Source organism: Microcebus murinus, chromosome 11, assembly GCF_040939455.1.
Source record: "Microcebus murinus isolate Inina chromosome 11, M.murinus_Inina_mat1.0, whole genome shotgun sequence".
In the NCBI taxonomy this organism is placed as follows: domain Eukaryota; kingdom Metazoa; phylum Chordata; class Mammalia; order Primates; family Cheirogaleidae; genus Microcebus; species Microcebus murinus.
This window is the reverse complement of record NC_134114.1, coordinates 38,969,940-39,258,297: the sequence shown is the minus strand read 5'-3', so window position 1 is coordinate 39,258,297 and position 288,358 is coordinate 38,969,940. Positions and strand designations below refer to the sequence as shown.

Below are 288,358 nucleotides of genomic sequence, written 5' to 3'. Positions count from 1 at the left end.
TCAGTTTAAGAGCCATGGAGGAAATCACATGGAAAAGGAGCTGTAGATTTGATTGCATAAAAATGTTAAACTCTATAGATAAAAAAAAAATCACAAACTAAATTAAAAGAAAAGATCAAACTGGGAAAATATTTGCTACATATGATATGTCAATATGGAAATAAGTAACCTAAGATATTCCAGTACAAAAGTGAGAAAAGAACATGAAACAAACAATTCACAAAAGAGAGAGTGTAAAAGACTAACAGCTGTAATTTAACAAAGAAAACCCATTTTCTAACATCTGTTATTAACAAAAAGAAAAATTAATTATAGTACTTATTGCTGACTAGGGCACAGTGAACTGGGCACACTCCTTTCTGGATCTTCAAAGCCAAGTTTTTAAGTCTCAAAGCTAGACATTGACTCAGTTTCTTTGTCTGCATTTTAGCTGTCTAGACCTTACCTGAGGAGGAATGCATAACAAAACCCTCAATGCCACTAGAACAATGGGTTAGGGGTAGGATTACAAAGAATTGAAAACTATAGGCCAGCATGGTGGCTCACTCCTGTAATCCTAGCACTTTGGGAGGCCGAGGTGGGAGAATCTCTTGAGGAGTTTGAGATCAGCCTGAACAAGAGTGAGACCCCCATCTCTACAAAAAAATATTCATAGAAAAATTAATTGGGCTTGGTGGTGCATGCCTGTAGTCCCAGTGACTCAGACAGGAGGCAGGAGGATTGCTTGAACCCAGGAGTTTGAGGTTGCAGTGAGCTATGATGATGCCACTGCACTCCAGCCTGGGCAACAGAGTGAGAGCCTATCTCAGAAAAAAAGAAAACTATAATAGATTAATATTGAAGTTATTCTATATTCTATTAATATTAAAGTATTATGTTATTAATATTAAAATATCCTACTAAGGTAGGTAGAAATTAAATATATTGTATTAATTTGAGGGGTTTCTACACCCATGCCTTCAGTCAAAGGATCCTCAGTGAACACAGATAATTATGAAATTAGTTATACTGTTGATACTGCTTATTGGTTTCCCAGAGAGGTACCAGGAGAATGAAGCATCAACTTCATCATATACAGCCACGTAATACAAATAAAAACATACTGTTTCAAAGTCTTTTCCCTCTTTCAAAAAACTATCAGTTTATTCTAAGCAGATTTTGATAGAGCTTTCATCGTTAGCATGGACCTCAAAACAGAAAGTTACAAACCATGTCAGTTTCAGAATGCTTTGGGTTTTTTTGTTTTGTTTTGTTTTGTTTTGTTGGCTTGCTAATCACAAACCACAATGTGAATTTCTGCAAGAGCATGGTGCCATGTCACAAAACATTAGTCTGGCTTCAGAGTCTCTCGCTATTTTCCCTACTTGGAGGACAGATTTTTTTGTTGTTGTTATTGAATCAGGACCATCATTTGCATCTGATAGGACAATGGGCCACATTGTCTTCTCCCGTCCACACAGAGCTACATTGACAACAGCAAGAGTTGCTCAGAGATAGAGGCAAAATTTGGCTCAGCTGGTGCTAAATTCGGCCTGGTTTTAAAAAGTAAAATGATCCCGTTAACATCTAGTGAAGAGCAAAGCAGCCAGTAGATTTGGAAGTTTCCTTTGAAATTTCCTGACATTTTCCTTTGAAATTTCCAGCCCAGTGTATGAAGTAATTCCAGACTCTATTGAGCTTCAGAGGCTTCTCTGACTGTAAATAAGACTCAAAATGACTGTCTATATTGGATCCAGCACTTACTGTGGCAGTAGACAATTTATTGTTTTGTTCTACATCCTGGTTTTCCCTCTGTGATTGATGTGTTCTCCTCTGTTTTCAGAAGGCTTTTCTGATATTCATCTTTCTTGGAAACAGCCCTGAAAGATGAGTCAAAAGTTCCATACCTGCTTTCCGCATGGGGAAGCTGAGTACCCAGAAAGGTGAAGCAGATTTCCTGCTCTCATCTCACAACAGGGAACTCTGGGTTCTCAAGTGGTTATGGAAATTTTGTCAGAATGGAAATGAAACTTCTGCTTCCTTAGGTTATCTTTTCTGTTTGTTTCAAATGAAATCTTTCCATTTCATCAGTTCCTAGGAGACTGGTGTTTTGACACGTGTGAATTTGGAATCCCTTCTAAGTGAAACCGCTGTCTTCAGGACCCCCCAGCCATTGAATTTTGAGGAGCTCTGCTTAGGCCTCTTCTTCACTTTAAGCACAGCCCTCTTATTGCTGAGCAGATCGTTGCTGATGTTGCCGCCCAACCAGGTTCATTTGCCCCCCTTCCCAAGAGAAAGCCAATACGCTGAGACAGCAGGGTTTGCAGCAGGAAAAGAATTTATTCCGCGTAGCTCAAAGTGAGGGGAAGGAAGAAATTGCTCAAATCTGCCTCCCCGAGAATTTAGGAGACAGGATTCCTAAAGACAGTTTGGCGTGGGCAGTTGGGTCTGCTAATTGGCTGCATTGGGGGCAGGACCCTAAGGTTGTAGGAATTATCTTCTTTGCTGACCAGCTTCTTGAGTGGGGGTTCACAAGACCAATTTTGAATCAGTTGCTCAGTATGGGCCACTGGTGTGGGTAGGTCACCTGTTCCACTGGAATGTAGGCCCTGGAAGATATCTCAGAAACTACCCCTAGGTTTCAAAACGGTGACTCTATCTATGGAAAAAGCTAACAATCTTTATGACCTCCAGCTATGTGGCTCCAGAGTGGCAATTATAGAGAAGCAAATAGGGGGACTGTGACTAATTATTATTTTTAGCTTGGTTTGTGCCTTATTTTTAGCTAGGCCCTTACCATAGTTCTTGCCTCGTGCCCCTTTATTGATTTGTAAAGGCGGCTTCATTGATAGAGTTCACCAATCCATAGAGAAAGCTTAAAGATTGATGCATTTAATTGCTGGCTCCGATGGAGTATATTGTCTTCGAAACCCAGACATTCAGGTATTTTTCTTAGCAAAGCTGTTTAAACATATTTACCTTCAGAGTTGCCTTGTTTAATTTTAAATTCCAAGATGGCTTGGTCATTTCAGTTGGGAAGGAAAGCAGATTTAACTTTGATGAAGCAGAAAAGGTAGAGAGGGAGTTCATTGGTATTGCGAATTTTAGGTTTTCTAGATGAAAACAATGAGAAAAGATAATTCTATTTTTTAAAAGCACAAAATTCTCGAGCTCTATGACATACTTCTCTTTCATAGAGTGAATGTAGAAGGAATCTTAGAGATTTTTTGGCCCAACCTCCCCATCTTACAGAGGAAGAAACTGAATTCAAATCAGTTGTGGATTCTTAGAGCTGTTTCCATATCAGTATGCATAAATTTACCTTACTCATTTTGTTTAAGAGACAGGGTCTCGACACATTGCCCAGGTTGGAGTGCAGTAGCTATTCACAGGCATGATCATAGCTCACTCAGCGTCAAACTCCTGAGCTGAAGTGATCCTCCTGCCTCAGCATCCCGAGTACAGTTTGCGGCACTGTAGCTGGCTTTTACCTTATTCTTTTTCAAAGCTGCATAATATTCTATTAATATAAAGATATGCTTCAACTTATTTAGCCACTTTTCTTTGATTCATATTTTGGTTATTTTTCAGTTTTTCACTATTATAAACAATGCTGCAGTAAATAACCTTGTACTTGAATCAGAGTTCAATGTGTGAGTATTTTAACAGGATAGTTATCAGAAGGGAAGTCGAAATTTTAGTAGAAATCGTCCTCCTGTGAGGTTGTGCCTGTGGCTACACATCGTTGCCAACACTGGATATTATCAATCCTTTGATTTAAGTCTTTTAAATAACTGTGGTCTTTTACATTTAGCTCTTTAATCCATGTGAACTTTACTCTTTAGTGTGTGAAGAACTTTACTCTTTTTTTTTTTTTTTTGCAATCACACAAGAGGAGGTTTATTTTCTGGCTAGCCAGGGTCCAAGCCCCAGAGCACCAACGCAGTGGCCACTCTCACAGGCAAGGACCCCGACCGGAACAACGGCATGCCTTTTATCCCCATGGTGCACAAGCTGCGCACAAGCCGACTACGCATGGATCATGCGTTGACCTTTAAAATGATTGGTTGCCCACTATTGCCTTTTGAAATAATTGGCGGGTTGGTTGCCCCCTATTGCCTGATGGGCCAGTCGCCCGTGCTTTAATAACCTCACCCCATAAGTCCCCTTACAGCGGTGTAGCAAGCAAGCAATGACCAGAAGCAAAGGTTTGCGGTTAGCTCATTGCCCCACCCGAGTAAATTCCCGACAATTGGAAAACCTCCTCTGCCCTTCCTCTGTCCTACAAATTCCTCTGCCCTACATTCCCCCCTTTCTCTAGGTAGCAGACGAGCACTCCTGCTCGTCCTCAAGGTCTCTTAGGTGCTCGAGTTCTATAGCACTTGACCGTAGCTGCTGATATTGTTGTTGCAATACTAGTAGCTGGACAGCGTTTATCCGTTCTTTCACAAAAGCCACTAGTCTATTAATTACACATGGCGAGAAAATAAGGACTAAGATTAGCATAATGAGTGGGCCTAGTAGGGTGGATAGTAGCGTTGTTAACCAGGGGGAACTGTTAAACCAAGACTCAAACCAACCTGCTTGCTGTTCATGTTCCCGTTTGCGGCGGGCAAGCCCTTCCCTGACCTTAGCTATAGATTCTCTAACAACTCCCGTATGGTCTGCATAGAAACGACATTCTTCTTTGAGGGCAGCACACAGTCCTCCTTGCTGGAGGAACACTAGATCTAACCCCCTCCGGTTCTGGAGCACTACCTCGGATAGGGAGGTTAGTGACTTTTCTAGGTGTGAAATTGAATCTTCTATCCTTGCAATATCTTCATCAACAGCTGTCCTCAGAGTATTAAACCCTCTTTGCTGCATTGCCAGAGAAGAGATACTACTTCCTGCTCCTATTGCCCCTAAGCCAAAAGAGTAGCCAGGGTTATGGCTGTGAAGGGCTCTCTGTCTTTTAAAAATTAGGTTAGTGACTCTTCACCCTATTATCCCCTCATACATTGTCTCCTCAGTGTGGTATATTATTTTTGGGAACACTAACACCATTATACAGTAATCTTTAGACCCATGTAAGATTATGGGGTTGGTGGGGGTTCGGGGCGGTAAGTACAGCTGTAGGTCTCTACCCCAAAAACATTAGATCAAAAACACAACATCCCCAAAACACAACAACCAGCCCCCACCGTGACCCGTCCATGTTTGTCACCCAGTTCAATCTTTAGATGCCACAACCCCAGTCCAAGTCTGGGTCAGCGGTCCTGGGCTGTCGCTGCCACGTGGGTCAGTCTGGTCTTCAGAGGATTCTTCGGGTCTGCAGTTGCTTTCCACTGGTCCTGGCACCGCTCCTGGTCTTTTTTATTAGCAGGTCTCACGTGGGAGTGGTGTAGCCAGGTCGCTACTATTCTATCGACCTTAAGAGCAGTGGGGGTAACAAGAATAATTTGATAGGGGCCCTTCCACCTCGGCTCGAGGGTTCTGTTGTTATGCCGTTTCACCCACACCCAGTCCCCTGCTGGTGTGGGTGAAACGGTGTCCGGCACCCTCCTCCTCAGGCCGGTAGATAGCACGGAGGCCCGGCCATACTTGACTGTGGACACGTTGCAGAGCCTGCACCGCTTGCAACACTTCTTTGGGATGTCCCGGAAAAGCCTCAGGGCTCATCCTAGGAACTACAGGAGGGGGTGTGCCGTACATGATTTCAAAAGGGGTTAAACCCAAGTGATAAGGGGTGTTCCGGGCTTGGAACAGGGCGAAGGGAAGGAGGGTCACCCAGTCTCCGCCAGTCTCCAGGGCCAATTTAGTCAGGGTCTCCTTTATTGTTCTATTCATTAGCTCTACCTGCCCAGAGCTCTGGGGATTATATACACAATGTAATTTCCAATCTATCCCCATAGCCTGGGCAGAACTTTACTCTTTATTATGTGAAGTAGGGGCCAAACATTTATTTTATTCAACATTTACTATGAGCACCAGGTGTAAGGAGGATGAGGAAGGCAGCTAAAAGCAACCACCAGTAGATTTTGCACCATCCAGTCTGCAAAATAAAAGACCTACAGGTGACCAGCCCTGCCCCCTGTGGCCACCTAAGAAGGCTAGTTAGGGACTATCCATTGTTACAGTAGAGTCGCATCATACATGCACTTGGAGATTTGACTATTATAGGCTTTTAAGCTTCCACGGGCCAGATACTAGTGACTTAGGGACATTTTAAGAGGCCTTCAAATGTAATTTTGCCTACAGTGATTTTTACCTTCCATGTTGACAATAGAACCTAGATTGAGCCCCCCAACAGATATATCCAAGCTGTGACTAGAGCATGTTGCCTTTTGAGGGTTTCCTTGTGCCCCTTACCCACAACCTCCAAGGATCTTATCAAAATGTCCATTCCAATCATATAGTATGTTCCTAAAAGGAATTTGAAAATATAGTTTTCGCCACCTCACATAATTGGAGTTTGGGAGTTTCCCAGTGATTTTTTCTGTCCACCACCCCCCCCCCTTAGGATTGGTACTTAGCTGACCTAATCCATAGTCAACCTACTCTTTCTCCTCGAGCCTCAGAATTCTTCTGAACACAGTGCTCTGGGCAGCCACTACCAGTGGATCAGAGTTGGCACCTGTGACGTGACATCAGTTTGCCATCTCTGGTCTAGGTCATTGTTAGCAAATGTCCCATGGTATGCAGTGGTGGGAGATTTTCATCTTGGTATATATGTTTTATCACCATGACGTGTATCACTGCTCTAGCCCATGGATGTGACACAAGGATTATTGGAGGTGGCCTGGCTACCCATGCAGAAGTTAAATGTAGCTCTTTGGGGAAGAAGACCCTTCTTCTCTCCATTAAAGGGCTGAGGTGAGTCATAAGTCTTTCTGCTTTCTACAGAAAGGCAAAGTCAGTGATAAACTTACAAATCAAGAGTTCAGAGGTTGCAGAAGGGAGATACAGCAGATTGCCCCTTCCACTGGCCCCAGCAGTTACCACTTCATAAATGCTTCCTCCCTAATTAATGCATCTTCCCTGTCACACTCCCCCTACGGGGCCACCCTTCCCAGTAGCCTACTTGTATGCCAATCCTTATCTCAAAATCTATTTCTGGGAGAACCTCACCTAAGGCAAGGGGGTCTGGTAGAACCTCACCTAAGGCAAGGGGGAATATCACCTTTTTAGAGGGAGGTGACATATCCTTTCGAACACTGATTTGAAAGAGCTACCTGTGAATAATAAAGAATTTTAATTCTTCACTCTGTAAATAGATACAAAGACTACTTGGAAGGGGTTGGGGGTGGGTAGCATCTGTTTTTGTAGAAGCAAGGGAGCTACAAAAGGGTTGGGATGGATCTCAGGAAGACAATCCCTATTCTACCTGAGGCCTCCTAGCTGAAGCAGTGAGGACGCTGGGATTGCCAAGAGAACTCCCAGACTTCCTGTGTCCTATGCCCCACAAGAGCCTGGGGCCTGGAGGAAAATGTCCAGGCTCAAACACCAGCAACTGCACCACAGGCAGTGATGATAAGTAAAAGATAATATTTTTCCATTTGAAAAAGATTATAAATACTATATATATCCTTCTTTTTGGAAAAAAGGTCACTTTAGGATTCTATATATCCTTCTTTTTGGAAAAAAAGGTCACTTTAGGATTGCTGGATGTCATTTGATGAAAAGGCTGTCATTGTTCTTCAGTTTTATCCTTTTAATTTAAAAAACTGTTAAAATAGCATATTTTTATGAAATGCTATTCATAGAAGATACTATTTTTATATTATTATTTAGCAGGATTAAAAGCTGCCAAGCATTTTTCACTGACCCTTTTCATGAGCTGGGGGGTGGTCATGAAATCCTAAACTCTAGGAGCCCCTGATCCCAAACCCACGTGGACACACCCTTTCTGTGACACAAGATTTATATAAGCTGGCCACCTCATCAAGCCACTGTGTGACCAGTCTCTGGCAGCATGGGCCAGCCTAACTAACATGCTTTCCCACAGAGCATTCTTGTGGGGCCAGCGGGCTAGTGCCTGTCCTGGCTCTTCACCTGCCCACCAAAGTTTCTCCGGGAAATTCCTAAAGGCTTAGGAAGCACCAGGCAGGTGCTTTCTTGTGCCTACTCCTCCCTCAGCACCTAGACATGAGGAGGACCAGTCACCTGACCCCCTAATCCCCCCTCAGGGGACCTCACTTTGGAAGAGAGCCTGCCTTCACCAGAAAGGCTGCTTTGGTTGTTGATGGAGTTTCCTTCACTCCTTTGAGATCGGAATTTCACTCTATTGTGAGGAGTTATTACAAAGCATCCACGTCACTTCATTCCTCAAAGTCATCCGTCCCATAATAAAGAGACGTTGTTCATCTGTATAAAAATGAAATTCAAGCCCATTCATGATTTAAAGACACCATTAATAACAAGTAAGGAGCACAACTTTGGACAAAGTAGAAGGTGAAAGTGGCTAGGCTTGAATGTTCTCACAAAAAAAGATAATGCAAGAACGAACAGCCACTTAATTTTTTAAAGAAACTGAATACAAGTACTAAAAATGAGGTCAATCACATAAAAAGAGAACGACTATTTTCTGGGCTCTGTGAAAATGCATTAAATGGGGGCAGCTTTTAAAACTAGATAAGATGTGGATGGGAGCATTGTCCCTCTTGAAAAGCACCCTTGTTTTCCATAAATCATAATGTAATCATAATTTCATAGCACGTCTCTAGTCTCAGGGGCAGAGTGACCAAAAGGCGCACAGGACAGGGAGTCAGGAGACCCAGCTCCGCCATATTAGAACTGAGACTGCAGGGGCTGCTGGAACAGAGCACCGCAAACTGAGTGGCCCAAACAGAAATGTATAGTCTCTCTGCTCTGGGGCCTTGAAGTCCAAAATCAAGGTGTTGGCAGTGTTGGTTCCCCTGAGGGCTGTGGGGAAGGGTCTGCTCCAGGCCTCTCTCTTTGGCTTGTAGATGGCTGTCTTCACGTTCACGTGGCGTGCTCCCTGCATGTGTCTGTGTTCATGTTCCCCTCCTCATAAAGACATCAGTCATGTTGGAATAAAGCTCACCCCAATCACCTCATTTTAACTCGATTACCTCTGTCAAGACCCTATCTCCAAATAAGGTCACATTTCGAGGTGCCAGATATTAGGACTTCAATATATGAATTCTGGGGAGACACAATTCAACCCATAATACCAGACAACCTCCCTGGCTTTGGTTGGAGGTTTAGAGGAGAGTATTGGCTTCAATACTCCTTAAGGGTTCTTTCAATCCCAGTGTTCCAAGATTCGCTCAGTCCTTTTGAAGCTGCCAAGCCTGGCTCTGCTATCCATGGGGCTATAAATATAAGAATTTTCCCTCCCTGGCCCTGCCAGCCAGTCCTGGAGGGTGGAAATGAGTGGGCAAATGCTACAAGAGTGGAGTTTTCCTTTAACCTTTTGTCATTTGCATGAGTTCTGTAATCAGACAAACATTCAGGGTGTGGCAAATTGGGGGTCCTGACATCCTTAAACAAATAAGCAAATGACATTTGTTCTTTTCCAAATCCGAAGTTTTATGTGCTCCAACTATAGATGACAAAATAGTTCCCGGAGAGCTGCAGTGTTTTGTTCTTCCTGCCAATTCATTAGCAACAGAACGGTCGCTGGGCTGCTATCCAGCCGGCTGACAGCAGTTTCCCAGGAAAAGAAGGACAGAACCAGAGCTCTCTGTGCAGCCAACAAGGATGAGGAGGGCTCAGATGTACTGACACGTTGGCAAAAGAAAAAAAAAAAGAAAAAGAAGGAAAGAGAAAAAGAGTAAAGAAAGAAAGAAATTTAGGGAAGTTTACAGGACTGAGCAGGTCACCCCGTTTCTTCAAGGGACTCAGACAGGAAGGTAGGAAGGAGGGGCCCTTGGGCACGGTGATAACACAAATTAGGGTCTGGCCAGCATCATCTTTGGTGAGAATTTAGAAAAATTGGGGTTTGCTTACCTATAAATAAAAACCACCAGTTTTAGAAACCTAAACTAAGAGTATGTGTGCAAAAAGAAATCTATATAAGGAAGCAGAGCTGGGCTGTAGTTACGAGAGGCCCAGGAACAGCCCATTTCCTTTCTTTGTGCCTTTTTTATTCATCTCTAAATGTGGAGATGGTAATACAATTGCACTCTTCTCAGCTTAAAAATACTTTTCTTCTGAATCACCTGACAAGTGTTTTTCCCCCTGCACGGTGCTCACATCCAGTAAGAGATCTTCCAGAGCCACTTTATCAGTCTAGTAGAACTTGCTGGGCGCCCCTGTGCTCCAGATGCGGAATGCAGTCAGTCCACAGCTCCATCATGGGCCCTGACCATCCTCCTTGTCTGAAGAATGCGCCAAACCTTTATGCTTAAGCTGTTTTATTAGGAGCTTCTTGGGCTTTTTTTTTTCCATGCAATTTCTTCATTCCTACTTTTGGACTTTCCTCCCAGCTTTTAAAATATTAAAGAGTGCCACTTGGATGCTGCTTTATGGCTTTTGAAAAGCTTGGATATTATATGAGTGTGTCCACGTCTTACTTTCTGTCTCTACCATGTGCAGCAGTGCAGAAGAGGAAAAAGCCATTCTAGTGGCCCCGCTCCCAGCTTCCTGGAGGCCAAATGTGTGCCGGGTGGAGCAGGCATGTTCCTTGCTACACCATGGCTAAACACAGGGTCTCCACATGCAGAAAACCAGGATGCCAATAAGCTCACGGAGAAAGAAAAGTCTGGAGTTAGTGGGTTGAGACTGCAACAGCTTATTGCCATTCAACTCATTCCTCCATCAAGTTATCCTTGACTTATGTTCCTCACACTGCCATGTTTTGCTGCCTCTCCCGATCTATACTCTCAGATACTAACTCTTGAATCCTCCCAGTTAAATGGGACTCTTGGATACTAAACCTGGGCCTGTAGAAATCATATCCATTTATTTATTCATCTATTCACTCATCCATTCAAAAGCAAGGACTGGATGTCTCCCATCTGTCCAGCACAGGGTTCAGTCAAAAGAATAACAGGAAAGGCTTCCTGCCTCGGAGGAACTCCTGGTCCACTGTCTCCTCTGAGCCAGGAGGGCTTCTGGGCTTGGTTTTTGGCTTTGACTTTTTGAACTTATAATACCCATGCTTCCTTTTCGAGGAAGAACTTGACTTCCTTGCTAAGACTGAGCCTGGATATCTGCCAAATCCCTGTACTCAGTCAGACTTCCAGTCCTGATTTCTCCTAGCCCTTCCTGTTTCTGCCGGATGCCCAGCATGACCACTCCTTTGCCTGAACTTTCCACTTGGGTTTGGAAGCTCTATCCACACAGTAAAGGTTATATCTGTCCTGTGCATTTCCTCCTGGGTCCACCCTAAGCCTGGCCACCACTGGACTGTGACAGAGTTCTCAGAGCCGGGTGTATCTGAGAGCCCATCTATGGGAAGTGAAAGTGGGAGCCCAAGGGCAACGTTTGTTTCGCTTCTCGACCACTCCAGTCTGACTGAGTTGTCAGAGTAGTGTGCAGTGACAGCCACCCTGCCAGGACCCCTGAGAGCCCAGGTCTGCCCAGCACAAGTTCCTCAGCCAGCCTGGCTGCTTTGGCTTCTGTGGTGTGGGAGGACGGAGGCAATGGTCACTGCGTAGTGATATGCAGAGGAAGGCAAGTGGGCGCTGGGCACAGCCTATATCTAAGAGGCAGTCGTGCCTATACAGTATCCCTCTCAAAAATGCTTAAGCTGAATTTAATTGTGAGAAGATAATTGGACATCAAAAAAAGAAAAATGACAATTAAAATTGTTCTGGACTCTTCAAAAATATCCATGTTTGACACATGATAACTAAATGTAATGTATGATCCTTGACTGGATCCTGGATAGAAAAAATATAGCCATAACAGACATTATAAGGAGTCATGGATTTGCCTGTGGGTGTGGGTATGTTGAAAGAGAAAGAAAGAAAAATGTGGCAAAATGCTAAATATTAATAAGTCTAATTGAAATGTATATGGCTATTGGTTGTACTGTTTTCTCACACTGTAGGTTTGAAATCGTTTAAAATAATAAGTTTAGGCTGGGCCTGGTAGTTCACACCTGTAATCCTAATACTCTGGGAGGCTGAGGCTTGAGGTCAGGAGTTGGAGACCATCCTGAGCAATAGTAAGACCCTGTCTCTACTAAAAATAGAAAAAATTAGCTGTGCGTGGTGGTGTGTGCCTGTAGTCCCAGCTACTCAGGAGGCTGAGGCAGGAGGATCAGTTGAGCCCAGGAGTTTGAAGTTGCAGTGAGCTATGATGATGCCACTGCTATGTAGCCCAGGTGACAGAATGAAACTCTATCTCAAAAAAAAAAAAAAAAAAGGTTTAGAACTCTAGCACAGTCCAGTGGTGGGCGAATAGGCAGTAAGATGGGGAAAATGGCATGAGCACATTGACAGGAGCCAGGTTACAGCGTGGCAGGCCCAGACAGTTTCTGTGCCAGGGTCTAGTCCCAGAAAAAAAGCAGGAAACAGGCAAAAAAAAAAAAAGGCAGACCAATGCAAGCACAGGGAAGCCACAGCTTAGTGCGCACCTGGAAGCCTCAGACCAGCCCCACCATCTAGGGTCTAGGTGAACGGGCAGCAGGTAAATTTCAGATGCACTAACAAGCAAAGAACTTCAATATTGCCACGTGTGGCCTCCTGACACTCAAGACTTGGAAAATGCTGAATGATCAAGAGACTAGACAGGACCGAAGCCAGCAGGAAGTGACAGGTCTGCCAAAAGCCCAAGGCAGGGGGTGGGGGCAGGGGTGGGGAGGTGCCCATCAGGAGGTGGGGACCTTCCTGGGTTCTGCGTGCGCTTAATTGGTTAAATTCTGCATTGCCAGATTAGGTTACTGATGAAGCCCACAGATGTCATTCTAATTTCCATCTTTTTCCATCTTTTTTGCCTTCTAGTCTCTATTTGTCATTCTTTCTAGTTGTCCTTGTTCCTCTCCTGGTCTTATGCCATTATGGTGTGTGGAAAATATTAGAAGACCTCTTTATAGTGTCTTAAAGTGCCTGAGGACAAAGATGCAAAAACAAAATCTATGAAAGCTGGTTTTGGACTGGATAGTGTGACGCACGGTTTCCAAAGGTCACGGAGCTGAGTGCTGAAGTGACCAAGGCCCCCTGGCTTTGTGATCCCCTAGTATTTCCATAAATCTCCTGGCCCTTAAAGGAATTGCTGATTTCTCCTTCCTGACTCTCTTTTAATCCCAGCTGTGCCAAACAGAGCTTCCCAAATCCTGGACAGGCCAGCAGTTTGGCCCTCTGCTCTCCGGGGGTCCTGCGTTTTCTCCCCCGTACATGTGCGGGAGGTCAGCCAGGGGCTGGGGCGATGGACCTGGCCGTCGGTTTCCACCATGTGGCTCGGCCACAAAGCAGGCACGACAAGTGTTGCCAGGAGCATGTGTTGGGAGCCAGGAGTAGATGAATTCCCCGTGTGAGTAAGGAAAACAGCCACTGACTTTGCTACAGCTGTGATTAACATGCAGGATTCAACGAGGAGATGGCTCCTCCTGAGAAACTGTAACATTTGCAGAAGTGGATTCAAGGCAAATCCCAGTAGTTTTCAATCTCATCTCTTTCCTTCTATTTTTTTTTTAAGCAGTAAATCTCTGTGTTCAAATATAAATTTTAGGCAAGGACCAATATACCAAAGAGATCAAAACTCAGCTTGTCTGATTTTGTTTTTGTGGGGACTGTGGACCTGTATGGACCCTCCTTGTAGCCCAGGACACTTTCTAAGTATTATTAGGGCCCTCACAGCATCCAGGAATTGAAAATCACTGCTTCAATCTGTCCTCCCCAGACAGAGGGAACATGGAATCTTCCCTGAGTATGCCTTCTCATGTGCTCCTCAAATAACCTCACCTGAGCTACCTTTATGCTTCGATATATACCAAGAACTTTATCTGATGAGATCTGTTACACTCCTTTCTTAAAGGTCCAGAAAGTGTCCTTTGATGAAAAACAGATAACTCATGATACTTTCAAAAAGGAGCTTTAGCCTGAGCTTAATATATTTCATCCTATTAAAAAAATAAGCCCGGACCCAGTGACTCACGCCTGTAATCCAAGCACTTTGGGAGGCCAAAGCAAAAGGATTGCTTAAGGTCAGGAGTATGAGATTAGCCTGAACAAGAGCAAGACCCCATCTCTACAAAAAGTAGAAAAATTAGGTATGGTGGTGCATGTGCCTGTAGTCCCAGCTACTCGGGAGGCTGAGGCAGGAGGATCGCTTGAGCCCAGGAGTTTGAGGTTGCTCTAAACTATGAAGACGCTACGGCACTCTAGCCCAGGGGACAGACCGAGACCCTGTCTCAAAATAAATAAATAAATAAAAATAAAATACAGGTGTGATCACTTGGTCTCATTTAGTGACGTTAAAGCCGGTGTTCACGGATCCTTCCTGCTCCTCCCTTATGAGCAGGAAGGCCCCCCGGGTGTGGCTATACTCACAGGTTCCATTGCGTTGCCTTCATGTCAACATCTTGGATTCAGCTGAACTTGCTTCATTTTTTTTTATTATTATTACACACTGTGTCAGTCGCTTAGATTTCCTGCCATTGACTGCTAGTTACATTTTCATCTATAACCACAAACGTCATGGGATAGAAAACTGTGGGAAAGTTAATGTCTAAAGTAATGGAAAGTTCCCAAATGTGAGAACAACACGGCAACCTATGGTGGGAAAGGCCACTAAACAGCTTTATTTCATCAGCTATCACAGTAATGATGACTCTTGAGATGGAAAAAAATTTTATTTTATGAGATTACCATTCATCCCAACAGAAACAATGTGTTTTTAGCCATTCAACTCAAATTTGTTTGGCTCATTCCTCAGCTACTTATTTTTCATTTTATTTCCTTAATGCTTAGACTATATTTCCCTAGTCTACACCAGCCAGAATGCTGTACACTGTTAACACACAAACGCTAATGGTCTGCGTGTCTCCTGCTCCTATCCTCACGGTAGTCCTCACCAATGTTCCATCTAGGAGTCCCCAGGGAGCATCTCACCTGGGTTCAGCACAACCGTCAGGAAAACCATGGGCTTCCGCCACTGTCCTCTTCAGCTCAGTCTTTCTGCAGGGACGTCAGCTTCCCAGGCCTTCACCTCCCTTGCAGCCGTCTGAAGGTATTTCAAGGCTGTCTCCAATGTCCTCAATCAGACACCTCTACAGGTCCATTGCCACCGCCACCCCCCTGTTACATGGGGACCTGTGGTGTACCAATGTGGACATGAATACTCTGGAAGTCATGAAGTTTGCTGCCCAAGTGGGAGAAAGTCTCTCTTCCCGTGTCTACATAAGCGATTACTGAGGCAGTTCTCCCCTAGCATCCCACGTCTTAGGGTTTTTAATGAAAATCATGCTTTCAGGCTTTACACACAAGCCTTTCTCTTCTGGGATTCGGTCCTGAGTTTTTGGAGGCTGGACTAGAGTTTGGGGAGTCCTGTGTATTCAGAACTGTGCCTCTAACCAGAAACCTTAACAAGATTTTCTGTTTCAGTCTCTCTTCCCTTAAATGAGTTCTCTCTCCCAAGCTCATTGGTTTCTCTTAAAAATCAGTTTCTGGTAGCTCAGTCCACCAAACACGTCCAGACACGCCTGAAACCCAGTGAGCGATGGCTTAGGTTTAATCTAAGGCCAGTGCTACATGACTCAACTTTAACTTTACTACAAGCTCTTTTACTCATCAATATGGGTGCTTTAAAACACACACACACACACACACACACACACACACACACATGCACATAACTTGGGTTATGTCAATCATTCAGTCTGAAGTTACTCATTTTATTTTGCCTTGTCCTTAGGTGCTCTTGGATGTCAGATGCAGATTGGTGAGATTATTACTGACCATTTGATTCATATACATTAACCACATAAGTATGAAGTCTATCATTCCTATTTCTTCGTGTCAGCATTCTATTTGCCTAAAATAAATTTATTCAAATGAATCTTTACTAGAATGGGGAGAAACTGGAACTCTCAAACATTACTGGTGAGAGTGTAAAATGGTACAGCCACTTTGGAAATCAGTTTGGCTGTTCCTCAAAAAGTTAAACTTATAGCTATCGTATGGCCTAGCAATTACATCCCTGGGTATACCAAGAGATTTGAAAGCATATGTGCACACAAAAACTTGTACACAAACACTTATAGCACCATTATGCATCAGAGCCACAAAGTAGAAGCAACTCAAACGTCCATCAACTGATGGATGGATAAACAAAATGTGAGATATCCATGCAATGGAATACCATTCAGCATGAAGAAAGTACTGACATGTGCTACAACTTGGATAAACCTCAAAAACATTATGCTAAGTGAAAGAAGCCAGACACAAAAGGCCACATATTGTGATTCAATTTATATGAAATGTCTAGTATAACAAAATCCAGAGACAGAAAACAGACTAGTGATTGCCAGGAACTGAGAGAAGAAGAGAATGGATCTGAGGTTTCTTTTTGGAATGATGAAGGTCTTCTGAAATTACAAAGAGATGATGGTTGCACAACCTTGAGACTACACTAAAAAGCACTGAATTATTCACTTTAAAGGGGAGGTGAATTTCATGGTATGTAAATTATATCTCAATTTTTTTTTTTTTTTTTTTTTGAGTCAGAGTCTCACTCTGTTGCCCAGGCTAGAGTGCCATGGCATCAGCCTAGCTCACAGCAACCTCAAACTCCTGGGCTCAAGCGATCCTTCTGCTTCAGCCTCCCAAGTAGCTGGGACTACAGGCATGCGCCACCATGCCCGGCTAATTTTTTCTACATATTTTTAGTTGGCCAATTAATTTCTTTCTATTTATAGTAGAGACAGGGTCTCACTCTTGCTCAGGCTGATTTCGAACTCCTGACCTTGAGCGATCCTCCCGCCTCGGCCTCCCAGAGTGCTAGGATTACTATATCTCAATTTTAAAAAGGGTTCTTTACCATATACTAAGCAGTCAGCACCAAAAAGAGCTTGCTTCTCATAGTAAAAATTAAACAGTTGCTTTATTGATCTATGTTTACAACAAATTGTAGCTTTCTTATAAAAGGCAAAATCCTTTGAAAGCCCGAGTAGGATGAATAAATGCTTTCTTTTTTATTCATTCATTCAGCAACTATTGATTGTATAGTGTGGCAAGAGATAATGGTGACCAACACAGATGTAGTCCCTGCCTTCACAGAGAGATACGGGCAGTTTCCATATGGCTTGGAAAGAGCTATGCCTGGGAAAACACAAGGCTCCATGGGAGCACGTGAAAGAAACACCCAACTCAAACGGGAGGGCTCAGGGAATCTCTTGACTCCTAATAGAAACCTGGAGTTGAACCAGAGGCAGGTATGCAAAGAGCATATGCAAAGGAGTGTTCCAGGAAGAGAGAGAATGGCCTTGAGGTTGCAAATCAAAACTACAATGAGATATCATCCTACCCTAGTTAAAATGGCTTTTATCAAAAAGACACGCGCTGATGAATGCTGACGAGGATGTAGAGAAAGGGGAACTCTAGTACACTGTTGGTGGGAATGTAAATTAGTGCAACCACTATAGAGAACAGTACAGAGGTTCCTCAAAAAACTGAAAGTAGAACTACTATATGACCCAGCAATTGCACTGCTGGATGTATATGCAAAGGACGGGACTTCGGTATACTGAAAGGATATCTGCATGCCCATCTGTATTGCAGCACTATTCACAATAACCAAGATATGGAATCAACCTACGTGTCCATCAGTGGAAGAATGGATAAAGAAATTGTGTATATAAACACAATGGAATATTATATAGCCACAAAAAAGAATGGATTCTGTCATTTGAAACAATATGGATGGAACTGGTGAACATTATGTTAAGTGAAATAAGCCATGCACAGAAGGAGAAAGCTCGTATGGTCTCACTCATATGTGGGAGCTAAATATTAAAACAATTGATCTCATGGAGACAGAGAGTAGAATGGTGGTTACCAGAGGCTGGGAAGGGTAGCTGAAGGGGATAAAGTAGGGATGGTTAATGGGTGCAAAAATACAGTTAGGTAATTAGATAGAATGAACATTTGATAGCACAACAAAGTGACTATAATCAATGATAAATTAGGATACACTTTAAAATAACTAAAAGAGTAGAACTAGAATGTTCCTAACACAAAGAAATGATAAATACCTGCGGTTATGGATACTCTAATTACCCTGATTTGGTTATTACACATTGTATACAAAACATCATATATACCCTATAAAAATATACAACTATTATGTACCCATAATAATTAAAAAAAAAAAAAAGGTGAGGTGAGAGAGAACACAGCATCTCCTAGAAACCAAAAAAGTTCAGAAGGGCTCTTGAGCAAAGGTCCAATCTAAACATTCATCTGAACTGAGTCCATACTGTTATGTTTAGGGAGTCAGTACTTTTGCTCAAGTTCCAGCTTGTTCAAACTTTACTCTTTGTGTCAGTTAGAATGTTTTCAGCTGCAAGTAATAGAAAGCCTAACTTCCACAGACGTAAAGACTAAGGCTATTTACTATTTCACATAATGGAAGACTAGAGGTAGGGCAGACATCAGATTTGATGGATTCGAGAGCTTAACCATGTCCCTTGGGACTGAGCCTCTCTCTCTCTCTCTCTCTCTCTCTCTCTCTCTCTCTCTCTCTCTCTCTCTCTCTCTCTCTCTCTCTCTCTCTCTCTCTCTCATTCCCTCTCCCTCTCTTCTCTCTCCCCTCTCTCTCTCATCCTCCGGCCCAGCTTCTTTCTAAGGCAACTTCCCCTTGAGGCCACATGACCTGGGACAACATGCTTCCCTGTCCTTTTAGCAGGAGAGACACTTCTCTTTTCCGAAAGCCCCCAGAAAGCCTCCCCGGACATCTCATTGGCACAAATTCCTGAACTGACCCCTGGTGAGAGAGGAGCAGTTACCCCTGAGCAGCGTGGATTCATTACCTAGCAGTGGAACCCATGTTCATGAGTCAGACTCCGCGTGACCACTCTGTGCACCCTAAACATACCTGGCTGCCTTGGGCTGGCACTGCGTTCAACAGCATCTGCCTTGGGGCCTGTCTCCTACTTTTGCATCCAAAAATATGTCCAACTTCAAAGTATGATGTAAATGTGGTTTTTTTCACAGGTTTTATGAGAACTGGCTATCATACTGATAGACTTCCTAAAAATTATCTTTAAACCTTTTCCTTTCCTCAAATTTCCACTCCTTACCACACCTACCACATCTCTTTCTCTACACCCCGTCTTCCTCCCCAGACAGCTTACAGCCACACTGGCTGTCACCTCTTTGCCCAGACCCTTTCTTTAAATAACTCAGCTTGCATTTCCCACCCAGCAGAAACCAGTCCCTTCACCCCTACGCCAAGGAACAGAATTTCAGGTCACCTACCATTCTTCCCAGATGCTCCTAAAGGTGTTGATTCTCACCCTGCCAGGAATTCAACAGGAGATAGCAAACTAATGTCAGTGATTCTACTCACTGAAATTGGATAGTTTCAAACTCTTTCAACTCAATGGGCTTATTAATCATCAGTCATTGTTACAAGCTATGTATAAGTTATACAGACATTGTTCTATGTGAAAAAAGTAGATTTTAATATGCCTTAAAAATACCACAAACAAATCCAAAGACAAACAAAAACTTGAAAAATAGTTGTAAAATACACATTGATTTCCTTATAGAAATCAGTAAGTAGGTAAACATCCCAGGGCAAAGAATATGAGCTGTCAGTTTACGAAAGAGAGAGAACACTTGCTTGATTTTAATTTTTTTCCTATTGGGCTGGCAAAAATTGAAAAACTTGCTACTACCCAGTGTTGGCAAGAATGTGGAGCAATAGGCACTGTTGATGGGAATGCCAATTGGAACAAATTTTCTGAAAGACAGTCTGCATTTCTATCAATATTCAAAATGTATTTACTTTTGATCAAGTAATTAACACTTCTAGGAATTCATTCTAAGGCAATATTCAGGCAAGAGCACGAAAATGTAGGTACACATATTCATCATATCTCTTTTTACAGTAGCAAAAATTAAATAATTTTACTGTCCAGCTCTAGGGAGGTAATTAAGGAATTATGGCAAATTTGGGTTCACAAAGACTCTCTTACCTATGAATGCATCCCCAGGGGCTAGCTCAGTGCTTGGTCTGCAAGTGAATATTTCTTGAATAAATGAACAAATAAATGTAGTAGAAAATTTTATAGCCATTGAGAATGATGATACAGATATATATTTGTTGAAATGGAAAATTACCTGTCATATTAATATATTGCTAAAAAGAAAAGCAGATTACAAAACCACATGGATAGAATCTTCTCATTTTTTATAAAAGCAAATGTGTATGTGTATCCATAGAGAAAAGTTTAGAGGCTAGGCACAGTGGCTCACTCCTGTAATCTCAGCACTTTAGGAGGCTGAGGCGGGAGGATCACTTAAGGCCAGGAGTTAGAGACTAGCCTGGGCAGCATAGCAAAAGCCTGTCTCTACAAAAAAAAATAAAAATAAAAATAAAAATTAGCCCAGCTTGGTGACATGCACTGCATGTAGGGGCCACTGTATTCTAGTGACAGAGTGAGACCCTGTCTCTAAGAAAACAAACAAAACCCATTAGAAGGATATATACCAGAACGTAAATCATGGTTCTTTCTAAATGATGAGATTATAGGTGTTTGCATATTTATTTATAATTTTAAGTAATGTCTGAATTTTTTACAATGAGCATATAGTACTTTGATGATCAGAGAAAAATGTCTCCATTTTGAACAACAACAAAAAATAATGCTCTCTCTGAATACATGTGCTACTGAAATCACATACGTGTAAGTAAGCACAAACTACTTTGCAGTTTTGTATATCTTGCCAGGATTGCCTAAAGATGACAAAGTCCTTGTAGCAGCTTGCCACCAGGAAAACTCAACAAGTTGTCAAAAATTTGTTCAAAGAAAATACAAAAAGAGAAGTCGCAGGGAGTTCTTCAGCAACTCGTTGTGTGCTGACACACCAGGTGGACACAGGAGGCAGACCTGGTCGAGAGGGGCCTTTGCTGGGCCACATGCTATGGAGGCCCAGCTGTGGTCTTCCTGCGGCCAGCGTCCTCCTCCCAGGGCCAGGAATCTGAGGAGCCAAGCTCACTCCCTCCCAGATTGTGCTCCAGATATTTGGGAACAAAAACAGTCCCCTGCACCTGCTTCTTGCGCAGACCTCTTCCTCATGTCAGTCTGACCTCCAGGCATCAACTGTGCCTCCAGCGTACACTTTCCAAGCCCAAGAGGTGACCGAAGGGTGTTTATCTGTGGGCGTATGGATAACTAGGGTGTGCAAGAGTCCCTGGAAGTGGGACCTGGGTGTTCAGGAAAGGGTGGAGCAGTGGGAGCAGGACAGGGGCTGGTTTTTCTCATGTTGTCACATTCCAGAATGGAACTCCGAGGACCCTGATAATGCCAAATTTGAAGCCAGCCTTCCAGGTCATTGTGAAGTATATTTGTAAACATAGGAAGATTAAATGTGCTAATTACTGCTATACTAGCTTGATTTATAACTTTTAAATATTTAGACACATGGTATATGGGCCTTCATTTGTGTTCTTGTCCTAAGTTCCCCAAATGTTAGGGATAGGGCCTGGAGACAGAACAAAACCAGTAGACCGGTTTGTCCTGGGAAGAACTCCAAGTGTCATCCGAGAGGGTCTGTAGAAGAGCAGAGATGTTGCTCTCTAGCCTCATGGACAACTTAGAGCTAGACCAGTCTTGGAGGACATCTGTGGCTTCCCAATAGGTTCACTGGTACCCTCTGGACTCTAGTGAACATGCAAAGCAGAGAACCAATGATGAAAGACCTGGGCTATATCCAGTTCATCGGTGGAAGCAATGTTTATTAAAGAATAATTCTGTCAGGCTGAGCCCATGCAAGAATGAACAATAAGCCCTTTTCTCAGCTTTTGCCAAGGTGCTCGGTTCTTTCGAGGAAGCTAAGCCCATGCTGGGGTGAGGCCCTCATGTCATGCAGCAACTAGCACCATGCCCGGCAGCGCCAGCCCTACGCTCACCCGCATGGTGGCCTCGGTCTCTGAGATCACCTATACCTACTTGGCCCTCATTCTGCACGACAATGAGGTGACTTTCACAGGGGATAAGAGCAGTGCCCTCATTAAAGCAGCTGTTGCAAATGTTGAAATTTTTGGCCTGGCATGTTTGCAAAGACCCTGGCCAATGTCAACATCAAGAGCCTCATGTATGATGTACGGGCCGGGGGACCTGCTCCTGCCGCTCCGGCCGCACCTGCAGGAGGTCTTGCCCTCCACCCCTGCTGCCCCAGCGGAGGGGAAGAAAGTAGAAGCAAAGAAAGAAGAATCTGAGGAGTCTAATGATGATATGGCCTTTGGACTTTTAAACTGAGCCTCTTCTATAATATGTTCACTAAAAAGCTGAACTCTTAAAAAAAAAGAATGGATTCCCAAGCACCCTAGAGGCTGAAGCTATAAGGGATTTATTTGGTAAAGAAAAGCTGCTTCCCATACAGACTTCTAGAAAAGTGCTGTTTCCTGGGAGCCCAGACCTGGGACTAGGCCTGAGTTTGAGGCAGAGTCAAAAATAATAACAAAGGACAATTCAAAGAAGAGGAAATGCAAATACATTTTAAATATATGAAAATATTTTCAACCTCACAATAAGAAAAAAACAAATTTAAAGTATACTTTTCACATGCACATTATCAAAGACTGATGGTTTGTTAACATGCAGCATTAAGTTAGATGAGAGACATCGGACAATAATCACACGCATTTTTGGTGGAAGTGTAAAGTAGTGTACCCTCTCTGAAGTTATGTTTAGGCAGCATCCATCCAAATGCAAAATGTTCATACTCTTTGAGACAGCAATTTCACTGCAAGGAATTTATCAAATAGGTATACACCCCTTTGTACAGGTACACAAAAAAATTGTACATTGCATCTTATAGGTAGTGGGGGGAAGATTGGAAACAGCTTGAAAGTTTATTAATAGGACACTAGTTAAGTAAATTATGCCTTATCCATTGAATGGAATGCTCCGTGGCTGTTAAAAAAGAAATAGGCTGATTTATTAACTTCTTAGACTACTCTTCAAGATATATCATTGAATAAAAGAAGATGGTGTGTGAAGAACAACTGGTCTGTGCTCTTTGACAATATCAACACCATGAAAGACAAAGGCCGACTGAAATATGTAAGATTCACTACAGTCACATGACAGTCAAATGCAATGTTTGATGCAGGATCAGACCTTGTCACAAAGGATGTATTGGGACAACTGGAAAAATTTTTAAGTGGACTGTATATCAGATAACAGGATTGTATCGATATTAAATTTCCTAAACCTTATCATTGTAGCATGCTTACATAAGAGAATGTCCTTGTTGTCAGACAATATACAAACAAGTATTTAGGGATAAAGATGTCTGCAACTCACTCTGAAATGGTTCAGTAATAATAATAATCAAAGTAAAATATGTGTATATTTATATATATAAAGAGAGAATTCAATTGTGCAACATGTTAAAAATTGATGAATCTAGGTAAAGGTACACAAGAGTTCACTTTTACTATTTTTGTAACTTTTCTTTTTTTTTTTTATTTTTTAGGATTGGCTACATCTGTGGAATTTGTAACTTTTCTGAAGGTTAGAATTTTTCTTAATAAAGAGAGATAGCTGGGCAGTGTGATAGTTTATGCCCATAATCCCAGCACTTTGGGAGGCCAAGGCAGGAAGATCAGGGGTTTGAGACTAGCTTGGGCAACACAGTGGGGCCTCATTTCTACAAAAAAATTAAAAATTAGATGAGTGTGGTGGTGCATACCTGTAGACCCAGCTACTTGGGAGGTTGAGGCAGGAGGATTGTTTCAGCCCAGGAGTTGGAGGCTGTTGTGAGCTATAAATGGGCTACTGCACTCCGGCCTGAGCAACAGAAAACAAAGGGAGACCCTGTCTTAAAAAAAAAAAAAAAAAAGGTGCAGAAGAGTCTGTAGTGTACAGCCTTTTGGAAGAAATGCATACACTACCTCCGAAAGGGATCAGAAGAAACTGATACCAGTAGTTGCTTCTGGGAAGTGGAATTGACCTGAGGTTTGGGGTAAAAGGGAAATTTACTGTATTATGTACCTAATTGTACTGTTGAGAGTAAAAAAAAATTATTTTTAATCTTCCTTATTCAAAATGAGAGAGGGGGCAGCAGGGGCGCAGAGAGAACAAGTTATTTTAAAATTAGCCACAGCTACTAACCATCAAACACTTCACTTCCACTGTGTACATTTTGGAGTAACAGTTACTTTTCCTAATTCATTTTAGGCAGTCCCATGTACACTGATCAAAAGCAGCCAGTATCATTTTAAAAAATGCAAGGCAAAGCAAAAAATGCGGCTGCCCAGAGACAAGCACTATTAATATTTTCCTATGTTTCCTTGTAGCCTTTTCCCCACACACTTTTTAAACATAGTTGAGATCATACTCAATATATAATTTTATGATCTACCTCTTTTTTTGGCTTAATATTATATCAAACATTTTCTCATGTCCTTAAAAACTCTTTTTAGACAAAAATCTTAATAGCTACTACATAATGTACTATCCTACAGATGTCTTACAATTTATTCAACCATTCCCTATTTCTGGACATTCGCATTGTTTGAAGTTTTTATCTATTATAAGTAAATCTGCAGTGAACATAATTACTTGAAATTATGAAATCTCATTTCAGTTTATTTCCTTAAGATAGATTCCTGGTAGAGAAGATAGATTCCTGGAAGAGAAATTACTGGGTCATAGGGTATTAACACATATAAAGACTCTTGAGACAAATGGTCAAATTCCTTTCGCAAAAGGTGGCTGCAGCTGCTTCTTGCAGTGCCAAGGGCTTTCCCAGGCTGTGGTGATGGGAGCCTCACTCATTGCACACTGGACAAAAAGGCAGGGGGAGCTGTGTCGTGGTCCCTGCCTGCCACAAACCAGCTGTGTGACCTTACCAAAAGCAATTATTTATTTATTTATTTTTAATTTTTATTTTTTTATTTTTGAGACAGAGTCTCACTTTGTTGCCCAGGCTAGAGTGAGTGCCATGGCGTCAGCCTAGCTCACAGCAACCTCAGACTCCTGGGCTCAAGCCATCCTCCTGCCTCAGCCTCCCGAGTAGCTGGGACTATATGCTCGGCTAATTTTTTCTATATATATTAGTTGACCAATTAATTTCTTTCTATTTATAGTAGAGATGGGGTCTCCCTCTTGCTCAGGCTGGTTTCAAACTCCTGACCTCGAGCAATGCGCCCACCTCAGCCTCCCAGAATGCTAGGATTACAGGCGTGAGCCACCGTGCCTGGCTTATTTATTTATTTATTTTTTAATTTTTAATTTTTATTTTTTGAGACAGGGTCTCACTTTGTTGCCCAGGCTAGAGTGAGTGCTGTGGCGTCAGCCTAGCTCACAGCAATCTCAAACTCCTGGGCTCAAGCAATCTTACTGCCTCAGCCTCCTGAGTAGCTGGGACTACAGGCATGCGCCACCATGCCCGGCTAATTTTTTTTTCTATATATATTAGTTAGCCAATTAATTTCTTTCTATTTATAGTAGAGACAGGGTCTCGCTCTTGCTCAAACTGGTTTAGAACTCTTGACCTCGAGCAATCCGCCCGCCTCGGCCTCCCAGAATGCTAGGATTACAGGCGTGAGCCACCGCGCCCAGCCACAAAAGCAATTTTTTGAAAACATCAATAATAGTGATTTAAAAATATATGTCAAACTTGCATGGTTTTTAAATCACTTTCACATGTTTGTTTGCTTACTTATTTCTTTTGAACTTCACAACCACCCCCGTGAAACAATAGGAAGATATGATTCCCATTTGAAAGATCAAAAAACAAGGCCAAGAATGGTTAAGTGATTTTTCCAGAATCACCAGCTGGTAAATGGCATGAAACACACAACTTTTGGTTCATATTTCAGAATAATTTTCCATTAAGTCACACTGTCTCTTTCTTTTCACCTTGTCATGCAGTCACTCTAGGTCTCAAGGTGGGCATTGTCCTAGTGCTTTTCAAACTTTACGGTGTATACCCATCACCCGGGCATCTTGTTACAATGCACAGTCTGACCAGTAGGGCAGGGTAGGGCTCAAGATGAGACATTTCTAACAAGTTCCCAGGTGATACAATGCTGCTGGTCCGTGAACTTCACTTTGCATAGCCAGGTACAAGACAGCCTCTTAAATTCCTGGCAGCAATAATATTCCATAATTTGGTATTTTCACCTAGGACCCAATTAATGTATAGAAGCCACTTATCACCCGGCACCCACCAGGTTCCAGAATGCATAGAGAGCAGTGGATAAAAATCAGTATCTGATCATAGCCTAGACTACATAATTTTCTGCTGCAATTTCAAATAATGCAGCTAAAAAACGAAAATAACCCATCTGTATATCTAAGAAAGAAGTTCTTCAAGGCTAAGAACACGGATTGCAGGACCAGCCCAGTACTGAGCAGGCTATTTAGCAGAGGAGGCAAGAGCTATACTCAGAGAAGTAAGCAGGCCAGGGCGCATGACTAAGTACTGGCAAGGGAGGGCATTCCAGGCAGAGGCCACAGCCTTGGGAAGGCAAAGGAAACAGGAAGGAGTCAAGTGTTTTAAGGACAGTGAATAGACTCATTTGGGAAGAATGTATAACGCATTTAGAGAGATAAGATGGAAATGAAACTCCAGGACAGATCTTTGTAGCCTATGAATGCTTGGTTGAATTTAGACCTTTATCTAATAGTATATGGTAAAAGCCACTGAAAGCTTTTTAGTAAAGGAGTGATATGATGAGATGGGGTTAGGAAGACAAATTTCTCAGAGTGGAACAACTCTAACTGGAGTATTAAAAGGCCAAGACCACATTTAGCTGTGAGGGAATGAAAGTGAACAGGTAGAGATACAAGAGATATTGTGTTTGCTGAGTGTTGTGGCTCACACCTGTAATACTGGTACTCTGGGAGGCTGAGGTGGGAGGATTGCTCAAGGTCAGGAGTTTAAGACCAGCCTAAGCAAGAGTGAGACCCCATCTCTACGAAAAATAGAAAGAAATGAGCTAGACAACTAAAAATACATAGAAAAAATTAGCCAGGCATGGTGGTGTATGCCTGTAGTTCCAGCTACTTGGGAGGCTGAGGCAGAAGGATTGCTTGAGCCCAGGAATTTGAGGTTGCTGTGAGCTAGGCTGACGCCACGGCACTCTAGCCCAGGCAATGGAGCAAGATTCTGTCTCAAAAAAAAAAAAAGAGAGAGAGAGAGATTGTGTGTGTGTGTGAGGGGGGAAGTAATATTAACAGATTGACTGTACTGGCTAATTACATGTGGCAAGTGATGGAAGAGTTTAGGGTGACGATCTGATGCTTCGAGGATAGATGACAGGAAAATGATGGTGCCATTAGCAAAATTAAGGACATCAGGAAACATGCTGATTTATAAAACAATTTCCTCCCAATAAACAACCACAATTGCCCCCACTAACTTTGTATTCTGGCACAGCCTGGCACACTATGATCACAATGGCAGCATATAAAGGTTATTTGAGATAACTTTGCCTTAATTTTCTGATTATTAGTTAATATTATTCTGTCTTTTGTCTGTAAGAACAGCTGCTAGGCTTATAATTGGTTTTCTGGGAATGATGGGTATACATGGATTTCGACCTCCTTTCTACCCATGACAACTGTCATTGGTAACACAGCTGACTAGAAGTAGAGAGAGAAATTTGCAGGCTGGGATCGGGGCCAAACTAACTGGCCGCTGTGGGTTCAGACCAGAAAAGGGGCATCGTGAATTCTGGCTTTCTGCTCACTCTCAGCACAAACACCGTTAGAAAGGCATTAATCTAATTCTGATTTCATTCTGACTTAATATGGTCCACTAGAAAGTTCCCTGCTGGAATCTGAAATTCTTTTACAACTGAGTTCAACTCACAAACACACTGGCTTCATTGCCTTGGAGAGGCCTTGATGTCCTCAGAATAGCACAGTTATTTGCAGCCGAGGGCAGACCTTTGTACACTGTTGGCAGCCTCTTCTCAGCAGAGCTCATGGGAGCCCAAAAGGAAGAAGTCCAGACATGCATGCAATTTTCTTCTCTGTTCATCAATCCACTCCATTGTCTTTTTCAGTGGTTTGACCTCATGCCACAATTGGAAGGTATTTTGGAAAGTTCTGAGATACATTCATAGCACTTGCTGTACAGACAAAAAAAAATTTTAATTAAAATATAAGCAATAATAGAAACATATATCCAAAAAGAGGGTTGGGTTTTTTTTTTTTAACGCGAAATATCTTCATCAAATTCCAACTGGGGGCCGGGTGCGGTGGCTCACGCCTGTAATCCTAGCACTCTGGGAGGCCGAGGCAGCTGGATCGCTCAAGGTCAGGAGGTAGAAACCAGCCTGAGCAAGAGTGAGACCCTGTCTCTACTAAAAATATAAAGAAATAAATTGGCCAACTAAAAATATATAGAAAGAAAATTAGCCGAGCATGGTGGCACATGCCTGTAGTCCCAGCTACTCGGGAGGCTGAGGCAGAAGGATTGCTTGAGCCCAGGAGTTTGAGGTTGCTGTGAGCTAGGCTGATGCCACAGCACTCTAGCCCAGGCGAGAGAGTGAGACTCTGTCTCAAAAAAAAAAAAAAAAAAAAATTCCAACTGGGATAATTCCACATGTGGATTTTTTTCTTCCCACTTCTTATCATAGATAATTAACAAGAATTTGTGGAACACACATTGTGTTCAGAGCACAATAATAGTATTAACATTGTTTAGAGTTCAAAACAATTTGCTAATTCAATAAACCCAATAGAAGAGTTTGTTTTCTCCCCTTTGTAACAGCCATCTTTTATCTGAGAGATTGAACATATTTCAATGATAGAATTATGTGGTATCTGTCACATAGCATGATTTAGTATAAATTTGCAGTTGACTACCAAATGAGATGAGACTATGATATGAGGCCACCAAGAAAAGGATTTATCCCTATTCCCTCCCCTCTTCTGGCTTTGATGGAAGCATAGTTTTAGTGGTGGGAGAAAATGTTCCAAGCCCAAAGAACAGAGAGATGCAACATCTGCATCTGCCACAGTAGAGATGAGAAATGAAGTCTCAGGATAATTCTCTGTTTTTATTTGGCAATAAAAACTTGACCTGTGTTTTCATTACTCTTCTCAATCACTTCTTGAGCCAGTTAGCCTGATATAGGCAAAGAAATTAGGTCAAATATGTCTTCAGTCAGGGAGACAGTCTTGGAGAATGGGCAACTGGTTCAAAACAACTGATTATTTCAACCGCAATCACACGGCAGGAAGATATCCAACACCAAATAAATACCCAGAACTTGCATAAGAACAAACCCACAAAAAGAGAAGATAAGACTCTGAGGAAACCAGCTAGATTTCATCTGTTACTTCAGCTGTTTGGCCAGATCTTTGTGATATATACTTTTGGGGAAGTTTCTTATCTATGGAATCAGCTGAGTTCTTTGAAATGTCACTTTGTCCTGACATTCCAAATGATGGTGAAAGCTTAGTTTACTGGTTGTATCCAAACACACTCTGGAGAATCTAGGTATATTTATGGATGATTTGGTCCAAAAAGAACTCTTTTGATAATTTGGAGCCAGTTTCACTTTCAGTAAATGAGATAAAATGGACAGAGACTAAACATCTTGTGTTGTTTCAAGCTTTGAATTTATGCTCTGGGATAGTATCCCAAATCTTTCAAAATATCAGATTTATTAAGTTTTATAAAATCAAAAGTTCATTTGAAGGTCATATAGCTTTTATTTATGTTCATAAAGTTAAATCCATTGGCATCAAACCTCAAACTATTCATTTATATATCCCCAGACACATGGCCTAAATGTTCAATATGACATGCATATATCCTTAGTTGTGTTTTCTTCATCTTGCAGTTAATGTTAAATACATCACAGAAGATAGTCTCAGCATCAATGACAAACTGTATTATCTTTTAATTAAAAATTTTATTGAGATAACTGTAGATCCACATGCAATTGTAAGAAATAATATACTGAGATCCCTTGTACACTTTGTCCAGTTTTCCCCAATGGTAACATTTCCTAAAACTATAGTATACTATCACAGCCAAGCTACTGACATTGATGCAATCCAGCCATCTAATTCAGATTTCCCCAGTTTTACTTGTACTGATGTGTGTGTGTTTACACAAATCTTTCCCCTGTGTAGCTTTGAATGTCCACTACACAGTCAAGACACAGAACAGTTCCATCAGCACAAGGATTCCTTGTGTTGCCTTTTTGTAACCACACGCATGCCCCTCCCCACCAAATTGTGTTATATTTTGACCTATCGGTTAGTTTTCTATGTAGGTTAGAAAGTCAGGCTATGGTGATTAAGAGCATAGGCCCTGAAGCACCACTGCCTGGGTTTAGATCCTGGCTCTCCCACCAAGCTAGGTAATTACATACATGATCTTGTTTTGTGCTCACAAAAGTCCTGTGAAATACGCAATCTTGTCCTTACTTTCTTTTAAGGAAAGTGACCCTTAGAGAAACGAAATACAATACAGTATTTGCCTAGAGAGACATGCAAGCTAAGATATTAATACAAAACAGGTCTGTCTGGCCCCAAAGCTCACACTTTTGCACACAGTAAACGTTAATTCCAAGTGTTCCATTTGGAGCTGTGTGCTGGTTGTTAAACTACTTTTTCTCACAGCCTCAGACTAATCCTCTATTCACTGCTTTGTAATACAAATCACAATTCTCCTTTGCCAGCTTGTTCCTCCACAGCTCTTGCCAATCGGAGGCGCTAGGGAACAAGGTACTTGCTCCTTCCCATTTGCTTCCTGGAGTCAGTGTCACCTTGGAACCAGCTTTTCACCCTGGCAGTGGTAGTTCCTTCTAGTACCAACAGTTGATTCCAGTTTGCAGGTTGTCCACGTTCCCCAAACCACCCTCATTATACCCCCTCAGTGAGACCAGCACCAGCCAGCCCCACTCCCTTTTCAGAGATCTGGGTCCCTCCTCTGAGTTCCTGAGACATCAAGCAAATAGCATTTTAGGCCTTTTAGCCTGGCCCCATGGTTCTAAATTTTAATAATCCAGCCTCTTCCCTTTGTTCCTTCAGACCTAAGGGTGATAATCACTTCCTGAAGTCACTACCTCTGTGATATCTTAACGTTCTCCTTTTGCCTTTCCAATTCTCTAATACTTGCTAAACAATTCTTTAGATGAAATACTCTCTGTTAAAATGATTGGTATGGTTTCTGTCTCCTGATTGGACTCTGACTGATATAAGTAGGTAACTTATCATTTGGAAATTTATTTGCAAGGCTGACCAAAAGTATGGCAAAAGTGTTCACTCTAGCAAATAGGATCTATGACAATGTTAAGAAAAAGTATTTGAAACTTATAAATAAGGCAAAAGGATGACTGCATGTCTGGCCTTTCAGTATCTTATTGGAATTGTCTAACAGGCCTGCTTACATATAATTCTCCAGGAAAATGCCCCTTTGATTAACTTACTATTTATGCTTATGGCCCATACTCTGTGAAATTAGACATAAACTTGTAGAAGATTGGTAAGTGGCAAATAATTTTTGTAAAGTTGTTTCTGTTGGATAGAGAGGGCATCCCAAGCTTTTAGTTTTATTACCCTACAGGACATTAAACAAGTTTTTATTTTTTTATTTTTTTTTTTGTTTTTTTTTTTTTGAGACAGAGTCTCGCTTTGTTGCCCAGGCTAGAGTGAGTGCCGTGGCGTCAGCCTAGCTCACAGCAACCTCAAACTCCTGAGCTTGAGTGATCCTTCTGCCTCAGCCTCCCGAGTAGCTGGGACTACAGGCATGCGCCACCATGCCCGGCTAATTTTTTTTATATATATATCAGTTGGCCAATTAATTTCTTTCTATTTATAGTAGAGATGGGGTCTCGCTCTTGCTCAGGCTGGTTTTGAACTCCTGACCTTGAGCAATCTGCCCGCCTCGGCCTCCCAAGAGCTAGGATTACAGGCGTGAGCCACAGCGCCCGGCCTTTTTTTTTTTTTTTTTTTTTAAATTAATAGACTTTACTTTTTAGAAGATTTAGGTTTGCTGATCAATTCAGCAGATAGTATAGACAGTTCCCATATATCCTCTCTCCCCTCACCCCCACCCTACACCTTCCCCTATTAGTGTACTAACATCTTGTATTAGTGTCATACATTTGTTATAATTGATGAACCAGTATTGATACATTATTATTAACTAAAGTCCATAGATTATATTAGGGTTCATTCTTTGTGTTGTACAGTTTTATGGGTTTTGACAAATACGTAAGGCCATGTATCCACCATCACAATATCATACAGAATATTTCACTAACCTAAAACTCCCCTGTGCTTCCACCTAGTCGTCCCTCTCCTGAATTCCTGGCAATCACTGACCTTTTTATTGTCACGACAGTTGTGGCTTTTCCAGGATATCATATAGTTGAAATAATAACATGTATCCTTTTTAGATTGCCTTCTTTCACTTAGCATTATGCACTTAAGGTTCCTCAATGTCTGTTTGTGGCTTGAAAGCTCATTTCTTTTTAATGCTAAATAATACTTCATTATATGGTTTATGTCACATTTTGTGTGTCCATTCAACTACCGAAGGACATCTTGGTTGCTTCCAGCTTTTGGCACTTGTAAATAAAACTGCTATAAACTTTTGAGTGCAGGTTTTTGTATGAACATAACTGTTCAACTCAGTTGGGTAAATACCTAGGAGCATGATTGCTGAATTATATGATAACAGTAGGTATACCTTTGTAAGAAACTGCCAAACTGCCTTCTAAAGTGACTGTACCATTTTGTGTTCCCATCAAGTTTTTTTAGAAAAAATCTAATTTAGCATTCTTATCCCTAGATTCTTTCATTCATAAACTACATATGCTCAGTTTCCTGATTTTTCCTATGAAGCAGTTTTGCCACCTTGATGGCTCCCCAATTAACAGAGTAAATGAATATTTGATATGTGATCACTTAAATATTTGTATTAAAGGCCCCACTTTTTACTTTCTAAAAATGACACTTTGACAATAATAACCCACCATATTTCTCACATGAAAGATGACACTACCAATCCACCACAGAAAGAAAACTCCTTTGTCATTTTTCTAGTCATGATAATGACCTTCACAGTCACACAAAGATTTTCTAAGGGTCAACTCACACATAAACTGGTTCAACAACCCATTTAAAAGCTAATATTTTACAAGTGCAAAAGAGTACCCAGTGAACATTCCAGTGAACTGATTCATAGATTCATTTAGAAATGTTTCAACTTGGGAACCAATTACTGGATAAATGCTAAGTCACCCTAGTATAAATGTGACAAAAGTGAATTTTTCAAGCTACACAGTTCTTCTTTTTTCTATATATTTTTAACTTAGTGGCCTCTTTTAAGGGAGAAAATGAAATCGACCCTCTACAACTGGGTCTTAGGCTTATCTCCAAGAAATAAAATCATCATAGCATTTTGAAGCCTAAAGGCTGAATTCTGACACTGCACAGAACTTGCACAGGCAGGGTGGAGAGAGTAGAATTACGTGTCTGGGAGTCAGGGAAGCTATGGTGCGTGGTTTGAATGTCAAGGGCATTCTTGGGCTTGCTGCAAACCTCATTCCGATTCTTCCATTTTCAGGCTGTTGAACTGAAGTCTATTTCTCTGCAGTATTAAGTTATTCCAGACCATGGATAGAATGATTCTCTCTTCCCACCCTCCTCAGATGTGGAGCCACCGGGCAGATGGTTGGCACTGTGCACATGTAACTTGCAGACACACACACACACACACCTCAACTAATGTAAAGGTCCCAACATAAACATTAGTTCTCACGAGTGTTCCAAGGATTTTAAAGGCTTTTGGTGCTGTAAAAAAATATTTAGTCAGCTTGTGACAGCTACAATCCTGCTCCTGTTTCAGGTTTAAAAAAAAAAAAAAGAAAAAGAAAAAAGAAAAAAAAGGAAACCATACTCATTTCTTCCTTCCACAGCTCAGTGAAATTCCAAAAAAATAGAAAGAATCCCTTAGCTTGCCTCATTGGTAGAAATGCCTGGTTGGGACATTCCTTTGGCCACTTGAGCTGAAAACTGCATACCTCTGTGACTAAAGCATCCCTCCTCCAGTCTCCTGTCTCAGAACTGACTGAGAACTGTCTACAAAGATAGGAGGACTCTGTGCAAAACCCCCCAGAGAAAACAACACAAAACCACACCTGACACCACATAGAGCTTGTATTTCCAGAGAAAAAACACAGTCTCTGAGATAGTAGCATCCCTCAGGGGCTCTTTTTACTTTGCCTGCTGAGCAGGTAACCGCCTTCTTGGGAGTGCTCGTGCCCATTTCCATCGTATTCAGGGAAATGTAGGACATTCTTTTTTGCCTGTGAAATAGGACAGTTGTCATTATGACATATTGTGGAACCTTTCCCTTGCGACTGAAGAAGCCCACGCCCGTAGGAAACAGAAATGCTGACCGGGCCTTTTCTATCTAGGATAGTTGTGCTCCTGGTCATTTTGCTGCAGCAGCTTGTGCTTAATTTGTTGTTTTATTTGGCAAGGAGCAGGCAAGGAAAACAAGGGCATTAATAATGATAATCGACATTTGAACTTCCTGGGTACTCCATGTACTTGTACCCAAGTGCTGAACAGAATTTTTAAAAAGGATTATTTGTATGTGTGTGCAAATGAGACTAAATCACTCATTTTCCTTTGTCCCAGAAAAACACATTTTTGTCTCTGTGGCATTTGAATCAAATCTTCTTTTCTTTCCTAATTTTGGCATTTCAAAAGGTTTTATGTCATGAAAAGACTGTATTTATGTCTCCTACAACTCTTGCCATGAAGCCTTGGGGAGTACCAATTAAAAACACAACGGCAAAGAACTGAAACAACTTGATGATTTTCCATCGATGAAACAGTTTCCATCAGCGAGCTCCCTGCAAAATTTGATGACTCAGATGCCATGGGTCTGGTTGCCTTTCTGTGCGGATTCTGGTTTGGCAGCCCTTTCCTCGTCTCTCCTTTGTTAGAAAGGTGGAAAATCAGCAAAGGGTGTAGGTGCTGAGAAAACAGGGGTCCTGGCAGGAGTGTCTTGAGGGCGATACCATTTCTGGATTATGATCTGTGGAATTTAAATCCTGGGGCAACTGAGGTCTGCTGCAGAAGTTTTCTTGGCATGTTAAAATCTGCCCACTAGGGAATTTACCAGAAAAGCAATCTCTGAGGTGAGGAGCTGGTTGGTGTCCACATCTTTGCATTGGATGGTCAAAATTTCTGAGAAAAACTAAGCTGTGAGGTCTTCCGAGAAATAAGCTGACATCACAGAGCTGAAGGACTGATGGCCTTGAGACTAATGCTACAGAGACCTGCCAAATTTACTGCTTGTTTAAAATTGACTCCACAGAGAAGTCGGTTAATGGGTACAAAAATACAGTTAGGCAGAAGGAATAAGTTCTCGTATTCAATAGCACAGTAGAGAAATTATAGTTAACAATAACTAATTGTATATTTCAAAATATCTAGAAGAGAAAAATTGTAATGTTGCCAGCACAAAGAAAAGATAAATGTTAGAGGTGATGGATATCCTGATTACCCTGACTTGTAGACATGTATCAAAATATCTACATTGTAGACATGTATCAAAATATCACATGTAGACTGCAAATTAGTGCAACCTCTGTGGAAAAGAATTTGGAGGTACCTGAAACAGCTAGATATAGAAATACCATTCAACCCAGCAATAGCATTGTTGGGCATCTACCCAAAAGAGCATAAGACATTCTACTATAAAGACATCTGCACTCGAATGTTTATGGCAGCACAATTCACTATTGCAAGATCATGGAAACAACCCCAATGTCCGTCAATTCATGAGTGGATAGTTAAAATTTGGTATATGCTCACAATGGAATACTACTCGATTTTAAGAAATGACAGTGAGCTAGCACCGTTTATGCTATCCTGCCTTAAGCTTAAGCCTATTATCCAAAGTGAGGTGACACAAGATCAAGAAAGCGGGATCAACATCTACTCGCCATCAAATTGGTATTGACTGATTAAAACTATGGTGCTCAAATGGTGGTAGTGTTCACCAGGGTTTGGGGGAGGGGGAAATACACATCTTAGGGCTGTGGCGAGCATTGTGGGGGGGAGGGAATACCTCTAACCCTTCCTAGGGAAAGGCAAAGATATACAATGTAACCCAAAGGTTAAAAAAAAAGAAAAAACAAACAAATTTTTATAGGGTGGTGGGCAGATGGGAGCGGGGAGGAGGGGAAGAATTTATACTTACAAAATAAGTGCGATGTGCACCACCTGGGGGTAGGACACGCTTGATGTTTTGGTAAGGCAGGGGGTGGGGGGAGGAATGGCAGGGGCAATATATGTAACCCTAACAATATTTGTACCCCAATAATATGATAAAATTAATTTTAAAAAATCACATGTACCCCCCAAATATGTGCAACTATGATATATCAAATGAAAAAATACAAAACAGACAGACAAAATAAAGGCCTGTCTTGAGGATTAAACAAGGCAATACATCTACATGTTCAGCACAGTACGCAGGGGGTTTTAATAAATAGTTTCTTTTGGGGAAAAATATCGACTCTAGCTTGGAGTCACATGCACTGATTGCTCCTTACAAACAACTGGAGAAGTTGTGCCCAAGGACCCAGTGTCCTTTGCTTTAAGGAACTCCAGCATCAACAGTTTTATGATTAACACAATGGTAATATCACATTTGGCGGAAATCCCCAGCAAAACAGTTTATATATCTATCCCTAAGGACTCCCTCCTCTCCATGATTTGGCCTTCTTAAATAGCCTGATTCACCTCATTGCACTTTTGGCATTCCGAAATGCAACTTTATCAGTGGCTAGAGAGAGTAAATTGAAGCTAGAAGCTGTCTCGCTGTTTAAACGGCCAAGTCCGACCCCTAACAACTCTTTCCTACACTCCCTTCCTTCTTTTTCAATTACAAAAGTGTGACATATGCATGGAATAAAATTCATTAGAGCAGAAATAATTTGTAAAAATCTTTCGTGGTTCTATCAGCTAGAAACAACCACCGTAATCATGTTAGTCTATTTCCTTCCAGTGTTTTTTCTATGTTCAAATTTTATGTGTTTTGTATTTTAAAAATACATGTATTATGTTATAATGTATTATGTTATAATGTATTATAAATCGGTATGCTTACCAAAAACAATTCACATATGTGAATGAATAAAGGAGAAACTAGCATTTCCTGTAATCCCAATCCTAGAGCTAACTATTATAAAAGCTTGATGTGGCTCATGCCTGTAATCCTAGCACTCTGGGAGGCCAAGGCGGGAGGATCGCTTAAGGTCAGGAGTTTGAAACCAGCCTGAGCAAGAGCAAGACCCCCGTTCTCTACTAAAAATAGAAAGAAAAGTAATTGGCTAACTAAAAATATATAGAAAAAATTAGCTGGGCATGGTGGCGCATTCCTGTAGTTCCAGCTACTTGGGAGGCTAAGGCAGAAGGATTGTTTGAGCCCAGGAGTTGGAGATTGCTGTGAACTAGGCTGACGCATGGCACTCTAGCCTGGGCAATAGAGTGAGACTCTGTCTCAAAAAAAAAAATAAAAGCTTGATGTATATATTATCTGTTATATATATTTGTAATCTTTACATATAATATCTAATTAATATCTATTATACATTATTATTTATTGTATATATACTGATTTGGGTATTTTCTTTTTTTTACTAAATGGCTTATACTATACATTCTATTCTATAATTTGCTTTTTTCACATAACTCCAGACTTCTTTCAAAGTCCAGATATGTATATGTACTCCATTTATAAAATGACTATGTAGTATTCCATTCCATGGATATATCATATTTTTTCATCTAATCCCTACTGGTGAAGATTTGTTGTTTTTAAATTTTTGCTATTATAAACAATGCAGTGGGCAGCCTTACATATTTATCTTTGCATACCTGTTTGGGAGGTAGAATTGTTGGATCAAAGGATATTGTGCATACAGTCATAATTATATCTTATATAATTGTGTCCTCCACTTCCACTAAATATTATATCATTTCATGATATTACATTAACTTTGTATCATTTTAATGGCTGTATAATATCAAGTGAATTCATACTTCTAAGTCATATGAATATGATAATCAAGTCATTAGAGTTTATATTAATCTTGCCAACAGTATACATGAGACACTTAACTCCTCACTGATTTTGACTACTAACACTGATGTCTACTTTTAACTACATACTGAGTGCGACTCAAGGTAGTTATAAAATGTGTCATGCTAGGGGCAAAGAAATATGGAAGTGATTTTTAAAATTGCATAATATTTGTAAAGGTAAAAAAGGATAAAAAAGATAAAGATATACAAAAGAGCTACATTCCATAATTTTACTAAGGAAATAAGCCAATATTTCAAAGATGGAAAGTTATTTCTTGATAACAAATTCAAACCACTTAAGCTGTACATTTCAGTGAAAAGGTGTTTTAAAAAAATAGTCATATCAGAGCTTAAGCCTGTGGTCCTGGCATTTTTCTAGGGTGAGGCAGGAGGATTGCTTGAGGCCAGGAGTTGGAGACCAGCCTGGGCAGCATAGTGAGACCTCATCTCTACCAAAAAACCTCAAAAACCATATAGTTAAAGTGCAGACTAATGAGCCTTTTTAAACATATGTCTCTAAGCTGCATTAAATCACACCTGCTTCCTAGAAACATCAAACATTTTAGACTCTGTTATTTTGGAAGTTTTTATTTTATTTAATTTGCTCTACGTAAGCCTTGCCCAGAATCCATGACTGTCAAAAATGAAAAAGTTAAACCTTTTTATTCCAAATAAAACATTATGTAGAAACCTAATATGTAAAACAATAGAGAAAAGTCTACCTTGGCCCACCCTAGATCAGGGCTCAGAGCCCCACTTCTTCAGCCCTACCCTTTCCTCAGTACAGATGCTCCTTAACTTACACCATTGTAAGTTGTAACTATCGCAAGCTGAAAATGTATTTAATTCACTTAACCCAGTGAACATCATGGCTTAGCCTTGCCTACTTTAAACATGCTTAGAAGACTTACCTTAGCCTACAGTTGCACAAAATTATCTAGCACAAAACCTATTTTATAATAAAGTGTTGAATATCTCACGTAATTTCTTTTTTTTTTATGTACATCTTATTTTATTGAAATAAACAAAATTTAGCATATCAATTTTCAAAGTAGTATAGTCAACTTTTAAGAAAGTTAGGGTCATCACGTAATTTCTTGAATACTGTATTGAAAGTGAAACCAGAATGGTTGTATATGGGCACTCATCATTAACGTCCTCAGCAGAAAGCACACTGGGCCTGAAGAGCGTTTGCAGCACCGCCCTAAAATTGCTGTTTGATGAGATGCTACAGTAACAAGGTCGTCAATTTCTCTCTCTATCTGGAGGAGACTCGAGAATAGCTGGTAGGAGGCACTGGGACATCCACACCATGCAGGGGTCCTCAAACTTTTTAAACAGGGGGCCAGTTGGCTGTCCCTCAGACCGTTGGAGGGCCATTAGAGAGTGTGGCGCACATTCCACACATGCGCACTGTGGGCCTGGGACGAGTCTGCTGCTAAGCAGGACAGGCAGTGGTGGCAAAAACACCCAGCGGTCCTCGGCGGGCCGCATGTGGCCTGAGGGCCGTAGTTTGAGGACCCCTGCTTAGAGTATGGGTCATTTACCCTTTTGGCTGTGTGGCTGACGGCGAGCTGGGATCCCTGCTATTGCCCAGCATCTCACAAGAATTGTTCTGCATATCGGTAGCCCAGGAAGAGATCAGAATTCCAAAAAATACAGTTTCTGCTAAGTGCACATCACTTTCACGCCACTATAAAGTCCTAAAATTTTAAGTCAAACCATCGTAATTCAGGGACTGACTGTACTGTGGTCTTTTTTTTTTTTTTTTTTTTCCGAGACTGACTCTTGCTCTGTTTCCCTGGCTAGAGTGCAATGGCATCAGCCTAGCTCACAGCAACCTCCAACTCCTGGGCTCAAGTGACCTTCCTGCCTCAGCCTCCCCAGTAGCTGAGACTACAGGCACGCACCACCATGCTGGGCTAATTTTTTTATATTTTTTCTAGAGAGGGGGGTGGGGATCCTTGCTCTTGCATAGGCTGGTCTCAAACTCTTCCCCTCAAGTGACCCTCCCGCCTCAGCCTCCCAAACTGCTAGGATTATAGGCATGAACCAACCACGCCAGGCCAGTACTGTGGTCCTTGAGGCACCTCCTCAGACCACAGTGGGGTCTAAAGTAAGTAAAGTCACAGAGTGTCTTGGCCCGCGGGACCTTCTGTTACTCGCGGGGGCGAGGGGGACCGTGCCTGAAAGAGATGGGCGAGAGAAAGAAATGAGACCAAGCAAAGGGTTGTCAAGGTCTACTTTACTTGGATTTTTAGTAGGTTTTATATACAGAAAACAAGGAAGTAGAAACAGAAAAATAGAATGGGGGAATAATGAGGCTTTCCTGTGGGCTAATTAGCCCCAATCAGCATCCCAATGGCACCGGAAGCTCTTTGTGATGGATCACTCAACCCCAACCTGGCAGGGGGTTGGGAACAATTGCAGGTGGCATGCCCTGGAGCAAGCATGGCATGGAATGCATTCTTCTTGGAACTATAGCTGGGGGGCTGGGTGCTATTTTCGTCTTAGGCTATTTTCTGGGGCGAGGCCCGTGCATAGGACAAGTGTTGGAATGTGAAGGGTCTTAGTCTCCAACAACAGAGGAGATATTTATAAGGAGAGGAGCCAAATCTGCAAAAACTGAATTCCATCTTCTACCTGTGCATGCTTTCTGTCATTTAGTGCCTTTTAAACTACATGAAACATACACAATTATGACTAAAGTCTAAAATGGCCAATCTCAATGTTAACCAAAATCAGATTACAGAGAAAGTCTTTTTTATTTCTATTTTTTATATTTATCTATTTATTTTTAAGAGACAAGGTCTCTCTCTGTTGTCCATGCTGGAGTGTAGTGGCGTAATCATAACTCACCGTAGCCTCAAACTCCTGGGCTCAAGCCATCCTCCTACCTTGGCCTCTCAAGTAGCTGGGACTACAGGAGAGCATCATCATGCCCAGCTAATTTTTTTTTTTTAAATGGACATGGGGTCTCATGATATTGTCCAGGCTGGTCTGGAACTCCTGGCCTCAAGTAATCCTCCTGCCTTGGCCTCCCAAAGTGCTGGGATTACAGGCGTAAGCCATTGTGCCCTGCTTGTTTTATTTTTATATAATTAACTATTTATTTTTTGAGAGGTCTCACTATGTTGCCCAGGCTCATCTTGAACTCCTGGGCTCAAGGGATCCTCCTGCCTCAGCCTCTGGGGTAGCTAGAACTACAAGTGCCCAACATCACACTCAGCTGAAAGTGTTTTTTAATGTCAAGCTTAATTCAATTTAAACCAAAAAAAGTACAGTATATTTACAAATATCATTGGATATTATGCAGTTAATAAAAATGATATTGAAATTAATTCATCATTTAGATTTTAGCCATAATGTAAATATAAAATTCCATCTATTTTTATATATTAAATATTGTATGTTTGTCTGGAGACCACCCTCATTCTGCAATCCAGCTGGGCATGGGAGGTTTAATTCTATTAATAGTAGGATGAAAGAAAACTTGGAGGATTCAGAAATTTGAACTACAGTAGTTCCATCTGTAAGCATTGCTTTAAAAAATGAGTCCAAAGACCACCTACATCAGAATCATCTTGAGATGTTAAAAATATAGGTTTCTCTATTTCACCTCCAAAGATTCTTAGTATCTGGAGAGAAGCCCAGGAATCCATAATTTTCAAGTGGTCTCCAGGTGATTCCAATGTGGGCTTAGGCAAGAAGTCAGCAATTAGCAGTTCCAACAAGAGATAATAGAAAATTCTAGGGCTGAAAGTGGTGGCTTATGCCTGTAATCCTAGCACTTTGGGAGACCGAAGTGGGAGGATTGCTTGAGGCTAGGAGTTCAAGATGAGCCTGGGCAACATAGTGAGACCTTATATTTTCCTGGTTAGAGCTGGAACCCATACTATTAAGTGAAGTTTCCTAAGAATGGAAAAACAAGCACCACATATACTCACCAGCAAATTGGTATTAACTGAACAGCACCTAAGTGGTCACGTAGGTACTACAGTAATAGGGTATTGGGCAGGTGGGAGGGGGGAGGGGGCAGGTATATACATATATAATGAGTGAGATGTGCACCATCTGGGGGATGGTCATGCTAGAGACTCAGACTTGTGGGGGGAGGGGGGAGAAATGGGCATTTATTGAAACCTTAAAATCTGTACCCCCATAATATGCCGAAATAAAAAAAAAAAGACCAGCTAGGCAATAGTAAGGCCCCTGTTTCTAAAAAATTAAATAATTAATTAAATAATTAGCTGAACATGGTGGTGTGTATCTGTAGTCCCACCTACTTTGGGCTGAGGCAGGAGGATCACTTGAGCCCAAGAGTTTAAGGTTACAGTGAGCTATGATCCGGCCTGGTAAGTTAGTGTAGAGAGCTAAGCTGCAAGGAAGCTAGAAAACAGGTAAGCATTTGGCATCTGAGAAGTGTCAAACCAGTCCTGGGTTGTTTGTTCTCAGATCTATTCCTCAATTTTTCCCCTGCTCTGCTCAGTACAGCTGGGGGCCTGACCCTGCAGTCAGTTTCTTAGGCCCCTTCTTGACTGACTTCCAGCTGGGAGCGACACATGAGAGGTACTGACATGAGTTTGGAACGCTGAAGGGAGAAGCCAGGGCATTTCTTCCTTTTCTCTTCCCTCTATTCTAAATCCTCAGAACAGGTTCTGTTTTTCTTGTTGGATCTTGGCTGATACAGGTCATAGTAGTCACAGAGCTACCTAGGTGGGGCCTTCAATCAGTCCTGGGGCAGGTAGGACTGGCAAGAGCAAGGCAGGGAGAGCCCCAGTCATGGGGTGGGGCCCTTGGGTTTATGCCTCAGGACTCCAAATGTTTCATTAACCTTAGTGCCCCCGCCCCCCACAGACTGCATCCTGTGAACTTCAAAAAAAGGTCACAGGCATATTATGTCTTCCGGAAACAATACTACTGGAGTGTCTAGCACATAACAGATGCCTAATAAATATTCATTGATTAGGTGTGCATAGTTTCCAAGGGAAACTATCTGATCAGATTTAGGGGGAAGAATTTGAGACAGATCCTTTTTCACCTATCCTGTGAATATTTCTGGCATGAAAAGGAAATGAAAGTTTATTTTTCTAAAGCTATTTATTTTTATTTTTTTGTACCCAGGAATTTTTTTTGAATTGGACAATATCTTCTTGGAATTAAGTTAGGGTTTTGTAAAACTAGAAAACCAGACCTATAAGCAACGAATTTATTTTTATCTACCTGGCAATGAGTATTAGTCAATATCTTACTTTTGCAACAAATACATGTTAATGAGATAAGCAATGTCAGATACTTGTTACATTAGATTTCTACCACAGTTTTGTAGTAAAATGTTTACATTCCTAGGAAAGCGAAAGCCTAGTTTACTGTGAGAATAATTAAGACTCAGAAATCAAAATGCATTGATAATAAGTTAATGAGTTAATTTTAGTGTGTAGTAAAATTTTTATTTATTAAAATTCCATGCAGTCAAGTTTCCCATGTAGTCTCGTTCAATAATTAGGCTATATAATTGTTTACATGAAAAATTAAAAGTTTACAAAATATTGTATTTGAGGTATTGAATTATGGTCAGTTTTTTCTTTTTAATTTCCATATATTTAAAAAAATAAGCATTCATCTTTCTTTCTTTCTTTCTTTCTTTCTTTCTTTCTTTCTTTCTTTCTTTCTTTCTTTCTTTCTTTCTTTCTTCCTCTTTCCTTTTTTTAATTGGAGACAGGATCTTGCTTCTGTTGCCTAGGCTGGAGTGCAGTGGCCTGATTATAGCTCACTGAAGCACCCAACTCCTGAGCTCAGGGATCCTCCTGCCTCAGCCTCCCAAGTAGCTGGACTACAGGCATCTGCCACCACACCTGGATAATTTTTTACTTTTTATAGAGATGGGGCCTCTCTGTTGCCCAGGCTGGTCTCAAACTGCTGGCCTTAAGCGATCCTCCCACCCTGGCCTCCTAAAGTGCTAGGATTATAGGTGGGAGACAGTCTATCCTTTTTTTAAATGCAAAGTTAACATTGAAATATAAGAAAAAGATTTTTTTTAAAAAGAAAGAATAGCAAAAGTGCTAACTATTGAAGGGAACATTAACAAATTGGTCTGGTTTATATTAAAATAAGTACTTGTGTTCATCAATATATAACCAATTGATATAATTCAACAAAGGGTTTGTTTCCAGAATATATTAGGACCTCCTAAAAACCTGTAAGAAAAATATAAACAACTAAATAGAAAAATATATGAAAGAATTGTATAGACATTGCATAAAAGAGGCTACCCAAGTGGCTAGTAAATATGTTAAAATGAGCTCAGCTTCGTTAGTCATTAGGGAAATGCAAATCAGAGCCATAATGAAATGCCTCTACATACCCACCAGTATGTCCATAAAGAAAAAGGTAGACTATCAAGAAAAAGTATTGGTGAGGATGTGGAATAACTGGAATCCTCATACGTTGCTGGTAGGAGTGGTATAAACACTTTGGAAATTATTTGGTAATATCTTCTAAAGCTGAACATATCCATAACCTATGACCCAGCAATATCCCTTCCAAGTATAACTCAACAGAAATGTGTTCAGATGTTCACCAAAAGACATGAGCAACAATGTTTATAGCAGCGCTATGCCTAACAACCCCAAACTTTGAAACTCTCCAAGTGCCCACAAAAATAGAATGGATAAATAAATTGTGGTATATTCCTAGAATATAGAAGTAGAATATACAAAACTCTACGACAATGAGAATGAATAATTTACAGCTACATGCAACAAATGGATAGATCTTACAAAAAATAATACTGAGTGAAAGTACATATATACAGTTCCATTGATATTAGGATGTTGCATTGATATTGAGTACAAACTATATACGTCCAATGATATTAATATGAAATGCATGCAAAATTAATTTGTTTGCTATGCTTTACAATGTTCTAATGGGCCTGCTGTACAACAGTGTGCTTATGTGGCTTATATGTCTATAACACCAGCAGCTACGCAAGCATCGCATTTGTCCCTGTATTTCCCTCTTTAAACAAACCTTCTGTGGTAGGCAGAATAATGGCCCCCCAAAGACACCTATGTCCTAATTACTAGAACGTGTGACTATGTTATTCTATATGGCAAAAGGGATTCTACAGATGCGATTAAATTAAGGGCCTTGAGAAGAAGAGATTATCCTGGAATATCTGGGTTAGCCCAATCCAAAATCACATGCGTCCTTAAAATTGGGTGGCCAGAGAGAGAAGTGACTATGGAAGAATGGCCAGAGAGATGCTATGTTGCTGGCTTTGAAGATGGATGGGGGCCATAAGCCAAGGAATGTGGGTAGCCTTTGAAGCTGGAGAAGGCAAAGAGTCTCCCCTAGATCTTCCAGAAAGGAATGCAATCCTGTCAACGCCTTGATTTTAGCCCAGTGAGACACATATTGGATTTCTGATCTACAGAACTGCAAGGGAACACATTTTTATTATTTTAAGCCACAAAGTTGATGGTAATTTGTTGTAGCAGCAATAGAACACTAATATACCTTTCTTCTCCCAATTTTTAGTTGGAAAGGCAACATTTAAAAAAAAAATCTCATGCTTTCATCTCTTATGAGTTGCTACTGTCTGTAGCAGCAGCAATGATGCTAGAATGTTGGACATTTGGCAAGATCGAGAGTTATGAACTATGCTGAATCAAAACAGACATGCAAGGAGAAAAGAGCACAAAAGGCTTATCTTTAGTTCAACCCCTTCACTGTCTTTGAGGGTTCAGTCATGAAAAGAAGTGCTGTTTCTGCAACTTACAGAGGCCAGGGCAATGTTCCTATATAAACCTGCTCTTGGTCAAACACCAAAAATAGCTTCATAATTGGGAGATCATTCAAGTAAGCATATGGCATGGCAATGATCCCCAAAATCTGTTCAGGTATCTGAGAACTGGTTATACCTCCCTGACTTGGGGCCAGCAAGATGATCTCTTCAAGGTCTCCAACAACAAAAGAATAATATAACCAAGCAAAGGATTTGGTTGTCATTAGCCAGCCTGCAAAGTAGTAACTTAGGAGTGTCGATGATGACCCACTTTCACCATGCACGTTCTCTGATAGGGACTTCTGATGATTTTTTTTCCCAATTGTTTTTTAGAGTGTTATGTAAACACAGCTTCAAGTTTCCTAACCTACACCCCCACCCCTATAAAGGAATTTTGGAATTACCACTGGAACTAATATGTGATACAGCATTGACACATCATCAATTACACATACTTGCCAATTTTGGCTGAAAATTATTTGGCATAATTTTCTAAAGTAGAACATATGCATATCTGTATTAGCTTCCTATGGCTGCTGTAACAAATTATCACAAACTTAGTGGCTTAAAACAACAGACATTTATTCTCTTGCAGATCTAGAGACCAGAAGCGCTAAAGCAGTTTCATTGGGCTGAAATTAGCATGTTTGCACAGCATCTTTCTTCTCTTCTGTTTTGAGTCAACTCTCCCTCCATCTCTCACTTAAAAGGACACTTGTGATAACAATTACAGACCACCCAGATAATCCAGGATAACCTCCCTATCTCAAGATCATCACTTGATTATACCTTCAAAGACTCTTTTTCCATATAAGGTAACAGTCACAGGTTTGGGGGATTAGGATGTGGACATATCTGGAGGGCCCATTATCAGTTTGCCGTAATATTCTGGCAATTCCACTCCTACTAAGTGCTCTAAAGATACTCGTGTCTAAGTGTGCCAGGAAACATGTGCAAGAATATTCATAGGTACATTTTTTGAAATACAAAAAACCTGGAAGCCATCCAGATACCTATTGATAGGTGAATGGATAAGTAAAGGGTAGCATATTCACACAACCAGAAATTTGTCCACCAGTGAAAATGATTTATCTATAGCAATAGGCAACAACATGAATAAGCATTCGAAACAATGAGTGAAATGGCAAATCCTTACTTACTAGTTTATATGGTATGATACTGTTTTTATAAAGCTCAAGCCGGGCACAGTGGCTCACGCCTGTAATCCTAGCTCTTGGGAGGCTGAGGCGGGCGGATTGCTCAAGGTCAGGAGTTCAAAACCAGCCTGAGCAAGAGTGAGACCCCGTCTCTACTATAAATACAAAGAAATTAATTGGCCAACTAATATATATAGAAAAAATTAGCCGGGCATGGTGGCGCATGCCTGTAGTCCCAGCTACTTGGGAGGCTGAGGCAGAAGGATCGCTCGAGCCCAGGAGTTTGAGGTTGCTGTGAGCTAGGCTGATGCCACGGCACTCACTCTAGCCTGGGCAACAAAGCGAGACTCTGTCTCAAAATAAATAAATAAATAAATAAATAAATATAAAGCTCAAAACATGTCAAGTATTGATTAGGAACAAGTATGTGGTAAAGCCATGATTTTCTTTTAAATGAAAGGCAACAAAAAAGACAAAATTCAGAATAGTGTCACCCCTGGGTTGGTAGGAGTGGAAAATGGAGCAGGCCAGGAATGTGAGATTGAAAAGGAATACCCAAGTAACTTCAATAGTGCTGAAGATGTTTTAGATCTTATGTGTGGTGGTAAATCCTTTGGTGCTTATTTTGTTATGTTTTATAATTTACCCATACTACAAATTGTTCCTTCACATGTACCAAATGTTGCATTTTAAAAGTTACTTAGGTATGTAGCGTGGCATATGTTAGGCCTTTTGCATAACTAGGTATACAGATTCACTCAAGCTTGCTAGAAAATAGGAAGGGATTTATTGCAAGGATTCATGTGGATAGGAAGTGGAAAGCATTTGGGATTTGAAGCGGCCTAAGTACCAACTACTTTCTCTGCTCGTCTTCTATAGTCTATGTAATCTTTCTTTCTGTTTTTTAACTCTTAATTTCAAATTCCGAGCAGGGAGGATCTTTTTGATTCATCAGTCACCATCATGCTGTAGGGAGTCACTGGTCGGTAAACCAGTCTAATCATCTGCGGCTGCCAGGGTAGCCACGTTCATTTCCCCTCCAAGCTTTTGGGTACTTTTTTTCTAAATGGGCAGTGGGATACTAGTAGAACTAGCAAGCACTAGGAAGGTTTTATGGTTGCACAGAACATTCTTTCCTTTCCTGGGCAGGAAGGAACACTCTTCATCCTCTTCTGATATAAGCCAACTATTACATGCATCACAAATATATAGTCTGGTTTCCCCCAACAGGGTCACAACCAAAGACAAGTCCTGCTATGGCATCCAAAGGTTAAAAGCTGCATCTCAGGCTCAAAATGAAGCTGCTGGCCGCTCTTCCTGTGGTTCTGCTATTATTCCTCACCATTCTCCTACTGATGGGCTCACAAAAAAAATTAACCACTTTAACATATCCTATACGCCAGAGGTCCCCAAACTTTTTAGTACCAGGGACCATTTTCATGGTAGACAATTTTCCATGGGTTGGGGGGGATGGTTTGGGGATGATTCAAGTGCATTACATTTATTGTGCACTTTATTCCTATTATTACTACAATGTAATATATAATGAAATAATTATATAACTTACCATAGGTTGGGGACCCCTGCTATATACAATACTGGCAGGGGGAGAAAAACACAACATTTACATACTAACAATAGCAACTTTACCAATTATTAAGTACAGATGAAGGCAGTGATCCTTATTTCTGCAGCCAGACACAGCTGGTGTTTATGATTTCTTCCTATAAACCCACTTCATGCTTCCTTTGCCTTTATCATCATCATCACAGCGACCAAGGAGTGTCAACTCTGGGATACCGTTCTGTGCCTGGCTGCTTTGATGGCAGAGAGAGCCCCAAATGGCTTGCTGCACTCTTAGATTTCAATTCAATTGAAGAAGTTTCCAGGTGGAAGCATCCCTCTGATAGGTACCAGTACTAAGACTTTCAGACAAGCAGAATTTTAAAGCCTGGAAGTAAAACTTTTGCAAGCAGTTCCCACTTGGTTTTCCAAATGAGTCGAAAGGGCATCACTTTTTAGGAGAGGCTTCTGGACTCCATCTCACCTCTCTTGGTGCATTTGGGCTGCTGTAACAAAGGTTATAAATGGGGTGGCTTCCAAACAACAGAGATTTCATTCTCACTGCTCTGGAGGCTGAGAAGTCCAAGACTGAGATTCCAGCAGATTTGGTGTCTGGTGAGGACGTGTTTCCTGAGTCATAGACAATCATCTTCTCACTGAGTCCTCACATGGCAGAAGGGAAAAGGCAACTCTCTGTGGCCTCTTTTATAAAGGCACTAATCTCATTCATGAGGGCTCCACCCTCATGAGCTAATTACTTCCTAAATAAAGGTTTTAACTCCTAATACCATCACAATGGGGATTATGATTTCAATATATAAATTTTGGAGGGACACAAATATTCAGTCTATAGCATAACCTCACTAGCCAATTGGAAAAGAAAGCAGAAAAGAGAAAAAGGAGACCACAGAGAGATGGCTGGGCATTCTCCCAAGCCAATGTAGTGCTTGCCTCTTTTACCTCGACCACTGTTTGGGAAGACAAGGCAGCAGGGGGCCAATGAGTGAAGCAAAGAGACCAGCAGATGGTGGGGCTCCCCCCAGGAAAAGCAGCCTGTGGCCCTGTTTCACCTTGGTAGCCTGATGGATGAAGAAATGTACCCAGCCAAAAAAACCTGGCTCACTGTATGCCCTTGCGTTTGACCTGCCCATAACAGCAAACCTCATTTGGGAGGGAGAAGGGTGGTGGGGCAAGTAAGGGAGGATATGTACATTTCTCTTAGCCAAGAGACAGGACTTTTGATGTTCCTAAACCCATACTCATCTTATCTTCATATTAAATTTCCTTCCCTGTAATGATCCTAGATTGTCACTTTCTGGCCATTGTCAACGAGAGGCTTCCAAACTTTTGCCTCTAGCTCTTGGTTTCCTGACATGTGGCATGTTTTTGACCATGCTTGATCTCTGCTTCACTGGCTTCTGTTATTCACTTTTTGCCTAGTAATTTCTGCCTTGTATTTCTCCCACTGTGATGTGACATGGTCAGATAGACCAGGTTTTGAATCATGGCTCTGCCAGGTGACTTTGCCCTGTCACCTTGAGCAAGCAAGTTGTAACTTCTATAAGCCATTCTTCATTGAGACAGAATGGACGTAAGATGCTTAGCAGAGTTTCTGGCACAGAGTTGGTACTTAATTTGTTATTGTTCTTCCTCCTTTAAATCACAACTGTTCCAGGCTTCATACTTCTCATCTGTCTAGACTACTAAATGGTAACACATCCTTTTGATCAAGGACATCAAGTGTTCCAAATAACCGTCTCTTGAGACCCTACTATGGGTAAGTTTTCAATTGTGTTGGGCACAAAGATAAGTGAAAAACAATTCTTGTTTCACTGAATTTTCTACCTTATATGGAGAATACTGGGGTCTACAATATCATGATTTGAATACAGGTAAGGTATGTCAAACATTGTAAAAAAAAATACAAGTTTAATGCAAAGGAGGAAGAGGATGCTGCAGAAGGCTTTTCAGCTATGAACAGATTATCTATTTTTTTTATTTTTTGAGATGGGATCTTACTCTATTTCCCAGGCTGGAGTACAGTGGCCCAATCATAGCTCACTGCAGCATCGAACTCCTGGCTCAGATGATCCTCCTGCCTCAGCCTCCCAAATTGCTAGGATTACAGACATGAGCCACCGTGCCCAGCACTTAGATTATCTTCGAGAATAGTGTTTCCTTCCCTAAATAAAGTAAGTCCCACTTACTGTTGTTGATAGGTTCTTGGAAACTGCAACTTTAAGCAAAACAACATATAGGGAAACCAATTTTACCATAGCTAATTAATATAAATAAGAGTTAAGTTCCTATGGCATACAAAAACATCTTCAAACTTCTAAATAAAAACCAAAACACTTCCAATATTAAACATTGAAATAAATGTGAGCTATACTTACCTTTAAGAAAGATTAATAAAAACAAGTAAGATAATGATTTACCCAATTTTTGGTCAATCAGTGAGTGACAGCAGTTGTAGCAGTGGTAGGTTCAATCAGGGAAGAAATGTTTGCAAAACGAAATTGTAAGGAGCACCTCCTACCACGATGCAGTTCAAAATCACAAAGATGGTGGGCTTGCTGAGTGCTTTTGTACCACATCGTTTGTTGTTGTGCATTTGTATGACTATTGTGGACTTCATGAATTTTTATTTTACAATAATTTATATTCACTTATTCATTTATTTTCTAGCCTGGTCAGTCCAGTTCAGGGTCAAGGGTGGCTGGAACCTATCCTGCCAGCTCAGGGTTAATGGCAGCAGCCAGCCCTGGCCAGGATGACACTCCATTTCAGGGTGCACTCGCATTCCCCACACTCACACTGGGACCATGTAGACTCACCAGTGATTCTAACGTGCACATCTTTGGGATATGGGAAGAGAGCAGAGTACCCAGAGCAAACCCAGGCAGACATAGGGAGGACATGCAGACTCCACATTGACAGTGGCCCCAGCTGGGTATTGATTTTGTTCCTCATCAAGGTTATAATGAAATGATGTTAAATGAAATGATATCATTCAAGGACTGGCCATATAAAACTAACCTACAATAATTATTTATTTATTTATTTTTGAGACAGAGTCTTGCTCTGTTGCCTGGGCTAGAGTGCCATGGCTTCAGCCTAGCTCACAGCAACCTCAAACTCCTGGGCTCAAGCAATCCTTCTGCCTCAGCCTCCAAAGTACCTGGGACTACAGGCATGCGCCACCATGCCCAGCTAATTTTTTCTATATATTTTTAGTTGTACAGCTAATTGCTTTCTATTTTTAGTAGAGACGGGATCTCACTTTTGCTCAGGCTGGTCTCGAACTCCTGAGCTCAAATGATCCTCCCGCCTCAGCTTCCCAGAGTGCTAGGATTATAGGCATGAGCCACTGCGCCCGGCCCCTACAGTAATTTTTTAAATTGCCAGACTGAATGAATCAGAATTTCCAAGAAATATACTGGATAATCTACATACTTAACAAGCATTCCAGGTGATTCTTTTCATTAGGGACCTTTGGGAAATTTCTGGATGACTGTTTCTCAAAAGTTAATGTGCATAGAAATCACCTGGACTCCTGTTTAAAATGCAGTTTTTGATTCAGTAGATTTGGAGTGGAGTCTGAGAGTCTGCATTTCTGAAAACCCTCCAGTAACACAGATGCTGCTAGTCCAGGGTGCATTTTCAGGAGCGAGGCTCTAGAGCTCAGTACGGTGTTGGGGACCCTGTTAGAGAATCTGAGAAGAGCGATAGAGCCAGTTCACAGCAAAATGCATCAACATAGAATTTAATATACAATTGCAAAGAATTTGTCAGGTCCCTGAATACTATTCCTAGGCCCAAGCTTAAGAGGACAAATCATCAACCTGGTTCTGATGTGGAAGTGACAGGCATCTCTGAATAATGATGTTCACCATCTATTGAGCACCTCCTATGTGCCCCAGCACCTTGCTAAGAGTTCTAGACATATTAGCTCATCTAATCTTCACAACAAACCTATGAGGTAGATATTATTATTATCATTTTCATTTTGCAAGTAAGAAAACTGGTGCACAGAAAGTTCTAAGTAATTTGCCCAAGGGTATTCAGTGAATTCAGGAGCTTGATTCTGAGCCCAAGTGTTAATTACTATGTAGTGCTGCAGTCTTAATGTGTAGTAATTACTTTGAAGAAAGTGATTACATTTTATTAAATGTGTCTGAAGAGTGAAAATGTGGGCTGACTAGACCTGAGGTTCTCAAATTCTGATGGGCAACAGAATCTCCTGGGGAATTTGTTAAACATAATAAGAAAACAATGCTTGGGTTCCATCCCAGCTTCTGAATCAGAATCTCTGGGGAGGGGCTGGGATATTATATGTTTAACTAACATCCTAGATGATTCCCATGTGCAAAGTTTGAGTATCATTGTCATAGACTTTTCAAAGGCAGAGTTTTAAGAGTGCAAAGGAAAGTTAAATGAAATTTTTTGTGTGAGAAACTCTGAAAGGGAAGGTGGTTCCATGAAAGGGAAGGGTTACGAAGTTCTTAAATATGTGTTTCTTACTCTGATCTTGATGAGGAAGAAAAGTCCAGTGGCCCTAGAAGATTCCCTTGTAGTTCCATTGGGAGTATTCCATAATGCAGTCACTTAGAAGGGGAAAGATCCACTTTTAAAAGCAATTCACAGGCTGGGTACAGTGGCTCATGCCTATAATCCCAGCATTTGGGGAGGCTAAGGAAGGAGGATCACTTGAGGCCAGGAGTTCAAGACCAGCCTAGGCAACATAGTGAGATCCTATCTCTACACAAAATTTTAAAAAATTAGCTGGGCATGGTGGTATGGGCCTGTAGTCCCAGTTACTTGGGGGATGAGGCAGGAGGATTGTTTGAGCCCTTGAATTTGACATTACAATGAACTGTGATCAGGCCACCAAACTCCAGCCTAGGCAACAGTGAGACCCTGTTTCTAAAAAACAAAAACAAAAAAAAATGCAGTTCACATTATTAAGGACACAAAAAAGTGCTTCAAAAGGGCTGTCATGGATCTATACAGGAGAATTAACCCTACTTCCCATTTCTAGCCCCAGATAAGCTTAAGTGTGGGAGGAAAGAACTAGAAAAACAACAATAAAAAGAGCGTGGGCACAGCTTGACTTTTGCCTGAACTCCTTTTTTTTTTTTTCTTTTTCTCATTTATTCATTTACTGAAGCAATTTTTTTTTTTTTAAATGTGCCTTCATTTTTGCCAAGGACAACTCTAGGAGGTGAAGAAGATCTTTCTCTTCACTTTAGGAGATCCATTAACCAGAGATATCAACACAAGGATGGAACACTAGGAGAGGGGTGAGTACAATGTGACAGGAACACAAACAGGAGTCACGCACAGAAAACAAGTTCATGGCCGGGTGTGGTGGCTCACGCCTGTAATCCTAGCACTCTGGGAGGCCGAGGCGGGTGGATTGCTCGAGGTCAGGAGTTCGAAACCAGCCTGAGCGAGACCTCGTCTCTACTAAAAATGTAAATAAATTAATTAACCAACTAAAAATATATACACAAAAAATTAGCCGGGCATGGTGGCGCATGCCTGCAGTCCCAGCTACTCAGGAGGCTGAGGCAGTAGGATCGTTTGAGCCCAGGAGTTTGAGGTTGCTGTGAGCTAGGCTGATGCCACGGCATTCACTCTAGCCTGGGCAACAAAGCGAGACTCTGTCTCAAAAAAAAAAAAAAAAAGAAAAGAAAACAAGTTCAAGGATGAGAGGAGGCAAATTTTATTATGATCTCTAAAACAGGTAAAGAAGGTGGATTCTGATTAGGGACCAGTAACTGGATGGCAATCCTACCCAAGATTTTTTTTAACCACGTCGGTACCGTGCTTACCAGCCGTGAAACCTTGCCCACAGCTGGCACTCATATCCGCACGATAATTTGTGCTGTGCATTGACCACGAATCTGTTTTGCTCTTGTGTGATGAGGAAAGCTTTAAAGCACTGAAAGCTTGTTTTACTTTATAGGCAGCTTTACTTGTAATGTAAATCAGAATAGGTAACATATACATATATGTTTTCATTACGTTATTTTTAAATGTTCACGATTTTATTTTGATAAATGAAAAATTAGAAAAGTCATATCACAGCTGTCGGCTAAAGTCGCTGCTTGGCTGTGTGCCTTCATATCATGGCTGTTGGCTACAGTTGCTGTGCGCGTTCATCGGTGGCTATTGACTATAGTAGATGTTCATACCGAAGTGGTTAAAGAGACTGGGTCTTGCTCTGTTGCCCAGGCTGGACTTGAATTCCTGGGTTCAAGGGATCTTCCCTCCTTGCCCTCCCAAGCAGCTGGGACTACAAGTTTGTACCTGGCCTTTGCAAGATTTTTTTAAAAGAAAAAACATATGTGATGTATTTAAGACTATAGATATTTTATAGGCAATTAACTTATATGTCTCTGGTGATATATTTTTAAAAGAGACTGTTAAAGAAATTGTGAGCATCCTAGAGAAAGGAAGTGGTGATCGTCAGGGCCAGATGAGGATTTACTAAGAACAAGTCACGACAAACCAACTCTATTTCTTTGGTAGATTAGGGAACCATAGTAGGAAATCACCTACCACCCACTCATTTCCTACCACCCACTCAACCCAATACTGTTTTTAAAAAAATATGCATTGTATGTTTGCATATGTCAGACATCTGGTAGGCAATTGCTCCTGAATTTTTGTATTTGATCATTACAAGAAAGACTATTAAGAAAATACTGTCTTCTTAAAACACAACAACATAAAACTCAGGCTCCAAGCTTGACACTGAAGGAGTCTTGGTATGAGGAGAGTATCTTGGTGGAGCTGGATTACCCATCCACAGGCCCTCAAATCTGATCCTAGACACTCACTTCCTTTTTGTGGTTTTTCACTAAAGATTGCAGCTAAGTTCCTCACACTTGTAGATTGGCTCAAGTGTTAACAGGAGACTTTTCTCTTAATATCCTATAGCAGAGCTGAAAAAGGGCTGGATGCCATAAACAAGATTTTAGAAAAGATACAAGATAAAATGGAAATAAACATAGAATAGGACCAGAATCTAAATAAACTGATTTACAAGATAAAGTTTACTAAGCTTTATATATAGTCCACTACAGAGGTTATGACTTCCTGTCACTACCAGATTACTTGCTTTGAGGACTATTTTTAGCATGTCATTACCTATTTTCAGTGGTTTTTCTTTGTATCCAGATATACTTTTTACCTACAAACTGTTATAACCTACCTACCAGAATCAATCTTATCTTCTATTAATGCCTTATGTGAGTCCCCTGTTTTACAGCCTTTCCCACTCAAAGACTACAGAAAAAGTCATTTGTTTTGCCTCCTCTGCTTTAATCATTGCTCAATCTTGAAAATTTATTCTCCCTCAGTACTCTTTTCTATTGACTCAAATTGTTTTATTCAGGGTTTTGAGGTCTCCAGGACCAGAAATTCAATTAAGTTAGCTCAAGTAAAAGGTTTTCTTGGAATACTGACATGAAATTTCTCAGAAATAGAAATCAAAGTACTACTCTTGAATCTTACATCTGTTCTGAATATTTAGTACTCTTAAGCCTTGTATCTGTTGTGAATATTTTAGGCTAAAATACAATTTTTTTTCCACATAAGAAGAAATGTGGAGGTAACCAGCTGCTGGTTGTTTTAGTAGTAGCTCAATATTATAAAGGCCAGTGACACTGCTTTTCTTGGTCTTTCCCTCATGATCACAAGATAGCTGCTATAGCTCTAGTGATCATGTCCATGAGGGAAGGGAAGCTGGCCTTTTTATTTGGTCAGAAAAGCAAAAACTTTTACAGAAACCTGCCAGTAGACTTCTGCTTACATTACATTTATAAGAACTCTGTCACACAGCTGCTCATGAAGGTAGTGAAATAAGTCACAAATTGTGAGAAAAAACTTATAAAACAATTACTATTGAGATTATCTAAATAAATTCTATAATTTATTCATAATAAGAGTAAGATAAACAACCCAATAGAAAAATGGCAAAGGACACGAACAGGCAGTTAACAGAAGAGGAAACATTTTGGTGAATAAATTTAGGAAAAGATTGAAAAAAGATCACCTTTTAAAAAGGTGATACTGTAAAAAAAAAAAAAGTTAGGAAAAGATGCCCAACCACATTAGTGATCAGGGAAATACAAATTAAGACTACATTGAGATATACATTATACCCACTAAATTAGCAACAATTAAGAAATCTCAAAATACTGTGTTGATGAGACTATAGAGTCTTATCCACCACTAGTAGGGGTGGGGGTGAAATGGTATAACTATTTAGGAAAACAATCTGGGATTATCTCATGAAGTTGAATATGGGCATACTCCATGATGCAGGTAGTAATTCCACACAGCAGACACGTACATGAATGTTCATAGCAACATTATTTGCAAAAGTGGAAAGAACCCAGATGACCATTGTTAGGAGAACGAATAATGTGATATATTCATAGATAGACCTACAATTGCAGCAACATGAATGGATGTAAGTAATATAATTCAGTGAAAAAAATTAAGAGTGGAAGACTACACATATGGCATAATATTTTTAAAAGCTAAAAAACAGGCAAAATAAACAATATATATTTTTAGAGATACATACACATGTGGTTGAAACATAGGGGAAAAAAACAAAGCAAGGAAAATATAAACACAAGATTCAGGATGTTGGTTACCTTTTTTGAACCAGGGAATAAAAAGTGGATAAGAACATACAGGTGGATTCAGTGATACTGTAATGATGTAGGTGTTCAGTTGAGTAGTCAATTAATAGTTATTTTATTATTATGCTTCATAACTCACTTATGTTATATATTTATGTATAAAATATTACCTCATAGAAACTTTAATAAGGTAAGAAACAAATTACTTTGACAGGAAGTGTAAAAAAATTGTAATATACCATAGAGTGAAATTTTCTTTTTGGAGCATATGCACTGGGAAACCAGACATTTACATTCTTAGTTGTTTTAGTTTTACAGTGTGATTTGAGCATAATAAAAACTGTATTCGCTTCAGTCCATTTGGGGAGAAAGGACATACACACATGAAAACACAAATACCCTAGGGGAACTGAGTTTTATTACTTTGCAGACATTTTATCAAATAAATAAGTAGCTGAGACAGGGAGCACTGTTAGAATGAAGAGAGGGAGACATTCTAATAATATTATGTTAAAGAGTAGTGCATGCACTGGAGTGGGGACACAGGTATTTAAAGAGAAAATGGAAAAGCAGTATGTGGACAACAGACTAGTTTTCAAGAAGTTTAGTAATGACAAAAGAGAGGAAATTAGTTTCTCTCTTCTTCAGGGAGCCTTCAGGACTATTATTCCCAAGCCTACCCTACTTTGCTTTTGTTTGATGCTTGTATTATGCCGAGAAAGATACAGGCCCAAGTACACTTTGTTAAGCATTTAAAGAAGCCTCTTGGGTTTCATGTTTAGTCCTGGGACACACTCACATCTGTCTTCCAGGGAATGTTAACGGTGTCACTATTCAATCAGTGTTTCCTTTTTTATTATTTTCACCACCATTTCAAAGTTATTTCACTCATTCTCAATTCCAAGGATCACACCAGAATCCAATCATAACAACAAACCAAAACAAACAAAATCCCCCAAAAGGAAATAAAAACTCCCCACCTCAAAACAAAATATTTATTAGCCATTCCTTCCTCAAACGAGGACTTATGAATTGCTTATAATATGCACATAGCACAGGTCCCATTTAAAAAAAATGGAAAAGACAATGCATTTTAATGGACTTTGGTTTCTTAGTCTATTTTTTTTTTTTTTTTTTTTGAGACAGAGTCTCGCTTTGTTGCCCAGGCTAGAGTGAGTGCCGTGGCGTCAGCCTAGCTCACAGCAACCTCAAACTCCTGGGCTCAAGGGATCCTCCTGCCTCAGCCTCCCAAGTAGCTGGGACTACAGGCATGTGCCACCATGCCCGGCTAATTTTTTTTTTGTATATATTAGTTGGCCAATTAATTTCTTTCTATTTATAGTAGAGACGGGGTCTCGCTCTTGCTCAGGCTGGTTTCGAACTCCTGACCTCGAGCAATCCGCCCGCCTCGGCCTCCCAGAGAGCTAGGATTACAGGCGTGAGCCACCGCGCCCGGCCTTCTTAGTCTATTTTTAAAGCTATCTGTATCTCCTCCCAAGGTCAAAAAACCTGTTGATCTATCAACTGTTTACTTCCTTCTCACCTAAGAAAATATCTGTTGGTGTAGGAGAGGGGTCAGGAAGAATATAAATATTACCTCCCCATGAAGTCTTTCCAGAGCTCCCAGGTAAAAACCCCACTCTTTGCTTTGTGTGCCTGCCGTACATATTTCTATCATAATATTCATTTAATTACATACTTCATAACTGTGGGCCTCAGGCTCCTTGAGGGCAGAGACCTTCTCCTGCTTATTTTGGCCTCTCCACAGCTGAGCACCGGGTCTAGTATATATTGGGGGCTCAATAAATGCTGAATGAATGAATGAGTGAATAAACAAAAACATTAATCGATAAGTTTTTTTGAATGCTTACTTTTGAAAAAGAACTTTAAATGTTTATTTCAAAAGCTGTTTAAATAAGACACTGAGCCTAGACTGTACCTGGCACACAGTAGATGCTCAATAATTTATTTAATGAATACCTAATGCTTAGATTATCACAAGTATTTTCAATTTATTGTGGCCTTGTTCTTATAACTCTGAAGTAAGGGAAGCCACAATAAACAATGGCACATATTTCTCAGGTGTAAATTGTTCAAAAGCATTTAGAAGCTGTTCAAACAAAAGGTAAAATCCAAAATTTACATGCAAAGAAACACATCCTTCTTTAAACACATTTTTTTGTTGTTGTTGTGGGGGATCTTGGGGCTGTATCTTCAGATTCCCTGAGTTTACTCTTTTCTCTCCATTGGCTTTAAGGTTGCTATACAGGAAAAGTCTGGGAAGTAGTAGGTGCATTTTGTGATTTGTGTTTTACAGCCCTGTATAAGAAGGTAAATTATGAATAAGGAGGAAATATACCATTTGTTAACATATGTAGAGGGTTTCACTCTATAAAGCAATGTTAATATTGTCTATTCTGGGCTTCACTGCTTCCTCTTGACTGGAACATAGAGCAAGCATTATTTTAACACCCCTGTTTTACAGATTTGGTGACTGAGATTACTAATCTGTTCTACGGTCCTCTTGGGAATGGGGCAGGGGAAGTGTTTGGTGCTGTTAAAGAAAAATTATTCCGAGACTTGTTAATCCACAATGAAGACTATTTAAGACTACTGCAATAGGGCTCATGACTATTACAACATGGGAGAGAAACTGAGCTCAACTCAGAATACAGCGAAGACAAGTGGAGATTTATAGCCAAGAAACAAGCAGTGTGTGTGTGTGTGTACGCGGGTGTGTGTGTCAGTGGATTGAAAATTTCTTAAAAAAGGACATCAAGGGCAGTGGGATTCTTACTAAAGGCAGGCCAAGGACTTCTACATCAGAGGTGGAGTATTAGAAATTTGATCAGGTATCAGATATCAAGGGTGATCAGATATTGAGGATAGATGACTTAGCATGATTCTTGTTAAAACTGGGCTCAGCCAGTACACAGGAAAGTCAATGTTGAGGCCTAGTCGAGAAGAGGGCTCAAAGGGACCTAACCAAAGATTAGTCAAGGGGAGAGTCTGTTACTGCCTACTCTGACCTTTCCCCCCCCTTAAACTCTGTGGTAAGAATCTGACCTCTTTTATTACCCGATAATGGAATAAAGTGGAAAATAAGGGGAGTGGCAGGCAGCCGGTGCTCCAGGTTTGTGAGGAAGGGGCCTACCTCTCCTTTGAAGGCAGCAATACCTAGCAGGTGGGGCTAAGGAGGCCGAGTGCCGGGACCACCTGAGAGGCGCAGGTCGGGAGCACAACACCCGGGCTCGTAACCGGAGGCGCCCTCGCGCCCCGCCCCGCAGCTCGGCCTGCGTCTGACTCCAGGACGAGCTCCGCAGGTCGGGCGGGGCGGGGCCGGCGGCGCTGGCAGCGCTGATTGGCTGCCCGTCCCGGCCTGGGGTTCTCCGACCCCGCCCCTGCTGTGCTCCTGCAGTCCGCGAGGCCGCGCGCTGGCCGGTCCCGCGCGGACCCGCGGGAGGGGCCGAAGCCCGTGTTCCTCCTCCCTACCGGTCCGCATCTTTAAAGCACGAGTGCGACGCCCCGCCTGTTGGAGAGGGCGCCGGGATCCGGACGGCGAGCAGCCGGGGCAGGCCGGGGCTGACCGACGAGGGCCTGAGGCGACAGAACCGCCGCGGCTGGCACGCGAGCGTCTGGGCCCTGACCGAGTGTTTGCGGGGGCTGTGAGGGGAGGGGTCCTGGGCGCCATTGCTGGCGGTGGGAGCACCCCCTGGTCCCAGGCTGCCCGCGGCTGCTCTCCTCCGGCCGGGAGGAGCCGTAGTTCGGGGCCGTCGCCAACCCCTGGCCCAGGCTGGAGAATCGAGGGCCTCGGCCGCCCGCCCGCAGCACAGTCCACCGCCCGCGCTGGGCAGCCCCGGCCAAGACCATGTTTGACAAGACGCGGCTGCCGTACGTGGCCCTGGATGTGCTCTGCGTGTTGCTGGGTACGTATGCGCCGTCGGCCCGAGGGGCGTGAGCGCGCGAGCCCGGGGTAGGGTGCGCATCGTTGCGGATGACTGTCCCCTGGGAGAGTCGCGGCGCCGCGGGCGGGCGTGGGGGGTGTGTGCCTGACGCGCGCGCAGCTGTGGGGCGAGACGCTGGGGCGACTTCCGCAGCTGGGGACCCCGCTTTGCAGCCTGCACCCCGGCTCCCGTGTGGCCGCCGCTGTCTGTCGCCCGCCGGTGCGCTGAGCCCAGCCCTGCTTGGACGCTGTTCAGTCCTCTGCGCTGCGTCCTTTGCTCCTGTCCTCTGTTTCCAATTCCATTCTAGCACAGCAGGGTGGGCTCCTACTGTCTCTACTGTAGAGTAGCCTGGTCACTGGCTCGTCAGGTTCAGTGGCGAAACCGGAGGTTCGAAGCTCTGGGGGTTGTCAGTAGCAGGCGCCAGTGCCTGGTTTATCTTACTGTGAGAAGCAGTTTAATTTTTCAGCTATAAAAGGCTAGAACGTTCCTAATTAGAAGGTGTTGCCAGGTTGTAAATTGTCAGGTTGCAAATGGGGGTAGGGATGCCAAGTTTCTGCCTATGGGTCTGGAGCAGCTTGCTCCTTTGGGAGCGGGGGGCGGTGATGTAGGGGACTCCAGACCTGTTTCCTTCTCTGCACAGACCTTGCCATGGTGTAGCTTTCCATCTCCTGTGACAGCCCCGCAAGGAGCTCTAGACATTCTTTGGCTGCAGCAGATTTGGCGCTGTCTTCCTAATTGGAAGAGTTCGGTTCTGGGGCTTCTGGTTGCCAGTTGCTCCTTTTTTTTTTTTTTTTTTTTTTTTTGACGAGAAAGAATTGGAATCATCTGGATAAGGGATAGGCACTGGAAGGAGTGGCTTTAACCTTTTTAAAATATGTATTGTGTAAGGCAGTTATGTTGTGAACTGTTTTTCCGTATGTTATGGAAAAAAAAAAAACCCAAGAAGACCTGCTGGACGTTTGGGCAGTGCTACTCATGTTTAAGTAATCAAAGTAGTAGTAGTATTGGCAAGTTCTCAGGGTAGGTGATCTGTGGCTTTAGCATCCTAGATGGAAGTCTGCATATAATGCTTCTCAGTGATCAGAAATTCCCCTATTTTTTATCCAGTAGTTCCTAAGTATTACACTCTCGTGCTGTAGGCTCTTGCAATTTTGTTGAATTCTTACAAAATCTGTTACCTGTTTTTTTTTTTTGGAAAAATTCCTTTTTGTTAGCTATGAAACATCTTCATCGTTTATCAAGACGCTTCTTGTGTACCTCCATAGTGAATTTTAGGAATCAAGTTTAGGAAAGGGGAACACAATTTTAGAATACTATCTTTATAAAAACACAAATAATCCTTTCAGATGTCAGGACATATTAATTACTATATTAAATATATTCAGATTTCTTCATTTGCAATGAAAAATTTACCTTTGGTAGAGATGTTAAATTAAAAAATATATTTATTTATGCTCAGTGGCAATAGAGCTTTGTTAAACTTCATTTATATTTTAGTGAAAGGAGAAGAAAATGTTAAATTAGAAGCAATTTTGGTAATTCTAATATATTAGATGTTATTTCCACCATTGCCACATTGTGTACTTTCAGAATTACATATCATCTTCCCCTTTTCCTAACTTGTGGGAATTATTAACTTAGAAAATAAAATTATGTTGTTTTATATAGGCCAAATACTGATTAGAAGGGATGAAATATAATACTGCTCTGAGGTAGGAAGCTGTAATTACACACAAAGCCATATGGTAGAATCTGTTTTTTAAAAATTCATGTATAATGGAGGAACCTATTAATATATGCAGTACAAATTTATAAATAATAGATTGTAGCCTATATTTTCAACATGATGCAGGTATCACATGATTATCCTATATAGTTTAGAGTAATTTTATTGCTTCATTGACCTGGCAGTTGTAGTAGTATGATGGCTCTCAAAAAGATAAAATTGTGTTTATGATTTTAAATGTCTTCAGTGGTTTTGGAAAAAGCTGCTTTGGGGACTTAAATACATTAAGTTTGACTTACAAAAAGACACTTAATCTATTTGAAACATTATATTTTATCTGTTTTCATATTATTGGAGTTTCTTTTAAAGTAATTTAGCATATTATCAAGTTAAGCCTAGAATTTCCTTTTCTTATATAGAAAGTGACTTATTTTACTAACTTATTTTAGTTGGATATATAAGATGATATTAGATTTAGCGGCATCAACTTTCCATTACAAATAGCAGTGAAGTGGTGCAGGAGATAAAAAACTTTTTCATGCTGACTTTTGGAAGACACATTTTTTTTGTTTTTTATAGCAAACTCACCTTTCTAGTGGAATCTGTCATACTGAATTTGGTTTTTATTCAATTTACTGACAGTGGGAGATTGGCAGTCTAAAATCATGGTAGTTCAAAGAGGGTTATCAACTTGATATTAACTTTTTCCTTTTTCTGTGGAGAAACTATAGGTAAGAGTTGACTATACCAACAAATAGATGATTAAGCACTTCATAAGTACAGGGTTATGTGAAAGTGATTCATAATTATAATGTGAATATGTTCCAGATTCTGTTAATGACCACTCCAGCATCATACAGTATATCCATTTTAATATGATGATGCTACATGAATGTGTTATACAGCTACTTTATAATTTTACTGACAGTGAAGTCTGTCGAAGTGGTCATGAAACATGCTCTGTGTGTGTGTGTTTCTACCTCTGGGTCATCTTTATCATCAGTGTAACATGAATTCCTCTATATACATGCTCAAATTATTAGCTGCTTTAGTGGCTTGGGTAAATCCTTGGAAAAAGAATGAGAATTTTGAGAGATAATGTGTATTTGATTCCTTTCTGAAATGAAGCATATAGTCTTGCCATCTTTCTCTGGCTCTTTTGATGACTGGTTCGATGATTCTAGGAAAGACTATACACGTCTGAACCTATAAGAAAAGCTGCTCTGCAGAGAATAGAGGTGGGCTGGTATGAAAGGGGCTATGTTTTAGCCCAGGGGTGGGGAACCTGAGGCCTTAAGGCCACATGTAGCCTTCTAGATCCTTAAGTGCGGCCTTTTGACTGAATACAAATTTTACAGAACAAATCTTTTTAATAAAAGGCTGCACTTAAGGATCTAGAAGGTCACATGTGGCTTTAAGGCCGCGGGTTCCCCGTGCCTGTTTAGTCCAATGGGTTAAATCATGTCCTGAATACAACTTATTAGATTTTAATTGCTAAGGGTCATTTCAGATTTTAGGCACCATAGTATTAGGCTGCCAGTTAATGGGTATTGAGACCATTAACTTATTCAGTGCATGTTGATTGAAGGCCAACTTTGTGCCTGGTACCATGTTTAGGTTCTAGGGTTGCAAAGATGAGTAAGATAGTCCCTGCCCTAAAGGAGCTCAGAGTCTAATGAGGGAGAAACAAATAAACAAGAGGTTATAATACATCATGTAACTGTGATAACAGAGGTTTGGAATAGGTGCCCTTTGAGCACAGAAAAGGGCCTTAGATTGCTTCATTATGGATAAATGGCTTGTTTACTCTTAGAGATGCAGAAATGTCATAAATTACTTGCAGTTACTCTTATAAACCTTTTTTCTTTCTCCAATTTGAGATAGGGCAGTAGGAAACCAAGTAAATACCTGTTTGTGACTTATTTGCAGGCAGTCTCAGGTTATCTAGATGATTTAAATGGAACTGACAAAACCTTTTTTCATGTATCGGTGTTTTGCTGTGTGACAGTCATTTAGACTACCTTTCTGTGTTGCATGTTCTCCATTTGCCTCTCCAGATCTTTTTACACTGTGTGCTCTGGGAAGCAATTTCTATAGGGCTACATCACTTGAGCCCTTCCTTTTTGGTTTCCAGTTGACTTTGCTCAGTGGGAGAGACATCAGCCTCCCTGGAAGAGCCAGTTCCCTCCTGCTAGACTTTGTGTTACCAGGGCTGTTCTATTTTGTGTGTTTTGTGAATAAGTTACAACCCCTATTCAGTGGCTCTCTCTGCCAGCCATTAATAGTTTCGGATCTTTCTCGGTTCTGGTAATCCTTCACTTGCTTCTTTATACCTGGTGATGATAATGGCTTTCTAATATTGCAAGCCTGGGGGTATGCCACCATCCTTTGGTGCTTTCCCTAAACCCTACCTATATACCTTTTGAAATGGTTCCTTCATTAAATTTTCTTGAATACTTAATTCGAGTGTGTTGTTTTTTGCCAGAACCTTGCCCAACTATGTCCAAAAACAGATTTGAGGTAGATTCCCTTTCTGCACTAGATACCAGTTGCAGCTGTCCTTACTAGCAGATGCAAACAGTAGCCCATGGGCACCCATGTTGGCTTTCTTGGGAGGGAAGGGGTTATGGTTCCCTTGGCATTTTCTAAATGTGGTATCACCATTATGCCAAATCAAAGTTAATATGTGTAGAGTAAAATTGGGCAGCAAAAACATTGGCAACCAATACTAGTTGGTTGTGGAATCCATGTTACTTGTTCTACACCAGTAATTATTTCAAATGCTATGTCATTGCCATAATGCTGACATTATTTTACTCCTTAAGGATTATCCCTAAGGAGTGGTCCTTTTCTTAAGCCCCAATCTGGGTCCCTTCCTTAAGGGGAAAAAAAGTCAAATATTTTGGAAAGATTCTCACTTGCTAAAAAGTATCCAGCATTTTGTGCCTTCTCTTTTCTCCTAGCATTTATTTGTTCATTCATTCGTTATTCAGCACATGTTTGTTAACTGGCTAGTAGGTGCTGGGCACTGTGTTAGGGACTGAATATAAAAATAAGTAAATAAATAAACAAATAAATAGAACATAGTGCCTATCCTGACTTGTCATTTCAGCTTTTGTTAACTTCTATTATATTATGGAAAGTTTTTTTGCTTCGGATGGGAGTTTACTGGTTTTGTGTCTCTGTTTTATTTAAATTTTCTCTTTGCTTCTAGTCAGAGAGGGAAGGAGTCTCAAAAAATGAACAAAAATTTGTCAAACTGGCATATTCTTGGGTCATACTGGAATCCTGTTGCAAAGATTTTTCTTTCTTTAATGGGTTGTTTGGAACAAAAGCAGAGGCTGGAGGAAATTGCTACTATTGGGCTCTAGTTGGTTTTAGTTAGTTGAGTTTTAACTTAAATTTACCTTACTTGGAATAGGGTATGGAAATGTTTAGAGAACTTTCCCCCTATAGATTTTATGAAATGTAAATTGTTCCTTTATATTCTCTTTGAATTACATCCTTTGGAAACTCATGGACATGCTATGAATCTTTATTAATCTCTTATTTAGTCATTTTTGGCTGAGCTCTACCAAGCTTTCCGATGTGTTACTCAGTTTGGGGAATTATTCTGATTCTTTTGGATAAGAAATTGAAATTTATATTGTTAATATTTACCTAATTAAAAAAAAGAAAAGTTGGCAGCAAAGTCACTAAACTGTCAGATTTTAAAGTGAACTGGTTAACATGTAGCTTCAGTTTTTATGGAAAGAAATTTGTAGTGTTAATTGTCTACTTCCTCCTAATTTAGGTTCCTTAATTCAGCATTTGGGATGGAAATATACAGTCTGTACAAGTTTATTAGGGATTATATAGATACTATCTTGTCTCTTATTTTCTTTTCAAAAAAGCATTTGCCATCCAGAGATAATGAATGGTGATTATAGGTAGCTTTCTTTTCTTTCCCTCTGTCCTCCTTTTTCCTTTTATCTTTTTCATTTTACTCCTTTCACCTCCTCCTCCTCGTCTTCCTTCAGCCTTATTGTTGTTTAGGTTTAAAGTCCAGTTGACTCAGGCAGTTTTTTTTTCTTAACTGAAACTTGTCTAAAATTGGGTATGACTTATTCTTTATAAACTATGGGTTTTTCTTTAATATATTAGACAGCATAGTCTAGTGATGGACTCTGGATTCAGATTCCAGCTGCTTCATTTACAAACTGTGTGACCTTGGGAAAGTTTCCTCTATATGCCTGTTTCCTTAGCTGTATAATGATGAAAGTACCTACCTTAGATTGTTGTCTTAAATGAGACTTAAATGAGTCAATATATAAAGTACTTAGAGAAGTGCCTTGCACTTAATATGCTTGATATGTTTGTCAAGTATAATAATCATTTATAATCCTCCCATCTATAACATAACAATTAGTAGAAATAATATCTACTACTTTTGTATTAAAAAGCATAAAAGTATTAAAAAGTATAGTAGAGATAAACTATTGTGTAATACCCCTCCATTTCCTCTCTCCCTCTAACCCTTGTTTTTCAAATATTTCTTTTGACATGTTAACCTGACATTATTTTTTATGTCGTGTGAGTGCAATGCTTTAAGATATTTGACTTTGAATCATTTTTGTTTATTTATTGAGCACACATTATGTGTGCTTAGTACAATGCTAGGAGCTGAAAATACCAGTGTAAAAAAAGTACCAGTAGAGATAAAAATACAAACTTTAAAACATTTCCTATGATTACTCACGGAATGTCTTTTTTTTTTTTTTTTGAGACAGAGTCTCACTCTGTTGCCTGGGCTAAAGTACCGTGGTGTCAGCCTCACTCAAAGCAACCTCAAACTCCTAGGCTCAAGCAATCCTTCTGCCTCAGCCTCCTGAATAGCTGGGACTACAGGCATGTGCCACCCTGCCCGGTATTTTTAGTTGGGCAATTAATTTCTTTCTATTTTTTTAGTAGAGTAAGAGTCTTAGTAGAGTAAGAGTAAGAGTAGAGTAAGTCTTGCTCTTGCTCAGGCTGGTTTTGAACTCCTGACCTTGAGCAATCCTCCCACCTCGGCCTACCAGAGTGCTAGGGTTACAGGCATGAGCCACCGCACTAGGCCTGGGAATGTCTTTAAAGCTTAGTGTTTTCTCAGTAATCTGTAAAAACCACACATATGATCTCCACATAGTGGTAATCCCAGCCATAGTGGAAATTGATCTTTATAGGTTTGTGGTAGAATGTAATTAAACAAATGGAAAAACTGTTACTTTATACAGTGATAAGTCCTGAATTTCAGCTTACTTCAGAAAGTAGAGTTAGGTACACTCTGGTCACTTTCACTGTTTTTATTGCCCAAGTCTTAGGAATGATTACTCCCTGTGTGAAAAACTAGAGTTAATATTCCTAAAACTTTTGAATGAACTTAATTGTACATCCTCGTTTGTATAAATTCCATTATTTGAATTCTTCTGTGCAGTTAGGCAGCAAAGAAAAACTATTGTGTATTACCCCTCCATTTTCTCTCTCCCTCTAACCCTTGTTTTTCAAATATTTTTTTTGACATATGTTAACCCGACATTGTTTTTTATGTCGTGTGAGTGCAATGTTTTAAAATACTTGACTTTGCATCATTTTTGTTTATTTATTGAGCACACATTTTGTGTGCTTAGTACAATGCTAGGAGTTGAAAATACCAGTGTAAAAAAACTAAGTTCTCTATACTGCTATATGACAATTAAAGATATTTGTAAAGGCTATGAGAGAATTAAAACAACCTTATAAGAGAGTGAAACTTTGGGGATAGCAATCTCAAGGGAGCCTTCTCTGAGGAGAGGATTTTTGAACAGAGAGATTGGACTTGAGATTTAAGGATGAAAATGAGTTGGTCATGAAGGAGCCTGGAGGAAGATTGCAAGCATAGCAAAGACCAGGTGTTGAAGGCCAAAGGAGGAAAGGGCATTTTATAACAGGAAAGAGAAGAGTATGGCTGGAATATGACATCCATTCATGGTATTTTTGATAGTGAATTTTGTAACTTTTATTTCTACACGTCAGAGTGAATAATAATAACTGACATTTATTTAGTGCTGTGTAGCCTTTGTGCAGCCTGTGCATTCTCTCAACAGCTTGCTCAGGGAGGGTAGCTTGATCATCTCCATTCAGTAGATGATGGAACTGAAGCCTAGGGTAGTCAGGAAACTCATGCAAGACAACCCAGCTAAGAGGTGGTATAATTTAGAACTGGGAGATGTATTTTTGAGGATTATAATTTTTGAATGCAGATTAACTACTCCAGATTTGGGAAAGATTGTAACAAATGGAGAGGGTGAGGAAGAAGGGATTGGGGGAATTAGTTGGCTATAAAAGCAATGATTATTTTAGGTGGCTTAATTGTTTTATGACTTCATCTTAATCCTGTTTAGTTATGATGTAGTTTCAGAGTCAATTTCCACTTACCATTTTGAGCATGTGCCTGCTGTCTAAAAAAGGCACTTTAATTTTTCATGTCTCAGACTCCTAATAAGAGTTAGCAATGAGATTATATCATACTGGAGGATGTAACTAATTTACCCTGTTCAGTAACGTGCCCATAGACTTTGTCTTCAAATAGCATAGCTGTTGTATACATTCCTTTCAAGTTTTCACAGGAAAGGAAGACCTTTGTCCTTCCCCTTATTTCGAGTGAATCATGTATATAGAGTTCAGAGTGACCTTTGGTAATGCATTCCAGCAGATATAGTTAGAACCTCGTGGTTAGTCCTTAGTTGTCACTGCTTGAAAATGTTTCCTGAGTCTTTTTCAGGGTGGGGTGTCTAGGAAAATGACATATAGGAAATGTGTAGCGGATGAGCTCTTTAGGTAATTGGCAGCTTGTTAAGCCAGGTTTTGCCTTGCCTTTGGTTCATTTGCGTCAGTAATGGGAGAGGTAGGTTTGCTGCTTAGGTACTAGAGAGGTAAATGAAAAGAGAAGCTATTATTTATTGAATGCCTAGAATGTGCCTTTGGTAAATGTTTTACATAAACTCTTGTAATCACAAAACTCTGTGAGGTATGTAGTATTAGCCTCATTTTATGCCCTACCTCTAGAGATAGAAAAATAGGTGGAAAAATAAAACAAAACCTATGGATCTCTAATAGAATCTCGCTTACTGTGACAGCTCGTAAGAAATAATACTGTATGATAAGTTATTAAGTGCCTGTCACGTCCTAACACTGAGATTACTAAGAATGAGTGAGATAAGGTCTTTATACCTAAGAAGTACACAGAACCTTGTAAGATGAGATAGGTATTCCTATCTTTATTTTAACACAATTTTTCCTAAGAACATTTTAAAATTTTATTTATTTGTTTATTTTAGAGACGGGGTCTCACTGTGTCACCCAGGCAGGAGGAGTGCAGTGGTACAATTATAGCTCACTGCAGCCTTGATCCCTGGGCTCAAGGGAGCCTCCTGCCTCAGTTTCCCCAGTAGATAGGCTATAGGCATGCACTACCATGCCCAGCCAGGAGATATATAGGGACTATAGGCATGCACTACCATGCCCCGCTAGGAGAGAGATATATAATATATGTGTGTGTGTGTGTGTGTGTGTGTGTGTGTGTGTGTGTGTGTTTGTGTGTTTATTTATTTTTAGATAGGGTTCCTCTATGTTGCCCAGGCTGGTCTTAAATTCCTGGCCTTCAGGGATCTTCCAGCCTCAGTCTCCTGAGTAGCTGGAATCACAGGTGTGAGCCACTGCTCCCAGGTCCCCTGAGATCATTGCTCTTATTTTATAGCAGAGATAACATAAACCTCTGGGAACATTACTTTTGGCTAGTGCTTGAATTCTGAAATAATTCCTGTAGATAGTTCAGAAGTTACCAATCCATCCGCATTACTAGGTGAAAACACCTAGTGCTTTGAAAGTGTGGCACATGGTAGGCATTCAAATATTTGCTATGTAAATGAAAAGGCAATATATTAGAGTCAGCTGTTCTTCTATGGTTTGAAGTCTAGCTCCATCTATTACTGTGTGACATTGGGCAGTTCATCTCAACTCTTTGAGTTTCCTCATTATCCATATTTCCTTCCTTCCTCATCCTCATTAGGAAAAATATGCTAATAGTGCCTTCCTCATAGTGCTGTGAAATTAGATGAGATAATGTATGAGTCAATGTGTGAAGTATTTAGCATAGTCCTGGCCCTCAGCTGGCACTCAAATGTTGCTTCTGCTGTTCTTATTATCATTATTAAGCTAATAAACCAATTTGGTACCACTAACACAGTCTGCTGTTTAAATATGATTTCATGTGCTGGTGACTTTTCTTTTGGAAAATTGTTTAGTGTAGTCCTAGCTATACTTTAAGCAGCATTGAAGTCAGAACCTAGTTTGTATCTCAGTTCCTAGTGCCCAGAACACTATGGGAAATGTTTTGATTATTTCTAACTGACTTCTTTCTGGAATCAGATATTTCAGATCTTCTGATTTACTTGTATGTGAGTAGTAGTCCCACAGCTCATGGGCAGGGTACTCAAATGAAGCTTCATGGTTGGAAAGAGCAAACTAGAAATAGAAGTAAACAAAGATGTGTGTGAGGTAGGAATGTCATGGTTTGGGTAGTCATAACTTCTCTTAGTATTCAGCTCCAAAAACATGAAGATTTTGTTTCTTGAATGTAAACTAGTTAAGAGCTAACTTAAAATACAGGTTGAATGAGCTAAACATACCAGTTCTCATCATAACTTCTTTTGATGAATAAGAATTCATCCTTTCTTTTTTTCTATAGAGTTTAAGAAATAGATGTGTATAATGATCACATCCATTTATAGTGTTCCCTGATTGTCCTAATTTTAAGTAATTGTCTTCTTCAGAAGGCAGCTTGTTAAATAGATGATTAAATGTAATAAAAATGTATATTTTTTTCCTTAAAAATTTTTAGGCACTTCTAAGAGAATATCCCAGTTTGCTTTGGAAAATACTCCTAGTATAGTTATGCAGTACAGCAGAGGGAAGTGATATTTTTTGTATTTTACTTTTTTTCAAAGGGTATGGATAAGAGAAAGGAGTTTTAAAAGTGCTTCTTTCCAAATATTGTCTCTGTCTGACCCAGTGGCTCAGTTGGAGAAAAAGTTTCTTAAATTGTGATGTTATCAAAACTTGTTAGGCGGGTTATGGATAATGCTCAACTTTATAGCTAGTGTGGTTATCTATACTTAAACTTACCTTATGTCCCACAGTATGAGTGAAGTTCTTAGTGCTGCCGTTAAATATAGTCTAATTATTAACCAAATCTATAAATAAATCAGTAATTACCTTTTATGAAGATAAGTTTTTTTCATGGACTTTTCCCTCTTCCTCAGGATTTGACATTGATTTTTCAGTGAGTGGGCAATTTGTGTAACTAACTTTATTTCAAGGGTTCAAAGTATGATCCAGTAGTAAAAGCATTTGGTTTGGAAGTCTGATTCTGGTCTTACGTCTACTACTGTGTGATCTCAAGGACAAGATCACATGGCTGCATTTATGGATATGGAAATTATAGTAAGAATAATGTCTGCTTTGGCTGTATCTGAGGATCGTAGTGGTAAGTGAACCTCATTTATTAAGGACAGTCAGTTGCTGCAGAGTATCTTGTAGCAGTTGACACCAGTGGACTCAGGGTAGGAAGACAAAGAGCACATGGTGTACAAAGGGCTATTTTGAGCAACTACAGCAGACTTGTTGGAGATCAATGATAAATCTAGCCTGGGTAAGAAGGGAGTGAGTGTTACTGTCAGCAGAAAATAGGAAAAAGTTGAAGACTGAAGTATTTATAATAAGAAGTAGAAATATAGGAAAATGGGCTCTGGTACAAAGTCATGAAGGCCCCCTGCTTAAGTTTCTTCTTTTGCCATACATAGGTAGACTACTTCGGTGACTAAGTGACTAATGAAATCTTGCAACTAGTTGGATATTCCTCTGTCAGCCATACTATGAGAAATGGTGACACATGCTACTTTGAGAAGCCAAAGCAGAATATAATTTGGTTAAATACACTGACCAAAGTCCCCCACAAAGGGGTATTTTCAGTTTTGAAAAATGATAAAGGTTAATATTTACCTACCATTTACTAAAACAACAGCAAAAACAAAGAAACCATAATTCTAACCTAACCTACTGAATATCAGGACCTGTCATCTGTATCAATAGCAGTTTGTCTTCTGATACTAGCAAAGTCTGTCACATTATTTTGGCAAATATCTTCTGACATAGAATCTTTTTTAACATTGTAATCCACTTGTGACATGCAGAATAATAAATAAGAGACACTTATTTTAATAGAGTGATTACATTATTTAAGATTGTATTTCTACTTTCCTCAGCACTAGTCTTGTAGTTTGTTACCCAGTTAATGATTAGAATGGTGAGACTTGAAAGTTGCTATGTAGCTGTAGCTGGCAGAATGATTTATTATTATCTAGGGCATTGGGATATAGCTATCATTGAAAAGGAATTTCACCTGCCCCATGGTGACCCAACACTAATTGAAAATATGTGTAGTAGGATTGAAATGCCCTAGCCAGAGTTGTAAGAAAATCTTGACAAAATTGTGTGCTATTTAAGAGCCATATTCTTTGTTTGCTAATAATTTAAAATGTACATTTAAAAGCACCAAACTATTCAATAGTCATGATTGATTATAAACTCAAGGGAGCTTCTGTAGTCCACAGGCCCTGATGTGAGCTTTCGTTAAATAAGTTTCATCTGATAAAAAGGGAGGCAAAAACAAGAGTGAGAAAAAGAAAATAAATGAAAAAAGTAAATATTTCTGGTTTCTCTGTTTTTGCCTTCCAAGAGGGGTTTAGGAGAGGATGAGGCTTCTTTGAGAGGAAGGAGGGTTAATCATGAAGGATGTGCTTCACAAGGTCTGAGATTCCTGCCCAGAAAAGAGATTGTGGTAGAGATTTTGATTTTCAGTTGGATTAAGTCTAGAGTCACATTTATAGTGATTTAAATTTCCTAAAGTAAAGACTTGTCCTTTGGGTTGGTCAATTAATTAGACCTATATTTAGGATTCACTAGGAAATGGCAGATCACTGGAAGAACTTTGTGATGGTTGTCCTTACTTCACATCCTCAGACTTTTCAGGATTAAGGATGAACCGTTGGATTTGGAAGACAGGGTAATTTGGTTGAATGTTTTGTAAGTTAGTCATAGTAAAAGTAGAGGAGTTTGAAATTTTGAACTGTCAAATGTATCAAAATCTGATTATGACAGAAATATTAAAGTTGATATGGGGATAACCATAGACATGGTTTAGTGAATTATCTGAATATAATTTAGGAAAAGGTGTTTATATTATATGACATAGACATATTAATACTTTCTATAATAACAGATGTAAATGGGTATGTTTTGAGTGGGCAAGAATTATATTAATATTTATGTAAGCTATAATTACCCAAAATAAGAAATGAACAGACTGTTGTGCCATTTTAAAGAGTTAGAATGCTAGGGTGACTCTTAACCTTGCAATGTCAGTAGAACTTTCTTAAAATATTTTGTATTTTATCAAGATACAACACAAATTTACCTTTATTTTTACTAATGTATAGACATTTGCAGAATTCTCTTGTGTTAATGGTATGCATAAAGGTTAAGAGTATGGACACTAGAAACATACTTAGTTCTGTTACCTACTGCTTGGGTAAGTCACCTACATTCACAACTTCATTTTCTTTATCTGAAAACTACTGGGTTTTCATCTGTACGTTCTCATTGGCATGTGGCCCAATGTCATTTTATAGTAGGCATTTGTTCCACAGATACTGAGTGCATCTTGCATGCCAGGCACTATCTTAGGAATGGAGATACAGATAATCATACGAATAAATATTAAAGATGGACCAATAAGTGTTAAGAAGGAGACGTATGGGTGCTATGATAGTTTATAATAAGGGGTATAATAAAGGATAATGGGGTAACTTTTTAAAATGATTATTTGGCTGGAGGGTATAACAGCAGATTAAAGCTAGGAAAGAATGGATTTAAGGAGAATAGTTAAGAGGCTGCTGAAGTAGTCCAAGTGAGATAGACTTAAGAGGTGCTAGTGGAAATGGAGAAAAGTTGATGCATTTGAGAGGTATTTGGGAGGTAAAATATACCTGCCTTGGTGACATGTTGAATCTGGAGCGTAGGAGAGAGAGAACTGTCAAGAATAGTGGCTCATGCCTGTAATTCTAGCTACTTGGGAGGCTGAGATAGGGGAATTGCTTGAAGCCAGGAGTTCCAGACCAGCTTGGGCAACATAGTGAAACCCTGTCTCTATTAAAAAAATAAAAAGTAATTCTGAAGTTTCTGACTTGTATAATTGGATGGATATTGGTTCCCATCAATTACTGAGGTAGAGAGTGTTAGGTGAGAGTCAGATTTGATTTGAAGGAGGGAGAGAGAGTTTGGTTTGGGGCATATAATGCCTTTGAAAGCCAGGCCCGGTGGCTCACGCTTGTAATTCTAGGATTTTGGGAGGCCAAGGCAGGAGGATCACTTGAGGCCAGGAGTTTGAGACCAGCCTAGGCAACATAATGAGACCCCATCTCTACTGGGGCGGGGGAAGAAGAAAAAGAAAAATCCTCCAGGAGTGGTGGCATGCACCTGTAACCCCAGCTATTGGGGAGGCTGAGGCAGGAGGATTCCTTGAGCCCATAAGTTTAAAGTTGCCCTGAGCTATGATGTTGCCACTGCATTCTAGCTCTGGCAACAGAGCAGGACTCTGTATCAAAAAAAATAAATAAATAAAAATAAACCTTTAAAAAATGCTTGTGAAATGTTTAATGCAGTGTCAAGTTCTCATTTGGATAAATGGCTCTAGAACTTGGAGGAATGATATGACTTTTGGGAGTCATTGGCATATTCGTGGTAATTGAAGTCATGAAAATTGATGAAATCCCAGGAAGAAGGTATAAAGTAAAAGGGAAGAAGATTTATTAATAGAACTGAGATTTGAGAAATGCTAACATTTTAGATTGGTTAGAGGAAATTAAGACTACCAAGACTGTGAAGCAGCACCTTCAAAACCAGGTGGGTATTTTTGGAAAGCCAAGTGGAGAGAGTGGTAACAATGTCTGCATTTTCCTGAAAGGTCAAGTAAGATAAAGACTGGAGAGTGTCCATTGGATTAGTTACACAAAGATCATTTATAACTTTATGTGAAGCCATTTCAATGGAGAGGTGGAAGCCAAACTGTAGTGGGCTGAGAAGTGGGTGGTAGGGCAAGAGTTGGAAATTGCTAGGTATAGATAATTATTTTAAAAAGTTGGACTGAGAAGGAAGAGTGTGGTAGTTTATGGGGAAGACACCCAAATATTGACCGAATGAATAAGTGTGCATTATGAAACTCCTTGAGAAAATAACAAGCACAGGCTAGCAGGATCATTTCTGAGGTAGAAGAGAGGGAGATCTTTTAGGGGTATCAGCTGCAACACTAATAGTTTGGGATCATAGTTTGTCATGGTTACCCGTGATATGTGCTGGATTGGGGAAGAATGATCTTGCCTGACAGAAGAATGTCATTTTTATTTATTTATTTTTATTTTTTTTTTATTTGGGCATATTATGGGGGTACAGATTTTAAGGTTTCAATAAATGCCCATTCTCCCCCTCCCCCCACAAGTCTGAGTCTCCATCATGACCATCCCCCAGATGGTGCACATCTCACTCATTATGTATGTATATACCCGCCCCCCTCCCACCTGCCCAATACCCTATTACTGTAGTACCTATGTGACCACTTAGGTGCTGTTCAGTTAATACCAATTTGCTGGTGAGTATATGTGGTGTTTGTTTTTCCATTCTTGGGAAACTTCACTTAATAGTATGGGTTCCAGCTCTAACCAGGAAAATATGAGATGTGCTATGTCACCATTGTTTCTTAGAGCTGAATAGTACTCCATGGTATACATATACCACATTTTATTAATCCAAAGAAAGTCATTTTTAGATCGATGGTATAGACATAGTTGACCTCCCTTTAGAGAAATCTCATTGCTGAATATGATTATTTGATACATTGTTTTCCAAAGTAACTATCACCAAGTATAGTGGAAAGTATGGTGGAAAGAGTCTAGGATTTGGAGCCTGGTATTCAAATTTCAAAATTCTGCTTTGCTATTTTCTTGCTTCAGGTCACACAATTGGTTATTTAGTCCTGCTGAGCTTTGATTTCTTCATTTGCATAGTAGAGAAAATACTGGCTACTTCACACATTTGTTAGGATTAAAGGAGAACCTGTGTTAATAAAGCACCTGTTACTTAGAGGGCACTCAATAAACTAATGTCTAACTGTTTTTTTTTCTTTCTTCCCATACTAACAGTTGTTTATTATATAGTTTTATCGTTGTATATTTGCTCTTAGCCTTAAAGAAATAATTTGTGGTAGTCTTTTCTTCTTCAGTTTATCTTCTGTATAAAAGAACTTTACTGGTACAAACATACATTTTTGGTAAAATGGATATATGATTTGCTACTGCAATAATCATAACCAATTTTGCCAGCCTTTCTTGGCTTGTATGCCTTATATTTGTGTGCCTTTTAAAAAAAGCACGTGTATGTTTTAAACAAAGCTTACTAATTTAGATATGCCAATTTGGTGACTTCCTGCCAAAGTAAGAGTTTTTATATTTTTCTTCTGAGACACACCTTAGCATAACTTTAATTTAGTTTCTGGATCCTTGCCATTTGGCATAATTTCAGACCAAACATTGATGGATCCACGTAAATACTTTTAAAATTTAGAATACATTTTTTATTGGTGTGTGAACTGTCAAAAGCAATTGAAGTCTCAGGTCTGGATTTTGTTTGGTGGTTTATTCAAAATTTTTTATTTGTAGTTTTGATTCTTGAACTTTTTTTTTTTTTTTGAGGCTGAGTCTTGCTTTGTTGCCCAGGCTAGAGTGAGTGCCGTGGCATCAGCCTAGCTCACAGCAACCTCAAACTCCTGGGCTCAAGCAATCCTACTGCCTCAGCCTCCCAAGTAGCTGGGACTACAGGCATGTGCCACCATGCCCGGCTAATTTTTTCTCTATATATTAGTTGGCCAATTAATTTCTTTCTATTTATAGTAGAAATGGGGTCTCACTCTTGCTCAGGGTGGTTTTGAACTCCTTACCTTGAGCAATCGATCTCCCAGAGTGCTAGGATTACAGGCATGAGCCACCGCCTGGCCGAATCTTGAACTTTTTATACACATATTTTGAGCACTGAGATAACTAATTTTGTACCAAAATGATCGAAATCAAGTCATTCTGATTTCTATAAGTTTCGTTGCCAAAGCAGTCTCCTGAAAGGTTTTAAAATGTGCTCTTAACCACCACACTCCACAACCTCCTAAGAGGCATTTATGTATGAACCTTTCTAGAAGGTGAATATGCTGGAATTTTTATAAGAGCATTAGAGTTTTCCAGCTTTATTCAAGAATCAATGCAGCAGTAAACACATATGTATTTTTGTTGTTGTTGTTGTTGTTGGAATGTGGGCCTTACTACTGAATGGGAGAAGTTATTTCTTGCCTAGCTACTAATAAGGGAGACTTCCTTGGTTAAAGGAATTTTGTGGGTGGAATTGCTGAGGCTGGAAGTCTCATTGTTGGTTCAAAGAGAAGTAACTTAGCCAGGTAATTTCACCTGAATATAGGATGCTTTGTTTCACAAGCTTAAGTAGTATATGGACAAAACCCTACAGGTTACCAACTTCTATAGAGACTAAATAAACTAGGTAGACACTATACTTCAAAGGAGAACCTTCTCCTTGATTCACTATCCTGCATTATCTTCTGAAATTTGTTGGCCATTGACAAGCCTTTGAATAGAAAGATAAGTAAAATGCATCTAGTTAGTATTTGATGAAATGTTCTTGTGCATCTGTTATAGATTTTCCAAGTTAAAAATTACTTTTTCACTAGAGAAGTGCCCCATATCTTGTTTCTTTCCCCAAAGGTATGTAAGTTTATAATATATTTTGCTTTTTTTTGACTTTGAAACTACGTGGTATTTCATTGTGCAGATTTGGCATAATTCACTTAACCCCCATTTTTGGATATTTGAACTTTGGGTGATATGGAATACTGTCATTAGTAAGTTCAGGGTTAGTTTTTTTTTCTTTAAAAATAATTCTGTGATTTTCAAATTTTCTAAAATTAACATGTATTAAATTGGTGAACTCTAAAAAGCCCATGAAAGAAAATAAATATCATTAGTAATCTCACTATCACCAAGAGATATGAAATCTTTTAACATTTTGGTTATATATCTTTCCAGTGCTTTTTTTATGTCCATATGCCCCCACTTTTAACCCATACTTTTTAGAAAACCAAGTTGAGATATTGCTGAATATATTTTTTATAATTTTTAACATAGTTTTCTACACAATTTTAGTGGTTATGTGGTATTTTGTTGTATGTATTTGGCATAAGCCACTTTATCCCCATTTTTGAATATTTAGGTTAATCGCAATTTTTGTGCTTTTATGCTATATACAGCATCCTTGTAGAAACTTTGGAAAACCTGGTGTTGTCTATTCCAGACTCTCATTGTACCCTGGCTTTTTCTGCCTGCTTCTCTCTCTCTTCTAGTATCCCCTTTAACAACAAAATCAGATCAAGTGGACAGATTATTCTTCAGACAATTTACTGATTCTCAGGCAGTGAACATCCTAGCGTCTGTGAATTCAGGGATTAAAAAGATACATTGATGCATTTTATTTGCATAAATGAGGAATTATAACACATGAATTATGCATTATGATGGATTATGCATGTGTCAGGTCTATGGGGGCTCAGAAAGAAAGCAAGGGTTGTTAGGGCAATAGGCAGAGGAGAAAGATCAGGGAATATGCATTTATTAAACCCTCTTAATGTGCCAGGCGCTAAGTTAGGCACCGTACTAGGCTATTAGTTTACAACAGTTCTGGGAGGTATGTAAATAGTATTTATTCTCATTTTCCAGATGAGGAAACTGAGCTCAGAGAGGTAAGTAATTTGCCTAAGCTCCCTCAAGTAGTAACTGGGAGAATGCCAGAAGTAAACCCAGCCAGGCATATTTGACTACCCAATTCTGTCCAGGACCCCACCCTGCTACACCAAAGGATCAGTTCCAGGAGTAGCTGAATAGAAGCTAGAAAACAAGTAGGCGTTAGCTAAGTGGAGCGGGTGGAATCATTGCATAGAGCAGGTCAAGAGTTTTGAAAAAGGTAAGAGAAATTAGAGAGATGAAGCTTAAGCCAACATTTAGGTGTTTTTTTTTAAATTTACATATAGTAAAATATATACTTTTGGTGTACAGTTCTATGAATTCAGACAGTAATTTAATCATATAACCATTACACAATCAAGATTCAGAATTCATCTATTACTTTCCCACAGTCCCTTAGTCTTCTCCTTTGTAGTCAACTCCTCCCACGACCCTCCACCTCTCGCAACCACTGATCTCTTCGCCATCCTATATGTCATATGAATGGAATGATGAAGTCTATCGCATGTAGCCTTTTGAGTTTGGTTTTCATTTAGCATCATGCATTTCTGATTATGCCAGTCATTTATTATGTAAATGTTACTGTACAGTTTTGCTATGGTTTTTTGCTCTCTTCTAAATGTGTTTATATCATGCCCCCCAACTCTAGTTCCATGTATACAGAATGATTTTTGCTGAGAAATGATTCAGTCAGAGTTTCAAATACTAGGGAAGCCCCAGATAGATCTGATAAGTGCTCAGGAGAAGGTAAGATAGAAAAAATCAGCTATCTCTCCCCTCACCCTTTTTACCTCATTCATCTTGCCTTTTGCATATACAGATCACATGGAAAGTTTGCTACTGATTATGACCTTTGCCAGCTTGAAAAAGAAAGGGAACAGCTGTTACCATGAGGGAGTGGAAGGAATTAATGTTGTTCTTGGCCAGTTGGCACTGTTTTAGTATGCCTTTCTGGGGAGGGAACAACAGGTGAACAACTTCTTTTTATTTTTGTTAGTGTATAAATAAATAGGTTAACTTGTTTTTTATTTGTGCAGAAATCTGAGAGCCCATAGTAAAGTAACCAGCCCTAACAGTTCTGGATTTTTTAAAAAGCTCCTTAAATATAAACCCAAATTTATTTTAAGTGTCTTAATGAACTCCAAGGTTGAGAATATTGAAGGTAATTATTGACTCAAAACCACAAAAATGTAAAAACCTTCTTTGGTAAATGTCACTTATATCCCAACTGCTTTTTCTCCCTTTGTCCTAACTTAAAAAAGATAATGTTTATAATAAAACCATTATCGGCCACAGAGAGCTGGTGACTACAGGCTAGTGACCAGAATGTAGGTGTTTCTAAAAGCTGAGGGTGCACTGTTCTTTACACTCTTCCCTATTAATGCTTTGCAGTAGCATCTCTGTGAATCACACTCAAATATACTGTATGGTGCTCTCTTACACTGACCCCTCCCACCTGCCACTAGGCTCTGCCCCTTTTCTACCTCTGCCTTGGACAAACTCATTATCCTGAAGTACAGTTTTCACCAAGTCTTTCCTTAGTCAAGAACCAGTGTTGGCCAGGCGTGGTGGCTCACATCTGTAATCCCAACTCTCTGGGAGGCCGAGGCGGGAGGATTGCTCAAGGTCAGGAGTTCAAAACCAGCCTGAGCAAGAGCGAGACCCTGTCTCTACTATATATAGAAATTAATTGGCCAACTAATATATATATAGAAAAAATTAGCTGGGCATGGTGGTGCATGCCTGTAGTCCCAGCTACTTGGGAGGCTGAGGCAGTAGGATTGCATGAGCCCAGGAGTTTGAGGTTGCTGTGAGCTAGGCTGACGCCACGGCACTTACTCTAGCCTGGGCAACAAAGTGAGACTCTGTCTCAAAAAAAAAAAGAAAAGAAAAGAACCAGTGTTGATTTTTTCATTTTTTACTGAAACATGTCCAAATTATTTACCTGAAATTGAAAAACTTCATGCCGTACTTCTGCTTTGCCCATTCATGTTTCTCTTGTTCTCATTCCCATTCTACCCTACTTTAGTTGGATCATCCTGGTTTTTTTTTAGTTGTCTGGCAACAGACTGAGCTCAGTTATAAATCTTTAATTCATTTATAATTCCATTGTGCATTGTAGTTGTTTTTAATAGTTTTTCTTCTCTTATTAATAGTTCCAATTGTCCTCTGCTTTCCTTTTTTTTTTTTTTGAGACAGAGTCTCACTTTTGTTGCCCTGGCTAGAGTGAGTGCCGTGGCGTCAGCCTAGCTCACAGCAACCTCAAACTCCTGGGCTCAAGCAATTCTCCTGCCTCAGCCTCCCGAGTAGCTGGGAGTACAGGCATGCACCACCATGCCCAGCTAATTTTTTGTATATATATTTTTAGTTGGTCAATGAATTTCTTTCTATTTTTAGTAGAGACGGGGTCTCGCTCAGGATGGTTTCGAACTCCCAACCTCGAGCAATCCGCCCGCCTTGGCCTCCCAGAGTGCTGGGATTACAGGCGTGAGCCACCTCGCCTGGCCTGCTTTCCTTACTTTTTAGTAAATGGTACTGATTCCCACTTTATTTAGAAGGCTTTGGAGTCACATAAGCACAGGATGGAATCCTGGGTATACCATTTGCTAACTAGGCTGATAGCCAGTTATACATCTGAATCATCCCTTCCTCTGCCCATGACCCCTGTTGTCCTGGTCCCTTCCGTAGACCTTGCCATGATCCCACAACTAAAAGGTTGAAACAGAACCCAGCTTTTCCAGAACCAGTTGGTGTCTGTTCTGAGTAGCCAGTTGCTGGTACAGTACTAGTTAAATATTTTAAATTTCATCTTTGCTTATTATATGTATGATTTTAATTAAGTTATTCTGAGTCACTCTCTGGTCTTTAAAATGAGGATAATAATACCTGTTTTATAGGGTGACTGTTCATTCATCAAATATTTGCTGAGGGCCTGCCTTGTTCTATGTAGTGACGTGTAGGTACTTGGGATATATTGGTAAATACAACAAAAATATCTGTGCCTTCTTAAAGCTTGTGTTCTGGAATTGTGAGGATTAAATGAAAATTCATGACAAATGTTCAATATGGTGCCAGACACATAGAGGTGCTCACAGTGTCTTAGCCCACTTCTACTTTGCCATACTATTTCCATCAGGATTAAAGGGAGTAGGGTAGGGAGGAAAATAAGCTTCATATTTGATTTGTATAGCTATGTTGCTCTTGATGGTCTTAGTTGTCCACCTGTGCTTACATTTCCTCATTTCCTCCTGTCTTCTTTGAATCTAGCACCATCCATTCATTTTCATTCTCAAATTCTTAAGTTGCCCCCACACCCTATTTTGCCACCTCACCTCACTGTCTCATCTTTAGCACTATGAAGAAAAACAAAAAACATCTTCACATTTCTGGCCTTCAAGGTATGGATGACCAAGTTCTCCTTTTCTTTCCTTTTAGCAGAAGACATTTTAAAGTTGGCTCTACTTACTCACTTTTTCATTCTTTTTAATCTTTCTGTTCTCACTCCAAGTGTTGCAGTCCTTCTGTCAAGGATCATCAGTGACGTCTTATCTGTACTTTGTTCTTTTTCTGCTCAGCTTCTTCATAAATGTCATGTGCTTCTGTTAAGACCATGTGAACTCAGTGGAATCATGGCCTCACCTGGGTTTGAATCCTAATTCTACAACTCAAGTGTCCTTGGGTAGATTTCCTCATCTTCAGAATGACATAATAATATTTACCTTTTAAAGTTATTGAAGGATTAGAAAGCTGCAATACCTAGCATGCTGTCAGGACATGCGGTGGGAGTTAAGTAAAAGGTAGCTACTGTTTTTGACATTTTTAAAAAGTGCTCCTTCCTTTTCTCTGACACTATTCTTTCATGCTCTCTCTTTCATCCTACTTTCCTGATAGTTCCTTTCTTCTTAGTTTACTATGTTTACTTTCTGTTTTCTTTCCAAGATTATGGTTTGTGTCACTTTTTATGAGTGATCTTAAAATCTCATGGCTTCAGCTATCTCCTTTATAATTGATAATTCTAGAAATTCATCTTTAGTCAGCGTTCTCTCCTGAGTGCCAGATATGAATGTCTAGCTGTGTGCTAGACATGAAAGAAACAGTTGTTAAATGATCAGGAATAATAATGAAGAAGGAGTCTTTGCATTTGATCTATAGAGGAAACAAACTATCTTAGCTGGCAAAGTTTCTAGTTTCATTTAAACTTTGAATGACTTTCTTTTGGACATCTAATGATCTTTTGTAAAGGAGAAGAAAACTTTTTCTGTTCAGAAATAACACATAACTGTTGATTAGTAGGAAGGTTTTTCATGCGATTCTGGAAAGAATTTGCAACACCTGTTTCCAAAGAAAGCAAGAAAAATATTGCATGTTTTTCTCCCCTAAATGTATTTTGTCCAAACTGAATTGGACACAAAGAACATTCCTTAAGTTTGGAATGAATACAGCCTTCTGAAAACTGCTCAGGTAACACAAAGTAGTAAAGAGCCAAAAAATTTTTATTTACTTCTAAACTTTGACTGCTGAAAGGAGAAAATGAAAGGGTTTATAGAAGCAAACTTCACTAAAGTAACTGCAGACTCACTTGTCAGATCCAAATATACATGTAGAAAAATGCACAAACATGGTTAAATTTACATATGCTGGAATTTTCATTTTTTGGAATGGAATGTGTTTCTTACATATGAGTTTTATCCATTACCCTTTTGGTAAAACATATGCTCCTAGAAGCCTTTTCCTCACTGTTTATTTTTCTTGTAAATTTCGCTGTGGTTTCACATTTCTCTTCCATAGTTTGCAGCAGTGTACTTAGACATTAGGATGACTACTTAGTGCAAGTGTAGTAGAGTAAGATGTATCCTAGGTCACATAGAACAACTCTACTTCCACTCCCAGTTTAATTAACAGAAGAAAATCAGTTATTTGTCTTTATGCAGAGCTCTTAGACTCATAGAATCATGGACTAAAGGGGTCTAACAGATGATGTCATTCTTCTTTTTCATTTATAGATAAGGAAACTAAGACCTGGTAGTAAGACTCCTTCCTAAGAGAGAGGTGGTGTGATGTGGGGAAAAGAAGAGAAACTTTTTGCTAAAATCTTGGCTTCCCTGCTTACCAATTGTAATGCTGGTTATCTCACCAACTGTAGTACTAGTTATCTTACCAACTGTAACGCTGGTTATCTGTTACACACCAAGGAGTAACTCAGGTGAGTTACTTGGTGTCTCTGAGTTTCTGATAAAGTTTAGCCCAGAGATATAATTACTGACTTTAAAAATTTTTAGTAATTTTCTATAATTGTGTTTTTCTTTTGTTTTCTTAAGCTAAAGAAAGACTATTTCATTAATGTATAAAAACAAAACAAAACAAATAAATTCATTTGGTTTTCTTGATCTGTTTCTTCCTTTTGTTTTCCATTTCTTTGATTTCTGTTCTATATTACTTTTACTTGAGCTTTTGAAAAGTAAGTTGTACTGACTGTTTGCTTCATTTCTAATGTAGACATTTAAGGCTCTATAGTTTTGATGTGTGGTATTTTAGCTGTATACATTAAGTTTTGATTTGTAGTATTTTCATTGTTTACTTCCTACTGTTTTGTGATTTACATTTAGACTTTTCTTAACCTATCACTTACTGACTTTTAAGTTTTCCAACAGAGATTTTGGAAGGACTGTTTTTTTTCTTCCTCATAGAATTATTAGGATTAGAGATAATATATAGACAAATATCTGGCAATAGTAGATATTAAAAAATATTTTCACTTTTCCTTAAAGAAATAAACTGCTTTTGAAATTAGAATGAGAAACATAAAATTGCCAGTAAGTGTAAATAATACTAAAAATGACTTTAGTTCTGTATTATAGCCAAATAAGGAGGTGAAGTATTGAGGGTGAAGAGGGATGGTGGGAAGAAGGTAAAATTGAAAAGGAGAGATGAGGGAAAGTTAGGGGAAGAGGTAAAACTATCAAGTTAATTCTAGTCTTCTTTGAAGTCATTCTACTGATCACTTTTGTCTGTGGGCTTCAAGATACTAATTATTTTAAATTATGTTTCATATACTTTTATGATAGCAGTGTCCATAGATGACCTTTTTGGAGGGGAGCGTGGCCAGATCACATGAAACTGTATGGCAGAAGTTTTTATGTTTTTGAGAAAAGGGTCCTTCATTTCACTAGAGACTTAAAGAGGTCCATAATCCTCAAGAAGTTAAGAACCACTATTTTAGAGACTTTACCAGATGAGATAATTTGAGAAGCCTAACAGGAAAAAATTTGTCTTTTCCTGCTCTAATAGTAATGACTACGTCCTACTTGAGTGAGATTTAGCGTTCCTTATAATTCCTCATGTTAGAACCAGATAATTAGACAATATACTAAGAACAGGATTTAGCTTTTATTAAAGTGAAACTTAAAAATATATAGGATGTGATATTTTTCATGCATAAATATTGTGATACTTGGTATGAATTATAAAAACTTAACTGCCTCTGATTAGTATGATTTTTATACAGCTAAGCTGAGCAGTCTTGGCCTCTCCTGAGGGTAGGAATAGTTCTAGGAGTAAGAGGAAGCAGTTGGTAGCTGCCTTGGAGGTGGGATGCTATTATATAAAGAGGAGCTTTGAGTAGCCAGAAGACCAGAAGACATTGCCGGGTTAGAGATGAAGGGTTTTACCTGAGGACCAAAGAGTAGGGAAGAGCTGAGGTTGGTGAGAAAGGTAGGAGAGTACCCCAGACGTACTTGACTGGCCCTTTTGTTTCCCTTTATAAGAAGGCTAGTTGCTTGGGGGGAGTACCCAGCTCAGGATTCTAATATTTGAGGCATATATATAGCAGGGATAGGTTATTTAAATGAAGCAGCCACAGATATGCATATAGGGGAATTTTATTCTGAGCAGTGGCTCATAAAACCTGTGTTTACTAAAGTACTTTATATTAAGTGTCTGGAATCAAAATTAGTTTTGCTGGTCATTAAGTGTTCATATGTTTTGGAAATTTAATAATTCAACCTACTAGTTTATTTTTAACACCCTAAACCTGTATTATCCCATATGAGAGACACTAGCCACGTGTAGCAATTTAAAATTAAATTCATTAAAATTTAATAAAATTCAGTGCTTCAGTCATAGTAGCCATGTATCAGTACTTAGTAACCTCCTGTGGCTAGTGGTTACTGAGTTGGACAACGCATTATATTGGACATTTCTTTTATCAAAGAAAATACTATTGGTTAGCACTGCCTTAAATTATTATTTATTTTTTCCCTCTTTCTCCCATCAGACTGAAGCTGGTGTATATTAATATATAATTAACTTTGATTTTTTTAAATCAAAATCCTGAAAACCTTGCTAGAATAACAGTATTTTGCTCTTTACATAATTAAAAAGGCAGTGCTACCCTTTTATAATGATCTGCATGAGTGCCATTATTTTATAAGATTTTTCAAGAAGTGGTGACTGAAATAAGGTACCATTATGGCTTACCCTTGTCCTAAACTGTTTGTTGAGTCTCAGGATTATTTCTACTCTCTATATACAATGTTCTGGAGGGGTCCAAAATGTTATAACAAAATTTCTAGTGTGAAAAATTACCTTTGTTTTATACATTTTTAAGGAGATCATCATATATCTCAAAAGTTGCAAGAGAAGAATACCCATAAAAGTAGTTATTTCACTGTAGGCCTACTGGTCTGAGACTCTTGTGTGAGAATCTATCAACCAGGTATAAAAGCAAAAGGTTACTTTTTACTGCATTGTTTTTTGGTTTATAAAGAAAAGAAAATTAGTGAAGACCATTCTCCTAAGTGAAGTATCTCAAGAATGGAAAAACAAATACCACATGTACTCACTATTAAATCGGAACTAACTGATGAGCACACATGTGCACAGAGGGAAGTAAAACTCAGTGGAAATCAAGGAGGGTAGTGGGGGAAGGGGCAAAAACCTATCTAATGGGTACAGTGAACACTGTTTGTGTGATGGGCACACCTATAGCCATGACTAACGCATTACAAAAGCGATGCATGTAACCAAAAAAATTTCTACCCCCTTAATATTTTGAAATAATTTTTAAAAAGAACAGGAAGATAGGCTTTTCATTTGCTCTGATTTTAAACAATCTCTTTACTATGGGTAGGTAAAGATAAATTACATGTATAGTTTTAGGTAAGTTACATATATAATTTCAGAAAACAATTTAAAATGTTTTCATCATGATAAAGCATTTTAAAAAATTCAGATGTAATGATATTGGTTTTTTTACAATATTTTATTGTAAAATATTCAAACATGGAAGTATATGCAGTAGAAAATGAGTCTTCTACCTGATTTGATTTGTATTAATACCATCTCTGGAGATACCTACTTAAAAGTTGGTTATATATTTTCCCAGGCTTTCCAATCTATATTTAGACATAAAAATAATTTGTTTTAGATATATGAAATTATATCATATATGCTTTTACAGATTATCTTGCTTACTTAACAGTATAACAGACATATTTCTACATATATGATCTATATGCATGCTATTGGTTAGATTTTTTTGTTTTTAATTTTTCCAGATTTTTATGTTAGGAAATATGAAATAGAAATATATTCTTCTATGAAGGTAATATGCACTTACAATATACATGCAAGTTCCTTAGCATGGTGCTGACTTATAATAGGTGGTCAATAAATGTTTGTTTCCATTCTTCTTCTTGGACATAGATAAGAAGGGCTATATAAGGTGATTGTTTCTTTTGGGTAGTGAAACTTTTAAGGACTCACAGTAAATATCCATGAACACCCATGGTATAAATCTTTTCATTATAAAGCAAATTTTCTCTTGAGCATCTTTGTATTTTCTCATTCAGGTTTACAAATTGCTCTGAGACTAGCAGGATTGCTATTTAAGGGTCTTACAAGCGAGGCTGTGCTTACAGTGAAAGCAAATCTTTTTATGGTGAATAAGAGACTACATTATGATTTATCCTTTTTACTGGGAGTGTACAATATATTATATATGTCATATAATACTATAAACTTGTACAGTATGTGAAAACTCTTTACATGGGAATCTTGGAACAAAGTCACAGGCGTCTAACTCTTTAGTTAACTTTGAAGATGTGTAGGATAGGTGCTGAGATTGGAAATCCAACACTTGTGTCATGGAGTGGGATATGTAAGTGTGTGATTTGTGATGTAGTTTCAGATCTGGTGGTTTCTAGTGGTTCTAGAGAAGAGACTAGGATGGATCTGGAGCTGATTGTTAATTATTTATGAAGTTTTATTTTGAAGTGTGATTGCTATTACTCTTCAGCATCTCATCTGGAAATCTCATCCTTCTACTTTCCCGCACAGCAGTTGTGGAATTCTGTGTTGGGTAGATCAATAAAGAGGATGGGCCCAAATTTCTTTTCTAATTGAGAAGTGCTTCTACAATAGCCTTATTTGAAGCTTTGCTTGGAGGTAAAGCTGAATTGTACAGAAATTGCCTTCAAGATTTTAGGAGTTTGTGAAATACAAATTTGTTTTATCAGTAAACATGGTATAGTCTGTTTATCTTTGTTAGCAATCTGTATTCCCAATATAAAACAAATTTGAGGCCGGGCGTGGTGGCTCATGCCTGTAATCCTAGCACTCTGGGAGGCTGAGGCAGGAGGATTGCTCAAGGTCAGGAGTTCAAGACCAGCCTGAGCAAGAGCAAGATCCCGTCTCTACTAAAAAAATAGAAAGAATTTAGCTGGCAACTAAAAAAATATATAGAAAAAATTAGCCAGGCATGGTGGCGCATGCTTGTAGTCCCAGCTACTCGGGAGACTGAGGCAGGATTGCTTAAGCCCAGGAGTTTGAGGTTGCTGTGAGCTAGGCTGACGCCATGGCACTCTAGCGTGAGTGACAGAGTGAGACTGTGTCTCCAAAAAAAAGAAAACAAATTTGAGAAATAATTGTTAGAGTATAGAATTGTGTTTCCCTAGCATATTCTTGGACTTTAGATTGTTCACCATTTTTTGTCTTTTCTTGGTTTGTTTGAACTTGAGCCCCCCTCCCCCTTTTTTAAGAGATGGGGCCTCATTTTGTTACCTACGTTGGAGTACAATGGTGCAGTCATTGCTTACTGCAGCCTTGAACTCCTGACCTCAAGTGATCCTCCTGCCTTGGCCTCCCAAAATGCTGGGATTACTGTTGTGAGCCACCACACCTGGCCTGAACTTTTTGAATCTTTTGAAGAGAAAAATCTCTTAAAACTTCTCAGGATCTAAGTTTATAGTTATACAAGCTTATTATTTATGTGCTTCAGAGGCTTTTGCTCACTTTACTCATTTGTTCATTCATTCAATACATATTCCTTGAAGAGCACACTGGAAGCAAAATTATGAAAGGGATGCCATTAGATGGTAATTACTTAGAAAGGGAAAAAACGGAAAATGTATTCTGCAGAGACACTAAAGGCTGGAGGTGTGTGTGCGTGTGTGTGCGTGTGCGTGTGTGTGTGTGTGTGTGTGTGTGTGTGTGAGAGAGAGAGAGAGAGACAGATACATTTCTATGTGTACATGGAGACATGGTCCGTAGTTCTGTAGGAACAACTTCTAAAGATCTTTAGAATTTACCTCTTCTTCCTATTCCCAGTGTTATTTCTTTATTTCAGGCCATCAGCATTCTTATATACGCTGATAATTCTTGCTTCTGGCCTTGCCCCCTATTCTACCTTCATACTGCTTTTTTCTGTACACAGCTTCTCTCAGAGTCCCCTCATTAGAGCACAGATTGGATTATGTGTCTCCTTGTTACCCACAGAATAAAGTCCAGAATTCTTAATATGTAGTCTTAATATAGACTTTGTATTAAATAAATAACCCCTTTACTAATTTCTCTTGAGTCACTCATTTTTAGGTACTGTCTGTTCCTACTGAGATCCCCAGCTGGGTTTATTACCCTCTCCTCCTTCCCAGTTCTGCATATCTTCCATTTGCCCCTGTGGGCCTGCTCTCTTTCATTGTCCACCCTGCTCTCAGTGACAGGAGGCTGACCTTATCCTTTGGCATCTAGATGGGATTAGACAATGGAAAGCACTGGCAGGAGGAGAGTGGGGTTGGTGTGTTTATTCTCCTGGCTTCCTCCTGCCAAGTCATAACATCTTGGCTCTCCTAGAGGTCATGGCTCCTATCACATGGCCCTCTTTGTACCTTTTAGGCCTGGGTGTGGTAGCAGTCTGAGGAGGTTGCACTATCTCTTCCCAGTGCCCACACCTTTCGGACCTTGTAAATAGTCCCTTTCTTAAACTCTTCTTAAATAACCCAGTTTGAAGGTGCTATCTGTTTCCTGCTAGCATCCTGACCCAAACCTAAGCTTAAGTCAAGTTTGCAGTTACAGCTGTGTTATTTTCCTGTAGCACTGATCTCCCTCTTTTATTGAAAATTATTTGGTGAGATCTTTTTCATTCTTTCCCTGTTTTAGTCTTTTTTTCCTCTTTCCTTTTCTGGCATTGCAGCTGCCATATTATAGGAACTGAAATGTTTGAATGAATAAGTAGAGGATGGACATCTGAATTTACCTGTGGTGTATAGCATAATATTTATTTAGATGTCTGAAATGAGATCTTTAGAAAAAAGAGGGAGAGGGAGTGGGTACTGAAGTCAGTATAGTCACTTTAGTAACTTCTAGATTTTTATTTCATTCTTTTCAAAAACGTAAATTTAGCACTTGTTTTTCTTTACCTTTGCTTCGACGTATAGAGATTAACATTGGTTTACTTTAGTTTTTCTCTTCTCTTTAAATGCATTTTATTATATTTTATTTATTTTTTTGAGACAGGGTCTTGCTCTGTCACCCTGGGTAGAATGTGGTGACATGATCATAGCTCACTGCAGCCTCAAACTCCTGGGCTCAGGTGATCCTCCTGGACCAGTCTCCCGAGTAGCTAGGACTAGAGGAGCATGCTACCACATCCGGATAATTTTTAAAATTTTTTTTGTCAAGATGAATCTTGCTATGTTGCGTAGGCTGGTCTTGAACTCTTGTCCTCAAGTGATCCTCCCATCTTTGCCTCCCAAAGTACTAGGATTATAGGTGTGAGCCACCATGCCTTGGCCTGTAAAATGCATTTTAGATTACTCCATTGGAATATTTCATAACAGCATATCTTTGAGGGAGTATTTACTACATATAAAATGGGAGAGATTTCACTTATCACTTAATTGGAGGCAAATATAGGAAACATATATATATATGCCTGTCTAGGTATTCATGTATGTATCTTCCTCAATATATCATAGAAGGAATGCAGTAGTAGCAAACATATAGTAAATAACAGTTGTTTTTAGTAGTATCAAAATATGTATGTGGCACTGTCACTATGGTCCTGATAGGAAACAGATGGCACTTTCAAGCTGGATAATTTGAGGAGGATTAAATGAAGGAACTATTCACAAATATGTAAGCAGTTTAGAAAATCAGCAAGAGATAACGCAGTACCCTGGGCTAGCAACAGAGAGGATAGAATATTGCCCCTTAGACCTGAGGGGCAAAGAGGAGTGATTACTGGAAGAGAAGGCTACCTGACAACAACTGTGGTCCCAGGTAGAGGATTAAAACTCATGGTGACCCTGCAGGAGGGGAGCCAGCGAAATAAATGCCCTGTCTCCATACTCTTTGTGCCCCTTGACTCCTGCCAATGCTTCCTTCTTCACTGCTACCCGACCTCCCCCCAACTACCCAGTAACCACTCAGTAGGGGAGCCTGTTCCCATACTCTGTTTGTCCTTTGACTTCTGCCAATGCCATTCTTAGCCCTCCATTGGGCAAACCTAACTGGAAGGAAGTATGTGAGAGAGCCCATAGATACAGTCTATAAGTCTGCCTCCTAGGGCAACGTGCTGAGTGAAGAAGGGTAGAAAGTTCATTAGAAAGATATCTGCAAGAAAATGAAAACACTTTGCTCTATGGTAATGACATACATGAACTCTTGTGACTATTTTTATAATAGATACAGGCTCATTGTAAGATTATTATAGAATTTTTTTTTAATTATTTTTTTTATTTTGGCAATTATAGAATTTTAAAAGTGACTTAAGAAAGAAATTTTAAGAGAAAAATATCCTAGAATTATCATTAGGGCCAAAAATGGTATCTATGTCCTTTAGATATTAAGAAAAGAACATATCTATCCTATGAAAGGGTTTATTATGAGAACAGTCTTCCTAGAACACTAACTTTGAATACAGAACTCTCTATCACTACTATAAAAAAATTACCATTATAAATAAAGATAGAGAATATTCCACTGTTGGAGTAGAGGTATCTGTTTACTCTAGAGGGATAGACGGATATGCCTCTTTGTGTGTATGTATGTGTGTGTGTGTGTGTAATATACATGAGCAATAGGGAAAATCATTGTGACATATTTAACTTGAAAAAGGCATACTTAGACAATGACAACTCAATATGGAAGCTCATTTTTGTGTTTGTGGAGATGGTATAATATATTCTGAGTAAAGACCTAATGGTCCTTACTCAGTTGTCATTCTCGTTGATATCTTAGCTTTTGACGGCCTACATTTACCCAGATATATACTAGATACTCTAACTTATATCACAACATTGTCCTACTTCTCTGTTGTTCATTCTTATGTTCAAAGAATGGCCATTGTATGCTGCTAAACAAGACAGACACAGTCCCTGTGTAATTATCCTTTCTTCTTCTCTCTCCTACTGTCTCTTTTCATGATTTCAAGATGAGTATTAATCCTTAGCTGATTTCTTTGTCTATGATAGTTTTGACTTTATGCTTTCTCTGAGAACTGCTTATGTTATAACTTCTAATGGCAACAAATTATGTCTCTCTCTCTACTTCTGATCTTTACCCTGAATTCTATTCATTTAGTCATTCAATAAATTTGTATTCAGACCTGTGTGCCTGGTACAAATGATACAAAAATGATAAAGGTAGTTCTTGCCCTCAGAGTTGCTGACATACACATGATAAGCAATTTTAAAATACAGTGTGATAGACATGTGTACAAGGTGCTATAGGACACATAAGAAGGGAGTGCCTGGCTTGGACTTGAAGGAGAAATGAGAGGACAAGTATCCCCAGCAGAAGGCTAAACGTGCAGGCACCTAGGGTTTTAATAGCATAGTATGTTTGGGCCACAGCAAAAGTTCAGTGTGATTGCAGCCTTAAGGGGGCTGCATGGGGGAGAGTGGAAGGTGAGGCTGAACATTTAGGAAGGTGCTAGATTGATTGCTCCAAAGATGAAATTCTCAATACTAAACTAATGTCCTTCCACCATAAAAGAGGTCCCCCTCGGCTGAAATCATGAGGGGTAGCTCTACAAACACAACATTTCCACAAATACAACAATGATATCTTTATGAAGAAATATTTTTATCAGTGGGGACCATTATTCTCTCTACTTCCAAATCCTGAAGTGTCATCTTTAGGGTCTGCCTCAGCATTTGTGATCTGTCTTCAAGTTGTATCATTTCTATATTCAAGACATTTTTCTATGCATTCTTTTATATTTTCACTATCAATACACTACTTATCACCTAATTACTAGATTAGTTCAAAATTATGTCCTTTAGACATTATGGATTAAATACTCAGGGAAATGCAAATTAAAACCACAATGAGATATCACTTAACTCCAGTTAAGCTTTTATCAAAAAGTCCCAAAACAATAAATGTTGGCATGGATGTGGAGAGTAGGAACACTCACTGCTGGTGGGACTGCAAACTAGTACAACCTCTATGGAAAGTGGTATGGAGATACCTTAAAGAACTATAATCAGAACTACCATTTGATCCAGCAATCCCACTACTGGGATTTTCCCAAAGGAAAAAAAGACTTTCTATAAAAAAAGACATCTTCACTGAAGTGTTTATAGCAGCACAGTTCACAATTGCAAAGATGTGGAAACAACCTAGGCGCCCATCAATGTATGAGTAGATTAATAAAATGTGTTATATGTATACTATGGAGTACTACTCAACCATAAAAAAATGGTGAACTAATACCTCTTGTATTATCCTGGATGGAGCAGGAGCCCATTCTTCTAAGTGAAGTATCACAAGAATGGAAAAACAAACACCATATGTATTCATCGTTAAATTGGAACTAATTGATCAGCATTTATGTGCACATAAGGAAATAACATTCATTGGAAATCAAGCCGGGGGGAGGCGGGAGGAGGGGATGGGCAAATTCACACATAATGTGCACAATACACACTATCTGGAGGATGAGCACACTTATAACTTTGAGTCAAATGGTACAAAAACAATTTATGTAACCAAAATGTTTATACCCTGTAATATTCTGAAATAAATACTCCCCTTCTCTCCCCATCCATCCCCCTTCTCCGTCTCCTCCCCTATATTTAAAAAAAATTAATTTCTCAAATCCCTCATTTTACCATGTTGGTGATTCTGAACACAAGTAAGCAATAATATTTTATTTCCTAACAGGATAATTTCTTTCCTAGGCCAGTATCTTAAACCCATAATTTTTTAATAAACACAAAAATCTCAAGCACTCTTAATCCCAGTAAAAAATCATGAAATTACAGAATTCAGAGAGTCTGCAACAAAGAATATATTTTTCCATTAACTTTGAGTTTTTGTTATGAACACAACATGTGTTATACTGAATAAGATTTTTTAACCACTTTGGTTGGAGCGTTGACTATAGTTGACAACCACAGATGAACGTGTACAGCTAAGTGTGGACTTTAGCCAACAGCTGTGATATGACTTTTCTAATTTTTCATTTATCAAAATAAAATTGTGAACATTTAAAAATAACATAATAAAAACATATATGTGTATGTTACCTATTCTGATTTACATTACAAGTAAAGCTGCCTGTAAAGTAAAACAAGGTTTCAGTGCTTTAAAGCTTTCCTCATCATACAAGAGCAAAACGGGTTCCTCGTCAATACACAGCACAAACTATTGTGCAGACTGTGAGTGCCGGTTGTGGGCAAGGTTTTGCGGCCAGTGAGCGCCGTACTGAAGTGGTTAAAGGACGGGTCCTCATTCTCCAATTATATCTTCCTTGCCATAATTCAAACCTGTTTTTCTGTCTAGCCAGATCACTTGTCTCCATGGGAGGAGACCACATATTCACTGACTCTAGAAAGAGATAGCCTATTTTGTAATCCTGGTTCCACTACCTACTAGTTTCAGCATTGTTACTAATTACTTTAAGCTTAATTAATTTTATGTGAAAAATGAGGATAGTGATAGGACCTACTTCAAAGGGCTGAGGTAAGGATTGAGTTAACCTGTGTAGCCTACTGCCCTGCATGTGTGAGCACGCAATGCATGTTGGCTATGAAATGTTATGTACCTTGAAAACTTTTTGCTCATTCCCTCTGTGCTCTCGTTGATGCAGTTCTCATGCTGCCCTTGCCTTACTCTACCACTAAATGCTCTCTTCGTGCCCTTTGTCATTGCTTGTGTTTTACCTTCTATTTCAAGTTCATCTCAATGGCCTCTTCTTTAATAGTCATTTCTAACTATTCCAGTTCATGTCGACCTCTGAATTGCTATAGGTCCCTTTATGCTGTTTTAGTAATTATTCATGTTTCTATTTTTATGGTATATTTCTGCCTTTTATGATGTTGCTTTTTAAATTTAGATATAGTATAATAGAGTTCTGGAATTATCATCACAATCAAGATACAGAACAGTTTCATCACTACTTCCCAAACCTATCTTGGTATTTCTTTTTAAACAATTTCTTGAATATACATTGTTTTTTTGACATGTACAGTATAGGTTCTTGAACCTAGTATTTATTTTACATTAATTTGTCTCCCCTATGTATGGCCAAGCCTAGTATTAAGCATATAGTAAGTGAGTAGATGTTTGAATGTTTGAGTTGTATAAAACAAAGCCTAAAAGCATCGTAAATTTGAACATATTTAGAAGCTACTAATTTCAATTATTTAACTTTTGCCTTTCGGTGCTGTCTTATTTAGGTGCAAAATTTCAACTGAAAATTACTTCTGTATAACTTGTTACAGTGGTTTTGGAGGCCGGGCATGGTGGCTCACGCCTGTAATCCTAACACTTTTGGAGGCGGAGTCAGGAGGATTGCTTGAGCTTAGGAGTTTAAGACCAGCCTGAGCAAGAGTGAGACCCCGTCTCTACAAAAAATAGAAAAAGTAGCCAGGCATGGTGGCACATGCCTGTAGTTCCAGCTACTTGGGAGGCTGAGGCAGGAGGATTGCTTGAGCCCAGGAGTTTGAGGTTTGAGGCAGTGAGCTGTGTTGATGCCACTGCACTCTACCCAGGGTAACAAGGTGAGACCCTGTCTCAAAGAAAAAAAATGGTTTTGGAGCCCTGCCAGGGTTAATAAAACCCATTTTTTGTTGGTCTTTGGAAAACAAAAGGCTTGTTCCTTTGTATTTTTATTATCAAATATATACTTATGGTTTCTATATTTTCTAACCCTATTAGTCTAAATTCTAATGTGAAGCAAAATTTTGCATCTTTCTTCTCCTTGACTATATTTGGCTATTATGATGTTATTATTAAACTTATTTATAGAATTTTGCCTTTTTTCTTAAATACATTTACATATTAAGCAATCCAATTACAAATGAATTAGTGACAGAGTGCAAAATGGAAAACCTTGTTTTCTCAGCTTTATTTTTCCATGGGCCAATTGTGTTCTCCTCCCTGGGAGTTTCTTCTATTGATTGTTCCTAAAATCATAGGTCAATGCAAGTAAGAAAATTTATCCTTGGATAAAGGTGGGGATGATATGGGCAACAGATGCTGTGTGGTTTTTCAGGCTTCTCTGTTGGGTATGGTGGAGAGCATATTGATTCTTCTCCATAAAGGGCAAACTAGGGTTAAGATTTTCAACCCCTTCAGTGGACTTTACTTCCTAATGAAGTGAATTGAATTTATTCATGTGTGTCTTTTTTTCCCTCTCCAACAGCTTCCATGCCTCTGGCTGTTCTAAAATTGGGCCAAATAGATCCATTTAAGAGAGGCTTTTTCTGTAAAGACAACAGCATCAACTATCCGTACCATGACAGTACCGTCACATCCACTGTCCTCATCCTAGTAGGGATTGGCTTACCCATTTCCTCTGTAAGTAAATTAAATAAGTAGGTAGTTATGGGTTTGTTGTGCTGGAGGTTGGATGAAGTGATGGAGTTGGTTGGGGGTAAACCCACAGTGCTATCTTCACCAGTCTTGATGTGGTAAATGATTGCTTGAAGAATATACCCACTGTTTTAATCCAGGGGCAGTATTTCCCCAGTTAAAGGTGGATGTTACCTGAAACAACTTGATATCATCCTGAAGAATTATAGAATGATTATTTTAGAATGGAAGAGTCCATTTAAATCATTTGGACCAACTCCTCTCAGTATATAAGTGAAAAAACTTAGGCCCAGGTACTTGCTAAAGCCAGTAAGTTATTTTATGGCAGAGCTGAAACTTAGATTATGCTTGTTTTATCATATTATTAAGTAGAAACTGAGGCCATGAAAAAGGAAAAGGTTTACTTATTAAATTTGAGAAAACAAAAAACGCAGCAGAAAGATGATAATTGTATAATAAAATTCTCAGAATATATTAAAACTGTATCACTGTTGTACTATCCTTTAGATAGCTCATCACTTCGTAGGATAATATTGGGTGGGTTTCATTGTTTTAGATAACTGAAAACTTTCATTCTAGGTTAAGATTTGCAAAATAGGTTAAGATTGGCACTTGGGATATTATGCCTACTTTCTTTATCCTTGTCTCTCATTCCTAAATCTTACCCTTTGCCATTCTATGTGAACTGGAAATAGAAGGGAAGGAGCAGGGCAAAAATTTACCTCCTTGAATGTCTTGAGAGTCCAGCAGATCACACCGTATTTCTCCTCTGGCCACCTATCTCTTGTGATTTGGCTTCCCTAGATACTTGACTTAGAAAATTTTAGTGTCTCAGCAAAGTCAGCAGCCTTGTTATAGGACTGGCTGGCTTTTCTTTCCCTATTTTGTCCCCATATTGGCTAAGAATAATAACCTAGTTCTTTGCTTTTCCAGTTCATATATATCTGAGCTCATTTTGCCTTTTTGGCTGGCAGATTTTTTAAATGGTCTTCACAGTATTCTGAAGGTGAAGGAGACTTGGATTTTATTATATTCCAAGACATATTTCCATGAATTTACAATTCTAATTTGATTATAACTACCTTTATGAGAGTAAAGGGGTAGAAAAGTCTGAGATTTGGTTTGAGATACATTTTTTCTAAGAAGTAAATCCCACCATAACTGGTAATTTCTATTTGAGGCATCAGGCTTATGAGAAACAGTATGCAGGGAAGCATAGAGTACTGCCATTTAGATGGTAACAGGCAGTGTTGCTGTACTTGCATGAAGTATAATGTAGCTGGCTGGGAGCAGTGACTCATGCCTGTAATTCTAACACTTAGGGAGGCCGAGGCAGGTGGATCGCTTGAGGTCAGGAGTTGGAGAGCAGCCTGAGCAAGAGTGAGACCCTGTCTCTACAAAAGATAGAAAAATTAGCTGGGCATGGTAGCACACGCCTGTGGTCCCGGCTACTCGGGAGGCTGAGGAAGGAGGATCACCTGAGCCCAGGTTTGGGAGGTTGCAGTGAGCTATGATGACACCACTGCACTCTAGCCCAGGAGACAGAACAAGACCCTGTCTAAAACAAAAAAAAGTACAAGGCATTTGTACTATTGCCAGATAGTTTTTAAAAAAACTGCGCCTGTATTTGAGAAGATACCTCCTTGAGCATCAGGAAATTACTTTTAGTTATTTGACTTGGTCCATTTCATCTTTTCCTTTAAAATAATTTAATTATAAAAATAATACGTATTTATAAATTTAAAAAATTTATTATAAAGCAGAAAGGAAAAAGAACCCTTAGTTCTACTACCTGAGGATAACTACTGTTAACATTTTGCTCTGATTTCCTTTGGTTAGACAGTTTTTATATCATTTATAAGCACATTGCAAATTCAGTTTTGTGTCTTGTTTTTAACTTATCTTTATGATAAATATTTTTAGGTTATGGTATTATAAATATCAAATCATTTAAATGATTAGTAATAAGGCTAAATTTTTTTAAAAGTAGTGGAAAAGGACTTGGTATGAATCCTTAAGTTCTTGCGTATTGATTCTTATGAGTTTGCTGTTAGAATTGACCTGAAAAAATATTTCAGCACAAATTTATTTATAATTTAAAAAGTAGAATTTGGCTAGTTTCTGGGCCTTAAATATGCTGATGGCTTATGGACTAATGCTTTGTGGAAGGGATTTTTGCAAATTCTTAGGGTAGATTTATGTGTTTGTTTTAACAGTTTATATATAACATCAGATGTAGAAGATAATTTATTTCTATAAAGTAAATTATATTTAATGTAACTATATATATACTTTATAATTTGAAAAATAAGATTCAGGATAATAGAAAAATTTAAATTTTAAAGCAGTGACATTTTTACAATTTGAGGTCCATAAATTTTTTTTTAAAAAATGCATTCTGTACTGTTTCTCCTTTAGCTATCAAAGACAAGGTTTCAATCTGTTGCTCAGGCTGGAGTGCAGTGGTGGGGCATGATCGTAGCCCATTGCAGCCTCAACCTCCTAGGCTCAAGTCATCCTCCCACCTTGGCCTCCCCAGTAGCTACGCCTCCAGGCACACACCACCGTGCCTGGCTAATTATTTTTTGTGGAGATGTTGCCCAGCCTGGTCTCAAACTTCTGGCCTGAAGTGATCCTCCCACCTTGGCCTCCCAAAGTGCTGGGATTACAGATATGAGCCACTGCTCCTAGCCTATTTTTGGGTTTTAATGATCTGCTTTGGATTTGACACCAAATTTGTTTTTTCCCTCCCTTTTTGGCTTGTGTAGGTCTACCTCCTCCCTTGGCAGTTCCTTATACATTTACTTTTGTAAATTTTTACATTTCTAGAAAAAAGTAAAAGCTGTAATGTGTATACAAACTTTCATAGTAATGATAGTAATGATAAAGTTAGTGTTAACTCTCAAATCCATATGTTGCAATGAATAAGTATACTTTGTCTAGAGTTTAAAATGTATAGTTTGGAGATAGAAGACTTATCTTTGTGTAATATGCTATTTTAAATTGACTTGAATACTGACTGTGAGTAGCTCCTTGTCGTAGGTCCTGATTACTCTACGGTAACTGTTCAGCAAAATGTTTAGCCTAAGAAAGCCATCAGAGAGTTGAGTATGTGAAATATTTGTTATGGATCACTACTCCCCTAACATAATCAATTTGTCTGCTGCTTAATGATTGCAGCTTAAAAGGGGGATTTCAAAAATGACTTTCTCGACGTTGTTACATGAGTGAACATCATTTCTTTTCAGTATTCTTTTTTTTCTTTCAAACAATTACATTAGAATAAATAAAAATAGAGTGTAACTCAAGGGTTTTTGGAAGGCAGTTCCAATGTTCTTTTTTTTTTTAAATTTGGATGCTGATTATACAAATAAATAAACTTTGTAAAAATTCATTAAAAATATATTTAGCCTAAAATAATAGCATACCCAGTGATTTTTTGTGATCACCTTATAAAACTCCTAGAGAGATTGTATTATTCATGGTGACCCAAAATGCATCATTACAAAATAGAAATATATGTGGATGTATATGGAAGAATGCTTATCACTTTATATATCTTTTAAATTAATGAGAAACAGATGAATGCCCCAAAGAAAAATGGGCAAAAGGCATGAATAGAAAGTTGTCAGTAGGAGAAAAAAATTGCCAAGAAATATAAAAAAAGATTTAAAATTCTTAAGATATCAAAGACGTTCATATTAAAGCACCACTGAGAACATAGTTTGGCCTGTCACATTAGCAAAAAAATCTTTCCCAGCTTGTCAAGCATAGAAAACAGGTACTTGCCTATATAAACCTGGCACGGGTATAAATTGGTATTATAAAAACATAATTTTGGACCTAGAAATTATCCTAGAAGCAGTTTGTCCTGGAAATAAGTTTTGTGCAGAGAATTAGTTGAAAGACTTCATTACAGAATTATTTTTTATAGTAGAAAATTAGAAATAAATTAGTTCAGCTGTAGGGGACTGTTTTATGATTTACTCTAGTTATAAAATATAATAATTCATTTCACAATTTTTTATTTTTTTTTTACATGAAATGATATTTGTAATATATTGAGAGTAGAAGGGAGAAGAGTAGTAGTAATGGTTATCTCTCAATAGTGGGATTCTGAGTATATGAGATTATTTTCATTTTACTCCTATATTCTGTTTGTTTCTCCTCCATTGCTTGTCAAATAAGGAAGTCTATTTTTACTTAAAAACCCATTAGAAATTATTCCATTTTCATTTTCCTATACTTGAAGTTTAACTATTTTAACTACATGCCCAATTTCACATACTTGACCTTTTTTAGGTCCTAAGAAATTGTTTGTTAGTAGGTTTTTTTGTAATTAAAAATAAATTTGCACCTTGAGTTTGGCAATGAGTTTTTAGATACAACACCAAAAGCATGATCCATGAAGGAAATAATTGATAAGTTGGACTCCAGAGTTTTATTTTGATTTGGGATCATTGGTTCTAACTAAAGAAGAGTACAAGATTGATTGACAAATAAATAGAATAAACTTTTAATTTATAAGACTTAATAATCTGATGAAGATGAATTTAGAAAGCATGATAGTACTTACAAATTCAGTGCAGGTTTTCAATTTTTTTTTTTTTTTTTTTTTTGAGACAGAGTCTCACTTTGTTGCCCAGGCTAGAGTGAGTGCCGTGGCATCAGCCTGGCTCACAGCAACCTCAGTCTCCTGGGCTCAGCGATCCTACTGCCTCAGCCTCCGGAGTAGCTGGGACTACAGGCATGCGCCACCATGCCCGGCTAATTTTTTGTATATATATATTTTAGTTGGTCAATTAATTTCTTTCTATTTTTGGTAGAGACGGGGTCTCGCTCAGGCTGGTTTCGAACTCCTGACCTTGAGCGATCCGCCCGCCTCGGCCTCCCAAAGTGCTAGGATTACAGGCGTGAGCCACCGCGCCCGGCCGGTTTTCAATTTTTATAATTAAAAAAACCAAGGAACTGGAACCTTGTGGCATTTACTCATTCCTATAATTAAGAAAATATATGTGTGGAATATATTTAGTGTATTTTATGTAAGGGACCATTACTATTTTGAAATTTATTATGCAGTGGGCCTTTAAAACATTAAAATTATTTTGGCTCTCTGAAAAACAAAAAAGACTGAATTTAGAAGCATCCTTTAATAGTGAAGATTTTGTCTAAATACAAGCCCACAGTCCATTATCTAAAACTCGTGGAGCTAGAACTTTTTGAATTTTTGAAAGCTTATGTGATTCATATGCCATATGTAACACTTCTCAGCAGGGTCTATGACGTTACCTCATAATCAAAGACTTTAATGTTTATATAGTGAAATCTGACTAGTTATTGTAAGTGGGGGTAAATAAAGGTTATATGTTCCTTCATTTGTTCAGGTTAGGTTTTGCCATCAGGTAAGTTCAGGTTGAGTTTTGGTGCCCAATGTTATGAAAGAATTGGGATTTTGAGGGGTTTGGGTCCCTGGGTAAGGGATTATGAGCCTTGTAATGAAGGCTGATTTACAACTATTTAATTTCTTAGCCATTTGTTATTTGGTTACTTTAAGCAATTTTAAAATAAAACTTCAAATTTAGTTTTTGTTGAGCAGGGCCCATGGTTAAAAGTGTAAGCTTAGAACCACTTATGTGAAATTACCTCTTTTGTGATTGGAGTGCAGAATTGATTATTTAAGCCATAAGAAATAAATATGTGCAATGCAGTACAGTGATTTTGAATACTACCTTATTCAGTAATTGTGACGCATGAGCAAAAATAGTGTCCTGGAAAGAAGCCATTCATGAATCACTTGGGTGTTTTTCTGGTTGCTACAAATAGCTTGTATTGCACATCTAGCTTTCTAGAATATCACTTAGTATTTTATTGTATCAAAATTACTTTGGGCTCCACATTTAAATAAGTATAAAAATCTTTCCACTATTTCTGTCAATTACCTTTAAGCTTTTATATTTAGAATGAGATAAAGTCTTAAGAATTGCAATTTTATGCTATCTCATGAGCCTGTGTTTCTAACATGACAAGAAATGGAATTCTATATTACTTGTAGCAAGAAAACGTTGTACATCTGTTTTTGAACTATGAACAGTCAAAGCCATCTCAGAGCATAGTTTTTATGTAACCTAATTTCAGAAGGAAGTTCCCAGTTGCTACCTCTGTATTATAGGGATAGATAGCAACAAGGAAGAATTTTTTTAATCAGATAACTGGCCAGTGGTTGTCTTGGCTTAGAGGGTTGGGTGTAGGGGTAGATTTTATTATATCTAGGGTAAGGATAAGCAGGAAGTCACTGGCAGGGCAATAAGAGTAGAAAGAATGGTCTAGTGATTCACTGATTTTCTCAGTAGAATACATGGGAGTTTTAAAGTACAACACAATAATAATGTGTTTAATGCATATGTGTTAAAGCAAATACATTTGTTCTTAATCTTCTAATATACCTAAAAGCATCCTTTTATAAACTGTCAAAATTTGGGAGAAAAATATGAGATTTATGTGAAACTAATTTCTTTATGTCTTGGGGGAGTATATTCTTGTTTAATTTTAGCAGCAGATTACCTATTTCCAGCATGGAAAGTAACCCTATTCCATGGGACCTGTTAAGGAAATCATTGGGCAAGGAGATGGAAAGAACAACCAGAAAGGCACCCATTTCGTTTACTATATAATTTTGTTATTACCCTTGAAAATATAATTTGGATGTTCATTGTTTGGTTTAGAGTTTTTATATATGTATATGTGAACAGAGGGCTCTGTTCTGTCATTTATTGAGTGTTACATATGAAGCACTGTGTTAGATATGGTACAGATTTTTTTTCTATCATAACAGCTCCCTGAGGTTGGTAGGTATTTCTCTTCTATAGCTATTAAGTGGCCAACTTGGGATTTTATCCCCAAGTCTGCCTTACTTTATTCACATTCTTTTTTGACAGTCCCTCACTGTCTGTAGTGTGGATTGGGTCTATTTTGATGGAAGTGAGTAAGCCCTGTAAGTTCTTTTGTTTTGGTTTTATCAGTTGCAAGTTATGATGAATGTGAGTCTAGGTGGTGAATATTAGATTAGGGAAGAATAGTAGGAAACTTGGGTTAGTGTGACAGCAGTCACCAAGGCATACAGTGGAGCTTGATTGTCTGGGTTGAGTATATGCTGGGAGAATTTATGAATCCTGATCAAGACTCTTTAAGAATGAAGGTTTGAATTTGAATTTTACTCTGTTTCTTAGCTTCACTGCTGCAATTCCATGTGACCTTATACAAGTCACTTCTCTAATGATGGAAAGTGTACTTTTTAGTTTATCAAATGCCATGAAAAGGTTTGTTGCATTGAGAGTCAAACACCACATCAATCTTAAAGTCTGTCTTTATTCCTAAGAAAAACAAGTTCACTGATTTAGGTTGCAGTATAGCAAACCACTTTGGTATTATACTTTGGAGAAAGGCACTGGTAATTTTTCACCTGTTAGGTAGGAATGAAATGCTTTGCCTATATTTCTTTCCCTGATCTTTTTTCATTGCCTGTCTTTACTACTCATTTAGAGCTTCAATAAGCTTTTCTTGGAACCCTTAAACAACTGTGGAGGAATGCTTGGTTGCTTATTGTACTTTAGTGTAGTTCAGTAGCTTTCTTAGGAATCTTTCAAGAATCAGCTCTCTCTCTCCAAATTTAATACTATATTCTCAGTTTATTTAACTTTTCTACTTCAAAGATCCTGTCCTCTGTCTTAGCAATTCATATTCCATGGTCATACCCTAGTTGTTGCCATTTCTAATAACTTAAACTCTTCCATAATCTGAATTTTAAGTATCCTACTCTCTGATCACCACCTTCATGGAAACAGTTTCTGTTAGTCACCAGCAGTTTCCAAGTTGCTAAATCCAGTGGTCTTCATCTTACTTGATCTATGCAATAGCATTTAAAAAACATTAAAAATTTTTTCACTTTGAAATAATTTTAGACTCACTCAATTTAGAATCGACAACTTTACCTTATTAAGTATTCCAATTCATGGACAACTTTACCTTGTTAAGTATTCCAATTCATAAAGGTGATATGTGTTTCCATTTATTTAGGTTTTTTATTTTTTTCATCAGTGTTTTTTAGTCTTCAGTGTATAGAGCCTATATATATTTGGTTGGGCTTACACTTAAATATTTTAATTTTTTTAGCTATCATAAATGGTATTGTGCCTTTACTTTTGGTTCCAATTTTTCATTGCTAGTAAGTAGAAATGATTGATTTTTGTGTGTTGACTTTATATCCTGTGACCTCATTATACTCACTTATTAGTTCTAGGACTTTGGGATAGATTTCTTAGGTTTTTTCTGCATTCTCCTGGTTTCAATTCTGCCTTACTGGCTGCTTTTATTCATTCTCCTTTGTAAATTCTTTCTCTTCTTTTTGACCATTTAATTTGGAATTTTCTGGAGATTAATGATTAGGTCCTCTTTTCTCCTTTATCTATCTATACTTACTCCCTGGGTGATCTCATCTGGTTTTGTGGCTCTAATACTACCTCTATGCCAAATTTATAGCATAAATTGCTAGCGCCTGGATCTCTCTCCCAAACTGGAGACTTTATATCCAGCTGCCTGCTTGACATCTCTACTAATAGGCACCTCAAACTAGATGCATCTAAGATTGAATCCTTGGGTCTATTCCTTGCTTCCTGTTCTGTCTCCATTCTTCCCCACCTATGTTAATGCAACTTTAAACTTTTGGTTACTCAAGTGGAAAATCTTAAGATTATTGTTGACTCTTCTTTCTTAAACTCATATCCAGTCAATTCATTAACAAATTCTGTTGACTCTACTTTCAAAGTGAATCCAGAATTTGACCACTACAAGAATACCCCTACCCCTACAAATGCCTTGTACACAGTGGGAACTTAGTTAATTGTTGAACTGAATTGAATGATTGCTTCTTTATTAAAGAATTGGTACTTAGCAATTTTTAAGATCTCATTTTCTCTAGTTGAATTACAGGCTTTTATAATGAAATATCTCTTAATGTTGACAAAAATAACAATTATTTTTTACATCTTCTTTAAGTTTCTGAACTCTTAAGACTTCTATTATAGTTGGAATTTCTCAACCTTTTGGTCTGTATACTGAACTGTGTTAAAATGTAATTATTATTAAACTATTTCAGATGTCCAGATATGGTAATAGAGTTTACAAATAGGAAAATATTCTATCTTCAGCTTATATTAGTTAAAATTTGCAGTGTAGGTCTGAAAATAATTATTTTTTAATGTTTTAAAACCTTGCCTCTAGTAAAGAGTAATATTAATGAAGTACACTTAAGCACTCCATGTAACATGAGAATACATTATGCATAAGGTAACTGTTCTTAATTCTTTACAGGAAAAGAAATACATTAATCACGCCTGTAATCCTAGCACTGTGGGAGGCTGAGGCAGGAGGATTGCTTGAGCTCAAGAGTTTGAGACCAGCCTGAGCAAGAATAAGACCTCATCTCTACTAAAAATAGAAAAAATTAGCCAGACATGGTGGCATGCACCTATAGTCCCAGCTAGTCAGGAGGCTGAGGCAGGAGGATCACTTGAGCTCAGGAGTTTGAGGTTGCCATGAGATAGGCTGACACCAGGGCATTCTAGCCCAGGTAACAGAGTGAGACTCTATCTTAAAAAAAAAAAAAAAGAAAGAAAGAAATATATTCATGCTTTAAGTAATAAAGGAATGTAATAATCCAGTTATTCTTTCAGTTATATAATACTCATGATCTTCATTTCTCCTTGGCTCTTGTTTTTTGGTGTAATTCAGTAATTATTTTTGTTTCTCATTCATTCTTTGTTTCCTGAACTACATTTTATCATGTTACCCCAGTGTGCTTTTTAGCTCATGCATGAACTGAGCAGAGGAACTGGACAGATTCTCTCATTGCAGTTTGATTCTCTTAAACATAAGCAGAAGGAAAAGAAACAAGGCACTGGCATATTCTTTTTACTATCTGATTAAGTATGATTATATTTTAGGTACTTTGTAATATCTTTTGACAACTTATATTTTCAAAATTGATTCTTTCTTATTTGGAATTTTCTCCACTGGTAAATAAACAAAGGTAGATTTGCAAATGACCTAATAGAGAAGGTAGACTAAATACACACATACATCACATGTCTATTTAGCCTAGGAGTACAGCCAGGTGGCAAAAATAATAATGGCCCCATTATTTTACAGGCTAGCCTATACCTCTTTATTCCACGGAGTCTTTTGTTCTGCTGATGGGGTCTTTTCTTCTTCCAGACTTTTCAGGTGGTACCTGACCTTGTAACAAATCTCAGGGTGTCTGACATCTGTGTGTCAGAATATTTCAGACTATTGCCTGCTGCTGTTAGCGCTGTTAACAGCAGCAAGCAGTGATTTGCTGCTATGGACTCTGGAGTTGCATGCCACTCTCTTGTGGGCATCTGATATGTTTTATAGCCATACAATGGAATACTATTCAGCAATAAAAAGGAACAACATATCAATCCATGGTATAATATATATGAAGCTTAAAACATTATTTTGTGGAGGCATTTGTGTAGTTTTCACTAATATTAAAAAACTTTGCTTCACATGTAAGAGTTTTTAACCATAGTTTGTCAGTTTTGCTGGACACCCCACCACCAGTCTTTCTAAATAAAACTGTTAGTATTTGTGTTATGGTTCCAAGATCCTTAGTATTTATGCACGAGGAAGTTAGGATGTGGTATGAACATGTCCTTATGGTTTTTTTTTTCCTATCTCTGGTAAAGGATGGAGAAGTGTTCTTGCGGTATTTAGTTTTCCAGTCTCTTTTGAATCATTATAAATATTCACTGGGAAAAGATAGAAAGCTGTATTTCTTTGTGGCTGAGTATGGGTTTACTGTGCAGAGAATTAGAGTCTTGAACTGGCTAACTATGAGTAGCCACATGAGCATATTAAAAAGTGGGATGTTGGAATGTAAAATAGTGTCCCCACTTTGGAAAAAGTTTGGCAATTTCTTGAAAAGTTAAATATAAATTTACCATATGACCTAGCAATTCCACTTATACACATCTACCCATTAGAAATGAAAACATACATCCACACAAAGACTTATACATGAATGTTCATGGTAGGATTAGTCATGATAACCAAAATTGGAAACATTCCAGATATCCATTAACTGGTGAATGGATAAACCAAATGTGGTACGTACATACAATAGTATACTATTCATTAATAAAAAACAAAATGCATGCTACAACATGAATGACCCTCAAAAACATTGTGCTAAGTGATATAAACTACATACAAAATATTACATAATATATAATTTCATTTATATGAAATATCTAGGGAAGGCAAATTTATGTAGAGCTAGAAACCAGATAAGTGGTTGCCTGAGATTGGCTGTAGGAGCAGGGATTGAATGCAAATAGGCTGAAGGGAATTTGGGGAGTAATGAAAATGTTCTGAAACTAGAATGTGGTGATGGTTGCACAGCTTTATAAATTTACCAAAACTATTTAATTATATCCTTAAGGTGAATGAATTTTATGGTATATAAATATACCTCAATAAGTTGTTGAAAAAGGGGAGTTGTGAAAATGAATTCTGCCAGCTGAAGTGTTAGGAGGAACGTTGTTTGACAAATGTAGTCATTTGAGAAATGATGAAAAGGGATTGTTGTAGAGATGTAATCTTTCAGTTAGAAAGAAAATATTTGCTTTGAATTGATAAAAGAATGGAATTCTTTCACTTTTGCCTTGAAATCTATAGTAAATATCAAAGATAACATCAAATATCTACTTAAATTTTTGCATTTTTCCACACTTTTGTGAACTGTGGCTGGTGAAGTAAATTAGTAGTGTGTAATAGCTCTTTTGGAGTAGTTTGTCAAGAATCTTAATGTTTATATCCTTAATTCCACTTGAAAATATATTCTAAGGAAATAATTATAAATACAAACAAGGATTTGTATTTGGAAATGTTCACTACAGCAATTATATGGGGTAATCAAAATTCTGAAAATGACATGCATGCTCTCAGTGTAGGGGGAATGGTTAGGTTATGATTATTTTAGTTATGTCTCATTTGGTTGCAAGAAATGGAAATTCTAAGTAGCTTAAGTAAAATTGGGCTTTGTTGTAGGGGGTACAAAGTGCTCTAATAACTCCAAAACAGCAAGTTCAATGAGGGTTTTTTTTCCCCTTTAACCACAAAAAAACATGTTAGAAATTATTCTTAGAGTTCCCACCTGATATATAGCTACAATAATCAGTTGGTATGTAACATGTTAATGGAAGCCTAGAGACATATCAATGGAACGAGAATAGAGTCCAGAAATAGACTGACACAAATACAGCCAACTAACTTTTTTTGAACAAAGGTACAAAAGCAATAAAATGGAGAAAGGAGGGTCAAAGGTATTGGAACAATTGGTCATTCATAGGCAAAAGAAAAAAACCCTACACCTCATACCTACACAAAACTTAACACAAAATGGATCATAAAACTAAGTGTAAAACTAAGAAAAAACTTTTAGAATAAAATATAGGAAAAAATCTTCATAACCTAGGGTTAGGCAAGAATTATATGTAACACCAAAAGTGCAATCCATAAAAGAAAAAACGTTAACAAACTTGATTCATCAAAATGAAAAATATTTTCTCTCAAAAGACAAATTTAAGAAAATGAAGGGCCAGGTGCAGTGGCTCACACCTGTAATTTTAGTACTCTGGGACTCCAAGGTGGGAGGATTGCTTGGGCCAGAAGTTTGAGACCAGCCTGAGCAAGAATGAGACTACATCTCTACAAAAAATAGAAAAATAAGGAAGGCTGTGGCAGGAAGATCGCTTGAGCCCAAAAGTTGAAGGTTTGCAGTGAGCTATGATGATGCCACTGCATTCTAGCTTGGGTAACAAAGTGACACCCTGTCTCAAAAAAAACAAAAAATAGAAAAAGAAGAAAATGAAAAGACAAGCTGCAGACTAGGAGAAATGCTTGCAAATTACATATTCAACAAGACTTTATGTATCCAGAATGCATGAACATCTCTCAAACTCCACACTAATTTTTTCTTTTTTTTTGAGATGAAGTCTCACTGTATCACCCAGAATAGTCTCAAACTCCTGGGCTCAGGTGGTCCTCCTGATTCAGCCCCTCAAGTAGCTGGGGCAACAGGTGTGTACCTCTGTGCCTGGCTAATAGTCCTTTTTTTTTTTTTTTTTGGAGGGCTGGTCTTGTCTTGGTGAATTCTCTGAGCCTTTGCTTGTCTGAGAATGTTTTTATTTCTCCTTCATATACGAAGCTTAGTTTTGCAGGGAATAATATTCTAGGCTGGGCATTGTTTTGTTTCAAAAGAGTGAGAATGGGGCCCCAGTCTCTCCTTGCTTGTAAAGTCTCATTAGAGAAGTCTGATGTTATTCGAATTGGCTTTCCCTTGTATGTTACTTGCTTCTTTTGTCTTACAGCTCTTAGAAGGGCCTCTTTAGTTGATACTTTGGTCAGTCTGATGACTGCATGTTGTGACGTCTTCCTGTTTGCGTTGAATCTCCCAGGGGTCCTCTGAGCTTCTTGAACTTGTATATCAAGATTTTGAGCAAGGCCTGGGAAATTTTCCTCTATTGTATCTTCAAACACCTTGTCCAACCCTTGAGTGTTGTCTTCTTCCCCTATGACCCTCACATTAGGTTTCTTCACATAATCCCACAGCTCTTGTAGGCTTTGCTCTTTTCTCTTGTTTCTCTGCTCTATTTCTGTGACTGATTTATTTAATTGGAGGGTGTTATTTTCAAGCTCTGAGATTCTTTCTTCTGTTTGATCTACCCTGTTCTTGAGACTTTCCACTGTATTTGGTAGTTCCTTGAATTGATTCTTCATTTCCAGGAGTTCGGTTACACTTTTCTTCATTGTGTCTATTTCTTTTCCCATATCCTGGAGGCTTTTTGTGGTTTCTTTGTGTTGGTTATTGAGTTGTTGTTGCAGCTGGGTGAGTGTTCTTATGATCCACATACGAAATTCCTCTTCTGTCATATTGGTTGCCTGATTTTGGTCGGTGTCTGTTTCTAGGGGGCTGGTGCTCCTCTTTGGGGGTGTTTCCGTTTGGTTCTTCATATTTCCTGAGTTCTTTCGCTGATTTCTTCCCATGTCGATCAGTTGTTGTTTCTTTCCTTAGGTTATTGTTTGGGTATTCATACACCTTGTTTAGTTTCTGAGGCATTAGGTGGTGTCTGTGGGTGAAATTGGACCACTCCCTGTATATTGAGTCAGTGGGTGCTGTGGAAAGGCTGTGCAAGATGCCGTCCCTGTCAGTAGGTGGCGTTTGCTTGGAGGAACAGGCTATACTGTTGATTTTGTGTCCTATTAACAGCTCTTGTTCTGGGCGGAGCTGGGTTGGGTAAGCCTGCCCTCAGGCCGTTAGCAGGGGTCAAAGTTCTGTTCTCTGCTTCCAGGGAAAGCTGTCAGGGCAGGGATGGAATGGTCCCGCTCAACCAGAAAGTCTGGGTGTGGGGGTGGGGCTGTCTGAGACCCGCAGTCTGGAGCGCAGTCTGGAGCGGGCCTCGCTTCTTTCCACCCTCCCCAACTCCGCAGCTACTCCTGGGCCTCTGCCAGCAGGCCAGACCACAAGCCACCAGGCCTCCCCGGACTGTGATGCCGGCAGGGAGGTTCCCTGCACAAGAACACCACCTGGGTTGGGCGCACGGCCTCCTCCTGGGAGGAGGGTTGCCCTCTAGGACGCCGATCCGCCCCTGGAGCACACACACCTCAGTAGGCTGTTCACGTATAACCCTTCTGTGCCCCGGGCAATGCTAGCCCTCAGTGCAGGGGATCTGGTCTGCAGGTCCGACCTCTGGGTCCCAGAGTTCAAACTGTATCCCCACCAGGGAGAGGATTTCCCGTCCCAATTCACCCACAGGGAGCCCAAGCTGGGTCTATATCTCTCAGCCTCTGAGTCGGCACCGTTCTCCTGGGAACACCGTGCCAGCAGCACCTGGGAGGGTGGGCGGGTAGGGAGCTCACAGTCTGAGTTCCCCTCAGTCAGGTGTAGGGTCCCAAACGGGAAGGTCCCGTTCCCTGGAGGTGCCTCCGGCTGGTGGCTGTATCGTCTTTCTGGGCAGCCGCGGGTAGGGTCGGCGGAGGGGAGGAGGAGGCAATATGGCACCTGCCGCGCGGCTCGGGTCTGTGCACACGGAGGTGCCCGGAGGAAGTTGGGAACCTGGTGCCACGTCTGCTACAGGCTCACCGTTGGCAGGCGGCGGTGGTCTCTGGGCTGGTGTCTGCAGGTCTCTCCACCCGCTGGGGAGCCCACCAGCAGTCCCAGATGCAGGGGAGGGGAAACAGGAAATCCACCTACCCTTGCCGCTGGTCTCCGGGCTGCTCCGGTGGTCTCAGCCTCCAGTTCTCCTCCGCAGCCTCCTCCCGTGGAGTCTCCCGGGGTCTCAGGTACCCCTCCTTCCAGCCCTTGTCCTCTGTATGCTCGTCTTCTTGCTTCTTTCCTCTAATTTCTGCTAGAATCTGTCTTTTCTGCAGAGACACTCTGTCTGGGGGTGTTATTCGTCCGCCATCTTGCTCCGCCTTCCCTTTTTTTTTTTTTTTAACAGATTATCTATCACACTTGCATGTGATTTTTGTTTCCCTCCTATCCTGAAAAATATCCATAAACGTTTTTTGAGATCTAAGAATAATTTCTAACATATATTTTGTGGTTAGAGGGGAAAAATGTTAATATTAATGGATATATGTGTTAATAGCATTTTTCACTATATTTGGACCTATTCATGTGAATTTTCTCTGAGAATAAGGACATAAAGCCTAGTGAGTTTTCAACACTAGTCATATATGAATTTAATTTCTAAGTATTTTATTCCAAAAGAAAGAAATACTTATTGAAAAATTCAACCAATTTAAAATATTTTATGTAGACAGTAAAAGTTTTCATTATTTTGTATAGGGTTCTTACAAGTAAAATGAAATATAGAAGTAGTTCTGAGCCAGGTGAGGTGGCCCATGTCTGTAATCGTGTTATATTTGAGATTTATAAGGCCGTAGGACAGAGAGACAGAGTCATCGAGGCTGTACTTATTAAAAGGAGTTTTATTGTCTAGCTCGAGCTAGGGTCTGAGCCCCTAGAGTGCCAGCGCAGTGGCCTCTTCTCCGAGCAGGGACCCTCCTTTGTGTGTTAGACCCCTTTTTATAACTCAGTTGTTTACACACTGGTCATGCATCCGCCCTCATAGTGATTCTTTAGCCTGCCCCTGATAGGCTCTCACCTGTTCTGGGTTCTAGCTGAGAGACTCTGGTTTCCGTGTTCTTTGTCTTTTTCCTCTGCATCCCATAATGTACTCATAATGCCTTGCGGTTAGCAAACAAGCAGTAAACAGAAGTTGGAAGGTGTCTATTGTCTTTATAGCCTAGTATCTTACATCCCAGCAACTCTGGAGGCTGAGAAGGGAGGATTGCTTGAGGTCAGAGTTCAAGACCAGCCTGGGCAACAACAGTGAGACCTCCATCTCTAAAAAAAAATTAAAAACTAGCTGGGCGTGGTGGCATGTGCCTATAGTCCCAGATACTCAGGAAGCTGAGGCAAGAGGATCGCTTGAGCCCAGGAGTTCCAGGCTGCAGTGAGCTTTGATCATGCTACTGCATTCTATTCTGTTCCATAGAGGAAGACCCTGCCTCTAAAAAAAAAAAAAAAAAGGTAGTGGGTCTTTGTAAATACTAAATAAATTTGCCCATCAGGTTAGAATATGGTTATTTGGTTATTGGTTGAAGGCTAAGCATTTAGTTACCTTATAGGGCAGGCAACAAGTAAAATCACAGCTCTGTGTATTTACCTCCATAGCGTGTGCTAATAAGTGCAAAAGGTTTGTGCATATCTTTTGAAGTTGTGTTGTAACTGTGGTATATGTATTGAAGGCTTGGACATTTCACCACACTCCTGTGAATTCAAACAATTTGGTGAGTCAGAGAATAGTCTAAATTCAGATATAATAGCTAGTATAGGGTCAGGTAGCAAAGCCAGCTCTAGTTTAATTTTTTTAAATGCAACATTTACTGGAAATACGGTTTTGGGAACCTTGTAGCATTTTAAAGACTTTTTTTTTCTCTTTTATTTCATTATATTGGGGGGGTACAGATATTGTTAGGGTTACATATATTGCCCCTGCTACCCCTTCCCCCCCCATTTTAAAGACTTTTAAAGGGTTGGCAGCTATTGGTAAATTGACTAACATAAGGAACTAAACTTGGTTCATGTATTCAGTGTTTGCATGAAAAAACAGGAAGATAAATAAAAGAGCTAGGAATGAAATAAATGTGATTTCATGTTTCCTTTTTGGCCCTTACAAATTAAACAAATTTGATACTGTGGCAGAGACACACAGGCAGAGTGGCAGAGACTTGGTTGTCATTTAGCTGTAATGGAGTTAATGAGAACTATAAGTGGTCATCAAGTCTTGGTGCTTCATGGAGAGGTAGCATTTGCACCTACAGTGAGTGTGATAGCTTAGTGGTTATGGTATTATTGCAGGGAGCATGGGTCACTTGGGAAGAGAGTTTAAGGCTGTGATCATTCTTAAAGCAGACCTGTGTTGAGAATTTCTACTAAACTGCCTCTTTTACAAATCACAGGCCCAGTTAAGTGAAGTAAAAGAGAACTGAATTCTTAAAGTTCACATTTAGGCAAAGTTTGGCATTTTAGGAGGGGAGTGTGATACATAATCTTTATGGAAAACGTTGGTGATAAAAATAGAAAGCTGGCAGTTAGGTGCTTTTGTACTTCATTATCATCTTAAGAAACTTTAAGTCCACACTCTTTTTTCCAGTAGGTGTAAACCTGCTGTAGACAGTACAGAAATGAGTGGATAAAGCTTTATTTAGATGTTGTCATAGCTTAGCCAGTGACCATGACCTATCCTAATGTGGTAGTAATATTGGAACAAAATGGGGATGTCAAAATGTTATTTTCCTTTTGGTAGCAAAGTCTATGACAAATTGGTTTGGAAATAGTGTTGAAAACCTAATGATTAAATGACAAGAGCATGAGAAGAGATTTTTCCAAAATCCACTTAGTATGTTTGGGCAGAAACAAAGAGAAGATGCTCCTTGTTAAATTGGTTAATAGAGGACTTGGAAGCTTTGTTTCCTGTAGAAAAAACATCTTTACCCTAAACAGTAATCTTTCTAACTTCTGTTGCATGCATCGCATTTCCTTTTTTATATGTGCTCTCATTTATTTTCATGGCAAACGCATTTTTAAACACAGTCTCTGGGATAATTATTGCCATCAATTAGTTTTGGTATTTCTTTTTTAATGATATTTTTATTTATTCCTTTTTGCTAGCTGGATTGCCTTTTGCAATTCTTACTTCAAGGGATACCCCCTTTCAACGAGGAGTATTCTGTAATGATGAATCCATCAAGTACCCTTACAAAGAAGACACCATACCTTATGCGTTATTAGGTGGAATAATCATTCCATTCAGTATTATCGTTGTAAGTTAATTCTACTTTTCCAAGTTTATAACTTATGGGCACTTGACCTAATTTTGTGTTAATCTGTTAATGATTAAATGTGTAACCCTCCCAAAACAGTGTGTGTTTTTTAACCTTTAATTGATGGTTTATTTGGTCAAGATAATCTCAGCTATTTTAAGTGGGACTAGAAGAATAATAATGTATAATTAAAAGAGCTGGGCATGGTGGCACATGCCTGTAGTCCCAGCTACTTGGGAGGCTGGGGGTGATGGATAGTTCGAGTCCTGGAGTTTGAGGCTGGTTTGTGCAATGATCATGCCTGTGAATAGCCACTGCACTCCAGCCTGGGCAACATAGTGAGACCTTGTTTCTAAAATAAATAAATAAATTAGAAGAATCTTAGTGAATGTGTATAGATTTTTCTGCTAATCATTTCCATGTCACTATGATTATAAGGGCTCTAATTTCCTATTGTTTAAATAATTGTGCGATCAACAGCTGAATTTATAGCAATATGTTTCTAGCATACTTTATATATAAAATATTATTTTATAATTTATTGTATCTGTGTGTATGTGCCTACTCCCTTTGATTTTCCCTCTCTACTGAGTTTTAGAAAAGAAAAATTGCTAACTAATGTTAAAACTTTGTTTAACCCATGATTCATTTAATGAATTTTCAGATAATACCATACACAGGAGAGAAAAGCTACAGTTCTATTTATAATTACTGGTGCTGAAAGCAAGACTGAGTCTTGAACCACAATAGTAACTATTGTTTTCTAGTATTTCAGGTGGAAATGCTTAGAGAATGTATCTAGGGAGAAGACTTCAGTGATTGGACTAGATGATCTTTATAATCTCTCAACTCGGAAATTCTATGACTTAATTCAACAGTTTGTGCTCCATAACTTGTAACTTTATGGATCTATCATGCTTTGGCTTTGTGACTCTGCTAATTATAACTTGTAACTTTAGAAATAAGATTTTTGTTAGTTAAAAGAAGAAAATACGGTTCTGTCCAGGACATAGACCAATAAGATGACAGTGTATATATCTTGTCTGTTTTTGGAGTGTATTTAAAAACTTTTAAATTTAGAAATGTAATGTCTTTATCGGGAATGATCACAGTACCTTATTAGCAATGAAAGTTAATCAAGTCATGATTTGTGGTGCATGATTAATAAAAGAAAACCTGTAGTATACAAATGTTTGTTTCACATGACTATGAACTCCTTGAAGGCAGAGATGGTACCTCTTTCATCTTGGTATCCTCACTGCCTCATATGGTGCCTGGCATGTCCTATGTACTTGAATGAAAGCTGTGGGGTAATTGTGCAGTAATTTGCTAACTCTCTTGCAGTATGGCAAAATTTTAAGAAATCAAGGATTCCTTTAATCTAGACAAATCTTTGTGCTGAGTTTTTACTACTAAAAGAAAGTCAAACCTTATTTTGAAAGTATCTGTGTTTCTGAGAGATTGCTATTTAAAATTTTTAGTAAGACTATTAGTGGTAAATATTAAATAGTAACCGATTTCAGACAAGATTCAAGTATTCAAATAAACAATACTTGTTTTTCAATTCTGTTTTTCTTTGTGTTTCAGTGAAAAGGATGCCACATAAGCAAAACTACAGAAATTCACTATAGACTGGAGGGCTGCAACAGAGCAGGGTGCTAATTGCTGGGCACCAGCTCAAGGCCTTACAAAATGCTTAGTTAGAAAAAACTCATGAATTATATTTAATTAACTTGGAATTTTTAGCTGTTTCAACATAATCTGTGAGAAAGGTATCTTTACATTTAATAAAACATCAAGTAAATTAATATGAGTGTAGATTTCTTTAAAATGAACAGACTGTTAAAATTCCAGTTTATTCATTAACTCAGACTCTCTCAGGCAGTACTTGGTTAGACTTACATGTGCTTAACTTTATTTACTAGAAAGTAAATCACTTCTTTAAAAAAAAATCACTATGATTCAGACTTCACACCAGGCCTTTGACATGACTTGCAGGTGATCCATTAATAAATGAGTGATCGAGGGAACCTGGTAGAGAACCAAAATTAATAGTTCTCAGAAGTCTTGAGAGAATTTTAAGAAGGAGAAAATGGTCACTGAAGTCAAATACTACTGTGAAGTTAAAGTAAATGAGGGTTGATAAAAATCTGTGTGTTCTGATGAAACAATTTTGACTTTTGAGAAAGATTCCATAGAATAAAGGGAATGGAGGTGGTTAAAGATATTTAGGAGGGGAGTGGAAGATGTGGAAATGTGCCATTGATTTTAGACTATTCTTTTGGGAAGGTGGGCTCTGAATGAAAGACAAAAAACTGTAGGGACAGTGTAGAGGAATATAAAATCATCTTGGTTGTTGGAGATATAAAGGACATGGTAAGAGAATGCTAATGAGGTGTAGGTTTAAGAGGTTGATTACACTGATTAAATAATTATTAGCTTTGATTGTCATAAGTATTCTGTTTTACTCCCCCAAATGTTATCTTATAGTTCTTTGCATATTTATCATATCCTTAGAATGTAAGTAAATAATGCATGACAAGTCATCTCACCTCTAGGATTAGGCCACAGTTTAGGTGTAGACTTCACTGAAGGTTAAGAATTGGCATAAATGGCTCTAAGGGCAGGATGAGGTATTCAAATGAAACAAAAAGAATATGTCTATCTTGTGTAGATAAAATGGATAGACATCTTTACATTTAATTCAGAAGAATTAATTTAGAACTTCTCTATTGTCTATTTCTCTTAATAAAGAGGGAGCACATAATAAAAGATAATATAAGCATTTGGTAGCTTTGGAGTCCTTTCCACTCTCTGGTTAAGTTTCAGCTTATGCTGCTTCTGTAGATCAGCTTTTAATCTGGCCTACTCTGAATGTTCCTAGCAACCTGATTTTCTGTCATCAGTGGCTTGAACCAGGATTTGGGTGGCCATAAACAATGATGATTATGACTAGGAAGACTCACAAAGTTCAGTACCTGTTTCTGGAAAATAATTGAGTGCTTAAGCACAGTTGACAGCTGAGATGTGGAAGTTTGAACTGCTAAAATTGTAATTGATTAATATACTTGGTATGTTTTTAATTATCAAAGATCAATTCCATAATGAAATGTTAGAGAAGTCCTTTCTAGCTACTTATCTATTAGGAATTACTGTACCCCCTTAATGGCCTGAGGAGGAAATATGTACTTAAACACAAGGTTTCTGTAGGCGGTCAGGGATAACCCTAAGCAAAATTGTGAAGATATGAGGTCCCTAGAAGTACACATAGTTTTCCTCTTCTGTGACGTGCTCTCAGAAAGGGATGTGATTAATTCATTCACATTAAGGACTATAATGAGGACTGTATTTTTGTGAGGCTTAATGTTTTTAAATTAAGAGTGTTTGCCTTTTAATTGAGGGCAGCACCTTCAATTAAAATTCATTGATCAGCTACTTTGTTTTAAATCACTGTGCGATACCAGCTCTCTATTCAACAATTATGAAATCCTCCTTGCTTTTGTAGAGTTCATAGTCTAGTAGTCAAAGTTATAACATTCTAACTATGGAATTCTAGGACCCATGGAGCCAGATAAGGAAAGAATTTTTGGTATCAGATCTTGAAATACCTTTTAGGAAGCAATCATTTATTTCACTTGTAGTAAGGCTCATCTTGAAGGCAGTTAATCCTCATTAAATGGAAACATGTCAGTGCTTTTTAAAATTGTTTATATAAACTTAAGGTGAAGCAGGGAAACTAGTGTGCATCTCAACTGAAACTTTATTACTTATATTCCCTGTACACAAATTAGCAAGCAGACTATTCTCTGTTTAAGTGTTTATTTTGGTCTTAGGTAGAGAGAGTATCTTACTGTCTTATTTAATCAGCAGATGTTATTATTTATAATGTTGCCATTTTCGTTATTCTTTGAATTTCTCAGGATATTGATTTAACTTGTAAAGCATTTGGAAACCTTTTTATATCTTTAAACTTATGACTCAGAGCTCCCATGTAAAGATTTCCTGGAAGGCAGGACTGGTAGACTCTCAGCTAAATCCCTGCCCTCTGTACCTTTTGGCATCAGTGTTAGATCCTGGCTTTTATATTAGATTTTTTTCTTCCCTGAAACTATTTTACCTTTTATAATATGACGGATGTCTTTGATTCAAAGGAATGTTTGAGAAAATGAAGATGTCAAAAGTACTTATATAGGGAGTTTCTGATTGGGGAAGTGTGTGTTTTTTGCACAAGCCATAGTTTTTGTCCTCCAGGATACATCAGTATCTACTTACTGAAGATCAATTTTATTTTAATACAAGAAAAGAAATAAGGTCTTGTTGTTTCTGGTAGGTTATGAAATGATTTTGGCTGAGCCATGGCTTTGTAAGCAGTGTCCACATTTGATCTGACACCTTTTTTTTTTTTTTTTGTAGTTTCGAGTTAGATATCCTAAATTGACTCCTCAATTGTAAAGAAAAAAAAGTGGTGGAGCTGTTTTTAAAACAGATCATATTGTGATTTACCATTTTCTTTTCTATGTTTTGTTTTGTTTTAAGTGCCTGCTTGCTACTTTAACATACTATTTTTCTGTTTCTTTTTCAGATTGTTCTTGGAGAAACCCTGTCTGTTTACTTTAACCTCTTGCACTCAAATTCCTTTATCAGGAATAACTACATAGCCACTATTTACAAAGCCATTGGAGCATTTTTATTTGGTGCAGCTGCTAGTCAGTCCCTGACTAACATTGCCAAGTATTCAATAGGCAGACTGCGACCTCACTTCTTGGATGTTTGTGACCCAGACTGGTCAAAAATCAACTGCAGTGATGGTTACATTGAAAACTACATATGTAGAGGGAATGCAGAAAAAGTTAAGGAAGGCAGGTGAGTGTTAAATCTTTAATGCTTGTTTTATCTTGTATGTTCTTTGAATAGAAGGTGTCAGTGACTGGACAACAATCCATCTACTAGCTTAAAGAAAGAAGCTAGTGTAATCACTGGGAGGTGAATTGAAATCATGTTTGACCTGATGTCTCTCTCCTCATTCTTTTTTTCTGTTTTATTCCTATCCTCCATTTAAGACCATTTTACTATAGCTCTTTTCATCACCAGTGTATAAGAATGTAAAATGAACCTTATAGATCATTGAGTCCAGGGTCAGTAAACTCTTTCTTAAGACACCAGATAGTAAGTACTTTAGGCTTTGTGGGCCATGTGGTCTCTTTCACAACTATCAAACTCTGCCACTGTAGTAGGAAAGCTGCCATAGACTATACTTGAATGAATGGTAAAACTTTACACAAACTAGTAAAACTTTAGTAAAACTTTACACAAACAGTGGCTGCCCCAGAGGTCGTAGTTTGCTGAACCCTGATGCAGTACAACCATTTATGAAGCTCTGCCAGATCTTCAGTATTCTCAGAGCATATTTTTTTTGTAAGGTGACTTGGTTAAGGTTGTGACAGCTCTAGGTCTTCAGGTTGATAATACATCCACTTTCTATATTCAGGAGTGTTATTAGACATGAATGAAATAGAATGTTTAGAACCTAGAAGGTCCAGCTCCTTTAATTTAGATTGAGGAAATACCAGAGCCCCAAGAACATTAAGTAAAGCCACTAATTAGTAGCAGAGCCAATTGCTCATCTCAGGTTTCAGAATTGTCAGCCTTACTTTTTCTATGTGGTTGACCTTTTTATATTTTAAGATAGGTTAATTTCTCTTAGTTCATCATTTATTAATAACAAATACTTTCTCTGGGTAAAACATCCTTTGATTGTTTTTTTGTTTTTTTTCTTTTTTTCAAGACAAAGTCTCACTTTGTTGCCTGGGCTAGAGTGCTGTGGCATCAGCCTAGCTCACAACAACCTCAAACTTCTGGGCTCAAGCAATCCTCCTTCCTCAGCCTCCAAAGTACCTGGGACTACAAGCATGCACCACCATGCCCGGCTAATTTTTTCTATATACTTTTAGTTGGCCAATTAATTTTCTACTTTTAGTAGAGACGGGGTCTTGCTCTTGCTCAGGCTGGTCTCGAACTCCTGACCTTGAGCGATCCACCCACCTTGGCCTTCCAGAGTGCTAGGATTACAGGCGTGAGCTATGCTATGTGCTGGGGATTCAGTGGTGAGAATATCCTGGCCTGATTGTTTTTTATATATGATTTCCAGACACTTCATTGTCCTCTTGGTTCTCTTGTAAGCAACATAGGCCTGCTAGAAGCTCCTATTTTTTTGCATTTAGTGGGAGTGAAAAAGACACCTTATACAACAAGAGTATACACTATGCTATGTGCTGGGGATTAAGTGGTGAACAAGACATCTGTTGTCCCCATCTTCATGGAGCTTAGTCTAGGAGGGGAGAGTTACATTAAACAAATGATAAGGATGGAAAAGGATTGGGCTGTCTCTGTTGACCAATCTCAGCTGCTTAATCACAAGCATTGTCATCATTTCATCCAGTTGGTTGCAGTAGACATCCCCTGTAATCAATTGACCAGGTTTCATGAATCTGTAGTGGATAATACCAGCACTGGACGACCAAACAGACACCATTAGCTTTTTTTTTTTTTTATGAATATTCAGTTTTGGACTGTGTTCAGCACTTTATCCAGCCATTATGCTAAACACTTGCAGTTGTCAAAATAATCCATTTTCATCACACATAACAATATGGTATGAAAATGGTTTGCCTTTATGTCATGACAGCAAAGAAAGGCAAGCTTCAAGACGATTTCTCTTCTGATGCTCGTTTAATTCATGTAGTACCCATCTATCCAGCAGCTTCTTTACCTGGCTGATTTGTTTCAAATGGTCCAGTATTGTTGGGTTAGTAACGTCAAACCTTGTTGCTAATTCACACATAGGTTGAGAAGGATTCACTTTCACCACAGCTTTGAGCTCATCATTATCCACCTTGGTCTCAGGTAACCTATGTGGCTCATTTTCAAGATTAAAATCACCAAGGGAACTTTTCAAACCATCAGTGTACTGTGCATTCATTAGCCACATCCTTCCCAAACACTTTGTTGATATTTCAAGCTGTCTGTGCAGCATTGGTTCCATGCCAGAACTCATATTCAAAAATAACACGCATTTTTGACTTATCCATGGTTTCACAAAAATTGCTCTAAAAATATGTGAAAGATAATCACAAGCCAAACCATGCATTTGGAAGACTGAGGATGTACTGTCACAATAAAAATAAAACAAGAAGTGTTAAAGTGAAAAATATCAGAGATATCAACTGTCAAACTTAGTACTTAAGGAAATCAGATATTTCATACTCATTAACCTAATATCTTTCCTGGATCAACCAATATAAAATAGACAGGAAAACTCTAATCTTTTCTGTCAGCCAAGGAATTTAAGAAAGTCACTATGGTGATAAGAGTTTACCTGAACTCCAGAGAATGTCATTGTAAATGTTTTTTAAAAGACACAAATTTTTCATACATATATTGTTTCTCTGGTTCAAGTACATAAGTTTTAGTTCAAAATTTTCTTGTGATATTTCTTATCGATGAGATATTTGCTTTTTACACAAGCCACTTTGATAAAATGTGAAATAATTCATTTAAAATGGCATAGAAGGAATTATGTTTTGGTCCTTTTGTGTCAATACTCTCTCTCTCTTCTTAGTGTATGTAAATTGGCTGACATATACTACTGCTGTGATTATGCTTTTGACCTAAGTGCTCTTAGGCTTTTTACCTCAGCCTTTAAAGTTTCCATACTAAATGAACATGTAGTTGTCCTCTTAAAGTCCTGTGTAAGGCCGGGCGCTGTGGCTCACGCCTGTAATCCTAGCTCTTGGGAGGCCGAGGCGGGCGGATTGCTCGAGGTCAGGAGTTCGAAACCAGCCTGAGCAAGAGCGAGACCCCGTCTCTACTATAAATAGAAAGAAATTAATTGGCCAACTGATATATATATAAAAAATTAGCCGGGCATGGTGGCGCATGCCTGTAGTCCCAGCTACCCGGGAGGCTGAGGCAGAAGGATCACTCGAGCCCAGGAGTTTGAGGTTGCTGTGAGCTAGGCTGACGCCACGGCACTCACCCTAGCCTGGGCAACAAAGTGAGACTCTGTCTCAAAAAAAAAAAAAAAAAAGTCCTGTGTAAGGGTTGGGAAAACAACCTCTTTAAAATCGTTATGAATATTTGGAAACCTCAAATTACAGAGGTGTATTCATTAATAATTATTTATAATTTTCAGTGAAAAAATGTCTTGATAAGCTTTGGGGTTCTGAAGCAAGGAGAAAGGAAAATCAGATGTAGAAGTGAAGTTCTAGGAAGGCTTTTTATCTTCTTAGAAAAATGTGATTTCCATCAGTGTTTCCAGAATGAGTCAGTTGTTGCCAGTTTCAGAGCTGTGTAATGTTGGAATGTAACTGTGGCTTTGCATTGCTGTTCTATTGTGGAGTATAGTTTGGCTGGATACAGACTTTTCTATTCCTTTTCTCTTGAATTTTAAGATTCAGAAAGCCAAAAATGCAAAAACATTTTGGTTTAAATATTATCTACAGTTATTAGGATTAGAGCGTAATCTGATCTTTTAACTTTTTTTATCTTCACAGCCTGTCCTCATATAAATTTTTAATTATAAAATTATAATGCTTAGCACTGGGGGAAAAGGGAACATAAGTGCCCCAAATGAGTTGTTTTTGTTGACTTTATAAATGAGTCACAGTTACATGTTAGGATGAAAATATCCTCCTACGATTTTGGTTTTTGGTCTTGATTTTTTCCCATTCTCTTATTTTCTCTCAACCATCCTCCTCTTTCCTGTGTATGTGCACACACACTGTTGGGCTCTGTCTGCTATTACTGATATCACAGGACTTTTACTGGACTTCAGTTGTAGTGGCCATTAGGTCCTAAACATAGGAGTGAGAGCATAAATGAACTTTAATGGAATATTTATTAATTGTTATATCTAGAGAGTTTCTATTCATAGTTTAAAATTAATACTTGAGAATTTAACTTAAAAGGGCTATCCTTGCAACCTTAGAATATCCATTTATTAGGACTGTCCTTGCTTATGCCAATGAGAATGCCATTCTCAGTTTTAAAAAAAGCACTAATGAGCACTGGTAGTTGAGAACTGTAGCTCCCTCACCTGGTCAAGATTCTCTTTAGTAGTGGCTTTCAAACTTTAGCGGTTCATTAGAATCATCTGGAGGGCTTGTTAAAACACATTGCTGGGCCACATTCTCAAGTGCCTGATTCAGAAGGTTTGGGGTGGGGCTTGATCTTGGAACCACACTTTGAGAACCACTGCTTTAGGTCACCTGGATTATGGGAACATGACATTTGTGTGGCATCTATCCCAGAAGGTGGGAGCTGATATTTACCCTGTTAGGTAAGGTGAATTTAAGGTTGTGCACAGCTACCTGGTCTATTTGTGATCCTACAGTATATCAACTATTGGCTGCTTTAAGAGATTCACTTTTTTCTGGCTTTCATTTAAATTGTTTATGTTTAAGTACAAGCTCAGTGTTTCTGATCAATTTTAAGTGACTAATCTCTGGCTGTTATGAATCAGATATTCAATACGAAAGTATTTCTGTTTGGATTTTGGCAGCCTAGTATTAATTGTAGTATATATGATTGAATATAAGAAATAATTTTCCTTATTTAAATGCAATCCATATGCAGGTACATAAAGCTGACGTTTGAGGAAGTACTTTGTAAAATAGTGAAAAACCATTATATCTAGAGTGATTAGCTCTAGTACTTAAGTACCTGGTGAAACCTGCTTTATACTTTGAGAGAATGGATTCTTCTGTATGGTCTAATTGTAGATATTACTGGCTAAGCCTTTATGACTACAAAAATATTCATTTGTTCAGCCTTACCATATTTCTCATGCATGTGTATATCAGTAACTATACAACCTTCTTTTTTTCGTGAGACAGGGTCTCGCTCGTTGCCCAGGCTGGAGTACAGTGGCGTTATCACAGCTCACTGCAGCCTCCAACTCCTGGGCTCAAGCAATCCTCCTGTCTCAGCCTCCCAGGTAGCCTGGACTATAGGCGTGTGCCACCACATGCAGCTAATTTTTCTGTTTTTTGTAGAGGTGGGGTCTCACTTTTGCTCAGGCTAGTCTCGAACTCCTTGCCATAAGCAATCCTCTCACCTCAGCCTCCCTAAGTGCTAGGATTACAGGTGTGAGCCACTGTGTCTGGCCTACAACCTTCATTTTAATCATATACCTATATGATAATAACATATAGAATGAAGAAGGCGATGATTTAAAAAAATTCTTTACTTTATGAAAGGACATTAGTTATTAGTATATTTAAATGGAATGTAACTTAAAGGCCAGTACATCTTTCTAGATCTCTGTTCTGAATGTCATTACCTGATAATTTAGGCCTGTAGCTGTGACTACTTCCTCACCCCTACATCACCCTGACTCTTTTGCCCGAATGTTTCTCACACTGGAGCTGCACTGGGAACACCCAAAGGGTTTGGTAGAGTATGGATTGCTGGGTCTCACTCTCAGAGTTTATTATCGTGGGTCTGGGGTGGGGCCCAAGAATTTGCATTTCTACAACTTTCCCAGATGGTGCTGAGGCTGCTGATTGGAGAACTACTGCCTTAGCCTCTTCCATGAAGTTACTACATTCAACTAATGTCTATTGCTCTCATATCCTATTCACTGTGGGAGCTACCAAACTGTGCATGTTGCTCTTATGGTGCTCACTACATAGATGAGACATGTTTGGAGATTGAGTTCACGATAGTGTGAATGATAGAAAGTGATACATGAGGCCAGGAGCAGTGGCTCACGCCTGTAATCCTAGCACTCTGGGAGGCCGAGGAGGTTCTGATTGCTCGAGGTCGGGAGTTCGAAATCAGCCTGAGCAAGAGCAAGACCCCGTCTCTACTATAAATAGAAAGAAATTAATTGGCCAGCTAATATATATAGAAAAAATTAGCCGGGCATGGTGGCACATGCTTGTAGCCCCAGGTACTCGGGAGGCTCAGGCAGGAGGATCGCTTGAGCCTAGGAGTTTGAGGTTGCTGTGAGCTAGGCTGACACCACGGCACTCACTCTAGCCTGGGCAACAAAGTGAGATTCTGTTTCAAAAAAAAAAAAAGAAAGAAAGTGATGCATGCCTTAAAGATAAAATGCTACCTACAATCAGAGAATGGTAATATTACTTCTAGTTGGAGGAGGCATTTTGGAGGATGAGTAAGATTTGAATGTGTAGAATTGGGATGGAACATGTCTCAGGTCCAGGGATCAATATGATCAAAGGCAGGCAGGCTAGAGGTTTAGGGTCTACAAGTCAGATATTAGAGGGCTTAGAGTAATACTCTAAGGAGTATGAACTGCATGTTGTAGAATATGAAGGGAAGGACTGAGATGTGGAGACCAGTTGGGAGAATGTGATACCAACCCAGGTACAAGGCAATGAAGGGCCGAACCAAGATATCATAGCAGAGCATTTATAGAAATTTAGCAACTCACTTCTGGGGGAGTAAGAGTTTTGCTGAAGTTGAAGAGCAGGGTCCTGGTTAGACAGTGCTACTCAGTCTCCAGGGAATGTGCAGGTAAGGAAATTGACAGTAGCCCATGAGGAGTACAGAAATTTGCTGTACCAAAATGGCACCAGCCTTACCTGGACCAGCTAATTTACTGATTAGCACTCTACTGACTTGTGTGGATCTTGGTTTGACTTCCTGTGATGCTGTTCTCCATTGAGGAAACAGAAAAAGCTTTTGTTGCTAAGGAAATTTTAATGCCTCTCTTTTGGGAGAGTGAGGTTTGGGAAGACATTAGATAATATTATATAATAACATTACAGTCCATTTTTATAGTAAACTTAACCACCCATGCATTGGAGGGAGATATTTTAGGATTGGCTTTATTCTTTTATGTTTGTGTTATGTTAACCATTATTTTTTCTTATGTGATTGATTGCAACTGCCATGTTTTGTTTCTGAGGTAATGTTTGGAAACGTATGAAAAGGACAGGCAATTTTTCAAGACTTTTGGTTTATTGAAGGACAGAAATGCTCCTTTGAAAATTAAGAGATCTTCACACAGGCAGTGGAAAACAGAATTTAGACAATACCTAAACTCTTTCTGTTTATCCTTTGTTGTTGTACCACTTAACCTTTGCTTTGAGAATGTTTTTAAACCTGAATTTTTAAAAATTTCCAAGAGAATATATCTGCCACTTCATCATTATGCTTGAGCATTTTTATTTGCTCAACTAATCTGACTGCCTTTGATCAAAATGTAAAAAGGACTTTTGAGGATTTTGCACACATTATTGAAATGATTGCCAGATGTGTTGGTAAGATGTGTTAGGTTTTGCTTGTTTAAGCTAACACATTTTGACACTCTGCCCAAGATTTCTGACAGAAGAGTGACAATGGAAGGAAGTTAAACTGGATTTCCTAATGCTTCTAGACTTTGATGATAAAGTCCTAATTTCTAACTCACTGTAAGGGAAAAATATATCAGAGGATAAGTTATCAAAATTAGATATCTTATGTGGCTTGGTGTAATTTTTTGTTTTTTTGAGAGAGTCTTGCTCTGTCATCCAGGCTGGAGTGCTGTGACATCAGCCTAGCTCACAGCAACCTCAAACTCCTAGGCTCAAGAGATCCTCCTGCCTCAGCCTCCCAGGTAGCTGGGACTACAGGCACGCGCCACCATGCCGGCTAGTTTTTCTATTTTTAGTAGAGAAGGGGTCTCTCTTGCTCAGGTTGGCCTCGAACTCCTGACTTCAAGTGATTCTCCCTCCCTGGCCTCTCAGAGTGCTGGGATTACAGGTGTGAGCCACTGCACCCAGCCTGACAAATTGGTATTCTCTTAAAATGATTACACATTGGCAGTATCTATTTTTTTCATAGATTAAGTCTAATTTCTTCTTTGTATATTTACTTCACATATTTTGCCACGTATAATCTGTAATTCCTGTTCTTTCTGATGGCTATTCCCCTGCCTGGAGATGGCAGAATTAAAGTTCTTCTTGGGTTTATCTGTCATTCACAAGGGTGAAATCATAGCACATTTGGAAAGAGTTGGGAAGACTCAGATTTGAACCTCAAAGAGATGTGACTTTTGAGCAAGTAACTGAACCTATGCGAGGCTCATTTTCTCTATGTGAGGAGTAGAAATACTGTGTATTAAGTACTTGAATGTACTCAGTGGCTTGTAATAATTACAAGTCTTTTGACAACCTTTCTGCCTTACACTGCTTTAGGGATCAACTTCAGGATGAAGTTTCTTTTAGGGGAATAAAGAAGTCTTCCTAATTTGCAGCAGAGCCAAGTTTGGCATACCCAGGGAAATGGTGGTATAGTAATAATTGGAAACATTTGTGAGCATTGGCCACTATATAATTGAAAGCAAATATCCGTTGCTAAAGTATTGTCTCCTAGTAAATTGATTGATTTTAGATAGCATTTCACTAATTCTAAGTTTTGTTTTTTAAAAAATAACCTTCTGTTTCTGGGAATATGGAGGATTAGAAATGCCTACTGATACAGTTTGACTAAATGCACTAGATAATATATTACACACACATTTGTATGTATTATATATTAAAATATACATAAATATTAAAGCATATATAAATGTTTTTAATAAATACTTCAGCTGGTGGGAGAGCAAAGGAATTTTTCTGAGGCCAGGGTCAGTTAGTATCACCCATCCAGTGTGGTCTCTGCAAGTATCTGGCCGTTCCTGGTAGCCTAGAGCCTGAGCAGTGAATATGGGGCACAGGACGTAAAGAGTGAGTTTGGAAGAGAGTAGGAAGATACATAGGAAACACATGGATAATACGAGGACTCCCAGAGGGCAGCATCCTCCCAGTAGGGGCTATTAAAAAGAATTCTTAACCACAAGATCACAACTCACACTGGACTGCAGCCAGAATTCATATTATTTGGTTAAAAAAAGGAAGTCCTGAAGTTTAAAGTGGGTTGGTAGTGAACCCAAATCTCTGGAAAAACTCTCTCTAAATCACGACCTCTAAGATTTCCCACAGAGAAGAGTCCCAGATGCCTGAGCTCATATTCTAATATAAATGAACATATATAATACCCCAAGTGAGAGTAAATACAACAAATTACATAAACTCTCAAAGGTTGCAGGTATTAGAATTACCATATAGAATATAAAATAAATATATTTACTGTGTAGACTAAAACAAGAGGAGATGGAAAATATGTGGGATGAAGAGAATCAAAATTGACCAGACAGGCTTGAAAAAGAACTGAAGTGATCTATAAATGACACATATGTAGTAATTTAAAATTTAAAGAATAGAATATTGATTAAGTAGACTAGGCACAGTGAAACAGAGGACAAAATGAAAGACCTAAAGAGACCAAGATTAAAATACAGAAGAAAGGTTAAGAGACATGGAGGGGCAGAACAAAAGGTCTTATGGAGGATATGCGATATGCAGTATTCAAAGATACAATGGCTAAGAACTTTCCAAAATAGGTAAAGTATACAAATCTTCACTTATATGAAACCAATGAATACTCAACCAGATAAATACAAAGAAATCCCTACTAGATACATGATAGTAAAACTTCAGAATATTGGTGAGGGTGAGAGGAGTAAGCAGTTACAGAGAAAAGACAGATAACCCCCAAGGAATGGCAGACAGATGGCTTAAGTTTTAACAGCAAAAGTAGAAGCCAGAAAATGATGTAATGATAGCCTTGAAGTGATGAGAAAAAAAATCATCATCCTAGAATTTGTACTTGGGAAAACTGTCATTCAAGAATGAATGCGAAATAAGATATTTTCAAACTAAAAGAATACCTGGCTGGGTATGATGGCTCACGCCTGTAATCCCAGCACTTCAGGAGGCCGAGGCAGGAGGCTTGTTTCAGGCCAGGAGTTCAGAAGTTTGAGACCAGCATGGGCAACATAGCAAGCCCTGTCTCTGCACAAAAAATACAAAAAATTAGCCAGGTTTGGTGCCACATACCTGTAGTCCTAGCTACTTGGGAGACTGAGGCAGAGGAGGATCACTTGCGTCTAGGAGTTGGAGGTACAGCAAGCTATGATCACATCACTGCACTCCAGCCTGGACGATGGAGTGAGACCTTGTCTCAATTTAAAAAAATAATAACTAAAAGTATAACTTTTGTACTTTGTAACTTTGGAGAGTGGGGAGAAGAAGAAAGTTGGGTGATGGAGAAGAGCAGAGAGATGGATGATTTGCTGGGTTCTTTGTGATTTAACATCCTTATGATACCAAATTAAGACTTTAGAAGTTGATTGCTTCTGAGAACTGATAAAGGCTGGATTTGGTCATCTTCGCAATTTATAGGGCCCAACACGGATGTGGATGTTGGAGTACAGAGATGGAAGAATGCTGAATTGGGGTGGGAACTCACAGACACTGGGGGTAGGGAGATGGGGCAATGAATGCTCTTGAAGGGCATGATACAGAGTTCAGGCTGAATTTAATCAGCTATCCCAGAAGGGGGTTCTCAGGCTGACAAATGTGAGGAAAAAAACGCATCATAAATTTGTCATTTGGTATAGAATTCTATTCATAGTAAGTTATGTGGTCAAAACCAGTCTACTTGCCAATTGAAGCTTGCTAGTGTTTAGTAGACCATCCCCCATAGTTAATGAAAACAGTAGCATTTCAAAATACATTTTTATCTCTGCAGATTTTCTTTCTGAATAGATTTTCCTCAGATTTGATGGAAAGCTGGCTTAAATTGTTAGTGTACTGTCTCTACCTTCATCAGAGAGGCTATAATGAAGTGAGATGGTAGTCTAGGATTGGTTCAAGTCTAAGATTGGTTAAATCTAAGGGCAGGGTTCTTGGGTTAGGGCCAAAATGTAAACATTTCATTTGCGGTCACTATGATGAAAACTCCATTTGGACTATTCCTTGGGTTTTATTAAATTATTTACAAATACAAATATTTAGTTCATTTATAAATTATGGACATAATAAGATACCTTTAGGGGCTGTATCTCTCAGAGACTCCAATGAAGAGTTAGATTTGTATAGAATATGAATAATTTGAATTTATATTTTTCATGCTTTATTCTTTTAATTTTCTTTTTAATAGAAATGGAAGTCCATATTACTATGATGTGCTTGATAAGTTACTATGAGTAAAGACTTAGAAACTGAGATTGAATATAATTTTCGCTTTGTTTTTAATCCAAGTATGTCAAAGTCATAACCAGACTCCTTTGCTGATTCTATACAGAATAAAATCTATTTTTGTATTCATAATAAACTGAAAACATTTTGTTTTCAACTTATGAAATCACCCTATGGCTGATTCAGAGCTGTTTAAAACTATTATTAATAATATTAGTTTGTCATTTATGATTTTGTGGCACAATGTATAAGATTTAGTGAAACTTGCTTGGCTTTGAGAATATTTCTGTGATCATGGTTATATTGGCTCGATGGGCTTTGACAGTCCTTCAGAGTGGCTTTTATTAACTTGTAGGCTCTTCAATAAAACTTACTGAAACTAACTATAAAACATACAGAACTCTGTTCTAATTATTGAGTTTAAATTAAGAATTTTAGGCTGGGCATGGTGACTCACACCTATAGTCCTAGCACTTTGGGAGGCCTAGGCTAGAAGATTGCTTAAGCCCAGGATTTCATGACCAGCCTGGGCAACAGCAAGATCCCATCACTACTAAAACATCATCTGGGGATTGTGGTACATGCCTGTAATCCCATCTACTTGAGAGGCGAGGCAGGAGGATTGCTTGAGCCCTGGAGTTTGAGGCTTCAGTGAACTATAGTTGGGCCACTGCATTCCAGCCTGGGTGACAGAGCAAAACCCTGTCTCTAAAAACTAAAATAAGAATTTGTATTGATCCATCCTCTGGGGTCAAATAGTAAGGCTAACACGTGATTTATTTTTCTTGTTTTATATAGATTAAACCCAGAAAATTATTAGGTTTAATTTTATAATTCCTGGTTCGCACAGGAAGTTAGAAGATTCTCTTTCTTAGGAATGTATCTGATTACAAAAAAGATAATCAAAATTCTTGGTAGACACATCATCAGTATATACTTAAATAATTGTTATTTTCCCACCTACCATCAGTTACCAAACATATACACATAACTTTCTGGTATGAGTTTTAGGAGTCTTTTCTCTTCTCTGAATCCAGGGAACCAACATCTCCCTTAAATTCATTTTGAATAAGGCAGAGTACACTAAGTAAAATAGTTGACGGTCTGTCCCTCTTGTTTTTGTTGTTATTCTTCTGTAGCAAAAGCAGTCAGGAGATGCATTCTCATTTGCATGGGCATCTTTTCATAGCATACTTCTACTGTACCTAATTTACATGCCTTTTCTGCATCAATGGCCAATTCTATGTAAGCAGAACTTAGATCTTGAATGTTACTGAACTTGCTTTTTCTTTTTCAGAGTGCTGTAAAATTAAGTTTTGTGAGCATTCTCTTTTTTAGGTGGAAAGAAGATACTCAGATGTTTATAGAATATAACATTGAAAAAGGTGATTCATCTAGTGCAGTACTGCCAGTGCACAATTTTAAAATAAATATCAAACAAAAGCATTTAATGTATAAGGCAAGATGTGTACCCATTTGAAACACTAAAATATTAATATGGGTGGAAAAAAGTAATCCAACTTCTGGGTGTTCCAAAGGAGGTTATTACATTATTCAGGGCCTAACACTGCAAGTGGAAAAAAACCTTTAATCATGGTCACATAAATTTATATGTAGTGAAGTCAAGGTCATTTATGCCAGTTATGGCTTGTCAAGTATTACTCTTCCAACATCTATAGAAATGCTTGGCAAGTTTGTTCTCATGATTCATCCATCCTGAGAGTTTCGATAAAATGATACTGTCTAGAAATGGGACCTCATATCCTTCTTGGACTCTTTAATGTTTGTGTCCTAATTGTCCCCCTACCTTAACTCTTCTAATATCTAAAGGTGTGGAGAGAGGGAGCTATGTGTACCCTGAAGATAATGAGGTGATTTATGAAATAAAGAATATTCTCAGCCTCCAGGAGATAAAATTGACATTTCTCCTCCTTCTCTTCTAGGTTGTCCTTCTACTCAGGCCACTCTTCATTCTCCATGTACTGCATGCTGTTTGTAGCAGTAAGTACTCTGCGTCTGTTGATGGTTGGGTTATGTGCTATGTAGAATTAATATGTTCAGCATCAGTGTCGTCTCCTGTGCTGATAAATTAGCAAGTGGCAGAAGCCTAAACAGACAATCAGTAAGTCTGTAACTAATGGGCTAAGAATGAGTTAATGTGTGCCTGTACTTCGGGACTCTCTGAAGTGGTGTTCTGGAACACACAGACAGCTTCTGTACAATCACTGATCAGAAGGGCCAGGCCAAGGGGACTGCTGCTGCCTGCTAACTTCCTCCCTGACTGGGAGCTGCTCTCCTCATCTGCAGCTGGACACACGCAGCAGCTGGCTGGTCTGAACACACAGCAGAGCCGCTCTCCTCCTAGGCTCTGCTGTGGTAAGGAGTTGAGTTTCAACCATTGGAATTGAAGGCAGCTGTCCTTGCTCCTATTTGAGCAGGCTTTGTTTTTCATCCATTTTCTGAAACATTTCCCAGACTGTTTTGCAAAGGACCAGAAAGGTTTCAACTTCTAGGAGAGGCAGTTGCTGCTTCAGAAGCCTGTCATCTATACCAGCAGTCCCCAGCCTTTTTGGCACCAGAGACCAGTTTCATGGAAGACAATTTTTCCACAGACCTGGGAAAGGGGATGGTTTGGGGATGATTCAAGCACATTACATTTATTGTGCAGTCAAACCTCTCCGCTAATGATAATCTGTATTTGCAGCCGCTCCCCAGTGCTAGCATCACCACCTCAGATCATCAGGCATTAGGTTCTCATAAGGACTCTGACTCAGGCAGGCCAGAGGCAATATAGGTAACCTAAACATTTATACCCCCGTAATATTCTGAAATAAAAAATATATGTATTAAAAAAAAGATTCTCATAAGGAGTGTGCAACCTAGATCCCTCGCGTGCAGTTTACAGTAGGATTCACACTCCTGTGAGAAGCAGTGGGGAGGGCTATAAATACAGATAAAGCTTTACTAGCTTATCTGCCATTGCCTGCTGCTGTTTGGCCTGTTTCCTAACAGGCCATGACCTGTACTGGTCTGAGGGTTTGGGGACAGGGGTGGGGGTGAGGGTGGGAACCACAAGGGTGGTAGGGGGGTAGTGTTGGGGACCACAGATCTATACAACTTCCAGGTCCAATCTTAATGCTAACCTGTAGAGCAGCCCGTGGATTTGCATTTGCATGATACAGAGTTGCAGTGAGGAGTTACAAAAGATTTGTACCCACATTTTGCAAGTCAAACTAGAGATGTAATATATTGTGTTGTTTTAAATTTTTTTATTTTTATTTTTTATTTTTTGTGTGTGTTGCTCAGGCTAGAGTGCCGTGGCATCAGCCTAGCTCACAGCAACCTCAAACTCCTGGGCTCAAGCAATCCTTCTGTCTCGGCTTCCTGAGTAGCTGGGACTACAGGCATGTGCCACCATGCCCGGCTAATTTTTTCTATTAGTATATATATATATTTAGTTGGCCAATTAATTTCTTTCTATTTTTAGTAGAGACAGGGTCTCGTTCTTGTTCAGGCTGGTTTCGAACTCCTGACCTTGAGCGATCCACGCACCTCGGCCTCCCAGAGTGCTAGGATTATAGGCGTGAGCTACCGCACCTGGCCTAGTTTTTCTGAGAGTAACTAATGGAAGGCTTTAGGACACAAGCCAGGGATCTTTAAAGGTCATTTTTAATTGATTTTTATTTTTTATAATGTTCTTTCTCTCTATTTATATATAAAATATCATTTATAAAAAAAATATATATATATAGTATACATATAGCATTATCAACATTTTGGGGGAAAAGAGAAGAGGGGAGAAGTTCTCTACCCTAACAAACTAGCTGTCATTTTTGTGTCTTACTTTTCTTTATAAGTAGATTTTATTAAGTTGTGTATTATGTAAATTTGCAGTTTCCTGATTTTTTCCTTTGATCACATTAAGTGCTATATGAGGATTTAATGCTAAAATTAAAAATTCATGATATGTAATATTACGGATAGACTAATGATGTTATAGCCCAACTAGATTCATTGCTCACTGTTCTAGAGGAAGCCAGTACACTGAGACAGCAGTGGTTACAGCAGGGGAAGAATTAAATATCACAGGTGCCATGTGAGGAGATGGGAGAAAGTTCTCATATTCATCTCTCCAAGAATTTGGAAGAAAGGGTTTTTAAAGATAGTCTGGTGGGCAAAGGGCTAGACAGTTGGGTCTGTTGATCGGGTGGGTTCAGGGTGGAACCACAGAGTTGTAGAAATTGTCTTTTTTGCTGAGTTAGTTTTTGGGTGGGGGTCACAATATTACAGTTCTTGGGTGGGTCAGCCGTTCCACCAGACGGAATGCAAGGCCTGGAAGATCTCTCAAAAACTAGCCTTAGGTTTCACAATGGTGATATTATCTATGGGAGCAATGAAGAAGGCTAAGAATCCTTAGGACCATCAGCTTTGTGACCCCTAAATATAATAAGCAATTATAGGAAAGCAAGCTAGGGAACAATGGCTTGTTATATATATAATTCCCCTACCACAATTCCCACCTCGTGGCCAGTTATTAATTTTTAAAGGACGGTTTCAATGAAAGTTAGTTTGGTCTTAGAATTTAAAATAAATTTTATTAGAATCTTTTATTTGAAAAATCAAATTCTAAACATTAAAAGAATATAAAAATTATAGATGTGTTACATAAAATTCAAATCCACAACTTCAGACCATGACAACAGAGCCAATTTTCAAAGCTTTCTTCTTATGTTACTTTAATTTTGTGAGGAAGCATTGGGTTCTGATTCAGCAGAATTTAAGGCTTCCTTTTTAAGGCAAACATCTAAATGTTCTTGTCGTTAGATGTGGAAATGTGACTTATTTGAAGGTGCTTCACAGCAAATACTATTCTAACATTTCTGTTCAGTTATCTTATTAGGAAAAATCAGCATTCCTTCTAAAGGAAGCCAAATATATATATATATATATTTTTTTTTTTTTTTTTCTTTTTAAATAGAGTATGGGTACTGGGGCAGAGTGGAAAGGCCAGGCTGTGGCTCCAGCCATTAATATCCTGAGGCCTTTCCCCAAAGCATGAGCTTGTGACTATACCAAGTGGCTTTTCAATGTATGGAAAGGCTTTGTATGCCCTGGAGCTAGACCTCACCGGAAAATGAAGTTTATTGAGGAAGGACCAGATAGATTTACAGAGCAACACGCCTGTAATCCTAGCACTTTGGGGCAGATGGCTTGAGGTCAGGAGTTTGAAACCAGCCTGAGCAAGAGCAAGACCCCCGACCCCGTCTCTACTATAAATAGAAAGAAATTAATTGGCCAACTAATATATATAGAAAAAATTAGCCGGGCATGGTGGCACATGCCTGTAGTCCCAGCTACTTGGGAGGCTGAGGTAGTAGGATTGCTTGAGCCCAGGAGTTTGAGGTTGCTGTGAGCTAGGCTGACACCATGGCAGTCACTCTAGCCTGAGCAACAAAGCGAGACTCTGTCTCAAAAAAAAAAAAAAAAGATTTACAGAGCAAGATACAGGTTTACAGAGTAAGAACAAGGTATGTCTGCTCCAAATGAACAGGCCCCACTGTCGTAACAAGAGGGCCCCAGGACATAGGGCAGCTTTTTTGATTTGTAATTCACTCACCTGTGTGTGTCAGTGTCTAAGTCCTTCTTTATGAGAGATCTAGGAATCTGAGTTTTGGTGAATGTTGATTTGCATTTTAAAATACTTCTTTGAAGCTTTCAAATGATCCCCATGAAATAAGAGATAAGGGATGAGTGCCTTGGGAGGGGCTGCTGTGGTCTGTGAGGGGGTCTCCGGTAATCAGGCTCCCTTGCTTTTTGGTCGATGACATCGTCTGAACCCTAGTCCATTTGTTTTGAAAGAGGTCAGGTGACACAGATAGCTGGAAGTAAAATGGCAGTCAGGAAGTGACTGACAGGTAACTCTGGCCCACTGTTTTTAATTTTAAAGAAAATTCTCGGACATATCATATTCCATATTTTATCATTTTCTGTTCTTTTTCCTTGACCCTTCTTGAAACATCTGTTACAGCTATATATTCATGTCAAATGGAGACTTGTGCTGAGGGCTCTTTTGTGAAATATGAAATTAGAGAAGATGAAGTTAGTGTATAGAGGGCCTCATTAGCAGGCCTGCTCTGTGGACATGCAGGAACGCAGGAGGAGGAGGCAAGTTAGAGGCACAAGTTCAGGGAAAATTACCTCAACTATATAGTTTGGTAATTGGGTCGGTAAGAGCCATTTAGATATAAAGTTATAATGATAAAAAAAGAGTTTCAGATAAATAGGTTTGTTGTAGACCAAGGCCTTCTGGAGAAGGAAGCAGGTCAAAGCAACTATGCACTGCATTTCACTGACTCTAGACAGTGGAAATATTTGCTTGATGTGGATGTAGGCCCAGCTTTGATTTCAGCCCTGAATACACAGATGTCTCCTTGCTTTCCAGCTTGCACATTTATGTTCAACATTTAACCTCCGCCTCCCCACCCCCAAATTCCTTAGGCAGTGACTCATCTTGTTTCCCTGGGCATCTTGGCATCATGGGTCAGTCCCAGATTTGGGTGGAGAAACAGTCATTTAAATCCTCTCTGAGGATAGTCTTTGATAGCCAAAATTTCCCTGTCAATTCCTTACACCAAGACATTAACTTCTAGTTAAAAATGTCTCTTAAAGAAAATGCCCTGACTCTTGTTCTCCTCTGGCAGGCAGCCCTGGCCTGTGGTGCCAAGAGAGTCGGCATCAGCGAAAGCCTCTTAGGCTGGTGGGAACCCAGGGTGGGACTGCTTTGCGCATAGCCAGTTTATGTGCTCAGCAATCCCCTTGAACTTGGCCAAATGCCAAAGATTCCAAATTTATTTGATTATTCAGGAGAGCGGCCATGGTACGATACTGTCTTTTTTTCAATACAGTGAGGAATGTAATATAACACTTTTCTGGAGATCATTCTATTGAGGCTGAAACCCCAGATTGTTTATATTACTGCCTGTTCTGAAATTCCTCTCACTATCTGTGCTTCAGTCTCCTCCCTGCCACAAAACACTTCTCATCCGGGCCTTGCCCCCTCCCCTGTGTTAAGACAGTGCTGCCCACCTATCTAAGTCTTACTCAGACTCTCACACCACCCACTTTCCTCAAGATTCATACAATCTCTCATTTAGCATTGACCATATGCTACCCAGCATTGTTGATATTTCATGATGATGTTTCCCAAACTGTGGATTGATGCCGGGCACCGGGCAAATGATGAACAATTCCATGGCCTCAGTTTAGTCTTCCCAGGGCTTCCATTTCACCACCTTCAGGATTCATGGAGTTCCTAAATTTAGATCTTGAATGAATCCCACCTTAAAATTAGTCTTGCCTTACAGTATTCTGGCCAGATCTGTCATCAAATGTAGGTAGAACAATCAATTTCAATTTAGTTTGCCTGTGTTAGTCTTAAAAGCAGTCTTTCCAAACAAGTAGACCAAGGTATATTTCTTTGTGTTGAGCAGCTGTTGTTAGTCTAGTTCAGGGGTTGGCCAGGTTTTTCAGCAAAAGATCAGATGATAAACATTTAGGCTTTGTAGGTCACATAACTCTTTAAAAATGTGAAAACCATTCTTAGTTTGCACGCTGACCCCTTGACTATAGTTTAAAATGGAAAAAAAAACACTCTTATTTTAAGAATAGAATATTAAGAGACTATGAGATCATCATATTTTGTAGTTAAGAAATGTTAACAAGGTTAGTTAAGGAAAGGCAAAATAAAAATAAACTGGTTTCAAAAAATACCTTGTTCAACAATCAGATTTATTTTAAAGGTGAGATACTATAATTAGATCTTTTACTGGAAGCTAAATGTTTGAGAAATTTCAACCAAAAATAGTTATATCCTACCTGTCTTGGTTCGGGGTGCTGTAACTATGACAGAGAGGGTGGCTTACAAACAACAGAAAGTTATTCGTTGGTCTGGAGGCTGGATTTCTGAGATCAGGGTACCAGCATGGTTGGGTTGTGGTGAGGGCTCTCCTTCAGGATGTAGACTGTCTTCACACAGTGGAAGGGGAAAGGGGGCTCTCCAGAGTCCCTTGTTAGGGCATTAATCCCATCCATGGGGGTTCTGCCCCTTGTGACCTAATCATCTACCAAAGGCCCCACCCCCCTAATCCCATCACCTTGGCAATTAGGATTTCAATACATGAATTTTGGGGGGATGCAAACATTAATGCTGTAGCACTATCATTCAGTGATAGTGAAATAATGAAAGAATGCATAAGTAGTATCTCAAAATTTTTCATTTTCTGATTTTAAAAAATAATATTTACATGAAAGAAAAAAATGACATACCCTCTAAGTTTTTTCTGATACGGCCCTATGCAATGAAAAGTCTTTCATTTATTTTGACTGAGTCTTCCTTGTGCACTTTGTAAAACTATGGTAAGGCTCTTCACCAAGTGGACCCACAAGTGTTGGATACTGTTTGGATTAGGAGGAAGGCCTCTGCTCTTCTCAGTGAAACATTTTGCTGGCTGCAGGTGAAACGGCCAGTTTTTTACAGCCCTCCTTTCTGGGCTGGAACATCTGGTTATTTTGAGCAGATTGGCTCCTGCTATCCTTATTACCCTAAGGAATAGAAAATTGCCTGTTGAATTTCCAGTAATATCCTAGCTAAGAAGCTTTTGTTTATTTCTTTAAAATTATTAGGGCCAGTAGCTTGTCTCCATCATATTTTTTTTCTTCTTTTTACTCACCAATGTACTAACAAAGATGTCTCCATCATGTTTTCAGTGGAAAGCTTTACTTTTGCTAAGAGAGACAAGACCCTTGACCCTACACCGAACAGCAAGACTTACCTGGGGTTTCCATGAGGGGTCACTGTATGATGAGAGATTCTAGCCTCCGGAGCCCTTCCAGTCCTAATATTCACTTTTCTGGTGAAGCAAGCTCCAAAGTAGGAGATTCACAGTTAGAAATAAGAGAAAGGGTGGAAAGGGCAGAAGAAGCCTCCCCCTGTGTTACTGCAGGGACAGCTCCATGAAGGCCGGATGCAGAATGGCAAGGGGGACATGGAGGAAAACTAATGGAGCTGACAGGACTGCCAGTTGCTTGCAGAGGGTTTCGTAACCAGGGCAGTCACTAAAGCTCACGTCAACAGAGGAGGACTTCCTGGATGACCAGAAACCCTACCTGGAAGAGCGGCTCAGGAAGCTTATTGTTCATGTTGCTCTTCATGAAGGCAGAACCCCCACCCAGGTCCAGTAGCGATGCCTGGTTTCAGTGAGGGCATCCTGGAGGATATTGGTAGATTTCTAAGGCTAATTCTTAAACTTGTTTCTGCTTTCTAAAACTGGGCTGTGTACAATGAGTGGTATTATTTGATTTGCTCTGAGCTCTTACTTTGAGTTACCATCTAGAAAAGTTCAGCTATAGAAAGTTCAAGTATTTCTCCTAATGGAAAAATACAGGGAAAAGTACAGATAGGCCTAGCTATAGTTTCCTTCAGAGGCCTTGTGGTAGACTTCCTCTTCATAGTTACTTCCTGTGGTATTTGTATATATAGTCCCTTTTAACAGATTAAAATGGGGGAAGAGGAATGTGAAGGTTAGTGAAGTATATGATGTATTATTTTTCCTGTTAACTCTTCTTCATTCTAAATTTGTGTCTCCTGAAAATCCACATGTCTCTCCCTTTCTGCTTGTTCTGGAGTTATTTTCCTTTACATAATAGCAGGGATACACTAGTGGCAGGCTCAGGTGTTGCTTTTATAAATATGACTGTTACTCTTTTTTGAGACAGTCTCTCACTCTGTTGCCCTGACTAGAGTGCTGTTGTGTCAGCCTAGCTCACAGCAACCTCAAACTCCTGGGCTCAAGCAATCCTTCTGCGTCAACCTCCCAAGTAGCTGGGACTACAGGCATGCGCCACCGTGCCTGGCTAATTTTTTCTATATATTTTCAGTTGGCCAATTAATTTCTTTCTATTTTCTCACTCTTGCTCAGGCTGGTTTCAAACTCCTGACCTTGAACAATCCTCCCGCCTCGGCCCCCCAGAGTGCTAGGATTATAGGCATGAGCCACTGCGCCAGGCCTGTTACTCTTGAAAGCATTTCAGGACAGTGTTCAAATTTGTGAGCAGGGGTAGATAGTAGAGGGGGCAGTCCTTTTTAAGCAAGGAAAAAAAGCCTTTTTGAACAGGGCAGCTAACTGAGGGTTCTCCCCCATCCATTCTTCTTGTGTCATAATTCTTAATTCTTATATTAATAATAATTAATAATTCTTGTATTAATAAATACCTTTTGCTTCCCCTTTTAAAAACTCAGCTACTACTGCAAATCCCCCTCAGCATAGTTCTCTGGATTAGGCTCTCTTTTCTATCTTTCCATAGTGGCTGTACGAATGTACATTCCCACCAATAGCATTTAAGAGTTCCCTTTTCTCCACATCCTCTTCAGCTTCTGCTATTTTTTGTCTTTTATATAAAAGCCATTCTAATTGGGATGAGATGCTATCTCACTGTGGTCTTGATTTGCATTTCTCCGATGATTAGTGATGCTGAGTATTTTTCCATATATTTGTTGGCCATTTATATGTCTCCTTTTTGAGAAACGTTTATTCATGTCCTTTGCCCACTTTTAAATGTGATTTTGTTTTTTGTTTTTCTTTTTGGTGGTTGAGTTGTTTGAGTTCCTTGTATATTCTGGATGTTAGTCCCTTATTGGATGAGTACTTTGCAAATATTTTCTCCCATTCAACAGGTTGTCTCTTCATTCTGTCACTCTTGTTTCCTTTGCTATGCGGAAGCTTTTTAGTTTAATATAGTCCTATTTGTCTATTTTTTATTTTTGTTGCCTGTGCTTTTGAGGTCTTAGCCAAAAATTCTTTGCCTAGCCAATATCCTGAAGTGGTTCCTCTGTGTTTTCTTCTAGTAGTTTTATAGTGTTGGGTCTTGCGATTAAGTTTTTAATCCATCTTGAGTTGAGAGATGGTGGTTCAGTTTAATTCTTCTGCATATGGATTCCCAGTTTTCCCAGCACCATTTATTAAAGAAGGAAGTCCTTTCCCCAGTGTATGTTCTTGGTTGGCTCCTTCATCAAAAATTAGTTGGCTGTAATTATGTGCATTTATGTTTGGGTTCTCTATTCTGTTCCGTTGGTGCCTATGTCTGTTTTAATACCAAGTCTATGCTGTTTTGGTTACTAAAGCCTTGTATTATATTATGAAGTCAGGTAGTATGATGCCTCCAGCTTTGTTATTTTTGCTCAGGATTGCTTTGGCTATTCAGGCTCTTTTTTAATTCCATACAGATTTTAGGATTATTTTTTTCTATTTCTGTGAAAAATGACATTGATATTTTGATAGGGAATGCATTGAATCTGTAGATTGCTTTGGGTGGTATGGTCATTTTAATGATGTTAATCCTAATCTATTAGTATGGAATGTCTATTTGTTTGTATCCTCTTTGGTTTCTTTCATCAGTGTTCTGTAGTTTTCATTGTAGAGGTCTTTCACCTCCTTGGTTAAATTTATTCCTAGGTATTTTATTTTACTTTATTTCTGTAGTTATTTTAAATGGTATTACCTTCCTTTCCTAGGAAGGTATACCTAGGAAAGGTATTACCTACCTTTCTCTCTCAGATAGTTAATTATTGGTGTATATGTTGATTTTATATCCTGAAACTTCACTAAATTTATTTATCAGATCTAAGAATTTTTTGGTGTAGTCTTTAGGTTTTTCTAGATAAAAGATCAATGTCATCTGTACAGAGGGACAATTTGAGTTCCTCATTTCCAATTGGGATGCCTTTTATTTTTTTCTCTTATCTGATTGCTCTGGCTAGGACTTCCAGTACTATGTTGAATAAGAGGGGTAAAAATTGGCATCCTTATCTTATTTCAGTTCTTAGAGGGAAGCCTTTCAGCTTTCTCAATTTCAGTAACATATTAGCTGTGGGTTGGTCATATATGGCCTTTATCATGTCTAATTATGCTCTTCTGTGCCTAGTTTGTTGACAATTTGCATTATGAAGGGATGTTCAGTTTTATCAAATGTTTTTTCTGCATCTGTTGAGATGATCATATGGTTTGTTGAGGTGATATATCATGTTTATTGATTTGCATATGTTGATACTTCCTTGCATCTTTGGGATAAAATCCACTTGATCATGGTTTATTATCTTTCTGATGTGCTATCGGATTTGGTTTGCTAGGCTTTTTTTTTTTTTTTTTTTTTTTTGAGACAAGTTCTTGCTGTATTGCCCGGCTAGAGTGCAGTGGTATAATCATAGCTCACCGCAACCTCCAACTCCTGGGCTCAAGTGATCCTCCTGCCTCAGCCTCCTGAGTAGCTGGGGCTATAGGAATGCACCACCATTTTTCTATTTTTTGTAGAAATGGGGGTTTTGCTCTTGCTCACACTGGTCTCAAATTCCTGGCCTCAAGCATTCCTCTTGTCTCTGCATCCCAAAGTGCTAGGATTATGGGCGTAAGCCACTGCACCAGGCTGGTTTGCTAGTATTTTGTTGAGTATTTTTGTGTCTATGTTCATCAGAGATATTGGTCTTTAGCTTTCTTTTTTGTTGTATTCTTGTCTGGTTTTGGCATTAGGGTAATGCTGGTCATATAGAATGAGTTTGGGAGAATTCTCTTCAATTTTTTGGAATAATTTGAGGACAATTATGTTAACTTCTCTATAACTTTGGTAGAATTCAGCTGTGAAGCCATCCGGTCCTAGACTTTTCTTTGTTGGGAGACTTTTTTTTACTGATTCAATCTTGATAGGTTGTATGTAGCAAGGAATTTATCTGTGTCCTCTAAGTTTTCTGGTTTGTTAGTGTATAGTTGTTAATTATAATCTCTGATGATCTTTTATAATTTTCTGGTATCAGTTGTAATGCCTTCTTTTTCATTTCTGATTTTTATTTGGGCATTTATTTTTTTCTTGCTTAGTCTAGCTAGTGGTTTATTGGTTTTGTTTATCTTTTCATAAAGCCAACTTTTCATTTCATTGATGCTTTGTATTTTGTTTAATCTTCATTTTGTTTAGTTTTGCTCTGTTCTTTTTCTTTCTTTCTACTAATTTTGGGTTTGGTTTACGCTTGCTTTTCCAGTTCCTTGAGGTGCATCATTAGAGTGTTTACTTGAAGTCTTTCTACTTTTTTAATGTAGGTATTTATTGGTATTACCTCTTAGCATTGCTAAGGTTTTGGTATATTGTGTTTCTACTTTTGCATTTGTTTCAAGAATTCTTTTTATTTCTTCCTTAATTTCTTCCTTGGCCTTGTGACCATTCAGATTCATGTTGTTTAATTTCAGTGTATTTATATAGTTTCTGAAGAGTTCCTCCTTCCCGGGAAGATACCAAATATGATTTTGATTTTTAGAAATTTGTTGAATCTTGTTTTGTAGCATAACATCTCTTGTATCATGGAGAATGTTTTGTGTTCTGATGAGAATGTGTATTCTTTAGTTGTTGGATGAAATGTTCCATAAATGTCTGGTAGATCCATTTGCTCTAAAGTGCAATTTTAAATCCAATGTTTTCTTGTTAATTTTCTGTCTAGATGATCTGTTTAATGCTTAGAGTGGGATGTTGAAGTCCCCAACTATTATTGCACTGGGGTCTCTCTCTTCCTTTAGATCTAGTAATATTTGCTTTATATATCTGGGGGCTTCAGTGTTGGGTTCATATATGTTTAGAATTGTTATTTCCTCTTGTTGAATCATATTTTTGTCTCTTTTTAGTATTTTTGACTTAAAGTCTGTTTTATCTGATATAATTATAGCTACTCCTGCCCACTTTTGGTTTCTGTTTGCATGGAATATCTTTTCCATCCTTAACTTTCAGTCTAAGTGTGTCTTTACAGATGAGTTTCTTGTAGCTAGCATACAGTTAGTTCATGGTTTCTTATCCATTCAGACAGTCTGTATCTTCGAATTGTAAAGTTTAATCTCTTTACATTCAAGATTATCGATATGTGATGGCTTATTCCTGTCATTTTATTACTTGATTTCTGGTTGTTTTGTATATCCTTTGTTCCTTTCTTTCTCTTACTGTTTCTCATTGTGGTTTGATGGTTTTCTGTCTTGCTAACATTTGAGTCCTTTCTCTTCCTTATTTGTGTGTTTGCTTTACCAATGGGTTTTAAACTTTTGTGTTTTCATAATGGTAGGCATTGTCCTTTTGCTTCCAGGTGTAGGACTCCCTTAAGCATTTCTTGTAGGGGTGGTGTAGTGGTGATGAATTCCCTTAGCTTTTACTTGACTGGGAAAGACTTTGTTTCTCCTTAATTTATGAAGAATGACTTTCCTGGGTATAGTATCTTTGACTGATACCCTCCCTCCCTTTTCTGTACTTTGAATATATCATCTCATTCTCTCCTGGCATATAAAGTTTCTGCTGAGAAACCTGGTTAGTCTGATGTGGGTTCCTTTATGAATGACTAGATGCTTTTCTCTTGCTGTTTGTAAAATTCTTTATTTTTGACTTTTGACAATTTGACTATAATGTGCAATGGAGAAGACCTTTTTGAATTTTATCTGTTTGGGGATCTCAAGCTTCCTGTATTTGGATGTCTAAATCTCTTGCTAGACTTGGGAAGTTTTCAGCTATTACTTCATTAAATATGTTGTCCGTCCCTTTCATTTTCTCTTCACCCTCTGGGACAAAAATTTGAATATCTGATTGCTTTATACTCTCCCATATGTCACATAGGCGTTGCTTATTCGTTTTTATTCTTTATTTTTTCTGTCTGGGTTATTTCAAAAGACCTGCCTCCAAGTTCTGAAATTCTTCTTCTGCTTGAAGCTGTTGTTGAAGTTTTCAAATGTATTTTGTATTTTATCAGTGAATTTTTAAGTTCCAGGATTTGTTTGGTTCTTTTTTATATGTCCTTGGCAAACAACTCATTCACATCCTGAACTGTTTTTCTGATTTCTTTGTATCTTACTGAGCTGCTTTAATATCATTATTTTGAATTCTTTTTCCAAGATTTCATAAGTTTCTTTTGTATTGGAATCTGTTGCTGTGTTCCTTTGGAAATGTTATATTTCCTTGCTTTTTCATGTTTCTTGTGTCCTTACCATTGATGTCTGTGTTTCTGGTGTAATAGTCAATAGTTTTTTGAATTTGCTTTCACAGGGGAGGACTTTTTCCTGATTTATCTATGGCATAGTATGGGCACTTTGGCTTTGATTTTGGGTGCATGATTTCTTTGGCCATAAACAGTGTTAGTAGTGTCTGATATTTTTTCAGTGGCATAGGGTGTGGTTTTTAGTTCCTGTGGTGGCTTGCTGAGGATGGGGACGTTAGGTGGGCCAATCCTCAGGACCCCAGTGATGGCAGCAGTGGGCCAAGTGTTCCTGTCCATGTGTCCAGTGGTGGCATATGCTAGTACCAGTGTTAGTGGGTCCAGGTAGGCTGATTCCTGGGCTTCCAGGTGGCTTGCTCAGGTGCTGGCAGGAGCAACAGTAGGCTGGGCAGGTGGGTGAGTCTTTGGGCCCATGGACAGTGGGTGTGGCGTGGGTAACCCTCTGACTCCCAGGTGGTCTGTGCTGGTGTCAGGCTGGCTGTGATGGACTCGGTGGGCCAATTCCCAGGCTCGCAGGTGACCCATGTGAATGGGTGTCAGCTGTGGTGATAGAAGCTAGCTGGGTGGGCCCATCCTCAGACTCTCAGGAGGAGTGTTCAGGTACCAGTAGTCGTAGATAGGGAGGCTGATCTCCCAGTCCCTGGTTGGCATGCTTGGGCACCTGGGGTGGGCGCGGGCCTGTCCTCAGGCCACTGCAGTGGTGTGTACAGGTACTGGCTATGGTAGACAGGGGCAGGGTGATTCTCAGACCTCTGGCAGAATGCTTGGGTGCAGGGGTGGCAGTGGCTGCACTGTGGCCCTGCACCTGGGGACATGGGGGGCAAAAGCCTGTTCTCAGGATGCTTGTAAATTAACAGTGGCAGCGCTACCGAGAATGGTGAGGTCACTGCTAATGGCTTGCATCATAGCTCTGGTGGCGGCAGCCAGCTGTGATTCTGGCTGTGTGCAGAGGATGTCAGTGGGGCTCCAGAGATCTGCAGGTGCAGGGACTCTTGGGCTCCAGGGCAGGATGCAATCTGGTGGGGGCTGGGTTCTCAAATATGGCACCTTGCTGTAGCTGTAGGACTTGGAGCTCCCTCTGGAGCAGTGCCATTTTATGGGCTCCAGCCAGCACCCTGTTAGTCTCAGGGCCTGGGTGAGTTAAGGGACTCTCCTAATGGCTAGGACTGCATGAGTCTGCATTGGGAGTGTGGACCACTGGGGGTCACTCACTGGAAGCCTCCCCAGCCAAGCAGGCAACGTGGCTTTCCTCTCCTTACTTTAGCTGTTTCCTGCCACTTGTCTTGAATTCCAGTGTTCTCTCGTAGGTGATCTATTTGAAGTATGCTTATCTACTTATTTTGGCTCTACTTTATGGAGGAGGCGAGTACCAGATTCTTCTAGTCAGCCATTTTAAAGCCGCTCCATTGTTTTCCACTAAATGTCTTGCTCTCCTCGAGTAACCATAGCTTTTGCTTCCTCTTAACTTTAGTTTTGTAAATAATCTGTCACGTACCCATTAGGTGCTTTCTACAACTTCTAAAAATAGAGAGCTCCTTCATACTTCCAGGATAAATTCCAGAGGGAGAATACAGCCCAGCAGATCACTGGGAGAGGCCGGGTATAAGTCATCTAGTCAGTGCCCTTTCAGAAGGCAAGGCTGCATGGTCCAAATAGGGCTGCTTTTTTACTTGTCTGTGAATAGGAAATTCCCCCCAAAAGGGGAATTTGAAAGTAATAGGCACTGCTACTGAGCTTGTTCGATACCACACACAGTATTGGTCAAGGAGTTCTGCATGTTATCATAACTCTTAAAAAGTAAACATCCGAATGCCTTACTTAGGTTTAGTGAATATGTACTTGGCAAGTGGCATATATATGGGGAAGGGGTTAGAGTGGAGTTTGTAAAGGAAGGGACCTACAGATATACAGCTTGTTAGTATTAAAGCTGGCATTAAAGTGTGAGCTCTGTCCCTATAGCTAGTTCTAATAGAACAATGCTGAGAAGCTTCAGACAGTGAACTTCTCTGAGGCAGTTAGAGAAAGTTGGAGGAATGGAGCTTCTTTCCTTTTAAAGGAAGTCATGACAAGTATTTGCTTTGCCCAAAATCAAGGTGGAACCACAGAAAGAAAATCACTGTGTTTTGTTGAACCTACTCACACAGGAGGTTTTGGGCTATCAACATGGGAGGAGAGAAGCCAAAGTCTAGAGTTCTGGGCATGTCCACTACGGAACTCAGGTGACCCAAGGTCCAAGAAACTCAGGGTGTTTACTAGCTTGGGCTCTCGTGAAATGGAAGTCTTCACAGGGATGGCTGTATGGGGTGCCTGGCCTTCACCATGCTACACCAAGTATGCTAGTGCCAGGGAAACACAGTGCAGGCACACAGGAAGCGCATTCAAACAGCCAGCTTCACTCATATGTCCTGAGAATTGTTCTGTGACCAGAGACTGCACTCAAGTCAATCATTAGTCACCAGAGGAGCCAAAGTCTAGAGTGTAAGGTCAGGTGTAAAACCCACAATCAGAGAATCCCAGAACCCTCTCAGGATGAAATAATTTGAGTCCATGGTGTCTTACTGATGGGAGAAAGATCTATTTTTGGGTAGATGTGTAAGGAGAAAACCAGCTACTTAACAAGGGTAAAGATTTTGCCTAAAGTATTGGAGCTTATTTGATTGCTGATCTGTAAGTGAATGTTAATTCTTTTCACTGGGATGTTAGGAAAGAAGTTTGGGTAAAATTATACATGACATATCAAAGTCAGGGTTGTTTGGAAGAAAAGTATCGTTAGAGGGATGTTTGAGTTGTGAAGACTGTGAAAATCCTACCTGAGTTTCCTTTAGGTTGGAAGTACAAAATGGGACCAGCTTACGTCCATTTGAGAGTTTTTTCTTGCTTTGTCATAAGCAAAGAGTTCTCCCTAAGATGTGTATTCATAATTATTTGTAATTCCTGGGTATTTATTTAGTCTGAAAAAACTATGCTTTTAAATGTTGTATCAAAAGGCAGCCAAATAACCAAATGGGGATAGCTGAACTTTTTGACAATAATACCCAAACCTTGGTTTCAGCTGCAGTCAAGGAAATTTTCTCCTTAAAATGAATAGCTTCCAATGGAGGTAGAAATGAAGTGAATCCTGAGATAAGGTTCTTACTTACTTTTTTCATGGCTTAAGCATCAAAAAACAAAAATGACTGCAGAAAGGCAGTAGCACTTAAACTAGCTATGAGTCAGAGTCAGTTAAACAACTGGTATGCTCTTTTAGAACAAGATGCTTATACAAAGTAGCTGATAAAATTAGCCCCTGGGTCTTTGCCAGCTGCTAGGAACTGAACACCTACAGCAGTGCCCAGAGAACTGGGAATGGATTTGTGCATCTATTTTAAACAGGCAGTGGCAATGGGCAGAGCCATGTCAATTATTTGAGGACTGCATTTAATTAAGTCTGAATCATAAATTACGGAACAGAATCTTAAAAGTGAATGTTAAAAATTGTTATTAGATAGAAATTAGGCAGTTTTTATTTTTCTTAATAAGAGCAAACTGACTCTAAAAGAGTTGTTTCTACATAAAAATTGTTAGGTAGGGATGTACCTAAAGTCAAAGGCAGGCTAAGACAGGAAAGGGAAGTTCTTAGGTCTGATTGGTGTATAGGAAAGTAATAGAACTTAAACCAGGAACAGGCGCTATTGAAATAAACTCCTTTACTGGATCATGACTAAACCACAACCTGTATTATTTATCTAGGCAGTACCTTAGATATAAGTACAGATTATTTATTCTCAGTTGCCCTGTTAAATAGTTTGAGGCTAGCAGAGCTCTCAAGTAAATTTTTTGGTGAAATATTAAAATAGCCCCTAGATAGGGCAAGGACAGCCCATGCTCAGAATGCCAGCAGTTTACCCCAAGACTCAGAACTAATGACAACACTGGCCTTTGATGGTCGGAATTATAATCCAAACTGTGAGAGGAGGAGCTGCCCTTGAAATCCTGTCTAGAAAGTCATAAACAAGGACCCTTGCCTTGTTTACAATTTAAAGGGTGGTGTTGCTAGATTGGTAATAAATTCTTGTAAACAAAAGTTGCCAGGGCAACAGTTTGTTTTTTTTTTTCCCTTTAAAAGGATTAACCTTTAGTCTTTAATATGTACAAGAATGCTTGCCTAAAAGTCTTATTTCATATAATACTTTAATAATAATTTAAATGCCAACCCTTCAGAGGTGTGGTGACACTTAAGATAAAATATAAAATTGGTATGTTAAATAAATTATTTTTATCTTTTCTATTAGCTTTATCTTCAAGCCAGGATGAAGGGAGACTGGGCAAGACTCTTACGCCCCACTCTGCAGTTTGGTCTAGTTGCTGTATCCATTTATGTGGGCCTTTCTCGAGTATCTGACTATAAACACCATTGGAGCGATGTGTTGACTGGACTCATTCAAGGAGCTCTGGTTGCAATATTAGTTGTAAGTATACAGGGGACTACATGTTGATATTGCTAAACTTTTGGATAAAAAGACAGACAAGAAATCCCTAGTGAGTTAAATACCCAAAGGCAGAGAATATGGTTCAGTAATTCCTAGTGGGTAAGAATCATGTGTTATTAAGTCATTTTAGGATAGACAACAGGTAAAAACTAGGTTACTCTTTTGCAAAAGTTATAAAAATCTTAGTATTTTTATTGTAAAAGGCTCTTGCTATAAACAGTTTTCTTTTTGGTGTGAATTGAAAAAGCTAATTTACATGAAGTTAATAACTAAGTGTTGGCAGAATGAAACTGTTTGCTGACAAAGTTGCTAACAAAACAATTTGGAATAATCTCTTTTAAAAAAGAATTCCTATTAGCCACTAATTTTTTATATCCTTAAACTATACCCCTCCAAGGTATATACTTTTGTTTATATTTATTTTAGGAAGCTGCTTATTGCAACTTTGTATATGGTTTTTAAACTTAAATTTTACCCTGTTCTATATAGGCCGTATATGTATCAGATTTCTTCAAAGAAAAAAGTTCTCCATTTAAAGAGAGAAAAGAGGAGGACTCGCATACAACTCTGCATGAAACACCAACAACTGGGAATCACTATCGGAACAATCACCAGCCTTGAAGGGCTGCATGGTGCCCAGATGAAGCTGGCCTGCTTTCTAAAATTGCAACCAGAAGGCAAGAGGATGCCTTTCCACCCAGTGTACAGGCCTTAATGGACTGCTGCTGCTGCTATGCCTCTTGGATGCCCACTTTATTGTGTGTATATAGTTACATTTAACACAATGGTTATCTACTAGCTCTGAGTTCATTAAAAAATTTCAAGCCTTTCACCAAAACACTGCCCCACCTGTACATTTTTTATTAAAAAAATGTAATGCTTATGTATAAATGTGTATGTCATATGCTTTCACAGAATGATGTTTGCTTAAATATAATACACATTAAAATGAGGATAACCATCTTGAGATAGAAGCAAATCACTTGTAGGCATTTGTAGTCAACTGTAATCACACAGGTGATGAATAATCTAAAATCCCACATTCCTTTAGCTGACTTGTTACAAGTAGAGGCTGGCAGCAAACACAATATCTCTCTTGATTTTGGTGATTCCTAAGAGAAAAGATAATAAGATTTAAGCTTTCAAGACCACAAAACATCTTCTCTCTACTGGGGTTGTAGAAAGATAGCACAGCAATCCTGATTAAACTGGTTGAGAGCGCAGCCTGGAAAATAAAAAAAACTTGCTGGACACCTAGGGCAATTCACAGCCAGCTCCAAGAGGAAGAACACTTAGAAACAAGACCTCTCTGTTCTTTTGATTCTGAGGTACCCACGGGGATGGTGGTGTCTAAAACTATTCAGAAAGACAAATTCTAGGAAGGACTAACTGTCAAAAGGAGTGAGTTGATCCAAAAGCTTGGATTTGCAACCTATATCAATATATTTCTAATTACCATGTGAAATTCTTTCTGCATTAAGGCAGGACAAGTACAAATTTTATTTATAACTTATTTTTTTTGAGACAGAGTCTCACTCTGTTGCTGTGGCTAAAGTGCCATGGCATCAGCCTAGCTACAGGCATGTACCACCATGCCCTGCTTATTTTTTGTATATATTTTTAGTTGTCCAGATAATTTCTATTTTTGGTAGAGACAGGGTCTCACTCTTGCTCCCAGCTGGTCTCGAACTTCTGAGCTCAAACGATTCTCCCACCTCTGCCTCCCAGAGTGCTGGGATTATAGGCGAGAGCCACCACACCCAACCACTTATTTTTATTTTTAAAAAAGAATAATTCCTAATAAATGCTGCCTTTTTTTTTTTTTTGAGAAAGAGTCTCACTCCATTGCCGTGAATAGAGAGCCATGGCGTCACCCTAGCTCACAGCAACCTCAAACTCCCAGGCTCAAGCGATCCTCCTGCCTCAGCTTCCCAGGTAGCTGGGACTATTGGTGCATATCACACAATACCTGGCTAATTTTTCTATTTTTAGTAGAGACGGGGTCTCACTTTTGCTCAGGCTGGTCTCAAATTCCTGACCTCAAGGAATCCTTCCTCAGCCTGCCAGTGTGCTAGGATTACAGGTGTGAGCCACTGTGCCCAGCCTATAACTTATTTTTTAAGAACTTTCATACCTATACTTAAACCCTAAGTGATTAAATAGGCCTGCCTCTATCAATAATGTGGAAACCCAGTTTCTGCAAACTTCTTAAGACACTAAGTTGTTAGCAGAAATCATTAGCATCAACTGGCTTAGAGCAACAGTGTGGTTGCCGCCTTTGATGCTTTAACTTGTGGTCCTTTTTCTTGGTCAAGATTCGCTGAAATGACAAAGCTACTCACAAGCATGTTTATGCCTGCTGTCCCCACTCTGCCTCATCACTACCACCCTGGCCTAGCCATCCTGTATTGATCTGGTCTCCTGGCTTCCATCTTGCTATTCTATCGACTTGCCCTCGATCCAACAGCATTATAATTAAATATATATCAAAAAATATATAATATATAAATTATATATAAATATATACTAATCTTTTATAACTCTCATAACAATTAACCTTGTATTATAAAATCCAAGTGACAGCACAACACTCCTGTGCTCCTAACCTCCAGTCACTACAGAGTAAAAAGCCTGGGCCTAAAAGCTACATGATCATTTTCTTTCTCCCTCTCAACCAGTGCTACTCTGCTCCAGCCACATTGGCTTCTTGCTGTCACTCAAGTATATCAAGGGCCCAACTACCACTTCTACCCCAGACCACCTTATCCACCCCCCAATTCCCTATTGTCTTTTTTTCTATAGACTTACTACCATTTGATAAATTTAATTAGACTTGTTTACTGTCTCCTTGCACTTGAATGTTAGCTCCATGGAGGCAGGGGTTTCTGTTCTTTTGTTCACTGCTGAACCCTTCTAGTGCTTCAAACATTGCCTGTCACATAGTAGGTGTACGGTAAGTATATGTAAATGATACATATATAAAATCTCAACTTTTCCCCCACACACTAAAATGTCACAGAAACACTAGCAGATGGTTCTCGGGGACAATCCAGTAAACAGCATCAAAATGTCCTCCTAGCTTGTGGTCAAGGGCTCAAGTCTCACAAGATTTGCCTAAATTATTAGAAAAAGCTTACGAATTAGATACTGACCTTCTGCAAATTTATTTTCCAGCTCAGTGTTTCCAATGGCTTTTGCTGCTTGACACATTTGTCGAAGCAATTCTTCCAGGCGCCTCATACAACGAATTATGCTGCCTGGACAGAAAAGAAATCACTTGTTAAATGGACATAATCAGGAACAGCAGAATTGTTGTTATGAGACAAGGCAGGAGAACATGGGATAATTATAATAAGTAATAAGGGATTTCCCATGAAGTAAATCAGGTGGTAAACTTGACTGGCTGCCTGCTAGGCATTAGAAACGCTACAAAGATGAAAGGTTTAATTCCTACCCTGGACTAATGGTAGAGACAGACATGGATCGATTAATAAATAATGTGTAGACACCTGCTATTAGAGAGGTAGGTAAACAAAATGCCCTGGGAACAGAAAAGAGAGAAACTTTGGGTGAAGACTGGCCAAGATGACTTTCAATCTATGTAAGAATGAGGCACTCTCTACAAGGGAAGGCCACTGAAATGCAGAAAAGCCAGACAAACTGCAGCTATTCAAGGACCCTCTGTGGCCCACTTAGGCATCTAGATACCACTCATACTATCCTGTAGAGGAGAATGCAATAGACTTTTAAGCAGGAGAGTAACAGATTAGATTTGTCATTTTAAAGGTGCAATCATTCATTTCTTGACCTTAGACTCCTTCATCAGTGCTTTACACAGTGTGTCCTCAAGGAAGCACAAAAGAGACAACCCTTTTCCCATGGGTCTTGACTCTCTTGAGAAAAGTGTTTGTATCAATGCTAAAGAAGCAAGCATAGTTTTACTTTTGTCAGACTTGGGCAAGGAGGGGCCTGAGATCCTTTCTCTAAGTGCTACCTACCTAAATTAAAACTCTCAGGACTTCATTTTTATTATTTGAAGTGCATTAGGAATAGCAGTTCTCAAAATGCAATCTGTAGAAACAATGAAGTCACACTTTAGGTCTTTATTAACTCCTTGCAACACTGGAATAAATCATTAACATTCATAAAGTTCTTATATTCATTCCTTAATGTTGAGAGTTACTTTTTACCTTTTAATGCCCTCCACATTATGTATGTGTTCCGGTGTGCCCCAAGGGGGAAAAACAGCTAAGTGATTTAACTCATGATGCAGAATGGAGTTTGAGCTTGGACAAGGGCAAAAGTACAGCTGTTTACCTAACAGCACAGTCCAGCGGGAAGTTCACATGCGTATGCAAAGCACCCTCTCTTCTAGTGGGCATGCCAGGAGCCCGAGGAATATCATACCAATGCCCTGGACCAATAAGGACAAAATCTTTAGTTTCTGAACACATCTATGAGCCACAGCAATGAGAACACAAAGTTGCTATTTCAGGCAGTAGTAGGTGTATGGGATGAGACTGGTCAAAGGGGAAGACCACCATCAATATATAGGTCCCTCAAAAGAGAAATGTCCCAGTTAAAAGGATGCCATCTCCTACCTGGATGTTAACCTACTTTAGCTGTAGTTCACAAGAGTGAGCCAAGGAAAGATGGAAACCTGGGTTGTAGTCCAGACTCTGCTGCTAAGTAATTAGCTCTGTAATCTAGTCCTTTAATCCCATTCTATCTTCATTTTTTCATTTGTAAGATTAATAAAACTTTTCAAGAGGGCTTGCTCTACTCTGGATTTGTCTCACTTGAGAGAAGAGATACACAAATTCTTTGAAAAGGGCAAAATCTCTGAAGGAATGTAAGGTCATAAAAGATCCAAAATATTCAACAAAGTCCATAGCTTTCTTGTCCTCTCTCATCTCCTCGATCAAAAGGCCCACACAGTGTTGGAGAAAACCTCCAGTCCTCAATTACAGAGTGTTTCCATTATACAACTGTATGCAGTTATTTAGCTCCTAGCACAGGAAAGCTCATTAGATGAGAGTCAATAGCAAAAAGCAATAGCCAGAACAGAGAAACAAATTATACATAAAATTCCAACATCAAACACTAGGGGCAAGAGTGTACCTCAAGTGAACCTGACACCCACACATAGGCACCCTGAGGGCTTTACTGTATTCTAGGAGAGTAATCGATGTTTATGAAGACATTCAGGCATCAAGGAAAGGTGAAATTAAGTTGAATATGTTTTGGGAAAAATCAGTGATGTCCAACATTTCCCGAGCACTTATTTTATGGCCGGTCAGTACTCTATATATTTTATGTGAATTTTCTCTTTGTTTGGTCCTCACAGTTCCATGAGAGAAGTACTGTTACAAAGAGAGAAAAGGCAAAGTTCAGAGAAGTGACATGTATCATTTGATCAAGGTCAGAGTCAGGATTCAGGATGTGAATCAAGGCACTAAAATTCTAGACCTCAAGGATATAACCACATTTCATAATAGAACATCACACAGAAATGATTTTTCTATAACATTTATTACTTTTATAAATTTTAATTTATATTCAGTCTGTACATTTAAAATAGGAAAATATTATAAATATTTTAGTATGCTTTTGGCCTTATTCTAAATTCCTCACTTCAGTAGAAATCTTCATTGCTAGATAATGCCAAAGAATTTACACTAATGGGTTGCAAGTGTAAGGAGTACACAAATGACAAGTAGGATGAAGGGTCTTTCTGAATTTGGCAATTAGACAGTCATTAGTGACTTGTGGTAATTTCAGTGAGAGAGCACAAGATTACTGTGGACTAAAAAGGAAATGGGAGGTAAGGAACTGAAGGTGGTCTTTCCTTGATTATGCTTTCCAAAAGCCTGGCTATAAAAGGAATGAAGGATTGAGGGTGGTGACAACAGCCAACAATATAACTGTTAATAAAAATGACAACAGCTAACATGTATTGAATGCCATGTGCGAGGTATTGTGCTAAAGGCTCCACATGCATTATGTTATCCTCACAATGAGGTAGGAGCCATTATCCTCCCCAAAGAAACTGAGGCACAATTAAGTAAAACCTGCCCAGGATCATTTTTCTAGTGGGTGAACAGGATTTAAAGCCCAGGATTTGTGCTCTTAACCATTATGTTGGTAGCTGGAGAAGGTGTGGATGAGAAATTTAAGCGTATTTATATGCCAAAAAGGCAGCAGAAAAGATGTGATGCAAGATTGAGGAGAGTGGCAAAAATTGTGGAGGAAGGCCCCAGGATTCAGAGCAACAGGAGGAATGGTCCTTCCTCTGAGCAGGGAAGAATAAGGAAAAGGGAGGCATGCATGTGAGTTTCTAGGTAAAAGACATGCCTAACAGCTTCTCCCTTCCTTCTGAAGCAGGAGTGATGAGCTCGATAGCTGGAGGTGGAGTTAAGGTAGATTCTTGAGGAAAGAAGTGAGGATCTAGACTTGCCTCTAAGAGGAGAGGCAGAGGAAGCCCAGAAAGAAATCCCGCATAGCAGACAAGAGTCTCTGGAGCAGACAGACCAGGAACTGCATTTCAGCTGTGTCATTTACTACCTGAGGGACTGTACTCACTAAGTAGTACTAACCAGTTGTGGGAAAGACTAAATGAGGTTATTAACATGTATAAAGTACCTGAGCACTTCATACACATAGCTGGAGCTCAGTCATCATTTTCTACTACTACTATTACTAGGAAAGTTTGCTATAATTCTGAGGTTAGAGACTATGGCTCTTGGTGGCACCCATACAATTTAATTTTCCTCCAGTAGAACACTTCTGCAAAAATATAGGAATAGAGAAAGATAATTATTAGATTGATCCAGGCTAGTGATGCACAAGGCAGAAACAAGAAGAATCCCAGTTGCTTCATAAATCTATCTCCGTGGCCAGAAAAGGGGAATTCTCTAATGGGCCCTAAGAGAAGGTTCTCTTTAAGTAGAATGGCTGTGTCCTCTCCACGGCAAGCCTTCGAGAGAATGAGGAAGTGGCTATGTGATACCCACCCAGAGCTTACTTCCTGTTACTGAAGCAACTCATTCTGACCTGAATAAACTATTTCAAGGTTTTGATAATTAACAGAACAAATGAAAAATAAAGAGGTGCCTTATACTAGTAGCCTTTAACAGAGAAAACAGTGATTTCACAGAAGACACTGTTTCCAAGTAGGAGGTGACCGAGTCACTAGCCACTCCAACATTCCTACTACTATTTTACAAATGAAAAACAGAAGAGGTGGTTAGTGCCTTTTAAGTGCCTTTTCAGGTTAATGATTTTAGATATAGAATTAGAAACCAAGTCCCCTGAACCCCCATTTGAAATAGTGGAGACAACTGTCTGTATTGGCTACCCTTTAAAGCTTCCCTGTATGGCTTCCCTTTCAACCTTGGGGCTAAGAGTTTACAGAAGAATAATCTTGGACCTTTACAAGGTGGAACCTTGTAAAAGTTGAAGATACTAGGTTTTTTGTTTTGGTTTTTTTTTTTTTTGCTATGAACTTGCCTGAGGAAATTAACTGTAGAATGAACAGACAAGGATCAGTGAAGGAGAAAGCTCAGTTAATGGCCTAAGTGAGAACAAAAATTAAAGGTCTTAATGGCATCTGAAGGACAGTTATCTGAGGTGAGAAAGGGAGGATAAAAATGCACAAAACACCTTGAGGTTATAATATAGGAAGGGGCAGGACTGAAAACAAAACCATGTGGCAAACACAACAAACCAGCTTCACAAATGAAGAGTAAAGAAGGGGTTACCCTATTCCCTGGGCAGGCAGCCAGATGGCCATGAAGCTGTTCTGGAACCAGAAGGCAGCACCCCCAGCTCCACTAGTAAATTCATGGTTTGACAAATGGATAGCACCTTTATCTCTTCCCCTGGATGGGACAAGATTTCAGCTCCTACTTGCCCCTTCCACTGGGTGCTCTTGCACAGGGTGGCAGTCATAAAGGCAGTTGGGAAGCCTATACCCCTCCACTCCTCTAACTTCTCATTAAACTTTCTGGTATCATTCCTTCAAGTACCAGTAGGAAGCGCTAGTGAGTCTGCTTCAGCACTAATGACATGATGCTGGATGGTCCATGTATGACTTTTTTGGTATTATGATAATCACTTGTGGACCCACAGTGATATCTTTAAATGAAAGCCACTCACTTATTTGTTATAAATAGGTCATAGTTATAAAAATAAAATACTACAAAAATAAGCTGTTCTAGATAGATACTACAGTGCCAACAAAAAGTTGATAATGCAGATATATTACAGGAATCTGAAATTCAACATTTCTAAAAAGTAAACTCATTACCTTTCCTTCCATATCTCTATTAACTAACCTATGAAAAAGGTCAGTTTACTCACTTAGATAATAATAATCCCCACTTAATGGGTTATTGTAAGAAATGAATGAAATAATGTGTGTAAGATGCTAAATAAGTTTCAATAACACAATAGGAGATCAATAAATGCTGGCTCTATTTATTTCTATTCTCAGCTGCTAGGAACACAAGGCTCCAATACTGCTTTGCAATGAAAGAGGAAATACAGTTGCAGAAACTTCTGGGTATCTGAAAAATGGGTAGTGGTTGGGATAGAGAAAGTAATGAATGTATTACCTATGTAATCAGATACTAAATGTTATGCAAATAATTTTATTTGAAGGGAATTAAATTAGGTAGTGGCTTAAAATGTAAATATATGGCCTTTTAACAAAAGAACACAGCAGATTCTCACAGGTCATTTAAGATTGAAATGAAATCCTTTACAAAGTCTTCTGCTATCTAAGTAGGGCATCAAAAAGCCAGTCACTCTCTCTCACATTGTCTGACTGATTTCAAATGTGTATCAAGAAACACATCTGATATTGTTTCAGTATTTCTTCAAACTTAAGTACTTCATGTTAATAATTAGAATCTGTAAAAGTTATCAGAGACCAAACCATACAAAGTAAATTATTAAGATAAAGAATAAACTAGGGGTGGGGATGGGTAAAGTCACAACTAATGGAGGCAGAGACCACTGCATGGGGGAAGGGCACACTTGTAGTCCTGGCTTGGGTGAGGCAAATTCATTACATGTCACCAAAATGTTTATACCCCATAATATCCTGACATAAAATAAAATAAAATAATAAACTAAAGGCAAGTAAACACATATCCAGGCTAGAGAGCACTGTCATGCCATACTTTGTAAACACTTTGATTCAATTTCTGGAAAATTTGGTTCTGACACAGTTTCAGGTAACAATAGAACAATTAAGAAAAGGAGGCCAGTAAGTATAGGGTTGCACATACAATGGCTGTGGTTGTTACCCACTGAGTCTCATCAACAAATCACTGTGTGTGCGCACAACACTAACCATCCACAGCTGCCTACAGCATAGAGGCTGCTCCCCCAGGGATTAATGAAGACTGCTGTTAAGTGGTGAATTATCTATCATCTTTCCTACCTACTACAGTTCTCTGTAATCCAAGGGCTCTCCTTACTCCCAGTTTTGGAAATCATTCTACCTCATGAATTAAGATCAGGCTGACCAGGGGCTAGACAAAAGCTTCAAAGCCAGGACTCATCCCAGGCTATCTGAAGCTGACCAGAAACAGAAGCACACTAACCTAATGGTTTGTTACAAGTCTTTTTTTCTGGTCTTGCCACAGTAGAAAAAGAAATTGAATTCTTTCTACTCACTGCCCTTATATTTTTCCAAATAGTGGTAAAATACACAAAACATAAAATTCACCATTTTAACCATGTTAAAGTGTACAATTCAGTGTCACTGCCCTTTTTTAAAAAATACATTCAGGTTTACATCATCATCCCAGAAGAACTCACTGAGATATAATTCACATCCTATAAAATTATTTTAAATAAGCATAAAATCTTGTGGTTTTTAGTTTATAATCATCATCACTGTCTAATTTTAGAATATTTTTATCACCCCAAAAGAAACCCTGTACATTAAGCAGTCACACCCAATCCGCCTCTTCCCGCAATTTACGGCAACCACTAATCTGTTTTCTGTCTCTATGAATTTGCCTATTCTGGACATTTCATATAAATGAAATTACACAGTATGTGGCCTTTATATCTGCCTTATTTCGCTTAATATGTTCAAGGTTCGTCCACTGAAGCATGAATCAGTACTTTTTTTTCTTTTTTATAGCTGAAAGCTGTTCCAGTGTATGGATATACCATAATTTATTTACCTGTTGAGGGGCACTTGGGACTACATGCTTACATTTAAGGACATTTATATAAACATCAGCCTTACTTGGTTCATGAATAAAATAGCATCATTCTCATGAAGGACAGAAAGCAGATTTCTCTGAACAGTATTTCTGCTTTCAGCTCTCTGGCATTCCCTACAGCAGTTCTCTACAGCTAATATCCTGATTCTAATTTAATACTCCTATCTAGTTTGGCCTGAAGTTAGGATCACATGTATATCCTACAACTATTTAGCACTAAATCCCAATTCAGGCTGAACTTTTTCTTGAAGGCATAGACTCACATAATGCCTCATTCCCACTAGGGTCTCAGAATTATTCATTAAATCAGTAAGTATCGGGTACTAATTCCTAAGTAATTTAGCACTAAAATTGTGCCAAAATTTAAATATGGAAACAGTGCATATTAACAAAATGTTACTCTAGTATTATTAGCAACAGTATTTTTGAAAAACAAACCCACTAGAAAATCCCTTACTCATGTATCCTATTCCTAAGAAAGGGTAAAATTGGCATTTGAAAGGAATGCAAGAGAACGTGTGGTGGGGCAGAAGTAAACAGTTTCAACAGATACTTTGTCATGGAAGCTTCCCTGATGACACTTTCGCTCAGTGGAAAGCAACCCCTTTGTCCATCCTTCTTTCATAGTTAAGTACAATATTGTATATGTAGAGTCAGAGATATTAAATAAATAGTAATAGCCTCTGCCTCAGTCACAACAGAACATGGATTAGTAGACTGAAACCATAGGCATCAGCCCATACAAATATTTTCTTTAATTTAGTTTAATGGAAATGAAAAACAACTACATTCTATCATTTTCTCAGAGTGATAACAGAATAATTATTTATATAAAGTCTTCAAAATTCTTCAACTGAATCACAATATAAACTGTTCTCTTGCATCAATGTCTCCCAAATACATGGTTTTAATCATTACAATGATAACTAGTTTCAGTTAATGTTTGAAGAACATTAAACTACTTCTGAGGCTCAGGATATAAAATGATCAGACACTTTTATTTTCATATAAAAAGAAAATTAAGATCTTACTAGGAACAAATATGATGTGAGCACAGCACAATAAAAAGTCTCAATGTAATCATTTTCTGTCTGTAAAAATAAGAGACACACTGTACTGTGGGCTAGAGCTTTGATTATGGTATTTTTCCAATCATATAAAGCATGTACAATAACAAGATGTGGAGAGAATGGCTATTCTGAAATGGAAGAACTAAGTAACAAGGTAGAAATAAAATAGAGGGAGAAATAGTATGCTGGAAAAAGGAAATGCTACCCTACATAAATCAAGGTTCTCAGTTATTTTTTGATACTTATACCAAAATAAAGAGTTTTAAGAGAGAATATATAGTCCACCTCCATTTGAGAAAGAATCTAATGGCACCCAGACCAGAAAAAACACAAAAATTGTGCTGATGTCAGACCCAATTTCAAGTTATAGCTACAAAACTGAACCACTCAAATTTTCAAACTTAGATTTCAAGCAAACTATGATGTAGAAACAGCCTCTGAGAAACAGAAAGGGGGCAGAACAGACTTCAGGATGCTAGTATGCTGTGGAAAAGGTCAACTCATAGGTGGCCTCTGGTAAGAACCAAACTGTCTTCAATTTATTAGCTTAGGATTTATCCTCCATCCTCTGATAACTTTTCCATTTAAATAGAAAGAACAGAAAAGTAATCCACATAGACATCTTATAGGAATCCATATATATATGTGGATACATACATATATATATATGAATTTATAATGAATAAAATGTGTGTACATATATACACACACAATGAATAAAATATATGCAATGCATCATAATTGTTTTTGTCATTGTGTTTTGACTTCTCAGAGAAGCAGGTATTATATAAACATGAGCTATTATATTAACAAGTCTTAGAATTATTTAGGCACAGAATAGTTATTAGTTTCATCCCTACATTCCAAAAAGTAGTCAGGTTAAAGAGTGGTGGTGCTATAATTAATTGTCTTGATGCCTCTGAAAAACATAAGCTGTCATACACAGACCTGGGTTCCTGTGTTAAGGGTAAGCATTGTTCACAAGTGAGGTGAGTATGTCATGCTACCCTTGTCTCACACTCAACTGCTGCTTCCCATCGTGAACTATTAAGAGACTTTACCATTCCTCCAAGCATCAATTATCTGTGGATGAGATGGTATAGGTCAGTATAGGGTTTAAGAATCACTAGGTGATCCAGAATTTAAGAATAAGCTGTTATGGGCTTAAATAAAGTTATCAACTATCACGTATAGTCACAGAGGGCTGGGCTCAAATCATGGTGCCATCACATTACATCATATAACCTTTGCCAAATTGTTTATCAAAGTCTCCTTGTACAAACATGGAGATAATAATATCTATGCAAAATTGCTATTTTGGTGATTACATGTAAATTATATAAAGCTCCTAGGAGTGACCAGCACATAATAGTTACTTAATGAACAATGACCTTCCCAGTAAAAGATCACAGTAGTCAAAGGATTTAGGACCATTTCACTAAATAAGTATTTAGTGGAGGCCCCAAAATTTAAAAGCTTTAAGGAAAGATGTAAGATAGGAAGCCATAATTTAAAAACAATGTACTATAAACTTTAACATTAAAAATCTTTACAAAGAAACCAGTAAACCTTAAAATCCACAAAGTTCAATGTAGTAGTGATGGCTTAGTTTAAAATTTTAATATTCTGTTGCAAAGAGGCTTGACCTATACATGCTAAAAATAACTGATTCATAAAATCAGTATTCTATTACTTCTTTAATAATATCAGTTGAAAAGCATATAATATTGGATGTCCTAAAATTGAATTTTTCTCAAACTAGGCCTAAAAGCAGTAACAGTATCTTAAATATTCTTATATTAATCTCCTTGAAGGCCAAGCTCATTTATTCTCATTTTTAAGAAAGTTCAATGTAATTCTAATTTAGTAAATATGATTCACCATTATAAATACCTACATAAACCAACCTTTTCCCAATGAATGCAGCATTTCTAAATATGGTTTTATTATATACTATGCTTATTTTTCTTTGCTTTTTGTAATCTATTTATGATTAGTCCTTATATATTTCCTTTGCCTTTTTCATTTGAAATTTTTCTTCAGTGGAATAACAGTTATTCTTCAATCTCTTAAAAATCTGCTCATTAAATTTAAACTGATTCATGCTGCAGTAACAGTTTGACTGAAGCCAAGGTCGGTATTAGATATGCAATGATCTATCTTTTTCGGCTTTGTTAGTTTCAGTGGAATTCTATAGCAAACCAGTAAGTTCTTACCAAGAAAAAAGGAAAAATACTCACACAAACATGACTTATTTAGGATCACCTATTTATTTGTGATTGTGGAGACTCTGGCACAGAATTATATAGTTAAAATCAACTCCTATGGAATTTATAATAAACAGACTATGCTTATTAAATAATATGAAAGATTTGTGGAGAATACTTTTGATCTACATAGGCAGAAGATTCTCTTTAATTACCAAATTAAAAATATATTTTTCTTGTTTAGTATGTTTCTTGTATCAGAAATAGATGTATACAAAATTTAACCATACCTTCAAAGACATCTGTCATTTTGCAGATATGGGCAAATGTAGCTCCAGTTGCCCAGGTATATACGACATCCATTAAGTGAGGTTTGAATGAGCTTAAGTAAGTTTCCTCATCAATTTCCAATTTGGCTTCTGCTGAAACTTTTGCAATTCTTTTAGCACATTCCTTTAAGGATAAAAGATATACTTAAAAATTCTTATTTACAATCTCCCATATTACTTTTTTCTTTAGCCAGTATTCTAAGAAGTCCCTTTTGCTTCCTAAGTATTATGTCTGCAATGTGTATATTCTGCTTTTAAGCCTGTTCCATTGCTGAGTGATCAAACAACCAAGCTTTCCCATTAGGTTGAAGTGGTTAAATAAGAAAAACATATCAAGAGCATGATTTTCAGCCAGTGATACCTTTTCTACAAAAAAAAGAACTCTTCCTTAAAAGTATTCAACAGCAGCATTTAACTAACCTGTAATTGCTTCACTAACAAAACTAAGACAAGTAACAAAACAGATTTAGAGAACAACAAATCCTACTGCAAAATACTCCCTTCCCCTCCAAACAATGCTTTAAAATATGTAAATCTTAATGTTTTCTTTTCTTCATAATGAGAAACTTAAATTCATCCTTTTCTACTTGGTAATCTAAAAGGTCAAAAACGCCTAGGCCTATAAATACTTCCCTGGTACTGGTAGTTTAAATTTCTTAGCGATTTTAGAGGATGTTAAAATGTTCCGTTAAAGGGGCCTCTTTTATGATACATTTTTTTTTTTTTTTTTTTTTTGAGACAGAGTCTCACTTTGTTGCCTAGGCTAGAGTGAGTGCCGTGGCGTCAGCCTAGCTCACAGCAACCTCAGACTCCTGGGCTCAAGCGATCCTTCTGTCTCAGCCTCCCAAGTAGCTGGGACTACAGGCATGCGCCACCATGCCCGGCTAATTTTTTCTATATATATTAGTTGGCCAATTAGTTTCTTTCTATTTATAGTAGAGACGGGGTCTCGCTCTTGCTCAGGCTGGTTTTGAACTCCCGACCTCGAGCAATCCGCCCGCCTCGGCCTCCCAGAGAGCTAGGATTACAGGCGTGAGCCACCGCGCCCGGCCTATGATACATTTTTTGTTCCTCTGTTATAATACCTTAAGCCCACCTTTTCCTGTCTTTCTGTCTAAAGGTGAAAAGGCAGATAAAAATCAATTCATTCAAAGAAAATAAAAGACACAAATTTATTATTATAAACTATTGTGGCTTTGTAAATCTAGAGACAAATAATTTCTTGCGACAAAACAGATTTTAAAACTTTGTTGTAAACTAAAATGAAAAAATATGCAAAAAAATAAATTAATCTTAGTCCATCAAGATGCCATTCATAATAGTGAGGAAGAAAATGATGCAAGCATTGAATTACAAGTATAGCCAATTTATATTATGCAGCTATAAGTCTATATACATAGCAACTGTATATAACTCATTACAATGGGGGAAATGTTTAATTACTAAAATAAAAATCACAAAAGATGTTATCAGAATAGCATCAAATGACAACTGACATCAAGTGATATATTTAATCTGTATGGAATTTATCTCTGTGGAGTGATAAACTACTATGGTTAGACTGCCAAAATGTTTATTTTACAAACTATTACTCATAAAATATGTTGTTCAAAAAATCTTACCTGCATTTGACGAAGTGGTCCTGCTAATTGCTCTGTTAATTTGGGCATCTCACTAGACTATAAAAGAAAAGGAAAATTAAATATAAAAACCCAAGTTTAAAGTTCTTGGGTTTTCATATTACCTGCTTTAACAAATGAAAAAGCTTGTATGATAATTATTAGTATCAAATTATTAAGACCTTAGTCATTAGCACTTAGAGTTTCTAGTAAACTCAGTTACTCCTCCCATCCTAAACTGTAATATTCTCATCACATTTCAGAGGAAAATACTACAGTGCTAAATTTGCAAAGCATGCTAACTAGCTATTTTCTGTGACTATAAATGGAACTGAGGGCAAGCAAATATTGTAAACATACAGAGTAGTTTAGTTATATCAACATTAAACAATTTTATCATAGTTTAATTTTGAAACAGCTTCAGCATCTAGGCAACTTTCAATTTGCAGAAATTGAAACACTGGGATAAAGAACATTAAAAATAATGCCACCATTTTTTATTGTACCCTGATGCTTCTACCTCTTTAACCAAGCACAAAATAGGTTAAAGTTTATTCGAGTTTCGGTATTCTTAATATTGCTCTCTCACTGAAATCTGTCAACTTCTCCATTATATAATGGAGTTTCAGGTCTATTACTAACTAGTCAAATAATCTTCAACAAGCTGCTTAAATTCTGGGTACTGACTTCGTATTCTGTCAAAGAGATATAATAAAGCTAGATCCTCAAAACTGATAGATAATATTTGTGAAGAAATTCTGACAAAGGTAGAGTGACTATTAATATACCAAAATAAATTTAGTATTATGGTATATATGTATGTGTGGGACAAGATTCAAAGCAATTATAGGAAAATTTTTAAAAAATCAATTTTAACTTAGTTGCAACATATCTGTCTTTAAGCATCAGTAGTTATATAAGATTTAGTTTTGATTTGCATCATGTATATAATAAATCATGAATGAAGTTCTACATTTTTCCTGTTAAAACCAAAAATTACAGCAAAAAGACCAGAATGAACTCAACATCTCAGTTTAGTAGAATAAAGAATGTAAGGGTGCTAAATGTTTTTGATATCTTGTCCATTCATGATCAACAGTTACTGATCACTTTTCTCTCTGCTGGTCACTATAGGTAGAAGGCACTGGTCCTGATGTAAGCTGGCCAACTGTGATTTTACCAAAGCTCTCCCACCAAGTATGTGTACAGTTTGTTCCCTCATTTCTCCTGTAGGTCTTGATATAGACTTCATTTTATTAGTGAGCCCTTTACTAACCATTTTATTTAAAATAGTACCATCTTCCCCAGTGATCTCTACCTGATTCTTTTGTTCACTTTCCTCCAAAACCTTCATTAGCATTTGACAGAATGCAAGTGTATTTCTTTATCTTCATCCCACTAGCATGTAAGTATCAATCATGAAAGCAAAAATTTCTGCTGTATTTCTAGTGCATAGATCTGTGTACTGCACACACTGGGTACTTAATAAATATTTGTAGATACTTGATCTTTATGAAGATTTATATAATCTCTAAATTACTTTTAATGTTATTAAAAATGTGGGGGCACAGTTTTAGAAACATTTTTAAACAGAGTTAGTATATCAAGCATATTTAATCTTACTTATAACAAGTATCTTACTATTAAGTTATTAAGCATGAAATGTCCGATTTCCTTAAGTACTAAGTTTGGTAGTTGATATCTGACATTTCACTTTGATACTTTTTGTTTTATTTTTGTTGTGAAGGTTATCTTACTATATTTACACTGCTTTTTGGCTAGAAAATATTCTGTTAAAAGTATCAAGGAAAATCCATTTGACTTTTAGTACAAATTTCCATCTCAATGTTAAAAGGCACCACCGTAAGAATTGATGATACTGTACATAATATAGTGTGGTTTCACTGAACAAATATTAACCACATATAGTGATATCTTGCCCCAAGATTTAAGAGTTGTGGTTTACTAAACCAACTCAACTTCTTTGAAGAAGTCATATAATTGGCCTCTCAGAAGACAAGACTTACTGTGTGCCACATTAACAAACAAACCAACAAAACAAATCCAATCACAATGCAAGAAATTAGCCACAAGACAAAGTTTGGCATGGGTAGAAGACCACCAATCCCCAAACAATCTATAAACCTAAATCTCTGAAATCTTGTTCAAAGGAAATTTGACAAATTTCCTTAATTATTATCTTAGAAACTGATATAATAAAATTTTTTGAAACTAAGAAAAATAAACAATATTTTATAAAGTGATACATTTTTCTTCCATGCAAATTACTTCATAGATGCATGACAGGCAATCTCAGAAGGGCACAAACTATTTATGGATTATTGTCCTATTTGTTAGCATGGCCACTACTGCTGTAATTCTAATCAATACTCAGGAACATGAGAGAAAAGTAGCCATCTACTTAAAGAAGTAATATATCTGATCTGATTAATAAAAGGTAAACAGATCAATGGTAGAACTGGACCAAAAAACTATTTACTTAAAAGTTAAACTAAGTATATACAGTAAAAGGTCCTCTAAAATTTAGATAACAATATTAACTTATTTTTAGAGGTAAATGTCCTTAGTCTAATTCTCATTCTATCTATGTCAACCACGATGAATAAAGTCTTAAATCTGAAATGTAAAGCACATTTTACTTTTTATTAATAAAACTAATTATACTAGTTTCTGGAATGCAGTACAAGAGTAATTAATGTCCTGTGTGTTCCATTCAGTACTTCATTTTTTGATTGTTTAAGGGCTGTTGAAAGTGAATTAATTATTCATAGGAAAAAATTATGGTTAAAACAACAAGAATCTTATTTAATTTTCTCTTACTATATTTGAATTAAAGTTGATTTCCATCCATAATATGTAAATATAAAGTAATATTTTATAATTAAAAATATTCATAATATTATAAAAACTAAACTATATGATGTATGAGTTAGTAAATAAGATGTGCTAATTCCATGAACTCACATTCTCTTGAAACACAAAGCAGCTTAATAATGCCGTTGCCTGTTCTGCAGAAAGGTCATTGAAAAGGCCATTAAACATCATCTCAGTTAGAAGGAGCTCATCAGCACTATATGCCAAAAAAAAAAAAAAAGAATACATTTGAAATGTCAGAATATAAAGATATACATGTGCACACATAGCCTTAACATGTAAGTTTTAATAAAATGTTACTTGACCTTAAGAAATAATGAGGAAGAGTGACAGAGTTTATTCAAGGTAATGGCAGATCCTTATAATTATTAATATGTAATCAATGTAAAATGGATATTTCATATAAATATCCCAAATAACAGAATGTACATATTCATTGCAGATATCTGAGTTTATAACATCTGAACAGATGAACAATATAAATATGTTTTCATCAGAAATGTCTGAAACCATTTATGAGGCCTGTAATTCTTGGGTCCTGTCCATTAGGGCCATGCTGAGGACATAAAAGACTGTTTCAAAAATGTCTTTTATGGATTCATTGAAAATGATGATCATCACTGTATGGACAAAACAAGATATATCCTAAGGATGGATATACTGCTTATGAGCCACCAGCTTGGGACTTTCAAGTTAAGGAGGACAGGGATAAACTGGCTCCTATGGCAGGAAACATTTCTCATGGTAGGAAATAACTGATGAATTTATAGGACAGTGTCATAAATTGTATTTTCTAAAGATGGCCATAATAGCATCTCCTATACTACATATTCTTCTAGAATTTCACTAATTTGTGTAGACTGCCATGTGCACATGTGGCAATTTAAATTTAAATTATGTAAAATTTAATATTCAGTTCCTCAGTTTCATTAACCACATTTCGAGTGGCTTGTGACTATGATATAGAACAGTGCAAATATAGAACATTTCTATCATCACAGAAAGTTCTATTGGACAATAGCTACTTCCCCATTAAGAGGGGGAGTCTAATTGCCCTCCACGTGAAACTGGGAGGGTTTATGACTCACCTGTAATCAACAGAATGTTGTGGAAGTGATGCTGTAGTTACAAGCTAGGTTACAAAAGGTAAAGCTAGGTCAAAAAAGACAATCAGCTTCCATCTTAGCCTGCTAGAACTGACACACTGGAGCGTTCAGCCTCCATGTAAACAGTCGTAACATCCTGAGGCTGCTATACTGTGAAGAAGCCCAAACCAGCCTGCATGAAAATACTATATGAAGAAGCTGAGAGAGAGAGAGAGAGAGAGAGAGAGAGAGAGAGAGAGAGAGAGAGAGAGAGAGAGAGAGAGAGAGAGAGATCCTAACATTCCCCAGTTGCTCCAGATTTGTACTGTTCCAGCTTAACTACTTGTCTGATGGCAATGACAGGGGACCCTGAGCCTGAACTATTCATCTAAGCCATTCCCGAATTTCTGACCCATAAAAACCACTACAGAATAAAATAACTGTTGTTGTTTTAAATAATTTAGTTTTGAGGTCTTTTGTAATGTGGCAAAAGACTACCAAAACAGAAAATAATATAATCAGTTTTAAGCTGTGGCCTATAATATACTCAGTTGTAATAACCTATTGTTAGCCCCAAATTTCAGTAAAATCTATGCATATAAAAGAATAATGGTTATCAGACCAAGTTTTAAGGTGGGAAAATGTTCATAAATGTAATAAAAAGAATATACAAAATTGTGTATAAACTATGATTATGTAAAAATCCCACAAGGTCTGAAAAAAGTTAAAGGAAATACATCCAAATGCTAGGGGTGCTTGTGTTAATTCCTGAGATCCAAGAGATATTTCTCAATTTCATGGTCCAAACTGTATTTAATGTGGAATGTACTGTACAAACTTCATATTTTTAGCACAACTCTTTTTTCCTAAAGACTGATAACCCTTGGCCGGGCGCAGTGGCTCACACCTGTAATCCTAGCACTCTGGGAGGCTGAGGTGGGTGGATAGCTCGAGGTCAGGAGTTCGAAACCAGCCTGAGCAAGAGCGAGACCCCATCTCTACTATAAATAGAAAGAAATTAATTGGCCAACTAATATATATATAGAAAAAATCAGCCGAGCATGGTGGTGCATGCCTGTAGTCCCAGCCACTGGGGAGGCTGAGGCAGCAGGCTTGCTTGAGCCCAGGAGTTTGAGGTTGCTGTGAGCTAGGCCGATGCCACGGCACTCACTCTAGCCTGGGCAACAAAGTGAGACTCTGTCTCAAAAAAAAAAAAAAAAAAAAAGACTGACAACCCTCTGTTTAAAATTAGTATCTCATTTTAAAATCAAATTTCTAGAAGAAGCAGATTTTACCTGCTTATCTCACAAGCCACTCGTCCTTTCATCTCTATGACATCAGAAGAAGTAGCAAATCCCAACCTTCTTAAAACACGTTTGCGACATTTGAGTTCATCCATTTGCAGGACTGTTCTTGCTTTCTTCAGTTCTCGCTTTGCAGATTTAATATCTATTGCAATCTAAGAAACATAAAAGTATGAAGAAAGTTCAATAATAAAGTGAACAATGTAAAATGAGATTTATTCATGAAATAAAGCAAACAATATTTTCTAAGGACACCTTACAACGTACTTCTCAGTTAAAGCTTCAATGCTGAGGGGACAAGGAGAGTGAAATACAGGAGCTTCTTAGATACATTCCCAGGATATTACAAAAGAGTAATGTTGTATCTGAAAAATTATTAAATAATACCTAAAACGTTAAGTACATAGAAAATATAAAATGTCCACTTGAAAAATTTGAGGCAGAGTAGGGAGATATTAGAACTTGTAAAAGGTTTATGAAGATGGAGAATAGGGCATGGTTCCTGCTTAAATGAAGATGGGTAAGGAGAGAGGGCTACAAGAAGGGGACTGAGACTGGATAGCCCTGAGTTAGACAAGATAGGCTGGAGTAGATAGAAAAACTCAGTGCTGAATTAAGATGGGCTCTCCCAAGGCAGAATTCATTGGATAATCAATCATTCTCCTAAAGTACCAATCTCAGTAATTCCAGCTTTTCATCCGTAGGGAATTAGGCCATAGCTTAGAGAAACAGGGAAAGCAAGTTGAGGGCATATGAATCTTTTCTCTTCACTATATTTCCTGCATGATGCCCTGAAAAGTCTTCCCTCTCTTTGCCTAAGTTGGAAATAGCTTTAGCAAAGAGAATAGGCCTTTATTCGATACAGAGGAGAAAAATTAAAATGAAAATAAATCTCAAGTTCATCCTTTAGGGTGGATGAGTTTTTAAATTCAGTTAATTAGTAGTAGTATATATTTTCCAACTGTGACAAATGTATGGTGGTACAAGAGCACAAAAACAATGTTATCCTGAAGTGGAGGCTTTAAGTTCAGAAAAACACTGATGGAAAAGTTTTAAGAAGCTGAAACCCAAAGAATCTGTAATTTTGCTATTAAGCTTCAATTGAGGAGGAGAAATGATAAAGGTGATACTTGTGATAACCTGTGTAACTTGTGATACTTACTCACAAGTTACCTATGTACCCTATTTCTAATGGTTTACATTAATTCTAATAGCAATCCTAACAAGTAAGGAACTAATATTAAATCTGCATTCTACGGATGAGAAAACTGAGGCAGAGAGATTACTAAGTAAGCTGGTCAATATTACAGAGCTACTGAATGATAGAGATGGGCTTCAAACCCAGGCTAACAAACTCTAGAATCCAAGTTCTTAGTGATGTTTTTAATATTGCTATCAACAGATGCATTGTCATGATGTCATGTCACAGGAAGCAAAGTTTTCCATGCTAGACAAAACTATGCTAGCATGACACATGTTATCCTAGCATGACTTATCAGGCATATCAGAAAAAAAAACAAAGAATTTCTTTTATTTTAAAGAGACAGTGTTGGCTGGGCATGGTGGTTCAAGCAAGTAATCCTAGCACTTTGGGAGGCTGAGGCAGGAGAACTGCTTGAGGTCAGGAGTTTGAGACCAGACTGAGCAAGGGCAAGTCCCCATCTCTACAAAAACAGAAAATTGGCTAGGCATAGTGGTGTGTGCATGTAGTCCCAGCTACCTGGGAGGCTGAGGTTGGGGAACTGCTTAAACCCAGGAGTTGGAGGTTGCAGTGAGTGATGATGATGCCTCTGCACTTTAGCTTGGGAGACAGAGTGAGACCCTGTCTCTCTGGGGTCTTGTTCTGTTGTCCAGGCTGGAGTGCAATGGCACAATCATAGCTCACTGTAGCCTCAAACTCCTGGGCTCAAGTGATCCTCCTAAGTAGGTAGGCCTACAGGTATGTGTCACCATGCCAGATAATTTGTACATTTTCTGTAGAGATGGGGTCTCGCTATGTGGCCCAGGCTGGTCTTGAACTCCTGGCCTCAAGTGATCTTCCTGCCTCGGCCTCCCAAAGTTCTGGGATTATAGGCATGAGCCACCATGCCTTCTCTCTTTTCTGGGTTTTCTTTGACTGAGGATGCCTACATGAGCAGAGTAGAGCACTGTATTAAGCATGGTGAGATTTATAAAGTTTACAAGGTAGAGTAAGAGAATCCAATATTTAACATTTTTTTCCTCAATTTTTATATTTTGAATATAAAAATGCTGAAATGATATTTTGGATATACTGGGTTAAATAAAAATACTAAAATTATTTCTACTTATTTTTTTTTAATGTGACCACTAAAAAATTTAAAATTACATATGTGGCTCGCATTGGACAATGCTGTTAGAGATCTTTTTCTACATGTTTACATTTGGCCTTCCGTAACCATGGGTTCCACATCCGTGATTCAACCAACCATGGATCACAAATATTGGGGAAAATTAAATTGCGCCAGTACTGAACATGCAGAGACTTTTTTTTCTTGTTCTTATTCCCTGAATAATACAGTATAACAACTATTTACATAGCATTTACATTGTATTAGGTATTATAAATAAACTAGAAATGATTTAAAGGATATAGGAAGATGCACATAGTTTATATACAAATAGTACATATTTCAGATCACGGACATGAGCACCTGAGGATTTTGGCATCCACAGGAGGCCCTGGAACCAAAATCCCCTACAAATACTAAGGGACAACTGTATATAACTGAAATGCATGGATACTTAGGTATAGGGGCTTTTATCCACAAAAGTGAGATCAGCTTCCTTTTCCACTTAATACATTTGGACTTCTTTTCCAAAGAGTATATATGAATCTACCTCATTTTTGTTAATGCCCATGTTAATGTCCAATGTGTGGATAGGAATATTTCATATATCTAATTCCCTATTGATGAACATTGAGGTTGCTTATATTCATTTCCAGTTTCAAATTATGCTACAAGAATAGCCTCTGTACCGCCTCACTTTGTAGTCTCAATTCCTAGAGATAGGAAAAGTTGGGTCAGAGGGTATAAGCACTTAAAATGTTAACAACTAAGGGAGCAGATTTTGAAGGCTTCTTAGGCATGGCTAAGAGATATGAAATGTGTCCTGCAGTCACTAGGAGGCCATAAAAAGACTTGTTTTTCCCTAAATTGCTAATTCTTTGTATTTTTCTTTCATAAAACAAAAAAAAGCACATTACAGACGGGGGTAGGAGGGTCCCATGGGGAGGACGGGAGAGAAAGGGAGGAAAAGAATGAAAAAGATCTACCGAGTTTCCCCGAAAATAAGACAGGGTCTTATATTTATTTTTCCTCAAGAAGACACCCTAGGGCTTATTTTCAGGGGATGTGTTATTTTTTTTAAGTACAGTACAACAATTTACATTTATTCAAATGTAGTTAAGTTGTCTTCTTCTGGGACATCATCATAACTCTCCAAACCCGGAATACCATCCTGAATTTCTTGCGACTCTATTTCCTTTAGAACCATTGGCCCCAATCTCTCATCTCGAGCAATAGAGATCTCATGGGGCAGATGAGAAGGGCTGCTCATCTTCTTTACTGCTCCTTGACGAAATGCACGGGTTGTGCAGATATGCTGCGTAGCCACGCCCATCACTAGGTCTTATTTTCGGGGTAGGGCTTATACCGTGCAAATGCTTAGAAATCCTGCTAGGGTTTATTTTCGGGTAGGTCTTATTTTTGGGGAAACATGGTACTATAATCTCATTGCCCTAACACAACCACTTAAAGTTTTCCTTTTAGTCTTTTTTTCCAGTGTGTATTTTTATTTTTGCCAAGTTGTAATCATGGCCCATATCAATTTCAGATCCTGCTTTGTTCATCTAATGCTCATGTATAAGCATTCTTCCGTGTTATTGCAGAGTCTTTATAAGCAGTTTATTTGTCCCCTACATCTAGACACTAATGCCTTTTTTCAGTATATATAAGCAGTTCAATAATGTCTTCAACCATTTCCAGGATGCTGTCCTGTCATCATTCAACCTTGCGCAAGTCTCCCTGTTTTTGTGCTGTGGAAACTTTAAGGCTGACCATGTGTGAAGTGGTTGGAATCAGGCAGGGAGCGGCTGCAATGGTGCCAGTGAGGTATGAACAGGCCAGGATCACTAGATACTTGTGGAAATAACTAAAGCTTTTTGTGTCTCAGTTTCCTCATCTTGAGAAGCACCTGGCAAGTTTCCTGGAGAGGGCCTGGTAGTACTTAATGGTGGACCGAGCATAGTGTATTATGTGTTCACTAAGCACGTAGCCACTGTGCTTCACCAGGTACAGGGCCACCTGATGTTAGCTTGCAAAAAGCTATTAACAGAAAGGGAGAGTGCTTTATAACTATGAACTAAACATATTCCTCTATTAAACCAAAAGAATTTCTACTCATGTATTTATCCAACCAATACTGGGCATTTACTTTATAAAGATGACAACTTTGAGAGTGTAAATAAGTTGAAACGAAACACCTGACCCGAAGGAGCTTAAAATCCAGTTTGTGAGATGTGAAACAGATGTATTGGGTAAAGGTAGTATGCGACAGAAGTTGAAAGTACAAGGAGTTATAAGTTTCATGAAAGAAGTGAGATTTGTAGAGTATAAAGGATTCTAGTTGAAAAGAAGTGGATAGTGGGAAGGAATGTGGTCACTTCAAAAAGCTTTTTCTAAATTCATTATAGATAATGTTTATAAAAATGCTTTTACCAGTGAGATATTATAGCTAATTACCCTAAAAAGCTGAACTACAACTACTTGACACTACTAGGATGGCTATAATAAAAAACACAGACAATAACATGTGTTTGTAAGGACGTGGAGAAACTGGAACTCTCATAAACTGATGATCAGAATGTAAGGTGGTATAGCCACCATAGAAAACACTTTGGCAGTTTCTCAAAAAATTAGTTACCATGTGACCCAGCAATCCTACCCAATTCTACTCATGAGAAATAAAAACATACGTCCACACAAAAACTTATACAGAAACATTCATAGCAGCATTATTCATAATAGCCAAAAAGTGGGGGAAAACCAAATATCCATCAATTAATAAATAAGCAAAATATTGTATATCCATACAATGGAACATTATTCAGTCATAAAAGGAATAAAGTACTGATTCATGCTACAACATGGATGAACCTTGAAGACATTACACTACGTGAAAAAAGGCAGACACAAATGTCACATATTGTATGATTCTATTTAAAAGAAATGTCCAGAACAAGCAAATCCATATATAGAGAAAATAGATTTGTGATTTCCTGAGGCTGAAGGATAGGGGAAGCAGTCAGTAATTGCTAATGGATATAAAGTTTCTTTTGGGGGTGATAAAAATGTTCTGAAATTAGATAGTGGCGATGGTTGCAAATATCTGTGTATGTACTATTAATAAAAACCAATGAATTGGACACTTTAAAAGAGTGTTATATGAATTATATCTCAATTTTTAAAAAGCAAAACATTTTTAAAAACCATACATCAAATACCACGCTATAGCAAATGAACTTTATCTTGTCTTGCTGATAAGAATTGACAGGTTACAGAGCTGGTAGTTTTTCCTGTTTTAGCTGATAAAATCAATAGTGCAAGAAAATGAAAAATACAGATTCATTTATACACAGAATTCTACTAAAAAAATACAAAAGTTTCTGCCATACCTGAGCTTTCTTTTCACAAAGTGTATACACAGTTTCCAAATTTGGATCATTGTGAAGTGGATGAGAATACATTCGATGTTCAAAAGCCTCCACTTTCTGAATGACTTTTTTCAGTCCTTGATCTTGAATGCCCATATCGTCAATAGGATCTAATAAGGGAACACCATCAGGAAAACGTTTCTGAACTTCCTAAAACAAAATATGTAAAATTTATTTTTCATCTTATAGAGACAAAATTAGTTAAGAGTAAACTAAATCAATATTTCTTTTCTATGCTCATGGACATAAAAAAAAGGATGGCCCACATATACTTTTTTCTTTTTCTCATTTAAATTGTAGGGTATTTTCCCACTGCATTTGTTTTTTAAAATTCCTTTTTAATGTTTTACTACAATTAACTGATATAGGGATATATTATAATTTACTAATAAGTCTAGTATTACACAATTCAATAGTCCTGGAGGTGGCACAACTTACTAATAAATCCATTATTGTATATTAGGTTGCTGTAACTTCCTGCCATCATAAGTAATCCTATATTGATCATCTGTTATATGTAAACTATTTTCAATTTTCAGATTATTTCCCTGGGTTGATTCCTAGAGAGAGCACTACTGAGTTGGAAGATTTAAACTTTTTAAAAGGTCCTGATTCCTTCTGCTAACTTTTTTCAGGTACATAATTAATGGTTAAATATAATAACCATAAGAGTACAGAGAAGGGATAGCTCACTATAGGCTGGTAAACACTAAACGCTGGGAAACTTTCAGGGTCCTGGATAGGCCTTAAAGGTAAGATAGGATTTGGCTGGTTAGGAATTAGGGTATGGGAGTGGGAGCACATTAATAAAAAACATAAATGTAAAGAGTTCAAAGTCATTTTGAACATTACCATCCTAAATATGTAAATAATGCAGGGTTTTAAGAGACTGATATCTTTGTTAAGTGCATATAGTACAACATGGATAACTTTTACATATAAAGAAACTGAGTCACAGGTAAAAAGTTCGAGAACAAAGAAAACACTGAAATTGTAGTTCTAAAGTTTAAAAAGGTATAATTAAGTAGCAAAAGGGAACTCTTTAGTCATTAAGTGAAGGGTTCTATTAGCAGGCTCATTTTCCTGATTCTTCTTCCTCTGGTTTCCTAATAAATGGCAACCAACGAAAAAGGCCTATGAAGGACCAAGGAAAATAACAGTCTAACCTTATTTAAATAATGAGGCAAAACTGAGAGTTAGTGTATTGCTAAACCTAATGCCAAAGCTGAAATATCTCATCACCAGATGTGGCACAGTGATGTTTAAGGCAAATAAAGATACACCTGAAATCTGCCAACAGACCTCAAGAAACTTTCATTGCAATTTAAGTTTAAATTTAGCAAAATGAAAACTGACCAAATTGAGAAGCACAAAGTAATCAGTTTTTTTCACAATAATGGCATTATTTATGCTAATTTAATGGCTAATGTGCCATTAAAACTCAAAACTGTGCCACTATTTTGAAAATATTAGAAAAAAATTTCAGTGGGACTTTATACTTCAATAAACTTAAAATATTTATTTACCAACAATTAATTTTTAAAATTTCTATAGTGATTTTCTGAAGTTATATCTATAGCTACATAAAAATTTTGTAAAACTGTCAAGAGAATCATTTATTTCAGCAAGCCTACCTATGGAACATCCTGTTTATCTTTGTCTTCTCAGATACTATTCAAAGGTTTATTGACTAAATAAGTCACTTCTTTTTTCTACTGGACAATTAAATTTTCTAGAAAGTCATAATTTTTCCTATTGAAAAAAATGATTTCAACTATTTATTAACTAAATTCAAAAACGGTTAAAAGTTCTGGCAGCATATTTTTTTATACATAAAACTTTTAATACAGTCTATAGTTATTTTCACTTATAATAAATAAAGCAGAACATATTTAACATATAATAGTGAAGATTAATGGTGCAGTTTTCCCTTGTGAGTATTCCTTTAGTAACTCACTTTGTTGGTGGATTCAAAGAGAGGACAAATATACATGCAGCTTTGCTGCCACTATTTTTATGAAAAATAATTGCCATTATTGGTAGTACTTATACTTTTTCTGAAAGAAAGCAATATACTTAAACCATTTCAGTTAGCTCTTTATAAATCGTATTTACATTATGTAAACTTTATATTTAATTTATAAAATTAACACATACCTGGATTGATTTTAAAACACTCTGTCTATTGTCCACTGGCCGAAGGTCTTTAGGAATATAAAGTCTAACACTGCTGATAGCAGACAGGAGATGCACCAAAACTGGGACAACCTATGAATGAAAAGTTATATAATATTACAATTCAAATTGCACATATTCATGTTCTGCTATTTCCTAAACTTGGATCTTTAAAAGGAAGGTGCATTTACAATATGTGACAGGTTGTAAGAAGTAGATAATAATCACTGTGGAGTAGCTCCCGATATACTAAAGCTTGTATCTTAGTAGAGACTATATTTAAAAAGTAAAAACTAATTCAAACCTCTAAATAACAGGAAAATAAATGACACATAAAGATAAGAGATTTCCTCACTATAGAATCCATTCTTTATTCATTTTTGTGCTCTCAGTTTTGGCACTTTTTGAATACATAAAAGCACTACAGTACTACAAAAGCACAAAAGACTCCTGTTGATGGCCAAGTATGGTTCATGTAAGTTCTGGATGGGCCAGAATGAAAAGGAGACGAAAAAAATTATTTCAAGCAGAGAAAATAGCATATTTCATTAGAAACAATCTTCAAGAACACCTATCTACAAACTTACTTCCAAGCTTTCTCCTATCAATAACCCTGTGTTCACTATCAAATTTTGCTCCCTTTAACTGCTCTTGAATCCAGAGGGCCTCTATACACTAGGGCAAGGTTAATGTTTTCACAGGTCCAAATCAGTCAACATGTTGGCCTCTTATGGCTACTTTTACACATATCACCAATGAAAACACAACTGTCACTGGCTTGCTGATAAATATATTCATAGTGCTTTACTGAACAAAAATGGCACAGTGGTTGAACATGGGTTCCAGCATTAAGACTGCCTGGGTTTGAAGTCAGTCTTCAGCTAATTGTGTGACCTTGAACAAATTAACCTTTCTAGACTTCGGTTTTCCTTATTCATAAAAATGGGGATAAAATTATATCTATTTCATGAAACTGTTTTGAGAAATAAGACAATGTATGTAAAATAACTTAAATCAGCACCTAAAACACCTCTTAAAAGTTATTTACTATAACAAATGTCCAACACACGTTAACAAATCGGTATATAATAGTGTTAAAACAGTAGAGGTCATATACTCAAATACCAAAGAGAAAACGCAGACAATATTTTTTAGTTGTAATAAGTGACAGAGACTGGAAAAGTAGAGAGTGCTTATGTGATTTAAAGACGACAACTGCAATTGTGCCAGGCAGGAATGTAGTAGTGTTTCAAGATCTTTCTTTTTTTTTAAGCCAGAAATCCAAATTATTTCAAAGTCTTGATTTTTAAAATTTGACAAGTAATTTACATTTTCTTTATTTCTCAGCCATTAAAAAATTAATATTTTTCCTGTATAGCAACATTATTAGCCAACGTTCTATTTGAAAACAACTGAATAATACCATGAACCATTCATTGTATTTTCTCAACAAATTTCTCTACTAGGTTTTTCAAACTGTTAGTAGTCTGCCAGATGGCATAAAAATTAAAAATAATTCACTTGGCTTTGGAGGGTAAGAATATTTTTTATGTATTTGTAATTGAATTTAATATGCACAGGTATCTAAGAATTTCCTCCAAAACAGAATAAAACTATTCTGTGAAAACTTGATTCACTCCAAAGACAGAAACTGTCTTATTTGTAAAGCTGGTTCCTATAATAAACTCCATCCAAGAAATGGTCAACTAACACATTAATGGTAGAAAAGAGATTACAAAAGCCCTCCTATAAATGTCTCCTTAAGTACAGGAAAGGGAGAACCTAAGACTTCCCTAATTAGAAACACGAATTTTTATAAAGGAGAAGTTAAATGTCTAAAACCCAAACAATCATCACATAGGAGGCAGGTTAAAAAAAAAAAAAAGAAAGGAAAAAGCCAAATAAATAGTTGTGTGGGGATGAGGGGACACTTCCCCTCTGCCCAGGAAGGTTCACTGAAAGATCAGCTCACAAAAGGCAGATTAATAAGAGAAAGAGATTTATTTACTGTGTGCATGAAGAGATCACAGAGTGTTACACAATATCCCAATGGGGTCCAGAAAGTTATATACTCTCAAATTAGAGGGGAGGGAGAGACGGAGAACATAGGTAATTCTGTTTAGGGGCAATAAATGATTACTAAGGAGGATGAATAGATATTTGGGAGAATGAATGGATGGGGGAAAACAGATTGACTTATAAATGATTCTCTTCACAAATTAAGTTAATCTGAGAGAAATGTATACATTTAAAATGATTTGGGTCAGGTCTGGTTGCATTCTTCTTTCCTGTAATATATTGAAATAACAGGAAAGGGAAGATTGTTCTTTTTGATGGGTCTGGTTTTTCAATGAAGAAAGAGGGAAAGCCCCTTTCCAAGGCCTATTGATCTATAAGGGCCATTAATTCAAAATAGTCTTTATATGAAGGAGTCATATTTTGGGGTGAAATTTCCTGAGTTCCTTTCATTTGTCGCAAAATTATAAATCTCTAAATTCACAGAGATTTTAAAATGTATATTTGCGTATGGCAGTTTATTCAATTTTTTAAACCTAATTACCTTTATAAAATAACTCAGAATTCAGATTCATCATGATGCACCATTGGTCTATATAAATCCAAATAACCACGTGGGCAACTATTGGAAACTTGCTAGAATACCAATAGCAGAAAGTATTTTTATCCTTAGACCTTTTGGATCTTTGCAAGTTTGCTATGATAATTTCTCCTTAAATAAGCAAATAATATATAGATAACATAAGAAGCCAGTAAGACTTAAGTCAATATATTATAAATAAATTTCAGGCAATTTTTTCAAATCAAGGCTATTTGCTACAAACCAATATAGTTTTAAAATTTTTCATTCAAACAAGCAGGCTGTTTTCTGAACCAAATGAATTTTAATCAAGTCAAGGCAGACAGTTATTTAAACCAATGTGTTATTGATTATATTTCTGATTTAAATAACTGAATTTATGTCTTGATCTAATTTAAAGCTGACTAATAATCCACTGAATGTACCAGATGTTTTCTGTAAGTTTATCCAGGAGAACGTCAGTGAAAATGGTAGAGCAAGGACCTCCAAAAATGCTCTTTTCCATAAAAGCAATAACAACACTGGCAAAAACTGTCCAAAACAACTTGATCAGAATTCTGAAAGTTAACCAAAGGTTTGTTGCAATCCAAGAAGCATTTCTTCAAGAAAAATGGCTGACTTTATATGTAAGAACAGAAAGCTCTGTGGTAGTTTTAATTTATCTTCCTCCCTCTCTCACTCCCTAGCCCCTCAGTAGCTTGAAAACCAACAGCCTGCAATCACAATGAAAATCAGTCTGGCAGCCACTGGAAGTAACAGAATAGGGTTGAAAGGACTTCAAAGGCCCACTCCCAGAAAATTGTCATTATTCACCTGTCCGATGGTTCCCTGAAAGACTCCATTCACAAGGCTGTTTTTAATTGAGCTGAGCTTACCCAGTACAAACAACCTTTTCCCTGGGGGCATTTACTGAAAAAAGCAAGAGGCAACTGTTTAACACCATAGCTGCCCAACGTAGTAGATGGCAGTTGGGGCAAACAACAGGTTAACCAGACAGCTAAAAGGAAAAGCTGGGGTAGATGATGTCCATGGGGAATTTGAAAAGCTCTCACGCATTTCTGGGAATCTAGAAGGCCATACATAAAGTTATATGCCTGCTCAAAAAAGACATGAAAAGGCCCTAAATTCTCACCTTTCTGGCTGTCAGAATGAGCATACAGGAAGTGATGGCAATATTGTTAACTGCCTGGCTGAGTGTTGAAGGCCCTAGAATATGCATACAAAGGCCCTAAACAAAGAAGGGGAACTTAATGACTGCAAGTATTTAAGGAAGTCTCAGCACAATTAGTTGCCCACCATTAAACTAACCAAGCAGAGACCTAAGTGGCCATATACAATAACATAAAAGACTTACTAGAATTAATTAAGAGGTAACTAAACAAAAAAGCAACTACAACAAATAGCAACAAGAATAAACTCTGGGGGAGCAGGAAAACTCTGATTTACAGAGTTGCTACATTATTTAAAATATCTAGTTTTTAACAAATTGTAAGGCATGTAATGAAATAACAAAGTATGATCTACATACACAGTTAAAAGGGCAGTTAATAGAAACTGTCCCCAAGGAAACCAAGAACTTTGACTTAATACACAAAGAGTTTAAATCAGCTATTTTAAATATGTTCAAAGTTTACCTCCCAAAAATCTGACTTGGATTTATATTAAAGTACATCCATAATGCAAACTTCAAAAGTGCCCAAGCTGCAAAGTCTATCACAACTACTCGCATCTTGATCCTCAAGCAGTTGTTACACATCATACGTATATAGTTGTGATCTGTAATCTTTTAGTCCATGTCCTTTTAAAAGATATTTTTATTTAATGCTGATTCTAGAGAGTTCCTTGCCTAGAAAAACAAAAGAGAACTCATTTATCTAGACCCTGCAATTATGGTCTTTACTGCCTGAAGAGGAGTCTCATTTAAGTGTTATGATGTGGCTGTTATAAGGGATAGTTGTCAGACACATTTGAAGCTGGCAAAGCAACAGTGACAAAACCACAAGCAATCATTAGAACACAGTCTAAACTGTTAACCTCTGTTAATGTAATCCAGAGCTGACGTATAGAACATGCTTTTGAGCACGTGTTCTCTCTCTCTCTCTACACACACACACACACACACACACACACACACACACACGGGGAAAAGAAAGTTCAAGAATACTTATTATATTTCATAGGTAAAAGGAAAAGTGACTTTAGAAAGTAGTCTTGTACAAAGGTTGATAAAAAGCTAAATTTGGCATCACATACAAAGTCACTGAAGGGAAAGGATGTTTATGGAAACTACATCCATTCATACTTCATGCAATGGAAGTCTGCTACACAATCACTGCTGTTAAGAGTGGAAGTTTCCTTATACAACATTGCCTATGGAACCATTTCCCTATGTTTAGGATTCCTATTCAAGATAGTAATCTATACAACAATATAATATTGTGTTTACTAAGATATAGTCCTCTCTGTATTATTCTTATGCCTTAGTCCTTTCACCACAAAGAAAAGAATGTGAAGTTCTTTCTAAAGAACATGTTTCATGCTACGCACATGTTGCTTCCTTTGCTGGTAATGTAATTCTTGCCTAAAAAAGTTCTTGTGTTCCTATAAGTTTTTACAAATCACTACTTCCTTTATAAAAACTTCTTTATTAATTATCCTCTCTGGGCAGTTTTGAAGCACAAAATGCTCCCTCACTAAACTGGAATCACCTTGAAATCACAAACACAAATTCATGTTAACCCCCCTCACCCAATTTCTTTAGCAGTGTAGACTGAAATAAACAGAATAAAAAATGCTACAGGAATAGAGGAAAGACCCTCAGTTTGTCCAGGATTCAGTGAAGGCTTCCCTGGAGAGGTTGTTTATTGAACGGAACCAAATCATGATTATTAAGGATTGCAAAGTTTCTCAGTATCATTAAATAAAATATGCACAGCAGTAAGGCTTAATAAAATTTTGGCCTAGCCCAGAACAGAGACAGATAGCAAATAGGTCTCACCTAAAATGCTACCTTCAGTGAATTAGTCATAGATGCCTAAATAATTTTCTCGGAATAGTGAGCTTTCAATGTGAGAGAGTGCTATGATTTATTAACAATGTCTGCCAAGAGAAAGGGAGAATGTTGGGATATGTGCCACACATTTGCTATTCCAAGCTGCCAAATTGTAGAAGTTTTAGCTACATTTTTGATTAGGCAGTCAATCAGTATAGTAAATGTTAGGGAAAAGAATCACACAAGTTTCACCTGCTGTTAGACTTACAGAAGCAAACACATTAGAAGACTGAAAAACAGAGAACAAAGTATTCAGAATTATAAATAAACTTTTAAAAAAATGATGAATATTCCATCCCTCTGTACCACAAAAAAAAAAAAAAAAAATGATGAATAATGAACTGTCTTTTTAAATACTGCCAAGTCTGAAACCCACAATGATTTATTGATCCGAAGAAACAGTCTATAATGTTGCTGTGGTGGACTTTACCTTCTACAAACCAATCTTATAACAACTATCATTACAATGAAATTTCCTCAAATACCTACTCAATATGCCACATATTTAAAGCAATGTTTTAAAATAACAAAATCCCACTATTAGACTTCAGATACTTTGGAATCTCTGCAATAAGATATTACCAACAATTGTTTTTATTTATACTAATATAAAAATAGAGTAACATTCAAGAAAGAAGGGCATCGCATGTGGCAAGTCAAATGTTTTACATTAAGCTAAATGCATATGTAAAGTAAATGATTTTAACTGAGGAAACTTGGGTAGGAATTTTTCATTATCAAAACAATGCTTGAATCATTACAGATGCTCCTTGACTTACGATGGGGTTATGTCCTGATAAACCCATTTTAAGTTGACAATATCGTAAGTAAAAAATGTATTTAACAAAGGAACACCTAACCTACCAAACATAACTTAGCCTAGTCTACCTTAAACATGCTCAGAACACTTATATTGGCTTACAATTGCCCAAAATCATCTAACACAAAGCCTATTTATAAGGGTCAAATATCTCATATAATTTATTAATGTTCTCCTGAATGCGTATTGCTTTTGCACCATAGTAAAGTCAAAAAAATCTATGTCAGGGACCGCCTGTATTTCCATGGGAATGGAAAATAAACACCATGGATGGATTCAGACTGTAAAATCAGTCAGTCACAGTGATAATGAAAAATCTTTATAGCCCTGGTAAAATACAGGAGCATGTGAAATTTAAATTATTCTCTGTATCTTTCATTTTGTCATTATTTTCAGTGCCATCATTTGATAAAATACAAATAAAACTGAAATCCCTTTAATCATCCTGATATTTTAGATGGTTTTAATAATATGCCTCAAAAAGTTTCGAAAACTTTTAATTTAGAAATCATGATATTATGTTCATTATAATCACATTCAGAAACTCTAGTGATTAAAAATAATTCACAAAAGATCTAAAATCTGAAGATTGTGAACTAAAGTAAAATTCTAAGGCTCAACCCCCACTGGCTGACTGAATGGACCCCCTTGTTGCCAAAGGTATATCCTAAAATTAAATTGTCTGCCAGGAGGAGGGAGGTCAGACATGCCTTATCATGCCCCCCTCCCTTCTTGGAGACTTCCTCCACAACCCATTAACAGGCCTAAGGGTATGTAAGACAAACCTGCAGGTCCTCAATTTATACAACAAATCTATGTCTGGTGGCTTATCTCTGATAACAGCTCCTTATGTTAAAACATTCCAAGCCTTTAGATAAAGCTACCGTCTTTAACCAATTACAATCCAAAGAATCTTTAAACCCATCTATAACCTGTAAACGCCCCCCTTCGAGATAACCCACCTTTTTGGGCCAAACCAATGCATGCCTCCCATGTATTGATTTATGACTTTACCTGTAAACCCCCCCCCTCGTCTCCCCGAAATGTATAAAACCCAAACTATAACCCAGTCACATCGAGTCCACTTGCCCAAGGCCTCTTGGGAGTGGCTCCGGGTCATGGTCCTCAAATTGGGCTCAGAATAAATCTCTTTAAAATTATTTTACAGAGTTTGGCTTTTTTCCCTTGACAAGATGAAAAGTAAAGTACAAACCTGCATCTCCCCTTTCTCGTCAGGTTTAGCTGGTTTTGCAGCCTCAGTAGCTGAATTTTTCAAGCTCTCTTTGCTACAGCGTAGAAGTACTTCTACTACATATAATGGATCCAGTTCACCAGAATTAGGCTTAAAAAAAAAAAAACAAAACAGGATAGAAGTTCATTAATTCATAAATTCCATGTGTACAGGGGCTATTTTATTAGCACTTAGCATTATGACTAGCACATACTGAGCAGCAAATGTTGATTTTATGAAATGAATGCTGTCTCTCTGCATTCTTCAACATGTTCCACTGGATGAGAAAACACAGAAATTAAGTTGATATTTATGAATTCTAATTTAGTATGTAAAGGAAAAAAAAAATATCAGGACTTCAAACTCCTTATACCAAAGGGAAAGTTAAGCCAGAAGGCTGAGTGAAGCAACACCCTCTTCCAAATGAATAGCTGTTACATCACAACTTTGTGTCAAAGCATTATACATCAGCCAGACCCTCTAAGCAAAGACAAAAGGCCTCAGACATCTCTAGATGACTGCTCCCACAAATCATACCAAAGTAAATTCTTTGCTGACATCTAAACCTTCTACAACATGTATTCTCCCATAAACAAGAACATGCCAATTATAACTTACAATCTTTCCTGTGATTCAACACCTATAATGTAGATTACAAGTTTATCTTCTCTGGTGCAGAACAAGATGGGGTCAATCATTCCTCCATCTAACCAGAGGCATCTGCAAAACCGATTCTTCATTTATTCCTTTTTTTCTTCCAACTCTTCACCTTATATTATTTAAAAATGTAGCTACACTGGGCATTAGCTAACATCTCACAAAAATGTACCCACTTTACTGTCTGTCTTCCTACATGCCTTTCCCCCTTTAAGGAAATGCATAAATACTAAACCTCCTGAAAATCTCTTTGGAAAAAACAGCCACAGATGCCTCTGTGACTTACATTTTTTCCGGGGCGTGCCCTCAAGTTCTGGCTTAATAAACTTCGATTGATTGATTGAGACTCTTGCCTCAGACACTCACTCCGGTAGTATGATTACCATCAACCATAACACAGAATGCCACTTTAAAGTTTCTAATAATTAGTTTATAATTTTATTTAATATTATTCCAGAATTAGAAAAAGAAATTATCAGTGTCAGAAAATTGGCCAGCCGTGGTGGCTCAGGCCTGTAATCCTAGCACTTTGGGAGGCCAGAGAAGACACATCGCTCAAGGTCAGGAGCAAGAAACCAGCCTGAGCAAGAGAGAGACCCTGTCTCTACCAAAAAAATAGAAAGAAATTAACTGGCCAACTAACAATGCATAGAAAAAATTAGCTGGGCATGGTGGCGCATGCCTGTAGTCCCAGCTACTGGGGAGGCTGAGGCAGGAGGATTGCTTGAGCCCCGAAGTTTGAGGTTGCTGTGAGCTAGGCTGATGCCATGGTACTCTAGCCCAAGCAACACAGTGAAACTCTGTCTAAAAAAAAAAAAAAAAAAAAAAAAAAAAATTAATTTATTTCTTCAAATTACCCTAATTAAACAATATAAAAAAAGATAAATTATTTTATTGCTTATTATATAGACATTTCTATAATGTGATTCCATATCATTTTTTTTAAGTCTTTTATATTCTCTAGTAAAACTATGATTCTCAAGACCTAAGGACTAATCACATCTGCACTATGATAATTTATGTTTGAGTAGTGTCATTCAAATAGTTTTAGTAAAGAATTCCTCCATATTTTTAAATAAAATATTCAAATAATCTCTTTTGCATAAAATAGATAAAAGGAAAGTTTCTTTGATTGAAGGGGAAACATTGCAAAGACCAGATTGCTTGGCCTCCACCCAGGACAGTCCCTATTAAAAGATGAAAATTTGTCAATAAATGATAACAAACCCCCTATCTAAAAGCTATTCTACAATAAACTACCAATTGTTTAACAATAATAAAACATATTTCCAAATACAAACCAAGAACACAATCAGTTATTTTAAATCATTGAGTTCAAATTTCCTCAAAGAAAGCCTAAGATCCATTTTTCCAATCCAAAAGGAAAACTAGCTTTCTCTCAGATATATTTGTCTAAAACATGGTTATTTTAAAAGAAGTTTCAAAACATTCCTCAGTTTAAACACAAAGATAGATAGTATTTTTGACTAGATTATCTCTATCTGTAAAAATTATGTATATATACAACTTACTCATTACGAAATGAGTTTTATAAACAATGAGCTAAACAAATAGTTATTACCAACTCTTCCTAAGGAGCCAATGATTACAAGAAGATTCAGTGGTTGTCACAGCTTTTCAGAGGGGGGCAGAAAACTCTGAATAAGATACATTCTACAATTTAATGAATGAACTAACTCCAAAGTGTTAGGGAACATGTGAGTACCTGGACAGAAATAATCTAAGGCTGCTGTCCCCAACCCAATCGTGCATAGGAGCATGAACCCTACTGTGGACTGTGTATATGAGGGATCTCAGTTACACGCTTCTTGTGAGAGTCTGGTGCCTGATAGCAGCTGCAAACGCAGACTGTCATCGGTAGAGAGGTTTGACTGCACAATGCATGTGGTGCACCTGGATCATTCTGGGACCACCCCCCACCACCACCACCAATGTATGGAAGGACTGTCTTCTAGGAAGCTGGTCCCTGGTGGCAAAAAGATTGGAGACTGCAAAGTTTAAGTAATCTTGAATGTATCTAGATAATCTAGAACTCTGTTGTTGGGTTTGGTTCCAATTATTATAGATTTTATTTATAAATTTAATATCCATCTGAAAGATACAAAATTACAGAAATGACTATTAGAACTTAAGCATGCCATAATCCTGTCTCTATAGAGCTACCAAAACCACTTATAACAACATTACAAAAGCAGCCTCAAGTGTTACTACAGAAATACATTGGAAAGCATTCTTAATTGTAGCATTCAATAGAAAACTGCTGGCCGGGTGTTTTCACGCCTATAATCCTAGCACTCTGGGAGGCTGAGGCGGGAAGATCGCTCAAGGTCAGGAGTTCAAAACCAGCCTGAGCGAGACCCCATCTCTACTAAAATAGAAAGAAATTAATTGGCCAACTAAACACATATAGAAAAACTTAGCCGGGCACGGTGGCACGTGCCTGTAGTCCCAGCTACTCGGGAGGCTGAGGCAGAAGGATCACCTGAGCCCAGGAATTTGAGGTTGCTGATGTCACAGCACTCTAGCCCAGGCAACAGAGTGAGACTCTGTCTCAAAAAAAAAAAATAATAATAATAATAATAATAGAAAACTGCCGTTAAAAATATTTCCTAGGACCATAAAATTTTTTTATCTAATTTATTCTAGTTCTGAACTGGGTAAAGATGGATCAGTAACATCACCTTTCACATAAGAAAAAACAGCTATTTAGCTTTCCAATGATTTGTCTTACCTTAAATTCTTATGGTTAAGATGTTTTGGTTTTTGTTAATACATCCTTTTTTTTTGAGGTAGAGTCTTGCTCTGTCACTCAGAGTGCACTAGTGTCATCACAGCTCACTGCAACCTCAAACTCCTGGGCTCAAGCAATCCTCCTGCCTCAGCCTCCCAAGTAGCTGGGACTACAGGTGTGCCCCACAGTGCCTGGCTAATTTTTTCTATTTTTAGTAGAGACGGGATCTTGCTTTTGCTCAGGCTGGTCTCAAACTCTTGACCTCAAGTGATGCTCCTGCTTCGGCCTCCCAGAGTGCTAGGATTATAGGTGTGAGCCTTTGCACCCAGCACTAATTTTCACTTCTTAATTATATAACTGAGGACTTAACTCTGATCTTTTTCTTTTGCTCAAAACTCCTTCCTAAGGAGGCCAGTTGAGTCAGGCTGACAAATGGTAAATTCTCACTAAGCAGCTTTTGTTAACCAAATAAAATGGTGGTTTACTTCCCAACCTGATTCCAGTATAGCATTAACATCACCTAAAAGATAAAAAGCCCCTATCTTAACTCAGGCATCCTAACAGACGCCTATCTTAAACTTGAAACATTCTCCTGTCTGGACCTCCCAGAGTGTTCACACTTTTATCTCAAATTAAGCATAACCTTTCCGGTCTTTTAGATAAAGCCTAACTCTCTTAGCCAATTGCCAGACAAAGAATCTTTAAACCCACCTATAACCTGTAAGCCTCCGCTTCAAGATATCCCACCTTTTGGGACCAAACCAATATATGCCTCCCACGTATTGATTTATGACTTTACCTGTAACCCCCATCTCCCTGAAATGTATAAAACCCAAACTGTAACCCAGCCACATCAAGTCCACTTGCCCAAGGCCTCTTGGCAGTAGCTCCAGGTCATGGTCCTCAAATTGGGCTCAGAATAAATCTCTTTAAAATTATTTTATAGAGTTTGGCTTTTTTTCCGTTGACATAACTGAACTTTCTTTTTCCTAACATCTTTGAAATTACAAAATTAAAACAAAATTTTGATAATCCCAAACTTATAGAATGCAAGGAAACAAACAATATAAAACAAATACAATCACGTTTTTAAAAATTTCTTTAAAATGCCTCAAACTATTTTCTTCATCAGTGTGTATTCCTCCTCTACTTCTGGCAAACTCAATTGGCCACAAAAATCTTTGGATTAGTATTCTGATCAAGATTCCAAAATTAATAAAAATGTACTTCACATTTTTAGTGAACAAATACAAGTAGCTCAATAGAAAAATCAGTTTCACTATCAATTTAAACAGGAAAAAAAAAAGAATGTGTTCTTCTCTAGGCTTCATTCCATCTTTGCCTGAAAGAACACTCATCAACTGGTGCTACTTTTATATGGATTAAGGATCCAAAAAGGCAAATAATTTTTTAAAAATATCTTTTGTGTGTAGGTACATAAATGTAGTTATGATAGCTATAATTTTTCTCTCCTAAAAATGTAAAATCTTAGATTGACTACTGGAGTATGGCAGTATAAGGAGTTCTGTAAACCTGGTACCCAGCAAAACTGAAGAAAATTACGAAAAACCAATCGTTTAAAGTTTCTGGAAATGGTCCTAAGGGAATATATCACATTAAGAAACATCTTGTCAAAAAATTTAGTAAAATTGTGAGAACAGCAAGAGTCTGTGATATATGAGCCAATACTGCTCCCTCTTTCACTTCTCCCAGCTCACTGAAACAGAAACTCCAGACTGATGAAGCCAAAAATACAGGATGGCTGTTTCCCAGCAGCTCTCAGTTGGAGGGCTAGCTTTCCAGGTGGGGGAGGATGTCAGCATTCTCACCTGGCTCCCACCCATCTGTAGCTGAGGCTAAGTTCGCAGCAAGTGAGGCTGAAAGGTTGGGGCTCCCTTTTTCCACCCAGCCCCTACAGGTTGGCCAGAGGCTCTATCTTGGGTGTGGCGCTGCTCAGAATAAGGACCTCAACAGCCCTTCCCCTGGCTTCAAAGCCACTGGGTCCATGCTGGGAAAGGCAAGCTGAATAGACCTGAGGTTACCACCCTTACCACCCTCAACCTCCATGTAGCCCTCAGTTCCTAAAGCAGGGGTGTCAGTCACAGAACAGTGTGTTACCACCCCTACCCCCAGCTTTAGAACTTTGAGATTTTACCTGGTGTGAGAAGTAGGCCTTAAAATGGAAAGCTCTTAATATCCTCTCAAAGGAACTGATTTCATCTGCAACTAAACCTGTTGCAGTTTGAGAATTCAAGCCTAAGGGAACTCTCAAAAGCAGTGGAGGATTCTACTAAGTGAAGTATCCCCAAAACTGAAAAGTAAGTACCACATGTACTCATCATCAAATTGGTTTCACTGATCAACTCCTAGGTGCACATACAGGAATAACATTAATTGGGCGTTGGGCAGATGGGAGGGGGTAGGAGGGGATGGGTATATACATACATAATGAGTGCAATGCGCACCACCGTCTGGGGGATGGACAGGCTTGAAACTCTGACAGGGGCAGGGGAGGGAGAGGCAAAGACAATATACATAACTTAAACATTTGGATCCCCATAATATGCTGGAAAAAAAAAAGCAGTGGAGGTTATGGTGAAATACAGTTGGTAGATTTGTATTCACTAGACATAAAGGCCAAATTATACACCAGCTAGATTGCAGGAGAGAACCTGGATTTTAAAAAGATAGTTAGAAAGAGTTAGTAGAGCATAACAGCTGGGTATATCCACAGAAATACAAAATCAAAAAGACCCCTGCCAAAACCACTGTCATCCCAGGGGGACTTTGGGCATAGTCAAGATTGGCCTCCTCCCACTCCCACCCCGGGAGAAATAGAAAAATCTGAACACTGGGGTGGGGAGGCGGAGTGAGGCAATAAAGAGGCATGAAAAGAAATAGGAAAGTACAAGTATGATCCACATACCAAAAAAATTCAGGCAACAGAAACTGCCTGTAGTAAGAATCACCAGATGTTGGATTAAATAGGCTTAAAAGTAGCCATTATAAATATGTTCAAAGAACTAAAAGAAATCATAATTGAAGAAGAAAACGGTACAATAACAATATCAAACAAAATATCGATAAAGAGAAAAATTATAAAAAAGAATCAAAAGAAAATTTTGAGTTCAAAAGTACATTAACTAAAATGGGCCGGGCGCAATTGCTCATGCCTATAATCCTAGCACTCTGGGGGTGGGGGGGGGGGGAGGGAGAACAGCTCAAGGTCAGGAGTTCAAAACCAGCCTGAGCAAGAGTGAGACCCCATCTCTACTAAAAATAGAAAGAAATTAATTGGCCAACTAAAAATATATAGAAAAATTAGCCAGGCATGGTGTGCATGCTTGTAGTCCCAGCTACTCAGAAGGTTGAGGCAGAAGGATTGCTTGAGCCCAGGACTTTGAGGTTGCTGTGAGCTAGGCTGACGCCATGGCACTCTAGCCTGGGCAACAGAGACTCTCTCAAAAAAAAAAAAAAAAAAAAAAATCACTAGAGGGGCCCAACAGATCTGAACTGGCAGATAAAGTGTTAGCAAATTTGAAGATAGAGATTAGGCAATCCAAAGAACTAAGAGAGAATGAAGAAAAAATGAACCATGCCTCAGAGAAATATGGGACATCAATAACTTTAACATATCTATAATGAGAATATCAGAAGGCATGGAGAAAAAGGAGTGGAAAAATATTTGAAGAAATAATGGCTGAAAATGTCCCCAAATTTACTAAAAATAATTAATCTACACATCCAGAAAACTCAATGAACTCCAAGTAGGATAAATGCAAAGAAGTTCACAGACATTTTCATCTTCTTAAAAATGCAGAAATCCACATCACAAGGGAAAAAATCTTAAAAGAAGCAAGAGAAAAAAAGGACTCATCTCTTACAGGGGAACTCCAACAAGATTAACAGCAGAAACTTCTCAGCAGAAACAATGGAGGCCAGAAAGCAATGGGATGGCATCAAAGGTAATTTGTTGTTAGCAGATGAGCCTTAAAAGAACTATGAAAGGAAGTTCTTCAGGCTAAAAGCAAGTGAGATTAGACCTTTACACTTCAATACACACAAAAAAGAACATTGGTAAAGGTAATTATAACATATAATTACAAAAGATAGAAATAAATGAGTATTTTTCTCTTAAATGATTTAAAAAGCAATTATATAAAATATGTATATTATACTGTTGAACCTATAAAATATCAAAATTTATTTGGCAATAATAGCACAAAGGAGGCAGCTAGGAGCAAAGCTGTATTGGGCTAAGGCAATAACTCTGGACAATAACTCGAACACACAGGTACAAATGATGACAACTAGAAATGATAAAGTTAATATAACAAAAACTATAAATATATACTTGCTCTCCTTTCCTCGCTAAGCTTCTTTAAAATCATAAAATTATATAAAGTAATAATTATAACAATGTCTTGGGTTTATAATATTTATTGTGTAATATGTATAATAATACCATAAAAAGAGGGAAAATGGAATAGAGACATGTAAGAAAAACATCTCTGTATCCCACTGGAATTAAGTCACTATAAATCTAAAGCTTATTCTAATAATTTAATATGTATATGGAAAGCCCTAGCAATCACTAAGAAAATAACAAAAAATACATATGGTGAAAAAAAATCATTAAAGAAATTAAAATGCCACATTAGAAAATATTTGCTAAATGCAAAAGCAAGCAGTAAAGACTAGAAAAACAAAAAGACGTGAGACATAGAAAACAAAAATTAAAATAGTAGACACAAATCCAACTATACCAATAACAAAATTAAATGTGAATGGATTAAGCAATCTAAAAAGGGCAGAGATTTTCAGATTGGATGAAAAAAAAAAAACAAAACAAAACAAGATCTAAGCCAGATGTGGTGGTGTACGCTTGTAGTCATACCTACTGCAAAGGCTGAGATATAAGGATCCCTCAGGAAATGGAGACTATAGTGAGCTATGATCACACCACTGCACTTTAGTATGGGTAATAGAGTGAGGAAAAAATAAATTAATTTAATTAATTTAATCTCAAAAATAAATTCATTAAATTAAAAAAATAAAAACCAAGATCCAACTATTGTATATGCTGTGTACAGGGGAGACATTTTAAATTTACTGATACAAAAAACACCGAAAATAAAAAAGGTGGGAAAAGATATATCATGAAAAGAACAATCAATAAAAAGCTCAAGTTGCTATATTAACATCAGACAAAATACTCTTTAACAGAGCAAAAAACACATAAAGCAAAAACTGACAGAAATGAAGGGAAAAACAAACAATACAACAATATAGTTGGAGACTTCACTATCCTACTTTCGATAATGGATAGAACAACCAGACAGAAGGATCTGCAAGGAAAGAAACAGATGACTTGAACAACACTCCCAGGGGTCCTCAAACTTTTTAAACAGGGATCCAGTTCACTCACTGTCCCTCAGACCATTGGAGAGTGTGCACTGTGGGCCCGGGATAAGTTGGCTGCTAAGCAGGACAGGCAGCGGTGGCAAAAAAAAAAACCCGGAGGGCCGGATAAATGTGCTACACGGCTCACATGTGGCCCGCAGGCCATAGTTTGAGAACGCTTGCACCAATCAGACCTAAGACACCTTTAGAATACCCCACTCCAAAACAGCAGAATATACATTCTTCTCAACTGTACATGGAACATTCTGCAGGATAAGACCATATGTCAGGCCATTAAACAAAGAGATCAATTCAAAATGACTGAAATAATTGTTTCTGACAAAAAGAAAATGAAATTAGAAATAAAAGACAGAGGTAAATTTGGGAAATTCACAAACATAAAAATTAGCACATTCCTAAATAATTAATGGGTCAAAGAAGAAATCAAAAGGGAAATTAGAAATGAATGAAAATGATATAATATACAAACTTATAAGATACAGCTAAAGCATCTGTAGAGAGAAATTTATAGCTGTAAGTGCCCATATTAAAAAAGAAGAGGCATCTTAAGTTAATAATCTAAGCTTCTACTAAAAAACTAAACCTAAGGCTAGAAGAAGGAAAGAAATAAAAAAAAGATGAGGCAGGAATTAATTAAGTAGAGGTTAAAAAAAAAAGAAGGGAAAAAAAATCAGTGAAACCAAAAGCTGATTGAGAAGATCAACAAAACTGATAAATCTTTACTAGATGAAAGGTTTAAATTATTATAATAAAAAAAAGAGAGGACGTTACTAATGATCTTACAGAAATAAAAAGGATTATAAAGCAATGCTATGAATAACTGTATATCAATAAATTAGGTAACTGAGAAGAAAAAGGCTAATTACTAAAAAGCCACTTATTACTAAAACTGACTCAAGAAAGAGACAAACCAAATGGGTGGACCAAGTAAAGCGATTGACTCAGTAATCAAAAATTACCCACAAAAAAGAGCCCAAGCCAAATTCTACCAAATATTTAAAGATTTAATACCGTTCTTCAAAAACTCTTCCAAAAAACAGAAAAAGAGGGGAGCACTTCCTAACTCATCTTATGAAGCCAGCATTACCCTCATAACAAACCCAAAGATGTCAAAAGAAAACCACCAGTATTTCCTATGAATGTGAATTAAAAAAATCCTGAACAACGTATCATCAAACTGAATCCGGCAACATATAAAAAAACAATATATCACAACACAATGAGATTTACCTCAGGAACCCAAAGTTGGTTAAACATCTGAAAATCAATTAATGTTAAAAGGAAAATAACTATATCACATTAAGGACAAAATTTAAGATTACTCCAAAAATTAATTCCTTATGGCAGAATTTATTACTGATTCTCTTGAGGTAATACTTTTCTACTTAGACCAATTTCATGAGTCTGAAAAGACATTTCACTAAAAATTTATATGCAATTCTAATTTAAGGACAATGGTTTACCTTAACATTTGACTTTTTTGAGAAATTCACCACTACTCCCCAGCCAAAGTCATCTCCTTCATTCTTTACCTGACAATAAAATAAACAATAATGTTTGTATCTAAAAGGTAATTTTAGCTTTCCACATTCACATTATAAGCTAATAAAACTTTCTGAATTTTCCTGATAAAATATTTTTTGAAAGATCACTGCTAAATTTAAGGAACAAGATATTACCTTTAAAGAAAAAAATCAATGCCAAATTCCATAGCCCCCTAGAACATCAATAACAAGAATCTCTCAATTGGCAAACAAATGCTAAAAATGACATAGTACATGTGTTCCAAGAATATTTTAAGTCCTTCATGTCTAATGAATTCATCCAGAATGGAAAACTACCTTATTTTAAAGTAGTATTTCATAACTGAAAATGTAAGTTAATTCCAAAACTATCTACTTCAACTTAAATTCCCCAAAATGAAAATCAATGGTGATTAAAAGGTCTTCACATGAGCTCCTAAATCAGTGCCATGTAAAACAGGTAAAATAATATAATTAATATAGGTCAACTATTGTAGCAGAAAGCATTTCACCAAGAAAACTTAGAATCTTTATCCAAAATATTTGTAAATACTGAAATATTCAATTATTTTTATGAAGAAACAATGACATACCTTTACCAAACGACCTGGTTGTAGAAATGGTAAGCAGTATTTTGGTTTGTGAATATATTCTTCAATTTCTTTACCCAGTTTGGCAAGCTGCTGTCTAATCTTGTAATAGATGACTACACTTTCTTCATTGGGAATTACTATTTTATTATACTGTTCTTCTGACTTCTTTACCTCTGTAAATAAAACACATGTATAAAATCAAAAAAAATATAGACCTTACATGAATTATATCCAAGAAATATTTTTTTCCTACTACAATTGTAGAGAACAAAGTCAGATTACAACAGAAGCTTTGAAGAAAAGACTCTTAAGTGATGACTACAAGGCATATTCTCTAGTTTCCCCTCTCTCCATTAAGGTTCACCTCTTATCTCTTCCTGTAGTTCTCCAACTCATTCAATGTAAACACTCAAAATGAATTTGAATTGGCAGCAGTTACTTATAGTTAGTTAATTCTATCCCTATGGATTGGAGGGGAGAGGGCAGTGTTTCTGGAAATTCTAGACCTACAATGTACAATACAGCACAGTAATATGTCCAGGATGGAACTGCTAGATCATATGGCAATTCCATATTTAATTTGTTGAGAAACTGCCAAACTATATTCCACAGTATATGTGCCATTTTGATACTATTCTTTCTTAAAAAATATCTATCCTAGTGAATGTGGAGTGGTATCTCAATTTGGTTTTGATTAACATTTCCCTTATGACTAATGATGTACATACTCTCAAAGGTTTTAGTTAAAAAATTAATAACTTTGCTTGTGGAAATTTAGTAAAGGTAAGTCTTAAAACCAGCTAGTTCAAGGTTTTTTGGGTCATCTTTGATTTTTTTCCAGTTAGAGAAATCACTACATATATTCTTATTACTTTATTAAAAAGGGATGACCCATGCTTTAATAAAAACTGCACTGCTTGGTAGCAGAAGTCCAAGATTCCAAATTTCAATTCTGCCATCCATCAGATGTGTTAACAGTAAGATACAGACTTAACATCTCTAGATACCTCTCTTTTTAAAAAATCTGTAAAATGATGCCAAAGCTCCTTCTGGCTCTATGGTTTGTAAAGAAGGAGCTTTTCTTAACTATCACCTGAGGTATTAAGGAAAGAGGAAATATGATCTCTCATCCAGACAAGGGTTACAAAAAGAGAATTTAACTCACTTGGATCGTTTAAACCTTTATTTTCCTCTAAGGCAACTTATACTTCATTGAATTTTGGCAACATAAGAAATGAGTGGAATTGTCCTACATACTATGACAGAAAAGAATCTCAAATTTGTCTTTATTGTTATTAAATCATAGTACATTTATAAAACAGAAATATTAGTCATTAAAAATCATACATTCAAAGGATAGTTGAAATTAAATTTTTTTTTTTGAGACAGAGTCTCGCTTTGTTGCCCAGGCTAGAGTGAGTGCCGTGGCGTCAGCCTCGCTCACAGCAACCTCAAACTCCTGGGCTCAAGCAATCCTCCTGCCTCAGCCTCCCGAGTAGCTGGGACTACAGGCATGCGCCACCATGCCCGGCTAATTTTTTCTATATATATTAGTTGGCCAATTAATTTCTTTCTATTTATAGTAGAGACAGGGTCTCGCTCTTGCTCAGGGTGGTTTCGAACTCCTGACCTCGAGCAATCCGCCTGCCTCGGCCTCCCAGAGTGCTAGGATTACAGGCGTGAGCCACTGCGCCCGGCCTGAAATTAAATTTTAAAAAGCCAGAATCGGCCGGGTGCGGTGGCTCACGCTTATAATCCTAGCACTCTGGGAGGCCGAGGCGGGCGGATAGCTCAAGGTCAGAAGTTCGAAACCAGCCTGAGCAAGAGTGAGACCCCCGTCTCTACTATAAATAGAAATAAATTAATTGGCCAACTAATATATATAGAAAAAATTAGCCGGGCATGGTGGCGCATGCCTGTAGTCCCAGCTACTCGGGAGGCTGAGGCAGCAGGATTGCTTGAGCCCAAGAGTTTGAGGTTGCTGTGAGCTAGGCTGATGCCATGGTACTCACTCTAGCCTGGGCAATAAAGGGAGACTCTGTCTCAAAAAAAAAAAAAAAAAAAAAGCTGGAATCAATGAGCTGGTAAATGTAAAGCATTTAACACAAGGCTGGATATAGCCTATATTGACCCTATATAAATTATATTTACCCTATATAAATACCTATATAAATACCCTATATAATTTATATAATTTACCCTATATAAATTTCATCATTACCGGTATAAGTACATTACAAAACCTCTACATCTGACTTTGCCTTAAAAAAAAAAAGCATATCTGTGAGAGAGAAAAAAAGACAAATACCACAAAGTGTTAATGGTGGTTGTACAGCTATTTCTGAGATTACAAAATTTTAACTTTCCTCTGTATCTTTTGCTGTATTTTTTTCTTTTTACAACGACTACGCATTACTTGTATAAGATTTATCCAAACCAGTAATTTAAGTCCTTGCCCCTATTTTAGCTTTTAATCAGCTCTTATGATGATCAGCCACAATGCTCTCTAAAATAAGGATCAATGCACAATTCTACTAGTTGAATATAGAACACTTACTTCTTGGGCTGTAGTAAGCATTATATTATTAGGAACTGAAGATCCCAAAAAATCTGAACTCAAATGCAAGTTAAAGCATTGTATTTCCTTAATCACTCATAAGCTTATGCTGTGACACTCTATTACAATGAGAATGAAGAAAGAATAACACAAGACTAATATACACATGCTTCTTACAGGTCAAATTTGAATGTAATGGGCTTTTTGTTATATCATTATCCAGGGACACAAATTATCATATGACATATATGTCTAAAATAAGAAATTATACTAAGTTTGAGCCAACTATAGAAAATGGTCCTGCCAGACTTTTCTTACCTTCACTTTGAAATGTTCTACTCATTTACAATGACCAGAGTACAATTACTCAATCCTTTCTATAAGGACCAAAATTTGGATTACTATAAAAAAAATCAATGGCCAAAGCAGCCAATAATGCAGTCACTTTGCTGTTTAATCTTCCAGCTAAATTAAGTTCTATCACAGTGATTTTATACTTACTCTCTACAACTCCTGGAATTGCTCTGTAATGCTGAAACTGGTAGAAGGATTTTTCCAACATGTACTCAGGATTAATTTCTTCTACACGCAGTAAGTTCAAAACCATATTATAGGTCAAATGGAAAGCACTATTTAGAGGATCAGCTGAGCCCTTAAAGAGAGGGGGGGGAAAGTCAATTTTGTAGGTTTTTCAAATAAATTTACACAAATATTTTTAACATGCTATAATGCTTAATAACTTAGTCTATGTTAAGAAATAATACAGAAATGTGTTAGTTTTTTCTTTTAGTTGACCAATACAAATGACAAAACAGTTGATCTTTGGGAAAGTGAAGGGAAAAAAAGATCACTAGGACAGTAAATATTTAAAAGTTTGCCAAATATGTTTAGCCCTCTTGTCTTCCAAGCACATGACATAGGATTGCTCTTTCTGGTCCCAGTGAATGGGACCAATAAGTTATGAAGGAAAGTGATGTGTCACTTCCTAGCCAAGTATTTAATTGCTACTGTGAAAAGCTATATTTTTCCCTTCTGGCACAGTGACTGACAATGTTCAAGATGGTGGTATCTCCATCAGATGGACCCCTAAACAGTAATGATGAACAGAACGTCCTCTATCAACCTACAATGAACACATAGTAGGTGAGAGAAATAACCTTTAAGTTACTGAGATTTAGGTTTGTTATCGTAGCATAACCTATACTGTACTGACACTAAATTTATATCAGAATGATATCAGATAAAAATGATTATCTTAAAACTCTCAGCTTCCTGGGATGACATAAAACTGCTACTACTGTATTGCCCCCATATTTACAGAATATTCTTTATCTATACTTTAATGATTTCTTTTTTTAAAACATTAATTTTTAATTATTATGGGCACATAAGTTATATATCTTCACAGGGTACATGTGATGTATACATGTATACAATGTGAATCAATCAAATCAGGGTAACTGGGGTATTCATTACCTCTAGCATTTATTGTTTTTCTTTGACTTAGGTACATTCCAATTCCACTCTTTATTATTTTAAAAGTATACCCTAACTTATTGTTGATTAGAGTCACTTTGTTGTGATACTGAATATTGTTCTATCTAACTATATTTTTGTACCCATTAACCATCCCCACTTTAGCCCCTCCACTCCCCACTGCTCTTCTCAGCCTCTGGTAACCAATCATTCTACTCTCTGTATTCATGAAATCAATTGTTTTTAATATTTAGCTCCCACATATGAGATTTTTCTTTCTGTGCTTGGCTTATTTCACTTAACATAATGTTCTCCATCATGTTGTTTCAAATGGCAGGATTTCACTCTTTTTGTGGTTATATAATATTCTATTGTGTAAATGTACCACAATATTTTTATCCATTCATCTGCTGATAAACACTTAGGTTGATTTCATATCTTGGCTACTGTGAATAGCGCTGCAATGAACATGTGAGTGCAGATACTTTTTCAATATACCGAATTCCAGGCCGGGCGTGGTGGCTCACGCCTGTAATCCTAGCACTCTGGGAGACCGAGGCGGGTGGATCGCTCAAGGTCAGGAGTTTAAGACCAGCCTGAGAAAGAGCAAGACTCCATCTCTACTAAAGATAGAAAGAAATTAATTGGCCAACTAAAAATATACAGAAAAACTTGGCCGGGTATGGTGGCACATGTCTGTAGTCTGACCTACTCAGGAGGCTGAGGCAGATGGATTGCTCGAGCCCAGGAGTTTGAGTTTGCTATGAGCTAAGCTGATGTCATGGCACTCTAGCCTGGGCAACAGAGTGAGATTCTGTCTCAAAAAAAAAAAAAAAAAAGTCCTATTACTTAAGAGTGAATCTCAATTATTTTTGCTTATAAGAAAACAAAATACACCTGACATTACAATGAATTAATTTTTTAAAGTTCATATACTTTATTAAGTTATCAAAGAATAAACTGCTGTCTCATGTCAACTTGTGTTTGAGCTAACAGTTGAAAAGCCTATTTGCATGAGGTACTGAGAAGCAGTGGTTATGGTGGTTAGCATGGACTACGAAGTCAGACTGTCTGAGTTCAAAACCAGGATTTGTCATTTAACAATGTGACTTTGAAGAAATTATTTAACCTCTGCATACCTTACTTATTGTTAAATTAGGCTTAACAGTAATTAGTGTTAAATAGTAACAATAATTATTATGATTAATGTTTGGGACATGTTTAATATTCTATAAGTATTAGTATTGTTACTGAATAAATTGCCTACACTTTTGATTCAAAAATCGAATATTTCATATTTAATGACCTAATAGTTGCCTAGGACTTGGTAGGGGTGGGCGTGGGGGGAATAAGAGGGGATGATTGTTGTTAGACACAGGGTTTCTTTTTGGGTTGATCAAAATGTTCTAAAATTGATTGTGGTGATGATGACAAAACTCTGACATTAAAAACCACAGAAATGAGTGAACTGTATAGTATATGAATTATATCTCAATAAAGCTATTAGAAAAGTTAATTTAAAAAATTAAAGACAATAGAACTTTACATTTATCCAGTAATAAATCCAGAAATGTCATGTAAATGGAATAAAAACTCTGTACCAAAGGAACCAGATGCTGTCATTAAACTATTACCTTCTACAATCTGGCAATCTGATTCTGTTCTTTTTCCTTATACACAGAGTACAAGGAAAGAAAAATAGTGGTTGTTATATCTAGCACAATTTAAAGAAAAGAATAAAAACACATATTTTCAGTCTTGTGTAATTTTCTTCCCATGAACAACTAAAGTTATAAAATAGGTTTCCAGGTGTTAATTTTTAAACCTGAAAATAAAACTCTGTATCATCACTCTGTATATGCACAGACAAGCTCTGTCTTCACTCATATAGAACATAGCTCCTTTATCTATCTATGCTTCAGCATGAGCAAGCTTCCTTCGACTTCATCTCAAATTCTCCGCACAGTTCCCAAGTTGAACACAGTCTATTTTGTATTATAGATACTGATCTAAGTGTATCTTAACATGTTTTGAATCTTCATTTTAAGTAGCTAATGAGCTGATAATTAATTTTCTCTTTAAAGTTTCCTATTTTTAATTAAAGTTTCCTATCTTATTAACAAATTTCTCTAGGGATTTGTTCAATAACTTCTTACTACATGTATAAAAAGAAAGCAAGCAACCATGTCAAACCTCCTTTAGGAGCTCTTCAAAACAAAACCAAAGTAAAAATCCTACACCATCCAAAGCTCAAATACTAAGCAAGAAAAAAAAGGGTAATTTATAATAAGACTTAAAAATTCTAATTTATGATTGGGATATTTATAATCAATATGGTGAACTGGAAAGATAGATTGCTGAATTAATTTATTAAGCTATCTGGGCTTACAAAGGTAGGGGAAGCTGTCTGCCTGCCCCACACACTAAAATCATGTGTCCTTCCTGTTCTGATAGGTAAAGAACAACTCAAGTAGTGAAGGGGGCAGATACAGAGATATCTTAAATTTGGAGGACAAAGTAAACATTTCTGCCCTCTCTGGGGATCTTCACACTCAATCCATTGCATGAGTTGCTCATTACTTATTAGGTGAAGTAGGATATAAGATAATCAGTATTTTGAGGAGACAGACTTTTCTACATTCCCAAGCCCAGATAGATCTTACTTACAAAAGTGTATAGACTGAAACAATTAATTTTGAAGTGGCTGCTGAAGTATGTTTCTAGAATTCTCAGTAAAGGCACAGAATCTTGACTTAGTTACCTTAAGTAGTTGTTTTCCAATTGTTGGGCTCATCTTTTCATCTACCATGAGAATTACAATTCCTCTATCATCCATTCCCCTCCTTCCAGCACGACCAGACATCTGAATGTATTCACCAGAGGAAATCTGAATGAACATAATTAAAATTCAGGGTTTAGAAGAAATGATTAAAAAACACATTCTTAAATTTTTTCTTATTATAAAATTCATAAGCTATACTCCAAGAAAGAAAACATGATTAAAAAACATGTTTAAACATGATTAAAAATAGCATGAATTTTTAAGAGTTCAAGTAAAAGCACAATAATGCAAAACATTTGAGAATGTTACAAAACTAAATTTTATACACAAAATGACCTGGTTTTAACAGTAAGCCAATAATTCTTCATTTATTCTTTCAAATATACCATAGCTACCAAGAAATACTGGGTAATTTACTGACATAAAAAATATCATTGAGCTAGATATTATGAAAAACAGCAAAATCTAAGAATGCAAACGACGACCCAAACTTAACCAAATATCACTTCTGACTTGATCATAATAAACTTTTTTAATCTGCAAAATGAGATGAATATAAACTAACACTTTTTAAAAATGTACAATTCTCTCCTATTTTCTTGGTATGTGTGCTTGGAGTTTGGTAGAATCCATTTGTCACTAAGAACAACCTTGTGGAAGAAGTTAGTAAGCCTCCCATATACAGGCTTTCAAGGGAGCATTGAACCATGTGAACACTGGGCAACATTTTTTCTGTAAGTGCATGTGTACTTTTCTCCTGTGGAAAAGGTCTGGATTCCAAAAAAAAAAATTATGACTCTAAAAGAGTTAAGAATCATTATGGGCCATGACAGTGACTCCTGAGGATGGCAGAGGTGGCCATGGCCCATACACTACAGAGCTACTAGACACTGAAGAGCCTGCCACCTGCACAAAGTGCGGACAGGGCACTGCCTACAGAGCAGGTCCTGTCAGCTTCAATGGAGGATGCCCTCGTGTCCGTGATGGACTGTGGGACAAGCATGCAAGGTCCTTTCTGAGCCACCCAAGGATGTCCAGCTGGTTCTGGTCAAGGTGAAGCCCTTAATGGCACTAAGAAGTGATGTGTACTAGCACATCATCACAGAGGTGGACATGTTAGCTCTCTCAAAGTAAGACTCCCAGCAGCCAGTCAATACGCACACCTCTGCCATAGGGCCCCCACTACTGGCCACAAAGAACCTTGTTCAGAACTGCTATGCAGGGCCAGGGTGGCAAAGTACAGTACCAAGTTAGACCCATGTGTGACAGCTAAGTATGATATCAAGGCCCTGATTGGCCTATGTAGCTTCAGCCAAGCAGCACTCGTGGAGCACTGGGCAAGCTGGTAGCTATGTGCCATCAAGATGATTGACACCATGTACCGGGGGAGGGCAGGAGGTATGTGAATCTGATCTGCGTGTGCTGTGCCCAGTATATCATGCCAACATCATCCAGCTGGTGGAGGTGTTTGAGACGCAGAAGCATGGGTACATGGTGACGCAACTGACAATGGGTGGAAAGCTCTTCAACTGCATCACCACCAAGGGTTCCTTCACTGAGCGTGATGCCACACAGGTGCTGCAGATGGTGTTAGATAGTGTCCAGTATCTGTATGCACTGTGCATCACACACTGAGACCTCAAGCCTGAGAATCTGCACTGCTACCACCTGTGCACTGACTCTAAGATCATCACTGACTTCAATCTGCCCAGTGCCCACAAGAAAGGTGACAATTGCCTGAGAAAGACCACCTGTGGCATGCCTATGTACACTGTCCCTGAGGTTCTGGTCTGCAAGACTTACACCAACTCAGTGGACATGTTGGGAGAGGGAGGTAATGGTGGGCTCTGTAAAGAAGGTATTGAGGGTGATGGGTTAGTGGGCAGGGACTCTCTCATAGTCAGAGGTTGGAGCCTCAGGCAAGCCTGCCACTAGCATGGCCACACTGTCCAGAAGGGCTAAGTTCCATGCCATGGCCCTATCACCAGAGATCTTGGCAAGTCCTATGACCAGGAGGGATGTTGGGGGGTACCGTGAAGGAAGACAGATCTTGACCGAGAGGTGGAGGGACTATTTGGTTGGAGCCAGGGGCCTAGGGTCCAGTCAAGGCATGAGCTTTGTGCCTATTTGGGCCTCCTGCTGGAGTATAATCTCCATGGCATGTGGGGGCTAGAGAGGAAAGATCTATGGAAGAAAGCAGGGAGGTTCCAGAAGTAAATGTCCCAAAAGGTCCTCAGGTTATAAGATACCCTCCACCCAGCATTGCAGGCCCATTTGATCTGGGGAAGAGCCAAAGTATAAGGGAAATAGTGAAGGCCAGGTCCTGTCCCTTCCCCTACCCCATATCAGAGCAGTTGCCCACCAAAGAAGTTGTCAGTGACAGGCCAGGTTCTTAGTTCGGAGGGATCACAGTCTCCTGGGCCACCTCCACTCTGTCATACTTGGCCCAGGCCCATGATGCCTCTCCCCCTTGGATGCCCACTCCATTCCCCAGGAGCCTTCTTCTCAGCTGTGGTGGCTTAATGAGAGCCCCACTGCTATTATCTGGTGGATGGGAGCACCTAGTGGCCAAGGCAGAGGGTTTCCCATTAGGATTCCACTGTCAGTCCAGGTTTGATACTTTGGTATAGACAATTGTCTTTTAACTTTACCCTCCATAGCTCATTCCTCTGCAGCCGCATAAAGTTGCCACATGATATCTGAAAAGGATACAGTTAGCTTGGGAATACACCCACCATCCTCCACAATGAAATGTGAAGGAAGAAGTTGCTATATTGGGGGAGAGTCCCAGGCTGCTTAACTCTACCCTTCTGCTGAGCTTCTATGCACCTCTCCCTGGAACTTAGCCATACTGTGTGACCTACCTCTGAACCCTGGGTGCCCGGGGCACTGGCCTTCTCACAGCTGACCTTGCCCTATCTACTCCGTGCCTACTTTCCACAGCACTAACTTTCCAGTCTGGGCCTGAGTCTCAGGCCAGAGGGAACCCCTGTGGGAAGTGGGTAGGTTTGGGAGGGTATTTTCCCAGAAGCCTGAGCCAGAACCATCTCCATATCTGTCATGGGGTCTCCCTCCACCACAAATCCAGGCTGGAAGCCAAGCCCCCTCCATCCTCAGCTGTTTTTAATAGGTGGGAAGGGGCCAGAGCCTACCCTTGGCCTTTGCTAAACTGCAGGGTCCTTGCCAGCAGGGAGGGCTTGGTTCCCACTTGGCTCCTCCCAGTGGACAGCCTTGGGCCAGGCCCTCATCTTTCTGCATATGCCACTTCCAGTGGAAACTAAACCAAAGACACCACTCTATACCAAATCAACTGTGCCTTATACACCCTGTTCCTTCTGCCCACACTATTCCCTGGGCAGGAGGCAGTGGAAAGCTGAGCCCCCGGCCTTAGTATTTCCCTCCAATTCCCCAAAGTATCTATGGGTGCCTGAAGCCCTAGGGAATTATTTCCTCTCTTGCCTAGAATGGGACTGATCCTAAGGGTAGGACAGAGAGAATTTAGAAACTTGGGCTTTTGATAGGACCACCTGGGTCTTCATGCCATGGACTACAGATAGAGAATGTGTAGGTTTTTGTGTACTCAGTTTGTAAATGTATCCTCTGTATTCAATAAACAGGCTGCCAATTTGTTAGGTCAGAGGAAGAACAACTATGCTACAAGAAGGCATACTGATAACAGATCTGAAACCTGGAAGCAAGAAAGGTACCAGAAAAAACAAAAAACCCCAACTCTATAAAGATCAGAAAAGAATGTTTCAAAAAGGCAGTCCAATAAAATCTCAACAGGGACCAAAGACATCACTACATTGTACACATTCCAATTTTTAAATTTCACAATTATGATCTGGAATCATGAAAAAAGGGCTGCTTTGTTAAATTCAGTTATCCATTTACTCTCACCTGGGATCCATGTACCACCTACAAAAGGACAGGAATGCCAAAGAACAAGTAAAGTCAAAAACAAAAGACTTACTTATCTTCTTGTGGCATTAATTTTATTCATAAAGTCATTTTAAACTGATTATGAAGAACAAAAAATTTGCATTAGTTCAAAATATATGAAAAACTTAACTGCATTATAGTTAAAAATCATATCCTACATGAATTAATCTTCCTTCAATTTAAAAAAGTCATAAATTACAGAAAAATTTTGAAGGTTAAGCAAAATTTCTAAACAGAAAAGGCACTGCTTCACTATACTTAGATTTCGCTTTTGAATAGCATCCAATGCATTTTAAAATGAAACAAATCAAGAAAAATGCTTTGCCTTTACAGTTCTAACATGGGTACTTCTTAAGGTTTTAATGATTCATAATTACTTTCAGAAATTTCTCTAAGCACAAAGAATCACCAATTTCGAAGATAAAAGGTTAAGGTAAAGGACCACTTACAATTTTTTCCAAATTTCAGACTATGTCAGTCTTTGGCTTGCAATGGACACTCAAACTAGAAATCTTTCTTTCTTTCATCACCTGTTTTTCACCCCTGCCAATGTTCTTCCACTGCTTGCTTGGCAAATACCCATCTGCTGCTGCTGCTTATTTTAAGAACTGCCTTTTCTGTGAAGCTTTCCTTGACCCCATGTATACAACTGAATTTCTTTCTCATACTATATCCTTCTCATACATACTTCTCAAAATGTTTATAACATAACATTTATTGCATGTCTATTAATTTTCACCTGTAACTGAAGTTTCTTCAGACACAGGATTATATTTTTGTTTTTCTTTAGCAATCCCAGTATCTACCAGAGTTCTAAATCTATATTTTAAGTCTGATAATTGTTTGCTAAATGGTGTACTAGTTTCTGGATTAAGGATTAACTTTTTACCCCAGCTCACTGTTCCACATTCATGCTCCCAACTTTCTCTTTCCTTCTGCATTGGAAAAAATGTGTACAAACCTGTTACAACTTCTATTCTAAACCTGAAGGGCAAAATAGTTAGCAACTATAGCCACTGTAGCTGTGAATACCTTAAACTTTAAGAAATGAAAATTCTATATTTAAAAAAAAATGTTGTAAAGCATTCATGAATCACTTACATACTGAACTCCCCATCTCCAAACTTTTTCACCTAAAGGAATCTTTTTTTGTTTGAGGGTGGGGAGTGACAAGGATGGAAATGGAAAGGATCCAAAGTTTAACCTTGATGAACCTATATTAGCTTGGGTACAAGTTCTTAAGTAGTTGGGACTGAAAATCTCAAAAATTATATGTGCCAAAGTCATCTGAGGTAAAACAATTAAAGATAAAAATTATTTCAATATGTGAATTACTTTACTTACCCATCGGAAATCCTTCCCATCAAATTTGCGGGCATTTGTAAATAAGACAGTTCTAGCTGGCATGTTAATTCCCATAGCAAAAGTCTCTGTGGCAAATAAGGCCTAAATAAACAAATAATAAATTACATAACTAAACATGCAATTTAAGCTGGTAACCTAGTTTTATAATTCAAGTGTAAATAAATGTATCATTCATTTTTTTTAAATTTAGTTTTTCTTTTTTACACAGCACCTCACTCTGTCACCTAGGCTCCAGTGGAGTGGCCTGATCATACCTCACTACAGCCTTGAATTCCTGGGCTTAAGTGATCCTCCTGTCTCATCTTCCTGATTGGCTAGAGCCACACCCAGCTAATTTTTAAAATTTTTTTGTAGAGATAAGGTCTCGTTGCCCAGGATGTTTAGTTATTAATGAGATCCTACAAAAGTAACAAACAACATGGCAGTCCCAGATGTACTTCAGTATTTTATACACAAAATTATCAAATAATAGTTAATGTCCCTATATCCCAGAAAATTTTTAATTAAAGGAAAATCCACTTTTTAAAATTTCATTCGTGGTAACTAGAGAGAATACATTGGTATTATGGATAAAGCTTCAGACTACAGAATAGTTTTCTAAACATAGGTAAATTTCCTTGCTTCTTCATTAATGATGCAGAGTTTGGGGGACCACTTCACTAAGGATCTCTTGGAGGAGATCAGAATCAATAACTCTTTAAGTTCACTTCTAGGACTTTACCAACAAAACTAATGGTTTAGACACAAAAGGATATATGAGTAAGTTACTGAAGTACTACATTTTCATCAATAGGAAAGATTTAAAAACTTCAGCTTATCAATTCAATAGAATACTATTTATTTGCTAAAAATGATGAAGAACCACACATACTACAAAATTGTGTAAATAACACGGGTTGTATATAATGACTTGTTTAGAAAATAAACCATGTGTTATTTTGATGTATGCTAATGGACATTTCTGGGAAGCGAAGGGGATAATCTTTCACTTTTTTACTTTATGTACAACTGTTCTATTTGAATTTTATAACCAACAAGTATCATTCTTTTTTTTTTTAAAGATCCTTTAAAAGTAGGGATCAACAAAATATACAATCTGGAAGGAAATACTAACAGGGACTTGCCAGGACCCAGGTAGAAATATCGACCAGCTGTTGTTTTAATTACTTCAAATACATTCTTCAAGGTGTGTAAATTTCTCTTATATATTCTACCCACTGCTGAGGGTCTCAGGATAAATCTCCCATATGACTTTTAAAATTCTAAAAATTTTTAAATATAAAATAATTTATGAGTCATATGTAGACTTAGAATTAAATTTAAGCTGTTTCACATTTTTAATTTTCCATTTCTGGGGATAGACATCAATGTAATTTTGTTTTTAAAACTAAATCAGACTCTCTTTGGTTTAAATTAGAACATCCTAAACACTCTTTTCTATGTCTAACCAGCAATTCTCCTTGTTTTCACTAAACTAATCCTGTTAATCTGTATGTAGAAAGAAGTCCACTTATCAATACCAAATCTAATAATTAAATAGTAACTTGTTCAAAATTCTACCATATCCATAGTGTTACCACTTCTTACTTTAAGAGAGAAAACTGGATTATAGATTTTTTACCTACAGTCCAAAATTTATGAAGTATAAGACTATACACAAAAATCAAGTTCATTACCTAAGTCATTCCATACAAATTAGTTAAAAAAAACCCTACACAAAACTGTCTAAAAACAATGTTCTCCATACTTTTTAAACTGTTCATAAAACACAACTCTTGGGCATAAAAAATAAAAACCATACCTTTATTAATCCTTCAGAAAAGAGAATTTCTATAGTTTCTTTCAAAATAGGAAGTAAACCACCATGGTGAATACCAATCCCCCGCTTCAAAAGAGGAAGTACATGTTCAACCTGTGATTTTAGAATAATGTATATTTTATAATGATATGAGGGAAGGAATTTTAAAATATTAAACTAACCAAATTAAGAAAAATGGGTGATTAAATAATGTATTTAAAGAAACTGTTAATAAAAACCTTTTCAGAATAAAAGCAAAACCCAAACCTTATATTTCCCCAGATTATTGAACTCAAAATATAATTCAGACCTAGTGCTCTTTAATATGAAGAGGCATGTTGTAAATAAACTTTAAAAATGCTTTGCTGCCTTAAATTTTCCAGTATCATTTAATTTCCTCCAAATAACCATAAAACATATTTAACATGAATATGTACTTCATCTAAAATCAAATGAATTACTGAAGAGTTCATTCTCATTAATAATTTATCAAATGCCATTAAATATCTACTATTAGAAAAGTACAATGATAACAAAGATAAAGACATGGCACAGATGTCTAATAATTCAGCTGGGAAGGAGAATGACAAAACAAAGCTTAGAAATTAAATACCCTTTTAAATGCCAAGAAACATGCTACCACTGTTATATGGTAAATCTCTTACAAATCAAAGCATTCGCATACATTTGTAAAGCAGGCTGTGACCTCCCAATTTTTCTTTTCATACAATAACTATTCATACTTTAGGTTTGCCTAAAGCAGTATTTCTCAACTCTGGATGCACAGCAGAATCACCTGGGAGGTTTTGAAAGATTCTAATGACCATGACACACATCAGACCAATTAAATTAGCATTTCTGGAAGTGACAGCCAAGCAACAGCATATTTTTAAAGTTTCCATTTCAACACTCAAAGAAAAAAATACACTAGATTAAAGCAAAGTAGATGTTAAATTCCTCACTGAACACGTAATTTTCATTAGGTGTGTTCCCTTATTTTATTTGGTAGCCTTGTGAATCAAAAAATGTAATGACTTAAAACCAATATTAAAAATGTTGTCATATTAGGAACATTAGCAGTAATTTCCAGACCATACTAGCTTTCAGAGAAAGTTCTTTGAGGCAGCAAATCTTTCTTCCTGTCACCTTTTCAGAAATTTAAAATATAAATCAAGGTATTATTTCAGTGCATATTGTAACATACAAGCTATAGTATGCAAATAGTACAACACAGTAACAAAACCAAGAAATGAAAGGTGAATATATTAAAAACTCACTTGAGGGAGTTTCTTATCTTCATCAGACAAGCAGTCAATTGCATTACTAAATACTTCTTCAACCATCTTCTTTTCTTCATCTAAGAGGGAAAATTCAAGGATATAAAAAATATCAAAATGAGCAAAGTAATAACAAACTTCACATTACAAACAATGAAACTCTAAGAATAAAAAGGTCAAGATGGTCAAAAGGGAAAGGAGATAAAAATTATCACATATTCACTGCCTTTCAAAACGTATCTAGCAGACTTAATCCACAAAGAAAAGTACTATCTTATAAAAGGTAACACTAACTACACCTATTGCTTTGCATACAACATTTCATTCTAATGGTTACGGGACACAAGAACTATTATAACCTACCTTTCACTACTGAGGAAAATGAAACTAGCATAAATAATGAGCACTGCTATTAACTATCAGAGAAACAATTCAAAGCCCATGTTTCCAACTACTGCACTGCTTTCTTGTACAGTGTCTATCAAATAACAGACATTAAATAAATATGTGTTAAATTAATCAACATGTAATCCTGCAACTTTAAGCATATCCAGCACTGGTAGTTAAGACAAAACATTTATAAACAGAACAATTCACTCAAAAAACATAAAATATTATTAGCGTTAGTAGGCTATCTGGATTATCTGTTATTTGTTATTTTTACCCACAGAAAACTAAGAATCATCTTTTTTACTGAGACAGAGTCTCGCTCTGTTGCGGGGCTAGAGTGCCATGGCATCAGCCTAGCTCACAGCAACCTAGGCTCAGAACTCCTGGGCTCAAGCAATCCTTCTGCCTCAGCCTCCTGAGTAGCTGGGACTACAGGCATGTGCCACCATGCCCAGCTAATTTTTTCTATATATTTTTATTTGGCTAATTTAATTTCTTTCTATTTTTAGTAGAGACGTGGTCTCGCTCTTGCTCAGGCTGGTTTCAAACTCCTGACCTTGAGTGATCCTCCCACCTTGGCCTCCCAGAGTGCTAGGGTTACAGACGTGAGCCACCGCACCCGGCCAAGAATCATCTTTAATGTGCATAGATAAATAATATCTATCTTAATAAAGAAACAATATAACTGAAACTTAATTTCAGGATGATTCATGATATTATTTACATCTCACCATATGGGATTACATATGTAAAAGGCAGAGCTGAATGACAACTGTGTATTTAGCACACTGCAATTCTTGTCCAGTGCTATGGTTTAAATGTGGCCCCTAAAGATCATGTGGTTGACAACGTAATCCTCAATGCAACAGTGCTGAGAGGTGGAACTTTTAAGAGGTGATTAGGTCATGAGGGCACTGCCCTCATGAATGGATTAATGCCTTTATCATAGGATAGAGTTAATTCTAGTGGGAGTGGGTTCTTGATAAAAGGATGAGTTCAGCCCCCTTACCCCTCCTTCCCTTTCTTGTGTACTCTCTTGCCCTTCTGCCTTTGGCTGTAGGATGACACAACAAGAAGGCCCTCACCAGATGTGGGTCCCTTGAACTTGGACTTCTCAGCCTCCAGAACTATAAGAAATAAATCTCAGCCCTTTATAAATTACCCAATCTCAGGTATTCTGTTATAGCAGCTCGAAAGGGACAGTCAGGCTGTGCTCCTATCTAACTATGTGACTTTAAGTGAGTTGCATTTACCATTAATGTAATAGAAATAATTTATTAAGTTGGTAGAAGTCATATTAATTTGAGAATTACAGCATAGTTCGGCAAAGAGCAGGTCTTCTTGGTTTAGAATTCAGTGAGAATGAAGCACAGTACTTTCTATACAGAAGGTGGTCTGACCAAGGTACTTACCATAACTAAGGAGTTTACAGTAATAAAGAAGGCATGATTCTAATGTTTCTAAGTAGGGTTCTTTGAATTTTACACAGAGCAATGCACTTGTATGTTTCAATAAAAGAAGAGAGAAGAGAGGAAAGAAAAGAAATTATAAGGGCCTCTTAAAACTTTTACAAATGTACTCAGTATCTATTGTTAACTGTAAGGTGAATTGCATGTCTTAATAATACACAATAGATAAACATATTACCAAAAATACATTTTACACTCATTTCACATAACATTAAAACTATACTGAAATTATGTATTACCTGTGTTGAAATCTAATTTGGTCATTTGAAGTGCATAGGCTTCACAATCTTTCTTACTAAAACTGAAAATAATTACAGGTTGAAAATTTCTTTCCATAATCATCTTCACAATCTTAAACACATTTGATGGTCCTGCAGAGAGAGTAGATAAATCATACCCCCACATAAACTCAAAATAGATCATAGATCAAAATGTAAAAGCTAAAACCATATAACTCTTAAAAGGAAATATAGGAATAAATTTTCATGATCTTGGGTTAGACAAAGCATTCTTGACTATGACAGCAAAAGCACAAGCAAAGGAAGAAAAAAACAGATAAGCTGCACTTCATTAAAATGAAAAACTTTTGTGCTTTAATGAACACCATCAGCAAAGTGAAAAGACAACCCCAACCCAAAGAATAAGAGAATATATTTCCAAATCATCTATCCGATGAGGGTCTATAATACAAAATATATAAATAACTCTTACAACTCAACAAAAAGACAAAAATAGAATTTTAAAATGGACAAAGGATTTAAATAGACATCTGTCCAAGATATACAAACGGCCAACGAGCACATGAAAAGACGTTCAACATCACTAGCCACCAGAGAAATGTAAATCAAAAACCACATTAAGATACTACTTCACACCCACGAGGATGACAATAATCAAATAGATGTAATATTAAGTATTGGCAAGGACATCAAGAAAGTGGAACCCTCCCTCATACACTCCTAATGGGAATCTAAAATGAAGCCACTTTGGAAAATAATTTGGCAGCTCCTCAAAAGATTAAACACAGACTTTCCACATGAGCCAGCAATTCCATTCCTAGGTATATACCCAGAAGAAAACAAAACACATATTCATACAAAAACTTACAGTAAATGCATGAATGTTTATAGCAGCATATCCTAACAGCCAAAAAATGGAAACAACCCAAATGTTCGTCCACTGATGGAGAAATAAAATGTGATATATATTCATATGATATATTCATATGATGAAACATTACTTGACCATAAAAAGGAATGAAATACTGACATAGTATCGAGTTCATGAATGAACCTTGAAAACATTGTTAACTGAAAGAAGTCAGTCACAAAAGACTACAAATATTATGATTCTATACATATGAAATGTCCAGAAAAGGCAAATCAATAAAGACATGAAATTGACTAGTAATTGCCTAAGTCTAGGAGGTAGAGCTGAGGCTGGGGAGAAATGGGAAATGATAGTTAACGTATACAGAGTTTCTTTTGGGGCTTATGAAAATATTACAGAATTGGATAGTAGTGATGGCTGCACAACTCTGTGAATATATTAAAAACACTCAACTATACACTTTAAATGGGTGATTTGTATAGGGTGTAAATTATATTTAATTCATATCATATACAAAAAGAGAGATCAACCCTTATTCCTCTGATTTTATCATATACCATCTAGATCTTTAGCTTCCTGAGAAAAAAATTACATAAAAGACAAAAAATGTCAGAGTAATTTGAATATACAATTTACATGTAAAGTTCTAAATTACCTTTTGTTCCTCCTTTCCGTCCCTTCTGATCTCCTTTTGCCAAATCACCTGCATCTCGAAGCACTTGCATTGCAGTATTAAAATTATCTTCTCTGAAGTCACCCTGTAATCATGGATTTTTTTCTATGTAACTTGACTAATATTTAATCATAATTCAAACCACTTTCATGCCTCGAACACAAAGCTTTCTCAAACAATAAAATAATTTGATATAATAATTATAACAAAGGTCACTAAAATAATTCAAAAATGTTCTGTGGTAAAAGGTAATAAAGAACTGTGAAACTGAGACCAAAAAAGCCTCCCAAAAGTCTCTATTATTTCAAAATTAAAGAAAAACCAGGTATTAACAATAAAGTATGACATTATAGATATAAGAAATGACAATTACTCCCTTACATTTTCATCAACCACAAGATGCAGGCCATCTCCTCCTGCTGGAAAAATGTAGTGTTGTAATGGAGTAGGCCGATAATCTGTGTAAATTACATGACAAGGCTGTAAAAAAAAAGAATTTAACATGTAAAGTTTTATTTCCTCAAAATAAAATTGTGTATTTGACGTACTTAAAGGAGCCTACAGAAACAAAATTGTGAACCCAACATTTCAAAAAGAAACCACTTTAAAAAAAATACTTTAAAAAGCAGGCAAGAGAAAAAATGTGGAAAAATTAGGTCTATCAAATTATACTACCATCTTCCCAATTTACCATTTCCTAATCAGTGCCAAATAAATAACCTGAGTTTCAATTACCCATTACCTAGCCCTGAGATGCTGTAATTACAGAAGATATCTGTTTCTATGGAGTAGTATGGTAATACAAAGGTTCCCAGAGATAAAATGGAACTTTTCTGCCCCCTGCCCCGAGGCTTTTCAAAACCATAGCTCCTCTAGAAAATCCACTGGGTTTTTATTCTACAGGAGCAACATGGGGGAATGTTATAAAAACACATCTACAGAGCTTATAAACAGGTAAGAATAAGTTCATGAGGTACTAGTATAAAGGCAGAAAAATAAAAACAAGAATAAATTCAGCATATGTAAACAAACACTTGTTATAAAGTCCTCCATAGATGCTAAAGGTAGACTAGAAAATGGAACTAAGTCTGAGTTTACATGAGAAAAATCAAATCTAAAGCTCAAGAAATGCCCCCAGCTTTTCCTGGCATCAAGGCATTAGAGGAAATTCTCCATTGTTTACTCATGGATTACTTCTGAGTAAATGCAGTTTCTAAATCTGGCAGGTCATCAGGGTCAACTTGGGAACTTTTGAAAATCAGAGCTTCCAAAGCCCTCCTCCCATAGATTTAGATATACTGGGTTTGAGATCGGGCTTCAGAAAACAATATTTCTAAAAAGCTAGTCAGTTGATTTTGATAAGCTACTTGATTTAAGAAGTAGTTTCACATTAAAATGTTTTCTTTATTCTGGACAGCATTAGGAAAATATTATAGGAGGGTATAGTAAGGCCAACCTTTAACATTTTAAATACTAAACACATCGGCAAAGGGGGAAAAATACCTGTTTATGTAAATGACAAATCCATTCAGCAAACTGTCGGGCATTTGGAATAGTAGCCGAAAGGAAGACATAGTGGACATTATCAGGAAGCAAAATAATGGTTTCTTCCCACACTACACCACGTTCTGGAAAAAATAAATATACCTTGGAATACAATGCCACTTTGCAACAGTATCTAAAATTATATTCTCTTAAGCTTTATAATTAGAAATGCAGACAACTTTACACAAGGGTATCTTTAGCCACAGAACCTTACTGAAAACCACTTTAGTTTTTACTATGAATCTATGCAGTAGAAAGTTAGTATATGAAACCACTAAAAATACAATGTACTCTGAAACCGCCTGCGAAGAGCAGCTCCAGACCGAATCCTTTTTTAGACAGTCTCGCTCTGTTGCCCGGACTAGAATGCCACGGCATCAGCCTAGCTCACAGCAACCACAAACTCCTGGGCTCAGGTGATCCTCCTGCCTCAGCCTCCCAAATAGCTGGGACTACGGGCATGAGACACCATGCCTGGCTAATTTTTTCTATATATTTTTACTTGACCAATTAATTTCTTTCTATTTTCAGTAGAGACGGGGTTTCGCTCTTGCTCAGGCTGGTTTCAAACTTCTGACCTTGAGCGATTCACCCGCCTGGGCCTCCCTGAGTGCTAGGATTATAGGCGTGGGCCACCTTGCCCAGCCCAGACCAAATCCTTTTAAACAACATAACAAGAACCGCAGAGAGAAGGTGGGGGAATAGTATTTCCACTTCACTTTAAGCAGCAATAGTTAATGGCTTATAGAGATGGGGCCTCACTCTGTCACCCAGGCTAGAGGGCCATGGTGCAATCACAGCTCACTATAACCTCGAATTCCTGGGATGAAGCAATCCGCCTGCCTCAACATCTGAGTAGCTAGGACTATAGGCACGTGCCACCAAAGCCTGGCTAATTTTTTAAATTTTTGTACAGACAGGGTCTTACCATGTTACCCAGGATGGTCTTGAAATCTTGCCCTCAAGCAATCCTCCTGCCTCATCCTCCCAAAGTGCTGGGCTTACAGGCATGAGCCACTGTGTCCAGCCATTTAGTTTAGTTTTTTTTTTTTTAAGCAGTAAACTAACTTATTAAAAATTAAGAAAGTTACCTTTGTAAGCTAGAAGTTTTAGAAATTCTTTAACATTAGTTACATTAGTAAGTTCTCTATTAAAAGCCAGTTTTTATTAATAATTCCACTTGCTCTATTGAATTTACATTTTTTCATCCAGCAAAAGTTACTATTTAAGGAGTTAAATGAAATCCTAATGGGATAATTGTATCATGCTGCTCAGAATTTAAATAAGCAATAGTTTAGCAGAACTCTAATGACACAAAAGCTGAAAGCAAAATTTAACAACTTCTCATTCAAAATTCCTGGTGCCATTCTTAAAGGAAATATATGGTACACATCTTCACACTGCAGAATATACCTGAATCTCTCATGTAATGGATTTCATCAAATATGACCCAAGCAACTTCTCGCATAACTTCAGAACCTCTGTACAGCATACTTCTCAAAATCTAAAGAAAAAGCAAAAGATTTATTTAGCAAGAGTTTAATATAACAACTTTTAACTATTAGTTAAACAAAAACTATTTTTTCCAATAAGGAATTTTGGATACTTTTTATTAAACAGAAATATTAAAATAACTTCAGGGAATTATAGATCTTAAGAATATTTCATAAATCAAATCATCTCTCTTTACTCACAAAACCAAAGACTTCTAAACAGTTACTAATGAGATACAATATACATAGAGAATTATGATCACCCCTGTTCTCCATATATCTAGAATATGAAGTGACTCCCTTATATGCACAGCATCTTTACAAGATCCACACTTCCTAAAACATGAGAGCAACTTGAATTATCCTGTATCCAAAACACTGGATCCCATAATGTTTGCCCAATTTCTTCTGCCTTGACTAATTACAATATGGGCACTTTCTGGCAATATTTATTCTAATTTTTGGAGTTAAAATCTTTGACAGACAGAAAGAAGTTTTGAGAACAGAAAACAAACTTACATGGGGCACCAAAATGAAAATTGAGCAATGCTTCTGGCTGGCTCTGCAGACCAGAAGCTAAATTACGCTCACTATTGTATTATACCATATCCTTGTAAAACACAAAGATATAATTAAGGTACGTATTATACAAAAGTAATTAGTAAAGACAGCTAATCACGTCTAAAACTTAAGATGTTATAAGTATATGCAAAAATTAATAGTGATTATGAAAAGAAGCTAAACATAATACTTCATTCTTTAAAGTTACTTACCTACTTATATTAACACTCAGATGTAGAAGAAATAAATCACATGAAACAAAGGGCCACTACTTATAAGAAACTATGTATTCAAATACTGATAACTCTGTATATAAAATCAATAAAACATTTTCATGTCATTGACAGTAATAAGCCTTTAAAAATAACTGCAGAAAAAAGTATCTAAATTATATGGCAAATACTAGAAATATTGGTAATTTAGAAATAAACATGTTACTAAAACATTTTAAGATAAATTATATTCATTTCACATAAGTCTACTCAGAAAATAAAGTATTACATTTTATCTAAACAGAGCATGCAATAAAACTAAGTGTTCTAAGTGAATAGACACATTAATTAAATTAAAAAGGAAAAGTCAGATGGGGCACTACATAAATTACCTCTGTGGTCATAACAAGACAAGATGCTGTAGGATTAATAGTAACATCTCCTGTCATCAGACCAACATCTTGAAATTCTTCATACATTTCACGGTATTTTTGGTTACTCAGAGCCTTAATTGGGCTGGTAAATATTACACGCTGTTTTTCCCTCAAGGCCAAAGCAATGGCATATCTAAAAATGTGAAAACAAAAAAATTATAAAACCTCCTCTTTAAATTATGATTTTTAAAATTCTGTTAACATTATGTCCAAATTTTCCCTAATTATCTTAAATAATTTTAGAACATTTTATAGAACATTAATATCTTATCTTATAGTTATTAATATCTTATCTTATAGATGAGATCTATATTGATATAGATCTTATAGATTAATATCTATCTTATAGATATTAATATCTTTATAGAACATTAATATCTTATCTACTTACTAATAATTATTATGATAAATCTGAAATGTAGTGGTCTAAATAAACTAGAACATTTTACCTCTGATCACTTAGAGTTAATGCAACTTAATTACTAACATCAGTGGATTACTAATGGTTACCCTATTTCTTACAAGTAAAACACCTATTTCTACATATGGTCCTCTAAAAGTTTAGCACCTCTGCCTGTCAGTTTGTGTATACAGAAGACAATTAAGAAAATATTTACAGCCCTTGCAATAGGAAATGTTTTCCCCCCAAGTTTCATAGTTAAGTTAATCTATATGTATTCTTTTCCTACATATAATAGTTATGAAAATTATGGTACATTCTGATCATGGAAAAGTTCTTCTATAGATATTAACAGGACATAATATAGTAGTTTTGTTTTTTAAAAAAATTCAGGTAAGTACTTAAATATAGACCACAAAATCAGGATTAAGCTTAAAACTGTGGTAGATCTCCCTTATTTAAGATACAGTTCCTGCCCAGAACAATCTTATCATCTATTTGGGGAAATAAAAATAATATTCATCCCAACCATCCTCCAAAATAGTGAAATAAGCAACTGAAAAATTAAAAGTTGTCCAAACATGATCAAATATGAAATGTAAGAGATATCCATGAAAGAAAAAAGAATACAGAACTGCTACAATATATCATCTAAAATGTCTACTGTTCAACAAAAATTGCAAGATGTAAAAAGAAAAAAGTATGATCCATACTTATGGGAAAAAAAGCAACGAAATGAAATTGATTCTGAGTGGTCACAGATGTGGAACTTGGCAGACAAAGATTCTAAAGCAGCTATTAGAAAGATGTCCAAAAAAATGCAATGAAGTAGGTTCTAAGAATTAAAAGGAAATAGAACAATGCCTTTGATAGACATCTCAACGGAGAAAGTGAAACTATTAATGACATAACTAAATAAAAATTCTACCGATTAAAATTACAATAAGCAAATAAAAAATTCACTACATGAACTCACAAGCAAATCAGAGATGGGAGAAGAAAGTATCAGTAACATAAAGATAAATCAAAAAGAAAAACTATCACATTCAAAGATAGAAAGAAATAAAACAAAACAAGAGACACTCAGAGATCTGCAGGACAACTTCAAGTGTCCCAATGGAAATTTCAAAATGAGAAAGAGGCAGAAAAAAAATAAAATAAAAACTTTGTAAATTTGTTTTAAAAACATTAAAACATTAATCTACAATAGATCCAAGAAGCTCAATGAACACAAGGGGAAAAAACTGAAAAAGCACCATACCTAGAAATATCATAGTTAAACTGCTGAATGATAAAGAGAAAGGCAGACAGCACTGCACTCTACCTCAGAAAACAGAGCCAGATCTTGTATCAAAAAAATGAATGAACAAAAAATTTGTATACTAATAAAGAATCCTTGCAATGCAATAAGACCAACAACCCAATTTAAAACATTAGCAAAAGACTGAAATAATTCACCAAAGACAGACAAATGGATAAACACATGTAATGATGCTTAACATAAATCAGAGAAATGCAAATTAAAACCACTACGTGACATCACTACATACCCACTAAAATGGGTATAATCAAAAAAGACAATACGCAAGAGTTGACAAGGATGCAGAGAAACTGGCACCCTGATACATTACTGGTAGGAATATAAAATGGTACAGTCACTTTGAAAAATAGTTTATCAGATGCCTAAAGAGCTAAATACATATTTGCCATAAGATCCAGCATTTCTATTCCTAGGTATCTACCCAAGAGAAATAAAAATATGTCCCCTCAAAGATTTGCAAATGAATGTTCTTATCACTATTATAATAACCAATCACACAATCAGTGTTCGCCTAAAGCTGTAGGTAGGAGTAGGTTTCAATGCAAATACACACAAGAGAACTGGATGGACGGAAGTCTTCTAAAACCGGTAAGGGATGCATAATTGTACTAATTTACTAACTACATATTTACAATCGGTGAATTTAATGGTAAGTAAATTATATAATAAAGCTGTTCATTTTATAGCCAAGAAAACTACTCAGTTTCATAAACAACATGGTATCAACATGTTAGTCCTAGTACCAGGTTTATAAATAAAATGTTACATCTCGCTATAGTTATCAGCTAAAGTAGTTTACCTGAAGTCCTTTCATTCCTAGAAAAAATCTTCATCTGAGATCCATGACCACTCCCTGAAATTATAACTACTGGTATGAATATACAAATCTGTACCTTATCAGTTTTATTTTGGTTGAGGTAAAATTCATGTACCATAAAATTAACCATTTTAAAATGTATAATTCAGTATAACTTAGTACATTCATGATGTTGTACAACTACTACATCTATCTAATTCTAAAATTTTTATCATCCCCCAAAAACTCTATACCCATTAAGAAATTATTCTCTACTTCCCTCCTCTGACCAATCTCTGGCATCCACCAATCTGCTTTCTGCCTCTATGGATTTACCTATTTTGGATATTTCATATAAATAAAATCATACAATAAGTAACCTTTGTGTCTAGTTTCTTTTATTAAGCATAATGTTTTTGAGGTTCATCCACATTGTAGCATGTATTCTACTTCATTCCTTGTTATGGCTGAGTAATATTCCAATGTAAGGATATACCACATCTTATTTATCCATTCCCCCACTGATGGACATGTGGATTGTTTCTATCTTTTGGCTATTATGAATAGTATTGCTATGAATGTTCATGTACAAGTTTATTTGTCAGAGTACCTGTTTTTAATTCTTTTGTGTATATATCCAGGAGAATTGCTGGGTCATATGATAATTCTATGTTTAACTTTTTGAAGAAGTTTCAGACTGTCTTCCACAGCAACCCTCATTAGATTTTTCAAAAGTGTCTATGACTGTGGTGAATTTCTTAAAATTCTCTTTATGGTTTCCTAGCCCAGGGTTTGGAGAATGTTTCAGCATATATGTGAAAACTTCCTCCACTAAAAATCTCTTTCCTCTTGTAGAAAAAAATGAAACCAAGTGTTATACTAATGACCAGAATTCAAATGACTATTTATTTTGGCTTTAAATGCATAATGCACCAAACATACTATTAAATTTGTTTCTCTGAGTGAGATTAAAAAATTGAACTAAGAGTAGTCAAAACTCTTTGTCTATACTTCTTCCTTAGGAAAAAACTAGCTTTTGATTTCAACACCTTCTGAAAAGGAGTGAACCACTGAGAAATGGTCTTACTCCAATGAAGAGAACTCATTCATAAAGGACCATATTGTGCTTGAGGATGAGAAATAAAGACTATTCTGTAACTGTAACTAGCTGACATCATTGAGATGACACTGTAAGATCCAAACTTCATTCCTCTAACTCTGCAAAGAGAAAAATTAGAACTTGCACTGCTAAGCCAAGGTCTACAAGTAATTAATACACTGACCAGATAAGCTCTGACCAGGAATGCAAATATATTCAGCACCCAACAAGATAAAACTGACAATACTTTGGTACACAATAAAAAAGTACCAAGTTACATTTTCTTGCAAAGAAGCAGAGAAGGGAAAATATCAATAAAACAAGAAGGGAAAATATCAATAAAAACAGATCCAAAAATGAGACAGATTACAGAATTAGGAACTAATAATACAGTGACCATGTAAGGAAAAAAATATTCCAGGACTCATGAAATATTTCTACCACTACTATGGTTTAAATGTCCCCTACAAAACACATGTTGAAATTTAATTGCCAAGGGTATTTGCAAGGGAGGTCATCTTCATGGGTGGATTAATTACATTATCTTGGGAGTGGATTAGTTGTTGAAGGAGGGGGTGCCTGATAAAAGTATGAATTTGGCCTAATTTCCGCTCCCTTCCTTGCCATGTGATGCCTTCTGCCATGGGATGACTCTTGCCAGATGCCAGTGCCACACTCTTGGACTTCCCAGCCTCCAGAACCATGAGCCAAATAAACTTCTGTTCTTTAACAACTACTCGGTCTATGGCATTCTGTTATAACAACAGAAAACACCAAGAGAACCACCATGTCAAGGTAGAGAGACTGATGGACAGGGTGATTGGTGCCATTTTTATGTTTCTTTTCTTTATGGTCTTCTTTATTACTCTTTAAGTATTCTCAGTTAAGAGTACCTAATTCAGCTACCCAATAGCAAAGGCCATAGAGAAGTAAAATACATTATAAATTATTAAATGTCAACCCAGAAAAGTCAATCTACAACAGACTGCACAGTATTATTCACATTAAAGAGTACAATCCACTTTTAGAACGGCCCAATTCCTCTCAAACTTTACTGCACATATTCATCACCTGGTGATCTTGTTAAAATGCAGATTCTGAGTCAGTAGTTTTAGAGTGGGGCCTAAAAAGTTCCCAGGTTAAGTCAAGAATCATACTGTGAGTAGTGAGACTCCAGAACCACAATTATTAAACATATTTTATAAGAAAAGATACCTAATAGTGTACTACTGTAGTAACATATAATATATGGCAAAAATAATACAGATAGCACCATGGATGGCCAGAAAAGAAAATATAAATATACACATATAGAAAACACCCACTTATATCAAGATGGAGTAATAGGGCTTTACTCAATTGCCTGAAGCAACTATAAAATTGGACAAAATATATGAAACAATGGTTTAGACACTGGATATAAAGACAGTAATCCTTGAGAAAGAGAAAACAAAGTAGATGTAATCCCAGAATACTGCCTATATTTTCCAAGCCACAGTTCCAAGAGAGGCAACCCAGGTAGATTCTGGAGGTTTCCTACCTAAATTGACCAAACCAAGATGGTGTCTAAGGGAGGTCTAGAGTAAGCAGGGCAGTATAACAGAATAGAGAGAACCACACAGAGGAGGTTCTGAAAAATCTGCCAAGCATTTGCAAGTCTTCAGGTAGTAATGATCAGTAAGTAAGTCTTAAGAATTACCTGAAGACAGGGAAAAAACAACCCAAAGGAAAAGAGATAAAAATTACCAAATTTCACACATGACTGGAAATAATTTCGGTTCCCACCAGCTATAGTGAAAAGCCTCAAAATTCTCAAGACACTGGGTAGAATACTGAACAGAGTATTGACTAAGTAGAGGGGAAAATTAACTCCTGACTAAATTCTGCTCTGGTCCTGCCTAAAAAATCATTAAAGCAAACCTCAAAAGGATTACATTTTTTCCAAGTAACTTAATGATGCCCCAGAACAAATCACATTCATATGTATAGGAATGTGAAAATATTCAGCACCAATCAAGGCAAAATTCACAATGTTTTGGTATATAGTAGTAAAAAAGTGTCAGGTGTGGTTCAACTAAGGATCTAGAGGGAAAGACAGTATCAAGTACGCAAAGCAGCAGGAAAATACAACCTATAATGAAAAGGAAAAAAAAAAATCAATAAAAACAGATCCAGAAATAAGACAAGTGACAGAATTAGTAAGCAAGAATTTTTATTTATTGTTTTTTAAATGAGAGAAGGTCTCGCTCTGTCATCCATGCTGAAATGCAGTGGCCTGATCACAGCTCACTGTATATTCAGACTCATGGGCTCAGGTGATCCTTCCATCTCAGCCTCCCGAGTAACTAGGCACACCACCATACCTAGCTAATTTTCCTTTTATGAGATGGGGTCGCCCAATGTTGCCCAGGCTGGTCTCAAACTTCTGGCCTCAAGCAATCCTGTTGCCTCAACCTCCCAAAATTCTGAGATCACAGGTGTGAGCCACTGTGCAAGGATATTAAAAGTTACTATAACTGTACTCTATATGCCCAAGAAGGTTGAGGGAAGATTTAATAGCATGCTAAGCAGAAAGATGAAAAACATTAAAAGACCTAAATCCATTTTTTATAATTGAAAAACCCAGAGTCTAAGATTATAAACACACTAGATAGTATTAAAAGAAAATTAGGCCGGGCGCTGTGGCTCACGCCTGTAATCCTAGCTCTTGGGAGGCCGAGGCGGGCGGATTGCTCAAGGTCATGAGTTCAAAACCAGCCTGAGCAAGAGTGAGACCCTGTCTCTACTATAAATAGAAAGAAATTAATTGGCCAACTGATATATATATAAAAAATTAGCCGGGCATGGTGGCGCATGCCTGTAGTCCCAGCTACTCGGGAGGCTAAGGCAGGAGGATCGCTGGAGCCCAGGAGTTTGAGGTTGCTGTGAGCTAGGCTGACGCCACGGCACTCACTCTAGCCTGGACAACAAAGTGAGACTCTGTCTCAAAAAAAAAAAAAAAAAAGAAAAGAAAATTAGACATTGCAAAAAAAAAAAAGATGAAAAATCTTGAAGTCATAGCAATAGAACTTATCCAAAATTAACAGAGAATAAACCCAAAAGATAAAATAATAATAAAAAGAACATCCATGGGCTGTGGGACAACTTAAAAGTAGCTTGCTGTAAATATAATTGGAGTCCCTGAAGGAATAAAAGGAGGGGAAATATTTAAAGTAAAGAATGGCTGAAATTTCCCCAAATTTGATGAAAGCTGTATTGATAATAAATTCATAGGTCTAAGAAACTTAACAAACTCAAGCATAAGAAACATGACAGAAACTATGTTAAAGTCACATCATTACTAAACTGCTTAAAGTCAGTGATAAAATTTAGAGAACCAAAACATCCAATCAAAGCAATATGCAAAGAGCAGGAAAATACTGATCCATAATGAAGAGAAAAGTCAATCCACCAAAACAGACTAGGAAATAACACAGATGAAAGAAGTAGTCACAAGGACATTAAACAACTTTTATAACTGTATTCCATATGTTTAAGAAGCTAAAGGAAAAGCTAAAGAGACATGGAAGATACTAAAAATAAGTAAATTTAACTTGAGGCAAAGAAATTATAATATCTTAGATTAAAAATGCACTCAATGCGATTAACAGCAGATTAGAAAATTTGGATGCAAAAATAAATTTTAAAACATAGCATTAGAAATGACCCAAAAATTAAACTCAAAAGAAAAAAAGGAACATTGCACCAGTGAGTTGTGAGACAACTTTAGGTGGCCTAATACAAACAAACTGCTTAAAACCAATGATACAGATAAAATCTTAAAAGCAGCCAGATGGAAAAAGAGACATGATGTACAGAACAAAGGTAAGGATCATAGTGGATGTCTTGTTATAAACTATGCAAGTCAAAAGCAATCTTAAGGCCAGGCGCGGTGGCTCACGCCTGTAATCCTAGCTCTCTGGGAGGCCGAGGCGGGCGGATTGCTCGAGGTCAGGAGTTCGAAACCAGCCTGAGCAAGAGCGAGACTCCGGCTCTACTATAAATAGAAAGAAATTAATTGGCCAACTAATATATATACAAAAAAAATTAGCCGGGCATAGTGGCGAATGCCTGTAGTCCCAGCTACTTGGGAGGCTGAGGCAGGAGGATTGCTTGAGCCAGGAGTTTGAGGTTGCTGTGAGCTAGGCTGACGCCATGGCACTCACTCTAGCCTGGGCAACAAAGCGAGACTCTGTCTCAAAAAAAAAAAAAAAAAAAAAAGCAATCTTAAAAGAAAAAAAATTAGAATTTTATCTCAAGGAAAAATATCTTTCAAAAATGAAAAAGATTTTTTTAGACATAACAAAAGTTAAAAATTTTTCATCAGATTTGCCCTACGATAAATGCTAAAGGCATTTCTTCAGACAGAAGGAAAATGATGCCATACAGAAAAATGGATCAACCATAACCTATCAATACCTATAAAGTTATTTTTAAAACATATCAAGAACATTTTACAGACATATCAAATTGAATATAACAAAATGTGTGGGAAGCAGCTACTACAATATTACATGGAAATTTCCATGACTAAAAGCGTATGCTAGAAAAAGAAAGGTCTTAAATCAATTACCTCCTCTGCTTCTTAAGAAAACTAGAAAGAAAAGCAAATGAAGTCCAAAGTAGAAGAAAATAAAGATCAGAGTGAAAAATCAATGAAACAGAAAACAGAACAGAGAAAAATCAATGAAACCAAAACCTGTTTTTTGTGTGTGAAGACCAATACAATTAATAGACCTCTAACCAGATTAATCAGGAAAAAAAACCCGCAGAAAGGCCGGGCGCTGTGGCTCACGCCTGTAATCCTAGCTCTTGGGAGGCCGAGGCGGGTGGATTGCTCAAGGTCAGGAGTTCAAAACCAGCCTGAGCAAGAGCGAGACCCCGTCTCTACTATAAATAGAAAGAAATTAATTGGCCAACTGATATATATATAAAAAATTAGCCGGGCATGGTGGCGCATGCCTGTAGTCCCAGCTACCCGGGAGGCTGAGGCAGAAGGATCACTGGAGCCCAGGAGTTTGAGGTTGCTGTGAGCTAGGCTGACGCCACGGCACTCACTCTAGCCTGGGCAACAAAGCGAGACTCTGTCTCAAAAAAAAAAAAAAAAAAACCCGCAGAAACAAATATTACCCTGATACCCAAACCAGAAAGACATATAATAAAACTAAAAACTAATACCCCCTATGAAGACAGATGCAAAAATTCTTAACAAACCAAACTGAATCCAACAATATGTAATAGGGTTATATGTCATGACCAAGTGAAGTTTATCTCAGGTTTATCATTTAAAAAACCAAAGTAATTCATCATACTAGCAGAACCAAAAAATAATTTCAATAAATGCAAAAAAAAAAAAAACCCATTTGAGAAAATCCAGTATCTAAATATTTTATGTGTGTGTATATATACAAATACACAGATAAAATCTCTGCAAACTAGGAATAGAGGAGAACTTCCTCAAACTGATAAAAGGCATCCATGAAAAACCCATACATAGGTAATATCATGCTTAATGATAAAAACCTAAGTATTTTTTCCCTAATCAGGAACAAGGCAAGAATACCCCCTTTCATCACTTCTACTGAACATTGTACTGGAGGTCCTAGCCAGTACACTAAGACAAGAAAAAAAAAAAATTAAAGTTATTCAAAATAGAAAGAGACTAGTAAAACTGTCTTTACTTGCAGAAATCAAACAGAAAGAAACTTTTAAAGAGATGAGAAACAAAGTGATTTTAAGATTTTATTTAAAAAGAGAGCTACTTACTCAGCGCATACAGTTTTTCCTGCTGATGTATGTGCAGATACTAAAACAGACTGATTATTATCAACACATTGAATGGCTTCTCTTTGAAAAGCATCAAGAATAAATGGGTATTCCTATAAAAACAAAATATTAGTATCTGCATGAAAATACCTAGGCATATCAGAGCACACTTAAAATCAAAAGAGATTACTCCTAAAAGCATTCTGGGAGCATTCTGTTGTGATTCTACTTAGAAAACATACTACCCACTAATGAAAATTAGGAATAAAAACCATCTTTATCCAGACAGTATAGAAGTTAATTCTGCTTTCAATTATTACACTTATTACATTATGTTTGTATATATTATTAATAAAATCATTACAATTTATAAAAAACATGCTCTGTGGTAGGTACTATGCAACATATTTTCCATATATTATTATTAATTTTCCCTTCTTACACAGACATTTCTTTTCATAGATGGGAACTCTGAAGTGCTGAAAAGTCAAGTCCCTAAGTTCACGCAGCAGAGGCAGAATAATATGTCTATTAGACTTGAAGAATTTATGCTTACTACACCATATTGCCTTTTTTTATTTACAGATTACTTGGAAAGTTCAACCTTAAAAATCTGTTAACCTTTTAAGTTCTATCAGCACTTTGAAATCCATCTAGTAAAAGCAGAGTTTGGGTTTCACTAGACACTTGTTAAACTGCTAAAACTATAGGCAAAATTTGTATACATGCATTTATCTAACTTTCTTCTTTTAATTTTCATCCCTTTAATAATGAAAAAGTTACAGAAATTAAAACACACACACAAATGTGACTTCCTCCTGGATGTCTAACTTTCATTATTTTTAAAAGGCTGAGAATCACAATTTTAATGTTTTAAAATTTCATCACATGATAGTTGGTTTCTAGCATGGTTTCTTATTTGATTCTCACTATATCATTTTTCCTCAGTTGACTTCTTGATACACATACATATACACACACACATACACACACAGGGAAGTAGAATCTCATTTGAAATAGTTTATTTTTAAGAAAAAAAGACTCACAAAACTGTACAAACTATATCATCCAAAGTACAGACCTTTGCAGCTTTTCCAACTCGAGGTTTAAGTGGTAAATAATCTTCATCTGCAGGAAGTGCAACCTGATGTCAAAGTTAAAAACAAAAAATCATCAACTTACTATTTGAGAATTGATGCACTGAGCACTAATCACTGATAGTTTGAAAAGAAAAGTGATGAACAAGAAGTGTTTCTGAAAGCCTTAGACACTGTAAATTAAACAACTGTCTTTAAGAACAAAGCAAAAAAACTAAAGTTTCAACATTCAAAAAATACCTCTACTAGCATTTGTCTAATCATAATTGAAAGCTTATGTTTATCTCACTGAAGAAATTGTGTGTTTATTAAGGTCTAGGACTTATCTTGGGTATCTTTATATTTTCCATACCTAATTTACAGCCTGACATTAATTAATGCTCAAAAAACCTGAAAAGACAAAACAGGATGTCACCATATGAAAGAAAACTATGTAAAACAAAATAGTCACTATATTCCAGAACAGGAATTTAATTTTCCTCCAGCGAAGATTAAGACCTGGAGTTCCCAATATGCTTAAATCCCTGTGACTTAAAAGTTAATGCTAGAATATTTACATATTCCTAACTGTACAGTAGGAACCTAACCAATTAATGTATAAATAGTTCACAGGATCAAGTAAAGTACACACAGAAATTAGGAATCATTTCAAAGAGCAAAACTTCAATAAACAAATATTAGATAAGATTAGCTGCCTTAGAAATATTGAGATTGTTAGTAAACCTGGAATTCAATTATAATCAAGGTGATGTGAGTAGTTTCAGAAAGGAATGACTGAATCTGACTATAATTAAGAAAAGTAAAATCTAATAAATTATAAAACCTTATAAATAATACCCAGTATGAAAAATGTGTCAAGAAATGTGATGCTCTAAATGAAATCTATCAAAGGGTACTAAAAGTTAGATTTGATAGTTTATCCAGCACAGTTCAGCAAGAGTTAACTTACAAGTTGTTTTTATTAGTTAATGAACACTTCTGGGGGATAGTGATAGTTTTCATCAGCTTTTCCTTTAAGACAATATATTTCCCTTTATTATAATTCTTATTCCCAGGTATTAAATAGTTTAATAGTGAGAAGATGATTTATCCATTAAATTAAGTTTGAAATGAGATTCTTCAATATATCTCCATCTTTTACAGGTATGATGAAAGTGAGTCTATCCTAAAGTGTCCAATTCTTGACACCATTAACAAAATCAAATTCCTAGATCTGAAAACATTAACAACTCTAAATCATGGTGTAATCTCCACTAAGGTACAACCAACTTGTGGTACATAACTGGTTGGTTAGTTGACCTCCCTTACCATCTCTCCTAATACTTTCTATGACATGAACAAGAAGAATATCAGTATAGATTTTTAACATCTCTTGGATATAACAGCAAAAACAAAATTATGTTTTCACATCCATGAGAGTCAAAGAGTTATGTTTTACTCTTAGAACAATCTGGGTAACACTAATATATGACATGTAGAAGAGAAGAAGTCTTAAGAGACTAAGGAGTCAGAAAAATAGAAAACCAGCAGGATGATCAAGAGTCAAATACTTAGCAATTATTCCCTGGTGATTTTTGATAGAGCAGCTTCAAAGAAATAGAGAGAAGAAATCTAACTGGTAGATTAAAAAATGAATGGAAGTTTGGAAAGTCTAATAGGGGTTCTTTAAACAGACAACTCTGAGAAGGAAGGGATCATGTCTCTTTTGTTATGTCTTTATCTTCAATATATAATAAAATGCACCAAGTACTCAAAAGGTAAGTATTAAATAAATGAGTACGATTTGTGAGGAAAAAAATGCAAGTTCCCTACCACATAACAGAAACACTGTGCTAGCCTGGAGTGCTCAAGAAATTGTTACAAAGTAGATTAAGCAAGTACCAGGATAACTAGGGGTGAAGGGAGTGCCCAGTACTTTTTTGCCAAAACAGCCAGCTCAGACCAGTCCTCACTGCTTTAAAACTGCTTTAGCTGTCTTACAGTGCTCTTTAGCTAACTGTAATACTAAAATCTGTCTACTAGAAAATGATATTATTAACATAACATAGGTTGTATGACAGCCCATGATGACAGTACCACCCAGGGGTGATTTGTTTCACTGTGAACAATGTTACAATGCAAAAATTTTGCTTCACTCATTGCCAGGGGATTTAAGGCAGCAAAAATGATGCAGATTGAGCATGCAAGAAAGAAATTCCTATGCCGCCCAGGAGCAAGTGCCCTTGTAAGCAGCCTCTAATAAAGTCATCTAACTCAGCAAGGTGGACTTGTCTGAGTCACTCTTTGGTGTCCTGGCTCCCTCTCAGTTTGCGGGACATTTTTTCAATACTGTCCCAGGATTTTCCTCAAACTATAGGGAAGAAGAAAACCACACAGTGGGTGAAAAGCAACCTAGCACAAAAGAGAAACCTGTAAAGTCCATATACTAATAAGAAATGGCAAATAGAAAAAATGAGACTCTAGAAACAGTCAAAGAAAAATGAAAAGAAACAAGGTCTTAGTGGGGACAGTATAAGATACAACCAAGAACAATGGCAGAACCACCATCCTTAGCCCAGAAGGGAGATGTGACAAGTACAGATAGGCTTGGTAATTGAGGTTATAATCAGAGGACACTCAATTTAATATCCTCAAGCTTCTGAAGTATGAAGTAAAATAAGTCTGCTGAGAAAATGAGAAGAGGTGACAGAATGGTGGGCTTGAAGATGATTGTGGAGCACAGAAAGAGTTTTTGACCTCCTGAGGAATTGTGTGTGTGTGTGTGTGTGTGTGTGTGTGTGTGTGTGTGTGTGTTTTCCCATCATTTGTAAGCCTAGAGGATTGAACAGGTTCTAACATAAATCTTGAAGGAATGATCAGATGGACATTATACCAGCCAGACTAAGTGCTCTTTCTAAAGAAACATAAAGGACTTTCAGTAGAAAAATAGGTATTTTAAAAGATAAGGTTCTAAATTTATATCAAAAGCAATTTTTGTTAATTTGGAATTACTGTTTATTCAATAGACTTCTCAAAAGATTCTCCAAGTACCAGTAATTCTAACTTGCTGTAAGGTTCATACTGTAATGATAAAAGGCTTAAGAGGGAAATAGTGTTATAGTGTTCCCTTATGTCCTTCCCCCATTCATGTTTAAATTCTCATAGCTAAATGGATACCACAAGCTATCAATGACCACCATCTTGTGGCAGAACAAAGACACTGCAATTTCTCAGTCATTGGAGCAAGACATAAATTAAGATGTAATCTGCAAAAATAGCACTGTTACTTGACTTTAGTAGCATGAAAATGAACATGTACTAAATACTCTGTACTGAGTACTTTTCTTATATAATCTTCATAACCACCCCATGAGGTAGATCCCCTTATTCCAAATTTACAAATTAAAAAACCAATGTTCAAAGAGGTTAAGAAATTTACCCAAGATTGTAGTTAGGAAAAATGCTGGGTCAGGATTGAATTCAGGTTTAATTACAAAAACCCCCAGCTCTTCCATTAGATTATGTGCACCCCAAACAAACTATTTGTTGTTTCAAAGGCCCTCAAGGCTAAACTGCCTGGTGACCATTATACTAGACAGTTCAAAGAAAAATTACATCTATTAACACTAACCTACTGTATGCCATTTGCACTTACCTCATGTGTACACCCTTCAACAGTTTCAACTGACTGTACCTTGACTCTGGGCATCAGATCTGCCAAACTTCAAAAGAATATTGTTAAAGTTACATAAAAATAAGTTATTTTTCTATAAGCTTCTCATCTGCAATGTTAAGGAAAATGATGCTGCCCAATAATCAGTATTCCAAATCAGAAAAACTTTTGCTATTCAGAAATTGTTTCACATTATTCACATATATGCTGAAAATTCAAAATGGTCATTTAACATTTCTTTTTTTTTCCTTTGAGACAGTCTTCTATCGCCCCAGCTACAGTGCAGTGGCATCATCATAGTTCATAGCAACCACAAACTCCTTGGCTCAAGGGATCCTCCTGCCTCAGCTTCCCAAAGTGCTAAGATTACAGGCATGAGCCACAGAGCCCAGTTACCATCTTTTACTACGAATACACAACAGACTGGCAACTATATTATTCAAGGAATTATGTCAGCTTAGTTCCAATAACTTCCTTAAATAAAAAGTACTTCCACAAAGCATTGTCATACTTCAAAACACAAAGCTGGTTATAAAAACCATTATACAATAGAAAGTACAAAATATGCTAGACCAATTCAGATGTTGCTATAATTTATGGAAGTTTTCCTTATTGTCTTCAAAATTGCAAGTTATGTTCATCTAGGTTCTCTGGTCTTTGAAAGGACACAACTGCTGATAAACTGAAGAAAAATAGATGAGTATCTGTGGTAGATTCATTACTCTCTTATTTATTGTGCTTCTGATATTTCCCTTAAGTTAATAATAATATTTTGGATAAACTCAAAAGTTTCAACAGTAAGAAACAACAATTTTATGCTACCAATAGTATTTTACAACCTATTACAGTCGCTTGGGCAAATGGTATATCTTAAATATTTAAGTGACACATCTGTCCCTATTTGTAGTAGATGATTTTATTAGCCACAACAGTTAAATGGTTAAAAAAAAAAAAAAAACACAGAAAGAATAAACTCTTCATGGTAGGGTCAAGCTAGAATATGGCACACATGAAGGGAGAAGCAAAGTTGTAAAGATCACCACCACAACAGGAAACAGGCCACCTCAAGATACTGGCATTAACTTTTCAAAATCAGATATATAACCAGCTATTTCAGCCACAGATATCCATGGTGGGAGTCTTAAAATTCATAGTCACTGTATTCCTACATGTTATCTTCTAATCGCCAAAATTCAGATGTCTTATATTTACAGCTTGTATGTATACAGAATATTTATCTTTCTTTCTCTAACTTAGCAAATACTTTTTAAAAATATTAACATATAACCAATTTTTAAAATTTCATGCAACCACCTAAATTAAGAGTTACTAACACTTATGACTATGGAAATATTACCTTAAGTCTTCAGTTATTGACTCTTCTATCCTTGGCTTCTTTCCAAAGATAGGTTCGTCTGTGCCTTCAAAATCTGCATCTCTCTTATTTTTTCCACTATTAGTTGACTCTGATTGTAATTTGCCATCAAAACGTTTACTGAAAAGTAAATAGTTCAGAATTAATTCCACAGTATCAGTTCTTACTTTATGAGTGAAACCATAAAATGCTGCTTCATAGTATTAACAGTCATATTTTAAATAGATGAATTTACAAATCAAAGCTGGCTAGAGCCCAGAATACTAAATTTATGACTAGTAAAACTGAACATTAAAAGTAAAAAGGAACATTATTCCTTTTGCATTTCATATTTTCTTGGAAAGTTTATTTTAAAAATATTTTAAAACTCACATTAACATAACTATTAACATAATTTTCTTTAAAATTATAAATTAAGACACCATTAGATATTTATATGAGGACCTTCAATAAACATTTAAAGCCTTCTCTGATGGCATGATGTGACTATTTGGAAGAAAATTTTTTTTGTAGTTGGATTTGCTGGTCAAAAGTAGTGACAATAGATGGTGCTCAGTAGACTGCATATCCATAGGGGAATCCACTCTGACCTCTACCCCCATCATACACAAAAATCGATTCCATGTGAATTTCAAATATAACTATGAAAAGGCAAAAACAATAGACTCCAGAATAAGAAAATTATCTCCATGATTTCTTAAACAGGACATAAAACTTCTCACCAAAAAGTGTGGTAAATTGAACACACTAGAATTAGGAATTTCTGTTAATCAAAAGGCATTAAAGGAGCAAAGAGATAAGAGTGGGAGAAGATATCTAAAACATAACTTTAAAAGGCATCTGAAATAGAGGGGTGAGGATAATAAATCATTTAAAAGACAACCCAATTTAAATAATGAGCAAAAGACTTAACAGGCTCTTTACAAAAGATGATACACAAATGGGCAACAAGCATATGAAAAGGAGCTCACCATCATTTCTTATCAGTGAAGTGTAAATTAGACAATAACAGGTCAGTTGCTCAAAGTTTTTGGTTTCAGAATCTTTCCCCCATTTTAAAAGTTATGAAGGACTGCAAAGAATTTTGTTTATGTTGTTATATTTATTGCCATTGTTAGATTTTGAAACTAAATTTTTTTTAAATATTTACTTATTGCTTCACTTTAAAATGCAACAATAAAACCACCACATATTAACATAATTACCATTTTTGGTAAAAAAAAAAAAAGTAACCATTTTCTAAAAACAATTTTTAATGAGAATGCCATTGTTTTATATTTTTGCAAACCTCTTTAACATCTGGCTTAATAGAAACAGCTGGACTCTTATCTGTTTCTATATTCAACTTGTTGTGATACATTGTTTTGGCTGAAGCATATGAAGAAAAATCCAGCCTCATACAGATGTGTAGTTGAAAAAGGGCAGAGAATTTTAATAGACTTGAGATAATTGTGGCTCTCCCCCTTTGATCCCACACCAAAATCAATCATACTTTGAGAATCACTACTACAGCTACAGTCATGAATTGTACAAACAATACTAAACCAAAGCCAGATGCAAAATATATTTTAAATGATTCAATTTATATAGCAGTAACAAACATGTTAGGTTGCCCTGTAACCTAACATTTTCAAAGGTTCTAGGGATTGGGACATGGACACCACCAGGGGATCATCACTTTGCCTACCACACTGTCTTTTTTTTTTTTTTTTTTTTTTTGAGACAGAGTCTTGCTTTGTTGCCCAGGCCATGGCATCAGCCTAGTTCACAGCAACCTTAAACTCCTGGGCTCAAGCAATCCTTCTGCCTCAGCCTCGGGAGTAGCTGGGACTACGGGCATGCACCACCATGCCCGGCTAATTTTTTCTATACATATTAGGTGGCCAATTAATTTCTTTCTATTTATATTAGAGACGGGGTCTCACTCTTGCTCAGGCTGGTTTCAAACTCCTGACCTCGAGCAATCCCCACCCCACCCCACCCTGGGCCTCTCAGAGTGCTAGGATTACAGGTGTGAGCCACCGCGCCTGACCAACCACATTGTTGAAAACGCAAGATGGTACACCTCCTGTGGAGTGGAAATTTAGCAACATCTAGCCAAAATACACACTTAGTTACCCTTTGACCTAGTAGTTCCAATTCTAGGAATCTAAGGCAAAGATAAAACAGCAAAAAACAGACATGTACAAGGGTATTTATTGCTACATCCTTTGTAATAACAAAAGACTAAAAGTAATACAACATTCATTAAGAGCACTGATTGAATCAATCCAACACAATAGATTACAGCTATGCGGCTATAAAAAAGATCTCTATATATTGATATGGAATGATCTCTGTCCTAATATTAAGCGAAAAAAGCAAACTAAATTACAGTTTTTAAATGTTATCACAAGAAGTGAGGAGTGAAGGCAGACATGCACGTGTGTGCATGCACATGTACACAATTTGGTATTTTCGAAAAGAAATAAGGAACAAAAGCAAAAACTGAAGGAGAGGGAGGAAACAGGACAGAAGGGCAGGATGGAAGCAAGAATGTACATTTTATATTTTTCATTTGGGAACCATAACATGTTTCACATTAATTCTTAAAAATTAAATTTTTAGCAATACTTAAAAACTGAAAATACACTGAAACAAATGAACACAATAAATATCAGGTTAGTAGCATAAACATTTAGAGAAAAGAACTATTATAGAGTATTTACTGTTGGTGTGATTTATTTTAAGGACAAACAGAACCATAAACTGCATTTAATATTTTATTCCTAATAGCAACATTATCACTCTTATTTTTAAGCTATTATAGGTAAGATAAAACTTAATCAGGTACTTGTCATTAGGAATGTGAATTTTCAGCAAAAAACCAAAAAGGATACACAATCATAAAAATCAAAGATAAATTAAAAACCCTATGATATGAATTGCATTAGAAATGTCAGTATGAATTGTATTTTTCCTAAGATTCCCTAGTTCTGTGCACAATAAAGACAAAAAAGCAATGAAATCCAGCAGCATCGTGCATTCTAAGCACTAAATAACATTTCTCACTATAAGGAACTAGACACTCCTTAGAGAAATAGCTGATTCCAGATTTGGGGCTGAAAATGTATAGTGAGTCCAGAAAATCCAGAAAGAATATAAGCTATCAAAAGATTGATGGGGTCTTGAAAAAAAGATGCAAAGCCAACTTGAAGGGCTCTCACTGACTTAACACTAAAATCCAAGTATCAAAAATAATAATGGAAACAACTCAAATGTCCATTAACAGATGAAGGTTTAAACAAATATGGTATATCCAAAAAACAGAATACTATTCAGCAATAAAAAGAAACAAACTACTGATACATGCCATAACAAGAATGAATCTCAAAAACCTTAGACTGAGTAAAAGAAGCCAGCCAGGTAAAATGGAATACATACTGTAAATAAAATTCTTAACAAATTTAAATAAAATTCTAGAAAATACAAGCAGTTCTACAGTGACAGAAAGATCAGTGATTACCCGGGAACTGGGGTGGTGATAGGGATGCATCAAAAAGGGGCAAAAGGCTGGGCACGGTGGCTCACACCTATAATACCAATGCTCTGGGAGGCTGAGGTGGGAGGATTGCTTCAGGCCAGAACTTTGAGACCAGCCTGGGCAACAAAGCAGGATCTCATCTCTACAAACAAAAAAATTAGCTAGTATGGTGGTACATGCCTATAGTCCCAGCTACCCAGGAGACTGAGGCAGGATGATCATTTGAGCCCAAGAGTTCAAGGCTGTAGTGAGCTACGATGAGGCCACTGCACTCCAGCCTGGGTAACAGAGTGAGATTCCATCTCTTTGGGGAGGGGTGGGTGCAGTGAGCAACACAAAAACTATGGAGGTGATGAAAATGTGTTATCTTGATTGTGGTGATGGTTTACTGTACTTCAATTATATCCTAATAAGGTTTAAAAAAAAAAAGAAAAAGAAAATAAGTGAAAGAAGTAAAACACATCAAATAAATAAAAATCTATCCATTCATCCAGAGGCTAAATACATAATCATATGCCCATATTGGTCACCATTAGAAGTTTCTTTAGGGCACAACTTATCTCTCTTAAAATTGATAAAAGTGAAAGAATCAAGTATTTATCCTGACTTTTCCTTATGAATTGTATTAATATTTCAAGGTAAACAAACAGTTGATTAGAGAATGTTCTTTTTTTCCTATAGATGGATTTTAGGCAATAAATGCAGAAAGAAATGATAAAAATAGAAAATCACAGGTGTGTATTATACTCACCTCACATTTCAATTTCCAAGTCATATTTTACAACTACTAATGAAATAATGGACCTAGGCAATCATCAACAGGTGTGAAAGGTTGATGAGGGATTAGACTGACACTATTTTAACTGACTTATCAATCTCAGAAGAGTGGAACAATCAGACATTGTGTGTCTCCTGGTGTAATGCAATAGGAAATATGTTGTGCCACTATAAAGTATTGTTCTGTAAAATAATTGAACCTGAATCTAATCAAGCCACGAAATCAGCATTGATATATAACACACATAATGCAAGCTATGTATATAATTTGAAATTCTCTAGGTATCCACATTAAAAACAGGTAAAATAAATTTAATACATTTCATTGAACTCAACATATGTAAAATATTACCACTTCAATTATAATCAAGATAAAAATTAATGAGAATTTTACAATTTTTTTCATATTAAGTTTTCAAAATCTTGTGTGTATTTTACACTTACCTCGCATTTCAATTTACAAGTCATATTCTAAGTGCTCAATAGCTACATGTGAATAGCGACTATTATATCAGACAGTGCAGCTCTAGAAATAAGGACGGTTTATGGTAAATACTTGAGGATAAAGGAGTAAATTAAATGACAGCTTAAGAAAGCAAATCCAGACCAGTGCGGTGGCTCACGCTTGTAATCCTAGCACTCTGGGAGTGCCAAGGCAGAAGGATGGCTCAAGGTCAGGAGTTCAAAACCAGCCTGAGCAAGAGTGAGACACCGTCTCTACTAAAAATAGAAAGAAATTAATTGGCAAAGCAAAAATATATAGAAAAAATTAGCCAGGCATGGTGGCACATGCCTGTAGTCCCAGCTATTCGGGAGGCTGAGGCAGGAGGATCGCTTGAGCCCAGGGAGTTTGAAGTTGCTCTGAGCTAGGCTGACGCCATGGTACTCACTCTAGCCAGGGCGACAAAGTAAGACTCTGTCTCAAAATAAAAAAATTTTAAAAAAAGCCACTTAACAGTATGTAACACTCATTTTAAGTGTATCTCTTAGTAACTCTTATTTTTATTTTATTTTGAGACAGAGTCTCACTCTGTTGCCCGGGCTAGAGTGCCATGGCATCAGCCCAGCTCACAGCAACCTCAATCTCCAGGGCTCATGAGATCCTACTGCCTCAGCCTCCCGCGTAGCTGGGACTACAGGCATGCGCCACCAAGCCCGACTAATTTTTTCTATATATTTTTAGTTGGCCAATTAATTTCTATTTCTAGTAGAGACAGGTCTCGCTCTTGCTCAGGCTGGTTTCGAACTCCTGACCTTGAGCGATCCCCCACCTAGGCCTCCCAGATTTGATATCCTGGTACGCGGTGAGCCACCGCGCACGGCCTATACAGTAACTTTAAAATGTGTATCTGTTCTATCGTCTTACCTAGACCAAATTCCTCGAGAGCAAAATCATATGTAATTTCATTTCAAGCATCTATCAGGTATCTCCCCTTCCATGTCAAGAGTACATTTTGTTGATTAATAATGAGTCACCTTACTTTATCTAATTCAAGTTATAGCTTTTCCTTGTTCTACTATAAACAGTTTTGTACACTTTTTGGTGGTTATATGCATGAATATATACATATGTGTAAGATCCAGTAATTTTAAAGAATTTTCTAAACAAACTCATGATAGCTAGCGTTCGTTAGTTTATAATGTGCTAAACGTTGTTAGGTACTTTACACGTATTACCTCATTTAATCCTCACAACAACCCTAGTAGTAGGGACTACTATCTCCATTTTATGAGAGAGAAAACTACAGCTCGGAGATTAAATTTCTCTCCTTTCTCCAGTTACTATTTGCCCTTACTCCCCCCCACCCAAATCAATTCAAATCACTTTTCTAAGCTTCTTCCCCCTTTACTCAACTAATCGCTTGTTTTGCTTATTAAGCAACACGTGCCAGGTGTGCTGGTGCAGTGATTATACAACCTAACGGATAGCTTACCTGCCCGCACCTCACCGCGAAGATAGGGGTAAAGCTAGCAACACAGACGTAAGGAAAGTGAAGCGTTAGAAGCTCACGCTGCCTGTCTACAGACCCCGTTTCCCCAACCAACATTCTCCCCACTCCAACTTTCTCCTCAAACCCCTTCACTTACCGACGCCACTCAATGTACACCTCACTTTCGCGTGCTCTTCCTAAGAGAGTCGTGCTTTCTTCCTTTAGCACCAAAATAAGAAATAAAAACAACTGGTACATTTTCCTTACCCGGCCTTGTCGGCAGACCCTGGAGGCCCCTTCCATTTCCCTTTCTCCTTTTCCTTGTCTTTTTTGGTTCCGGCCGCAGTGGTCGAGTCATCCTCAAACACGCTAAATAGCTCATCCCCGAAGGCGTCCGCCATCTTTCAGAGCTGCGAGACCGAATTTCCTTCCTACCCACGATGCCTCGCGACAGCACAGACAGTGACGCCCAGTGAAGGCAAAACAGTGGCCCGTGGGAGACAAAATAAGTCGAGTCGCACGACGCACGGAAATTCTCTCTGGACTTTTTCCCTTTTTGATCTTTCTTTTCCTTTCCGACCTCTACTGAGTAGGCAGCTCAATGGCTAAGAGAGAGCAGGGCGCCATGAGGCAGGTACTCGGGGACGCAAAAAGGCGGAGCCTGGAGAATCGGACCAATTGCAAGGCAGCGGTCGCCCCTGCCCGAAAAGCCCGGATGGAGGACGCAGGGTGGCGGCACTGGAGCCGGGGAATGTGAAGAGTTCTCTGTGGCTGTGCTGTGGTGGCGCCGGGGCCTGGGCTGTGAGCAGTCTTCTACCACAGCTGCAACATGGGCGGCAAGAACAAGAAACACAAGGCGCCGGCAGCCGCAGCGGCCCGGGCCGCCGTGTCTGCTTCAAGAGCCACATCCGCCGAGGCCGGACCTGCCGGGGAGGCCCAAAGCAAGAAGCCGGTGGCCAGGCCGTCCCCCGCCGCCGCTGCCAGCGCCAGGGATCCCCGAGTCAAGCAAGGTACGAGAGGTTGCCCGGCTATCTGTCCCGAGACCCTGCTGCTTGTCCGAAGGAAGGAACCTTTGAACCCGGACGGACCCTGGGACTCAAAATTTGTTATCTCCCACACCCGGGGTTTCTGGCTTTTCATGGGGTGGCTTTGGTTTAGTTCCGTCTAAGTTCATTGGAACTCCAAAATTCTGATGGTAACACTGTTGCAGCTTAGCGTTTCCCTTCCAAGAACAAAATAATTGCATTAGCTTCTGTTTCAGCAGAGATCCGTCCTGAGCCCTTATCTCAGCTAGATAGGCTAGTGCAGAGATGTTAGAGAGTGAAGTTCCTAACCTCTGGGTGCCAGCCCCATTTTTAACGGTGTCTCCACATATTCTGGGAAAAATCAATACTTAATAAGAATTACAATACTTACACACTAAACGTGGGTGTAGCCTATTGTGAAATTATATCGCTCTTTTCCTCAGCTATGTATTTTTGCTTACTGTGCAAAGTGGTTTGATAACTTGGTAATGGCCGATTCCTGCTGCAGATCAGCAGGCCACTATTATGGCTGGTTTCAAAAAATGAACGATCATGTGCTGTTTTATTCTGCCCGGGTTGTTTGCTTGTATTTCTTACTGGAATATTCAACAAATATTTATTGGCCATCTGTGTGTATATGCACAAGTACTTACCGTGTATGTGACACGTGTATCATTCCTCTGTTGGGGTTGAGGTGAGCAAAATAGAGACATCACGTTTCATGGAGCTTACCACTCTAAAGTTAGAGTTATAGGCATTAACTGATAACATAATGCTCTATCTAATTTTTACTGGGGAGAAGCAAGGATCATGGGTGGTCTCTGAAAAAGTGACAGTTAAGCTGAGATCAGGAGGATGAAAAAGAGTTAGCTCTAAAACAAGGCAGAAATAGTATTCTAGGCATAGGTAGTGAACACCATGTGCAAAGATCTTGAGTCAGGGAAAAGCTTGAAGACCTTGAGGAATTCATAGAATAAAGGTATTGCCAAAGGAGGAATCAGTCAGAAAAAGTAGGCAGGTACCAAACCTTTACCTAGAAAGTGGATAATAGTTCTTTGTTCGGCAATTTATTGTAATGTTTTAGTTACAAAGTTATTATGTTTGTAATTACAAATACATAGAATTAATCCTTGATTACTGAGGCAGTTTTCCTCTGTGGATCAATTTCTTTTTGACTTTTCCTCTGTCTTTTACTTACATTTCTCTGAATCGTTTGAACTTTCTGGTAGTCATTTGTTGTACAGTTTGGCCTCCCTTTCTTTGCTCCACCCCTCAAATGGGACCTTTTCTCAAGGTGTCAATCCTTGACAGTTTAGTCCCCTCCTACAGCCCTTCCGGGAAAGGTCATCTATTTCTATTACTTCTGTTATCTTTTCCTTTGTAGAAGACTTCTTTTCCAAGCTCAAGTCAGCCATTTCTATGTGTACCTGGCCCATTTGGCCCTATCTTTTGCTAACATCTCTACTTAACATGGCTAATACTAAACTACTCTTTCTTTTCAAACTAACTTTTCTTCCTACTTCCTTGTTTTTCTTTCTGTATTCCTGTTTATCTTAGGTCAAAAGTTACTTTTAATATTTTTCTTTCTTTCACTTAGTCTGTTGCCAAGCTCTGTGCAGTTTTCACTTATATGTCTTTCATATACCCTCTCACTTTTCATTTGTGTATTTGTGCGGTTCACACCCTAGTCTCATGAACTCCTGGATCACCAATAGAGCTTTTTAATGAGTCTCCCTAGCTTAGCTCATTTTTCCTTCTCCAATCTGTCTTGCTTATCAGCGTCAGATTTATTTTTCAGAAATGCTGCTTTGATCACAGCATTTCCCATTTTCTTCCACAGCATCCTCACTGACTTTATGATAAAATCCAAACCATTTAGTTAGCATCCAAGACCCCTTTTCCAGCCTTTTTACTAATCCTAGTGTTCAACTATAACAAATGTGGTGTATTTTCATTGTTCCAAATGGAACCATTGGCTTTCTCCTTCCTGATGTTTATTCTTGCCCTTTTCTTTTCTTTTCTTTTCTTTTCTTTTCTTTTCTTTTCTTTTCTTTTCTTTTCTTTTCTTTTCTTTCTTTTCTTTCCTTTTCTTTTCTTTTCTTTCTTTCTTTTTCTTTTTCTTTTTTTTTTTGACAGAGTCTCTCTCTGTTGCCCCAGCTAGAGTGCTGTGGCATCAGCCTAGCTCACAGCAACCTCAAACTCCTGGGCTCAAGTAATCCTATCACAGCCTCCCAAGTAACTGAGACTACAGGCAGGCACCACCATGGTTGGCTAATTTTTTCTATTTTTGGTAGAGACGGGGTCTCACTCTTGCTCAGGCTGGTCTTGAACTCCTGAGCTGAAATGATCTGCCCGCCTTGGCCTCCCAGAGTGCTAGGATCACAGGCATGAGCCACTGTGCCCAGCCCATCTTGCCATTTTCTTTTCACAGAGTGCAATCCATCTTAACATCAACTACCAAAACACTAAAATACCCATCTCAGATATCAACTGCTTTTTTGAATTCTTCCTGATATCCACAGTTCATATATCATAGTTATTTTCCTCATTGCTTTTGATAGTTAGGTCTTGCCTTATGGTATGTGAGGAATTATACATTTTATATATCCTAAAAAATTACAGAAGGTAAGAACTGTCACGGATATGTACTGACATCTCTGCAATATCTACTCCAGTGCTGTACATGTGTTTATTCAAAAAATTTCTTAGATAAATGATAAGCAAAAATCAAAGGTATTATTAAGAAGACCAGAAATCAAGAGAAAAAGAGATTAACTACTAAGTTTGTATAGATTTTTTTGTTTTTCTTTTTGGGTTTTTTTTTAAGAGATGGGTTCTTGCTCTGTCTCTCAGGCAGGAATGCAGTGATGTGAACACAGCTTCCTTGAACTCTTGGCTCAAGCTATCCTCCCCCTTCAGCCTCCCAAATAGCTGGTACTACAGGCATGCACCGCTGTGCCCAGCTATTTATTTATTTAATATTTGTAGAGACAGGGTCTTGCTCACTTAGTTGTCCAGACTGGCCTCAAGCCCTGGGCCTTTAGTGATCTTCCCACCTCGGCCTCCCAAAGTGCAGGAATTATAGGCATGAGTCACTGTGCTCAGCCTCTTGTGGTATTTTTAGGTAACATATAATAAACCTACTTTGGGGCCAGGCACGGTGGCTCACGCCTGTAATCCTATAGAAAAAAAATTAGCCGGGCCTGGTGGCGCATGCCTGTAATCCCAGCCACTCGGGAGGCTGAGGCAGTAGGATCGCTTGAGCCCAGGAGTTTGAGGTTGCTGTGAGCTTGGCTGATGCCACGGCACTCACTCTAGCCTGGACAACAAAGTGAGACTCTCTCTTAAAAAAAAATAAATAAATAAACCTACTTTGGAAAAAAAAAGTACTCAACTCTTTGTAGTTCTTAATCTAAATGTAAATGTTCTCCTCCCATTCCTCTTTATCCAATTTGAAGGATTGTACACAGGGTAGTAGGCCAAGATTGTACTCTGATCTAAGATACAAAATTGTTGGTACCACCAAATGACTCTTGGCACAATTTTGGACTTTCTTGCCACTCTTATTTTTTCATTTCATTTGTTCATCAAAAAATTTTCAAACAGCTGATATATACCAGGCAAAATTTTACGCACTAGGGATACCACACAAACAAAACGGACAAATCTCTGCTTTCATGGAACTTATATTATGGTGAGAGTGTGGGTGGGGGCTGGAGACTTACATTTTGGGAGTGGAAGATAAACAGGTGAAATCTCTTTTTTTTTTATTTTAGCATATTATGGGGGTGCAAGTGTTAAGGTTACTTATATTGTGAAATCTCTTTTATATTGGATGATGGTAAGAGCTATGGGATTTAATAAAGCTAGTAGGCAAAATAGGGAGGAGGGTGGGGAGAGGTTCAGTTTTAAAAAGGGTGGGTCAGGCATCATATAGAAGGCGACACTTAAGCAAAGGAGGTAGGTAAAGTTACTTACACAGATAACTCATAAAAGAGCCTTCTGGGCAGAGGGAACAGTAAAGGCATTGCTATGCAAGGCTTTAAGATGCAAGGCTGGCATGTTCTAGAAATAGCAAGATCTTACCCATTCTGCCCTCTCCTTTGTCTTTCTGTTTCTGTGCTTTTGCCTTAGAAGTGCCACTACCTTTAGCTCAGCTGCTTTATCATGGAGTGAATGAGACCAAAATAAAGGTTCAATAATTTAAATTTTCACTTTTATCCAAAAGGCTTGTGTTTCTGAAAAATCCATGAACCTACTTGAAATTTAAAATCTCTATTATAAAATCTTATAAGACTTTATTTCCCTCTGGGGGAGGCCTGATGTCATGAATAAACTCATAAAAGCTATTATAAATATTTTTTTCTGGTCACCAATAAAGCACAGTCACAGAAGTCACAGAAAATAGTGACTTGGTAAAGATTAAATGGGGCAGGGTGTCTAATTTGGTTTGAAATAGGAATAGTTTCCCTTAAGAAACATTTAAGCTGATACGTTCTGAAGCAGCCAAGCTGTTGAAAGATCTGGAAACAGTATTTGTGGCAGAGGGAACAACAAGCCCAAAGACCCTAAGGTGGGAACAAGCTTGGCAGGTTGCAAAAAAGTGTTCCGAGTGGTTGGAATGAGAAAAGAAAAATGTTAAAATGATACTGGCGGTCTAGGGGAGGAGCCAGACCAAATGCAATGGGAAGTAGGGGGCTGGCGTTGGTATTAAATAGAAGAGAGACTTTAGCTGATTTATATTTCAAAATTAGTCAGGTAGCTCTAGCAGCATGTACAGCCTCATAGGCCCTAATTGCTCAGAGTATATCAATTTACCTTTATTCTCTTGGCATTCTGTACTTCCCCTTCATAATTTATTTGGGTAATTAGTTGCTTACTAATTACATTACTCCTCCAGAATGTAAGCCCTATGAGGTGATTTGTTATGGCAGCCCTAAGAAACTTGAGTCCAAGGGAAAAAGAGGATAGGAGGAGCTCCACCTTTGGAGAGAGGTGCTTTCTCTTTAAAATTTCCTGTCTTCTCTGTCAACAATCTAGTATCCTCTGAGAAGTCTTGCCTCAGCTAACTGCCAGCAAGAAAAGCATCTGGTTAAAAAATATGAAGATAAATTTAACCCAAAGGATATAAAGGCATTTGCAGAAACTGGTTAACCTTCAGAAATGCTAATTGGAAAAATATTGAAAATTTAGAGGGAGTATTACTAGATGGAGTTATTTGGTGAAGTATGGGGGAAAAACAGAAATCAACTATTTAATATTTAGCAGTCTTTAGAGGAAAATTAAAATAGCACATTGGGTATTATTAAATTGCCTTGACTATTTATTATCTATTATGTACAGGTCCAAAAATTTATAGTTTTAATTCTACAAATGATTCTGGTGGCCCTGCAAATCTGGATAAATCTATTTTGAAAGTAAGTAACCAAGGTTTTGAGTCATTTTAAGAAATGTTCTCTTCCCTTCCTCCCCCCCCAAAATGATTATATTCTTAAATAAAAGTAAACAATAGGGCATTTAAAATTTTTATAAATAGGCCGGGCGCGGTGGCTCACACCTGTAATCCTAGCACTCTAGGAGGCCGAGGCTGGCGGATCCCTCGAGGTCAAGAGTTCGAAACCAGCCTGAGCAAGAGTGAGACCCCATTTTTACTAAAAACAGAAAGAAATTAATTGGCCAACTAATATATATAGAAAAAATTAGCTGGGCATGGTGGCGCATGCCTATAGTCCCAGCTACTCTGGAGGCTAAGGCAGGAGGATCACTTGAGCCCAGGAGTTTGAGGTTGCTGTGAGCTAGGCTGATGCCACGGCACTCACTCTAGCCTAGGCAACAAAGCGAGACTCTGTCTCAAAAATAAAATAAAATTTTTATAAATAATACTAAGATCTTATCTCTACTAAATAGAAGTAAGTCATACACGTGTGTTGAGAATGTGTAAGAAATGAAGGAAGGTCTGGTTAAGATCCAAACTTCTAAGCATGGTTTGATGCTGGGTTATAATTTGTCTCTTTATATATGTTTCCCAGGCTAGACTGAATTCCTGAAGTATATTTTTGTGCTTAGTTCACAGTAGGCATTCAGTTAAGAAGTAATAAAAAGAAGGTATTTTTTGTGTAGGTAGATACTTGTATATTCTTAGGTTAAAAATAATGAAGAACAGAAGATAAAGTGGCCATTAAGAAAAATAGGAATCAAACTCTGAGAGCCAAAAGAATTTGTGTAACCTATCATTACTGTATATTTAGTTTTAAATTTCACTTGATTAACCCCTTTTTTAGTGTAGCATCCATTCTTTTGGCTGTGTGCTTGGACTGGTTTACGTGAAGGCAGATTTCTAGCCTCCATCCCTAAGAATTTCTGATTCAGTACATTTAGGATAGAGCTTAGGAATCTTTGTGATTGCAACCCAAAAGTAGTTAAAGGACAGTGTCTTAACATTGGCTTCAAGAGGCTTTATGAAAGGATTTTTTTCTTGCTATATGTTATCTTGCCACTTTTTCCATATCCCATTTTTTCTTCAATATGTGATAGAAATATGGTCAAATGAATGGCAGTCCAAAAAATGATAATTACTGTGTCTGATTTTAGCTGAAATTTTGGGCTTGGTTGGCAGAAATAATAGAAAATTCTATGGTTTGCTTCTGCTTTTTTTAATAATTTGGCTTCTAATTGATAATGACCTTTTTGGCTTCAACAGGTGGTAATTAATAACAAACTTGAGCAAAGAATTATTGGAGTGATTAATGAGCATAAAAAGCAAAATAATGACAAGGGAGTGATTTCTGGAAGACTTACTGCCAAAAAATTGCAGGTATTTTGCAAACTTTTTTAAAGTTCCTTGGTTTTATTGGAGCATTTTTAAGACAGTTCCACATGTGAGCCAAAAATGACTTTTTCAACTTTCATTGAGATTTTATGTAGGCCATTTCCATTTTTCAAGAATAGAGAAGGAATTGTGCCAGGTACAGGTGAACACATTAAAATTGGTGATATGAAAACCAAGTTATATTTCCAAAATTATATTATTGAGCACCTACTGTATTAGACTGTGTCCTGGGCACTTTGCTGACATTATCTCTGACGTAGCAATCCTGCAAGGTAAATGTATTTGGCCCCATTTAAGTGAAAGTATTAAGGCTTGGAAAGATAACATAAGTTATAGCCTAAGGTTATTAATAAGTAGTAAACAGTTTGGATTTGAACCCAATTCTGCCCAACTCTAAAGATGATGCTTTAGAAAGTACATTAAAATGCTTTATCTTGGTAGGGCTCAGTGGCTGGCTCATGCCTGTAATCCTAGCACTATGGGAGGCCAAGACAGGAGGATTACTTGAGTTCAGGAGTTTAAGACTAGCCTGAGCAAGACAGAGACACTGTATCTACCAAAAAGAAAGGGGGAAAAAAAAAAAAAAACCCAGCCAGGCATTGCAGCACCTGTAGCCCCAGCTACCTGGGAGGCTGAGGCAGAAGGATCACTTAGACCCCGAGTGTTGGAGGTTACAGTGAGCTACAATGACGCCACTGCCCTCTATCCAGGGTGACAGAGTGAGACTCTGTATCAATAACAACAAAAAAAAGGCAACTGAACACCCCTTCTCACAACCTAAAATGAAAAATTCTTTGTCTTTATGTATAAAGATACTCACTGATATTATAAGCACTGGTTATAATAAAAGAAAATATCCTAAATTTTCAGCCATAGGAAAATGTATAATTATAATAGGCCTACCCAATGGAATATGTATGTAACTTCAAAAATGAGGATAAAGAGTTTCCTAATAACTTGGGAAGATACTTAAAATGTTAAGTGAAATTTATTTTTATACAATCATAGAAATGACTGAAAAAGAATATACTACATTATAAATAGTGTCTATATAGTGAGAATATGAACAATTTCTCCTGGTCTTTTTTTTTTTTTTAAGATATATCTGTACCTTCCAGACTCTCAATTCAATGAACACATTTAACTTCTAATTGGAAAAAAAAAGATATTTTTGAAATTAGAATCTGTGTCAAGAGTTTTTAACTTAAAATGAATGGGAGAATAAAATTAGTTATGAAAGAAAATTGACAAATATGATTTTCTTACCTTTTGCTTTCATAGGATTTATATATGGCTTTGCAAGCATTTTCATTTAAGACTAAGGACATTGAAGATGCAATGACCAATACACTCTTACATGGAGGTGATCTTCATTCTGCCTTGGACTGGCTCTGTTTAAACCTTTCAGATGGTAAACAGCATCAACATTAAATTTTTTCAGTTTCTAAAATCTTTTGAAATAGTTTTAAGTATTCGTATCCACCTTTTGGCTTGCACTTAAGTTTTTTCACTGTTGTAATTATTTACTTTTAAAATGTTCTTACCTTTTTGTATTTTCAGTATATTCTCCTTGAAGATTGTGGTCTATGAAGGAAATTTTTGTGTGTGTTGCTTTCATTTTTACAATATACTTAGTACAACAGATTCTCAAAGTTTTCCTGATATATTAGGCTGTGTCTCCTGGTTTTGGTTTAGAAATTAGGGCTATTCTTAGGTAAATATTTCATTAACCAGAGGCTCATGGTTGTAATCTTTGGCAGGAATCTGGAGTGGAAATAGCTTGTGTCACCACTAATTAAGGATACTACCACATACTATGACAGACAACTAAAGAGTGGGAAGCACTAAAATCCTTTCATGAAAATTTAGGAGCTTAACATTGAGCATGAAATAAGTGGCCAAATACAAGTGGGCTAGCTATCATCAGTGAGTGTACTCACTTCTAATTTAACAGATAAAACCAAGAACATCATAGGATTTGTATTTTTGGGAGATGAGGAAATAGAAGAAAATTAAGTGCTGTAAGACTAGGCTGGGTTTATGTATATGCTTAACAAATGTTTGTTTGCTTTTATGTATCATATGCGTGTTTATTTTCAACACAGTTTCTGTTATTTTAAGATGCACTTCCTGAAGGATTCAGTCAGGAGTTTGAAGAGCAGCAATCTAAAAGTAGGCCAAAATTCCAGTCTCCTCAAATACAAGCCACTATTTCACCTCCATTGCAACCTAAAACCAAAAAACAGGAAGAAGACCCTAGGATTAAGGTAATTTAAGAATTAAACATTTAAAGTTCTATAAAATCGGAATGAAGCACATGTAATAGTTCATAATAGTATGAAAATTAGTTTTCTATAACATTTTTACTTCTTAAAAATAACTGTTTTGCCAAATATTTCTATTACTGTCTGTTTCAGTTATCTATTATTGCGTAACAAACCATCCCAAAATGTGGTGGCTTAAACGAACAATTTATTTCTCATGATTCTGCAGTCTAGGCTCGGCACAGCTGGGCTGTTCTGTTCCAGGAGATATCTTCTGGGGCTGGAATATCCAAAATGGCTTCTTCATGTACATGACTAATGCCTCGGCTGGAAGCTAACCCAGGCATCCCTTTCTCTACGTGGTCTCTTCACATGACTAGCGTGGGTTTTTTCACATATGGTGATCTCAGGGTGGTTGGACTCCTTACATAGCATCTGGCTTCAAAGAGCAAGTATTTCAAGATAATAAGCCTAAGTAAAAATTCTTATCAGGCCCCTGCTTTATCACTCCTACTAATGTCTCATGGATTGAAGCAAGTCACATGGCCAAGGGCAAAGTCTCTGGAAGGGAATGGCAGAAGGACATGAATACTGTGAGGTGTAGTTCATTGGGGCATTACATTTAAATATTTTACATGTTATAAAACATCTGTGGAAGCATCATCCTCATAAAACCACTGTATCTAAGGAATAACACTAGTTTTTAACAGTTCTCCTTTCATTCTTTTTTACCCCTTTATGTAAACATGTTCTTTGGATTCTGCAAGTGTAGACTTTTTAAAGTAATGTTGAGTTCAATTCACTCACTGAACAATAGAATATGATTTTTGAAGTTTATGTGTCTGATGTTTTTGAGTGTGAAGAAACTGTAAATACAGTGACAAGATAGTTTTTTAACTTTGGTTTTTCAGACATTTGTTTTCTCTTTCTAGCCAAAAAAGGAAGAAAAAAATATAGAAGTAAATATGAAAGAATGGATTTTGCGGTACGCTGAGCAACAAAATGAAGAAGAAAAGAGTGAAAACTCTAAAACCTTAGAAGAGGAGGAAAAATTTGACCCTGTGAGTCGAAATTTGTATTAGGCTTCTAGCTGGATATTCCTAGGCAAAGACATATTTACGTTTTTTGAGCATTAGTTTCCTAATTTTTAAATCGGAGAAATACCTCTGGGGTTGATGTGAAGATTAAACAAAATAACACTTAGATAAAAACTTGGCACAAAATAACTGCTTAATAGATGTTAATTACATTTCTCCCATGTTTAAGGACATAATCATCAATTATTTTTAAGTGATTATTATGTGTGAGGACTATGCTAAATTCTTCCAGTAATAAAAAAGGTAAAGCACATTCTTTTACAAAAGAAGTTCCTTTTATAAAAGGAACAAAAGAAGTGTAGAGAGAAAACAGACATAAGGTAAGATAAAAATATAAGGCAGAAAATAAGCTATTAAGTGAAAAAAGAAGTTAAAGGAAAGAATATTACAATAAATATATCTGACCAAGGACAGATAATCCACAATAATATAAAGAACTTTTAAGAAACAGACACTTCACAAAAGTAGGTATATGGATGGCCAATAAACATGTGAAAATATGTTCAATATCACTAGTCATTAGAGAAATGAAAACTAAAATGAGATACCACTATATGTCCATCTAAATGGCTAAAGTTAAAAAGATCGGTAACACTTGAGTGTTGGGGAGAATGTGGAGCAACCGGTAGGTACACTCATATATTGCTAATGGGAGTGTAAAATGGTACAACCACTTTGGAAAACTGGTCCTTTCTCAAAATTAAACATATCCTTACCATGTAACCCATAAGTCATTTGGGGGGGAGGGAGAATGGAGATTTACTGTTTAATGGGTGGAGAGTTTCAGTTTTGCCAGATGGAGTTCTGGAGATAGATGGTGGTGATGGCTGTACCACATATGAATGTATTTAATACCGCTAAACTGTACGCTTAAAAATGATTAGGGCGGTAAATTTTGTGGGGGGGAGATTAAGGAGTCAAAGGTGACAAAAGATGCATTAAGTGGAAGGATGTTGATATTAGTGCTAAGTACAGGAAAGGTGGAAAGATAAATATGATTAGGGTAAATTTGTGGAGATAGCTAACTCTCCTGTCTGTTACACTGTGTTGATATTTGCTTCTACATAAAATGGTCCCAGAATTCAGCTGCTTGTTTCTTTTCCCTTCCGCTTAACAGTTGTGTTCATAGCAGCACCACATATGCCATCATCTTCTCCACCTCATAATTTTATGCTTCTGATTTGCTGTCACTTACTAGTCTAAGGGAAAAACACAGTAATTTGAGTTTAAATTTAAACTCTCTCTAGTTTTTGCCTATCTTAGTCATATCCCTGACTATCTTCTGTAAGATAGAGATTATGTGACGGTAACTTTCAGATGAGTATTATTGTATTACATGTACTATCTTTACACATACTTGTAAAACAGTTTTTACAAAAATGAGCTCATACTTTTTATTCTCTAGTTTTCTTTATTTTATTAACATGTCAAGGATATTTCTCCCTGTGGATTACCCTCTTTCTTTTGCTACCTCATTTTATTTTCTAATGATTGAAATTTCTTTATAAAGATGTACCACATATGGTTTCCAGTTTTTCTTTTATCGTCAATGCTTCAGTAAACATCTGTGTACCTGCAAATGTGGGTGTTTGTTCCATTTCTCTATGAAAAATTCCTAAAATTAGATCTGCTAGATCACAGATTTTGATACACTATATTGACCATAGATAATCTTGCACTTCTTTTCATTTCCTCCTTGTGGTTTTATTTGGATCAGAACGAAAGGTATTTGCACCTTGCAGCAAAACTTCTGGATGCAAAGGAGCAAGCAGCTACCTTTAAACTAGAAAAAAACAAGCAAGGTCAAAAAGAGGCTCAAGAAAAAATAAGGAAATTTCAAAGAGGTAAATGCTTTCAAATTCTTAAATGTATAAATGTAATTGTCCTATATTTGGTGACTTTCCTAGAATAGAGAATGCCTCTTTTTAATACGTCTGCTCTTTTCTGACAGTTTATACCTGAGATTGGCAAACTTTTTCTGTAACTGGATAAATAGTAAATATGATAGACTTCATGGCCCATACAACCTCTATCACAACTCTTCAACTCTGCTGCATAAAAGCAGCCATAGACCATACAAAACAAATGGCTGTGTTCTAATCAAACATTATTTATTTATGGACACTGAACTATAAATTTTTACATGTCTCCAAATATTCTTTTTATTTTTTCAACCATTTGAAACTATAGAAACCATTCTAGCTTTCAAGCCATCAGAAACAGGCAGTGGACTAGATTTGGCCAGCAGTTTGTCAGCCCCTAATTAATACTACAAAATACCATCTCCATTCAAGAAAGAAAGGTGAATACAATTCCATGAGTATTTATTTCTTATGAAGATGTTTTTCTAGGCTTACTACATCTATTACACAATTTATTTTAAAGTTTTTGTATATATTGTGAAAGTTAATAAATTGCCTCTGACTTCTAGTGCAGATTCCTTGTAGGAATTACTAAATAGTTGGTTACAAGGAAAAAGAAGGAATGCTAACTGTTTTTGAACCATTTTGTACAATAAAAAGGCATAAAAAAATTGAAACTAAACTTCATCTATTTTTTGATAGAAATGGAAACTTTAGAAGACCATCCAGTATTCAATCCAGCCGTGAAAATTTCACATCAACAAAATGAAAGGAAAAAGCCTTCTGTAGCCACAGAAGGAGAAAGTGCTTTGAACTTTAATTTATTTGAAAAATCTACATCTGCTACCACTGAAGAAGAGAAAGGTAAAATGAAGGGAAAGTGGTCAGGGTGTAATTAATAATAAAATGTCAAGGAATATATAATTGTAAAAATTTGTTACTTTGCATTCTGGCAAACTACATAAGATGGCAGTGAAGTTACACCCGTAAGTTGTCTTGAAAAAGTACTATTAATAACAGTTACGATAACTTACATGGATAGCATTTTATAATTATAGGTATGTACTTTGCCTCAGTCTTCTCTCTCTCTAATCCATCTCCAAACTGCCAGAGTTATCTTTCTGCAACAGAGATCTAAACATGAATTTTCCGATAAAAACCTTTAGTGATTCCAAACTTACTGACATCAATAACAAGTCTTTTAGCATGGCATTCAAGATTTTTTTGCATTCTGCCACAATCTACCTTTTTATTTATTCTCTCAGCTATATACTTCAGCCCTGTCATTCTTTAAAATGTTTATTGTTTTATGGTTCCATTACTTTGCTCATCCCGCTAACCCTTACTTGACCAGCCTGTCACTTCAAGGCTCAACTAAAACAGCATTTCTGAATATTTCCCTAACTACTTCCACACCACCAGACAGAAGTAATCATATGCATCTTTGTGCTGCCAAGTAAATTATTGATATACATAGTATAATATTTATAAGATTATATTATAGTTAGTTGAATCCCACACTAAATTGTCAGTTTTTAAAATTCATTCTTTCAGTAGTATTTATTGAATCCCTATTGTGCAAAATGACAAGTGCTATGTGTACAGTAATGAAAAAAAACCTAGTCTCGGCCGGGCGCTGTGGCTCACGCCTGTAATCCTAGCTCTTGGGAGGCCGAGGCGGGTGGATTGCTCAAGGTCAGGAGTTCAAAACCAGCCTGAGCAAGAGCGAGACCCCGTCTCTACTATAAATAGAAAGAAATTAATTGGCCAACTGATATATATATATAAAAAAAAAATTAGCCGGGCATGGTGGCGCATGCCTGTAGTCCCAGCTACTCGGGAGGCTGAGGCAGGAGGATTGCTTGAGCCCAGGAGTTTGAGGTTGCTGTGAGCTAGGCTGACGCCACGGCACTCACTCTAGCCTGGACAACAAAGCGAGACTCTGTCTCCAAAAAAAAAAAAAAAAAAAAACCTAGTCTCTGCCTTCTTGTATAGTAGAAAAGATAAGGTTTAAATATACATAAATAATACATAATTACAAATTGTGCTATGTGCTATCAAAGAAGGGGCTTCTTATAGAGATAACAGGGGGATCTAACTTGGATTTGGGAGACCTTCCAGAAGACATTTACTTTGAGATCTGACAGATTAGATGTTAGCCTGGTGACAAGTTGGTGGAAAGAGCCTTCCGAGAGGATCACAGTACACTGCAAGTCTAAGGTGTAAAAGAGAGTAGCACTATTTAATAGAACTTCCAGTTATAGAAATATTCTATATCTGTGCTATCCAATGTGGTAGCTACTAGGCAAATGTAAGTATTAAGCACTTGAAATGTGACTAGTGTAACTGAGAAACTGAAATTTTTAATTCATTTACATTTAACAAGCCACTTGTGGCTGGTGGCTACTGTATTGGGACAGGCATACTTAGAGCATTTAAGGAATTGACTAGTGGCCAACGTAGTTATAGCATAGTGAGCTGAGGGAAGGGTGGCAACAGATAAGCAGAGATGGCCAATGGAGGGCTTTTAGGCAGCAGTAATTAATTTGGATTTTATTTTATACGTAACAGGAAACCATTGAAGGTGGTGGTGGTGGTATGGCTGCTGTTAAGCAGAGAAATGACATTTGATTTCTGGTTTTTTGATGATCGTAGCTAGAGGGTAGCCTACCAAACATTATAATTCAAAGTATCCTAAATTCATCACATGGATAGTATCATAGATATTTAGAACAACACATAAGTTCCTCAAAGATTGAGAATTGTCCATGGTTCTGTCCAGTAAGAGCATTTTGTTACTTCACTTAGAGCCTTTTTATCTGTTTTATCTTTACGTATTCTTTTCTAAAAGTACTGTTCCCAAAAGGGGGAGGGACTTTGAGCAAAGGAGAATTTATATTACTGCGTGGCCATTTTTAAAGAACCATTCTTTGTCTACCATTTTAGATAAAAAGAAAGAACCTCATGATGTAAGAAATTTTGACTATACTACTCGAAGTTGGACTGGAAAATCTCCCAAACAATTTCTGATTGATTGGGTCAGGAAGAATCTTCCCAAGAGTCCAAATCCTTCCTTTGAAAAAGTTCCAGTAGGTAGATACTGGAAATGTAGGTATGTTTTTCTAGTTAACTTAATGAACTTTTAGGAAGATGTAAGATAAAAATCTTTTGGTTTCCTATGAATTAAGTAGACATTTAGGAAGTTCTCTAATTCTGCATATCAGTTTCATAATGCTTATAAATTATCTAATACATGGTTTCCTTGGAAATATTTAAGTAACATCAATTAAGTTCAATGTTAATTGAATTTTTTATCTGACTTCATCAATTTTATTTTTTTATTTTTTGCTTCTTTGTAGAGTAAGGGTAATCAAGTCTGAAGATGATATCCTGGTGGTATGTCCTACGATTTTAACAGAGGATGGCATGCAAGCCCAGCATCTGGGAGCTACTTTAGCCCTTTATCGTTTAGTGAAAGGGCAGGTAAGACTGTCTAGGCCTAGGTGCTTCAAAAATCATTTGTGGAGTACTAAGTGTACTATGTTTTGTTGACATAAAACTATCTGCATGTGGAAGGTAGTATTTAATTATGGCCATCTATGCCAATTTTCTGTTTACTGTTTTCTTCTGTTTAATCTTTAGTTCTGATTATTCATAATTTGTCTTCCTTTCAACCGTAAACACAGCTCAGTCTTTCTCTCCTTCTTAGACCAAAAGTCTGAAAGGGACAATATGATTGATTCAACTTTTTGGACTATACTAATTTACAGATTCAAAATAGTTGTGCTAGTTGAATTAAGATTTTTAAAGTTTGTTTTCCTTTAATGTTATCTCTCAACTTTAAAAACTTATAGACATTGGTTCCATTTTTCAATTTTAAGTTATGTTAACTATGTACTTCCAGTTTAAGGAAGGATTAAAATGCTGCTGGAGGAAGCTCTTCAAGAGAACACAATGCCCTTCTTAAATTCAGATTATCAATATTTTTTTTACAATAAATGTGTATATCTTTAAGAAATTAGAACCATTGAAAATTTTCAGCACTGATTAAGTGCAACTCTAAATAATAGTTCCATTCTACTTTCTGACAGTAAATGTTCTTAATGTATTTATTTTTATTTTGGAAAATAAGATATTATAACTTGTGTTTACTTGATAAAAATGACTGTCAATGTCAGAGATAATTGTGCATTCTTTTATAGCACAGAATTAGAATAACTTAGATTCTAGCCAGTGTGGTTCATTTAAAATACTTTGACCTGTAACGTTATACAACTGCTAGAATGTCAAAAGGAAGCTTTATATGTTTTAGAAATGCTCTATGGTTCACCTACATTTTATATAGCACCACTGCAGGAATGAATAATAAAACATTTATTCAGTAGTCTGCTGTGTCCAGGAATAGGCACTTCATATGTATTAACTTAAAGTTAACCTCAGAACATTCCTATAAGGGAGATACTATTGCTAACCCCATTTTAAAAATGCAAAAGCTGAGAGGCATATATAGGTTAAGTTACTCGCCTGGGATCATACAGCTAGTAAGTCCAGAAGCCATATAGTATGCTATTTTTGAATTTGCATCATATGTATATTAAAGTAATAACTTAATAGTTTAGGACCAAATTTCATTTTAAGAGGAATGTAGCCATCCAAAGTTCTAACCAATTGAATTCTGATATTCAATAGTTACCAAAAATAATGCATTGCTGTTTTTTTCCCCCTTTAGTCAGTTCATCAGTTGCTTCCACCCACTTACCGAGATGTTTGGCTGGAGTGGAGTGATGCAGAAAAGAAAAGGGAAGAATTAAATAAAATGGAAACCAATAAACCACGTGATCTTTTTATTGCTAAACTTCTTAATAAATTGAAACAGCAGCAGCAGCAACAGCAACAACAACATTCTGAAAATAGAGAAAACTCTGAAGATCCTGAGGAATCTTGGGAAAATTTAGTTTCTGATGAGGATTTTTCTGCACTGCCTGTGGACTCAGCAAATGCGGAAGATTTGGAACCTGTTAGAAATCTCTTTAGAAAGTTGCAAAGCACACCTAAGTATCAGAGACTTCTAAAGGAAAGACAACAATTACCTGTGTTCAAACATCGGGATTCAATTGTTGAAACTCTTAAGAGGCACCGAGTAGTGGTTGTGGCAGGTGAAACAGGAAGTGGTAAAAGTACTCAAGTACCACATTTTCTCTTGGAAGATTTACTTCTAAATGAGTGGGGAGCAAGTAAATGCAACATTGTCTGTACCCAGCCCCGAAGAATCTCAGCAGTGAGTTTAGCCACCAGAGTGTGCGATGAATTGGGCTGTGAAAATGGACCTGGAGGAAGGGTAAGCTGTCCTTCAACTCCACCTCAGTGAACGATGACATTGCTCACCTTTGCTCTTGGTATCCAAATGAAACCTGTAACATATATGAGTTTTAACTGCTACTGGTTGTTCAATAGTACATTTCAGGCACTTTTCATGTTTTCTTTGATAGATGTGTTAATATGCCTCTGTCCTTAATACAAAAAGGGTTATCAGTAATTCTGTCATTAAAATTCTCATCTAAAAAAAATATGTTAACTTGAGTGATTAAATATTCAAATATGTTACACACTAAATTGAACATTCAAAAAATATGGAGAAATTCAAATTTGACTTATCTCATATATCTCAAATATATGCAGATCTTTTCTGTGGAATGTATCCTGAATGATCTTTGTTAGTTCTTTTCAATGAGCAGATGGGGAAAAACAACACAGAGATGAAAGTGGTAGGCCAGGCACGGTGCCTCGTACCTATAATCCTAGCACTCTTGAAGGCCGAGGCAGGAAGATCGCTTGAGGTCAGGAGTTTGGGTCTAGCTTGAGCAAGAGCAAGACCCTGTCTCTACTAAAAATAGAAAAATTAGCCTACTCGGGAGGCATCACTTGAGAGGATCACTTGAGACCAGGAGTTCGACATTGCAGTGAGCCATGATGATGCCACTGCCTTCTAGCTGGGTAACAGAGTGATACTCTGTCTCAAAAGAAAGAAAGAAAAAATACTGGATTATTTTCAATCCCTGCATTTTTTTTTAAATGGGAAAAGTACTTAAATAGCTACTGTCATATATTTTGTCATGCAGGTTTACACAAAACTGGCCAAACCTTAATCAGAGTGACTGTAAATTGTGGGAATTAATTACACTGATTAGAACCAAATACAGTGAATTGAAAGTTCATATAATTCAGATTATTATACTTTTAATTGTTCTTTCTGGAGATGGTATGTAATATTTTTGTCTCTAGGATGGGTACCCCTTTGTTAACAATTTTTTATTTAGCAAATTGGGTTTCTGTTATGGAACAAAGGAGGATAAAAAGGTACAGTTTCTGCCTAAGAGGATGACAGACTTGTACAAATAAGACAAAGGGATGATTGAAAGAGTAAGAAAATGTGATAGGAATAGATGCAACATCAAAATTCCCATTAGGCACCACTGGTATGATAATGGGGGCAAGTTTTATGATATCTTGGTAGAAAAGTAGACCAAATTATAGAAGCTGTGCTAAAATTCTGTACCTGAGTACTTCAGTACTTTGCTCTATTACGAAATTAGTTGAACATCAATTATGTTTTCATAATTATATTAATGATACTTGAAGAAAATGAATAGCTTTTTCTCAACACCATGAAAAGAACAAAGGTTTTTCTGCTTAAAATTACCAAAACAAATTTTATAGTTTTATATTATATAATTGAACACCATGGAAAATACTTTTAGTAATAAATTGCACTAAATAGATTGTAACGAATTGCACTAAACAGATTGACTACTAATATATTTATTACTCATAAATGCAATTATTTATTACTAATATAATAAATTGCACTAGATTTGCTTAGGCTGCTCCATATAGTAGCAAGAAGAGCAGTTATGCTTCTTTACTTTTTAAAGCTTATTTCCCAGATTACTTGAGAGAATCTAAGGCCTTGTATTCTTCCTTCAGAATTCTCTGTGTGGATATCAGATCCGAATGGAATCTCGAGCTTGTGAATCTACCAGGTTACTATATTGTACAACAGGCGTTTTGCTAAGAAAACTTCAAGAAGATGGTCTTCTAACTAATGTATCTCATGTTATTGTGGATGAGGTGAGTAGATTTTATAGTTGCATCCAGAAACATGAAAAATTTTTGTATTAAAGAGATGTTACTTTTAACATTTTCTTTGTGCTTACCAAATGCCAGATACTTCATATATAATAATGTAATTTCCTCTAACAAATGTCTCATGTTAATTGATTTATTTCATAAATACTGTCTATTTGCTATATGCAAATTATTTTATACATAAATTCATTTAATCTTTCCAGCAACCCAATGAAGTAGATATTATCTTTATTTGATTTTTTTAAGAGACAGGGTCTAACTCTGTCACCCAGGCTTGAGTGCAGTGGCACAATCATATCTAATTGCAGCCTTGAACTCCTGGGCTCAAGCAACCCTCCTGCCTCAGTCTCCCAAAATTCTGGGATTATAGGCATGAGCCACCACACCCAGCCTATCTTTATTTTAAATTGAGGTACAGAAAGGTCAGATAGTTTGCTTGCTTGTGTTCACCTCACCAGTAAATTCTGTGGCTAATGGTTCAAACCCAGGCAATCTGGCTCCAATCTGTGCTCTTAGCAGTATACTGTCATCTTAGCTGTTACATTTAGTTGTTAAATGATCTGCTCTAATTCTTATAAAGGATAAGAAATCTTCATCAATATGTCATTTTCTCTATAGATATGCCCTACTTGAATCAAATTTGAATGCACACTTGAATTATGCCAAAAGTTTCACATTAGAATTATTTTTAAGTGACGTAATATCCTAGTCTGTGTAAATTAATTTGCTTCTTTCAAGAACAGACAAGATAGGCCGGGCGCGGTGGCTCACGCCTGTAATCCTAGCTCTTGGGAGGCCGAGGCGGGCGGATTGCTCGAGGTCAGGAGTTCAAAACCAGCCTGAGCAAGAGCGAGACCCCGTCTCTACTATAAATAGAAAGAAATTAATTGGCCAACTGATATATATATAAAAAAAAATTAGCCGGGCATGGTGGCGCATGCCTGTAGTCCCAGCTACCCGGGAGGCTGAGGCAGAAGGATCACTCGAGCCCAGGAGTTTGAGGTTGCTGTGAGCTAGGCTGACGCCACGGCACTCACTCTAGCCTGGGCAACAAAGGGAGACTCTGTCTCAAAAAAAAAGAACAGACAAGATATATGGCATTTCTGTTACTCAGAAAATACTAAAAATTTTGCTGATGTAAAGTTTTTGTGAATGTTAATTCACTAAATTTAGAAAGCAATAGTAAAAGTTTAGTCATTCATTGATTTTTAATTAATAGACTACATATAGATTATTGGGTTATTTTCTTTCTTTTGGGTCAAAAATATTAGAGGCATAGAAGGGAAAATGAAAATAAAAATTATAATCTCATGATCCAGGAAAAAAATGTTAATATTTAATTTGTATATATTTATATATATGTGTATATTTAGTATGTATATTTATTTTAAAATAATATAATAAAAAGCAGTCTTTATTCCCTAATGGGGAAGGAAACTACTATTACCACTAAGATGTCAAAGAGAAAGGGGCTGGATGGCTGCTTTAGCAGCCCCATGGATAACTGTTTTTCAACAGGGGCATGCAGAAAGGGGAATGTCAGAATGGTGGCTTTGCTTGGCCAACACCTAGATTTAATCAGTATCGTCAAGGGTCAACATGAGCCAAAATGCTAGTATATCTATTTATAATGAGAAATTTTTACTGCTAGGTAAGTTAGTTGAAATATTTGTATCAACTAGCAGTAAGTTCTCTTAGAATCCCAAATTATTACCAGAAAATTGATTGGTAAATATAGACCAGAGTGAACGCTAATTTGAAAACCAGACCAACTTCAGGAAGCTGTATGTTCTTTGATGGTTTGATATTAGACATGTTTAACTTAATTGAGCTTCATTGTGATGCCATCAACCTCTTGAACAATACATTAAGAGTAAAAAAAAAAAAAGCCCAGCAAAATTCATCCTGTTAAATATAAGGGTATAAGAGATTTGGGAGCAGAGTTCATTACATTATGTAGGACCCTCTTTATAAAGATGCTCAGAATAATGCTTCTTGTGGCCTTACTATCAGGAACTGTTGTATGATTTGGTTTTTCTTCTTTAATTCTTATCTATATAAATTACTACCTATTTGATGAGGTTTTCCAGATCTATATCATCTATCAGGAACTTCCCTGAGCTTCAGACATAAATAGCCAACTACCTTTTAGATACCTTCAGTCTCAGCAACTTCAAACTCAGCATTTCCAAAACTCAACATCTTCCCTCCCTGCTAGTCTTTTATAACTTGCTCTTCCTCCTCTCTTCTGAATCTCAGTGAATGATCCCCACAATCACCTGGTCAAACCGCCAAAGTAAAAACGTCCAAGGTTTTTCCTTCTTTTTCCCACATTGCCTCCATCCAATTACCTCGTCCTTTTATTCTGCCTTTCTCAAATGCATTCACTTTTCTTCATATTCACCAGTGTTATCCTTGTAGAGGCCACCATTATCTCTTTAATTACTAAAGAAGCCACTAATTAATTAAATTTCCTGCTTTCTGCTTTGCTCTCCACCACATTCTCCACATTGTAGCCAGACTTACCCTTTTTAAAATAAAACTCAGATCACATGATTCCTCTGTTTCACAATGCTTTAATCACTCTCCTCCCTGACTCCTTAGGGTAAAGTCTCAACTCCTTACCATGATTTATAGGGCATTACGCAGCAGTATATTTAGTACCTATCTAGTTTTATCTCTTGCCCATCTGTCATCCCATTCTCAAGTCATTGTTTTTGTTTTTCCAGTTTTTGAAATGATTATTATCCCTCTTTCCACCATGTTTTTGTACACAGTGTCCCTTGACATGAACACTTTTTCTTTCCTTTCTCATCTGTTTCTTCCTCCTTTTTTTCTTTTCAAACTCACCCTTAAGTTCTCAGTATCAATGGCAATTTGTCTTAGTAACCTTCCTGACCATCTGGATTAGCTACCCTTCATATGTAATTTCAAACCATCCTGTACAATACCTTCTTACTACACTAAAAACTTACCTCAAATGAAGAGAACTTGGTCTTGGTTCACTTTTTAATCTCCAGTATGTAACACAATGGTGAGTACTTATTATCTGTTAGTCTCTATTCTAAAGGCTTTGCATTATTTCTTTTGATTGTCACAGCTCTATGAAGTTTGCATTATTTGTATTCTTTTGTAGAAGAAATAGACCTAGAGATATTTAAATAACTTTCCTTAAGTCATCCTGTGAATGGCCAAGCCAAGAATTGAACCCAAGCAATTGATTCCAGAGCCTGAACACTTATCCACCACTGTCTCCCTTCCAAGCAAATGAATGAAAAAACCTGTTTTAATTTATCATCTTGTTGTACTTTATCTTTGTGTACTACCTTAAGTCTACTATGAAATTAATGGAGTAGAAATAAGTCAGAGTACAGAAAATTGAAAGACTTATCTTTACATTATACATTCAGCATTCTTTACATTCTTATACATACAGTAAATATTTGTTAAGTTTGACAATATAATTTGCCTGTGCTCCATAGCAGTTTTACAGTGCTCTTTCATAAAATACATGTGTTGGAAGAGCATGAAACCCTTTTTCCTGGACAGTGACAGAGACCTTGTCATATTCCTACTAGTCAACTCCCCTTTTTCTACATAGTGGATAAACCATCTTGTGGTAATGGTGACCATACAGTTTTATATTAGTAGCAGAGATTTAGGAGTCACCCTTGCTTCTAAGTGAAATTTGGGATATACCCTAATCTTATCAGCCACATCTGATCTGATTTTACAAACCATCACCTGGGATAGAGTCCTACTGTCCTGGCTAATCATGTTCATTGTATGTTGATTTTCAATGGCTTCAATATTAGAAAATGACTTTAAGGCCGGGCGCGGTGGCTCACGCCTGTAATCCTAGCACTCTGGGAGGCCGAGGCGGGCGGATTGCTCAAGGTCAGGAGTTCGAAACCACCCTGAGCAAGAGCGAGACCCCCGTCTCTACTATAAAATAGAAAGAAACTAATTGGCCAACTAATATATATAGAAAAAATTAGCCGGGCATGGTGGCGCATGCCTGTAGTCCCAGCTACTTGGGAGGCTGAGGCAGAAGGATTGCTTGAGCCCAGGAGTTTGAGGTTGCTGTGAGCTAGGCTGACGCCATGGCACTCACTCTAGCCTGGGCAACAAAGCGAGACTCTGTCTCAAAAAAAAAAAAAAGAAAAAAAGAAAATGACTTTATTTTTAATTCTGAAGATCTGCCTTATTTGAAACATACAGCGTCTCCTTCCCTGTACATGCACTGATTATATTTAAATATTGATTAACTTTTAGATTTGAGTGTTTGACTGTTTAAGCCTCATACTAGACCTTATGTAGTATATGATTAGTTTTTTTTTATTTCCTTTATACTAGGTTCATGAAAGAAGTGTTCAGTCAGACTTCCTACTAATTATCTTGAAGGAAATTTTACAGAAACGTTCTGATCTACACTTGATTCTAATGAGTGCCACTGTGGACAGTGAAAAATTTTCTACATATTTCACACACTGCCCTATTCTTAGAATTTCAGGAAGAAGTTATCCTGTTGAGGTAAGTTTTCTTTGTAAGATGTGTATAAGCAGAAACTGCATTCTCTTGAGGGAGTTTCCCCAGAAGATAGGCCCTTATAGTCTGAGCTGAGAACTATTCCTAGGTACAGCGAGTCAACAGAGGATCTGGAGACAACCTTGGGAATCACATGACTGGTGTTGCCCTAGCTGAGGGGTGCGTAGGAGAGAAAAGAGGGTTTTTATGGAAGACAGACCTGAGGGCTAAGAATATAAAACTTATTTTTACATCATCATTATATCCAGATTACAAGTGGCTACCTGGCAGTAAAGAACTCCTTTTTTACTCACCCCTCAAATTTAGGATTGTCTTTGAAGCTTCTTTCTGCATTTTCTATTCTTAATGCTTACCTTTTTAGTTCAGCTGATAAAATATACTCTTTTAACTGTTTTCACGTAAAAAGAAAAATCTATACACCATAATGTAATTTGCCCAAGGCTTTAGGGACGACCCATTTATATCAACCAAGTTCTTCATTCCCAAATGATACTAAAAAAATTTTTTTTGTGTGATATTCTAAATTAGCATTTGGTGACATTCAAAAGGCAATGATTCCCTTGTACTCTTTATTTTTTGTTTTGTTTTTATTGTCCTCTTTTTTTTATATAAGAATATTATGGGGGTATAAACTTTTTGGTTACATAAATTGCTTTTGTACAGTTTGAGTCAAAGTTATTGTACTCACCCTTGTTCTCTTTAAAGTGATATTTATTGAAATGAATTTGAATTCACCCATTTACATGCCTTACTCTATGCAGGTTTTTCATCTTGAAGATATAATAGAAGAAACAGGCTTTGTGCTGGAGAAAGACTCAGAATATTGTCAGAAATTTCTGGAGGAGGAAGAAGAAATAACCATTAATGTTACAAGCAAAGCAGGGGGAATAAGAAAGTGTCTGGTAAAAAGAAAACATTTTGAAACATGTTTGATGATGATATCCAAGACATATCCTGCCAGGAGAGTTATGCCCCAAGAGTTAAAATCATATGGCTAACACAGTGAATTTGAGTATAATTTGGTAGAAGAGGAACAGATATGAGTATGAGCAAATATTAAATGTCATTTCTTTAATCATTTTTCATAGACTATAGTCTTTGTGATATTTTAACTGTATTTTTACACTATTATGGGCCATTTAGATACAGATATAAAATCAAGAACCATATAAGTAAGAAACAACTTCTTATAAAAATTTCATACCAATGATCAATTGTTGAACAAATTTGTAGTGACTTTCTCTACTTTGTCTCAACATTGTAGGTGGTTGGTCAGGATGGGGCAGGCCCAAAACCTAGATCCTTACCTTTGGTTTTCTTAGCTTTTTCCTGGGGAAGCCAACCTTAGCTCTATAGTGAAGCTATCTAGGGCAAGCATAGTTCTTCCTAGGGCATTAGTCTAAATTATATGTGTTCAGAAATATCACAAAAGCTACATTCTCTACATTTTAGCCAGGGGTACTAGATCCACCATTTTCCTTATGTCCATGATTTTTATGCATATATCGAATCTGGTGAAAACACAAAGTTACTTTATCTTTTAATAAACAGATAAACCAAGAAAGCAAAAACTAAAATTTTTCCCTATAACACTGGAAATAGGAATTATACACTAAGAAAGATTTCAGAAATGTATAGTTCTTTCAAAAGAGATGATTGGAATTCAGTAGCCAAAGTGGAACGTAAAAGGAATAGGGCAGGTAGGTATAAACTACTTATTAAAGTTATTCTGATCTCTCTTGGCCTGGATGCTTTTTAATTACCACAAAATGATGCATACATGATTATAATATGTTTTTTTAACAATTTTTCTTTTAGTATATACATGAAAAGATAAAAAGACTTTGCTATAATTAGGAGCTGGATGAAATTAAATTATAGGAGAGAGATGAAATTTTCTGAAACTTTTCCCATTTTTTAACAATTGTACTTTTCCTATGTTTTAACAAAATAATGGTGACAATGAGAAAAATATAGATTTCAATGAATACCTTTTTCCTTCTTTGTCTTATTAAAATACTTAATGTTTTTGTTCAGCTCCCTCTGGTTGGGTTTCTTTTAGGAATATATCCCAGTTCAGACTGGAGCAAATGCTGATTTAAATCCATTTTACCAAAAGTACAGCAACCGCACTCAGCATGCTATTCTCTACATGAATCCTCATAAAATCAACCTGGATCTCATTTTGGAACTTCTTGCATATTTAGGTATCTTTCTTTTTCTAATGTGTCTCCATTTGTTTTGATAAAACATTTCTACTAATGGGAGATCTTTTATTAATATTTTATGCGTTGTTCCTTATTTTAAATATTGTATCTTTTTTAAAATTTCAGACAAAAGTCCCCAATTCAGAAATATTGAAGGAGCAGTACTGATCTTTTTACCAGGTCTTGCTCATATTCAACAGTTGTATGATCTCCTGTCAAATGATAGAAGATTTTATTCTGAACGGTAACTATATATCTTCATTTTATTCCTGGTAGTTTTAACACATTGTCTGCCACAAAAATAACCCAGAAGTTTTTCCTTGGAACCACAGTGTTTTGTTACAGTAATAGAATAAAAACTTCAAGTGTAATTTAAAGGTAACATAAATAGAAAAATGAAATTTATTGACTTCTATTCATTTAACTCACATTTTTAGAATTAAATTGTCAATATTAATCGTAACAATAAGAACATTAACAAGTAAGATTTTATATATGCTTCATGTAGCCCCAGCATCAAAACTAGAGTGAGTTAAATACAACTGTCATGGCAGTTAATGTGTTAAAATAGAAAACCACTGGGTATAGTAAAATTCATGATCAGAGTTTTCAGTCTTTTCACCTTTAGTTAAAATTGTCCATTGCATGGAATTTAGGATCTGAGAAACATCGTAAGAAAAATAAAACAAAATAAAATTGTCCATTGTCAAACAAGTTTTCTTTTTGCTTTTTTACATTTCTATTTCAGAATCCTTTTTTTTTTTTTGAGACAGAGTCTCGCTTTGTTGCCCAGGCTGCTAGAGCAAGTGCCATGGCGTCAGCCTAGCTCACAGCAACCTCAAACTCCTGGGCTAAAGCAATCCTGCTATCTCAGCCTCCCAAGTAGCTGGGACTACAGGCATGCACCACCATGCCTGGCTAATTTTTTCTATATATATTAGTTGGCCAATTAATTTCTTTCTATTTTTAGTAGAGACGGGGTCTCTTGCTCTGGCTGGTTTCGAACTCCTGACCTCAAGCAATCCACCCACCTCAGCCTCCCAGAGTGCTAGGATTATAGGTGTGAGCCACCACGCCCGGCCTCTATTTCACTATTCTATCTACTAAAAGTTTTTAGGTACTATATCTGCATTTGTTCCATTTTCTTAGTATGATATGCAGATCGTGTGGTTAAGATTAAGAGTAAGGCGGTGACTCCCTTCCCCCAACCCACTCAATTGTGCAGAACCCCAGCAAGGTTGCTGTTTATCATCCATATGTATTGAATCAGCTATTTACTACATCTTTTTGATATAGCTTATTATTGCTGTAATGGTTATCACTTCAACATTAGAACATTTTTTAATCTTATATTTCACATAATTTATTCATATTAAATTTTTTTCTCTATGATGGGTATATATATATATGGGGTTTCATTGTACCATCTGTGAAATCTTGTGTTTAAATTTTTTCATAATAAAAATTTTAAGTTGTGTCCTATATGCAAATAAATTTTGTTGTTCTTTGCAGTGTCTTCTAAAGAGAAACTCTTGCTAAGAACTATGATTTTAACTTTCAGATATAAAGTGATAGCTCTGCATTCTATTCTTTCAACCCAAGATCAAGCTGCAGCATTCACACTCCCTCCTCCAGGAGTCAGGAAGGTAAAATTCAGTACAGCAAACTTAAATGTGATCCACCTGAGAGTATTTCATGAAAGCATTATGACTTTTTATCATCAAAGTCAGTTGTTAATAATAAGTGCCATATAGGACATGGCAGACTCCAAGCAGGTTAACATAATGAGAAGTAAACTCAATATTAAAATTGAAGCAATTTGAATATTTACATTATGTGCTATTTGAGGAACCAGACTTTTAGGGGGAGTGATAGTTGAAAAATGTGGTATGGATGTTGCTTGCAAAAAAATAAATAAATCAATCACTACTTTTTCTCATGAAAACATCATGAAGGAGATTGGATGTCAGAAGCTATTTAAGTCCTGGGTGGATTCTTGTTCTCTAAGCTGTTCATTCCTGATTATTTTATAGTACATAGACCATTAGGTAGAGGGAAAAAAATCTCAGAGTTTTCATTGTGTTCTCTGTTCAGGATTCTGAATGAAAAGTTGCTTAGCAAGGAGTTTCTCAGAATTTTTTTTTTTTTTTTTTAGACAAGGTCTTATTCTGTCTCCTGGGCTGGGGGACAGTGGCATGATCATAACTCACTGCAGCCTTGAATTCCTGGGCTTCAAGTGATCCTCCTGCCTCAGCCTTCTAAGTACATGGCATGTACCACTTCACCGAGCTAATTTTTCTATTTTTTATAGAGACAGTGTCTCACTATGTTGCCCAAGTTGGTCTCAAACTCCTGGTCTCAAATGATCCTCCTTCCTGGGCCTCCTAGAGTTTCTCAGATTTCGAACCCTATCTCAGGAGAAAAAAGAGCACAGTGTTGGAAGTGTGGGGAACACAAAGCATCTGGAAACAACCTGACTGTAATGCAGGAGGCCAGGGCTCTAGTTCCTAAATTGCTGCCATCTGTATATAGCCTTTGGCAACCACCTAACCTCACTTATCTTTAAAAGGGATTGGATTAAACTGATGGCTTTCTAACTGTGCTCTAAGAACTCCAGAGTTTCTGAGGCTGTGGTCTGATCTGTAACATTTGTGCTTTCCTGTTTGATTTGATTTAAAGAAGAGTTCCATCTCTTACCAGTAAAATTTGAACACTACTGATGTAGAATGATCACATCGGTCCCATGCAGCTCTTAATAATAATCTGGGTTCCATTTCCTAGGATAAATGAGTAAGAAAAGCAGTCATTCAATATTGAACTACACAGTTGAAATAAAGTAATACATATTGAATTTGATCTGAAATTTCCTAAATGTTTATCTCCAAGGATTCAATACAAAAAAATGCAGAAGATTGCACTCATTATTCATCCATCGTTAAGAACTTTAGAGCTAAACCTAAGAAATCATCCATTTCTACCTCCCAATTTACAGTTGAGGAAACTGTTGAGGCCCAGAGAGGTAAAGTGACTTGCCCAAGTCACAAAGCTAATAAGTAACAGAGCCAGGACAACAACCCAGTTCTTCTCATTAATGTGCTATTTTTTTCCTGATAATTTTGAAGGGTTGTGCTGAGCTCTCTCCGTTCTCTGACCCAGCTTCCCGTTCTACTTCTGTCATTTTTAAAATGACTGACTAGAATTAGGGCAATGATATTTTTGTTACAATAAAAATCTATAATGTTTATTAGCAAGCTGAGCTGATGAAACTAATGAGAATATATTAAAATTATACAATAGCAAATAGATTTTAAATTTTTGTGAATAAAAATTGAAATTCACTTTTAAAAATCCATCACCTCAAATTATCTAAAGAAATTTAAATGATGGTATATTGCTGAAAGTTGCCTAAATGTTTTAGCTTTTTGTTTATTTTCAGATTGTTTTAGCAACAAATATTGCAGAGACGGGTATCACTATTCCAGATGTTGTATTTGTAATTGATACTGGAAGAACAAAAGAAAATAAGTAAGTTTGAATTTCTGAAATCAAAACATTTTTAACTTGGGGCTTCTTAGATTCTTAGGAGAAATTATAGACTTATATAGGAAAAATCCCAAATGTCCTAATTCTGCAAAGCAAGAAGCCTTAGAGAAACTATAGGAAACTTTAAAATGTCTTAGAGTAAATGTCAGAATTTCATGTCATGAAAGTAATAGAAGTAATGCCAGTGTACTGCTACTTTTAGAAAAATGCTGAGAAAATTTTCAGAACATAAATTTGTATAGATCCTTTTTTGTTTGTAAAATAAATTATTTAAGAAAAAGCATTATTTGTGGGGTTATAAAAAAGGAACATGGGTTTTGGAGTCAGAGCTGAATTTAAATCTCTTGAGCAAATAACATAACCTCTCTAATCATAGTTTCCTCATATGTAAATGGGGAAAATGAAAATTTAATTTCTGAAAGTGCTTAGTATAGTAACTGGAACATAATAGGTAACCATAACTAAATCTTCAGCAGAAAGATTACTATATTATAATGTTTATATTGTATAAATAGAAGAGACCACCTTCAGAAATTTATTATAATCCACATATACTATCCCCAATATTAGGAAACTGTAGCAATATTTGAAAAAGAATAGTCCATAGAAAATAAAATCTTGATTCTTTGAATAGTGCCTTTAGAGGAAATGTTTTCAGGGTTTAACTGTATCTTGTGAAAGGTACCTTGAATTATGATGTTCACAGTAGCATTTCTCAAATTATTTCAAAGAATTCTCATTGTATAATTAATAGATATTCCTTTAAAATAAAAAAGATTCCATTATAAGATTAGTTTCAAAAAGGGTATATTTTTTTCTTGTGCCAGAGATTTAATTTGGTAGTATGAGATTTAGTATGCAATGTTTGCTGTTTAATAAATTATTTAAATATGAAATATGATTTGAGAAATGTTGGTCCACTATAATAACTTTTTTTAGCCTATGTTCAACTTAATTTTAAGAGTCACATATTCCCAGCTTTTTCCAATTTTGATTTAAAGTCAATTATCTACATATTCTCTCCTAAAATATTTCTTTAGGTACCATGAAAGCAGTCAGATGAGTTCTTTGGTTGAGACATTTGTCAGTAAAGCCAGTGCTCTGCAGCGCCAGGGTAGAGCTGGGAGAGTCAGAGATGGCTTCTGCTTCCGAATGTACACAAAAGAAAGGTATGGCATAGCACTGGAAATTTCAAGCCCATAAATCAGTACTGTGTGACATTTCTGATAATGTATATTTAGTATTATTTTATTTTGTTTTTCAGATTTGAAGGCTTTATGGACTATTCTGTTCCTGAAATTTTGCGCGTACCTTTGGAGGAATTATGTCTTCATATTATGGTAATCCTAGGGGGAGGTGCAAGTGAATTTTGTTCTTCATTTCTTTCTAGAAAAAAAATGAAGACCTAAATTTATTTACCTTATATTGCTTTACATTTTCAAGCATTTTATTCTTTAATGTATGTCCCTTTCCATCTTTTTATAAGTAAATCCTCTGTGTTTTGATTTTGCCATATATACTCATACTTTATAGATTAGAATATGGCCTCATAACCTAAACCAGTAATTCACAACTGGGGCCAATATTGCCTGCCAGGGGACATTTAACAATATCTAGAGACATTTTTGATTGTCATAAATGGGCAGGGGGAAAATACTACTGGTATCTAGTGGATAGAGATCAGGGATGTTGCTAAACATCTGACAGTACATAGGACAGCTCCCTAAAACAAAGAATTATCCAGCCCTAAATATCAGTAGTGCTGAGACTGTGAAACCCTGACCTAAACCAAGGTCTTTCTAGAATGGAAATATATAATACTCTTCATTTCTTAGGTTTTTGACTATAAAAATCAGGAATGAAGAAACTAAAAATGTGGGTTGGAAGATCTCATCTTTATGCATTCCCCCCAAAAAACACACATATATTCACATACTCTCTCTCCCTCTTCCCGTTCCATTATAAGAAAAATAATAGGATAGTCGTATTCACAGTTTCATCCTCTTTGCTCAGAATTTTACGGAACTGAGATTTAGTTCCAATATCATGTCTTTGGGTAGTTGTTTCTGATCATATAACAATTTTATCATTATTTTTTAATCTGCAGAAATGTAGTCTTGGTTCTCCTGAAGATTTCCTCTCTAAAGCCTTAGATCCTCCTCAGCTTCAAGTAATCAGCAATGCAATGAATTTACTCCGAAAAATTGGAGCTTGTGAACTAAATGAGCCTAAACTGACTCCATTGGGCCAACACCTTGCAGCTTTACCTGTGAATGTCAAGATTGGCAAGATGCTTATTTTTGGTGCCATATTTGGCTGCCTTGACCCAGTAGTAAGTCAAACGATGCTGCTGCTACTTCACTTTAAATGTCATTTGGCTAGGAAGTTATTAAATTTGGAAACAATGTTTAAGTTTTAATTTAAATGTTTTTTAACTTACTAGAATGTTTATACTAACATTAAAACCCAGGGGACCTAAATGCTTGATGAAAATTTTTTAATATAATATTTAACTTTTTATATTTGTATAATTGAAAATCCATCCATTTACTTAAGTGTACAGTAGGTACTATTTTGTAAGTGAATTTGGCTTGTCTAGAATTTTGCTATCAAACAACCCACATAAAATATTTAATTGAATATGTAGTAGACAATTCTCAGAAAGCTTTGAACACCACAGACTTTGAGAAATAGAATCAAAACTTTTTTCTTTTCCTTTTCTGGGTTCTTTTTCTGAGGCAGTAATTGTATCAGAGTTCTATTTTCTCAAATTATCTCAGAATTAACAAATTATGTGCATATGTCTGAATTTCTGGGCATTTATGCCTGCTGTGCCATTCATTCCAACTTTCCAATTTTATCAAGCTATGGCCTTTTCTGAGATTACAAGTTAAGACTGTATTAAAAACAGAATGGAGAGAATGTAACTTACTATTCTGGGCTTTCTCTTTAGTATTAGAAATAGGTACTCACCAGAATTGTGCCCAAGTTCAAAAAATAACCTCTTTCATGATGGTTTATCGGATAACCTACAACAACAAATGGGTTGCTATGTAGTCCAAATTATTTTTAAAGAGCATTGCAGACACTGGAAATTCAACAGTCTAGGAATCAAGATAATGGACTAAGATTACCTCTAACTATATGACAGACTATAAATCACTTACATAAATGTTAAGTTTTTTTCTCAGATTCTGGTGATATTACCTCCTTATTCACATAAATGGTATAAAAATAAAGTGATATATTTTTAGATTCCATAAAATGAAACGAAAAGTAACTATTTAAAATGAAAATAGCCCGAGCCCGGGAGTTTGAGGCCACAGTGAGTTATGATGATGCCAGTGTACTCCAGCCTGGACAATAGAGCGAGACCCTGTGTCTTAAAAAATAAGTAAATAAGGCCGGGCACGGTGGTTCATGCCTGTAATCCTAGCACTCTTGGGAGGCCAAGGTGGGCGGATTGCTCAAGGTCAGGAGTTCAAAAACAGCCTGAGCAAGAACGAGACCCTGTCTCTACTATAAATAGAAAGAAATTAATTGGCCAACTAATATATAGAGAAAAAATTAGCCGGGCATGGTGGCGCATTCCTATAGTCCCAGCTATTTGAGGTTGCCGTGAGCTAGCCTGGGCAACAAAGTGAAACTCTGTCTCAAAACAAAAAAATAATAAGTAAATAAGTAAAATGAAACTATAAATTAGCTATGGTAGAACATGATAAATGTACTGAAAATAAGGAACAGGCAACTTAAAGTGTGATTGTTTTATAATATGCTTTCTTTTACAAATTAACTGCTTTGTATACCTCTTTAGTGACAAATTGTTTGCTTATTTATGGATAGGCAACACTAGCCGCAGTTATGACAGAGAAGTCTCCTTTTACCACACCAATTGGTCGAAAAGATGAAGCAGATCTTGCAAAGTCAGCTTTGGCCATGGCAGATTCAGACCATCTGACGATCTACAATGCATATCTAGGGTAAAGAAATGATCTATGTGTTATCAATAAGCCAATGACCTGAGGTTATTTACTTTTTAAAAAATTTATCTTTGACTATCATTAAAATTATACATCTAAGATTTTAATTTATTTTTAGTTATTTCATCTGTCCAAGGTATAATAAGTTTAGAGATTTATGTTTTATAATCCTAAAATTTAAGAACCATATACTTGATATTATCGTATGTATATTATCTCATATTTGTAATAACATAATAACTTACTGTTACACATAAACAGAAAAAATATCTATTGCAGTTGAAATTCTTATATACAATGGGTAGCTGCTACAACAACAAGCAAGACCTCTCCTCTTTTTTAAATGATCATAATTTTTTTAAATCTTAACTTTGGTTACTAGCTCTGAGAGTTTGCAGAGAAAACGTGGTGACCTTTGTTCGTTGATTAACATTTTATTTATCTAGATGGAAGAAAGCACGTCAAGAAGGAGGCTATCGTTCTGAAATTGCATATTGCCGGAGGAACTTTCTTAATAGAACATCACTGTTAACACTAGAGGTAATTCTTCATACAGTTCCATAATTCAGAGTCATATGGATAACTATAATAGGTTTATTTTAGAAAAAAGAATGCCTAGCATAGTACTTGACATATAGTAAGGGCTTAGTTAATATTTATTAAATTATATATTTGTGAATTTTTTTTTGTTTCTTCCAACATGTAACCTTTATGTATTACACAATTAAAAATAGTATTTAACAATCATAACATATTTAAGAAATAGTTAAAAAGAGGCAACATGATTTCATAAAAATAACACTATCTTGGGGAAAAGGATAGTTAATCTCTTTAAGTCTCAGTTTTTCATTTAAAAAAATGAGTTGGAGGATATAATCTATAGTTCTTCTCAACTCTGAAATTTGATTGTGATTTTTAATTATAAAAAAATTTCAAACATATATAAAAGTAGACAGAATAGTATAATGGACTTTCAGGTACTCATTTCCCACTTCCATAGTTATCAGCTTGTGGTCTATCTTGTTTTATTTTATACTTGCCTTATTCAACTCTTTGCCTTCTAGAGTAATTGGAAGCAAATCCAAGGCATCAGATTATTATGTGTCTCTGAAGTATAGGATTCATTTTTCTTTAACCTTATTACACCTAAAGAAAAAAAAATTCCTTAATATCATCAAATATACTAGCAATGCTTAAATATCTTCAGTTATCTCATAACTATTTTTTTTAGCAGCTAGTTCAAATCATGATCCAGGCTAGGCCCACATATTAAATTTGGTTGCTGTGTCCCTTGAATCTCAATCTGTAGTTACCCCCTCTCATTTTTTCCTAATTGTCATTTGTTTTTTTGAAGAAACCAGGTATGTTGTCATATAGAATTTCCTGCATTCTGGAGATGGCGGTTTGTGTCCTTGTGACGTTGTTTAACGTGTTCTTCTGTGCCCTATATTTCCTGTAAATTGGTGTTTATATCAAGAGGTTTTAATCTAATTCTGGTTCATTTTTTATTTTTCTTTTGGAGTTTTTCTCCCTTTTTGTAATGTTAAAATTTCTCAATGGGGTCAGCCAGATTCATCCACTATAAAATTCCCCATTGACTTTTCATGTAATGATTTTAGCAGCCATTGATAACACTCAGACACATTGTTGCATTAGGGTTGAAAAATGGTGATACTGTAATTCTGATTATTAGCTAGAATTATTTCATAAAGAACTTTTCCCTTATATTTGAATACCCTGAGGTATTGTTCATATAAGAAAATTAGGATAAATGCTTGATTCTTTCCTTTTACGTAGCAGTTTTCATAATGAGTTGATTCCTAAATATCTCCACAGGTAATCAATGAATGTTTTTTATAAAAATCATTATAAGCTTATTGATTTAAACATATTTGGTGTGGTTCAGTTCTCTGTGAATATTTATTTTTTAAAACTCAGATTGTCCCTTACTTGGAAAGTGAGAGCCCCTTCAAGTTGGCCCCTGAGTCCTTTTCACATAACCTTAGCAACCTTTCATGGCTTCCTTGCTTTGGGTATGACAAGCTGTTCAGACATATCTTGTGCATTTTGTATTCCACACTTGGAATCAGTCATTTCTACAAAGAGCCTTGATTCCTTTTAATGAAATTCTTTTATATGTTCATAAATATTGGCCAGCTACTTGGTTACAGTGTGGGATGGCTAGTTATGAAAAGGCATCCAAGGCTTCATACCCTGTGGCTGGTTATGACCCAGTTTATCAGTCTGCTCTTAGAAAGGGAAACAAGATCCCTTTGCCCATTGCTCAGGTTGCCATTAATGAGCAGGATTATTTCTGGGAAGACAGATAGTAGAAGTGTAGTTAAAATGTAAAGACAAGTGATTGTGAAAAAAGTGCTCCTTCACAAACATGATCTTTATGTTTTTATTGATATTTCTTTAAATGGAAATGATGTCTAATATAGATACGCTATTAAAGTGCAGAAAATAAAGTTAATAGATCTCTCACATAATTCCTCTATTCTATACTCATATTTTAAAAGGTTAAAAATATTTTTTTCCCCCGGCCAGGCGCAGTGACTCACGCCTGTAATCCTAGCACTCTGGGTGGCCAAGGCGGGCGGATTGCTTTAGGTCAGGAGTTCAAAAACAGCCTGAGCAAGAGCGATACCCCGTCTCTACTATAAATAGAAAGAAATTAATTAGCCAACTAATATATATAGAAAAATTAGCTGGGCATGGTGACGCATGCCTATAGTCCCAACTATTCGGGAGGCTGGGGCAGTAGGATTGCTTGAGCCCCGGAGTTTGAGGTTGCTGTGAGCTAGGCTGATGCCACGGCACTCACGCTAGCTTGGGCAAGAAGGTGAGACTCTGTCTCAAAAAAAAAAAAATTTTTTTTCCCTTATAATTTAACCCACTACTTTTTGTGATTTAAAATAACTGCTGGGATGACAGAAAGGACTTCTCTAACTAGAATGAACTTTGTTTTTCTCAAAGCAGACAAAGGGCTAAGTTGAAGACCTAGCCACTCTGGGCCAACTGATTAGGATTCGAGATGTGGAAATCCCAGTCAGTTGACCCAGAGGTAGCTATGTCTTCAATTTAGCACTTTCTCCTTTGTCCCTTCTCTAGTTCCCTCCAACCTCCAAATTGCCTTCCACACCCTTCCTTCTGTGAGGCTTTTCTGCACCTTCTCTGGGGTGCAAAGTTTTAGATGCTTTTGCCAATCCTGTGGTGTTACAGCAGCTGTCTATTTGGTCTTTCCTCCCCTGAAATCAAAGTCCCTTAAGACTCAAACGAAAAACCCAAAGGATATCCTACATGTAAATGTCACCTTTTAATTGCTTTTATTCTGTGTACTTTGAAAAATACTCATCCTTCCTATAGTCGTTTTGCTGATCGGCACTACTAAAGGTAGAAAAATATTTTAGGCGACAATTTTAGGTTAAATGAAGTTGCCATTAATAAACTTTGTCAGTGTTCTTTAAGAAATTGAGCTTCCTAGAGGCAGATGAAGAAGATACTTGCAGCCTAGGATAAAGATTTTTCTGTAATTCTTTCTCAATATTGACCATTCTCACTGAGTAAAAATGTCCCCAAAAGAGCTACTATTGAAGTAGATGTAGTGAATGAAAATGTGTCTAGACACATTTTTATTGCTGTCACATTTTAGACAGTCTTATATTTGGCATTTCAAGTCTTGGGGTGGGGAGAACAGCTGACTCCAATTCTTGACTTCTTGGTGTCTTATTTTTCTTCCCTAAACTAATTTAGGTTATAGTTAACTAAATAATCGACATCCTGTCAATTTTTATAGGAAACAGTAATATAAAGTGCAGAGTTATTTGGAAATTTCTCTATTTTAATCAATTATGATTATTTCTCTTTTTAACATAAACTAATCTAGGATGTAAAGCAAGAGTTGATAAAGTTGGTTAAGGCGGCGGGTTTTTCATCTTCCACAACTTCTACCAGCTGGGAAGGAAACAGAGCCTCACAGACCCTCCCTTTCCAAGAAATTGCCCTTCTTAAAGCTGTATTGGCTGCTGGACTGTATGACAACGTGGGGAAGATAATCTATACAAAGTCAGTTGATGTTACGGAAAAATTAGCTTGCATTGTGGAAACAGCCCAAGGCAAAGCACAAGTACATCCATCTTCAGTAAATAGAGATTTACAAACCTATGGATGGCTTTTATACCAAGAGAAGGTAAAGTACTCATTTTTAAATTCCACTATTCAGGGCATTATTCTATAAGTCATTCATAACAAGTTAGGATGCCCTAATAAGTATTTTATTTGGTTCTCAAATTGAGCTGTTCATTTTTGTTCATATCTGAAATCCAGATGCACATAGTTTCTTAAACAAAAAAATGCTTATTTATCTTAAATAAAGGCCAGGTGCGGTGGCTCATGCTTATAATCCCAGCACTTTAGGGAGCTAAGGCAGGCAGGAGGATCACTTGAGGACAGGAGTGTGAGATCAGCCTAGGCAACAAAGCAAGACCCCCATCTGTTTTGAAAAAAATGTTTAAAACTAGCCAGGCATGGTGGCATGCACTTGTAATGGGAGGTTGGGCAGGAGGAGGATCCCTTGAGCCCAGGAGTTTGAGGTTGTAGTGACCTATCATTAGGCTACTGCACACCAGTCTGGGTGACAAAATGAGACTCTTTCTCTGTAAAAAAAAAAAAAAAGTAACATTTTTACTCTGACCATCATCTTTTCTACTTGGAATAAAAAGAAAAATAGCAAATAGCTGTTGGTTAAGAATGTATTGATTCCCTGAATATTTTACTAAGATGCTGACATCTCAAAAGTGAAAAAAAAAGACAAGTTTTATGTGCTATTTCCAAATAAAGAGAAAATTGGATGGGGTAGAAATGTGCATGATTCTGCAATAGTTTGAGTCACAGTATCACCTAAGATAATTTAGTAGCAAATATTTATAGATTACAATTGAAACAGCTAACCTTTGAATTATAACTGCATTGCCACTCTGTTTTCTTATATTTCAATATACAGTGAAGGCCAAGATAGCATTTTCTCTTGTTCATATTTTGGATTTTTGTTGCTTATCTCATTCACTCATTTTTAGGACAGTATGAGAAGAAAAGGAAACATGTCAATTTGAAACATATTTCTTCTCCCTTTACTAAAAGAGTACCTCCATTATGTTTCTTGACCTTTAAAGTAACAAAGATCCACAATTTCAAGCACCCAACATATCATCAAACTTAAAAGGAAAACATGAGAAATTACTGACAGATAGCCACAGCTGAACACTGGTCTAAAAACCAGAAACTTGGAAATTTAAACATAACATAATTTTAACATTATTTAAGATCATTAGCATTATAAAATTGCTTGTACCTAGTTTTATTTATGTTCAAGATATATAATTTAGCCTCACAAACATTTAAAATGCATTTTCATAGTATAAATGCACAGGTAGTAATAGCAGTTACTACAAAATGGACAAATTGTGCACATAAGAGAATGAAAACACACAGCTTCACAAAAACCTATAGCTTAAAATGTAGAACAAATTATAGAAAAATGCTTACATGAAAAAGATAAATGAATTTATTATATTTTTAGACTTTGAAGTTCTTTCCGCTCCCCCTTTTTTTCCTATGTAGGTGAGGTATGCCAGAGTATATTTGAGGGAAACTACCTTAATAACCCCTTTTCCAGTTTTACTTTTTGGTGGTGATATAGAAGTTCAACACCGAGAACGTCTTCTTTCTGTTGATGGCTGGATCTATTTTCAGGTACATAGTACAACTGATTTTACGGATTATGAAAAATTTTCAACTTCTAATATTATTGAAGTAGAATTTTAAAAATTTTATTAGAGTTTGCATAATTTCTTACTATAACATGACCTAGTTAAGGTAGAAGACGTCCTTATTTTGTCGTGCCAATATGGTTTTAAATCTATTAAAATTTGAAAATCAAATTATATTGCTATTACATGCTGGTTGTGGTATTACACACCTATAGTCGCAGCTACTCACTTGAGCCCAGGGGTTTAAGACCAGCCTGAGCAATATAGCAAGACCCCATCTCTTTAAAAATATTAGACTGGGCACAGTGGCTTGTGCCTGAAATCCTAGCACTTTAGGAGGCTGAGGTGGGAGGATCACTTGAGGCCAGGAGATCGAGACCAGCCTGGGCAATAGTGAGACCCCATCTCTACCCCCACCCCAAAAATTAGCCAGGTGTGGTAATGTATGCCTATAGTCCCAGCTACGTGGGAGGCTGAAGCAGGAAGGATTATTTGAGCCCAGGAGTTTGAGGTTGCAGTGAACTGTGATTAGGCCATCTCACTCTAGCCCAGGCAACAAAGTGAGACTCTGTCTCTAAAAAATAAAACAAAACTATATTGCTATTATAAATTGTAATCATCAATAACAGTTCTAATTTACTATTATTTATAATTTACTGCTTCAATAGTTAACTTTATGGATTATCTCAAATCTAATATCCTAACAACCTTGGAAAGAGTCGTCACATTTAATAAGGTAATCAAGAGGTTTACATAGCTTAGCTACCAGAAATAATTTGTCTCTATTTTCCCTATTGTGTTTTATATTAAAATCAAGATGTGCTATGGCAAATTGGAAGGTATATACGCTTGCCTTGATTTATTTAAACACATTCACACTGTCCTGGGTTAACTTTGTCCAATTTTACATCTCGTCTCAACAGGCCCCTGTAAAGATAGCCGTCATTTTCAAGCAGCTAAGAGTTCTCATTGATTCTGTTTTAAGAAAAAAGCTTGAAAATCCAAAGATGTCCCTTGAAAGTAAGTATTTGATTGTAATGTAGGTGAAAGACAGTATATGTGTATATATATGTACATATGTATACGTAGGTACACATACATATATGTATTAATGTGTGGAAAAACTTATTAAGAGAAAGTCTGAAAGACTGTAGAAATTGTGATTTTTCTTGGAAACATTGGAGTATACTATAGCACATTGAAATCTTAAATTCCGTGTGATTAAAAATTGTTTTCATAAAATCTATTTTCTGAATTGCACCAAAATCAGGTAATTTGTGTGATTATTCACAAGCTAATTATCCTCCTAAGATTCATTTAGTTTATTCCTATCTCTTCTAAACTTTACTTCTGAACTTTTGGCCATGGGGGGAAAAAGAGATTTAAAAAAATTGAGCATACTGTAATCCTAGCACTCTGGGAGGCTGAGGCGGGCGGATCGCTCGAGGTCAGGAGTTCAAAACCAGCCTGAGCAAGAGCGAGACCCCGTCTCTACTATAAATAGAAAGAAATTAATTAGCTAACTAATATATATAGAAAAAATTAGCCAGGCATGCCACGCATGCCTGTAGTCCCAGCTACTCGGGAGGCTGAGGCAAGAGGATCGCTTGAGCCTAGGAGTCTGAGGTTGCTGTGAGCTAGGCTGACGCCATGGCACTCACTCTAGCCTGGGCAACAGAGTGAGACCCTGTCTCAAAAAAAAAAAAATTTGAGCATTGTTCATAGTTCTTTCTAGACCTGCCATTGTTCCACTTCAGACAAGAGACCTTTCTTCTCCCCACCCTTTTTTCCCCCCTAATGCAACTGTAGCCCCCCAAGAACCTGAGTGTCAGGCCAGGGACCCATTTATCAAAATTCCCATTGCTACTGTTGAAGCCCAGAGCATTCTATTATCTAATATCAATGTAGAATTTCAGTCTTACAGCCCTCATAACTATCTAAAGAGTGGTTATGAGGTTCTTAGGAAGTCACAATTTCAGAGCGACTGTTGAAAAGTAGAAGCTCTGTTAACAAAACTTCCTTAGCAAATAATGTGGTCTCTGTTGTTCTGTTTGTCAAATCAGTTGGTGTTTGATTCCTTTGTTGTGCAAAGAGGTCCATCATTTCCCCATTGACACCTCTCTGAGAGCACTTCCCTGTTAGAATTTTTTGTTTCTTTTGGACTAAATATGGAGAAACATCTGATAACAGTTCTTTCCTCCATGCACATACTTTGGAAATCCTGCCATACTCTTCAAGAACACTGAAGGGTTAGTAGAGCCTTCAGTATATTTTAAGCAGGTGAAAAAATTGGGAAACTTGTTGTCTTAAAAGAATTTTTAAAGAAATAATTCCTTATAAAGAAGTAACAATTTATATCATATTATCTCTTTGGGCCTTAACATCCTCAGATATTAACTGTTTTCAGAATGTTAATTTTTTGTTGAAGTGGGTGTAATATAACTATAGTGAATTAATATTTATAGGACAAAAATATTTTGTAGGTGTCTCTAGCTTTATAATAAGTGAATATTGCTGGTGTTAATTTTGTATTCTAATTTAAGAAAATCTTAATGACGTATACCTCTTATTTACATGTGTATACATTGGAAAATTAGCCAGTGTTGCAGTTACTCATGGCTTTTTTTTTTTTCTTCCACTCAGATGACAAGATTCTACAAATCATTACGGAATTAATAAAAACAGAGAATATTAATTGAAACTAAAATTCCATGGTCAACTGCTTTAAAAATTAAGATGAAGATGCAGTCATGAAATTATGTGAAAATGGACATCCCATTAAGTATTTCATTACTTAAAATGTTGGTACTGGTCATTAACATAAAGGTGGGGGGGGGGAAAGCACATACTTTAAACATGTGTAATTTTCTAGTTCCTTTTTAATGATGATGATTCTCAGTGTATTTGCCACTACATTTACAATAAATTCTTTAGTATCATCCAGTTTTACATGATTATGTGCCGTAAGGGCACAGCCTGTGTCTATATTATCTTTAACTTAATGTTTTGATTCCCTGTTTTACTACCTAACCTCTGTCAGACCTTGATGCCTACAGAATTTAGACCATCTTGACCCAGAAGAAGAGTTCTAAAACCAATTATAATTACATTTCCGTGAAAAGGAAGAACTTCAGAAGTCAGTTAATTTAATATTTGATACTCAAAATCAGAACCTAAGTAAGTACACTATTAATAGATGCCACCTATTTCAGTAACATTTAAAAGGCATACAGATGTAGTGCAGGATTGTCTAATGTTATTGCCAACCTTGGGTTGGATAGCTTGCACTATTTTCCTTAATCCAAAGCTTTGATATCACTGCCCTTGAACCCTTTTTGTACCCACAGTTGAACCGGTATGGTCAGTAACCTTGACATACTAGAGTGCGCTTAGATATTTTTCAATGGTCTCATTTGTTTTGCTTACTGAGGATCTTTCAAAACTCCACTTTGATTACTTAGAGGGATTTCTGTTAATTTCCTAGCAATAGATTGTTGATGAAGTTCAAATATAGTCCTTCATAATTCAAATGGCAGAAATTGTAATTGAGGGACAAAAGATTAGAATTTAATAGGAACCTAGTACCTTGGCTCTCATAATAGGTACTCAATTTTAATATTCATTGATGAACAAATAAAAGAGGTCATACTTTCACCTTACGTGTAGATGGAAGTAAAAATAATACTAGCAATCTCTAATTTTAGTTTTCTACTTGGAGTGTGGCAAGGGAA

General features: G+C 37.4%; 3 protein-coding genes and 2 pseudogenes across 6 annotated transcripts; 4 read left to right on the top strand and 1 right to left on the bottom strand.

Annotated features, from left to right (window-relative positions):
* Positions 1-21,979: 21,979 nt before the first annotated feature.
* On the top strand, positions 21,980-22,357 carry LOC105877310 (large ribosomal subunit protein P1 pseudogene; annotated as a pseudogene).
* A 38,398-nt stretch (positions 22,358-60,755) lies between these two features.
* Positions 60,756-153,076, top strand: PLPP1 (phospholipid phosphatase 1). 3 transcript variants are annotated; one of them, XM_012775697.3, is made up of 6 exons: positions 60,756-61,289; positions 97,924-98,078; positions 121,147-121,427; positions 134,596-134,653; positions 151,988-152,164; positions 152,675-153,076. In XM_012775697.3, the coding sequence occupies exons 1-6, from the start codon at positions 61,232-61,234 to the stop codon at positions 152,804-152,806; spliced, it is 861 nt and encodes a 286-aa protein (XP_012631151.1). In that variant the 5' UTR covers positions 60,756-61,231; the 3' UTR covers positions 152,807-153,076. The 3 variants fall into 3 exon arrangements, with proteins under 3 accessions (XP_012631151.1, XP_012631152.1, XP_012631149.1); XM_012775698.3 differs by lacking the exon at positions 97,924-98,078 and adding an exon at positions 116,413-116,564 and having other exon boundaries at positions 60,759-61,289; XM_012775695.3 differs by lacking the exon at positions 60,756-61,289 and adding an exon at positions 72,080-72,574 and having other exon boundaries at positions 152,675-153,023.
* Positions 153,024-244,998, bottom strand: MTREX (Mtr4 exosome RNA helicase). Its single transcript, XM_012775694.3, has 27 exons — positions 244,623-244,998; positions 238,107-238,244; positions 236,732-236,798; positions 233,082-233,144; positions 232,001-232,113; positions 222,538-222,712; positions 221,293-221,383; positions 219,838-219,962; positions 218,716-218,814; positions 218,317-218,419; positions 216,791-216,922; positions 214,693-214,772; positions 213,419-213,529; positions 211,597-211,698; positions 206,290-206,415; positions 202,554-202,704; positions 199,496-199,668; positions 198,843-198,911; positions 188,529-188,657; positions 180,830-180,940; positions 178,634-178,822; positions 172,930-173,093; positions 170,640-170,745; positions 167,658-167,714; positions 165,997-166,159; positions 155,338-155,442; positions 153,024-153,297 (listed from the first exon to the last, which is right to left on the bottom strand). Exons 1-27 carry the CDS (start codon positions 244,754-244,756, stop codon positions 153,245-153,247), a joined length of 3,129 nt encoding a protein of 1,042 aa, XP_012631148.1. The 5' UTR covers positions 244,757-244,998; the 3' UTR covers positions 153,024-153,244.
* Positions 207,137-208,245, top strand: LOC105877308 (serine/threonine-protein kinase H1-like; annotated as a pseudogene).
* Positions 244,999-245,004: 6 nt separating the features above from the next.
* DHX29 (DExH-box helicase 29) lies at positions 245,005-287,582 on the top strand. 2 transcript variants are annotated; one of them, XM_012775691.3, is made up of 27 exons: positions 245,005-245,365; positions 250,724-250,797; positions 252,081-252,194; positions 253,491-253,620; positions 254,331-254,476; positions 255,406-255,534; positions 257,288-257,414; positions 258,135-258,296; positions 260,379-260,544; positions 260,792-260,915; positions 262,162-262,770; positions 264,417-264,560; positions 268,935-269,111; positions 269,888-270,028; positions 271,189-271,333; positions 271,460-271,577; positions 272,895-272,979; positions 274,770-274,858; positions 275,917-276,045; positions 276,141-276,216; positions 276,984-277,208; positions 278,720-278,856; positions 279,303-279,396; positions 282,746-283,048; positions 284,479-284,610; positions 285,551-285,647; positions 287,271-287,582. In XM_012775691.3, exons 1-27 carry the CDS (start codon positions 245,185-245,187, stop codon positions 287,324-287,326), a joined length of 4,110 nt encoding a protein of 1,369 aa, XP_012631145.1. In that variant the 5' UTR covers positions 245,005-245,184; the 3' UTR covers positions 287,327-287,582. The 2 variants fall into 2 exon arrangements, with proteins under 2 accessions (XP_012631145.1, XP_012631147.1); XM_012775693.2 differs by lacking the exon at positions 250,724-250,797 and having other exon boundaries at positions 245,241-245,365.
* The last annotated feature ends 776 nt before the right edge of the window (positions 287,583-288,358 follow it).

What these genes read in the sequence shown, in the direction of transcription:
- PLPP1 (XM_012775695.3), top strand. Translation starts at nt 72,502, where the DNA reads ATGGCTGCATTTATGGATATGGAAATTATAGTAAGAATAATGTCTGCT. An exon ending in TGTATCTGAGGATCGTAGTG is followed by an intron (nt 72,575 to 97,923) that starts GTAAGTGAACCT and finishes CCTCTCCAACAG; the next exon opens with CTTCCATGCCTCTGGCTGTT. An exon ending in CTCTGGTTGCAATATTAGTT is followed by an intron (nt 152,165 to 152,674) that starts GTAAGTATACAG and finishes TGTTCTATATAG; the next exon opens with GCCGTATATGTATCAGATTT.
- MTREX (XM_012775694.3), bottom strand. Translation starts at nt 244,756, where the DNA reads ATGGCGGACGCCTTCGGGGATGAGCTATTTAGCGTGTTTGAGGATGAC. An exon ending in GGGTCTGCCGACAAGGCCGG is followed by an intron (nt 238,245 to 244,622) that starts GTAAGGAAAATG and finishes TTTACTTTTCAG; the next exon opens with TAAACGTTTTGATGGCAAAT. An exon ending in CAAATTAGATTTCAACACAG is followed by an intron (nt 214,773 to 216,790) that starts GTAATACATAAT and finishes TTTCCCTCTTAG; the next exon opens with ATGAAGAAAAGAAGATGGTT.
- DHX29 (XM_012775691.3), top strand. Translation starts at nt 245,185, where the DNA reads ATGGGCGGCAAGAACAAGAAACACAAGGCGCCGGCAGCCGCAGCGGCC. An exon ending in AATTATGTCTTCATATTATG is followed by an intron (nt 276,217 to 276,983) that starts GTAATCCTAGGG and finishes TTTAATCTGCAG; the next exon opens with AAATGTAGTCTTGGTTCTCC. An exon ending in TTGGCTGCCTTGACCCAGTA is followed by an intron (nt 277,209 to 278,719) that starts GTAAGTCAAACG and finishes ATTTATGGATAG; the next exon opens with GCAACACTAGCCGCAGTTAT.